The sequence below is a fragment of the Sus scrofa genome, chromosome 8 (assembly GCF_054392235.1).
Source record: "Sus scrofa isolate SSC_HxYL_T2T_F1_AM1 chromosome 8, Sscrofa_HxYL_maternal_Yorkshire_Landrace_v2.0, whole genome shotgun sequence".
Classification (NCBI taxonomy): Eukaryota; Metazoa; Chordata; class Mammalia; order Artiodactyla; family Suidae; genus Sus; species Sus scrofa.
The window spans coordinates 44,083,205-44,302,925 of record NC_139390.1 but is presented as its reverse complement, the minus strand read 5'-3'; the positions used below and the strand labels follow the sequence as shown (position 1 = coordinate 44,302,925).

At 39.6% G+C, this 219,721-nt stretch overlaps 3 protein-coding genes across 8 annotated transcripts; 2 read left to right on the top strand and 1 right to left on the bottom strand.

Moving 5' to 3' along the window:
• The first annotated feature begins 2,569 nt into the window (after positions 1-2,569).
• MSMO1 (methylsterol monooxygenase 1) lies at positions 2,570-21,323 on the top strand. 5 transcript variants are annotated; one of them, XR_014811932.1, is made up of 6 exons: positions 2,570-2,632; positions 9,078-9,363; positions 13,936-14,084; positions 15,286-15,412; positions 17,312-19,079; positions 20,036-21,323. XR_014811932.1 is itself a non-coding variant. In XM_005656503.4 (6 exons), the coding sequence occupies exons 2-6, from the start codon at positions 9,109-9,111 to the stop codon at positions 20,553-20,555; spliced, it is 882 nt and encodes a 293-aa protein (XP_005656560.1). In that variant the 5' UTR covers positions 2,570-2,632; positions 9,078-9,108; the 3' UTR covers positions 20,556-21,323.
• A 31,213-nt stretch (positions 21,324-52,536) lies between these two features.
• CPE (carboxypeptidase E) lies at positions 52,537-179,416 on the top strand. 2 transcript variants are annotated; one of them, XR_014811770.1, is made up of 9 exons: positions 52,537-53,009; positions 145,230-145,426; positions 147,304-147,471; positions 159,949-160,066; positions 161,122-161,304; positions 167,930-169,700; positions 172,917-173,542; positions 176,997-177,115; positions 178,633-179,416. XR_014811770.1 is itself a non-coding variant. In NM_001097439.1 (9 exon segments), coding segments are annotated over 9 exon segments (1,428 nt in total). In that variant the 5' UTR covers positions 52,703-52,705; the 3' UTR covers positions 178,732-179,415.
• On the bottom strand, positions 132,608-133,036 carry LOC146400456 (histone H3.3C-like). Its single transcript, XM_084972113.1, has one exon. The coding sequence runs from the start codon at positions 133,034-133,036 to the stop codon at positions 132,608-132,610; it is 429 nt and encodes a 142-aa protein (XP_084828239.1).
• Positions 179,417-219,721: the final 40,305 nt, after the last annotated feature.

Here is a 219,721-nt window from a genome sequence, read left to right as displayed (position 1 = left end):
ACCTTCTTAGCTGAAAGCAGTGATGGTTGGAGTTAAGGTGTGTATACGTATACTTTCAGTTCCCCTCCCATTCCTTAGGCACTCTGGCATATGATTACTGCTTTTTTTATCCTTTAGAGACGGGATGAGGACTCAGGTATTTATAATCCTGTTGGTGAATTATGAGACTTCTGTTTTATTGGTATAAGCGTAGCATAATATTACATAGTGATGTAATGGGTTGGGTTGCTGCTTGTTTCAGTTTGGTCCTGAGCAAATTGCCTCCTGCTGGCTTGTATGCCTGCATCTGGTTTTAGAGAGGAGGCTTACATGGGAAAATGGAATCACGCTTTGAGTCAAGTTTCTGGCATTCTGACCCTGACTTCACAACTCTAAGGAAGAAAGTAGGGGACGTATTGCACAGCCCATGATCATGGCTGTGTATGCACCCCTTCTGTCAGTTACTAGCTGTGCCTTTAAACACATTTCTTAACCTCTGACCCTTGTTCTGTCTCCTCTAAAATGGCAACAGTAGTGTCTATGCCACTTACAAGGTCACTGGAGTTTAAAAGAAATGATATATGTTAGTGCGCTTGAAATACAGAAGACCTTTATTAGATTACCACTCTTGTTGCAATTCTCTGAACCTCCCCTTTCTTCATTATAAGGAAATGAGGTGAGCTTATTTCTGTATTTTTTAAGCCATATCTGTATTTCCTTTCAGCTCTAAATCTCCAAGATATAAAATAGGAATTTGATCCTCCACATACATACACCAGCTCTGATGTTTAAATATATATATATATACATGCTTGTGGTAGGGTTCTAAGTCAGAGATAATAACCAACCCATATTACTAAGTGCTTCCTGTATTCCAGATCCTGTGCAGAGGGCCTTACGTACATGATCACATTTATTGCCATAGCCAACGTTATTATAGTACCCATTTTATAGATGTACTCGATAAAATTTTGAGAGCTAAGTTATCGAAACAGCGAGTGACAAAGCCTGGTAGGTCTGACCCCAGGGTGCTTTTTTTTTTTTTGTCTTTTTGCCTTTTCCAGAGCTGCCCCCATTGGCACATGCAAGTTCCCAGGCTAGGCGTCCAGTGGGAGCTGCAGCTGCCGGCCTAGGCCAGGGCCACAGCAACGCAGGATCGGAGCCGTGTCTGCAACCTACACCACAGGTTCACCACTTTAACCCACTGACCAAGGCCAGGGATCGAACCCACAACCTCGTGGTTCCTAGTCGGATTCGTTAACCACTGAGCCACGATGGGAACTTCGAGGTGCATGCTTTTAACACTACTTGATGGAGGGCAGCAGGTTTGGGCTGAGGAGAAAATGGGCTGCAGTGCAGTCTTACCACAACCTCAGTCAGTAGGAGGGGCGGGGCCGGGGCGCGGTGGAGGCGGGGGTTGCTCTGGAGCTAGCCTGCAAAGCAAAGGATGCCTAAATTGGAGTGAGGGGCTGGGCCTTTATAATCTAGCATCAACCAATCACTGGACTTAGGCTGCCTCCTGGGAAGGGATGTGTGCCACGGGAAAGTGGCTTTCTTTGCCAACACTCAGCAGCTGAAGGCCTGATTCATTCCTGAAGAGGGAGACCTGAGCGGGACATCAACAGGCCTCCTAAAGACAGGTCTGAGCATCCAGAAATGGGACAGACCCCATTTCTTTTCATTTGATGTGACTTATGTCAGGATACTTTACAAAGGACGTGGGTGTCAAAAACATGGCACAGACGAATGGACAGAGGTCCCTGAACCTCAGAAGAGGCACATCTCTCAAGAAGGGACTTCCTAAAGCAGATAGTTCCTGAATCCATGGGTAGGGGAGGAACTGCTGGCCCCTTAAATTATAGGCAAGAGTCAGTCTGATTACAGCCGCGAGGAGCGACAGTGTCCTGTTTGTATAAAGTCCTTCATAGTAAGTGCCTTCCACTACACCCTTATGAAAGTTTTAAAAGACACTTTTAAGTTCAAGTTAAATTCTTAGGTGCTCCCCATTTGTGCACACCCGAGCCCAGCTGCAAGGGTAAGCCCGTGCAAGTCAGTAGCGTCGGTGTCCTTGGGGGCCCAGCCAGCTGCCGCGCCACCCCACTAAACCTCCGGAGTCTCGGCTTCCCTTCCTCCAACGAGAGCAGCACTGCACTGGAAGTTCTCATCTCCCACGTACAGGTAACGGTTATCAAAGGGCGCTGGACTGGGACTAGAGGGAAGGTGGTCTGAAGACGGGCGCAGCTGCGGAAAGGGCGGTCTGCGAACAAATCGCAGCGAAAACAGACTTCAGAGCCCGCGCGCAGCCTCCCAGCTCTTTCATGGAGCCGCGGTTGCCAAGCGACCCGCGCCGGGGGCGGGGTGGGGGAACGCCCACCTCCCGGACTGAAGGTCGCTCCTGCCAGCAGGCTCCGGACGCCGCTACTGGCCGGATGCCTCGCTCTCACGATCCTCACTCCATCCGTGCAGCCAATGGCCGAGCCGCCAGCCCTCCTTTCAGTAGAGTCACACGATGACGGCAGCTGCACCGACCAATCACAGAGCCTGGAAGGTGGGGCCTGGCTCTCGCAAGCGAATAACGACCGGAGGAGCTGGAGGCCTCACCGAGCTGCGCATCCCAGTGGAGCTTGGGAGGCGGCGGCCGCGCAGCGTGCAGGTGAGAGGGTGGGATGCAGAGCTTGGCCGGCGCTCGCGGGTGGAGGCCGTCTTGTGGCGGGCGCGGGTGGAATCGTCAGTGTCGAGCCGGGTATGGCTCTCAGCAGTCAGTGGTCACTGGGGACAATGGTCATAGCACCGAGTGACAAAGGCCAGACGTTTACAAAGAGGAAGCAGGGCCTGTGTGTGTGCGCGGCGAGCGTGTGGCTGGAAGGGGCATCCGAGGAGGGTACTGAAGAATGAGTAGGAGTTGGGCAGAAGGCCGCACCTACAGAGGAAGCTGTTTTGCGTGGTCAGAGAGGCCTGGAGCGCAGGACAGTCCGTGGCCTTAGTGTAGGAAAACGGAGAGTGCGGGTGAGGAGGTAAGGGAGGAGGAGAGCAGAGGCCCGGGTCCTTAGCTGGGGAGAAGTTCCCTGGAATTTTCAGGGCCCGGGGAAGGGGGAAGCTGCCTGCTGTTTAGATGAACGTGACCTGACGGAGGGGTGAGGCAGGGCGTGCTTGGAGGTGCGGTGGGGCTCGGCTCGCGTCAGGCACGGCTGGCAGCACCGAGACAGCTCAAGTTCAGGTTTCTCAAGGAATCCGCAAACAGCTGCATTTCTTCTGTCAGAGCACCTAGCCGGCTTCCAGGCAGTCTGGTTGTGCAGGGATATGAAAAGGAGAAAATTCACTCTTTCCTCTTTCACTCCAATTTTTTCGCTTTTGTTCAGTTGGCAACAGTGTACCCATTTCCCTCCCTTGAGTCCAGAGAGTAAACTCCTGAATATTAATTAAGCTTGTTATGTGTAAATCAGGTAAGTGATTGAAGACTTAACCCAGGCAGCAGAGATAGAGACCTGGAACATTCTGAGATGGCTAAATAGGTGATGAACCAGGTCAGGAGGTGTAGGAGGTGAGGGAGCCTCTGGGCAGGGTTGCAGGGAGCGGCTGCTTGACGTGCCTCAGAACTGTCTTGGTTGGAGGTGGCCAGAGGATTTTTGGATAATCAGAACCTGGAGTTTCGGAATGAGGCCTGGAGAGAGAGACTGAATATCAGCATTTTCCTAACACAGATTACTCTCTAGGTAATCTGGAATAATTAGAAAAGGGTAAGGAAAACATCCCTGGGAATTTAGGGGTGAGCCTTAATTCTTGAGCCTTCCTCTCTCAAAAGCTGTACCACAGACACATTGAATCAGAATGGGCCCGTGTCCTTTATCCTCTCCTGGTTGAGTCTTAGGAACTGATGTTTCCTTTACTTAAATCAGGCCTACCCACCCCATCCTACCCTACATTACTCTTTTCCAATCTGGTCCCGCCCCTCCAAGCTCCAGCTTTTAGTTTAGGTGCATCTTTCTCTCCCCTGGGCCTCTCCATTCCAGCACTCTGAATTCCCAGCCCCTTATTGTTCTTATCACAGGTTTTGTGATAGTCTGGTTACTTTGATTCCTCACTAGATTATATGTTTTGAAGTCAAGGCCAAGGGCAGCAGTGAGCACAGTGGCAGCACATACTAGCACATTAAGTCAGAGTGAATACATATGAGGAAAGGAGGGTGTTTCAAGGAGAGAAGTATCAAATCTTCCAGAGTGGCCACATAAACCCCCAAAAATGTTGGTTAGATCTGGCAGCTAGGAGACCCTTTCATTTACTAAGAGTAGATTCAACATATTGATTAGGGAACAGATTAAATAGTGGGGAAATGTGAAGATGAAGACAGCCTAACTAGCATACTCTTTCAGGAGGCTTAGGTGAACTGTAGGAATGATTCCCCCCTTATTATAATATTTAACTATGTGCTTTTTTAAATTTAGGATTGCAGTATAGTATGGTGGATGAGAGCACAGGTACCCCACTTCACATTTTTTGTAACTTGGGAAACTTCATCTTTCTAAACCTCAGTTTTTTGTTTGTAAAATGGCAATAATAAAAATGCCTACCTTGAAGGTATGGTAGGGATTAAAGTATTAACGTCTTTAATAAAGAGTAATGTAACACTGTTAGAACATAGCTACGTTATAGAAAGTGCTTAGTGAATGTTAGCTTCTTTTTTTTTTTTTTTTTTTTTTTGTCTTTTTAGGGCAGCATGCAGGGCATATGGAGGTTCCCAGGCTAGGGATCGAATCAGAGCTACAGCTGCCAGCCACAGCCACAGCCACAGCAACGCAGGATCCAAGTTGCATCTGCAACCTCCGCCACAACTCATGGCAACTCCAGATCCTTAACCCAATGAGCGAGGCTAGGATCGAATCTGCAACCTCATGGTTCCTAGTCGGATTCATTTCTGATGCACCACAGGGGGAACTCCGTTAGCTTCTTGTAGCTACTGTGTGTCAGGTCCTATGTTAAGTATGTCACATACATTATTCCTTAGACTCATTAGAAGAACCATATTGCTCTTCCTTATTTTTTCAGCTTTACCAAGGTATAATTGAAAAAATTATAAGACATTTAAGGGGTACATTGGGGTAATTTGATATACATATACATCATCAAGTTATTATTGTTATTCTTTACATTTTGCAGATAATAAAACAGGTTCAGAGAAGTTACTTAACTGGCTCAAGGTCACACAGCTAGTAAGTGGTGTTGGTTCAACATTGTCAGATTTGATGATGATCTCATGAAAAATGAGGATTGAACAAAATTTATTTTGTAATTTAGAAGATTGAAGACTTTTCGTGTGGGTGGGGAGCTAATTGCAAGTATAGTTGGCCCTTAAACAACTTGAGGGTTGGAGCACCAACCCCCTGGACAATTGAAAATCCACACATAACTTTTGACTCCCTCCGCCCCTACAAACTGAACTGCTAACAGCCTACTGTTGAATAACACAAACAGTTGAGAAAAGAAAATGTTAAAAAATAAGGAAAACACCTGTACAGTTCTGTGCCATATTTATTGACGTTGTAAGTTTATGTCAGTCTTAGATGATCAAAACACTGTAGATATTATACATACTACTAACACTAGACATCAGAAATGAAAAGATGACTTGAAAAAGGAATTCATACTTATTTACAGGTGTAAGGATTCATCATTAATGATGAAAAAGCAGCAGTGTGATTGCTTTGTGGTTGAGTAGTATAATTGCTACAGTTGCTTCACAGTAGCCCAGGTTGCACACTGATGAGTGAATCATTATGAAGTTTTATAGCATATAGTATTTGTTATACTCATGATATAGTATTGGAAACATTGTTACTATGTTTTAAAACCACTTTGCCTGTGACAATAGACTGGGTTGCAGTTTCTCCAATTGCAAGAGAGAGAGAATAGTGTATGGTGATGTAATTCTTTGAAAGTAGAGTTGTAAAACAGAAAATGTAACATTGATTTTATATGAAACATCGCTCACTTTATGCGTATGTAAAAATAGACTAGTAACTACATATATTTTATGCATTCATGAAATACTTAGCTTTTTCTTAATTTTTTTATATTTCTAGGCTTTGAGGTTCACCTGTTTTGGTTTTTTTCAAATTGACACAAATCTCAAAAAAAATCTTCCATTGTATTTATTGAAAAAAAAATTCAAGTCTAACTGGACCCTCATAGTTCAGACCTGTGTTATAGAAGGGTCAGCTGTAGTTGAGCAAATTGTGTGGGTGAGAATTCAGCAGTAAGAGGCTGTATGGGGATCTCTACCTTGAGATAAGTTTGTTGGCCCAAAGAAAAAGAAATGGAACAGTGGCTTGAGAGGGAGGTTATGGATGGAGGTTAGGAAAACTTTTCTCAAGGAAGGAAGACTTGGGTATGTTTTAAAACTTGACAGGATGGACTCGGTCAAGAGGGAAAGATGGAAGGTGAGAAAGGGTAAGTGATGGACAAGTTCTTGATGAGGTAGGATTAGAACACAAGGCCAGGAAGTCTAAGAGGAGAGGGTGAGTGAGCTCAGGCTGTGACATTCTAGTCACAGAGTGACTAGATAAGGATGCAAAGTGAATTCGGAGCCCTGGGTAAGCTGGCTAAGCTTCCCTGTATCCTCTTTGATAAGAGGTCAAGTTGAGGGAGGGGGAGCCTTTTTAATGGCTCTCCCTGTGGCATATAGAAGTTCCTGGGCCAGGGTTTGAATTGGAGCTGTAGCTGCAGGCCTACACCACAGCCATAGCAACACTGGATCTGAGCTGCATCTGTGACGTACACCACAGCTTGCTGCAGCGCCAGATTCTTAACCCATTGATGAGGCCAGGGATCGAACTTGCATCCTCACAGAGACAACATCAGTCCCCCAACCCACTGAGCCACCACTGGAACTCCATGGGGGATCATTTTAAGCAATATTAAAGAGTGCTTCTCAGGCTTCATGTATTTATTTTCAGTAGTCCATTTGCAATTTTAGTGGTCCATTTGTAATTTAGGGATGGAAGTAAACATTTTTTGGAAAGTGTCATTCTTCATAAGTTTGTATTTTGATTGATCTATTAAACTTATTTATCATGAAAATAAAACATGCTCATGAAAAAAGATTAAATTGTAAGAAAGTATACAGTATAAAGCTGAATTTGTCTCCTCTTTGTAACTCCCCCCCCCCACCAGGAGTGTATATGCATTTTCTATGTTTTCTGTGTTTGTGTGTGTGTCTGATGTGCACAGATACATAAAAGTGCTTAAAGTATACAAACTTTTCACAAAAATGTAAGTGGGGCTCTTGCTATATACATTCCACAACTTGCTATTTCATTTAACATTGTCTTTAGACATCTTTGTATGTAGAACATGTAGAACATCCTCCTTTTAAGTGGCTGTGTGTCTTTGGAAGGACATGATAGAATTTATTTATTTCTTATTGTTGGACTTAGTTTATTTTTCTTTTTTCTCTTTGTTTTTTGCTATTATAAGCAATGCTTCCTTCAGTCAGTGTCTTTGTACACTCGAGTGAGAAAAATGCTGGGTCAAAGGTGTATTTATTTTGTTGGTTTGGTGTTTTGTTTTGGCTACCCCTATAGCTTACAGAAGTTCCCTGAGCCAGGGATCAAACCCATGCTACAGCAGTGATAACGCTGGATCCTTAACCTGCTGAGCTACTGGGGAATTCAAAAGATACATATATATTTTTTTTTGGCTGCCCCAAGGCATATGGAATTCCTGGATCAGGGATGATCAGATTTGAGCCACAGCTGGGGCATCTTTTTACTCACCATGCTGGGTGCTGGATGGGGATCAAACCTGCTTCCTGGAACTGCAGAGACTCCACGATCCCATTGCCGCACAGCAGGAACTCCAAAAGGTGTATTCATTTTGAACTGTAATAAATACTGTGAATTTTTTCTTCAAAGATAGACAGATCCTCCCATCCGCAATATACCATGGTGCCTGTTTCTCCAAATTGTTGGGTACTAAGTATTGTGAAACTTAGAGATTTAAAGATGCATTTCCTATTTGATTCAAACTGAACTGTTCACTTGCTTCATGAGCATTTGTATTTATTTTTCTGTGAACCTTCTGTGAATGGTCTTTGTCATTTTTCTATTAGGTTTTTAGGCTTTTTCCAAAGTGTGCTTTGTGGCCCTTTATCATGATTCTTGGAAATATGTTTTCCAGTTTGTCATTTGATCTTTGACTTTATTTATAATTGCTTTTTAATTCCCAGTTATGTAAGTATTTAATTTTTACGTAGTCAAATTTGGCAGACTTTTTCTTTATAGATTCTTTTGGTTTTAATTGACATTTTTAAACTCAACTATTGTTCATTGAAATGACAAGGTTTATCTTAGAGACCACACTGAAAAGTCTCTTTAAAAACGTTTTGAAATTTCTTATCCACTATTGTTCTTTATATCTTGCTCTTGAGAGTGAACATGTGGCTTTTAACTCATATTTACAAATGTAGATGATGATGACATCCTGTAGACTGGTGTTTGTTGTTTGTTTTTGCTTTTTGCTTTTTAGGGCAGCACTCACGGCATATGGAGGTTCCCAGGCTAAGGACTTAATCACAGCTACAGCTGCCGGCCTACGTCAGAGCCACAGCCACAGCAACGCAGGATCCAAGCCACGTCTTCGACCTACACCACAGCTCACAACAATGCCAGATCCTTAACCCACAGAGTGAGGCCAGGGATCAAACCTGCAACTTCATGGTTCCTAGTTGGATTCGTTTCCACTGCACCACAACGGGAACTCCTGTTTATTATTTTATTTTTTTTAAGGCCACACCAATAGAATATGAAAGTTCCCAAACTAGGAACTAAATCTGAGCCACACAACTGCAGCCTATGCTACAGCTCCAGCAACACCAGATCCTTTAACCCACTGCTCCAGGCCAGGGATCAAATCCTGCAGTCAGATTCTTAACCCACTGCACGACAGAAGGAACCTCTAGACTGATATTTTTAAATCACATGTTTAGGACCTGAGAGATTGGCCTTTAGTAATTATTTTTAAAAAATTAATCAGAAGCATTTAAAAACCTTTTTTAGAATTTCATTGTTCTGCTTGCATGCTTATTTATTTATTTATATTTACAGAATTATAAGGCTGCCTGCAGACATTTGAAAAATGGCAACAAATGAAAGTATCAGCATCTTTAGTTCGGCATCCTTGGCTGTGGAGTATGTAGATTCACTTCTACCTGAGAATCCTCTGCAGGAACCATTTAAAAATGCTTGGAATTATATGTTGAACAATTATACAAAGTTCCAGATTGCAACGTGGGGATCCCTCATAGTTCATGAGGCCCTTTATTTCTTTTTCTGTTTACCTGGATTTTTGTTTCAATTTATACCTTACATGAAAAAGTACAAAATTCAGAAGGTGAGTATGATGAACTTGGAATGGAATGTTATCGTTAGTGTTGTTGAATATCTTTAAAGTAAATGTAACTTCATAACTGAAAGTAGACTCTAGATCAAGGTCGACCAATAGACAAGTAATGAGACCACATATATAATCTTCTTCCACTACATTAAAAAGTAAAAATTATTTGGGAAAATAATGTTCACAATATATTTTATTTAACCCAGTAAATCTGAACTGTTGTCATTTCAACAAAGTAATCAAAGTTTAAGAGTTCTTAATGGGATATGTTGTTCTTATTCTTAAAGTAAGTCGTTGAATTCCAGTGTATATTACTTCAGCCCATTTCAGGTAAGACTAGCTGCATTTAAAATGTTCACTAGCCACGTTTCTAGCTGCTACCATATTAGATAGCACTGCCTTATGTCATTACTGATAAGGTTTTAAGAATAATTTTTTAAATTGTGCCTTAGGTAGATATGACGTTTATCCCATTTGGGTTTATAAATTTTAAATTAAAAAATTTTTTACTGAGGTGTAGTTGATTTATAATATTTTAGCTTTAGGTGTACAGCATTCTGATTAAAAACTTTTACAGATTATACTCCATTTAAATTTACACAATATTGGCTATATTCCCTGTGCTGTTTAATATATCCTTGTTGCTTATCTGTTGTATATGTCATTGTTTGTACCTCTTAATCCTCTTAATCTTACTCTTCCTTCCCTCTCCCCACTGGTAACCAATTTTGTTTTCTACACCTGTGAAGTCTGTGTTTCGTTCTATTCATTCATTTGTATAGGGTTTTTTCTCCCTACCATATAATTGATCATGAACATGTAGTCTTTGTCTGACTTATTTCACTTAGTGTAATCCTTCAGGTCCATTCATGTTGTTGCAAGTGGCAAAACTTCATTGTGTCATAATGACTGATTAGTATTTGTGTATGTAAACAGTGAGTTTTATTTCTTCCTTTCCAATTTGTTTTCCTTTTATTTCTTTCCTTGTCTGAGTGTTGTGGCTAGGACTTCCAACACTATGCTGAATAAAAGTGGTCAAAATGGGCATCTTTGTCTTGTTCCTGATCTTAGAGGAAATGTTTTCAGCTTTTCACCACTGAGTATGGTGTTAGCTGTGGGTTTATCATACGTGACCTTTATTATGTTGAGATATATTCCCTCTATATCCACTTTATGGAGAGGTTTTATCAGATATAAATTTTAAATTTTTAAATTAGCTGGAAAGAAGATTAGGGAGATTTATGGGTATTATTTGCAGTTCACTCTAACCTCTGATGTCTCAGCTCCTACATGTATGTTAATATTCTAAGACTTTGATCAGGACGGTTGAGGTTTTGTTTTTACCCAAAATATATTGTGGTAGTTCCTATCAACCTAAAAAAGTGATGATACTCCTAGCTTCCAGATATTTGCTTCACAGCACTGTTTCTTTCTTTTTTTTTTTTTTTTTTTTCTTTTCTTACGGTCACAGGTGCAGCTTATGGAAGTTTCCAGGCTAAGGGCTGAATCAGAGCTGCAGCTGCCACATACACCACGACCACAGCAACACTGAATCCGAGCCGAACTGCAACCTACACCATAGCATATGGCAATGCCAGATCCTTAACCTACTGAGTGAGGCTAGGGATTGAACCCTCAAACCCACATCCTTGTGGAGGCTATGTCAGGTTCTTAACCCACTGAGCCACAATGGGAACTACACAGCTCTGGTTCTTGTGAGATTTCTGTGCATGACAGGGTGCTGAGATATACCCAGTTTTAAACGTAGAGAAAATAGCAGACTCTTGTAATGTGTAGACTATGGAGTTGGGCGCAGTTCCCAGGGAAGAATCTGGACCAGCTTGTTAGAGAGAGAAATGATACATCAGCACAAAATTTCCAAAATGCTTTTCATAAAAAGGCCTACTTTGAAAGGCACAGTTGAGTTTGGATGTCTTGAGTTGTTGTTGGAGCTCTGGCTGCCCTGGGTCACCCACTGGCTTCTTTATAGGGCTGATGGGTTGTATGGCTGACCAGGCCAAAGTATCCCTGTGCTGTCTGCCCTCTGTGGTTGACTCACTGATCAGAGGTGGTAACACACTTTCAGAGAGAGAAAGATATGTTCCAGTCAAAGTTTATGGAGACTTTAGAATAAAATGTGGCAAGAGAAAGGACAGGCAGTAATCTAATGGGTTCCAACTAGTAACTTAAAAACTGAGATCAATGGGCTTTAGGTCTGTACTTGACATGTCTTGAGTTTTGCAATCATTAAAGTCCCTGCTTTGAGCTTTTTTGATACTAAAATTGTGAATCAGTACAAATTTTCACAACTTAAGAGGGTTTAAAAACAAGCCGTCATGGGTTAGCAGGAATCTGAGTAGTATCCATGGAGATGCAGTTTCGCTCCCTGGCCTCACTCAGTGGGTTAAGGATCTGGCATTGCCATGAGCTGTGGCGTAGGTCACAGACACGGCTCAAATCTGGCATGGCTGTGGCTGTGGCATAGGCCAGCAGCTAGAGCTCCCATTTGACCCCAAGCCTGGGAACCTCCACATGCTGCAGGTATGGCCCTAAAAAGGCAAATAATAAAAAGTCATACATCTTAATTCTCTAGGAACTTTCTTCAAGGATGTGTCCACTGAAAACATTCTTTCTAAAGTCCATGGGCCTGGTAAAAAGTAAAGCACAGGGTTTTTTTTTTTAGTTGCAGTTGATTCATTTTTTATTAATTTCTGCAGCCACGTGAGTATTAGATTCTAGCCAGGATATCTGCTAAAGTCTGTTAAACACAGTTCTACGGAGAAAAGAGTCCCTTTGCCAACCCAAGCCAGAATCTTCCATTTATTTTGTCCCCAGTCACAGACTGGAATTTTGGAGGAGCCAGGTCAGATCATGCTCAGAGTAGAAATAGACAGTTTTAAATTGTCTTGCCTGAACCCCTTATTTTATTGTTGAGGAACTTGAGTTGTCAGCCTCAGAGGCCCTGAGATTAGAGCCAGCTCTCCAGATTGATTACCAGTTGATTGCCGTTCCTTTTTTGTCAGGGGAGGTGACTGTCCTAAAGAACTTCAAAAACAACACTGGAGACATAGATTTTAGTCCAAGTTCTGCTAATAACAGCATGTGTGATCCTGGGCAGGGTGGTTGACTTCTCTGGGCCTCTGCCAATGGCAAATGGTTTCCATCCTTGGGATCTTTTGATTTGGGTAAAAAATCTTGATTAGCAAGTTTCTGAATTTTGAAGTAAGTACATTTAAAACAAAGTGATAGCTACTATTTATTATCACCATCTTTTGGTAAAACCAAATGCACTTCTTTTTAAATGCAGACCTTTATAAAGTTTTTTTAAATTATAGTTGATTTACAATGTTGTGTCAGTTTCTGCTGTACAGCAAAGTGACCCAGTCATAAATATATATGCATTCTTTTTCTCATACTATTTTCCATCATGTTCTACCCCAAGAAATTGGATTTAGTTCCCTGTGCTGTACAGAAGAACTTCATTGCTAATCCATTCTTAATGTAATAGCTTGCATATACCAACCCCAAATTCCCAGTCCATCCCACTCCCTCCTCCCCGCTCCTTGGCAACCACAAGTCTGTTCTCTATATCTGTGAGTCTGTTTCTGTTTTGCAGATAGGTTCGTCTGTGCCATATTTTATATTCTACATAGAAGTGATATCATACGGTATTTGTCTTTCTCTTTCTGACTTGACTTAGTATGAGAATCCCTAGTTGCATCCATGCTGCTGCAGGTAGCATTATCTTGTTCTTTTCTATGGCTGAGTACTATTCCATTGTGTATATGCACCACATCTTCTTAATTTATTCATCTGTCGAAGGACATTTAGGTTGTTTTCACGTCTTGGCTATTGTGAGTAGTGTTAGTATAGCCCTTTACTGAATAAATCTAGGTTTTTCCATATGGTTTGCTGAGCAAGTCGATCACCCTGATGAGGTTTTAGTAACATTGAACTCCATTGATTATACTTCCATATTTTGACTTTGATCTGAACTCCTGCATCTCTGGGCAAGTAGCTCTCCATTCTTTGGGAACCACCTGGACATGTTTGTTTCTCAAGTTCTTCTAGCTCAGAGAATTTACAATTCTATTAGTGTATTTGGACAGAAATGCACTTATTTCTGGGGATGAATATTCTGAATGGCTAGAAGCATTGGTTTACCTGCATGGCAAGGCTTCCAATGCTGTGTGCACAATCTGACTGTGGTCTTAGCAGAACACGCTTCTCCCTCTGGAATTCCTGGTACAAGACAAGTGATTTGCAGGCAGAAAAGACAAGAGCTCTTCATTCTGTGGTGTTGCTTTGGTTTGTTGAGGTCTTTGGGATTATTTTGCTGGTTTGTCTATTAACAATCTCTTTACCTATTTAAAGTGGTGGTAATAGTTGGTCAGGGACTAAGAAGGGGGGTTGATGTGCTTATAATATAAAATTCAGATAACATAGGATTAATTAAATAACATAATTAAGGTCCTATATAAACATTAGAGGAAAAATTAATAATTATCATTTTCAGGTGAAATTCATGATAGCAGAAGCTAAACTAAATACTGTGATTTTTCTCCATAGGATAAACCAGAAACATGGGAAAACCAGTGGAAATGCTTTAAAGTACTTCTGTTTAATCACTTTTGTATCCAGTTTCCTTTGATTTGTGGAACTTATTATTTTACGGAGTATTTCAGTATTCCTTACGATTGGGAAACAATGCCAAGATGGTATGTGGATAAATATGGTTTTTATACTCAGTCATGGTTTATCATCTGATTAAAATATCCTTAATGTTTATCTTCTTTCCTCATTTGGTTAATGTTTATTTGTTTGAAACTTTGAGAGTAGTAAAAATGTAGAAAAAGTAAACCACAGTAGAAACAAAATGTTCCTGTTTTTATGTTTCTAATTTTATGTAATATTTTACCAGAAGGTGAGTTTCTTGTATCAGAAGTTTCCATAGCATCCTTATGCTTATGCTGAGAAAAAATACATTGCATTTTAAGTCAAAAATGAGTGGAAAAAAATAAGAGAGTTTGTGAGGTTTATAAAAATTGTGTCCATACAGACATAGAGGTATATTATCTGAGCATAAATGTTTGTTCCCATAACATTTATATTTAACTGTTTGACATAACCTGAATATAGATGTACAATATATAGATGTATGTTTCTCTTATTAATGTATATTCGATATTCAAAAGAATGTCTGTGTGTGTGTTCATATGTATATAAAGTCTTTCTTGCCCATTGCACTATGTCCTTCTCTTTGGCAGAAAAAAAACCCCTAATGATTTTACTTTTGCTACTCATAATTTGAGTCCTTCGTCTCATAATTTGAGTCCTTCGTCAATGTTATTCTTTTCCTAGAAGTTTTGAATCTTATTTCTTAACTTCGATTTTATACCTGTGACTTTTTCTTAAATGAACTGGAATTGGTGTGGTGGTCACAGACTTTTTAACTCTTCAGTTTCTGTCATTTAGCCAATTGTATCTAGCAGTTTTGAGAATTTGTTGATCAGTATATCCAGTTAGGTCAGGATGGTATTTGGTTTTTTCTTTCTTGGTTTTTTGTTTTTTTGCTTTTTAGGGCCACACCCATGGCATATGAAAGTTCCCAGGCTAGGGGTCTAATCAGAGCTGTAGCCGCCTGCCTACACCTGAGCCACATCAATGCAGGATCTGAGCCGAGTCTGTGACCTATACTCACAGCAGTGCAACGCCGCATCGCTAACCCACTGAGCAAGGCCAGGAATCAAGCTCAAATCCTCATAGATACTTACTAGTCGGGTTCATTACCACTGAGCCACAACGGGAACCACCTGGTATTTGGTTTTATGTCGTGTTTCCAGCAGTGACCCAGGTAAAAAGTCTAGATTACTTAAGTAAAAGTTATTTTATCCTCATTATGGCATTTTCACTTTAAAGGTACATGCTTTTGGCAAGATGCTTTGGCTGTGCTGTGATTGAGGATACCTGGCACTATTTCCTGCATAGGCTCTTACACCACAAAAGAATATATAAATATATTCATAAAATTCATCATGAGTTTCAGGTATGTAAGAATTATATTTAATGTACATTTTTTCTCTTGGAGGCAATAATATTTTTTAAAAATCCCCTAGACTTAAAAAAAAAATTGTCAGCGATATTTTTCTTTCTTCTTCTTTCAGCATGATTATTAAGAATGTAATAGGGAGTTCCCGTCGTGGCGCAGTGGTTAACGAATCCGACTAGGAACCATGAGGTTGCGGGTTCGGTCCCTGCCCTTGCTCAGTGGGTTAACGATCCGGCGTTGCCGTGCGCTGTGGTATAGGTTGCAGACGCGGCTCGGATCCTGCGTTGCTGTGGCTCTGGCGTAGGCCAGTGGCTGCAGCTCCGATTCAACCCCTAGCCTGGGAACCTCCATATGCCGCGGGAGCGGCCCAAGAAATAGCAACAACAACAACAAAAGACAAAAAGACAAAAGACGAAGAAAAAAAAAAAAATGTAATAAACACACACACAAAGCCAGTTCTACAAATTTTATTTTTTTTATTTCATGGTAAATTGAAACTGGAAAGAAGAATGTTCCATGAAATGGTTCGTTTATGTTTTGGGGCTCAGGGAACTGTCCTGACATAGTTGGGTTTCTGGCAGTTTGAGAGCAGCTCTGATGTTGTAAGTGGGACCCCAAACAACAAACCTCGAATCAGTAAAATTCCAAAACAACTGCCAGCTTAGTTTTAATACCTTTCTATCTCATTGCTAACTCCTCATAAACAGTGATTTGTGTGTGTGTGTGTGTGTGTGTTAGAACAGCTTTGTCATTAGATTTTGGTTATTTTGGTATGTTCTGCATTATCCTGATTACGTGATATGCCAAACCAAACATCCCTTTCTTGGCAGATCAAATTCAGGTGCATAAATCAAAATTAGAATTCAAGTCAGTTGTGTAATGCCTTTATCTTAAGTCTTCAGAGATAGCTATTGAAATAGATTGTATTAAGGACATCCCAAGACCTTTTGATGTCTGGTAAGAGTAACAAAAGATTTTTATTGAGAATCACTGTTGATGTTCATATATGTATGGCTGAATATACAGTTGACCCTCAGAATCCATGGGTTCTGAATCCATGAATTCAGATCGAAAATATGGGTGGGGTGGGGGGGGATTTCCAGAAAGTTCCAAAAGGCAAAACTTGAATTTGTCTTAAGCGGGTAACTATTTAATAACCTTTAAACTGTATTTGTAGCTACTTACATAGCATTTACATTTTATTAGGTATTATTGGTAAATAGGAAGTGTGCAGGTTATGTGTAAATACTGTCCATTTTATGTCAGATACTTGCGCATCCTCAGAGTTTAGTATCCATGGGGATCCTGGAACCCCATCAGGTACCAAAGGATGACTGTACCACCATCACATATAGAAAGGACATCATTTTATAAAATTATATGCATAGATAAATTAGAATATATATATGCATATATATATTAGTCAGGGTTCTGCAGAGAAGCAGAATCAATAGGAAATACACACACAGTAGGAGTTTTATTGTAAGTAATTGGCTCGTGCAGTTGTAGGGTCTAGTGAATCTGAAATCTGTAGGGCAGCTCACGGGCTGGAGATGCGGACTAGAGTTGGTGTTGCATCCTGGGTCCGAATCCCTCAGGGCAGCAGTCTGGAAACCAGGCAAGGCTTCTGTATTGCAGGAGTGAGAATTCCTTGTTCTTTGGGAAGCCTCAGGCTTTGCTTTTAAGGCCTTTACTGATTGGATGCAGCCTGCCTGTGTTATGGCGGGTCCTGTTCTTTACTCAGGGTCTACTGATTTCAGTGTCAGTTACATCCAAAAAACCTTCACAGCAACATCTGGACTGGAGTTTGACCAAACGGCTGGGCACCACAGTCTGGGCAAGTTGATCCATAACATTAACTGTCACAGTGCAGTAAGCAGTTCTGATTTGTTTTAGGCTCCATTTGGGATGGAAGCTGAATATGCACACCCTCTGGAAACCCTAATTCTGGGAACTGGATTTTTCATTGGAATCATGCTGTTATGTGATCATGTTATTCTTCTTTGGGCCTGGGTGACCGTTCGTTTGATAGAAACTATCGATGTCCATAGGTGAGTTAACGATTTCTATTCAAGTAGAAGATATCAAAATATTCTGTTTTCATGGTCGTAGATTATCTTTCTTTTTTTTAAGTTGAAATGTAATTGACACATAACATTGTGTTAGTTTTTTAGGTGGACCACATAATAGTTTGATATCTGTATGTATTGCAAAATGATCAGCACATCGATCATCACTATGCAGTTACTTTTTTTTCTTATTTTTTTGTTTTTATTTATTTGTCTTTTTTTTTTGTCTTTTCTAGGGCCTCACCTATGGTGTATGGAGGTTCCCAGGCTAGGGGGTCTAATCAGAGCTGTAGCCGCCGGCCTACGCCACAGCCACAGCAACACAGGGTCCAGGCTGCATCTGCAACCTACACCACAGCACATGGCAATGTCGGGTCATTAATCCACTGAGCGAGGCCAGGGATCGAACCCTTGACCTCATGGTTCCTAGTCAGATTCGTTAACCACTGAGCTACGACAGAAACTCCAGTTTTTTTTTCTTATGATGATGAGAATTTTTCAGATCTACTCTCAATTTTCAAATTCACGGGATTTTTGACTATAGTCCTTATTACACTGTAGTCAACACACATTACATGCCCAGGACTTATTCATCTTATACCTGAAAGTTCCTACCTTTGACCACCTTCACCCATTTCACCCACTGTAATCATTGTCATAGATTAGCTTTTTTTTTCCTAAGTAGACTAATAAGAGACATTAATCTTGTCAATGTTGTTATTTTTAAGAAAACAAGAGAATATAATCATTGGATAAAAGTTCAAACAATAGATTATTTTATTTTATTTTTACATTCCTGTCTATCTATGGCTGTTATTTTTGTGGTAAGGGAATATTCATGAATTACTTGAGAAAATGAAATAAGATTTTGCCCTCCGCTGCATGCCCAGCAGAGGCCTGTAAGAATGCTTTCCCTGCTCCCTTTCCAGTCTGGATGTTACAGTCATGTTACTTTGGTCAGTAGGAGAGCAGAGAGCATTTAGGGTTATGATATGGATTCCCCAGGGGCTGGTGAGGCCGCACAGCTGTCTGTGTGCTTGTTGACTAACAGTTTTTTTGTTTTTTGTTTTTCATTTTTCTTTTTAAGGCCGCACTCATGGCATATGGAAATTCCCAGGCTAGGGCTTGAATTGGAACTGCAGCTGCTGGCCTACGTCACGGCTCATGGCAACGCCAGATCCTTAATCCACTGAGCAAGGCCAGGGATCAAACCAACATTCTCATGGTTACTAGTCAGATTTGTTTCCACTGTGCCACAACAGGAACTCTCTATTTTTTTCTTTAAATTACCATTCTATATCATTTGCCTAGTTTCCTATTGGGTTATATGTTTCATAACGTATTGGTTTCATGTAAGCTTCGCTTGTTTTGTTGTAAATATTTTCTCTCCACCTGTCATTTGAATTTTAACTCTTAATGGTTCTTTTGCAGTACTTTTAAATTTTTATGTAGTAAAATTTATCATTTATTTTTTCTCTGGCTTTGGGGCTTCATGCCTTGCTTAGTCTCCCTAAAATATTGTTCAAACAAAAGTATTTTTTTGCTTCCTTAAAAATCTGGTTAAATACCATAATTCAAGACCAGCAATTACTTTAGCCTTCTATAATGAACATAAACCTAACTCTTATTTGAAAAAAATACTTAATTTTCCAAAATTATCCTAATTTGCTATTATTTTAAAATGATTAGATATTCATTGCATTTTTACTTGGGAGTTTTTTCTTTATCTATGAAAGCAGAAGATGAAACTCTAGGAATTATTTCTGAATCACTAAAGTAGCAAAATGAATGTTTCTAGTCTTAGGCAGAGAAGTGGTAGATGGTATCTCCTTCATTCTTTCTTTTCTTCCATTGCTCTTTTTCCCTCCTTCCCTCTCAGCTTCTTTAAAGGAGGGAAGGATTGGGATGAATCAGATGGTATAATTGTGGAGATTAGATTTTTAGATTTGTAGTTAAAAATAAAGGCGGGTGCTCTAAAAAAAGTTGCTACACAGTGATCCACAGGTTTAACCTTCTTAATGTTGGTACTAGTTTCGTATCATTTTTCCTAAAAGACAAATGTAGTGGTATTATGGGCATTACAAACTATGGTAAGAAAGCTCCTCAAAAACAGAAAAAATAAGAATCCTTGGCTAAAGATTCATTACTATAACCCCTCTCTTTTATCCCCTAATGGACAGTATTAATTTCTATAAGTCGATCAAGTGTTTTGTTTTTTTGTTTTCTTTGTAGGGCTGTACCTGCGGCATATGGACGTTCCCAGGCTAGGGGTCGCTGCCGGCCTACACCACAGCCACAGCAATGCCAGATCCCCAACCCACTGAGTGAGGCCAGGGATCAAACCTGCATCCTCGGGAGTTCCCGTCATGGCACAGCAGAAATGAATCCGACTAGGAACCATGAGGTTGCGGGTTCAATCCCTGGCCTTGCTCAGTGGGTTGAGGATCTGGCATTGCCCTGAGCTGTGGTGTAGGTCGCAGATGCGGCTCGGATCTGGTGTTTCTGTGGCTCTGGCATAGGCTGGCAGCTACAGCTCCGATTCGACCCCTAGCCTGGGAACCTCCATATGCCGCGAGTGCAGCCTTAAAAAAAAAAGACAAAAAAAACAAAAAAAACCCTGCATTCTCATGGATATTAGTCGAGTTTGCAACCTGCTGAGCTACAACAAGAATACCATCAAGTTGTTATTTAATTTCTTCTTAAAATTTTTTTAATTTAATTTCTTAAAGTGATTTCTAGAGTACACACCATTTTCTGTGAGTTTTTGTCTTTTGTGACTGGTAAAATAGAATGAACTGGTTAACAAGCAGTGAAAACTTTGATTATTTACTGTGTCTTTATGTCCTTAATGATCTTTATCATTTTTTCCCCCCAGTGGTTATGACATCCCTCTCAACCCTTTACATCTCATCCCTTTCTATGCTGGTTCTCGTCACCATGACTTCCACCACATGAACTTCATTGGAAACTATGCGTCGACATTTACATGGTGGGACAGAATTTTTGGAACAGACGCTCAATATAATGCCTACAATGAAAAGAGGAAAAAGGCTGAGAAAAAGACTGAATAAAAACATCTCACATAAACCTTCCCGAAGATACACATTTTCCTGAATTGAAGCTAGTAGCTAACATTGCTTCTGGGGAGCAGAAATAAACATGTCTCTTGGCTGCAAAGTGATCAAAAGAACATTAACAACCTTTCATTATCTTCCTGGTGGGAACTTTTATATATTTAAGTAATTTCCATGAGGAAACTTTAAAGGACATGTTGCTAACCTTACAAAAAGGATTTAAGTAACGGAGTTTTAATCTATGTCTGTTCACCCAGTTGTACCAGAGACCTGAAGCAGAAATTGGTCTTTAAATCTTTTATATATAGTGGCCACTTCAAGAACTCTTAGTAGTGGTGTCGGCCTCATATTGAACTTTAAACACTTTTGGAATTTCCTTAAAAATCAAATACCATGGGTTGACCTACACCAATCCATACAGTGTGAGTGAGGCTGCCGAATCCGAAATAGCCAACACCAAGAATTTCTACTCTTATCTGGAGCTGACCAGTTTGAGGTGATTCTCTTTCTTCGAGGAGTCTTTTTGCAATATACTACTGTTATCTGTAAATTAAGGCATTTCCAAATTGATGTAAGAAGATTTTAGTCTACAGGTTTTCGGGTTACTTGAATTTTTTTTAAATTGAGCTTTATTTCTGCTAACTACCCTTTTGTTTTTGTGTATCAATTTTTCATTATACTTAAAGCTATATCTTGAGACTTTGTGAACTGACTTGCTGTATTTGCACTTAAAGTTATTGAAATAAATGTGATTTTGTTTGATTATTTAGTTTCCAATTTTGAACATTAGTTGTCACCTTTCATTCTTACCAGGAAAAGTATAGAAATCACTAAGTTATTAAATTTTGTACTAGAAGGAATTGTTTCAGCATTTTAAATGTTTCATTTTGCTAAACTTTTTTTTTGGCAATTGTAACTTTTTTGTTTTTTGTTTTTTGTCTTTTTGGCATTTCTAGGGCAGCATACGGAAGTTCCCAGGCTAGGGGTCTAATCAGAGCTGTAGCCTCCCGCCTACACCAGAGCCACAGCAACGCAGAATCTGAGCCGAGTCTGCAACCTATCCCACAGCTCACGACCACGCTGGATCCTTAACCTACTGAGCAATGTCAGGGATCGAACCTGCAACTTCATGGTTCCTAGTCGGTTTCGTTAACCACTGAGCCACGATGGGAACTCCAGCAATTTTAACATATTTATTAGGCAATCCATTGTGGGAAATTCTGTTGACCTAATACAGTGGAGTATATTAAAGCAGCTCTTTTACTTAGAAAAGGTACAGATGAAGGAATAGAGCTAAACTTTTTAGGGCTGGTTTAATTTAAACATCTGGAGTCTAACTTAAATCAAGAAGTGATGGGGGGGTTTTTTGGCTGTGCCTGCAGCACATGAAAACTCCCAGGCCAGGGATAGAATCTTTGCCACAGCAGGGACCCAAGCCACTGCAGTGACAATACCAGATCCTTAACCCAGAGTACCTCAAGAGAACGCCCAAGAGGTGGTAATTCTAACACTCATGTAGAAGAACCACATTGTTATTTTTTAAAAATATAGAACTGTTTTCTAGTTAGTTTCTTTATATATTTTTAAAACTTATACAGTAAAACAGTTCAAATAATGGTTGAGAACATCACAGCTGAGAGTACTAGATTATGTTTTCTAACTTGAACCTTTTCATTCTCCATTTCTGCCCTCCTTGCACCTGTGTGTGTGTGTGTGATTTAATACATTTGTGAGCTCTTAAGTCGCAAACAGCAATATGGGAGCCACACTTAAAACTGCTGTTTAGGTGTAGGATCTCTATGAGGATTCCTTTTTTGTCTTTCATGCCAGGGACTCGGGAACTCAGGCTTCTGAGCTAAGAGCAGACAGCCAGGCCTCCCAGCTCTTGGGGAGAGAGTGACACCTACTGTTGAACGTGGTGCTAAGTACTTAAAACAACTTGGTGTATTCTAATTTTATACAGGTTACCACTTCCTGAGCACTGACTGTGTACCCTGAATTGGGCTTTTAATGCATGAACTCACCTCTCTGAGAAAGATGCTTTTCTTCCATTCATATATGAAGGAATTGTTTGAGAGGTGAAGTTACTCCACACCCATAGGGTCAGACTAGACTTTAGAAGCCATGGCTGTGGCCACTGTATTCCCACGCTTCAGACTTAACGTCATCTTTAAGAAAATCTCGGGGTATTCCCCAGAATTTCCCCCTCATTCTTACACCCAGTTTTTGTTTGTTTTTTTTTTGTCTTTTTAGGGCCACACCCCTGGCATGTGGAGGTTCCCAGACTAGGGGTGGAATTGGAGCTGTAGCTGCCGGCCTACACCACAGCCAGAGCAACGGTCAGGTCCAAGCCATGTCTGCAACCTATACCACAGCCCGCAGCAGCGCCAGATCCTTAACCCACTGAAAGAGGCCAGGGATCGAACCCAAAACCTCATGGTTCCTAGTCGGATTGTTTCCACTGTGCCACAATGGGAACTCCTGAAAATAAAGTTCTAAGCCAGTAGCCACCCGGAAAGTAGACTCATTCATGAGCACTTCAGTATAGATTTTGATATAACTTACTGTCCAGACTTCTTTTAAAATTACCTGAATTAAAGTATCTGTTTTTTAGCACTTGACAGTAAGACAGAAATAAATAAATATGAAGACCGGAGTATAAAAATAATACATAACTCTGAGTCTGCTGAAGAAAATAAGAGATCTTTTTTTTCTTTGAATATATATTCGGATTTTGCTTAAGGAGTAATATCAAAGCTTAAAGTTAATGCTGTAATCAAGATGAGTGGCAGAATAGGCTCAGAGTTAAATTAATATCCACAATATCATAATTAACTAGTATTTTACTCTTTTCTATATAATCTAAAGACATTTAGACTTTTGTAAAAACCTGGGCTGCAATATTTAAAGAAATTCTCATGCAACCCCCAATTCCTATTCTCTCACATAAAGCCTAGGGTGATTGAATGCCCCTAGCTGGAGAAAGATGCTACTCAAGGGCTTCATGAGTGAGGGCACAGAGGGTTGGTTGTGTGTTTACCTCTGAGGATTTAGCTGACATTCTTCTGTATAATCATCACAGTAAGATGTCTTTACAACATGCTAAGGGTACTGTTGTGCTCCAAATGCTGACAGGAAGGGGATGTGAGAGGACAGAACCCACTATGTGAAATACTACCTTCAAACTATTGAGAAAATGTCAGAAGTTCCCACTGCAGCTCAGCAGTAACGAACCCGGCTAGTATTCATGAGGACACCAGTTCGATCCCTGGCCTTGCTCAGTGGGTTAAGGATCCGGTGTTGCCGTGAGCTATGGTGTAGGTCGCAGACACAGCTTGGATCCTGCATGGCAGTGGCTGTGGTGTAGGCTTGGCAGCTGTAGCTCCAATTGGACTCCTAGCCTAGGAACTTCCATATGCTGCAGGTGTGGCCCTAAAAAGCAAAAAAAAAAGAAAAAAGAAAGAAGAGTTCCTGTCATGGCTCAGTCAACGAATCCGACTAGGAACCATGAGGTTGCCGGTTGGATCCCTGACCTCGCTCAGTAGGTTAAGGATCCAACGTTGCCATGAGCTGTGATGTAGGTCACAGACGCGGCTTGGATCCAGCGACTACAGCTCTGATTAGACCCTTAGCCTGGGAACCTCCATATGCCGAGGGTGTGGCCCTAGAAAAAACAAAAACAAAAACAAAAAAAGAAAAGAAAAAGCAAATGTGAAACCCAGGGGCCAGGTGCAGGCTCAGGGTTCCTCCCCCAGCAAGCTGCTCACAGGAGACAACCCAGCAGCAGACAGGACAGCACAGAGCTACAGCTGCTATGACAGCAGGTCTTGCTCCAAGTAACTGGTCACTTCCCAGAAAGCCTTACTGCCCTCCTTCTACTCTACACCTATTTCCTCAACTGTGAAATGAGGAGGATAACATTTCATAGGGCATTTGTGAGGATAAAGCAAGACACTCTTCTTGAAGTACGAGTTGTGCACGCTAAGTGTTAGCTATTCTGTTAAAAATTCCTGGCCTTTCTCTAGTGAACCAGCTCCAGCCTCCCTGCACCAGCCCCACTTTTCCCCCTGAGGCCTTATTCCTGCCTCATGTGACAGCGACCCCTCACCACCCTCCCTTGCTCCCAGTTCTGTGTTTCTCCCATCATGCCTCGGCGCGTGCTGCCTTGTATTGCTACCTCTTTTAAACCAAAGACCTATTTTGCCACTCTGTACTTTTCATTCTTCTGCACCTTCACTCATGATAATCTCTCAGCCCAAAACAGGATCAGTGAGTATTACTAATAAGGTCAAAGTCATGCAGGTCATGAGAGGCTGTGCTGGCAGCAGAGCTGTGAATTTGATCCTCTCTATCTGCTCCCCCCGTCCCCCCCAACACACACCCATATCCTTTGTACACCTGGTGCAATGCCTTGTACATAGTAGGAATCTTAGGTTAGTAGGAATCTTGAGAAATGTCTATTGAGTTTAAAAAGGGGGAGAATGTTGTTATAGCACCCTCATTTTTTTTTTCTTTTTTGGCTGCCCTAGGGCATAAGGAGTTCCTGGGCCAGGGATTGGATCTGAGCCATAGTTGTGATCTACACTGCAGCTGTGGCAACACCAGATCCTTAACCCACTGTGCTGGGCCAGGGATCAAACCTGCATCAAACCTGCATCCCAGCATGTTGAACCATAGCGGGAACTCTTGTAATAGTGTCTTCATGGTCTTAATGTAGGACTTGGCAATGACACTGCCGTTTAAACAATCAATTCAGAAAGTTTTAAGTAATGACAGTGAATATAGGGGAGCATCAGGTAGAGAGGGAGTATCTGAAGTTTACATCAAAGCCAGAGCCAGGTATGGGGCTGCCTGGGCCAGTTGAAGTCCAACTGCACGCTGATGCTTCAGGATCCTAAGGTTTGATTTCATGGGTGCAGATTCTCATGGAATATGCAGCTTGATATGTTATTTTAGGGAACAAATTACAGATAAGAGGGCATGTTTAAATATTTAACCTGGCAAAAACTGCCTACCTAATAAATAAAATGTAAAATTTGCTTTAGTCTATTGGCAGATTTGAGCCAGACTTCTTGTATTCCACGAAGAGCCTATGAGCATTCTTTTGCTATAAAATAATTCATCTGCTAGTGATAGAACAGTAAGGAGGAGGCCATGAGGAGTTCCCGCTATGGCGAAGTGAATTAAGAATCCAATGGCAGCAGCTCATGTCACTTGCTTTGGTACAGTTTCGATCCCCAGCCTGGCACAGTGGGTTAAAGGATCCAGCATTGCCACAGCTGCAGAGTAGGTCCCAGCTGCAGCTCGGATTCAATCCCTGGTCTGGCCATAAAAAAATAAAAATACAAAAAATTTTTTAAAAAGGAGGTCATGAGAATAAAGAAGGGGCGACTCCTCATGGGTGGATGACATACGGTTAACACACTGGAGGGGCTTCAGAACCACTTGATGTTCTCACTTCTTTATCAAGGGAAAGTCATCTTCAAGGTGGGAAAGGAACAAAATAGCCTGCTGAGAGGGAACTGAATCCCAATATAGGGGAGGAGCTATTTCCTCAAGCACCTAATAGCTTTAAATGAACTTTGAAGTTTCCAAGTTCAAATGAGTTACATTTCTGAGGAGGGAAAGGATTTGCAAATGTGATTCTGAAACTATTTTAGATGGTCAGGCAGCACTCAGTCTTTTCAGACGTCTTTCTCTGTAAATTGGCTTCAGTTTCTCCAGAGAAGAATCTTCTAATCTCTGTCTGGGAAAAGAGTGCCATCATTCTAGAAATCAGATATGGAAAGGGGACCTAGGATCTCCAAATGCAGTGAGTGCTCTTTCACAAATCCCTTTATTCTCAGCCCCAAGCCTGCCTCACCCAAGGCCCCCCAGTACCTAGAGAGTCTTGAACCTCTCTTGTTCAATTTCTATTCAATTTATCCAGAGACTAAACCTACTCCCTGCGAGGGGTGGCTATGCCAAGTTGAAGAAGGGGGCCTGTGACCTAAAACCTTTGTAAACAGAGTTCTGAGTAGAGCTTTCAATGCTGCTTGTCAGTATTATGCAATACTGTGGTATTAATTTTTTTTTTCTGAGCAAAATGGGACAATGTTTATTAAGTATATAATCAATATAATGTCAGGCTCTGTCATAAGTGCTATAAATATAAATTCATTTAACTCCTATAACAAACTTAGGAGGTAAGTTATTATTATTCTTCCCATTTTAAAGATGAGAGACTTGAGGCAGAGGGCACAGTAAGGGAGCTTGGATTTAATGCAAACCTGCTTAGAGTCTTTTTTTTTTTGAAATTTTATTTATTTATTTTTTTTACAGAATAAAATACATATATTTAAACACAATTACATTCACACAGATTATTATATCATGGCTCTTAAGAAAGAGATTAAGTGACTCCCTCTGGAGAAGTGGAATGGAAAATATGCTGAGACAAATAGGAAATTTATTCTATACTTTATCCCACTTTGTATGGCTTCCATCTTTACTATTTAGAATTATCTATTACATTTCAATTTTTCTTTAACAATTAGCATTATATTAAAATTGTGTATATTATGCAACTAAAGTTTATAAAGAAGAAAGCCTTATATACCATTAAATATTTTATATAGCATAATAAAAAGAATAACTTAACTGGTAAGAATAACAAAAATAATATACCCTCTGAAAATAAGTAAAATGTAAAATGCATAAATTGGTTAAAAACAGTGTAACTATATAAATATGTCTTCACAATTTGATACATCTTATTGATTCTTCAATATAGGCATTACACCATTCTAGGTGATGTGATAAACAAGACATTATAGACCTTACATTGTACCATGGGGAGAAATGGTTATAAATAATACAGTTGTAGCACTGTATTATTTAATTGTACAGTGGCATTAGTTAATCATAATTATCATAAATTCTTTGATGGACAGGAAATCAGAATCAGATCTAAGAAGACTTCAGCATTCCAAGAATGATGTCAAATGACCCCCTTCATGGTGGATTATGCACTTATTTACTATGAGATATATTTCTTCTCTGGAGATTCCCTGTTTGTGTATCAATTGTAGATTGTTGGTTTGCAGTTATTCTGAAGTTTTGTATAAGAGTCTTCATGTATATGAGATTGTTTTAAGTTGTTGTTCTCTTAATTGCAAGTTCATCTCCAGTGTCCAGCATTTGTAACCACCTCTTCTCATGATTTCTGATGTTGGTGGTATAATTGTGCATGGATGATTTCGTATCTTTACTGTATATATACTTTTACTGGTGAGCCTTGTCATTTGTGGTATTTTTGTTTCTTATTGAGGCCTTTTCTTTTCTCCCTAGAGAAGTTCCCTTTAGTATTTGTTGTAAGGCTGGTTTAGTGTTGCTGAATTCTCTTAGCTTTTGCTTATCTGAGAAGGTTTTGATTTCTCCTTCAAATCTGAATGAGAGCCTTGCTGGGTAGAGTAATCTTGGTTGGAGGTTTTTTTCCTTTCGTCATGTTAAGTATATCATGCCACTCCCTTCTGGCCTGCAGAGTTTCTGCTGAAAAATCTGCCGATAAACTTATTAGGGTTCCCTTGTATGCTACTTGTTTCTTTTCCCTAGCTGCTTTCAAGATTTTCTCTGTCTTTAATTTTGGTCAGTTTGATTAATATGTGTCTCGGTGTATTCCTCCTTGGGTTTATTTTATATGGTACTCGTTGTACTTCCTGGATTTGAGTAAGTGGTTCCTTTCCCATGTTAGGGAAGTTTTCAGCTATCATCTCTTGGAATATTTTTTCTGCCCCCTTCTCTCTCTCCTCCTTCTGGCACCCCTATAATATGGATGTTGGAGCATTTAACGTTGTCCCAGAGATCTCTGAGACTCTCTTCGTTTCTTTTCCATCTTTTTTCTCTTTTCTATTCTGCATCCGTAATTTCCACTAATCTGTCCTTCACCTCACTTATTCATTCTTCTGCCTCCTGTATTCTGCTGTTAGCTGCTTCTAGTGAATTTTTTACTTCAGTTATTGTATTTTGCATCTCTTCTTGTTTAAGTTTTATCTCTTTGGTCAGTGTTTCCTGTAAGTTATCCATCTTTGCCTCCAGTTTATTTCCAATGTCTTGCATCATCTTCAGCATCAGCAATCTAAAGTCTTTTTCCTGGATGCTGAGAATTTCCTCATCACTTAGCTGATTTTCTGGGGTTTTTCCTTTCTCTGTCATCTGAGATATAGTTCTCTGTCATTTCATTTTTATAGGTTTTTGGTGTGGTGACCTTTTTACACATAATAGAGTTGTAGCCTCTCTTGCTTCTGGTGTCTGCCCCCCTTGTGGCTGAAGTTGGTACAGGGGCTTGCTATAGGCTTCCTGATGGGAGGGGGTGATGCCTGTCCACTGGTAGGTGGAGCTGATTCTAATCCCTCTGGTGGGTGAGGCTTAGTCTCTGGATGTGATTGGAGGCAGCTGTGTGCCTGGGGGGTCTTTGGGCAGCCTTTTTACTGAGGGGTGGGGCTGTGATCCCACCTGGATTGCTGTTTGCCCTGGGGCTTCTCAGCACTGACTGATGGGTGGGGCCAGATTTTCCCAAAATGGCCACCTCCAGAGAAAGGCACAGCTGCTGAATATTCCCAAGAGCTTTGCTTTCAATGTCCATCCCTCACAACAAGCCACATTCACCCCTGTTTTCCCAGGATGTCCTCCAAGAACTACAGTCAGGTTTGACCCAGATTCACTCTGCCCTGGGACCCAGTGCACATGAAAGTCTGTGTGCGCCTTTTAAGAAGGGGTCTCCATTTCCCCCAGTCCTGTGGAGCTCCTGCAGACAAGCCCCACTGGCCGTCAATGCCAGATGCTCCAGGGGCTCTTTCTCCCAGTGCCAGATCCCTGCACGTGAAGGTTTGATGTGGGGCTCAGAACTCTCACTCTGGTAGGTGAGTATCTGTGAACCAGTAAGTTTTCAGTCTGTGGAGCTTCTCACCTGGGAAGTATGGGGTTGTTTATATCATGAAATCACCCCTCCTACCTCTTGATGTGGCCTCATCTTTTTCTTCTGGTGTAGGGTACCTTTTTTAAGGTTTCCAGTCCATTTGGGTAGAGATTACTCAGCCTTTAGTTGTGAATTTTGTTGTTTTTAGGAGAGAAGTTGAGCTCCAGTCCTTCTATGCTGCCATCTTAATCCTCTCTCCAAACCTCGTGTTAAGTTTTAATTGAGGTACATCATACAAACAAAAGGTTACAGTTTGATGAACAATCACATCCATACATTCACTACCCAGCTCAAGAATGTGACTATCTCCTTTATCTCTTTCTTTTTTCTTTCTTTCTTTCTTCTTCTTCTTTTTTTTTAATGGCTGTACTGTGGCATATGGAAGTTCCCAGGCTAGGGATAGGATAAGAGCTGCCAGCCTACACCACAGCCACATCATCACTGGATACTTAAGCCACTGAGTCAGGCCAGTGATTAAACTGGCATCCTCACAGAGACAACATTGGTTCCTTAACACGCAGAGCCTCAGGGGAAACTCCCTCCTTTATCACTTTTGGCCAGGAACATGATTGGATTCTTATCTGATTGAACAACTGAATACAAATTACCTTGACTAATGCCAGTTTCTAGGGTGGTGACAGGAGGCTTTGCTGTGCCCTTGTCCTATTAAACACATGTATCATTGGCTTGGATGATGCCATTGAAGGCGAGCTTATCAAATTTATGATTAGGGCAAAGGAAAAAAAGAAAGCTAACACTTTATTCTACATGACAGAGTCAAGATCCAATAAATGTTTTGCCTTCATTTAAAGGTCAGTTGTGCAAGTAGAGGATGAGAGTTTCAGACCTGGATTAATAGCAATATATATATGAATAGCTTAAGAATTCTAGTAGACTAGAAGCACCAAGTTGCCTCCAAAATTAAAACAACCTTACAGAATGATTGGCAAGTCCAGACTGCAGAGAAGGTAATCAATCCCCTCATTAGAGCACATGGAAAATCTATCATGTTGACTACAGCACATTTTGATTAATAGTCACAAGAGTGATCAGGAATGGCTTAAGGTCTAGCAATCATGGCACAGAAACAGTGTAAGTGAATATAAGACTTGGCCTAGAGCAGTTCTGTCAAGCATGGGAGTGACACTTGACCATGTAGATGATAGAATATTTTCATCTTTTGGAAAGCACTGGTCTTTTGGAAAGCATGGTGTGTGACAAGGGGACTAAATAGAAATAGCAAAGTTGTCTTTGAATGTCCAACATATTGTTGTATAAAAGAGGATGAGGCATTTTTTATTGCCCCAGAGAGAGAAACTTCACTCAGAAATAAAGTTATAGGACTTTTTCTTTCTTTTTATGGCTGTATCCGTGGAATATGGAAGTTCCTGTGCCAGGGATTGAATCTGAGCCACAGCTGCAAACTTCACTGCAGCTACGGCAATGCTGAATCATTTAACCTACCGTACCAGGCTGGGGATTGAACCTGAGACTCCATAGCCACCTGAGCTGCCACAGCCACAGTCGGATTCTTAACCCACTGCACCACAGCAGGAATTCCTAAGGATTTTAAAAAATAACTCAAACTTTGAAGGAATTTTCTAAACATTAGAGGTTGTTACCTGCTCCTTCATTGATGACTTGGGCAGCAGCTAGAGGACTTTTGATTGGTATGTAACAGAGGAAAGCCCTGTTATGACGGGGTTTGAATGGGTTTGTTTCTAATGATTCTTCCAGCTTCATCAGTGGTTCTAATGGAGATATTTTAATTTTTTGTTATAACCATTTTTCATATAATCACCAAGTTTTGTCATAACTGATCCTATTCATACCTCCCTAGCCTTCTCCAAACTCAGTCCTTGCAAAAAGCCCTGTTTTGTCTTGCTTCTTGGCATTTTCACATTCTCTTCCTGATGCCTGGAACAGTCTTCTCCAGGAACTTATGACCTCACCTGGTAACTCCCATACACTCTCCAGTCTCAGATCAGATGTCCCTCTGGTGATCATTTTCCCATCTCATCTCTCACAGTCTAACATGGGTACTTCTCTGATGTACCTTCTCCATGCTGTTCTTCCCCTATCATGGCACTCACCACGCTGGATTGTAGAGATCAATTTGCTAGTACGTGACCCCCAGTAGACTGGAAAGTTCTCAAGGACTGTAGTAGAGTTTATCTTAGTAGATTCCCCAGGTCCTACACAATGTCTAGGATTACTAGGGAGGCTAAATTAAAGGATAATGTGACTATTTTGGACTGAAACAGAAGAAGTTGATAAAAATACCTAAAAGAAAAGTTATTTTCATGTAAATATTAAGTGGATGAATGTTCAATCATTGTTGACCGAAACACCTATAGGTACATACTTTTTAGGAAAGTGAAAACATTTGTCAGTGGCCAGAGAGAGAAAGAGACAGAGAAAATAGCAACTGTTTATCACTCAACACACATTCTATGAGACCAGTATTATGCTAATAGCAAAACCAGACAAGAACATCACAAGAAAGAAAACTACAGACCAATATCCCTTGTGACTATAGAGGCAAAAAGTCCACAAGAAAATATCAGCAAGCCAAATCCAATAACATACAAAAAGGATTATATACCATTATCAAATGGGATTTATCCCAGAAATGTAAAGATAGTTCAACATCCCCAAATCAATAAATATGATGTTAATAGAATAAAAGAATAAAAATTATGTGATTGTCTCAATAGGTGGAGAAAAAAGTATTTGAAAAAAATTCAACACTATCAGAGTCTCCACTATAGCACAGTGGGTTAAGAATCTGACTGTAGTGGCTCGAGTTGCTGTGGAGGCCTGGGTTTAATCCCTGACCCAGCCCAGTAGGTTAAACGATCTGGATTCAATCCCTGGCCAGGGAGCATCCATATGCCACTGGTGTGGCCATAGGAACAAAACAAAACACTGCCATGATGAAAACACTCATCAAACTATCAATGGAAGGGAACTACCCCAGCATGATAAAGGGCATCTACCACAAACCCACAGCTAACCTTAGGACAGACTAATTAAGCAAGAAAAATATATAAAAGGCATCCAGATTGGAAAAGAAGAAGTAAATTTACTTCTATTTGCACATGGCATAATCTTTTGTATTAAAAAAAATCCTAAAGAGGCCACTAAAACTAATTAGATTAACTAGATGGACTTAGCCAGGTTGCAGAATACAAGACCAATATACAAAAATAAATTATATTTCTATATATACACTAATAAAACTGAGCAGGACACTGCGGGGACCTCCCAGGTACAAAAGTTCTTCTATGTTCTCTATTTCTTGTTTGCAGAAAAAGGCTTTATTCTCCTAGGGGCCTCCTCTAAGTCACAAAAGCATGGCTCAAGAATTAATGATTGAAAGGGTGTAGACGATATGGCAAAAATAGTTAGGCCAAGAGGACTGGTAACTTAGCAAATCAGTCATGGGGCAATCACAGAATCTTTAGTTCCTCCCTGAAGGACATCAATAATAGTGCCTGATGAACATTTCTGAGTTGTTTGGCAAATAATAAAACTGCACGATGACCATGCTGTAGCCATGTCATAAGCTGCTCCATATGAATCTATGGCTAGCATAGCTCAGGAACCGACCTCAGGTGTGGCCAAAAAAAGAAGAGGAAAAAAAAAACTTCCCAAATTTATCTACTGATTCAACACAATCCCTATCAAAATCCCAGCCGCCTTTTTATAAAAGATGCCAAGCTGATCCTAAAATTTGCATGCAGGCGTTTCTGTTGTAGCTCAGCAGGTTAAGAACTACTAGTATCCATGAGGATGCAGGTTCGATCCTTGGCATCACTCAGTGAGTTAAGGAGCCCCAGTTGCTGCAAGCTGCAGCATAGGTTGCAGATGTGGCTCAGATCCCTCATTGCTGTGGCTGTGGTGTAGGCCTGCAGCTGCAGCTCCAATTCATCCCCTAGCCTGAGAACAGCCACAGGAGCAGCCCTAAAAATAAAAATAAAATAAAATAAAGTGTGCATGCAAATGCAAGATACACAGAATAGTCAAAATGATTTGGAAAAAGAATAAACTTGGAGGACTCACATTTCCCAATTTCAAAACTTATTATGAAGCTATAATATTCAAGACAATGTGGTAATGGCTTAGCAAAGACATATAGGCAAATGGAATAGAATCAAAAGTTAAAAAAATAAAACTTTACACTGGTAATCAATTGATTTCGTCAAGAGTACCAAGACAATTCAATGAGTATAAAATCATCTTTCAACAAATGGTGCTAGAACTGCTAGATATCCACATGCAAAAGAAAAAATGCTTATTCATACTCCAGCCCATAAACATAAAATGACCCCAAATGGATTATAGTACTAAATGTAAAAGCTTTAACTATAAAACTCTTTCAAGAAAACATAGGAGTTGATCTTGACCAAGGGAGCCTGTGGTTCCTTACAATGACTCCAAAATCACAAGCAATGAAAGAAAATAATAGATTGATCTATATCAAGATTAAAAACTCTTGTGTGGCACACAGTACCATCAAGAAACTAAAGACAATCTAAAGAATGAGGGGAAGATGTCTGTATATTCTGTAGCTGATAAAGGACTTGAATCTGCTGTATATAAAAATTCAAATTTAATAATAATAAATTCAATTTAAGATGGGCCAAAGTTTTTAATAGACATTTCTCCCTAGAAGATATACAAATGGATGATAAGCACAGGAAAAAAAGTTTAACATCATCAGTCATTAGGGAAATATAACTCTAAACTACACTGAGATGTCACTTCACATTCATGAGGAAGACGGTAATCAAAAAGGCAGACAATAGCAAATGTTGGCAGGAGTGTGGAGAAATGTGGAGAAATTGGAAGCCTCATACAATGCTGGTGGTGCAGCTGCTTTGACTAGAGTGTGGCAGTTCCTCAAAATATTAAACATAGAGTTACCCCATGACCCAGAAATTCCACTCCTAGGTACAGGTCCAAGAGAAGTGAAAATGTATGTGAACACAAGTACTTGCACCTGAATATTTACAGCAGCATTCCTCACAATAGCCTAAATGTGGAAACAACCTAAATGCCTATCAACTGGGGAATAAATAAATAAAATACCCAGTATCTATACCACAGAAATTATTCACCATAAAAATGAAGTACTGATTCATGCTACAACATGAGTTGTTGAACCTTGAAAAGATGCAAAGTGAAAGAAGCCAGACACAAAAGATCACATGTTGTATGATTCCAATGTGAGATGTCCAGAAGAGGAAGTTTATAGAGATTACCTGTTGCTCAAGCCTGGATGTAGGTAAGGAATGAGAATTGATGCTAATGGGTGTGTGGTTTCTTTTAGGGGAAGTAAAAATGCTCTAAAATTAGATTGGTGATGTGGCACAACCCCGTGAATACACTGAGACACAGAATTGTATACTTTTAAAATAATGAATTATATGGTATGTGAATGGTATCTCAATAAAGCTATTACAAGCCAACCAAATGGAGTTCCTGTTGTGGCTCAGTGGATTAAGAACCCAACTAGTATCCATGAGAACATGGGTTCAATACCTGGCCCTGCTCAGTGGGCTAAGGATCTGGCATGGCCGTGAGCTGTGGTGTAGGTCACAGATGCTGCTTGGATCTGGCATTGCTGTGACTGTGGTGTAGACTAGCAGCTGCAGCTCAGATTTGACCCCTAACCTGAGAACTTCCATAGGTCAGGGGTACGGCCCTAAAAAGAGACCAACAAAACAAAACAAAACAACCAACAAAACCTAGTTAACAATGTGTTATTTTGCTAAGGCTGCCATAACAAAGTATTACAAACTGGGGAGCTAAAACAAGAGAAATTTTTGTTTCACTGTTCTAACCTCCAGGATAGAAGTCTGAGATCAAGGTGTTGGCAAGGCTGGTTTCTTCTGAAATCTGTTCCATGGGGAGTGGTCTGAGGGAAAATCTGTCTCACGCCTTTCTCCCAGCTTCTGGTGCGTTGCTGGCAATCTCCGCTGTTCTCTGACTTATAGATGCATCCTCCAAATCTATGCTTTCGTGTTCATATGGTGTTGTGCGTGTGTGTCTATCTCTGTGTCTAAATGTCCCCTTTTGTCTAAGGACATTAGTCTCAAAGGGGCCCACCCTAGTGACCTCATCTTGATCTTCTGCAAAGAACTTATTTCCAAGGAAGTTCACATTCACAGGTCCTAGATTTTGGACTGCAGTTTTTGGGGGTGGGATGGGGAAACACATTCCAACCTGTAAGAAACAGTAAAAACATTATTATCTCCTTTGATTCTAAACAGAAGGCCAGGGTGATAGAATCTTGCTTATTTCGAAAGAACTCACTGCACTCTGGCTTTTAGACTGTAAAACAGAAAGAAGATATTTTTCTATGTTCTGTTAGCACAAATGCTTACCTGGAGGAAGTGGAGCTTTTCCAGAGTTGGTGATAAAATTTTGGAATGTTTATGTGTCCTTCAATGAAATGAAAGTCATTTAATTTAATCACTTGTCTAGACTTGAATCTCTTTTCTGTAATGGACAGACATAGAACAGGGCTTAGAGCTGGGACCTTGATGAGAAATTTACCATCCAGCAGTTAACTCCCTTGCCAATGATGCAGTATTTTGCTTGAGGTCTGAGGAAAGGGGATAGAAACTACAATGAACCCTGCTTTGGAATCAGTTCACTGGGTGGCCTGTCTGTGTGACCTTGGGCAGGTTGCTTAACTGAGTCTCTGTTTCCTTGTCTATAAAATGGGACTGTTAATGTTTACCTTGCACAGTTAGCTATAAGAATCCCGGCAAAATCCCCAATGCAAAATAGAAACGACAGCAAAAAGCTGCAAATTAAAGAAGGCAACTGAGTTTTGATTTTCTAAATTAACTGACTCATGTTTTTCACATGGAATGTCAAGGAAATGGAAAATTTGGAGTCAATACTCATCCTTTTCATCAGAAACTCTTATTTTTCCATATGCACACCAAATGATAATACAGTTTTTACAAATATTTTTCTATAAAATGAGATCAGTATATATACTCCGTAAATTAAATTTATATAAATACCAAATGCACACTCAAACTTAAAATAGTTATTAGGAGTTCCCGTCGTGGCGCAGTGGTTAACGAATCCAACTAGGAGCCATGAGGTTTCGGGTTCGATCCCTGCCCTTGCTCAGTGGGTTAACGATCCGGCGTTGCCATGAGCTGTGGTGTAGGTCGAAGACGCGGCTTGGATCCTGCGTTGCTGTGGCTCTGGTGTAGGCCTGGGGCTACAGCTCCGATTCAACCCCTAGCCTGGGAACCTCCATATGCCGCAGGAGCGGCCCAAAGAAATAGCAAAAAGACAATAAATAAATAAATAAATAAATAAAATAGTTATTAGAACAGTACTGTAACTTAGAAGATTTATTAAAAATAGAGACTTTAGGAGTTCCTATTGTGGTGCAGTGGGTTAAGGATCTCGTGTTGCTGCAGCTCTGGCATAGGTCGAAGCTGTGGCTCAGATTCAGTCCCTGGCTCAGGAACTTCCATATACCACTGGTGTAGCTTTCCCCACCCCCCCAAAATAGAAACTTCAAAATCTTGCCTTCAAATTTTACATTGCAATGATATTTATCAGCCATTTTCCCTTTTTTGGATGCACCCAGCACATGTGGAATTTCCCAGGGCCAGAAACTGAGTCTGAGCCGTATCTGTGACCTACACCAATGTGGAATGCTTAACCCATGGACTGGGGATCGAACTGGCAATGCATAGAGACAAGCCAGATCATTAACCCAAGGTGCCACAGCAGGAACTCCTGAACCTGATTTCTTTACCCAACCAGGAAGACTTCATGATACTCTGTGTTTGATGACACTTCCTTGCCGCAAGTGGGTTCCCAAGCAGCTGGAGTGTGGTGTGTTCTGAGTCTGTGAATTAATTAATTACTTGACCAAGTTAGTTATTGGACATTTATTGCATACTGTTTTCAAGGTGTTTAAAACACTCAAATAGCCCCTTCTTCCATTTTTTTCCCCAGACTTCAATTCTGCAAAATCACTTTTCAAATAAATTCTCTCATATGTGTGAACATGCTCATCACTGGAAAAGGCAGTGTTTGGTCTCTACACTGGAGAGTGAGCTCTGAGCTCCCCTCTGGCAGGAATTATATGTTAATTAATTTTGTGTTCCTAACTGACCACATTCCACCAAGTAACAACCAAACACCTGGTTCTAAATAAAAGTTTGTTGAATGAATGAGTGATACGGCAGTACCCCATGGAAATAATGCTGTGTTACTGCACCACAGTGACTTCATCACTTCCTATTCATATAAATTTGTACTAATTATTTAACTTCTCTAAACCTTAGTCTTCTTATTTGTACAATGTGGTAAGATCATGGAAGATTAAAGCCAGTAATTCATAGTGTCTTGTTAAAAGGTTTTAGATGTTAAAGCTGTTAAAAATGATATTCTTCTTTTAGAGGTACATTGATTATTTTCCTGAAATCTTTAAAGCTTAAAAGGCATAAAGTTCTTGTGGACTTAAAGTGTTAGGACATATCTCATTTTTTGGCAAATATTTATTGAATCTCTTTTATAGGTTGGACTGGTGGTAGGAACGTATCTTCAAGATGCTCGCTTTCTGGAGAAAAAGAAACAACACAAGTAAAGAAACATCACCTTGTGATGAGGGTGAAGAAGGAAATGCATTGGAAGACTTGGCAGGTGGTAGAGGGTGCCTGGAAGACCTGGGAGGGAGAAGATGTGGGGAGGGAGAAAAGATGGGAGAGAGGCAGATGGGAGATGGAGAGGAGATAGGGGAGAGTATGGGGGAGGGAGAGGAGATAAGGGAGAAGTGATGGGGGAGGGAGAGGAGATGGGGAGAAGTGATGGGGGAGAGGGGAGGGGGGAGGGAGAGGAAGCAGGGGAGAGGTGATGGGAAGGGAGAGGAGATGGGGGGAGGTGAGGGAGAGGAGATAGGCGAGGGATGTGCCCTGCACACCTGTGCAATATTTACAGTTATCATTGTAGATTCCTGAGCAACTTAAATCACACCATAAATAAAGACCTTATTTATTTATAAGATTGGTTTATATATAAGATTTAAAAATGTATAAGATGGCCAGGATCTCACAGCTAAAGAAAAAACAGTCATTCTCTGTGCTATTTATCCGATGAATGCATGGCATTTGATTTTTATTTTGGTATTGTCATTCCCAAACATGGTGTATAGTATTAGTGGAAAAATTAAGGCCTATAAAGCTATATAGTCCCCCAGGTAACTAGGGCCTAGCAGGATATTTTGTAAGCTTTTATATTATCTTTTTATGCCATTTTTAGAATCTTTTGAAAATAGCAGAGTGTATCATTTTGGGGGGATGGGATTTGGGGCGGGGTGGCCGTGCCCACAGCATGCAGAATTTCCCTGGCCAGGGATTGATCCTGAGCCACTGCAGTGACAATACTGGATCCTTAACCTGCTGAGCCACCAAGGAACCCCAGAATGTATCATTTTAAGTTAAATCTGATGGACACCACCATCGCCTTTACATAGATGTATCAAAGTTTATTGTTGGTAAAGGCACAGAAACAATTTCTTCACAGCCAGAGAGAAGAACATAGAAATTCAATTCATTCTTGGCATCTAGTAACTTAAGATCTAGATTTATAGTATGTTTTCCTAAAATATAGTCAGCTTAGATCCAAAAGATTAAATGAAGGAGTAATTCTCAAATATGTCTTTGAGTTAATAATATTCATCTTGGAGTTCCCATTGTGGTGCAGCAGAGACGAATCTGACCAGGAACCATGAGGTTGCAGGTTTGATCCCTGGCCTTGCTCAGTGGGTTAAGGATCCAGCATTGCTGTGGCTGTGGTGTAGGCCAGCGGCTACAGCTCGGATTCAACTCCTAGCCTGGGAACGTCCATATGCCACGGGTGCGGCCCTAAAAAGACAAGAGACAAAAGACAAATAATAATAATAATAATAATAATAATAATATTCATCTACAACCTCATTGTAGCCTTGCTTTGGAACTTTTCCTCTGTGAATTCAGGTGGCTTATCTGTAAAAGGTGGATAATGAAATGATGTCATCGTCAGAATCAAATTAGAGAATGAGGGGGAAACACATTGTAAATGTTCTAGTTCTTAATTTTTTGTTGCCGTTATACTACTGTCTATCTCCAATAAGATATAGATTTAAGACTAGTTTTCCAGGGGGAAGGCAAATTTGCCACACTTATCACACCAAAGTAGGTGAAGTTTATCTCTTTCCTAAGACTCTTAGAGAGATTGATTACCCTTTTCAACTGTCTTACTGTTGCTTTTTTTCTTCCCTTCTCCCTCTCATTTTTTCCTCCTCCTCCTCTCTCACTATATCCCTCTCTCCTGATCCCCACCTTCCCACTCTTCCTCTCTTATGCAAGTCCCACAAATCCTGCCTGCCTAGTTCTCAGCCACACCCTATCCCTTTCAATTTGGGATTCCCCCTGAAAGAGAAAATCCACTAAGTCACTGGGAGAAGGCATGACGGGCTGGCAGGACCCGCTGGGCAAATCTCCTGCAGTGGCCTGCAGACTGCCTGCAGTGGCCCCTCACTCCTAGAGGAGTCAGCCCTTGCCCTCCCTGGATGCAGATTCAAGAAGTATATCAGGCACCCAAGTGGGGAATAGAGCAAACCCTCTCCTTCATGAATTTGGAGCTGGACTCAATCTATGAGTTACTTTTCAACAACAGGGCTGACATCAGGCTTGTTGTGGTATAGGAGAACCCTGTTTAACCTCAAAGTCTTCAGCCAGTTCACACCATGGTGCACAAGAGTGATGACCATGTGATGGTACGTACCATAGTTGTAGGTGGAGAGTGTCTGAGCAGCCACTTGATGAATGTGCTGTAGTTTTTTTCTTCTTTTCTTTTACTCACAAACAATGGTGTGACTGACTGCGCACCTCCCCACAGGATGATGTAAAGCCTTCCTTCAGAGGAGTTGGGTGTGTTGTCATCCACAGAGATTCTTTGAAATTAAGGGTGTGGTCCTGGTAATGAATGAGAGGTTTGCGTGTTGGCTCGCTTGTTTTTCTCCCTGTGCGATCAGCTTCATTTTCAACCTTATTAGCACCTAGTTCAGTCCCCCTAGAAGCAGAGGCTTCCAAAATGCTGGCCAAGGCCTGAGACACTTTAACACGTGTGTAAACACAACCCACATTTTACTCACATTTGCGATTTTGAGCCTTGCAAGGAAGTGGGCAGTTTTCACAAATAAGACACTTTGACATTTTGTGTGTTGTATAAAACAAAGAGGTAGGAGTTCCTGCTGTGGCTCAGTGGTAAGGAATCCAACTAGTATACATTAGGACGCAGGTTCAATCCCTGGCCTCGCTCAGTGGGTTAAGGATCCAGTGTTGCTGTGAACTGTGGTGTAGGTCACAGATGAGGCTTGGATCTGGCATTGCTGTGGCAGTAATATAGGCCAGTGGCTACAGCTCCAGTTCAACCCTAGCCTGGGAGCCTCCATATGCCACAGGTGTGGCCCTAAAAAGACAAATAAAACCCCAAAACCAAAAAAACACAAAAAACAGAAACAAAAAAGAAGTGAACAGCTTTCTTTCTTGGACATTTGTGATTTAAAATGGTACAAGAAACATTATGGATTGAAGAGTATCACAGTTGACAAGGCACAGTTATTGTTCATAATGAGGAATTTCTATACTTCTTCGTATATCTACATAATGCTTAATATCCTAGACTTCCCATTTTGGCTCAGTGAACCAACCGGACATAGTGTCTGTAATGATGGGGGTTTGATCCCTGGCCTTTCTCAGTGGGTTAAGGATCTGGCAGTGCTGCAAGCTGTGGTGTAGGTCACAGATGTGGCTTAGATCCAGTGTTGCTGTGGCTGTGGTGTTCATCACAGCTGCAGTTCTATTCAACTGTGGCCCGGGAACATCCATATGCTGCAGGTATGGCCTTAAAAAGAAGGAAAAAAAAAAAATCCCTGAGCCCCACAAAATTAGCGTCCTATGTGTGAGGTTGTCACACATTCTTCATGTTGGTTGGCTTCCAACAGCTGAAAGGAAAACCAGTCCTTCTTTGTGGAGGTTTATCTGATGGAAATTGGCAGTTTGGTTTTCATTTCAGTAATTTGGTTTCCAAAGATAAAAATGTAATGGAATATTGTAATTGTGATCTGGTAGACAGATGATAATACAGACAATAATAAATAAGGTAGACAGAAATAGGAGCTACATTGAGGAATTACACAGATGCAAGAGCACTGCAAATGGCTTGTTACATCCAAGCAACTTGGGAAATACCTTTGATGAGTGAAGAGGAAACTGGTGGTGTTACATGGAGGAAGAGATCCTGCAGCAGAACATAAGAGAGTAGAAGCTGGCCCAGCAACCAGAGCATTAAAAACACAGGCCTAAGTCTGAGTGCCAAAGGTAGAAGGAAGTTGGTAGCACATTGAGTAGTTCATTCACTCATCTGCAAGCATGTTAAGCCCGGGGGGCCATAGTTTTCACCATGCTGGGCTGTGGAGACAAACACACAAGTAAGGCAAGTCTCTATCTCTCTGTGGGAGGGACTGGATACAGGACACAGTCTTGGGAGTTACCCACAGGGCAGCAGAGAAGTAAGACCTGGCAACATAGGTGTCGATGACGTCAGCCAGCTGAGCATGTGCAGTGGGAGCCCTGCAAAGTCAGGGAATGTTGGGTGGGTAGAATCCACAGAGTGAACTCCAGCGGGAGAGGGAGTGAGCTCTGAGAAAATTGAGGTGTTTGGATGATAATTAACAGGGAATGCAAACTCCAGAGAACTTCCGGTCCCCCCCCCCCCCCCGTTCCCCCCCGCCCCGTTTCTCCCTCCTCCCCCTCCCCCGCCCAGAGGAGAGAAGAGGATTGACCAAAGGGAAATGCCAGGAGAGAAAGGAGCTGAAATTTCAGGCGAGTGGTGGGGAAGTGGGGACGACAGGAATGGGGGGCACTGAGGGTGGCCTTGGGAGGGGGAAGGACAACACAGAGGTAAGGGTGGGGTAGATGTAACTACACTGCTGTTTGGGGGACCATGATGTAGGAATTTAAGAGAGAAAATGTGGTAGGGAAAGAAACAGCAGGAGGCACAAAAAGAGAGATTTCCTAGGGCTCACTGATGACATTCCCTAAGGAAAAGGATCATGGCTTGGGCTTTGAGCTGTTGAGCAATGGACACGGAACGATGGTGGATGGTTCATCGGGGTGCATGATGGCGAATGTGGTATTGGCAGCAAGCTTAGAAATTGAGATTTACCAGTGATTAGAGAAGAAATCTTCAGGGGACGAGGCAAGAACTAACCACAACCTGGACCAAGGCATTAACTGGAAAGATAAAGCAAAAGGAATTAATTTGAGAAGATAGGAATATAAGAACAGCAGGATATCTCAGCTGTCCCATACAGCTGCCATGTACTTGTGGCCAGTGAGCTCTTGAAATATGGATGGTCTGAACTGTGCTGATGTGCTGCCATGTAAATTACACAACAGGCTTTGAAGACAGTATGAAAAAATTTCATTAATACATTAATATTGTTTACAAGTTGAAAAGATATTTGGGATATATTGGGTTAAAATTTTTATTATTATTATAAAATTAATTTCACCTACTCCTTTGTACTTTTTAAAAAGAAAACATCTATGGGGAGTTCCCATCGTGGCGCAGTGGTTAACAAATCCGACTAGGAACCATGAGGTTGCGGGTTAGATCCCTGGCCTAGCTCAGTGGGTTAAGAATCCAGCATTGCCGTGAGCTGTGGTGTAGGTGGCAGACGTGGCTAGGATCCTGAGTTGCTATGGCTCTGGCGTAGGCCGGTGGCTACAGCTCTGATTTGACTCCTAGCCTGGGAATCTCCATATGCCTCAGGAGTGGCCCTAGAAAAGGCAAAAAGACCAAAAAAAAAAAAAAAAAAAAAAAACAAAAAACAAAACCCAAAAAACCATCTATGGCTCATATTATATTTTCTTTTTTGGGGGGGGTACCTTTTTTTAGGGCCACATCCACAGCATATGGAAGTTCCCAGGCTAGGGGTGGAATTGGAGCTGCAGCTGCCCGCCTACACCACAGCCACAGCAACTCTGGATCTGAGCTGTGTCTGTGACCCATGCCACAGGTCACAGCAACAACAGATCCTTAACCCACTGAGTGAGACCAAGGATAAAACCCACATCCTCATGAATACTTGCCAGGTTCTTAACCTCCTGAGCCATAACAGGAACTCTTATACTAGGCTCTTATTAATCATCTATTTCATGCTGTGTATATGTTATTCCTACCCTCCCAATTCTGCACTCCCCCCAACAGTTTCATCTATGGTAACCATAAGATTGGCTTTGAAATCTATGACTTTGGTTCTGCTTTATGAATCAGTTCTTTTGTATCATTTTTAAAATTAAATTCTACATATAAATGAAATCATATGATATTTGCTTTTTACTGTCTGACTTACTCAGTGTGATAATCTCTAGGTCCATCCATATTGCTGCATAAACAAGTAATTATTATTATTATTTTTTTGCCTTTTTAGGGCTGCACCCACAGTATATGGAAATTACCAGGGTAGGGGTTGAATCGGAACTGCAGCTGCCGGCCTACACCACAGCAACTCAGGATCCGAGCCACCTCTGTGACTTACATCAAAATGCACAGCAAAGCTGGATCCTTAACCCATTGAGCAAGGGGGTTGAACCCATGTCCTCATAGTCGGATTCATTACCACTGAGCCATGATGGGAACTCCCTATATTTTCTTTTTTTTAATATAAATCTTATTGGAATGTGGTTGACCTCATTTTGCATTTTCATTGGTCAGTGTTACTGGGTGACCAGTAATGTTGGGGTGGCCACTGGGATAAGAGAACTTGGTACCATGCAGAGCTGTAGAAAAACAGTAATATGTTAGACCATGTTTAATTTGCACTGGTGATGAGATATTCAGGTTCTGATGCTTGCGGATGGAGTTTTGTCCAGCTGATTCAAGCAGCATGTTCAGAGTGTATTTGGCTGTTACCTGTCTACCAAATATACCCACCTCCTCAGCTGATAAAGCTGAACTATGCAGTGGGTGGTTAATGGAAAAAATCTGTTAGAGAAGAGAATCGTAAAAAATGAAGCACACTCGGAGTTTCTTTTGTGGCTCAGTGGAAAGGTATTTGACTATCATCTGTGAGGATGTGGGTTTGATCCTTGGGTTAAGGATCTGGTGTTTCCACGAGCTGTGGTGAAGGTTGCAGATGAGGCTCTGATCTGGCGTTCCCATTGTCAGCAACCCACACACAGCTCATGGCAACGATGGATCCTTAACCCACTGAGCAAGATCAGGGATAGAACCCGCATCCTCATGGATATTAGTCAGTTCTTTAACCACAGAGCCATGACGGTAATTCCCCAATTTTTAAATTGATTACACAATGAGAAGTCAGAGTGGCATGGACATTTTGGTGACACAGCTGCCTGTCTCTTGGTTTGCACACAACCCAGTGATGAGAGAAATGAGAAATGGGAGAAACAGGAGCAGCGGCAGCTCTGGTCAGGGATCTGGGCTCCTGACAGTGGCTTCAAGGTCTGGATGGGGAGAAGGTCAAGCAGAGTTTGGTCAGAGAATTTCTTCAGGGCTCACGAGGGACACCCAGGTTTGGTGTAGGGGGTTCAAAGGAAGGATGTCTGGATGGGGCTGCAATGCCAGCAAGCAGTACCAGAATGGGAGAATCCATCCCAGCAGGAAGTGGAAGGGCTCAGAAGGCTTTGTTTATGGAGCATGCCTCTTGTGCCCACTCCCTTGCAGTTGTTAGTTCCTGGAAATCTCATCCTGTCCCCCGTTTACAGGTGAAGTCACTGAGTAACTTCCTGAAACAAGCAGACCTTGGGTTAAAACATGGGTCTGTCAAAACCCTAGTACAAGTCTCTTGAACCAGCATTCCTCCAACCTTACTGTTTATTAGAATCCTTACTGTGCATCAGAATTGCCCTGAGAGGGTGAGGGGGTGGGAAGAGCCTATTCAAATGCAGATTTCCAAATCCCAGCCCCAGAAAACTGGACTCAACCGGTTTGTTGTGTGACCACTCTCACCTGGTGATTCTGATGCAAAATGTTCATGAACAAAGAAGGACTATACAACGTTGCTTCTACGGGGAACCACAGAGGAGCGCCAGCCAGAAAGAGGGGCTGCCAAGTGAGGAATGGGACCTGGAGAGGAAAAGTGGTTGGCTGGAGCCAGCTCATACCAGCTTGTGTGGAAGAAAAATCAAATGCAGTTGGTATTGCTGAGAGAGATAAAAATGGAGCCCACTGAAAAAGCGATTCTGGATGTTATCTGACCTTTGACCACTTATTGTCTTAATGAGGGCATCCAGAATGTTTGCCCAATGGCTCAGAAACTCAAAAGCTTGTTGGACCCTTGCCCTAAATAACTCTGACAGCCTATTCCTTATGGACATGAACCTCCTTCTTGCACGAGGGTCACTCATGATTCTTGCCAACTTGTGGCTTTTGCCTTTATAAGCCCCTGACTCTTTCTCTTCCCTGGAACACTTCCAGTTTTACCTGAATCCATGTCTCTAGAATTGCAATTCCTAATAACCGCCCCCCACTTCTTATTTGCAGGCTTCTGAATTTCTTGGTTGACACTTGCAAGAGTCACTTGTTAAAGGTAAAAGAATTTTATCTTTATTATTTATTTATTTATTTATTTATTTATTTATTTAGTCTTTTGTCTTTATAGGGCCACACCCGCAGCATATGGAGGTTCCCAGGCTAGGGGTCAAATTGGAGCTGTAGCCGCCAGCCTATGCCACAGCCACAGCAGTGTGGGATCCAAGCCGCGTCTGTGACCTCCACCATATTCACAGCAACAGTGGATCCTTAACCCACTGAGCGAGGCCAGGGATCGAACCCACAACCTCATGGTTCCTAGTCAGATTCGTTTCCGCTGTGCTACGATGGGAACTTCCCAAAGCAAAAGAATTTTAGAGTTCCCACTGTGGCACAGTGGGTTAAGAATCTGATGGCAGCAACTATGGTCATTGCAGAGGTGGGGGTTGATCTCTGGCCCACCACAGTAGGTTAAAGTACCCGACATTTCTGGAGTTCCCATTGTGGCTCAGTGGTAATGAACCTGACTACTATCCATGAGGATTCAGGTTTGATCCCTGGCCTTGCTCAGTGGATTAAAGATCCCAAGTTGCTGTGAGCTATGGTATAGGTTGCAGACAGGGCTTGGATCCTGAGTGGCTGTGGCTGTGGTGTAGGCCAGCAACTAGGTCTGATTCGATCCTTAGCCTGGAAACCTCCATGTGCTGTGGGTGAGGATCCAGGGTTTCGGCTTAGGTTGAAGCTGTGGCTCAGATTCAGTCCCTGGCCCTGGAACTTCCATATGCTGAAGGAGTAGCCATTTAAAAAAAAAAAAGCGAAAGAATTTTATGAGTCACTTGTTAAACACAGCCATTATTTATAAAAAAATGATACAAGCTTGCAATTAAATAAATGACATGAAGAACAAAAGAAATAATACTCAAGATCTGTCACTTTTTCTTCTCTTTTTATTTTTTTGTCTTTTTAGGGCTGCACTTGCAGCACATGGAAGTTCCCAGGCTAGGGGTGGAATTGGAGCTGCAGCTGCCCACCTACACCACAGCCACAGTAACTCTGGATCTGAGCCACATCTGCCACCTACACTACAGCTCACAGCAATGCTGAATCCTTAACCTACTGAGCAAGGTCAGGAATCAAACTGGTGTCCTCATGGATACTAATTGGTTTCGTTATCACTGAGGCACGACAGGAACTCCTATCCATCACTCTTTCTTTATACTGCTACATTTTATTATTCTCTGTGATCTGGAGGTTGTCTGCATCTATTGCATCTGTGTGGGGAAGATGCTATATATATTAGTTATCCCAACCTCTGCAGCTTGACACAACACATTTATTCCCTAACAGTTATTGCAGGTTGGGAACCTGATGCTGCCTGACTTGGTGGTTCTGGCTTAGGGTCTCTAAGGAAGCTGAAGGCAAACCATCAGCAGAGGAGCCCTCCCAGGCCCGCCTGGGACTGAAGACTCTCTTCCTGTGGCTGTAGACAGGCCCCAGGAGCTCAGAGAAGCAGGTTGGGGGCATCAGCCCCTCTCAGGCTATTCTGCAAAGACCTCCCTCAGTCCTCGCTGCCTGAGCATCTCCACAACACAGCAGACAACCTGCCCAGGACAAATGATACAGCAAAGTGGGGGAGACCGTCTTGTTATAACGTACTTTGGTAGCTCATCCCATCACTTCCGCCTATTGCCTTCATTAGGAGTGAGTCACTGAGTCCTGCCTATACTCAAATAGCAGGGAATTAAGCTCCCTCTCTGGAAAGGGAGGTGTATAAATGATTTGAATTAAAGTGTGCTGCTGCATACCTCTTCTTAATGCCCTGATGTCACATTGGCAATTTTTTTTTTTCTTTTTATGCCTGCACCTGTGGAATATGGAAGTTCTCAGGCTAAGGGTTGAATTGAAACTTGAATATTTTCTCAGGTCAGTCTCCCAAAGCAATAGAAATTAGAGCAAAAATAAGCCCATGGGACCTCATCAAACTGAAAAGCTTTTGCACAGCAAAGGAAACCCAAAAGAAAACAAAAAGACAACTTACAGAATGGGAGAAAATAGTTTCAAATGATGTAATGGACAAGGCCTTAATCTCTAGAATATATAAACAACTTATACAACCCAACAGCAAAAAAACCAACCAATCAATGGAAAAATGGGCAAAAGACCTGAATAGACATTTCTCCAAAGAAGATATACAGATGGCCAACACACACATGAAAAAATGCTCAACATCGCTGACTATAAGAGAAATGCAAATCAAAACTACCATGAGATATCACCTCACACCAGTCAGAATGGCCATCATTAATAAATCCACAAATAACAAGTGCTGGAGGGGCTGTGGAGAAAAGGGAACCCTCCTGCACTGCTGGTGGGAATGTAAACTGGTACAGCCACTATGGAGAACAGTTTGGAGATACCTTAGAAATCTATACATAGAACTTCCATATGACCCCGCAATCCCACTCTTGGGCATCTATCCGGACAAAACTCTCCTTAAGAGACACGTGCACCCGCATGTTCATTGCAGCACTATTCACAATAGCCAGGACATGGAAACAACCCAAATGTCCATCGACAGATGATTGGATTCGGAAGAAGTGGTATATATACACAATGGAATACTACTCAGCCATAAAAAAGAATGACATAATGCCATTTGCAGCAACATGGATGGAACTAGAGAATCTCATCCTGAGTGAAATAAGCCAGAAAGACAAAGACAAATACCATATGATATCACTTATAACTGGAATCTAATATCCAGCACAAATGAACATCTCCTCAGAAAAGAAAATCATGGACTTGGAGAAGAGACTTGTGGCTGCCTGATGGGAGGGGGAGGGAGTGGGAGGGATCGGGGGCTTGGGCTTATCAGACACAACTTAGAATAGATTTACAAGGAGATCCTGCTGAATAGCATTGAGAACTTTGTGTAGATACTCATGCTGCAACAGAACAAAGGGTGGGGGGAAAAATGTAATCGTAATGTATACATGTAAGGATAACTTGATCCCCTTGCTGTACAGTGGGAAAATAAAAAAAATTATAAAACAAAAAAACAAAACTGCAGCTGCTGGTCTATACCGCAGCCACAGCGACGCTAGGTCCAAGCTGCATCTGTGACCTATGCCACAACTTGCAGCAATGCTGGATCCTTAACCAACTGAACCAGGCCATAGATGTAGATTGCATCCTCATGGACACTGTATCGGGTTCTTAATCCACTAAGCCACAACGGGAGCTCTGACATCTGCAGTTAAAATCAGCTATGGTAGGAATATTTACCCCATGGAAACCAGCAAACATTCTAAATCAGGTTTTATCCCCTACTGAGAGCTGAGTGTCAAACATTTATGAGAATGCAGGTTTGGTCCCCGGCCTTGCTCAGTGGGTTAAGGATCCCACATTGCCATTGGCTGTGGTGTAGGTTTTAGACTGGACTCGAATCCCGAGATGCTGTGGCTGTGGTGTAGGCTGGCAGCTATAGCTCCAATTAGACCCCTAGCCTGGGAACTTCAGAATGCTGTAGGTGCGTGCCCCCCACCCCCCAACAAAAATAAAGGCTTGGGATCTAGGAACTATCTAGGATAGTTTCTGGATCTGAAAATAGTAGAAGTGAAGCAGAAAGTGGAGGTCTGGGTCATTTAAACATGCCCGTACAGATGTTCAGAAGTGACATGAAAAACAGATCTCTTTCTCTCTTTCTTGCATGATTTAAAATGTGTGTGCGCACTGAATTTAACTCTGGGGACACAGAGTCAAACACATCAGACACTTAGCATGCAAGACTTTCTATCTAGCAATCAGGATAGGTATATTAACTTTTACATAATTCCCTAGGAAGCAACAACAAGTAAGTACACTCCAGTGAAGCTGACCTATATCTAAACTCAACCAGAAACTGGGCATTCATGCTGTGGTGTGGGATAATGGTCGGGCTTGTCTCTGTGGAGGCACTGGTTCCATCCCTGGCCTGACAGAGTGGGTTAAGGATACAGCAATGCTGTAGATGTGGCATAGGTTGCAGCTCTGGCTTGGAGTTGACCCCTGACCTAGGAATTTCCATATGCCATGGTGGGGGCCAAAAAGTAATAAACAAACAAAATCATCCAGAAATTCAAAGACCAAGTTTTAAGTCCTTTGAACTGACTCCTTGGTGTATGTGGTGTGCCCAGGAGTAAGGGATAGGCTCAACCTATCAGGTGAGTGGAAGCTTTTCTCAAAAAGAAAACTTCCAGAATCATAGCATTGGAGATTTGGCTTTAGGAAACCATGGGACAGTAGTTCTTAAAGTATCTTTGTCCATCCAACATCAAAATCAGAAACACATGGTATTCTTGTTAAACCCTGGAACCGTTTTAATACCTGAAGCCTATCTCAGGCCTACTGCATTAATGGGGGCTTGGGAATCTGCACATTTTACAAATTCTCTAGATAATGGTGCTGCACTCTGATGAATCCAGATCTTTCATTTTATAAATAAAGAAAACAAACATCCAAGATGGAAAAAGATCCCCCTTAAGAGCTAGCAGCGGATTAAGGATCCACTGTTGTCCAGTGGCTGTAGCACGGTTTTGATCCCTGGTCCAGAAACATCTGCATGTCACAGGCATGGCCAGAAAGGAAAAAAAAAAGACTTGGTTGAATTCCACCCATTTACAAGAAAATTAAAAACAAAACAAAACCAAACCAAAAAAACAACATAAAAATAGAGGTTTGGGAGAAAATAGAAAACACACCCTTTGTTTGAAGAGAAGCTTAAGGGCTACACAGGACTTCTCTGAATCATATATTGTCTCTGTGTGTCCTTACCAATAATCCACCTAGCCACAAGTTATTGTGGTTATCTTAAATTGCTAACATGGAAAGCTTAACCTCCCACTTCTGAACTTATTGGTTTTAGCCACTCTGTTTTCTTTTTCTAGGTTTCCAAGTTTGCTCTTTTGGGCATGACTTTAGAAGTCTAATTATAACTCTGGTTTTAAACTTCTGGACCATGTAATCAGAGTCCGACTGGTCGTAGAGGAAAACAGACAGTTCTTAGCTCTTCTTACATTCACAAGGAACATGGCTGGGTCCAAATTCAACTGAGAGGCATGACTTTATAATGGAGGCTTCCCCTCTTCCTCATCCCCCCAAAAAAATCCAAAAAAGAAGATCCACACTGCTGTAGAAAAGGTAGACAGCCAGAGGGGTTTAAAATCAGCTTCTCCAGCAGCATTTTTTTAAACCCAATAAAACCACTGAAATATCTGGCTCCTTTTTCAGAAGAAAATTTTTATTCAGTGCACTGACAGGTGGAGAAAGAGTAAATTAAGAAAAAAAAAAGTCTAACATTAAAAATTACCTGCATGATATCCAGTTTTCCTCCTTAGTTGAAATAGTCAATGGATTACTTATTTAGATTTGTGCTATTTTTGAATCCTAATGGCAACCTCTTCAAAATAACATCTGCTCCTGAGATGTTCCAGGACTGTAAATCCTGTGTAAACACTGGGTATTTAAAGCTATAAATGATTTTACATTTTTGCAATAATTACAGGAGGACAATAGAGATACTATCTCTCATGACCAGAGTTTTCCTCTGTAACATGATTTGATCTTCTTTACTTTCTTTCTTGGAAGAAGATTCCCCAGCCCCAATCAAGCCTTCAGATGTCTGCAGTCCTGACCAACATCTTAGTTACAACCAGGTAAGAGACCATGAGCAAGAACTAACCAGATAAGCTGCTCTGGAAAGATTTAAGCTTAATGCCAAACTAAATCCCTTGTCCAGCACTCCCCAGCTGCACACTGTTTTCCCCACAGGAATTACAGAAGGGGCTTGGTGTTGGCACTGGCAGATGACATTTTCTTACTTTTTTTTTTTTTCCTGGAAAAATCTAGGAAAGTGCATAAATATCTGCAAGTTGATAGAACGCTTTTCGAGTCTCTTAAACCTCTAAATCACAGTGCACAGTGTTCTGTTTTCCAGCCAGACCTTGCAATCAACAAACATCCAACCCGTGGGTTTGTGTTTGGACTAGCAATACAGTTATTAAAGACACGTCACGGGGGGACAGCAAGTGGCTGTCCTTATTTCTTTTGTGTTCCCTTTCCCCCCCGCCCCAGAATATTGTCTAGCTTTTTTTGAGCATCAAAAGGAAAACCTGGTCGGCTTGGAATAGATGGTACTTTAAAAGGCTGCACCAATAATCCCAGAGTGTTTTTTCCACAGACGGTATCACCGGTTTCTCAATGACAGCAACGCGCCCATACCCGACCTTAGCTGTCATCCCACCTGGGTCGTCCCGGCGCCATTTGGCTCTGACGTGTCTCCGAGCCCACAAATCGTGCAGCGGCCCCCGGTTATCCGCGAATCCGGCGGGCGGCACCGCCCTCCCCGCCCCGCCCGCCAGCCCCGCCCGCGCCGCGCCGCCTCCCCTGAATCCCGCGCTTGGCGGCCGCGCGTCCAGTGCTCCGCTCAGGCTTTGCATTCCCCGCTCGGGTCTCCGATCCGCTCCCCACTCCAGGCCTCTGCGAGACGAGGAGAGGGGACCCGCGGGCGGTGCGCATCGAGGCGCCTGGCACACAGGAGGCCGCTCAGGAGACACTGGGCGCGATGGCCGGGCGAAGGGGCCGTGTGTTGCTGGCGCTGTGCGGGGCGCTGGTCGCTTGCGCGTGGCTGCTGGGCGCCGAGGCCGGGGGAGTCGGGGGCACCGCAGCCGGCGCAAGACGGCGCCGGCGGCCGCAGGAAGACGGCATCCCCTTCGAGTACCACCGCTATCCCGAGCTGCGCGAGGCGCTGGTGTCCGTTTGGCTGCAGTGCGCCGCGGTCAGCAGGATATACACAGTGGGGCGCAGCTTCGAGGGCCGCGAGCTGTTGGTGCTTGAGCTGTCCGACAGCCCCGGCGTCCACGAGCCGGGTAAGGGCGCCGCGCGCGGTGGGCAGACGGGAGGGGAAGGGGGGGAGGTGGAAAGTGGGACGTGGAGGGGGGAGGGATAGGGATGGGGGCGGTGGGGTCCTGGTCCCTGCCGGCCGTCCTCCCCAGCCCTGGTGCCACCCTTGAGTGAGGACAGGCCCGAGAAGCTGCAGCTGGTGGACGTTGGAGCGCAGCAAGCAAATCTGCGCGCCTGCAAACCGGCTGTCACCCCCACTTGGCTGGACTGAAGACCGCCGAGAATAACGCTAGGCCTGCGGAAGGAGGGCGCCCTTTCTTGCAGATAGGCGTAGAATCATTAAGGTGCAGAAGGCAGGGGTTGAGAGGAAATGAGAAGCCCTCCGTCATTGATCCTAATTTCCAGAGGACGAATTTATTGGTTCCTGGAGGCTCCGCATACCTCTCTCTATCTCTGTGTTCACATTAGGTACACGCACTCCTGGGATGATCAGGGAATGTTAAAGATCTTGGCAACATTGGATGGTGGAGGGTGAGAAAGTGGCCTCTCGCAGGCATTCCGATCTTGAAACTGCACACAGTCTTTCTAAGGAAAAAAGAATTTTCCGTTTTCTCTGCTTTAGTCCTTTGAGATGAGTAGTTTGTGACCAGGTTTTTATTCCAACAGATGTTCCTGTATGGCGTCTCCCCCGAGTGTGTTAGGACACATTTTAATTTATGTTAAATGTTAACGCATTTGGAATTAATAAAAAGGTATTTTAAAAATGTTTTGGGTGCCTCTTTCCCATTGGTCTTTGGAAATGATGAAACTCTTAAGGCCTCATCTTATGATCTTAAAGGTACTGTTTAAGTAATCTGGACTAATAACATCAACCAGGGATGCATTTTTTTTTTTTTTTTAAGCCTTCTTGTTTTCTTTTTTTCTGGCTGCACCTGAGGCATATGGAAGTTCCCGGTCTAGGGAACCAACCTGTACCATTGCAGCAGCCTGGGCCACTGTAATGACACTTAAGCTGCTGAGCCACAAGAGAGCTCTTTTTTTTTTTTAATGACAAAGCAAGAAAACAGTTGCAGATTCTCAATGTAGGGCAAGAATAGATTTCTAATAATATTTAAGAACCAAACTGAGAAGGGATTAAAATAGGTGATCTGTGGTAACCCTTGAAGATCATGGTGATCTTCTGATGGAAAGTGTATGCGTTGATCAATAATAAATCTTTAGAGGGAAACATTTCTTACCTTCAAATAATATGAATGACGGTTTGTATAATTTTGTAGTCAATACCCTAAAATCAGATCCTAGAAAACATTTTCTATAATGCACTCTAGCAGATTCAGCATGTAGAATTGGAAATTTTGAAAATTAGTTTCATAGTTGTATCTGAAGATAAAGAAAAATTTTAAATGTGACAACTAATTTTCAGATAACCAAAGTCAAGACAACCTAAGCCCAGACAGAATATCTAAATATTTGTGATTCTCCTGCCTACTTAATTAGAACCTTTGGTTATTCTGTGGTAGACTGCTCCTCAGATTTTAATTGTTTCTTCAAAGAGATTCTATGAAAGTGAATGTTAACTTTTTGTTGTCTTGCTTCAAGTTTAGAAATAAAATTATAAATTGATATATAGTTAGAATGCAATATGCTTGAAATGAAAACCATAATTCTTTTGCTTGAATATCTGGAATTATGATGTGTCAAGATTTGCAGGTCCCTCTGTAAAACCGCAGGCAGAGCTGTGTCTCCAGCAGCCAGGTTGGGTCTGGCACCCAGCAGGCATTCAGTACACATTGGGGAAAAAATTAAAAAGTCATTTGCTGAATAACACAATGCCTTCAATATTTTATTCCTTTTAAACACAAAATACATGGATTTAATTCATTTTGAGAAGGCAAACATGTTTACATAATGTGCTTTATAGATTCTTGTTAACGAAGGAAACTTTAAGTTCATGGTATTATTTAACTAGAATCTAAAATGTCTACCCATTGTACTTTAAAAGGTAGAAATAAACCAGTATGAACTAACATTAAAAAAAAAAAAACAAACAAAAAAAAAACCACAGGATGATTTCCTGGTCTGCCATCTTTTAGGAGGAGATAAATAGATTGGAAATCTTCAGGGAACTAGTGTTAAAAAAAATTTAACTGAGTAAATTTTAAAGATCTTGTTGACTTTATTCAATGATTCATGAACAGAGTGTCATTCAGTATAGCACACAGGAAGGTATTCCTAGGAGCTGTTCAAAATGGAAGATTTTTATAGGCAGAAGGAAGTGGGAGCACAGAGGTTACGCTAGGAACAAAACGGGTTGGTTGTTGCAAGGTTACTTTCTTTTAGGGGACAGCAGGAGCCATGATTACCTCCCTTGTGCTAATCACAGGATTCCTGATTGACTGGTTTAAGATTTCATTTCTGGAAGAGCTGAAACTGTAATTAAGTCTTGGTTTGGTGATGTGGGGCTTAGTATAAGTGACTCCATTTGGAAGTCTCCTGTTGTCTTATTTTTAACACTGGCAAGTGCAGAGATTCTTATCAGTATCTGAGTTCAATAGTACTTGTATGAATTAACTTTTAGGAAGTTTTGAATAAAAAAGTAGTCACCATTCTTATATGACCTTCAGATTCCTTTTAGATTAAAGGTATTTTAAGGAATGAGAAAGGAATATCCATATTTATTTTGAGATGGAAATGGATGCATTTAGTGTCTTTTGAAGACCCACACACTCCAGGTGAGCCAGATTGTATGGGCTCTACGGGACCAGAGGGTGGTCCTTGCCCTGTGGGGGACTGAGAATTGGGAGGTCGGACTATGAAGGTGGTCAGGCTGTGAGAAGGGAGTGGGAGGGCAGAAGAAAGGGCGTTGTGGACATTAGGTCAGGACATTTGGTTACTGAAGAGTAGATGATGAAAAGGCAGGAATACAGTACAGATAACCAAAACTTACCAATTCCAGGTTAGCTCATATGTTTGTAGATTTTAACAGAGCCCCTGCTTTTGAAAGAGGATGACTGTTTTAACTATTTTCACATTATAAGTATTTTTGGGGAATGAAATAATGTTTCTTCTGAAGCTATTCGGAAATAATATTTAGCTTAAATTCATTTATTCGACTAAAACTTTGATGAAGTTGCCCATATTCATTTTATTTTCCAGCAAGAGAGAGGTGTCAAGCTGGTTAGTTTTCTTAATCTAAATTCTTTTTCTGAACTTTAAAAACAAGGTAGCTAATGTCTTAAGTATTTAGTTATCATAACAGAAAAACTCTCCTGGAACAAAACAGCATATGTACATCAGGCCTCTCTCTCTGATGGGCATTGACAAGGTTAGATTTGCAGATTGTGGACAGGTGTTCCTTGATCCCACCAGCTCCCTTCCTGAGCAGAAAGAAGTGATCATCATACTTGTTTTTTGGTACCAGGCCATAGGCTGAATTTGAGCTGATCTCTTGAAAGTGATTAATTCTCTGATATTCTATATTTGAATTCATCAAAAGGGAAGGAAAATTCCGGGTGGAATTGGTCAGGGCGGCAAAGCCACACAGACTCGTCAGCTTGATTCCTGACCAGCTGGAGGTTAGGTATCTGTCATTACCAGGATCCCTTTGGAGGCCTGTGACAACCTACTACAGCAGGGTGGTGGGTCTTAGCCCTTCTCAGAACTGCTGCACGTGGTCTTGGCCTTGGTCTCATCTCACACGTCATGAATCTGGATCCCAGACGCAGGGCTGGGATAGAGTCTGGGCTAAGATGGATTCTCTGTGTTCAAATGTGCTCCCATGAGATATGATACCTGCCAAGCCCGGCCATATTTCCCATTTTTCTTTCTATTTGCTTTTGTTTTATACATTTAAAATATTCCTACACATAGGGGCTGATGTGCTCAAACCCAAACATATGCTCGCCCAGGCATGCATATCCATCATTGCATTACAAAGAAACCTTTATTAATTTATATCTGAGCCATGGAATCTGTCCTCCCAGAGTTAAACATGAGTTAAGATTAGTTTGTTTAAAACACTAATTCTTCTACATGTGGTTCAGGATTGCTCTTGGGGAGTAAATCTGATTTATAGCTAAAATGTTATCTTAGAAACATTCTTTGGGGCATAGGTTTTTCTCTCTCAAAGGTTGGAATGATTATTTTGGACCTATTCCTCTGCAAATCTGTTCAAATTTAAAGTGTATGAATGCCAGTATGCGTTTGCCAAATATTGTGATGGAACATTAAATGCTGGCAAAATTTCTATACAACTCAAAAAAAAAGAAGTGGAAATTTTGGTTATTTTGTATGGCTTCTTTTGGTTATTTTGTATGACTTTTCATATCAGATTAGTGTGTGTTAGTGGGAAATAACTGCAGCTGAGTAACGCTTTATAGCTGGTGAGTGTTGAAGTTATATTCTGGAGAAAGATCTATTTGTACCACATGTGGTTAAGAGTTGTTTTTAGACCCAAGTTGAGTCAGTGTAGCTCTTGCCAGAAATAATGTACTTGATTGACTGATGATTGGCTAAAGGAAGAAAGGAAATTGGGCTGGCCCTTAACATTATATCCTATGCCCAGACAAAGTGTCTTTCTGTGGAAACTGACCTGGGAAGGCAGCAAAGGAATCACCTGCCAGCATCTCCCTCTTGCAGAGCGGGTGTGGACTAGTTACCTTTACAGTTCTTTGGGAAAAATTACTATTATTTTTTTACATATGGAAGTTCCCTTGCTAGAAGTTGAGTCAGAGCTGCAGGTGCTGGGCTATGCCACAGCCACAGCAACATGGGATCCAAGCTGCGTCTGTGACCTACCCCAACCTCACAGCAATGCCAGATCCTTAACCCACTGAGCGGGGCCAGGGATTGAACCCTCATAGATACTAGTTGGTTTCGTTACCGCTGAGCCACAGTGGGAACTCCTCTGAGAAAGATATCTTTGACAAATGAAATAATAGCCCCAGTAAGAAGATGACACATAACACAGCTTTTCTCAAAGTGTATTCAGCAGAACATGAGTTCATCTTGGTTTGAGAAGTATTAGGTAACCAAAGATAAACAGCTTTGTGTTTCAAGACTTATCAGAGCCCTTAACATGCTGATATATGTGTCAGATCTCCAACTTAGATGCACACTATACAGTGTTTTTCAATCCTTTTTCACCATGGAACTCCTTTTGTCCCAAGGAGCTTAACTTGTTCCTGGAATTACACTAGTTTGAGAAGCACAGCATTATTATGATCATATTTTAAAGGATTTATTTTGTAATTCTCTAGTAGAGACACTCAAACAGGGAGTTCCTTAGGGATAGGAGCACATGTTCTCTATTTTTTTTGCCCATAAACAGTTATCAATCATAGTGATTGATGTATAGTAAACTCTTAAGTTTTGCTTATTGAGTTGAGAACATGATTTTGAGGGCACGAGGCACAGGATATATAACTTCGATTGAAAAAAATTAGAGCAACAAATGCATTCCGGTTCTTTCATTGTTAAGTAGCTTCATGCTTTAACTTCTGTTGACCTTTTGTCTGTAAAACAGGAATTCTTTAAAATCTCATACCTCACAGGGTTGCTGTGAGGCCAAAGGAGTATAGAAATATAGTAATTAGAAGTATAGTAATTAATGAAGTTGCTTTCATCTGGTTATTAAGAACATGGGCTAATTTGTTAAAATGTGCCTTCATTGAGGTTGGTCTGGTGTGTGTTCTACCTCCTCTCCTCACTGGTATGTGGCCTCCTAGGTGGTGTCAAAGCAGGGCACCTAGATGCTCATCTGTTAGGTTGTAAGCCCACCTGTACAAGCCCAGAATTCAGCTCTGAGGGGCTTCTTCTCCATGTTTTCTTGATCGCAAATGTTTGTTTTCTAACAATTTTTTTTTTCTTTTGATGGCTGGACCTTCAGCATGTGGAAGTTCTAGCACTAGGGGTCAAATCGGAGATGCAGCTGCTCATCAGAGCCATAGCAATGCCAGATCTATGCTGCGTCTGTGACTTAGGCCACAGCTTGCAGCAACACTGGATCCTTAACCCACTGAGCGAGGTCAGGGATCAAACCTGCATCCTCTTGGAGACCATGTTGTGTTCTTAACCCCCTGAGCCATAGCGGGAACTCCTGTTTTCTGTCAGTTTTCAAAATATGGGATGTTCCTGCTTTGCTTCAGTTTGACCTCTTATTTTGCTTCTTCAATGGGAACAGTGAAAGTGTTCATCATTATTTGTGAATGTCTTTATGATTATTTCTTCGGATAGCCAAATCAATATAGGGCAATTTCAGTGTTTACTTCAGCAAACTAACTTCCCTTTTTAAATAATTTTTAATGAAACTGTCCAGGTCTTTACCACTTTATTCTTTTACTGACCTAGTGTAAGTGAAGGATCTATGAAGTCTCCTTTCTCATCCCCCCCCCCAACTGATTTTCTTACCCCCACTTGGGTCTTTGTATTTCCATAGTTCTTTGAAGCATTGTAGCATAAAGGTTTACAGTATATTCTTCAGTGTCAGGGGACCTGAGTTCAGATTCTGTCTCACTATTTTTAACTAAATCTTCTCAGGCAAGTCATTTAACTTCTCTCAAATTAATCACCTACAAAATGACAATAATGTGATGATAAAATGAAGTAGTAGATATAAAGCTCTTTTTTTTTTTTTTTTGGTCTTTTTTAAGGCCGAACTGGGGACATAATGAGGTTCCCAGGCTGGGGGTCGAATCGGAGCTGTAGCTGCTGGCCTACACTACAGCCACAGCAACTCGGGATCCGAGCCACGTCTGTGACCTACACCACAGCTCATGGCAACACTGGATCCTTAACCCCATGAGTGAGGCCAGGGATCGAACCTGCATCCTCATGAATGCTAGTCAGGTTCGTTTTTGCCAAGCCACGATGGGAACTCCTAAAGTTCTTACTTCTAAATGTGTCAACAATTGTTGTTATCTCTGTTATGGCATTTTCTGTTTGTTGTTGTCCGTGTTCTCCCAGTAAGCTGTGGGGTCTTTGCGGTCAGGGGTTGTATTTTGTTCATTTCTCTATCCCAAATGTTTAGTTAAATTAGTTAAATGTTTAGGACATAGTGGCCACTCAGTGACTATAGAAGAAATGAGATTTCTCAGATAGGCAAGAATGGGCATCACAAAACTAAGTTGTGTTGAAGGTCAGTGCTGAGTTGGTACATGTGAGACTGTCAGAAAGCATGATAACAAGAAAGGATAGAAATGGCCTTTTCCTTATGCGAACACATATTTTGTTGTGATGCACCTCCAGTTTTGTATAATGGAGAAATTCACCTACTGTGTGTCTTTGGAGTGTGTGGTCTGTTGTAACGGAACTATGAGGTTCTTTTCCTCTTGGCCTCTTTCCTCTTGAGACATTTTAGAAAGTTAAGCTGCTTTGCAAGTGTGAAATAGAAATTCTAAAGATAATTAGTAAAAATTTTACTTCGTCAAAGTTTTGAATTTTTAAAATCTGCTGGAGCCCTTATGTTGCTGTTTTACACATAGGAGTCATAGCTTGAAAATGCCACAGAAGAGGAGGTTTATCTGAAAGTGAGCCGATTGGTCAGATGAGTTCAAATTTGAGACACATTTAAATTTGCTCCTTCCTTCCCATCTTGTTAATTACTGGAATTGTTACCAGTCCACTGCTCTGCCAATGTTCTCTTTCTTTTGAAATTCAGGATATGGTGTTTGTAGGCCTTCTAGCTGTCAGCCTTTTCTTTTTCTTTTCTTTTCCTTTTTTGGGTAAGGTTTTTGTTTTTTCTATTATAGTTGATTTACAATATTCTGTCAATTTCTGCTGTACATCAGAGTGACCCAGTCATTCACACACACACACACACACACACACACACACGTTCTTTTTCTCTCATTATCCTCCATCATGTTCCATCACAAGTGATTAAATATAGTTCCCTGTGTTATACAGCAGGATTTCATTGCTTATCCACTCCAAGTACAGTAGTTTGCATCTGCTAGCCCCAAACTCCCAGTCTATCCCAATCCCTCCCTGTCCCTAGGTAGCAAGTCTGTTCTCCATGTCCATGAGTTTCTTTTCTGTAGATAGATTCATCTGTACCATTTCTTAGATTCCAGATATAAGTGATATATGGTATTTGTCTTTCTCTTTCTTACAGTGTGGCCTCAGAGAAGAGACCGTGTTGCCAGTACCTTTTATTATGTTCAAATAATTTACCTACAACTTTGTACCCCATTAGTAACTTTTTTTTTGAAATTTTATTTTATTTTTTTTTCAGAACAAAATACATACATTTAAACACAATTACATTCACACAGATTATTATATCATGGATCTTAAGAAACAGAATGACTCCCTCTGGAGAAGTGGGATGGAAAATATGCTGAGACAAATAGGAAATTTATTCTCATTAGTAACTTTTGAAGGTGTCTCATGTAGGGGATTATGTAGCTGATTCTTAAACAAAAAGAAATGAGTTCTGACAATTTCTCCTGTACAGTGAAGTGACTCAGTCATGCAGAACATTGTAAATCAACTATAATAAAAAAATTAAAGCAACTTCTTATGGTATCAAAAAAACAAACAAAAAAACCCCCGAGTTACAGTAATAACCCCTGAAACAACTTTCTACTACCAGTAAATTTTTTTTAATAGAAATCTGTTTACTGTTAAATCACTGCTGAGCATCATGGTTCAATAATAATAATGCCTCTCACTTTAAAGACATTTGATTTCAAGCAGAAATTGTTTATTTAAAAAGTGGATACAGATGACTCGTTTTTTACATGGGACTTTAAACTTAAATCCAGGTTCTAAAAAAATCCCTTGTTGTGGTTATTCATGTCAAGGTAATTGGGAAAAGTAACAATTATCTTATGTATTTGTATATGCAGGCAGCTGCTGGGATGTTCAGATCCCAAATGATGCCGTCAAAATGCACCTACTCCATTTCCTTTCCTGCATAGCCTCAAGTATTAGAAATCAGAAAACCTTCCTTTTACTATGAGGCTTCTAGTCACTGCCATTGTGTAATTTTTTTCCCCCCAAGAAATATCTTATTTCTAGAGTGCACTTCAACAACTTGTACAAATCATACATTTTGGTCATGAGTTCAGGGCAGGAAAATGAATATATTGGTTGGACTGTCACCTCCTTGACCAATGCCCTATTTTTCTTTTCCTAGCTAAGAGGAAAATTTTAAACTACCTTTTTCTCATAGCCAAGAATTGTTGTGAACATTCTAAGCTGAAATCAACTTTCTAAGATGAAAAGAAACAGTAGGCTTTTGTCATTGTAGCTAATTCTGTCAATATAATTTAGGGAATAGTTAACAAAAACCCACGGTGTATATGCTATTTTACTTTATATACCAGTTACCATTTTAGGCAGCTCCTTTGCATATTAAAATGTATTTAGGTTCTGGCCTTGGAGTCACTCTTTCATGCATGTTGAGCTTAACTGATAGGTTGTATAACCTGTGGACACATCCCTTGGTTCTGCAAACTGTATACTGTGTATAGATGCAAGGGTTGAACAGTTCCCTATTCTATTCTTAATGTAGTGGACATAAGGACAATTATCTGTAGATGAAACTACTGGAAATGTTAGACATTTGCAAAATAAAATGGTTTTTGCCCTTCTTGTGTTTTAGGTGCAATGTCTGACATCTGATTTTAAAGTACAACAGTTCTATTGAAATAGTTCTGTTTGTCTCAAGTTGTGACAGTGTTCAGTAGAGATTTTCTTTTTAAGTTTATTGGAGGAAACCAGTATTATTCATTGTGGGAACTCAGTAAATGTTAGGCCAGATTTTCCGCATAATCAGTGTCATGGGAACTAAGTTAACATAACTTGGAAATGGCACTAACTCAGCAAAACAGGGGGACGTATACAGTGAGATATGTGGAGAGAAATCTGCTCTTTAAATGTATTTCTCAAGAGTCAAATTCAGTTTTTGGAAGATGCTAAAGCAGTACAAAATATAGATAGATAATTCTCAGTAAATATTGTAGATGCATAATGAATTTTGCTGTATGTATAGACAACTAGACTAAAATACTATAGAGACAAAAAGGTTTTGTATAAGTCTTAATGGCGGCAGACTTATGAGTGGAGCAGTCATGTTACCTTATTTTGAATTTCACTTGCATGTATAAAATAGCCTTCATTTGAATTGTATCTGTTTCCTAATCTTTAGCTTTTATCAGGAATTGAAAAATTTTCTCTTTTATCTAAATGACTTATATTTTAAAAAAATCATTTCTCAAAAGTTTTTTCCTTTTCTTTTTGCCTCTTTTTGGATCGCTGCCGAGGCATATGGAGGTTCCCAGGCTAGGGGTCAAATTGGAGCTGTAGCCGCCGGCCTACACCACAGCCAGAGTAACGCCAGATCTGAGCTGCGTCTGCCATCTACACCACAGCTTACGGCAATGCCGGATCCTTAACCCAGTGAGCAAGGCCAGGGATTGAACCCACAACCTCAAGGTTCTTAGTCGGATTCGTTAACCACTGAGCCATGACAGGAATTCTGTCAAAAGTTTTTTTCTTTTCAAGGAGTTTTCTTGGGGTATTGTTGCCCTCTTTAAGTATTATAAGATATTCCCCTGAGGTTTTATTTTTTTATTTTTTTAAATTATTTATTTATTTATTTTGTCTTTTGTCTTTTTAGGGCTGCACCTGCGGCACGTGGAGGTTCCCAGGCTGGGGGGCCAATCAGAGCTATAGCTGCTGGCCTATGCCAGGCAACGCCGGATCCTTATCCCACTAAGTGAGGCCAGGGATCAAACCTGCAACCTCATAGTTCCTAGTTGGATTCGTTTCTGCTGCACCACGATGGGAACTCCAGATATTCCTTTGGGATTTTAAATATTTGGCCACATTTGCCTTTAATTTCAGGAGGATTCTGACAAGGTACCTTCTGAGGTGGGTTTGGAGACCCTAAGGGATGGATATGGCCTTGCATGTTCTTCTTGGCTCCCTTTTGTTCCTGTGGGTATTGGAATAAGAAAGAGTAGTCATCTGGATAGTAGCTGGGAGGCTTTCATCTGATAAACATGGGTCATAACCCCACTGGGGCAAGTACTTGCTTATTTGTCAGCCATTTACTCCCCATAAGCAACCTCCAGCTTGGCCGTAAATGAACACTTTTCCTTACCTATCATAGGTGAAGAATTAGATAATATTTATATTTATGGGGACTTAAAGATGCAGGAAGAGTCTGCCTATTGTTGAAAAGAAGTATCTAAAAGAAAAATTAGAAATTTGGAGTTTCTTATTTTTTAAATATCTTGTCACAATGATCTTATTTCCCATGAAAATTCACATAAATTGCTGTTATCAATGCTGTCATTATGCCATTATTTATGTTTTGGAAAATTTATGACTATATTGAGGATAAACTATAAAAAAGACAGGTAACTTGAGGTGTTTGTTTTTTTTTTTTTAAGGGGGCTACTTTTAACAGGTTTCACGGAGCTGTAGAAGGAAAAATCTGAGTCTTAAAATGTGCACATTTTGGTTAAGTCTGTGCAGTTGTCTCTCAGGATTCATGGGGGATTGGTCCATATGTGTGTTATACACAGTTTTACTACCTCCCCCCCATGTCAGGTCCTAATTTGCACTTCACTGGTAACTGAACTAGCCTGAAGAAACTTCATTGAAAGAGTGTATTGATTTCACTCAGGTGTCTACACAGGGGGTAGGGGCTGTGTGTTCAGGACAGCTGTAGGCTTGCACTAGTGGTAAAAGCCATGAAATAGGTGATAAGTGTTTTTAATATTTTTTGAGGACTCTTTTCCATTATTTCTAGACCTTTGGGTGTGCTTTTCCTAATTCACATTGCTGGATAGATGGGAGTTGGAGCCACCTTGTATTGTTCAAATAAACATTTCTCCTTTTCTCTGGACTCTATGTCAGTTTGCACAAATTGTATTTTAAAAAAATGACATAGCTTTTGGGCATGTCAAGCATTTTTCCTGAATAATTTAAATACTCTTATTGTTGCCGTCATTACTCTAATATTGAAGCCAAATCATTGGTTGCAGTTACTCTACAAACTGTGTTTCCAGGGAGACGGAATGAATGAGAATGTGTTTCAAATGAATGTACAAAGGGCGAGACTGGCTGGTAATTTCCCCAGAACTTATAGAAAAAGGGTAATGGAGTTTATAGCCTCTGTACAGACAGTAGCATAAGCAAAACACTCATACCCTTGCCAACATTTCTAAGAGGCCAAGAAGGCTCTCATTTGTAGATCGTATCACGCTTTCCATGATGTTCTCAGTTCCCAGACCAAGTTAGGAATACTCTGTTATTTTTTAGACCCTACTAACAACTTGAAGGTATAAATTACCTTAATTGCAGATTACCAAGAAAACTAAAGACATTCATTCACTGGGTGTTTGGAAGTACCAGGTAGAAAAGCTTTTAAACCAGTTCACATTTGGAAATCAAACTCATGAGAGGTTCAGTGCAGAATGCAGTACACCTTTCATTCCTGCATGTGTTATTATCTTTGTGGCTCTAATGTACTTTACTTCCCAAGAGTAGCCACGTGCCTGCTATATTAGTGACCTTCTGCAAATTGAAAAGATTCTTAACAAAAGGAACAACAATGTTTTACATTAAGTACTTAATATGAAGTTATTAACTTAAATTTTATAGAAAGCCCAGAGAGATCATCAAAGGGGGGCTTTCAGAAGGAGGGAGGGTTTGAACTGGTCTTACAGGATGAGTCCCACCTGGACAGTAGAAGACAGGGCTTCAGCCTAAGCTGGTATAAGATTTTTAATGCTTCTTGTGTTGTTTTCTTCACTGTCCCCAATAGTGGTGACATAGCAATATTCACTAAATATCATGACAATTAATTACATTCCATTAACGTGTGAAATTTCCAACCTTGTTAGAGAGAATATAGTTTTTAGAGTGTTGTCCTTTGGGTTGATTTCCCTCATCATGAGGGTAAAACTATTTGGGGTGGAGATTATTATATATATATGTATATGTGTGTGTATATATATACATATAAAATATGGCTAGAAAGCATTTAAAATGATATGGTTATATTATATAAACATAATTATAAGTATAATTATATTAAGCATATAATATATATTATATTATAATAGGTAATAATTGATTACCAATTATTATTCTTTTTCCCCTCTAAGTAGCTATTATTGAACACTCTCTAGTAAAAAGATGTCAAGTAATTTTGATTTTTTTAGGCCAATTTCCAGCAGTTATATACAGCTAAATTAGTGTTCTGTTTTGATTATGTATTTCATAAATGGTGTTGAACAACAAAATAAGAACCACAGCAAGAAAGTGCTGTAGTCTGAAGTATTGAAGGAGAATGTAGCCCTTAGCTCTTCTCCACGTACCACAGCCACTCCAGAACATTCATCCAGTGGGTCTTGTGTAACACTTGGATAGGATAATGTAGTTTGTTGAATGCTTTTGGGAGAAAAATTCACTATGCAGATATATTTAGTATTTAATTTTTCCAACTATATGGTTTTTATTTCACTGCAATATTTTATTTATAGATTTAAGGATATGTGGCAGCTGGTTTTGATTTAAATCAAGTTCATTTTAACTGCTGGTCAGGAAGAACCAATGTGAACAAATTTCTTCCTCAGAAAAGTACATTTGTGTTGTTTGACATAGCCTTAATACATACCCTTCACAACTCAGATGGGATGTAAAAGTCATTATTGGATGTTGAGAGTATACATTTAAAAGTGGTGATTTGGAATTCCTGTTGTGGCTCAGCAGTTAGTGAACCCGACTAGCATTCATGAGGACGTGGGTTTGATCCCTCGCCTTGCTCAGTGGGTTAAGGATCTGGCGTTGCCCTGAGCTGGGTGTAGGTCGAAGACACAGCTCAGATCCTGCGCTGCTATGGCTGTATAGGCTGGCAGCTGTAGCTCCAATTTGACCCCTGGCCTGGAAACCTCCATATGCCGCGGGTGCAGCCTTAAAATACAAAAAGACCAAAAAAAAAAAAAAAAAAAAAACCAACAAAAAAACCCCCAACAATAAAAGTAGTGATTTGATAGTTTTTTGAAGTATCATCAAAAAAGTTGAATGACTTTAATTTTTTTTTACTTATCAGATATTTATTGCCAAGGCCATTGGAGGAGATACTTCAAATTCAACTGGTTAATTAATAATATTTGCTAATATTACCAGAAAGCAAAGGCTTTTACTTGTATCGACCAAATAGATGAGGAGGCACATGCAGACTGGCTATCATTCTTAAGTTACAAAAATATAATATAATGATAATATTTTAAAAAATCAACTTATATTTTAATACCATTTTCCCATAAAATTCATGTATATTAGCATCTGCATTTTATATACAAAAATATCATAATATGCTGTTTGTAATATTATATCTATTAATTATTCCTGCAATGGCAAATGGGAAATTTTAAAAATTGTAATGGCTACTTCAGTGAAAGCAATATAGAATATTTGAATTATTGATTTGTGCTTCTAACTCAGCCTTTTCCTTGTTATTTTGTCGACTGGAAAAGAGGGCAAGGCTTCCTTTGCATTTCTTTCTTTTTTTTTTTGAAACCTCAATGATGCATTTTTCATTAGGGTAAATTTATTTTGAATTACTCCTTATGGCAAACCCAATCTTCATTAGTGTTCTATGGAACTGTGAAACATTGAGTTATAGTTTTTCCTTCCTAGCTAGAAGGAACATTCTTATTTTATAGATAAGTAAATTTGGCTTCAGAGAGATTTTAAACAATCTGCTTGGGTTTGTGTAGCTGTGAAGGCTAGAATCCATTTCCTGTACAGGATGTTGGGCATTTTTTTTTTTAATATTCCCCATATTCCCCAGAGTAATGTATTCAGATGGGGGATAAACATAACTATTTCTTCTGTGGCTATTGAGGGTCGTGAATTATTTACATGGACTTACGTCTGCGAGGGAGTGGACACGAAGGTAATGTTATCAGTGCGTTTTCAGTTCTTCCGAGCAGAGTTTCCTAAATCATGGGCTGTAAGTGGATGTGGGTGTTCCCAGGTAGAAAGACAGGGTGTGGTGGTAGAAGATTATGTTGAGTGGCCAAAAATCCCGAAAGGATGGAAGTAAATCACTTCAACATATTGTGAGTACATACAGAAAATATTATTTTTCTTGGCAGTAGAATCCTCTCTCAAGGAAGAAACAAGCTTTTGTTGAAAGATTGTTCTGATGAACTCTTTTGAAGTCTGGGCCTTCAGGGCTCAGGAATGGGCTAAATTGAATAAAAAGAAGAGGACTCTCTTCAGAGGCTGGGTGAAGAGTCAGAAAGGGAGAGAAGGTGGCTGGTGGTTCAAGAGGACTTTGAGGGTAACAGACACATTGAGTGGAAACGTCACAGAATCTTCTGTGCCCTGTGATGCTTGGTGGTCAGTTTGGAAGGTGGGATGGGGTACTTCATCTTGCCTAAAGATTGGCAAAACCAGAGGTCATCCAAGGAAGGACAGTTCCATATAAGTCACAGAACAAGAACTTATTGAGAAAGATCAGACACACTCTATACCATAGTGCTTCTTAGAATACATAAAGGCAATTCTTTTGGAATGTCAGCCAGATATCTCCCAACTCACTGGTCATTTACACTGAAATCCTAAATTCCTGAGTTGTTTTTCCAAATTGGAATCCTGGTCCCAGGAGGACATAAATACTGGGCGAGGGCCTTTGGATTATGGTTTGCAAGACCAATTCGAGGTTTGCGTGTGCCAAGCAGAAAGAATCACAAGTTGTGTTACTGGAGATTAGGGGCATGGAATACAAATAACTAAAACCGGGTAAAGTTTCCTTTCAGAAAATAATTCTTGTGTTGACCTGTTGATGTGTCTACATTAACTTTTTTTGGGGGTCTTTTCTAGGGCCACACCCGAGGCATATGGAGTTTCCCAGGCTAGGGCTGAATCAAGCTATAGCTGCCGGCCTATACCATAGCCATGGCAATGCCAGATCCGTGCCGCATCTGAGACCTACACCACAGATCATGGCAACGCCGGATCCTTAACCCACTGAGCAAGGCCAGGGATTGAACCCTCAACCTCATGGTTCCTAGTTGGATTCATTAACCACTGAGCCACAATGGGAACTCCTATATTAACTTTTAATGTGGAAAGTTTTTTTGTGCTAAAGTGGATTCTATATTTGTTGAGAATTTTTCCAGAGCAACCGTGAGCAAATAGCTTTTTTTTTTGCTTTTTAAGACCACACCCATGGCATGTGGAGATTCCCAGGCTAGGGGTCTAACTGGAGCTACAGCTGCTGGCCTACACCACAGCCACAGCAACACCAGATGCCAGCTGTGTCTATGACCTATACCACAGCTCATGGCAACACCGGATCCTTGACCCAGTGAGTGAGGCAGGGATTGAACCAGTAACCTCATGGTTCCTAGTTGGATTTGTTTCCACTGCGCCATCATGGGAACTCCAGTATATAGTTTCTTAAAGGACTTTTATTTCTATATTTGTGAATGTTTTATAAAACATAACAATGGTATAGGAATTATGGAGTTCACACTGTGGTGCAGTGGGTTAAGGATCCAGCATTGCTGCAGCTGTGGCGTACATGAAAGCTGTGGCTAGGATTTGACCCCTGGCCCAGGAACTTCCATATGCTGTGGGTGCAGCCAAAAAGGAAAAAAAGAATCATTAATATTCTGTTGTGTATCTGACAACTATCCCATATTAAAATAATAAATATGTATGGAAATTATACCTGGAATAAAATTCCTCCTTAAATTATTGTGCAGAAAATAGTGGAATGCATTACTGTAGGAATTTCAGAATATATATAAAATATAAGTAAATTTTTTGTTTTGTTTTTTCCACTGGGACTCCCCCAAGATGATGATTAGATGATAAATTCCCTTGGTAATTTATAGTCAGGATATGGGCAAGCGAAAAAATTGCCAGATCTTCAGGCTGATGTTTCTGTGAGATATTCATGGGCAGGAAGTGGGCTAATAACACAGTGAAATGACAGAGTAATTCTGGGTAAGTAACTTGCCTTTCGATGCCCATATTATTTCATGTGAAAGTGTTTGATCTGAATTATTTAATTCCCCATTTTGTCTGTGCACAGTCATAACCTTGGGTATTAAGGAGAGTCCAGAGCCTGATCAGGTACAAGGTTGTGGGGGGCAAGAGGTCTTTGTGCATCAGCGAATAATACTGGGGATCATTTGATTGGGCAGTTTATTAGCAGCCATTTCTTTGCCAAGCTAGTAAAAAGGGACATTTTAGCATCATTTTCCAAGTTTTCTTATATAAATGGATTAGAAGAAAAGAAAGTGAATCAAGTTTCATCTGTTTATTGCTTGCTGTTAAGTATATAGTTAGCTCAGAGACTAAATAGATAGTTCAGGACAAAACTTGTAATCATCAATGCTATGCATTCTTTGTAGTTCAAATGTATTAGCTGTTCTTTCACATGTAAAGAATTGTCCTGTACACGAAGTGTTAATCCTAGAGTGCTAGTCCAGTACGTGCAGGCTCCTGGATGCCTGGAGTACATCAGAAGCAGATATAAGCCATCCTCACCTGTGTGGGCCAGAGGACCAGGCTAATTCTGAAAAAAATTAGATTGACTTTTATCCAATCAGTTATTCTAGGACCACTGCAACTCTTTTCTCCCCACAAAAAGCAGATACCCCAAAGATGTTCCATTTAGCTTGCCTTCTCTTTTCTCCTCCATCCAAAGGAAAAGTGTGTGTGTGTGCATGTGTGCACACGCATATACTGAAATTTCAAGTGTATCAGAATTTTCATGAAAAAACTCTTCTTAGATAATCAGTGGTGTTTTGTGCAGTTGAATGTTTTTTTTTTTTTTTGGTTCAAAACTTTGATTTTTTTCTTTGTTATTATTACTATTAAAGTGTAGTTGATTTACAATGTTTCTTCAAGTTCTGCTGTACAGCCAAATGATCCAATCACACGCATTTCCTTGTGCTGTGTAGTAGCAGTGGGGCCCTACTGTGCAGCTGAGGTTTTTGATATCCCATCCCTGAACAAGTTTGTAAGGGTTAACTGGGCTGAGCTGATGTGGGTGATGCTGGAACTGCTGGTTTCACATGGTCTGTGGTGGATCTGACTGTCTGTCATAACACCTACAACCTGGCTTTGAGGTAGCTCTTAGAAAGTGAGCCATGACATAGGAAATCTCAGATAAGGAGTTAAAATAATAAAGACAGTTTAAAAGACTGACGGATTGAAACATAGCATTTAGAATAAAAGAAGAAAGTGAAGCAAACTTGAAAACAAAAAGTATTAAATGGTACAAGAAAGGTAGAAGATAAGGTTTAAAGATGAAATAGAAAGGCTAAATAAAATTATTTAATTGTGAAACTAATGTGAATATACTCCCTTCCTCGACACTTAATAATGCTTAGTATATGTCAAGTACTCATTAAAGGTTTAATTCATCTAGTCCTTAACCCTTATGAGTTGGTACTAATATTATGCCTATTCTATAAATGAGAAAACTGAGGCACAATGATTTGTTCACCTATCTATGAGATCACAGGCTTGTAAGTTGCAAAACCAAGATATGAATATATATATGTATATATAGCTACATTGTTAATTAAATACAAACAAAAATTCTGTACGTTAGACACCATTTGCTTCATCACCTTCCCGTCTTCTGAACTAACTCCTTCCTTTTTTATTTCTGGCAGAGCCTGTGGCATGTAGAAGTTCCCAGGCCAGGGATGGAACCCAAGTCACAGCAGTGACCCTTGCCACATCAGTGACAATGCTGGATCTTTAATATGCCACCAGGGAACTCTTGAACTGTCTGATTTCTTCTTGCCTTTCTCTTCTTTTTGGAGAATTCTCCTTCTTATTGTGTGATTTGAGTCAAGCTTGTCATGTTCTAAGATATCCTCTCTCCTTGCTTCCAAAGTTAGCCTTCTCTCCTCCCAACCATTATATCTTGATTCTATGATATATTTCCAACATTATTTCAGAGTCTCTGCCTTTTTATCAGGTAAAACAAAATCGTCTTCCTTAGGGGAAAATTATCATTTCAACCTAAAAATGGAACTGTTTGAAAATGAGACATAATTGTAATCTTGAACATTCAAATTAAATACTTTAGTTAACAATAAGGATGTCATTCTGGTCTTTCCACATTATTTATTTTGTTGATTATTCTCTTTAATCAGATATAGTGTTAATAACAGACTAATGAGAATATGTACCAGTGAAAAAAATTTTAAGACAGTAACATTTGTCATTATATTTAGAACTATTAGCCATTAAATGTATGCACATACATGTATACACACACCTTTAAATGGAATGTTTATCTGGGAAATCAACAAAATTAGAAACTAAGTGTAAATAATTTTTTAAATGGAAAGTCTTCCCACAGGTAGACCTGATTTGAGATGAGTGAGAAGATCTAGGCCATTCCTTTAGCTGAAGTATCTGATAATTATAAGCTTGGAGGATGCTGGAGCTTTAAGATGGGTAGCCAGTTTATCTTGAAAATACAATGTTTTTCTGAACGAGGTGTTGCCATGGTGACAGAACGGTTTAGTAGCTGAAGACTAATTTCATTGGTTGAGTGTCTACAGACTTGCTTGTTGAGTAGCATTAATATGTGGCCTCCTGCTGTTTTTTTAATTGAGGAGACCATCTGGCATTAGCTGTATTTAAAGGGACAGTTCTGTTAGACAAAGAATACTGGGTGACCTTCACTGAGATGTTAAAAATAGGTTTTGCTGGCTTTAGTTGTTTTAACTCTGAGAAGTTCTACTTCAAATTGCTGCCTATTATAGCCAATCAGTAAGTCATAATTCTGGGGTATGACACTAGGAATCAAAGGGCTTTTTTTGAACTTGCTTATACAATTTTAATTACTTGAATATACACTTTTATGTAATCACATTAATTTTGATGTACCTAAAAATGAACCCCTTCAATAAAATTTTCTCTCATGTCACATGTCCATAAACTATATGTGAGAGACATATTTTAATAATAATGATTACTGAGGACGTTTAATATGTTAGAGCATTAAAAGTCAATTTTTCTTTTGCATTTGAGGGTAATAGAGTGGAGAAGTAAAATAACAAACAGAAGAAGTGAAAAGATGTCAAATGCATCTATTACACAAATGAAAACTATCCATTCTAAGAAATAAATACCTGTTGTGTATCTATGAAAGGACATACCCTATTTGTAAGGAGCTTCCACTGTAGTAGGGAGAGTAACGTCCATGTTATATACATGTTATGATGATTAAGATAGAATATGTGTTAAGGACTTGCAGTGCCTTAGAAATACAAAATTGAGTTTGAGATTAAAGAATGGAGGAGGATGCATGCAATAAGCAAGTCCTTGTGGAAGAAATGGTGCCTGATTGGCTGGAATCTTAGTCAGAGTAAGATGAAGAGAGACTTCCAGATGAAGCAGTAGCATTCATTAGAGTTATAACCCTGTGTCTCTAAGAGTGGGTTCCTGTGAATTTTGGCAGCACACCTTATGTCTAGAGCTTACTGCATGTGTAGAGGGAACAAAATCATGTGTGTGTGTTTTAGGGCTGCACCCATGGCATATGGAGGTTCCCAGGCTCGGGGTCAAATTGGAGCTAGACCACAGCCACTGCAATGCGGGATCCGAGCTGCATCTGCGACCTGCACCACAGCTCACAGCAATGCCAGATCCTTAACCCACTGAGCAAGGCCAGGGATGGAACCTGCATCCTCATGGATACTAGTGGGATTTGTTACCACTGAGCCACAATGGGAATTCCAAAATCTTAACAGGCAAGCTTTAGCCATATTACAATGTCCTTGAATGCCAGGTTGAGGATTTAGATGTCATCTGTTTGGCAATTTGTAGAAAAGAAAACGTATAGCCCGCTGGTTTATGAAGAAGGTAATATATATTTTTGACAGGTTTGGTGATGTTTCGTAGACCAGCCACCCAGAGACAGCTGTATGGCCCTTAGCTTGATATAAGGATCTTCATTTTAGGAGATAGTTTTGAGGACAGAGAAAGAGACTTCAGATTCTTTTGCATGACTGGTGAAGGCAAAAGTGGTGGTGGATGAGACTAGAAAATAAACAGAGGAAAGAAGGTTTCCTAGGATATATTGGTGTTTTTCAGATTAGGGGAGATAGTTGAGAGCTGAAAGTAGTCCAGAGAAATGGGGACAGTTGATAAAATTCAGTGCCTTGGAGATGCTGGGAAGAGAATGTTTCAAGGGCTGGTGGCATAGGACGGTGCAGATGCTGGCACAGGACGATGCAGAGGACTCAGAAAAGGTTATTTGATGCCCCGACTGCTTGGAATCACTGGTGCTGTCTGGGGAAGCAGTTTCAGTAGAGTTGCGAGGAAGGAGCCAGACAAAGAAAGAAGGAGGAGGTACAGGGTGGATTCTGTCTCTCTTTACCTCTTCACTGCACATTCATTCTGAACGCACATTAATGTGGCTTGCACTGCATCTCTCTATTGAGATTGTTGGGACTAAGGGCATCAGGGACCTCTTGCCAGGGTGTCCCTATGTCCTGGCATGCAGTGTGACAATATTCTATGGTCCTCTTTCACTCTCAAAGCTGGTCAGGTTTGGATGATAAGTTCTGAGTCACCCTAGCTCTTAACCAACCATCCCAGTGAGCAGTTTTCAATCTTTATCTTACTTGGCCTTATTTCAATTTTTTTGCTTTATGACTTTTCTTTGTGCTGGGTAACTCTGTTGGTTCTCCCCTTATCCTCTCAGTCTTTTTTTGAGATCCCCTTTTCTTCTTTCCATCCTTGAAGTGGTGGTGTTGCTCAGAGTCCTGTTCTTTTTTTTTTTTTTTTTTCTTTTATTATACACCTTCTCTCTGGACAAGCTCGTTCTTAGAGATAGGTATAACTAATCAGAAGCCAATGACTGCAAAATATAGCTCTAGTTTCTACCCTTGAACTTCAGATTTGCATATTCATCTGCCTACTGGACCCTTTCACTGTAAGTGAAACTTAACTTGTGGGTAAGTTGAGTAAGACAAATATAGGTTACCAGCTGTGCCATTTAAGAGCTTAGAGAGCCAGAAGAAGGGATTTAATCTTGAGGTGGCTCTATGTTCCTTCTGTAAAATCAGGAAACCTATCACACAAGTTTGATGTAGGGAGAGAATGAGATAGCACATGTAACATGTTTATGTAGTTCATAGGACGCAATAGTCTTATAAATCATGGGGATTGTTGTTATTCATGTTTGGGGAACACAAAATATTTTTGAAAGGTCTGAGTGGTACCCTCAGTGGTTCCATGATGTGAGACCCTGAAAACTGATTAGATATGATGGTGGGTTACAGGAGCTTCTGCAGGCTTTTAAGTGTAAGGGTGACTATGAAAAGTGGTGTTTTAGTACAATTAATTATTTTATTATTAAGCTAGATGTATTAAAAGAGGGGCCAGGGAGCATGGCCAGGAAACTGTTGAAATAATAGTGGAATATTTGATGAGGACTTAGAAGAAGGCAGTGACAATGGGATGAAGAGGAAAAGATAGGGAAAAGATGATAAATATATAGATTATCTCATTTTTTATATCAGTTCTTCTGAAGACCGTAACTTTATTTTTACCAATGAGATATATCAAGGATTTAGTAAATCTTCTTTATAGATCAAGCTATTACAGTTGTTTTGAGCCAACTAATTGTGAGAGAGAAGGAGAATGTGTAATAATAACGATGGCAAACATTTTCAGCCTGATTCACCTACTGATACTTAGATGTTAATTTCCATCTTTAAATTTTACATGGCTTTTGAAAATGACTGGTCCTATGTGTGATAACTGTTCTCATAGTTACAGAGGCTTCTCCTGATACATAATTCACTTTTGGCAGATGTTTGTACATCAAGTGATTTTGACTTGTTACATGATACCATGTGAATGAAGGAATAAACTTTGGAATATATCACAGAAAAATTTATGTCCATTGAAGTGGAAAGATTCAGTATGGAAACCTAAGAAATTTGGCAAGTTGAAACATGGAAAAGAGAAAACTCCTATGTCTTTTAAAATACTTGTAAACCTTTTCTTTGAAATATTTATTGTTTTAAAATATGGAATGTAAATTACTGGACTTCCTCCTCTTTTCAAGATTGAAAACAATCAAACATTGGGAAATATTTGGTCCTGAATTGAAGTGCAGACACACTAAATGTGAGTTCAGATTTTAAAAGTCTAGCACTGGTAAAGAACTAAATATGAATGCTGGTTATGAAGGGTATTTATATTTCTACTTGATTCTTTTATAGTTCAGTACAACTATCTAGACAAGGTGCTAAAAGGAACAAACTGAAGACTGAATGGTTCATGATTTGTGTGTATCACAAATGAATCCATCACCACCTACCATTTACAACAAAGGTTCAAATAAACTAAGCTTGAAAAGAAGACAATGTGAGAAATTTAAGTAAAGAAAATCTGCATACCTGAGGCCAGGAAACCCATATTCCAGAAGACAAGTTAACTAGAATTGCAAACTTATGGTGAAGCATTGTGGAATGATATGAAAAATGTTAAAGAAGTTTATTTTTGTAAAACCCAGGAGTTGAAATAGTTAATCACTAGAGCCCCAGCTCCAAAATCTGGCCATTACTGTTATTGTGACAATGATTTAATTTTTGAACAAAATTTATATTAGAATATATGCCATGGAGGGGGGTATGTATTTTCTGGTTTTCTAATAATAAAAAATGAAGTCAATAGCTCCTTATAATTCACATTTTTAATCTCATTTTCATATTTAAATTTTTTTCTTTTGATACACTCCAATTAAGAAGAATATAATTGAACTGACTTCACAGTTTGTAAAGAAAATTTATTGAAGTATAGTTGACTTACAATTTTGTGTTAATTTCTTCTATATTGCAAAGTGATTCAGTTATACATACACACATATAGGTTATCACAGAATATTGAGTAGATTTCCTTGTGCTATACAGGAAATCTCTGTTGACCATCCATTCCATATACCATAGTGTGCATATGCCAGTCCTCAAATCCCAATCCTTCCCTCCCCCAACATTTCCCCTTTGGTAACTATAGGTTTGTTGTTTTTGAAATCTGTGAGTCTGTTTCTGCTTTGTAAGTAAGTTCATTTGCATCATTTAAAAAAATTCTACATATAAGTGATATCATATTATATTTGTCTTTATCTGGCTTACTTCACTTAGTATGATATCTCTAGGTCCATCCATGTTGCTGCAAATGACATTATTTCATTCTTCTTTAATATTTCATTGTGTATATGAACCATATCTTCTTAATCCTTTCATATAGTGGACATTTAGGTTGCTTCCATTTCTTGGCTGTTATAAATAGTGCTACATTGAATACTGGGGTGTGTGCAGTCCTACTCTTGGGCATATATCTGGACAAAACTTTCATTGAAAAAATACATGCACCCGTATGTTCACTGCAGCACTATTCACAATAGCCAAGCTGTAGAAACAACCTAAATGTCCACTGACAGATGAACGGATTAAGGTGAGTATATATACACAATGGAATACTATTCAGCCATAAAAAATAGCAAAATAATGCCATTTGCAGCAACATGGATGGAACTAGAGACTCATACTAAGTGAAGTAAGTCGGAATGAGATAGACAAATACCATATATCACTTATATCTGGAATCTAATATATGGCACAAATGAACCTTTCCACAGAAAAGAAACTCATGGACTTGGAGAATAGACTTGTGGTTGCCAAGTGGGAGAGGGAGAGAATAGGATGGACTGGGAGTCTGGGGTTAATAGATGTCAACTATTGCATTTGAGGTGGATAACAATGAGATACTGCTGCATAGCACAGGGAACTATATCCAGTCACTTGCGATGGAATATGATGGAGGATAATGTGAGTCATATATATATATGACTGGGTCACTTTGCTCTATAGTAGAAATTGACCAAACACTGTAAATCAACTATAATGGAAAAAAAATCATAAAAAACATTGGGGTGCATGTATCTTTTTGAATTATGATTTTCTCCAGATTTATGCCCAAGAGTGGGCTTGCTGGATCATATGGTAGTTCTCTATTTAGTTTTATATATATATATATATATATAATGATTTTATATATTATATATATATATATAATGATTTTAATTTTTTTCTGTTATAGCTGGTTTGCAGTGTTATGTCAATTTTCTGCTGTATGGCATGGTGACTCAGTTACACACACCTATACATTCTTTTTCTCACATTATCATGCTCCATCATAAGTGACTAACATAGTTTGAGGAACCTCCATACTGTTCTCCATAGTGGTTGTACCAATTTACATTTCCGCTAACAGTGTAGGATGGTTCCCTTTTCTCTGCACCCTCTCCAGCATTTATTGTTTGTAGACTTTTTGATGATGGCCATTCTGACTGGTGTGAGGTAGTTTTGATTTGCGATTTTCTAATAATTAGCAATGTTGAACATCTTTTCATGTGCTTTTTAGCCATGTACATGTTTTCTTTGGAGAAGTGTCTGTTTAGAGCTTCTGCCCATTTTTTGATTTGGTCACTTGTGTTTTCGATATTGAGTTTCATGAGTTGTTTGTGTATTTTGGAGATTAATCCCGTGTAAGTAGCTTTTTTTGCAAATATTTTCTCTCATTCTGTGGGGTGTCTTTTCATTTTGTTTATGGTTTTCATTGTCTTTGTTGTTGTGCAAAAGCTTTTAAGTTTAATTAGTTTCCATTTGTTTATTTTTGTTTTTATTTTCATCACTCTAGGATGTGGATCCAAAAAGATACTGCTGCAATTTATGTCAAAGAGTGTTCTGCCTATGTTTTCCTCTAAGAGGTTTATAGAATCTGGTCTTATATTTAGGATTTTAATCCATTTTGAGTTTATTTTTGTGTACAATGTTCAAGAGTATTATAATTTCATTCTTTTATATGTGGCTCTCAAGGATTTCAGTTTTCCCTGAGATTTCAGTCATACTATCCTCAAGCTTTATCCTCAAACTTGCATCTTTTATTTTAATGGCTGAAACCCCTTGCTGTTTTTAGTATCTTTATTACAGTATATTTATTACAATACATTTTATTTATTGAGCTAGATATCACACACCAAATAATTCACACATTAAAGGATAAACTTCATTCCTTTTTAGTGTGTTTGTAATGCTGTGCAGCCATCACCACAGTCAAGTTTAGAGCATTTTTATTGCCCCATCGAGGAACCCTGTACCCATTAGCAGTCATTCCCTGTTTCCCTGTTTCCTCCTTCCTGCTGAGTCACATTGCTGAATCACTGATCTATTTTCTGTCTCTATAGATTTGCCTGTTCTAGTTATTTTATATTCATGGAATCATGTATTATGTGGTCTTTTATTACTGGCCTCTCTTATACAACATGTTTTCAAGATTCATCCACGTTGTAGTTGTATTAGTACTTAATTCATTTTTATTGCCAAATGATATGTTTTTATATGGGTGTTCCACAATTTATTTACCCTTTCACCAGTTGGTAGACATTTGGATTGTTTTCCGTGTTTTGATGGTTATGAACTATACTGCTGTGAACAGTCATGTACAAGTTTTTGTGTGGACATATGTTTTCATTTTTTAAAAGTATATTCCTAGCAGTGAAATTGCTGGGTCATATTTGTAGCTCTTTGCTTAATATGTTTAGGAACTGATAGACTGTTTTGCAAAGTGGCTGCCCCATTTTCCATTCCTATCATCAGTATATGAAGGTTCCAGTTTTTTTCTTTTCTTTCTGCTTTTTAGGGTCACACCTGTGGCACATGGAAGCTCCCAGGCTAGCGGTCGAATTGGAGCTGGAGCTGCCAGCCTATGCTACAGGCACAGAAACTTGGGATCCGAGCCATGTCTGTGACCTACACCACAGCCTGTGGCAGTGCCAGATCCCCAACCCACCGGATGAATCCAAGGATCAAACCCGCATCCTCATGGATACTAGTTGGGTTCATTATCACTGATCCATTATGGGAACTCTCGATGGGTCCATTTTTTTCACATCCTCCTAAACTTGTTATTTTCTGTCATCTGATATGGCTATTCTACTGGGTATGAAGTAGTATCTCACTGTTATTTGATTTGCACTTCTCTAATGGCTAATGATTTGAGCATCTAATCATGTATTTATTGGTCATAGATATGTATATCTTCTTTGGAGAAATGTTTTTTTTCAAACCTTTTGCCTATTTTTGATTTGGTTTTTTGTCTTTTTATTGTTGAATTGTAGGAGTTCTTAATATATTCTGGTATTAAGTCCATTCTCAGACTATGATTTGGAAACTTTTACCCCTATTCTATGGATTCTCTTTTCACTTTTCTGATATTATTGAAGCACAAGTGTTTTTAATTTTGAAGTAGTCCAATTTACCTATTTTATCTTTTGTTCCTTGTATTTTTGATGCTATATCTAAGAAACTATTACCTAGTCCAAGACACTGTTGTGATTCCCCTCTGTATGATTCCTGATACTCAAAGAGCTTTCAATTGAGATGCTAGGAGACTTGAGAGAAAATAATGCAATGTCAATAATAGTTATAAGGGGCTAAGAAGGCTAAGAGGAAGGAAACAACTCTGATTAGATGGTTGGGAAAAGTTTCTGTTGGATGCATCATGGGAATGGATTGTTTATGGATAAACTCAAGCCCTTGCTTCCAACTAGTGAATTCACAGAGCAGAACTATCCTTTCTTATGTTCATTTTGTCACAAACAGGCCTAGAGTACATGAGCAAGCTCTTTGTGGAGGTGGTGGTGCTTGGGAAACAGTTGATGGGAGAAGGGCAGTTGATGAGAGCAGCTGGACTAAGAGACGGAATCAGGAAAGCAATGTGAGTGAGGCTGGTTAGAATCTTGTATCCCACAATCAGGTCAGTGAATTGATGCCATACATATGAGAGACTAAAAATAATTGGACTTTATTTGATGACTCTTTTTGGCTTTAAGTCTTGATAAAGAATATACTAAAATATCAGTGTATCGGTGTTTTTCTGAGAAGCTATGAAATACTGTGGTGATCTCATCCTGCAGCAAACATGAACAGGCCAGTCTTTATTGGTTTGTTTCACACTGCAGTTTATTTAGACTTTATACTCACGCAGTATATTGCTGAGTTCTGTAAATTCATAATGGGATTCACAGAATCTGAGGGTTGTGTACCAATTGCCCCTGTTTCTGTCAACCATATAAGGCTTTTTAATTAATTGACTTTAAAAATCATTGATCTTATGAGTGCCTCTTATGGCTCAGTAGGTTAACAACTTGACTAGTATCCATGAGGATGTGAGTTCGATCCTTGGGCTTGCTCAGTAGGTTAAGTATCTGCTGTAAGCTGCAGCATAGATTGCCAATGCAGCTCAGATCTCATGTTGCTATGGCTGTGGTGTAGGCTGGTGGCTACAACTCTGATTCAACCCCCAGCCTGGGAACTTCCATATGCCATGGGTGCAGCCCTAAAAAGACAAAAAATCAAAAACAATCAAAACAAAACCAGCCACCTTAATGGGTCAGTCTTGAACTGTATGAAAAGTTCACTCAGAAGAACATTTTAGTTTATAAAGGATCAAAACATAATCACTGAGGCCTAGAACTATGAACTAATCCCTTTTTGACGCAACCTGATTGTTAATGGTCTTATTCACAGTTGTGCCCAAAGTAGACTCATGTCTTCACTGGGTGAGTAAACAAAAGAGATCAGTAACTCTGTCAGCTGCCAAAGACCCAGCTGTTAATGGAGATTTATTTTTATTATACATTTGGAATCTTGTCATCCAAGAAGGTGCTGAAATAGAATCTCGGTACTATTTGATTTAAGAGGCAGAGGTTTTATAACTTTGCAGCTACTTAAAAAAAAAAAAGATAACTAAGGAGAATGGACCAAATTTGTCTTCACATTTGTTCCTTTCCTAAAGTGGGAGGTGGAATAATTTATTAAAGATATTTTAAAAGCTCAACTGAAATTCTGAGATAGTTTAGAGAATGAGAAAATCTTGCTATAAATTTTTTTTCATTTATGGTGCTACCATGCTTCTTAGGTACATGGTGTGTGTGTGTGTATGTGTGTGTGTTGGGGTTCTTTTTCTGTGGATTCTACAAGATCTGAGATTAAAGGGCAGGAAGGCTGGTTTTGGGGAGTCAAAGGTGATTTCCTCCCTGCACAGGCAGATGAATTCAAGACTAGAAAGAGTGATGAATGGAGGACATTACACAGTTGTTCAGACCTGAAGGAAACAGGGGAGGGATTATTTCCTTTAGGGAATCTTGACCACAATATTACTTAAGATAAAAACCAAACTTGTTGTTTCTGAGAGTTGGCCTTTTTTCTCTCTGGAGGGAGTATTTTACCCTCTTTTTTTCTCCTCTGTGAAAAGAAATTGTTAAAACAAAAAGGTGTTGTTAGGAAGGGAGTTTGTTTTAATCACATGAGAGAGGCACTATCAGGTATGAGGAGAGCAGACATGATGGCAGAGTAGAAGCTCACTTCTTTTCAGGAATATACCAAAATTGCAACTATGTGTAGAATAATCATCAACAAAGTGACTGGAACTGATTTTAAAAAAAGATATTATACATCCAAAGACAAAGAAGAAGCCACAATTTGATAGTAGGAAGGGAATTTTCATGATAAAATCAAATCCCATACCTGCCAGGTGGGTGACCCACAAATTGGAAATAATTATATGGCAGAGGGTCCCCTATAGGAGTGAGTTCTGAGCTGCAAGTCAAGCTTGCCAGCCTGGGGAGCTGGCATTGGAAGGAGGAGCCCCCATATCATTTATATTTGAAGGCCAGTGGGGCTTGAGTACAGGAGCTACATTGGACTGGGAGAAAAAGAGACTACTTTTGGAGGGGGCATATAAGGTTTCTCGTGCATTGCGACCCACAGCAAAGCAGTTACTCCATTGGAGCATGGGACAGAACTACCTGTGGGTCTTGGAGGGTCTCCTGAGAAGCATGGGTCAGCTGTGCTTACTGTGAGGAAAGACACTGGTTGTGGAGGTGCCGTGGAATAATCATGAGCATGAACTCTCTCAGAAGTCGCCATTTGGGCACCAAGACTTGGACCCACACAACAGCCTGCAGGCTCCTGTGTTGGGAAACCTCAGACAAAAGAACCAACAGTGTGGGAACACAGCCTCACCCAGAAGCAGACTACCTGCCTAAAGTGAGAGACAAGACCCAGCTCCACCTACCAGTGGGCATACACCAGTCTCTCCCATTAAGAGGCTTGAAAAAAACCCTGGACTAACCTTGTGCATCAGGGAGCAGACAGACACAGAAGAAAGAGGATCTATAATTATGCAGCTTGCAGAATGGAGACCACAAACACAGAAAGTTAGACAAAATTAGATGGCAGAGAAACTATGTTCAGAAGAAGGAACAAGACAAAATTAAGAATTATTCACTTAAGAATAATTAAGTGAAATGGAGATAGGCAAAAAAAAAAAAAAAAAAAAGAATTCAGAGTAATGATAGTAGAGAAAATCTTGGAAAAAAATGGAGGCATAAACTGAGAAGATACAAAAAATGTTTAACAAAGAGCTAGGACACTCAAGGAACAAACAGAATTAAACCATACTATACAAAGTTCACTGGAAGGGATCAATAGCAGAATAAATGAGGCAGAATGAACAAGTGAGTTGAAAGACAGATTGGTGGAAATCACTGACATGGAACAGAATAAAGAGAAAAGAATGAAAAGAAATGAGGACAGTCTAAGAGACCTCTGGGAAAACATTAAATGTACCAACATTCACATTATAGGGATTCCAGAAGGAGAAGAGAGAGAGAAAGGTCTGAAGAAAATATCTGAAGAGATTATAGCTGAAAACTTCCCTAACATGGGAAAGGAGCCATTCATTCAAATCTGGGAAGCACAGAGTTCCATACAGAATAAACACAAAGAGGAACATGCTAAGACATATATTAATTAAGTTGACCAATAAGTAACTAGGGAAAAGCAACAACAACAACAACAACAACAACAACAACAACAACAACAAAACCAAGGGCATCCCCATAAGGTTATCAGCTGATTTTTCAGCAGAAACTCTGCAACCCAGAAGGGAATGGCATAATGTATTTAAAGTGATGAAAGGGAAAAAGCTATAACCAAGACTACACTACCCAGCAAGTCTCAGTTCAGAGTTGATGGAGAGATCAAAAGCTTTCCATATAAGCAAAAGCTAAGAGAATTCAGCCATCACCAAACCAGCTTTGCAGCAAATGATAAAGGAACTTCTCTAGGTGGAAAAGAAAAGGCCACAACTGGGGAAAGCTCATTGGTAAAAGCAAATGTACAGTAAAGGCAGGGAAGTCTCTAAACATAAATATGCTATCAATCCCAGAATCATGAGGAAAAAATAAATGCCGGATATTGAAAACACATTGGAAATTAAGAGACCAGCAACCTAAAACAATCTTTGTGTGTGTGTGCATGTGTGTGTTTGTATTTGTATTACTATATCAAAGCCTTATGGTAACTGGAAACCAAAATCTACAATAGACACACACACACAAAAGAAAATGCAATCCAAATACAATACTAAAGATAGTCATCATTCACAAGAGCAGAGAACAAAAGAAGAGGGGAAGAAAAACAAGGCTAACAAAGAAGTCCACAACCATTAAAATGACAATAAGAACATATATATCTATAATTACCTTAAATGTAAATAGACATAGACTGGCTGAAAGAGTACAAAAACTGGACCTGTATATAGTTTTCTACAAGTGACCCATTTTATATCTAGGGAACATACAGACTGAAAGTGAGAGGGTGGAAAAAAGTATTCCATGAAAATGGAAATAAGAAGAAAGCTGGAGTAGAACTACTCATATCAGAGAAAATAGACTTAAAAATAAAAGCCATTACCAGAGACAAAGAAAAATACAGCAAAATGACTAAGGGATCAATCTAAGAAGAAGATATAACAACTTTAAACATGTATGCACCCAATATAGGAACATTTCAATATATAGGGAAACTGCTAATGGTCTTAAAGAGAGAAATCAACAATAACACAATAATAGCAGGGGACTTTAACACCCCCCTTACATCAATGGACAGATCATCCAGACAGAAAATCAAAAAGGAAACACAGGCCTTCAATGACACATTAGACCAGGTAGATTTAATTCGTATTTATAGAACATTCTATCCCAAAGCAGCAGAATATATATTCTTCCCAAGTGCACATGGAACATTCTTTAGAATAGATAACATGCTAGGCCACAACTCATGCCTCAGTAAATTTAGGAAAATTGAAATCACATTTAGCAGCTTTTCTGACCACAAAGCTATGAGAATCAGAAGTCAACTAAAGGAAAAAATTAAAAAACACAAACATGTGGAGGCTGAACAGAATGTTCCTAAGAAACCAATGGAACACTGAAGAAATCAAAGAGTAAATTAAAAAATACCTAGAGAGGAGTTCCCGTCGTGGCTCAGTGGTTAATGAATCCGACTAGGAACCATGAGGTTGGAGGTTTGATGGCCTTGCTCAGTGGGTTAAGGATCCGGCGTTGCCGTGAGCTGTGGTGTAGGTGGCAGATGAGGCTTGGATCTGGTGTTGCTGTGGCTCTGACGTAGGCCGGCGGCTACAGCTCCGATTCGACCCCTAGCCTGGGAACTTCCATATGCTGTGGGAGTGGCCCAAGAAATGGCAAAAAGACAAAACAAAAACAAAAGCCTAGAGATAAATGAAAATGAAAACATGATGATCCAAAACCTGTGGGATATGGCAAAAGCATTTCTAAGAGGCAAGTTTATAACAATACAATCTCAGCTCAAGAAGCAAGAAAAATCTCAAACAACCTCACCTTACACCTAAAGCAAATAGAGAAGGAGCAAACAAAACCCAAAGTTAGAAGAATGAAAGAAATCATAAAAAAAATAGAAATAATAATATTTCTGTAAATAAGTAAATAAAATAGAAATGAAGAAATCAATAAAATAGAAGTGAATAAATCAATAGAAAATATCAATGAAATTTAAACCTGGTCCTTTGAAAAGATCAAAAAAATTGATAAATCTTTAGCCAGACTCATCAAGGAAAAGGAGAGGGCTCAAATCAATAAAATTAGAAATGAAAAAGGATAAGTTACAACTGATACCACAGAAAAACAAATATCATGAGGCTACAATAAGCACTATATGCCAATACAGTGGACATCCTAGAAGAATGGACAAATTTTTAGAAAGGTGTAATCTTCCAATGCTGTACTAGGAAGAAATAGAAAATATAAATTGACCAATCACGAGTACTAAAATGGAAACTGTGATTTAAAAACTTTGAAAAAACCAAAGTCAACTATCCGATGGCTTCACAGGCAAATTCTATCAAACATTTAGAAAAAAAAATGAATGAAAAAATAAAAAAAGGAGTTTCTGTCGTGGTGCAGCAGAAACAAATCCGACTAGGAACCATGAGGTTGCCGGTTCGATCCCTGGCCTCGCTCAGTGGGTTAAGGATCAGGCGTTGCCATGAGCTGTGGTGTAGGTCACAGACACAGCGCAGATCTGGCATTGCTGTGGCTGTGGCATAGGCAGGCAGCAACAGCTCCATTTCGACCCCTAGCCGGGGAACTTCCATACGCCACAGGTGTGGCCCTAAAAAGAACAACAACAACAACAACAACAACAAAAATTTAGGGAAGATTTAACAGCTATGCTTTTGAAACTCTACCAAAAAATTACAGAGGAGGATCCCAAACTGATTCGGTGAGGCCACCTTCACCCTGATACCAAAACCAGATAAAGATACCACAAAAAAAGAAAATTACAGGCCAATATCACTGACAAATATAGATGCAAAAATCCTCAGAAAACAAAACAAAACAACAGGTAGGAAACTGAATCCAATAATAGAACAATACATTAAAAGGATCATACAATGCAATCAAGTGGGATATATCCCACGGATGCAAGGATTTTTCAATATTTGCAAGGTAATCAGTCTGATACACCACATTAACAAGTTGAAGAATAAAAATTATATGATCATATCAATAGGTGCAGAAAAAGCTTTTGACAAAATTCAATACCTATTTATGATAAAAACTCTCCAGAAAGTGGGCATTGAGGGAACTCAACATAATCAAGGCCATATATGACAAAACTCACAGCTGACATCGTACTCAGTGGAGAAAAGCTAAATGAATTTCCTTAAGATCAGGAAAAGTCAAAGATGTCTAATCTTGCCTGTTTTTTTCAACATATTTTGGAAATACTAGCCATGACATTCAGAGAAGAAGAAAAGTAATCCAATTTGGAAAAGAAGAAGTGAAACTGTCACTGTTTCAGATGACATGATACTATTCATAGAAAACCCCTAAAGACACTACCAGAAAATTACCTGAGCTCATCAGTAAATTTGGTAAAGTTGCAGGATAAAAATTAATACACAGAAATCAACTGCATTTCTACACACTAACAATAAGAGATCAGAGAGAGAAATTGAAGAAACAGTCCCATTTACCATCACATTAAAAAGAACAAAATACCTACAAATAATCCTGCCTAAGGAGGCAAAAGACCTGTCCTCCAAAAGACGTGTTGAAAGAAATTGAAGATGACACAAACAGAAAAGATATGTTCTTGGATTGGAAGAATCAATATTATAAAAAACGACTCTACTACCCTAGGCGATCTACGGATTCAATGCAATCCCTATCAAATTACCAATGGCATTTTTCACAGAACTAGAATAAAAACTTTTAAAATCTGTATGGAAACATGAAAGACCCAGAATAGCCAACACAATCCTGAGGAAGAAAAATGGAGTTGGAGGAAACAGGCTCCCTGACTTCAGACTTCACTACAAAGCTACAGTTTAACAACCCAATTAAAAAATGGGCAGATCTAAATCTTCCAAAGAATATATGCACATTGCCAAAAAGCACATGAAAAGATAATCGACATAATTATTACAGAAATGCAAATCAAAACTACAATGAGGTATCAATCATCTCACACTGGTTAGTCAGAATGGCCACCATCAAAAAAGTCTACAAACAGTAAATGCTGAGAGGGTATGGAAAAAAGGGAACCATCCTACCCTGTTGGTGGGAATGTGACTTGGTACAACCACTATGGAAAATGGTATGGAGTTTCCTTTAAAAACTAAAAATGAAACTACCATATAATGTAGCAATCCCACTTCTGGGCATATATCCAGAAAAAAAAATCATAATTCAAAAATATATGCACCCCAGTGTCCACCACAGCATTATTTACAATAGCCAAGATATGGAAGCAATCTAAATGTCTATTGACAGAGGAATGGGTAAAGATGTGGTATATATAAACAATGGAATATTAGCCACAAAAAAGAATGAAATAATGCCATTTACAGCAACATGGATGAACCTAGAGATTATCATACTTAGTGAAGTAAGTCAGGCAGAGAAAGCAAATATATCATGTGATATCAGTTAATGTGAAGTCTAAAAATGATGCAAATGAATTTTTCTAAAAAACAGAAATAGAATCATAGACTTTGAAAACAAGCTTATGGTTACCAGAGGGGAAAGGTTAAAGGAAGGGATAAATTAGGAGGTTGAGATTAACATATACACATTACTATATATAAAATTAAAAACCAACAAGTACCTACTGCATAGCATAGGGAACACTACTCAGTATTCTCTAATAACCTGTATGAGAAAAGAATCTGAAAAATAATGGACACATATATATGTATAACTGAATCACTTTGCTGTACACCTGAAAGTAACACAATACTGTAAATCAACTATACTCCAATACAAAATAAAAATTAACAGGGGTTCCCACTGTGGCTCAGTGGAAATGATTCTGACTAGTATCCATGAGGATGTGAGTTTGATCCCTGGCTCTGCTCAGTGGGTTAAGGATCTGGCATTCCTGTGACCTATGGTGTAGGTCGAAGATGCAGCTCAGATCTGGCATTGCTGTGGCTGTGGTATAGGCTGGCAGCTGTAGCTGCAATTCGATCCCTGGCCTGGGAACTTTTATATGCCACAGGTGTGGCCCTAAAAAAAAAAAAAAAAAAATTAACACAGAGGTTTTGTTAGTACTTCATTTATTTTTGTTTGTTTTTTGTTTTGTTTTAGTTTGGTTTTTTTACTTAATGAATTTTGCTACAGTTACAGGTGTACAACAATTATCACAACCAAATCCTACAGTACGTCCATCCCAAACCCTCAGTACATCCCCCCACCCCCCAAGCTGTCTCATTTGGAAACCCTAAGTTTTTCAGTCTGTGAGTCAGTACCTGTTCTTCAAAGAAGTTCATTATGTCCATTTTTCAGATTCCACATGTAAGTGATAGTATTTGATGTTGGTGTCTTATTGTCTGACTGACTTCACTTAGCATGATAATTTCTAGGTCCATCCATGTTGCTAAAAATGCCATTATTTCTTTCCTTTTAATGGCTGAATAGTATTACATTGTGTATATGTTACCACATCTTCTTTATCTCCTCCTCTGTCGATGGACATTTAGGGTGTTTCCATGTCTTGGCTATTGAAAATAATGCTGCAGTGAACATTGGAGTACCTGTGTCTTTTCGAGTCATAGTTTCTCTGGCTAGATGCTCAGGAGTGGGACTGCTGGGTCAAATGGTCATTCTATTTTTAGTTTTCTGAAGAATCTCCATACTGTTTTCCACAGTGATTGCACCAATTTACATTCCCACCAACAGTGTAATAGGGTTCCTTTTTCTCCATACCCTCTCCAGCACTTACTGTTCACAGACTTTTTGATGATGGCCGTTCTGGCTGGTATAAGGTGGTACCTTCTAGTGGTTATCATTTGCATTTCTCTAATAATGAGTGATGTTGAACATCTTTTCATGTGTTTTTGGCCATCTGTATGTCTTTGGAGAATTGTCTATTTAGGTCTTCTGCCCTTTTTTTTTTGATGGGGTTGTTTGTTTTTTTGGTATGGAGCTGCAGAAGGTGTTTATAAATTTTGGAGATTAATCCCTTGTCAGTCGATTCATTTGCAAAGATTTTCTCCCATTCTGTGGGTTGTCTTTTCATTTTGTTTAGGGTTTCCTTTGCTGTGCAGAAACTTTGAAGTTTAATTAGGTCCCATTTGTTTATTTTTTTTTACTGTCATTACTTTAAGGGGTGGTTCTGAGAAGATGTTGCTGTGGTTTATGTCAGAGAGTGTTTGGCCTATGTTTTCCTCTAAGAGTTTTATAGTGTCTGGTCTTATATCTAGGTCTTTAATCCATTTGGAGTTTATTTTTGTGTATGGTGTTAGGGAGTGTTCTCATTTCATTCTTTTCCATGTGGCTGTCCAGTTTTCCCAGAACCGCTTATTCAACAGGCTGTCTTTTCTCCATTGTATATTCTTGCCTCCTTTGTCATAGATTAGTTGGCTGTAGGTGTGTGGGCTTAATTCTGGGCTTTCTCTCCTGTTCCACTGATTTCTATTTCTGTCTTTGTGCCAGTACCATATGGTTTTGATGGCTGTTGCTTTGTAGTAGAGTCTGAAGTCCAGGAGCCTGATTCCTCTAGCTCCATTTTTCTTTTTCAGGATGTCTTTGGCTATTCTGGGTTTTTTTTGCTTCTAAACCAGCTTTAAAATATTTTGTTTGAGTTCTGTGAAAAATGTCCTTGGTCATTTGATAGGGATTGCATTGACTCTGTAGATTGCCTTAGGTAGTATAGTCATTTTGATAATATTGACTCTTCCAATCCAAGAGTATGGTGTGTCTTTCCATCTATTTGTGTCATCTTTGATTTCTTTCATCAGTGTCTTATAGTTTTCAGAGTATAGGTCTTTTGTCTCTTTAGGTAGGTTTCCTCCTAGGTATTTTATTCTTTTGGATGCAGTGGTAAACGGATTGCTTCCTTAATTTCTCTTTCTGATCTTTCATTGTTAGTATATAGAAATGTAGTTGATTTCTGTGTATTAATTTTGTACCCCGTGACTTTGCCAAATTCGTGGATGAGCTTGACCAGTTTTCCGGTGGAGTCTTTAGGATTCTTTTTTTTTTTTTTTTATATAATTTTTTTTTATTTTCCCACTGTACAGCATAGGATTCTTTAGGTATAGTATCATGTCATCTGCAAAGAGTGATAGTTTTACTTCTTCCTTTCCAATCTGGATTGATTTTATTTCTTTTGTTTCTCTGATTGCTGTGGCTAAGATTTCTAAAACTATATTGAACAGTAGTGGTGAGAGCAGACATCCTTGTCTTGTTCCTGCTCTCAGTGGGAATTCTTTTAGCTTTTCACCATTGAGAATGATGTTCCCTGTGGGTTTGTCATATATGGCCTTTATTATGTTGAGGTAGGTTCCCTCTATGCCCACTTTCTGAAGGATTTTTTTTTTTATCAGAAATGGGTGTTGGATTTTGTCAGAGGCTTTTTCTGTGTCTATTGAGAGGATTATATGGTTTTTATTCTTCAATTTGTTAATGTGGTGGATCACAGTGATTGATTTGCAGATTTTGAAGAATCCTTGCATCCCTGGGATAAAAAAAAAAAAAATTAACGAAGAGGTTTTGTTACTACTTCTTTATTTAAAAATGAATTTTTTCATCAACTTTTTTCTTCATCTTTCCTATCTTCCCTTCCTTTCTCCTTTCTCGCTCCATTCCTACTTCCCTCAGCTTCTCATGATCCCTTGTTTTATTGAGTTTAATCTCATTCTGGATCTCACATTCCATCATCTGATAGCATCCACTTGACATTCTACACTGTTGGTCAATCAGTGCCATAGAAATTGCTAAATGATTGGCCAACAACATCCTCGATCAATGAATGTACCTTCTGATTCTCCACTGAAGGAAGATGGAAACCAGCTTTCCCCTCTTTTTTTAAGGATCGACCAATTGAATTCTAATTCCTTATAGTATGCAGTGGAAACCTTGTGATATGCTTGAAGCCACTTTCTCATGAGTATCTAGAATAGCTGTCAGGGTGTAGGGTACATGGCAAAGACATCTGATTTTCAATCAAATGATTAATGAACTAATTTTATTCAGAGTGGAGAGTTTGCTCCTTTTACAGGACATGACCAATTGCCCAGTGGGTTCTGGTTCTGCTGGATAAAGCACTACATCTGTGGTTGATAATTCGAGGAGAAAACCTTTCTTTACTGGACTAGTGGGAGGAAGAGCCATCTGAGGAAGAGTAGACCCCGAGTGTCTCTAAATTTCTCCACAAGAATGCATCCTTCTCTTTAAATATTAAAGCAATTTCTGTCCACAACAGAACCATCTTTTTTGGTAATCATTCATAACTTTTGATACAGCAGCAAGTGGCTGCTTAGACAGCTGCCATTGGCTGAGCTAGCATGCCTCTTAAAGGTGTTGAACATACACCCAAGGAACAACTTTTCTAATGAAACATTATCTGTTCACGTGCGGAGCAGTTTTAGGTGGATTTAGAGAGTAGCAGCTAGCCTGAAACTTAAGATTTACCAGTGCGTTCAGCAGGAGTTTTGTTTGAAAGATTAAAGCACATTATGGAAAATTTAAGAAAGGAACAAAGAAAGATGTAAACTTACTTTTAGGTTTAAAAGAAGAGATGTGCTGTTAACAGAGATTGCTGACTTTTTTTTTTAGTATAGTTTGTTGGTGGGGAAAATTGTAGATGTTATATTTTATAGTTATGGAGATTCCTTACAATTAAAAAGTCCTCTGTAGTTTCAAATTAATGCTGACATTGATATTCACTTACTATGTTCCAGGCATAATTCTAGATGCTGGAGATAAGGCAATAAATAAAACAGGCATTATTCCATTAAATCCTCTCAACAAGCTCTGTGAATCTGGTGCCAGTGTTTATCTCTATTCACATATTAGGAACCTGAAATGCAGAGAGGGGGTGCAGTTTTCCCACTTTCCTGGAGGAAGCAGGGGAAACAGGATTGGAATGCAGACTACCCTCACCCCCCCACCCCTGCACCACTCCCACCCCCTGCCCCAGTTTGTGATCCTAAGCACTGAATGGCCCATTAGGCATCAGCACTGTCATCAGGAGCTTGCTGTCTTAGCCTCAGTGACAGCCCATGATGCAGGCAGGGTGGGTATTTTTCTTTAAACTTAAAAAATATGAAAAAATTAAGAAATTTAGAAAGTGCCCTGTTAAAAATCATACATCCAGGAGAAGTTCTGGAGTCCTCCATCCATAGACTTGGTTACTGCCTCAGGCTCCTCATTGGCTTCCCACCTTTCAATTGACCCTACCTCTCTGTCCCTTCTTTTCCCAAACACAAATGTCTACTGTGCCTCTGCTCAAAGCTCTTCAGGGATCTGCTGGTACTCTTAGGTCAAACCCGAACACCTCAGCATGCTCTCTCTCTCTGAACATTGAGATTTAATTGATATACAACTATAATGGAGAATCTGAGGAACTTTGGAATTGGATAGCTCTTAATTGCATTCTGGCTTGATCACTTACAATTTTTGAGACTTTAAGCCAGTGGCTTAACCTTTCTGAGCTTGTTTTCTCTAAAACAGTAAGGATCACTAAAATGGCTAGAAAGCTTTTGTGTGGGAACTGACTTGGAAATAATTACTGTACTTGCAGCATATCATGTGATGGTGGTGTGGGAATGCAGAGGAGGAGCAACCATGTGGTCGAGGGGTCCAGGAAGCTGTACCTGAAGCCTTGGCTCTGTCTTCCTAGAGCTTCTGGCATAGCCATGCCTGGAGATAATGAACATTTGCCAGCTGTTTATCTTTTGGGAAAGTGTAGTTCAAGGTCTCTCAGAGCATAGGGATAGGGCAAGTGATCTTCCATTCATGCATATTTATGATTCTATTCCAAGTTGAATTATTAATAGCACTTGGAGAAATATTGTTTTTAGTATGGACAAGAAGAATGCTCAGTTCTTGAGCTTGCTTATAGCTTACTGGGAAAAAAAATGTCTTAGCTTCATTATTTTCTCAAAAGATTTGTTTATTTTTCCTGGAATAGAATAGCAAAATAAAATCCAAGAAGGATTTAGAGTTTTCAAAGCTGTATAGTTCACATTTAAAGCTTTTACTCATTCATCAGTTTTCCTAAAATAACTTGAGAGATTACTTCTTAAAAGGACTATATATATCATATTGGCGAGATGAACATATCTTGAAAATAGGAATAAATAAAATTTATTTTATTCCAAAGAAACTTTTTTTTTAATTTAAAATTTTTTTTTTTTTTTTTTAATTTTAGGGCTGCACCCATGACATATGGAGGTTCACAGGCCGGGGGTCTAATTGGAGCTACAGCTGCCAGCCTATGCCACAGCCCATAGCCACAGCAATGCTAACTTGAGCTTCGTCTTCAACCTGCACCACAGCTCACGGCAACACCGGATCCTTAACCCACTGAGCAAGGCCAGGGATCTAACCTTCGACCTCATGGTTCCAAGTCGGATTTGTTTCCCCTATACCACAACAGGAACTCCGAAAGCTTTTTTTTTTTTTAAATTGGCAAATGTAAGTTTTAAAGAATCTTGTTATGAATGGGATGACCTGCTTTAAAGAAGGGTGAATTTAAATGAGTGTATTTGTATACAGCTTAAATCCAGATGTTTTTATTTGAGAAACAAAATTTGTTATGCTTCTAAGAATAGTTTTTATGTAAGAAAAGTGAAAACAGTGATGCAATTAGGATGCTAAGAACATTTTTCCTGAATAAATTGTGTGTGTGAACAGGCCAAACAGCCCGAACAGCCCTCGAAGGCGTCCTGGCTCCATCATTACAGTCATTTGGTGAAAATCAACAGGTTTATATTATTTGTCCAAAGAAACATTCAATAAAAATAACCCAGATCATGTTCATATATATATGAAATAAAGTAATTCAGGAAAATGCATCCAGAAATAAAATTGAGTTGAAAATACCACCTTACGTGACTGCAGGGTCAGCCGGTTATTTGCTTAGGATAATATTTGCATTTTTGAAGTGAACTTTAGTGACTGTACAAAGTGCCAGATTGGGAGGGCAGGAAGCCGACATTTTTTGTGTGTAGAAAAGTTAATACTATGACAATTTTCTGGTCATTACCTCATTTTTATAAATTAATTCCAAATGAATATGTCTGAAAGAGACACTGGTCTAGCATCTTTATTTAATCCTTAGCCTTGCTTATCACAAATCATAAACAGGTTGAATAAGTGCAAAAGTTAATAGTGCCAAACCTGAAATTTTCTCTGCATCATTGACCTTCCGATTGGGAAAATCTACGCAGGAAGGTTTTTACAGGCTTCTGTGGTATGAGCTAATTTCCTGATATGAGAGCAGCAGACAGGGGTGCGTTTCTTCCGGTATCACTTGTAGAATCCACTGTTCTCTAGGGACAACAGTGTTAGTGACTTGAGTTCTCTTTTAAAGCTACTGTGACCTGGAAGGTAATTTTAATAAATTATTTTCTCATTTGGATTAAATTCAGCAAAATGAAAGCATCATTATTCAGGGTAGCTGTCACCACAATCTTTAATATTTTCTCAGAATTATTTCCCCTGAAGGTATGTTTTGGGACAATTAATAATGACTATTTGTGTTGGTGGAATAATGGTGAGCATAGCTGCTTTCCAGAATTTATTCAAGTATATTTAGCTGGTGACATGCTTCACATTATCTTTGTTACATATTGTCCTTTTTCTGATTTGCAAATAATAAAGGAAAACTGAACTAAACTTCATTATGCTGTTTATAGTCTTCAAAGCTGTTATATATATAGTTCGCAAAGTTGTTATATATAGTCCTCAAGCTTTTTGGTTGTTTGTTTAGTTTTGTTCTGTTTTAGATGTAGATCTACCAGAGGTAAACACTAAATGTAAAACAGAGAATTTATACTTGACTTGGGTTCTACAGTTCTAGGCGAGGCATTCATGCTATTTCTGAGGTATGGGCATGTTCCCATTTCTACTACCTGCCAGCTCAGCCACCATCCACACTCTTGTGCCAACTTAGCCATGACTTTAATTGCGACCAAACCAAACCAAATCAGTGCCTTCCAGTTCAGTGCAAGGAAACTCTGGCCTCTTTAAGTAGAAGTCAGCCTGGTCTTCCATGCTGAGTGATGGAGAAAGAAGTTGTGACCCCAGAGAGTGGAACCAAGCCCTGCCCTGACCCTGCCCACTCTTCTCCACTCACTTGCCCCTCCGGGCTCTCAGCAATTACACTGCTGCACTGGGCTGGTTTGGGGCGGGGGTGGGTGGGGCTGCTCTCCTAATGTTCTTCCCCAAGTGGGGACGCAAATACCGTGTCAAATTTCCAGTGGCAAGAGATCCTATTGTGGCGTGGCAGAAACGAATCTGACTGGGAACCATGAGATTGTGGGTTCAATCCCTGGCCTTGCTCAGTGGATCTAGCGTTGCCATGAGCTGTGGTGTAGGTCACAGACACGACTTGGATCTGATGTTGCTGTGGCTGTAGCATAGGCTGGCGGCTGCAGCCCTGATTGGACCTCTAGCCTGGGAACATCCATATGGAGTGGGTGCGGCCCTAGAAAGACAAAAAAAAAAAAAAAAAAAGAGAGAGACAAAAAAAGACTATAAGAAAAAAAATTCCAGTAGCAGAGCTCATGCCAGGGTGAAGCACGTACTTACACAAGAGGGAGGGAGGTGGAGGCTTTAGGGTGACAGATGGGGGCCAGCAAAGGAAGGAAATGCCGGAGACAATTTGAGCCCTTCTTCGTACCTCACTTGATCTCCACACTCCTAAATGTTCTTGCATCCCAGGCTTTGCACATGCTGTTGCCTCACTCAGACGACTCTTCACCATCATTGTCTGGCTAGCTTCTTCTCACTCTTCAGATTTCAGAGAAAGTGTGATGCCCCTGATTCCCAAAGCCTGGCTTAGGCTGGCCCCATATGCTCTAGTAAACCCATAGCTGCCTGCTCATCACTTTTTCTGTAGGCATACATCCCATTAGGCCTTATTCTTGGACAGGAGAGAACTTTGTTTTTTTGCAGCACTGTATCCTCAGTGCCCAGGACAGTGCCTGATGCACAGTGGTCGCTCGATAAATCTTTCTGAATGAGCGAATGAGTCAGAGTGAAAGGGAGTTCAGAGAAAAAGAGTCAGAACTCTGCCCTCCTGCTGCCCTTCACCATTGGGGTTGGATTTTATTTAGAAACCTGGCAGGTTTCCTTACAAAAGCCGTAGATCAGCCACTGGATTTAAGAGGCAGAGGGAAGGGCATTTGCTCAGACTAGGAGATAATATGGAATGGAGTAACCAGTCCTGGGTCAGTGGGAGGTGTGGTGCTGATGGTTATGGAAAATGGGAAACTATCCTTTCTGTTTCATTTGAACTTTTTATTTTAATGAGTGAATTTCCTGAAAGTCAGATGTAGCCATATGAATATATATGGACTAAGTTAAATATGATTATCTTGATATTAAAGAATGACATTTGATTTAGAGACAGCTGTTTGTTATTGAGCACTACCAATGGGTTGAGCCATCAGATGGATTTTCTTCTTTAATACAACAATCTATTAAACAGGGAATTTTACTTTTATTTACAGGTAAAGAAACAAGCTCAGAGTGCTTAATTAGTTTTAGGGTTGCAAAAATAACGGCAGAGCTGAGAACTATGCACTTATTCATTAACAAACAAATATTTGTTGGCAATAAAAGTTTTTCATCATTGGCTTTGTCTTTTTTGATGGTAACGATTACATTTCACTCCGAAGCACATAGCTTTATTCTAGAGAAAGCTATGTAGAAAAGAGCACTAAATTAAGTAATTTATGTCTGTATAAGTGTGAAATCTCCCTGTTTTACTCATCTGAAAACATCTAGGACTGTAAGTTTGGTAACTTTTGTTATAACTTTAATATTGTCTGTCTTTTTTTTTTTTTTAAACCATTGAATCCCCAGCCTGTGGAATAGTGCCTAGAACATGATGGGTGCTTAATAAATAATTTATGGTGAATAGGAAAAGTAGGAACCATAAATTATTTTCTGTTTAGTATTAACAAACTGACTTTTTCCCATGGTTTTGTGTAAGGGGAATTTGAAAGTAAATTATGAAGGACTTCAAGGATCAAATTCATGTGGTGCTGTTATTCTCACTGTTGGTATCAAATTCTAAAGGGAACTAAGAGTTTTTTGCCACCTATGCCTTTAAGACAAAAGATACCAATGCAATAGTTGTTTCAAATAATAGATAGAGGAATTTAATAAATACGTTGGCTTCAAACACACATATCATCCACCAGCAGTGAGGCAGACACATTTTGCATGAATGAGAACTTAGCTCATTGATTGACATTCAAGACCCATTGGAAAAACCAGGAATACATGAGTGGGAAGAGCTGAGACTTGATCAGATTCAGCAGCTGTTCCAAAAATACAGAAGGCCAGGAGGTGGTGAGAAAAATGCCAGACAACAGACTGTGCCGAAAAATAAGCAAGCCAAAAAATGTTCTGTTTGGCCTCAAAAGAGGCAGATGGTGACGGGAAGTATTCAGTGAGGAGTGACTGTGCAAAAAATCACAAACTATAGAAGTATTCATCTGTAGTTTGAGGTTTTGGGGAAAAAAATTAAAACTCTTGACTAGAATTTATTACAAGAAAAGGTGATGGTAGAGAAACAGAATATTAAGTATGTATTTGTGTCAGGATAATAGGGATGTGAGAGGCATTATTCAACTAGAAGTTTTAGTTAGATATTGTGACCAAAATTATTTTAGAACTTTTATTTTTCATGAAAGGAGTCGAATTGTATTATATCTATCCCTTTCACATTTTTGATCTAAGAAAACAATTCTCCTAAGTATGGTGATAGGTTGCTAAGGTGGCAATAATAATTTCCTAGCTGAAAGAATGTACAAAATTTTTAAAAAAAGTTTTTCCCTTAGAAAGATGTTTGGTATGGGTATAGAAAAGGAAAATTAAAAATGTTGAGGCTTAAGGTACAGAATTTTAAAATTAGAAAGTTGAGGAAAAACGTAGCAGGTAGAACTGATCATTTGCAATGGTATTGGGAGACTTTGAAAAAAAATTCATTGTTAATGTTTTAAGATAGACTTGGTCAAACATTTAAAATTGGAAATTCTTTTAAAGCAAAGGACCTAATTGTCCATGCTTGAATATTTTGAATTGAAAGGTAGTTTATGCACAATATTACGTTAGTTTGGGGTGTACTGTATAATGATTTGACCTTTGAGTACGTTATGAAATGATCACCATGATAAGTTCACTAACCATCTGTCTCCATACAAAGTTATTACAGTATTGTTGACCATATTCCTATGCTGTATATTAAACCCTAGGATTTATTTATTGTATAAGTGGAGGTTTATACTCTGAAACCCCTTTACCAATTTCTCCCACTCCCTCCTACCACCCTCCCTTCTGGCAGTGTTTGTTCTCTGTATCTATGAGTCTGTTCTCCTTTTGTTTTTTAGATTTCACATGTAAGTGAGATAATGCAGTATTTGTCTTTCTCTGTTAGACTTATTTCACTTAGCATGATATCCTCTATCCATCCATATTTCCATAAATAGCAATATTTCATTATTTATGGCTCTTTAATATTCCAATGTATATATACACCATATATTCTTGATCAGTTCATCTATTGATGGACACTTAGGTTGCTTCCATATCTTGGCTAATGTAAATAATGCTTCAGTGTACATAGGGGTGCATGTATCTTTTCAAATTAATGTTCTTGTTTTCTTCAGATAAATACACAGAAATGCAATTGCTGGATTGTGGGGTAATTCTATTTTTTGAGGAACCATCAAACAATTTTCCATACTGGCTGCACTAGTTTACATTCCCACCAACAGTGCACACAGGTTCCCTTTTCTTCACATCCTCACCAGAATTTGTTATTTGTTGTCTTTGATGATAGGTGTCAGACAGATGTGAGGTGGTATCTTGGGGTTTTGATTTGCATTTACTTGTTGATTAGTCATGTTGAGCATATTTTCACATGCCTGTTGGCCACCTGTATGCCTTCTTTGTAAAATGTCTATTCGGGTCCTCTACCCACTTTTTAATCAGTTTTTTGTTTTTTTTATGTTGAGTTGTATGAGTCCTTTGTATATTTCAGATACTAACCTCTTACAGGTGTATTGTTTGCAAATTTCTTCTTCTATTCACTAGTCTGCCTTTTCATTTTGTTGGTATGTTCATTTCTTTTGCTATGCAGAAGATTTTTAGTTTGCTATAATCCTATTTGTTTATTTTTGCTTTTATTTCCCTTGCCTGAGGAGAAAAATCCAGAAACTACTGGTAAGATATCAAAGAGTGTACCATCTGTGTTTTCTTCTGGGAGTTTTATGGTTTCAGGTCATATATTTAAGTCTTTAATCCATACCGAGTTTGTTTTTGTATATGTTATGAGGAAGTAGTCCAGTTTGATTTTTTTTCCCATATAGCTGTCCAGTTTTCCTAATACCATTTATTGAAGAAGGTATATCTTCCTCACTGTATATTCTTGCTTGCTTTGTTGTAGATTAACTGACCATGTACGTGCAGGTTTTTAAATTTTTTATTTATTTATATATTTTTGCTTTATAAGGCTGCATTTGCAGCATATGGAGGTTCACAGGCTAGGAGTCCATCAGAACTACAGCTGCTGGCCTACCACAGCCACAGCAAGGTGGGATCTGAGCCACATCTGTGACCTACACCACAGCTCATAGAAACGCAGGGTCCTTAATCCACTGAGTGAGGCCAGGGATCGAACCTGCAACCTCATGGTTCCCAGTTGTATTCATTTCCGCTGCACCATGACGGGAACTCTCTGCGGTTTAATTTTGGGGCTATTCCACTGATATATGGTTTTTTTTTTTTTTTTTTTTTTTCCTTTTTTCTTTTCTTTCTCTTTTTTTGAGGGGGGGCAGAATGATACTGGTTTGATTACAGTACCATTGTGGTATAGTTTGAAATCAAGGAATTTGATAACTTCAGCCTATTTTCCTCTCTCAAGGTCGGTTTGGTTATTCAGGGTCTTTTGTATTTCCATACAAATTTTAGAATTATTTGTTCTAGTTCTGTGCAAAATGGCTTTAGTAGGTAGAGATTGCATTGAATCTGAAAATTGTGTTGGTTAGTGTGGTCATTTTAATTGTATTAATTCTTCCAATCCAAGAGCATGGTATATCATTCCATTTGTTTGTGTTATATTTAGTTTCTTTCATCAATGTCTTGAAATAGTTTTCTTTTTTTTTGATCTAGTTTTCTGAGTACAGATCTTTTACCTGCTTGGTTAGATTTATTCCTAGATATTTTATTCTTTTTGGTGCAACTGTAAATGGAATTGTTTTCTTAATTTTTCTTTCTGATAGTTTGTTGTTAGTGTGTAAAAACACAATAAATTTCTGTAAACTAATTTTGTATCCTGAAACTTTGATGAATTCATTGATGAGATCTAATTGTTTATTTGGTGACATTTTTAGGACTTTCTATATATAGTATCATGCCATATGAAAACAGTGACAGTTTTACTTTTCAACTTGGATTGCTTTTATTTCTTCCTGTTGTTTGATTGCTGTGGCTAGGACTTCCAGTAATACATAAATAGAAGTGGCAAGAGTAGGCATCCAATTCTTGTCCTGATCTTAGAGGAGGTGCTTCCAGCATTTCATCATTTTCACTATGATATTGGCTGTAAGTTTGTCACATATGGCCTTTATTTTGTTGAAATACATTCCCTGTATCCTCTCTTTGTTGAGAGTTTTTAATCATAAATGAATCATGATTTTTATTCCTTAGCTTGTTAATATAGTGCCTCACATTGCTTGATTTGTGGATATTGAACCATCCTTGCCTCCCTGGGATAAATATTGCTTGATCATGGTGTATGATCCTTTTAATGTATGTGTTGAATTACATTTGCTAAGTTTTTTGGAATAGCTTGATAAGGATAAGTATTAACCCTTCTATAAATGTTTGGTAATGGTTTCTCTTCTTTTTACATTTTTATTTTATTTTATTTGTTTGTTTATTTATTTATTTAAATTTGTTTATTTATTTATTTTTGTCTTTTTTGCTATTTCTTGGGCCACTCCCACAGCATATGGAGGTTCCCAGGCTAGGGGTCTAATCAGAGCTGTAGTCTCCAGCCTACGCCAGAGCCACAGCAACTTGGGATCCGAGCCGAGTCTGCAACCTACACCACAGCTCAGGGCAACGCCGGATCCTTAACCCACTGAGCAAGGGCAGGGACCAAACCCGAAACCTCATGGTTCTTAGTCGGATTCGCCAACCACTGCGCCACGACGGGAACTCCTCTTCTTTTTACATTTTTTTTTTTTCACTTTTATGGCTTATGTGGGTGGACGTCTTATAATATCTCGCAGGATTAGTGCTGGCCTCACCCTTTCTAGATTTCATCTCTCTCTCTCTCTTTCTTTCTTTTTGGGTACACCTGCAGCATGTGGAAGTTCCTGGGCCAGGGATCTCACCCATGCCTCAGCAATGACCCAAACCACTGCAGTGACAGTGCTGGGCCCTTAACCCACTGCACCACATGAGAAGTCCATGATTTTCTTTTTTTCATTATTGCCACAATTTCTGTTCCCTAGAAGGCCTTCAAAATCATTTTATCATGTAATACAAATGTCAGGTCCCTCTGTTATTTCTCTCAATTCTTGCCCACATGCAACAAAGATTTAGAGGTGCAGGCAGTCTGGCTGGGGTTGTTCCGGCTGGGAAGTGTGGCAGTGGCACTGGGATAGAGCTAGCAGTCTTGATGCACAGGCAGCATTATGTTCAGGATGGGGCCAGCCCTGGTTCAGAGGGAATTCCCTTTGTCAGAACAGTGCCTCAAGTTGAAAGTTATAGCTTGATAGGGCCATCTTAATGGGCCATTGTGGTGCATCTCCCTTAGCAAAAAATGTTCCCACCAGTTGCCTCAGAGATTGCAGTCTTGATTGTAGTCAAGAATTAAAAGAATTAAGGTCATAGCAGTGTACAGCAAATTTTATTTACACCCTCAGAGGGAGCAGGCCATCCTGGGGTAGGTACTAGCTTTGGCTGCACCTGGGTCCTTCTTTATATCTCAATACAGCGGACATGTTTGGGGATCCCAATTCTCTGGCCCACTAATTTTTCCTCTCCCAGCCCCCCTGTGTCATGCGTTAGAGCTGAGTGTTGTTTGATCTCTGTATTGAGGGACATTTTTGTCCTACGATTGGTTTTGGACAGGATGCCTTATCTGCATGGGGAATAGGTTATAAGGAAGTGTTCAGACAAGTATGCTTCCTTAGTATAGGAAAGTGCTAGAAAGAGCATGCCTCTGGTATATATGTGTGTTCTCATTGTTTGATCACAGCCCTCCTATTTTTGGTAATGATAAATGGCCTGTTTTGAATCACTTAGTCTGAGTACCTATCCTATCCAACCTAACACAAATATCCTCTTTAATACTGACTGAAAATGCATCAAAGAATTAATTTAGGAAAAAGAAAATATTTTATTCTTTGTTTCTCAGAAAATTCTAGAAGTTTATTAATATTGGTAAAATGTTTTTTATTATAGTCATTCCTGTACAAATAATATTTTTATTCCTATAGTGGATGAATCATCTTTCAATTGTATTTTTAAGTTTTTATTGCTGGTGTGTAAAAATTGTTGATTTTTCATATATATATCTTCTTTCTGGCCATTTTGCTGAACTCTCCAGTCTAATAGTAGTGCAGTTGATTCCTTTCAGTTTTTCTGAGTATACTGTATAATTTGTATACAGTGTTTGCATTTTATTTGTCAAAGTTCATATATTTTAATTTATTCACATGCATATATTAAATATTAAGAATTTCTAATGTATTGTTACTTAATATCATTAGATATCACTTTCCTCTGACTTTCTAGGGAATGGCTCTTCTTTGTCACTTGATGATGACCTGCATGCCTATTTGAGCATGTAAATGACTACACTTATGTATTTGCAGATTCAGTGTGTTAAGCCTTTATAATAATTATTTTTATCAAATGTTGTTTTGACTTGAACTTTTATTTATTTATTTATTTTTGCTTTTTTAGGGCTGCACTCACAGCATATGGAGGTTCCCAGGCTAGGGGGTCCAATCAGAGCTGTAGCTGCTGACCTACAGGACAGCCACAGCAACGGAGGGATCTGAGCTGCGTCTGCAACCTACACCACAGCTCATGGCCATGCCAGATCCTTAACCCACTGAGTAAGGCCAGGGATCAAACCCACGTCCTCATGTGTATTAGTCAGGTTCATTAACTGCTGAGCCATGACGGGAACTCCTGAACATTTATTTGAAGATTACTAAAAATAAACTCCTCTAATGTATTTTGTTTTCTGGTATTTTATTTCAATTTTTATTTCTGTTTTCATTAAGGGAATTGACCAATACTTTTTTATTTATATAATTTTTGTTAGATTTGGAATTAGAGTTTTAATTTAAGAAAATCATTTCGTGGAGACCTACATATTTATTAATATAGTGGGAAATGTTATTCAGGCCTGCGTCATATAGGAAAATTACAGTTCTTAACACCCTGCCTGATTATCAGCTCTTTTACTTTAATTGCCTAAAACTGGTCAAGTTAAGTATGATCTTTTTTTTGGGTTTTTTTTTTTTTTTTTTGTCTTTTTTGCCTTTTCTAGGGCCGCTCCCGTGGCATATGGAGGTTCCCAGGCCAGGGGTTTATAAGCTGTAGCCACTGGCCTACACCAGAGCCACAGAAGCGCCAGATCCAAGCCATGTCTGCAACCTACACCACAGCTCATGGCAACGCTGGATCCTTAACCCACTGATCAAGGTCAAGGATCGAACCCGAAACCTCATAGTTCCTAGTCTGATTCATTAACTACTGCGCCACGACGGGAACTCCAAGTTAAGCATGATCTTAAGGTGGACACTTATTAGATGTGCAGTAGTAAAGTAAAAAATATTTTAACTACTAAATCTGTTTTTTCTACTCTCCATGTTCTAGGATTTAGAGACTTTTCATTGCTATGCTCTGTAAGCTAATGGTTTCTTCAGGGCAGAAAACAACAGTCGTATTGAAAGGTGTACTTTCAGGACCTGCGTGCCTGGCTCCTTGTCCTCCAGTGGGCAGAGAAGGGACTGAATCTTAATTTTTATGTCCCTTGTGTGGTTGGTCAGCAAATAACCTCTGCCCTATTCCATTTCCTGGACTTGGCAGTTCACAGCTCCTGTCCCTGATTCTCACTGTCAGGGGTAGAGCTCATTCCCAGTGGGTGAATTCCCTTTTCTTCTCCAAATTTGCCCAGAGAACCCCTGATATTTGCCTAACAAATCTGCTATTCTTACTGTTTTTACAATAGGAATGCTTGAAATTTCGTCTCCCTTCAAATATCTGTCCCTTCAAAAACCTGTCCTTTCACCCAGAAAAGGACAATTTGAGTTGTAGTTATAGAGTGCTCACTTAAAGTTTGATTTAGGCTAAATATTTTGTGCTCACATTTTTATCCATTTTATAATCCTGATTAATATCACATCCTGATTTAAAACAAAAGTTATATAAATGAGAAGGCAGTACTTTCTTACATTGTGTTTTCCCATTTTAATTAATGTGAGTGTGCATAGCATTCCGTTTTCCCTACATATTATTTCCATTTTATTGCTTCTAATCTAATTATTTCTGCTTTTTTCATTAATAGTTTTTCTAAAGTTTTGTCTGGTTCAGCATTTTGTAAGCTGTTCCCCTTGGCATATAAGCTTGGGAAATTGTAGTAAATACCCCTCTTGAGGATTCAAAGTACATATTAACATAAGAAAGGGTCTGAGAAGTTTTAAAGTAAAAGGGGAAACTTGTGAAGTCTATTTAATGTTTTAAAGAACTTAAAAATAAAGAACTTATTGTGTACAGGAAGACTTTTTCTTGGCACAGTTACTGACTTTTTTCTTAACACCAATTTAGAAAGTGTTAGCTATTTCATCATCATTATTACCTCAAATAAGGAGCTTTGGAATTCAATTCATTATTTTTTTCTTCATATTATTTTTAAAATTTTAATTATTTTTAAAGGAATTGGTCCATCTTTTTATAATTTAAAAATGGTTCCATCCATTTATTTTAATGTTTAAACATGGAGAAAAAAGTATTGACAATGTCTCTGACACCTTTGACCAACCCTAAAAGTTTTGATAAAGCAAACTCATTATTGCTATTTTATTTATTTTATTTTATTTTATTTTATTTTATTTCTTTTTAGGGCTGCATGTGCAGCATATGGAAGTTGCTAGGCTAGGGGTCCAATCAGAGTTGCAGCTGTTGGCCTATATCACAGCCATAGCTGAGTTGCGCCTGTGACTTACACTGTAGCTCAGGGCAACGTGGGATCCTCAGTCCACTGAGTTGAGGTCAGGGATGGAGCCCATGTTCTCACAGATACTAGTTGGGTTCATTACTGCTGAACCACAACGGGAACTCTGCTATTTTATTTTTAATTTTTTCTTTCATCTCATTTTTTAGGAAAAAGTTTGAAAATTTCTAATTGTATTTCTCTTTCAAAATTTTATTAATTTTTAGTTTCATTATATGTTTGTTAGAAAATGTGATCTATAGTCTTTCTTATTTGTAAAATTTTACCTTTAAAAGTTGGAGTTAATACATGCAAACTATTGCTTTTGGAATGGATTAGCAATGAGATCTTGCTGTGTAGCACTGAGAACTATGTCTAGTCAGTTATGATAAAGTATGATAATGGGAGAAAAGAATGTATACATGTATATGTAACTGGGTCACCATGCTGTACAGTAGAAAAAAAATTGTATTGGGGAAATAACAACAACAACAAAATTTCTAAAAATTGTCTCCATTACCAGCAATATAATTAGTCATTATGTTTCTTTTGTATGTTAGGTAAATTTCCCATTTCTAGATTATCAAGTTAGATGTATTTTGCCTAATTTTTATCTTTCTTTTAAGAAATCTCCATTAGCCCTCTTTTTGTCCTCTTGACCTACTATAAACTAGCGAAGGCCAATTGGTCTCTTATGTAATTGTGCTTTGACTATTTTTCACTTATATCTCCGAAGGTTTTTGTGTATGTACTTTTCCTGATGCATTATTCAGTATTATATACTCAGTAGATATTGTTTGTTTTTTTATAATGATTTTTATTTTTTTCCATTATAGCTGGTATACAGTATTTTGTCAATTTTCTACTGTACAGCATGGTGACCCAGTTACACATAAATGTATACATTCTTTTTTCTCACAGTAACATGCTCCATCATAAGTGATTAGACATAGTTCCCAGTACTACACAGCAGAAACATTATAACTTCAAAGTATTTCTTACTTCTTAAAAAAAGTTAAAGTCAACTTGGCATAATTAGTGTACTTTTTTACTTTGGGGTTTGCTTTATATGCGTATATACATTTTTTTAAAAAAAATCTTTCCATGTCATTTTATTTTAGTTTCATTTATCAGAAAAATTGTAGAATCAGTTATTTTCTCATCATGTCTTAGGCTTTTTTCCTTTTGATAGTAAAGTATAAAATATTTATATTGACTGCCGTATTTATTATGTTTGGTCTTTTTATTCTTATGCTTTTATCTTTTATTACTATTTGCTTTCTAGTCTGCCTTTTGCAACAAAGGCCATCATCTTTATTTTCATTTTCTATAATGTTTTAAAAAGGAGAAACCTCTTTTTAATTCCAATGTTGCTTACCATAGAAGTAATTTAGATTTATAATCTCTTTATTATTATGAAAATATAAATCTTTCAACATTTGTTGGTTCTTTGTATTTAACTTAGGAGCGTCTATATTTTTATCTTGTTAAAAAAACTATTACAGATCCTTTTTGACTGCATCTTTATGTTCTTGAATTAATCTCTTGAGTCTAAGGAATTTATAGAACTCTACTCAAGCAATATTTTGGATTAATATTCCTTTTAGAAGGTAGGGTGAGGAGTTCCCATCATGGCTCAGCAGTAACGAACCTGACTAGTATCCATGAGGATGTGGGTTTAATCCCTGGCCTTGCTCATTGGGTGAAGGATCAGGTGTTGCTGTGAGCTGTGGTGTAGGTTGAAGATAGGGCTTGGATTCTGTGTTGCTGTGGCTGTGGTGTAGGCTGGCAGCTGCAGCTCTGATTAGACCCCTAGCCTGGGAACTTCCATATGCTTATGGGTACGGCCCAAAAACACATACACACATAAACAAAAAAGAAGAGTGAAAGCTTTGCTTGATTCTTGTTAGGAAAACAGAAGAGTCAACCTTCCTGTTTCTTAGTTGGATAAAAATGAGCCAGAAATGAGAGATAGCCTATCGGATTTGCTAAGATATTGACAATGCAGTCAAAGTCACGCAAAGCTTGCTTAAGGTTGGATATGTTTAAAATCAAAATAGTCCTCTAAAAGCTACTTAATACCAAAAGTCCCAGTAGATGTTTTAAATTAGTGGTTTTCAAGGGGAGTTTTGCTCCCCAAGGAACATTTGACAATGTCTGGAGACATTTTTGGTGTTACTGGCATCTGTTGGGTAGAGGCCATATGTGCTTCTAAACATCTTGCAGTGCAAAGGACAGCCCCAACAATGAATAATCTGATCCTAGAGGGTGGTAGTACCACAGCTGTACCTCCTTTAATTTAGGCAATGCCTTAGATTAAGTAGTTTATACCATAGTAAATGTAGATTTTTATAATGTTGATTGGCATTGAATAACTTTTCTAAGGTAGAAACAGAAATCTGAACATCAGTGCCTGAGTGAATTGCTTGAAGACTTCAGCAATAAACTTTTCTTATTGTTCTCTGTTTCTTGGATTTCAGGGCTCTTACTAGCTATGATCTAGAGTTTTCAGCCAAGCCAAAATAACTGATAATTTTCCCACACTGAAAAAGTTCTCCTGGGGAGTGAACACTAGGAATTTAAGCTCTATTTTAGTGGCTCAGCCAAAGCCTATGTAAATCTATAACTACTATTCCTTCAAGAAGAATGTAAGCAGACTTCTGTATTTTTAAAAAGTAAAATTGAAGGCTAGGTCATTGGAAAAATTCTTTTTACTGAATTACAGTTTCCAAGATTAGCCTTTGTTACATTTGGCGATTCATTCTGTTTGAACAGGATTTATTGCTAAATCCAGCATTTAGTTATAGCAATTAAGTGATCTCAGGTGTTCCAGCCATCTGTTCCCCTGTTTCTTTCCTTGCTACCTGAAGTGTGGTGCCCACTCCGCCCCCTTTACCAGCAGCATTGGCAACACCTGCTTTGGAAGTGCAGGCTCTGGGAACCCAGACACATGTGTTAACAAGCTCCCAGGTGATTTCTCTGCACAGTAAGCTTTGAGACTCTCCTCTTTGTTGGCCTTGGTTTTCAATTTTAGTGGTCTAGTTTATGTGATGTGAAATTGTGTAATCTGCCTTAAATTCTTTTAGAAGTAGGAAGAAGTAAAAATGTCTTGTATCTACCTGAGGTGGACCATTTCTGGTTTATAAAACAAAGACCAGGAATTCTCACTGTGGAACAGTGGGTTAAGGATCTTGCATTGTGGCAGCTGTGGTGTATGTCCCAGCTGTGGCTCGGATTCGATCCTGGGCACTTCCATATGTCATGGGTGTGGTAAACAAAACAAAACAAATCAGACACACATTTGGGAAAATTAAAAGTATAAAGTATTTTTGATACAATGCTTTAAAAAGGCAAGACAAAAGTATAGTATTGTTCTCTTTGCATGCATATGTGTATGTCAATACCATACTTTTGTCTTGCCTTTTTAAAGCATTGTATCAAAAATATCTCCTTGGCCATTTTTTACAGTGATTATTGGTTGCATAATATTCCATTTTATGGACATAGCATACTTTGCCTACTTGTTTTATGGAGAATGATTTCTAAATTAGAAAGAAAAAATTATTTGAGCATTGGATAAGACCCTACAAAATTTTTCAGTTATTTCTTTATGAATATTAGATCCTCTAAAGGGAACCCTGTCTTCTACAATATGGACAGAACTCTCTGTGGATGGTGCTTTATTCCTCTAAGACCCTGTCAGAAGTATCCACTGTCCCAGTCACATGAAATGCAAGTGGGTTTAACTTATCTCCCTATTTTCCATGGAATTTCCTCTAGGAATAGAGAATAGTGATTTAGAATCTCCAGCAATCTCAGAGTGTACTCCTGAGTACCCACACCTTATACATTTGATATTTATTTTAGGAGTAATTTTCTTCCTGAAAAATCATATGAATTTGTATTGCATTCTATAATATAAAAGTAATATTTTTTTACATGCTAGTGAAATGGACACTTTCCTTAAGATTATACACTTTATGCTGCACTTTTCCTACTCCTTGCCAGGATTTAAGTATGACAGTGTACACACACTCAAAATAATGACCTGTTGTTCAAAGAGGAAATTTTAAATGTAATAGGAGATCAGTTTTCCTTTGACATCACAGCATAAAGACTGTGTGGTCTCCCATATACATTCATTACCCATTGTGTTAGTTACCTGTGGGTTCTATGACAAATTACTTGGTGGTTTTAAACAGCAGAAATTTATCCTTCACTGTTGGAGGGAATGTAAATTGGTACAACCAATATGGAAAACAGTATGGAGATACCTCAGAAAAATAAATATAGAATTACCATATGACCCAGCAGTCCCACTCCTGGGCACATATCTGGACAAAACTTTCATTGAAAAGGATACTTGCACCTGTATATTAATCGCAGCACTCTTCACATTAGCCTAGACATGGAAACAACCCATGTCCATTGACAGATGAATGGATTAGGGAGATGTTGTATATATACACAATGGAATACTACTCAGCCATAAATATGGACAAAATGCCATTTGCAACAACATGGATGGAACTAGAGACTCATACTAAGTGAAATAAGTCAGAAAGAGAAAGACAGACACTTATATGCAGAGTCTAGAATATGGCACAAATGACCTATCTACAAAACAAAAGATCATGGACATGGAGGACAGACTTGTGTTTGCTGGGGGTGGGGGGGGGAGTGGGATGGACTGGGAGTCAGGTTAGTAGATGAAAACTATTTCATTTGGAGTGGATGGGTAATGGGATCCTGCTGTATAGCACAGGGAACTATATCTAATCACTTGTGATGGAAAATGATGGAGGATGTGAGAAAAAGAATGTATATATGTGTATGACTGGCTCACTTTGCTGTACAGCAGAAATTGACAAAACATTATAAATCAACTATAATTAAAAAAACAACAACAACAAATTTATTCTTTACAGATTTGGAGGCCAGAGTTTCAAAATTAGTATCACTGGGCTAAAATAAAGGTGGTGGCAGGGATGAGAACCACTTCTTTCCTGTCCCAGCTTGTGATTGTGGTGGGCATTCCTTGGCTTGTGGCCACCTCACTCCAGTCTCCCCTCTGTAGTCACATTGCCTTCTCTTCTTCTGTGTGTGAAATCTCCCCTTTGTAAGTTATGGAGTGGCTTATGCTGGGTCCACATCACCAAAACACCTTAATTACAGTTTAAGTTTTCCCAGAAATGGAATATTACCCAGCCAATAAGGAATGGCCTGATCAGCACTAGTAGGTTGTCTGCCTGGTTGACAACCTGCCCCACAATTCACTGAAGGAAAGTAACTTTATAATAAGCAACCTGCTTTTTTGCCTAGTATAACTTCCTTGTTCTTGCTTTCTTCTGCCTATAAAAGTTTTCAACTGATACAGCCTCTTTGAGCTCCTTTCTATATGTTGGATTGGATGCTGCCCTGTTCAAATCTATTTTTGCTCAGAAAAACTCTTTGAAAAAACGTTTTCATTTGGAGTTCCCTTTGTGGTTCAGTGAAAACAAATCTGACTAATATCCACGAGGATTTGGGTTTGACGCCTCGTCTTGTTCAGTGGGTCTGGGATCCGGTGTTGCCGTGAGCTGTGTTGTAGGTCACAGACACTGCTTGGATCCCATGTTGCTGTGTTTGCGGTGTAGGCTGGTAGCCACAACTCCGATTCAACCTCTAGCCTAGAAACTTCCATGTGCTGTGGGTGTGGCCCTAAAAAAAATAAAATAAAATAAAAAGTAAAGCAAACAAAACAAGAGGTTTTCATTTTATGTTTTAACAACATCAGTCTTCACTCTTTCTCTTAACGAGTCCTGTTGCTTTTCTTTCCTGTATTAGTTTTCTATTGTTACATAACAAAGTATCCTCCAAACTCAGTGGCTTAAAAGCAGTCATTTGGTTTCTTCATCAATCTGTGGGTTAGCAGTTTGGACAATTTTTCTGATGGTTTGCTTGAGTTCACATAGAAGCTGGTGGGTTCATGGCTGCACTTATATCTGCCTCTGCGTGCTGTGGGTTACCAGCAAGCCACAGCCCGTGGGCTCAGGGAGTTGTGATTCTTTGATGGACATAAATTCAACAATTTCTAACAATACCCTGCATCTCCCCTTTTTAATACTTTTGGAAATCCAGGTTTGTACAAAAGCATTCACAGAAGAAGTATATTGGGAAGATTCTTTGTTCTTTTACACACACTTTAAAAATTATTACACTTCTGTCATGTTGCTAACACTTTATTTTTTAAATTTAAATTTATTGGAGTATAGTTGACTTATGATGTTGTATTAGTTTCAGGTGTTCAGCAAAGTGAATCAGTCACACATATAAATATATCCATTTGTTTTTCCCATAAACATTATTACAGACTATTGAGTAGATTTTCCTGTACTCTGTAGTAGGTTCTCGTTAATCATCTATTTTATACAGTAGTGTGAATGTATTATATTATTCCTCCCAATTCTTCCCTCCCCCTAAAGTTTCTACTAACACTTTAAATTTATAAGAAAGATCAAATATACCTACATGTAATGTAAAAGCAATAAACCACCAAGACAAACCATAGGGATTATAGTCCTTGTTTATGCCATGCTTGTGCTTTTGAATTATTTTTCATGACTAAGCTCTAGGTAAGGAAGATTTTTATGCTTAACTTCAATCCCTAGGAAGTCATAACCTCAGTTGCTATGAGTCCAGTTGTGATTGTGTTGAGAGTCATTCCTTATTTGAAAGCTGAGTGTAAATACTGAAGGAAAATGGAAATAATGTTGTTATTGCTGCCATACTCTTTAAAATGGATTGATTTTAGTCGTTTTATTTTTTTACCAGTTTTTAATAGCTAAAAAATCACATAGCCTAGAGGTAGTTTTCATTAAAAAAAAAAATTACTGCCTGCAAATAACCATATGTGGCCAAATTGATTGCATGTGTTGACTCAGTTTTTGGAAGAAGAAATCTTAGTCATACTTGCTACAGGACTTCTCGTTCTCTGAAGAAAATGTCACTTTGGGAAGTTTTTTTTAAAGCAGTGCAAAACAGCATGTGACAGAATAACATAAAAAGTATATTTGGGGGCCCTGATTCCAAACCTAAGCGCTTGTGTGGGATTTCAGAATGATGTTTATAGCTGTATTCTGCAGGATCCCATTTCAGTGACATTTTGAAGATAGCAGACTAAGACTTGTCAATTAGTATTTCAGCTTCATCATTTCTTGCACAAATCCCCGAAGGAAAATGATAAGGGCTCTTTGAAATTCACAATAGCTGAGACCATATGCTAGTAAAACATACAGTTTTCACTCCTTGTTGGAGTTTGAAAAACTATAGATCTGTATGAAAGTGATTTTTATGGGAGTTCCCGTTGTGGCGCAGTGGTTAACGAATCCGACTAGGAACCATGAGGTTGCGGGTTCGGTCCCTGCCCTTGCTCAGTGGGTTAACGATCCGGCGTTGCCATGAGCTGTGGTGTAGGTTGCAGACGCGGCTCGGATCCCGCGTTGCTGTGGCTCTGGTGTAGGCCGGCGGCTACAGCTCCGATTCGACCCCTAGCCTGGGAACCTCCATATGCCGCGAGAGCGGCCCAAAGAAATAGCAAAAAGACAAAAATAAATAAATAAATAAATGTAACGGTTTGCAAAAAAAAAAGAAAGTGATTTTTATTTGTATCTACTATATGCCTTACAAAAGAAATGTAAAAAGGGAGTTCTCATTATGGCTCAGTAGATTAAGAACCCAACTAGTATCCATGAGGATGCTGGTTCCTTCCCTGGCCCCACTCAGTGGATAAAGGATCCAGCGTTGCCGTGAGCTGTGGTGTCGGTCACAGATGTAACTCAGATCAGGCTTTATAGAAAAATGTGTGAAGTTGAAGACAGAGCAGCTATCCCCATAAATGTCTTGTGAATTATACATGGTTCCTGAATCATTGTTGACCCACATAGGTACTTGAGTAAAAGATTTTTGGAGTTCTCCTTGTGGCTCAGCAGAAACAACCTGACTAGAATCCATGAGGATGTGGGTTCGATACCTGGCCCCACTTAGTGGGTTAAGGACCTGCTGTTGCCAGTGACCTCTGGTGTAGGTAGCAGATGCAGCTGAGATCCTGTGTTGCTGTGGCTGTGGTGCAGGATGACAGCTGTAGCTCTAATTAGAACCCTAGCCTGGGAACTCCCACATGCTACAGGTACAGCCCTGAAAAAAAAAAAAAAAAAAAAAAGAAAGAAAGAAAAAAGAAATGCACAAAGAAAGTTAAATGTACAAAGAAAGTTATTTATATTTTGCAGGCCTACAAAGGGAGAGTGAAATTTAGGGTGAGGAACTTGTATTTCAAAAAAAGCAGAAAGAACAATCAGAAAATGTTTTTAAGTTAAATATTTGGAGTGAGGTTGGAGAATGCTCCCAGTCCATAGGAAACCAAGGACTAAATGAGATTAGCAGTCAAGGCTGAGATGCTGTCTGGCTATTGTAGATACAGTACCTGCCCTACCCCAGGGAACTCTGCTTGATGGTTGCCCACGACCAGCTTTATGGTCTGGCTTTTTCTAGTTACCTTGCCTCTGAAGACAGCCCTTCAGCACCTGGCCTCAGGCATCTGCTGAGCCTGCTCACTCTGGAATGACTGAGCCTCACCCCATCCCCCAGTGAGTTTCCAACTTGTCCCCTGCTTTCCCCCTGGCTTTTTTGCCGCAGATTTCCTTATACTGATCTATGAGCCGTATTTCTTCTGCACTCAGGAGCTGGGGTGTTGAGTAATCCCCATACCTATCAGTTCTTGCCTGGAGGGGACACCTCTGCTGTCCACTGTCCATGTCAAGGTTATGCCTCCCAGGTGTGGAAAGTAACATAATGTCTTTTCTATCAAAGGAAATCTTGGTTACTCCATTTTGCTCCGGTTTCTCCTTCCTGCGACCCCCACTCCTCCCCTTTCCCTCTTCTCCCAGTAACAATTTGTTTCAAATTAGCCAACCAGGAAGAATGTGCGCCCTGACCTGACCAATGGGAAGGGGACAGGTAAATCACCTGCGTTAGGGATAAATAGGGGAGGATCCTTTGTTCGGCTTGCACTTTTTGGAGTACCTGCGCCCTTCTGCAGAAGTAAAGAGCCTTGTCGAGATCTCCCTGTATTCATGTGTCTCATTTTTTGACACTGATGATCTGAGCCATGTCCCCAACACAGGTCAGCATTTGTTTTAGCATCCGCTCCATACTAGTCTGGCTATGGTTTAGGCATGTTTATGCTACAAAATCACCATTGCAAAAAAGGGTAAAGGCCGAGTAGAACTGATTGTTTAAGAGAGAGAAGGGGAAGGGGAGAGAAGAATGAAGTTAAGTCAGGGGCACTTTCCATATGTAATCTCTGTATAATTCCTTCTCTTCTTTAGGAGGCAGTTGTTCATGGCCACATGACCTAAAGACATAGTGTTAATAATAGGGGAGATTTTTTCTGAAAAAAAAATATGCTTTTTCTACCACAACATGGTGCTTCCCTACAAGTTTGAAACATCAGAAATGGAAAGCTGCTTTTTCTGAATACCACACAATGGCAGTAACTGAAATGAAATCCTTGAAGAACTTGGAATTTGGTGCTGGGATTCATGAAAGCTGATTATATTTTTATTGGGACATGAAGGCTTAAAATATGGTAAATGATGGTAAAAATCCTAGAGAGTCATAAGAATGGTTAAATGTATGAGAAGAGACATGAAGGGGAGGCAGTGTCCTGAGGGCTTCTCAGAATACAGTAGACATTTCCAATCACTGCAAGGGGCTGATAGAGACCATAGTAACAAAGGCAAGAGAGAAGAGTGTGGTAGATAGAAAAACAACAAAACACATCCTCTTCCTCTCCTGCAACCATCCCCCCCACCAAAAAACAAACAAACAAACAAACAAACAAAACCCCAAACAAATGAAACAATCAGTGTACATTTCCAATCACTGCAAGGGGCTGATAGAGACCATAGTAACAAAGGCAAGAGAGAAGAGTGTGGTAGATAGAAAAACAGAACAAAACACATCCTCTTCCTCTCCTGCAACCATCCCCCCCACCAAAAAACAAACAAACAAACAAACAAACAAAACCCCAAACAAATGAAACAATCAGTGTAAAACAATGAAAGACTGTCAAGGTGATGTCAGAGAGAAAGAAGGTCTGAGTTCTCAAAAAATGAGAAGCTGATTGGTGTAGGAAGAGTGGTCTGCCCTGCCTTCCCTCCTTTGATATTCTGTGAGCACAGCTGTATTCTAGTCAGTGTACTGGGCATGGATGAGAAGCTCAACAGTGACCCTGTGATCCAGATAGATTATTCTTATCTGTCTCTAAAGTGCAGGCCAGTTCCTGATCTGCCCACTTACATCCATTTCTTCTTTGCTTTCCTAATTTCTAATTTCCTAAGTGGTGCCACCATACCTCCAGTGGCTCCCTGCCTCACCCTAGCCATCACCAATCCCTGTCAGTCTTCTTAATCCTTCTCAGATCTGTCCACTGCTCACCATGACTCTCAGAGCTATCCTAGTTTGAGCCAGAAATACTTCTTGCTTGGACCTTGCCTGTGTCTCTTGACTTTTTTCCAATCACCTTATTGGTTCCTCCGATTCATTCTCCACACCAGAGGCCAACAAAAATTTCCTGTAAAGGCAGCTTTGCCAGCCATACCATCTCAGCTACTCAATCTGCCATTGAAGGAATAATAATAAAAAAATGGTAGTGGTATTGCAATAAAACTTTACTTATCAACAGACAGCATCAAGGTTTGGTATCCGAGCCATGGTTTGTTGAAACTCCCTTCTCTCCTGCCAAGATGAGCTCAGCAGGTGAGGGCTGAAGAATGGGTGCTGTGAAACTTAAGAAAAGTTAACATAAAACAAGACACAGAGATATTTATCTTAATTAAAGGTGGGAACCAGGGGACTCAAGGTCTTAGGGACCAAGAGCGCTGCCTCAAGAAACCACACTGCTTTTATTGTGTTCTTTAATATTACATCCAGTGAGGAGGGGATTATAGGTACAGGATATAGTTCTTTTATTATTTTAAAAATTCTTTTATTATTTTAAAAGTCACACGGGTGGTAGCTGATTAAGCTTTTATTCTGACCTTTAGGCATTTAACAATCATTAGCTTTGAGGAAGCCTGGCATTAGCTGTCTATGCATAGCATCTAGAGAATCATCATTGTGCTTCCGCAGACAGCATACCTAGCTGAGGCAACGCCGCGTGCCTAGGTTTGCACCTGTTCTTCTCGCTGATGCATATTCTACTAACAACTGCTCATAAACCCCCCGGGGCCTTAAGGTTCCTCTTTCTCTTATTTTAACAGGACGTATCATGCTGTGCAAATGGCGTGCCAATCTAGACCAACACATTTTGTCCTCATTCAGCTGACCACATGAATAATTTATGCCTTTTGGTCTTTGTTTTTAAACTTATTTACCAGCACTGCAAATGTTTTTCAAGCAGGAATACGGGGTAAAGTAAAGCAGGACAAGATGGAGTTTTCAGCATAGAAAATAGAAGCAAAGAGGCTAAGAAAAGATTGTAGAAACATGTCTCCCAACACTCTACACTATGGCTAGTTATGCTTCTTAAATGCAGATCAAATGGTGTCAGACCCCTGCCCAGTGCTGTTTGATTGCTCCTCACAGCTCATAGGAGTAAATTGGAAATGGCTGCTTCTTTATTCTTCTTTTCTTGACCCTCTTCCTTCTTGATTTCAAGCCCCCAGTCCTGTCCCAGTCTTGTTGGCTGTATTTCATTGAGATCCAAGTTGAAAAGCTCCAAGTTCCTCCCTGACTTGGAATCTTTGCACCAGTTGTTTTCCTCTCCCTGGAAAACTTCACTCTCCTCACTCCCACTCCACCTTCTGCCCTCAGCTTAAATGTCACTTTGAGGGAAACCTTCCCTCTCCTTCCCTACTAACTTATGTTCTTTCTGCTCTCTCTGTACTTTTGTCATAGTTTTTAATCCCAATTTTAATTCAATAAATACTTGTGCATTGTTTGTCTAACATTTAGTTCCTTACTAGACTGTAAAATCTGAGGGTCAGGAAACATATCTGAAGTTTCAACTGTGAATTCTCAACATCAAATCCTGTGCCTTGTATAAGAGGCAATTAGCAAATATTTGATAAACAAGTAAATAAATTTATAATCACCCTTTGTAATGTGAAATTCACTATTATTAATTTGTTTCTAGTTTCTAGAATCAAGGTGAAATGGAGTTGTAGTCTTTGAAGAGCAGCCATGGAGGACGTACAGATTTTTGCAAGGAAAATTTTTCTGCAGAGGCTGAACCATATGAATCTGCCTACACTTGTCTATCCTGGACCTATCGAAAAAGGCAATTTCATGTGCCTCAACTTAATACTAAATATTGTATAGCCTTTTTTTTCTTTTTAACAATTTTTAAGTTAAAGTGTAGTAGATTTACAATGTTGAGTCAATTTTTGTTGTACAGCATAGTGACCTAGTCATACATATATGTGCATTATTTTTCTCATATTATCTTCCATTATGTTCTATCCCAAGAGATTGGATATAGTTCCCTGTGCTTGTATATCCTCTTTCTTATAGTTCCTTAATTCCAGCACCTAAAAAACTTACTGGAACCAAACAGACACCAGCATGGGGTCACAGTGCCCACCAAGATTATGTTGTATTGAACACTGGGTTTAATGCGCTCTTGATGAAAAAGTGAAGTCCTGGAATAAAGTGAAGGAACTTGCCAGTAGGATGTGAGCAGGTAGAATGCTGCAGTAACTCCTGGTGATTGATATGTGATAACAAAATTTCTTTGGAGCTAGTTGGCCAAAACTGTAGGAAAAAAGATGGAAAAGCATAGTGCAAATAATCTCTTCAGCCTCCATGAGACAAAAATGGACCATGATTTTGCGCCTTATAACTTTTTGAGACAACTGAAATGCTAATGCTTTGGGGGCTATAGGAAAAAAACACCTTGGAAAATAATTCAGAGACACAAAAGAAGAAAGGATGAAAGCTTGATTTTGTGCTTTTACAAAGAGCAGATATGCAATTAATTCATTAGTGAGATACATTATGGGCTGTTTAGTCATAGGAAATTACAAATATGATGTATAATATTAACAATTTCTGAAATTTTTGGAAATATGAGGACTGTATCTTCTTGTGTGCCCTCTTAGCTTTATGATTCCTAAAAGGTGTAGAAGGGGAACAAAATATAATATGACACATTTCAACATAGTTTATATACAATAATTGATACTATGTGTATTGTCATTTGTTCACTTTATTGTCATATCCCTTACACATTCTAAATATCAATCTGTGCCATTTTACTGAAAAACTTTTGTGTTGGAGTCTTCACTTTCCTTCCTGTTAAGAAAATTTCAAATAGGCTTCTGCTCCTCCAACCCCCCTGAAGCTTACCATTTCCATCACTGTCAAGACCATCAGAGCCCACGTTGCTGATATGGTCGTGATTGGATTAGCAGTTGACCTTGCTGGTCATGCCTTCCTTCTTAAAACAAACACTTGATTTGGCTTCCAGGACTTGGCTTATTAGTTCTTTTCTTTCCTCATTGGCTGATTTTTCTCTACCCACTTTATAGTTCCCTCAACTCCCCAAACTCAGATATTTAGAGTATCTGTGTCCTTGTTCTTGAGCCTCTTCTGTCTGTATACATTTTCTAATTCACTGACTTCCAAATTTCAACTCCTGTGTTGTTAAAAAAAATGTTTTACGCCATCTCTGAGTGTACACACAGACACACACAATCAGAATCCTTATAAAGGAGTTCCCGTCGTGGCGCAGTGGTTAACGAATCCGACTAGGAACCATGAGGTTGCGGGTTCGGTCCCTGCCCTTGCTCAGTGGGTTAACGATCCGCCGTTGCCGTGAGCTGTGGTGTAGGTTGCAGACGCGGCTCGGATCCTGCGTTGCTGTGGCTCTGGTGTAGGCCGGTGGCTACAGCTCCGATTCAACCCCTAGCCTGGGAACCTCCATATGCCACGGGAGTGGCCCAAGAAATAGCAACAACAAAAGACAAAAAGACAAAAGACCGAAAAAAAAAAAAAAAAAAAAAAAGAATCCTTATAAAACAGTACACTGATTTATTTTTTTCTCTTTTCTATTTTTTTAAAAAGGTCTCTTCGCACTAAATTGATCTCACTGTCCACTTTATGAGTTACAACTTGAATTGAAAAGACATTTTTTGAAGTAGGTCTCACTCAGTCTCATAGCTTTAGACACCCCTTTTGTGCTATGATACCTAAATATACAGGCATTTTCATTTTGCCTGGCAGCTGTAGGATCGTAAAAATGATGGTGCAAACTGACCATACAGAACAGACTTCATGATCAATGGGAAAAGTTATGATTTTTAAAGATTATTGTTAAAACATTAAAAACTCTTACTCTTGATTATAAATACATTTAAATGCAAAAATAGTAAGACTACTATAATTTAGGACACCATGAAACTTTAGAAATGTTGAGAATTAGTGTTTCTTTGGGGTTTTTTATAAAAATACAATTAAGTGAAGAGTTCTTGCTTTCTTCTACTCTTTCTGTTTTTTTTCCTTTTTTAGGGCTGTACCCATGACATACAGAGGTTCCCAGGCGGGAGGTCCAATTGAAGCTATATAGCTGCTGGCCTAGGCTACAGCCACAGCAATTCCAGATCTGAGCCAAATCTGTGACTTACATCACAGCTCACGGCAATGGATCCCATTGAGCAAGGCCAGGGATCGAACCTGCTTCCTCATGGTCAGATTTGTTTCCACTGAGCCATGATGGGAACTCCTTTTTTTTTTTTTCTTTTTACCACCACACCTGCGGCACATGGAAGCTCCCCAGCCAGGGGTCAAATTGGGAGCTGCAGCTGAGGCCTATGCTGCAGCTTGTGGCAAAGCTGGATCCTAAACCCACTGAGTGAGGCCAGGGATCGAACACACACCCTCACAGAGACAATGTCGTGTCCTTAACCCTCTGAGCCACAATGGATGCTCCCACTTTCTTCTACTCTTATAACTTACAATGCAGATTAAGCATCTTTTCTGTGCCTCGGCAAATTGTCATCCTCATTTCTAAGTTTGGATTAGCTTCCCACATTTTATCCTTTGCACTTTCATTGTCATGAAACATCTATGAAAGCTCCTTTAATGGTAAGTTTTTTTTGCAGCATCACTTTTCCTGGCATATCTCTGTCCCTTTGCTCACAACCACCTTCCTCATTTACATTCGTTAAGTGTCTTCCTGTCACTGGCTCCTCTGGCTGCACAGTCTCTCAGATGGTGGCACTGTCCTGTCAACATGCTGACAATTAGCTATTTCTTCCACAATTCCACTTGAGTTCATTTTGAATTTCACTCCTTTTTTATTTGGAGGGCTTGCAATCATGGACCCAACCTGACCCACAGCAGTGACAATGCCAAGTCCTTAACTGCTAGGTCACCAGGGAACTCCTGAATTTCACTTTTTGATTGATCCCTTTGCATTTCTTTGCTGCAATTTTGTCTTTCTTGGCCAATTACTTCTTTTAATTATTCCTTTTGTAAAAAGTCCAATGTGTTTATCACCATGAGACAACCAGGCAACGCAACTGAGTATTTTGCTGTCTGACAGGAGCTGAATGATCAATGTAGCAGTCACCATAGACTTTAAAAGAAATGACATGATGGTCACTCATCATGATCCCATCTGTTATCTTAGGTAGTCATTGGTGGATTGGAGAAGTAGCAGTAACATTTGTACTTTATGCAGATATCACACCTGATATAACGTGGGAGTCACGGGCGTTTGAACCATGTTGTTGGGAGACTGGTGTTATTTAACTATATTGTGGTAGCTGATACCCATTCTTATTTGATCCCTTTAAGGTGAAGACTTTCTCCAGCAGACTAACTACAGCCCAGACTCCTCTCTGAACTCCAGCATAATGTATCTTAGCTTGAAGTTCCTATAGGTTAGTTTAAACTCAAAATGTCCAAAACAGAACAGAGGTGGACTAGCCAGCCCTTTACAGAAGTAGCCGGTATTGGTCTTTGCTTCCTCTCACTCATCTAAGGGTCTCATGTACCTTTTCATCTAAAGGCCCAGGGAATAATTATTTTTGGTTTTATGGTAGTATAAAAGCAGTCATAGATAATACAGAAATGAATAGGCATGGCTGTGTTTCAATAAAACTTTATTTGCAAAAAGCAGGTGGCAAAGTTCCCATTCTGGTTAATGAAACCATGAGGATGTGGGTTTGATCCCTGGCCTTGCTCAGTGGGTTAAGGAGCCGGCGTTGCTGTGAGCTGTGGTGTAGTTCGCAGACGTGGCTTGGATTCTGCATTGCTGTGGCTGTGGTGTAGGCCGGCAGCTAAAGCTCCAATTCGACCCCTAGCCTGGGAACCTCCGTATGCTAAAAAGATAAAAAAAAAACAAAAGCAAAAACCAGGTGGCAAGGCCAGGGACTGCATTACTGAACCCTGATCTAGACTATTCCAAAGACTTTTGGACAGAATCATTTCTGAATCATCTTACACATAGGACATCTGCCTTTTTTTTCTTTTTTGTCTCTTTAGGGCAGCCCTGGCAGCATAAGGAGGTTCCCAGGCTAGGGGTCGAATGGGAGCTGGGGTTGCCAGCCCATGCTGCAGCTGCAGCAATGTTGGATCTGAGCCATGTCTGCGACCTACACTGCAGCTCACTGCAACGACGGATACTTAACCCCCTGATCGAGGCCAGGGATCGAACCCGCAACCTCATGGTTCCTAGTCAGATTTGTTTCCATTGAGCCACAATGGGAACTCCCAGGACATCTGCCTTTAAATAAATCTTTGAACTAAGGAAAGAATTTTCATAATCCTAATTCTGACAGCCCTGTGATTATCTATGTTCTCATCCATCCTATGGCAGGAGCCCATTTCCTCCTACCCCTTTCAGTGGGCCAAAAAAAGATTCTTAAACTTTATTTAATATTTCCTCATATTATCATGAGTATTATTAAATCAGACTCCTGTCTTTTGTCCTGAAGAAAAACAATTACATTATTTTATTATAGCTTTCTTTTTATAAACGAATATAAGTGTTATGACTTTTTCTGAATCTAGTTCTAATTCCCAGTGTTCTTTGCTTTTGCAATCTTGGTTATGTAGTCAGACTTAGGATCTGCACATGATGGAGGACAAGGATGCCTTTATTAAGAGCCATAATAGGCCTTCTCCGTTGCGTGGACACAACATTTTTCAGAGTAACAGCCTGGTGCAGTGAGGGTATTTACTTTGGGGACAAAAGGACCCAAATTTGGATTCTCATATTGCAGCTTGCTGACAAAGTGATCTTAAGCAAGACATTTTATTTATATATTTATTTTTTCTATTTCTTGGGCCGCTCCTACGGCATATGGAGGTTCCCAGGCTAGGGGTCGAATCGGAGCTGTAGCTGCCAGCCTACGCCACAGCCACAGCAACGCGGGCTCTGAGCCGCGTCTGCAACCTACACCACAGCTCATGGCAACGCCGGATTGTTAACCCACTGAGCAGGGGCAGGGACCGAACCCACAACGTCATGGTTCCTAGTCGGATTCGTTAACCACTGCACCACGATGGGAACTCCAAGCAAGACATTTTACTAGATTTGTTTTCTTACCTATCAAGTGAGATTAATAAGATATTTTAAATTTTTTCTTTTTTGGCTGCATCTACGGTATATGGAAGTTCCTGGGCCAGGGATCAAATCGGCGACCTCTGCCACAGCTGTGGCAATGCCAGATCCTTAACCCACTGTCCCCTATGCCAGGCTGGGGATCCAACCAGTGCAGCTACAGAGACAATGCTGGATCATTAACCCACTGCCCCACAGTGGGAACTCCTCAAGTGAGATTATTAATACAAGCTCTGCACATTCTTGGAGGCTTGTGGTAAGGTAAAGTGATGATCAAATATGATAGTATATGAAAACACTCCATAAATTGAGGAGCACTGTATGAATATAAGTTCTTTTTTTCTACTTGCTTCTCTTATTCTGTGTGTACCATAAGCATTATGCACAAAAATCACTATCTCCATTTCTTTGCAGTTAACCATTATCCTAAATGCAAATTAGCAACTTGAAGCCCAAGTACAATCAGTTCAACTGCTTTGTTCAAATTGAACTACATTTTGGGAGGGGGGGTGCCCTGTGTTGTTTTTTTTCTGACCCGTGTGCCAGGCTATATGACGTGGTCCCCATGTGAGGCTGAATTCTGTGCCTGGACTTTCATGTGCCCCCAGGGCTCACCCTCCACCTCTCTCCTCCCTGCTCCCTCAGTGCCTGACTTGCTGTCCTTCCTGTCTGTTCTCAAATCCAGGTTTCTCACCTGGCTGCAGTTGAGAACTTAGGACAGTTCTGTTTCCTAAGCTGAGGGATAGTGGCCCCCTCTGCTCCCAGTCCAGATCCCCATCCATCTGTGGATGGAGGTCAGAGGTGAAGGACCTTGAACCTGCGGCCTCTGCAGACCCTGCAGCCAAAGGTACCTCTAGAAATTCCTGGCATCAGGGAAGATTTCACCGAACATTTGGGAGTTTTGTATCATTATGTAGCTTCACCTTTAAAGCTCTGCAATCCAGCAGTTTCCCTCAGGTTCGTGTATGATATTTCCACTCTGCTTAAAACACTCCTAGGTGTTTCGTCTGTTTCCTATCAAAACAGAGAATAACATTATGTATTATTGGGCCAGTTTTCCAAAGCCTGGCCAATTTCCTATTAATCTATTTTAGACACAGTCCAACATAAAACAGATTTTGATAATTTATGTAATGGTCTTTTTTTGGTACCTCAACTGAAGTAATATCATAGAGAAATTCAGGAATTAAAAAAAAAACACTTAATTTTGACATACAGAGGAATTGTGGCCTTCACTAGTTATTATTCTGTAATATTTTTTATGTGACAAAATTGGTCTGGTTTTGAAGCTCTGATATCTCAAATGATCATTTCATTTGGACACTATATTGAAATTCTTGTAGCAAGTGATAATCCAACTCTAGAGGAAAAGCAAATGTATTGGTTCACGGTAATGACAAGTTCAGGCATGGCTGGATCAGAGTGAAAGTGAAATCCCAAGGACAGCCATGGGAATTGTTGTTTTCTGTGCTGTCTCCTTTCTCAGACAGGCACTTCTCTTAGAAGGAAAAGTTCACACAAAAGTCCTTAATTGAGTCTTATTTGTCTGGCTTGGATCACATGCTGTATTTGAAACAGTTATGGTCAGAGAGGTGGACGGAGTTTACTGATTGGCTAGGGCTGGGTCCTGTGAACTGACAGAGGAGGAAATCCTGGTACTGTTACTCAGCAAAGGGGATATTAACTTGGACTGGCAGAAGCATCAGATGTCCACTTTAGATGTCATTTCAATAATATTTTTAGGCATCTTAATTAGGGCCTGGGTCCTATACAGATCAGCTCTATTCTGCCAGCCTCCCTGTACCTGAGGTGATTGTTTTCTAGGGACCTGCAGAAGAGGGGAAGATTAAACTGAAACCTTTTGGTCAATACTTGTTAAATAATTCAGGTAGTCTGCAAAGTTGTGGAGCTACAACTAGAGCAGGCGCTGTTGTGGCTCTTGAGGTCATCATGTATAAGAGACAACATGTAAACATAAATCCAAGACCAAAATATTTACTATGATATCATCATGCATTGAGTATTACAGGAGGAAGGGCTTATAGTCAGTTTGGGAGCAGGGAGTGGGGTATGGAAAAATTTAGGGAGTTCCTGTTGTGGCTTAGCTGTAATGAACTGACTAGTATCCATGAGGATTCAGGTTTCATCCCTGGCCCCGATCAGTGGGTTAAGGATCCAGCATTGCTGTGAGCTGCAGTGTAGGTCACAGATATGGCTTGGATCTGGAGTTGTGGTTGTGATATAGGCTGGCAGCTGCAGCTCTGATTCGACCCCTAGCCTGGGAACTTCCATATGCTTTGGGTGCCACCCTAAAAAGCAAAAAAAAAAAAAAAAAGAATTCAGGTGAGGTTTCTTGGAGGAGCTAACATCTGAGCTGAGTCTTGAAGCATGAGTGAGAGTTTCTGGATGAGGAAGTGGGTGGATGAGGTATCTGGGCAGGTGTGCACATACCTGGAGATGTGGTAGAGCATCCCGTGTACAGTGAGCTGTGAAGATTTAACATTGTGAGGGTCAAGTATGTGTCAGGAAGAGGCTGGAGGGGTGGCTGCTGGCCAGCTGTTGGAAATCAATGTAACCTACCTCCAGTTGACATTAAGTTCAAATACAAAAGAATTTAGACTTCACCCTGTGAAAGTTAAGCAGGTTTTGAGGGTGCTTATCTAGGGGAGGGGAGGCTCACGGGTGACCATGTAGAGGATGAATGAGGCAGGGTCAGTTCTGGAGATAGAAGACCCTCAAGAGGCTATTTTTAATGGACCCAGTGAGAGATGATAAGGGTAGTGAGTGGAAGAGTGTTCAGAAGGAAGTGGATTTGAGAAGATTCCCAGAGCGGAAACAGTTGGGCATCCGTTCTTCTTTATTGGAGGCACTGTTATGCTGCAGCACATTTCTTTCCTATAGATCCTTACATCTGTGTGTATCTTTTGAGCATCTTTTCTATGAAGGTCACTGTGTTGGGTGGGATCCTACTAATGAACAAAAGAGTCAACATCCCTGCTCCCATGCACCCTACAGGCTGGTGGGGAAAACAAATGGATACTCTGAACAGCTGATTTCCAACATGATTAGTGTTGCAAATCACTGAACTAAAAATGGCTTTAAAAAGATAAAATAGTTCTTATATAGTGGAAGGGTCCATTCTGGCTTCAAGGCTGAGGAGCACAAAGGACTGTAAAGATTCATGCCAATCACTGTGATGGGACAACACATGGAATTGACCTTGGATACCTGGGAACTCACGGATAATATATATATATATATATATATATATATATATATATATATATATATTATAATTTGTATTGGAGTATATTTGACTTAGAAAGTTGTGTTAGTTTCAGGTGTGCAGCACAGTAAATCAGTGATACATATACATGTGATGGATGATAGAGTTTGTAAAAGAGTATGAACAGTGCTTGCTCTAAGATGAGCACCAACAGCTGGAAGCAGAGGTGGGGATCCTTAGACTCACCTCCAATTTGAAGACTGGTCCCTTTAGCACTGGGTGATTTGGTGCAAGTCACTCCTAATATGTGTCCTGGTGTTTAAAAGAGTAAGTGTATTTTTTCAGAGGTGTCTGATTTGCAGTCAGGAAGAGGCTTAAACCTTCAGAGAATCTGGCTCTTAGGATTCTAACTTAGAAAAAAGGGAATAATGCCTGGTTCATTAAAGAAGTTTTTGGATAAAGAGTCTAGTTTCATGCTTGAAAAAACCAGCCAAGCAACCAAGCAACAACCACTGCCCAAAAGCCCCACCTCAAGTAAGAAAAACACAAAAACTAGTTGTCTGGTAATTGCCAAAAGGTGACCTGAGTTAAGCCAACTTTAAAATTTGAAAAGGCAGCAAAGAACTTCTGAAAAGGGAAATGGATGAGGAAGAAGAGGGGGAAGATGTAGAATTAACTGAGGAGGGACAGTAGACCTTGTCTTTGTTGTTGATCATTTTGATTTATAAACAGAGGAATTCATTTCCTAGTTAAATTGTTAGAAGTAAATCATTCATGGAAGAACCATCTGTGTTCTTTATGGCTAATTTATCCCCATAGAAAAAACAATATATTGGGGCAAAATCTGCTAAAGTGGTTTTTTTATGTCACTTTGAAGATTTGCTTTTAAACATTTCTTATGTGACAGAAAGTTCATGCTGCACTTCCTACTCATTAAAATTCAGAGACTCATAAAAGAATGCTGTTATTAATTAGGAGAATATAAATTTGCAGCTGCTTAAACTTTCTATATACCAAGAGTTTGGGGCAGCCGTCTGATTGGAAAAGTGGAGCAGATTTCTTAAATTGAGAAAATGTTCTAGATAAAAGAATGTTGAGGTGTTGGGGAACTGATGGAGTTATGAGAGAGCTAAATCATTCCCCAGATCAGCTTATTAACCTGATGAGTGAACAAGATGTAATATGACTTTTTGAAGATTTACTTCTCTGCTTTGTAGAATTTTTTAGATGTTAATACCTTAACCATCATTTGCATAATATAATTATGCTATTATATAGCTTCACATAAGACTTACACATCAGGGAGGTCCTGTCTCAGCGGTAACAAACCAGAGTAGCATCCATAAGGATGCGGGTTTAATCCCTGGTCTTGCTCAGTGGGTTAAGGATCCAGTGTTGCCATGAGTTGTGGTGTAGATCACAGATGTGCCTTGGATTCTGCGTTGTTGTGGGCTACAGCTCCGATTCACCCCTAGCCTGGAAATTTTCATATGCTGAGGGAGGGTGTGGCCCTAAAAAGACCTACCCCCAAAAAAGGACTTCCACATCAGCCTTTCATGCTTTGTTTAGTTTTTCCTGTTAAAAACACTGCATGTTTGTGTGTGGTTTTGCTTTTTTCTATGTGTGTTTGTGTGTATGTTATCTGCTTTTATTTTCTGTTTTTATTCTGTGTGTGTTTGTCTTCAGTTTTTATTCTCCATGTATCCTCTCCAAATTTTTAACATGCTTCTTATACTGTGGTGTCTTTAACCAGAAAGGCTCCTCAAGTTTTTGCCAGTGTTGAATCAATGCGAGGCAGGGAGACTGATGGTTCTGAATTTAATCTTCATCATCGTAGAAAATAATGTTGCCTCTTCCCTTATCCAGAAGTCAGATCAGTTTGTGCCAAACCTCTCATATAACACAGATGTTGGCAAATGGAGGTATTATCAAGGCATTCATTTATAGCAGAAATGAACCAAGCATATGTTTCAGAATTCCCCCAGCTAATGCCATGCCCCCTTCCAAGCTGGGTTTTTGGAACAGTGGTATGAGTTGAAGGGTTTTGAGAAATGTCACTGATTTCATGATTCATATGAACACCATGAACACTATGTACACAAGAGTACATTTCTATAATAATTTATATACTTTAAGCCCTATCCACTTTACAGGATATCCTCATATGCTCCCAACTGAGCTCCTTTGTATGATGACCCACAGCCCCTTAGTAAATATAAACATCAGTGCTGGGGGAATTCCAAGGAGGGAGCAATAAAATGCAGCTGCCTATGCCTCCATCTCCAGTGGGGAAATATTTGCCTTGAAGAGTTTTTCTCAGGGACCTGTGAACCCTTGATAAGCACTGGCTACTGAGCGTCTGACAGGCCCGTCTGAGGTCTGGGCTTCTTGGTTCCCAGTGAGGCTCCTTATCGCATGGACAGCATCAACAAACATCAGTATGACATACATCTTAAAAATCCAGAGGCAACAATCTGAACTCATCAATAAAGGAAGAATGCAAAACACTATTAGCTTAAAGAAACCTCGAGAAGTCATTGGATGGAAAATTTTATCACTACAAAGACACAGTCAAAGTGAGGCAAGGTGAGGGAGGCACAGGTGCTGAAACATCTGACTGTAAGCTGGGGCCTTTGCACCAGGTGCCCAGCCCTGCTAGCATGACCACTCCCCTGTTCACTCAACCTGGTGTATGACCTCTTTCCCTGGAGTGATTAATCCTTGAGACCCTTTGCACTCTCAAAAGTCTCTGTTTGGTGGGTAATCTGATGAATGGTGAAATGTTTTTAATGGCTCAAATGCATAAGTATTGTGTACCCAGAGAACTGAAGCAATGTGGGTAAGAGGTGGCTTGTGTAAATAGCGAACCTGCAGGCAAGCCTGATCAGTAGCGCTTGGTGGATTTCAGCCTTCCTGTGACAGAGGGCATCACAGTGACTCAGTTAAAGAATGATGTCATCATTTGAATGTCCTGTCAAGGTCGTTAAATATATGAATAAAGTTAAACTTTTTAAATAAAAGAAATATAGATTAAATGAGTCACTGCAGACTCCATTGCTGGCTATGATGTGGATAAGCAGACATTTTCACACATTGCTGATGGGTGCGTGAGCTTCTGTAAACTTTTTAGAAGAAGCTATTGAAATGTATACATCTAAGAGTTCCCATTGTGGCCCAGTGGGTTAAGAACCCGACTAGTTCCATGAGAATGCCGGTTCAATCCCTGGCCTTTCTCAGTTGGTTAAGGATCCAGTGTTTCTCTGAGCTCTGATGTAAGTTGAAGATATGGCTTGGATGATCCCCACTTTGCTCTGGCTGTGACTTAAGCTGGTAGCTGCAGCTCCAATTCGATCCCTAGCCTGGGGAACTTCCATGTGCCACAGGTGTGGCCCTAAGAAAAAAAAGAAAAAGAAAACAAAGAAAAAGAAAAAAAAAAAAGAAATACATCTATCTATGTAGTTAGAGCTGTATGGCATTTTATTTATTTGGTTTATTTTCATACAATTTCATGTGCAGTTTTTCTGTTTGATTTTTGTTATTCAATTACCTTTATGGAAAAGAAATTCTTTTATCTTACTGGGCATGGGATACAGTTATTTATCTTTTTCTGAGCTTTTAAGCAGGTAGAAAATCTTTTTAAATGGAAAATTTCATTACACATGATTTGTATCATTAAACTTGAAAGCTTTTTTGTTATTGTTGTTCACTGAGAAGCGTTTCAATAATTATGTTTTTGACAAAATATCTCAAACCATACAAATACAGAATCTTTAATAGTTTTAAAAGAATCATGACAATGACACAGTTCAATATAAAAATATTACGTTGACATTTTGGGATTCTAGATGTGATTTACTTGTGAGCACATGAAATTAAAGATGACCAATTAAGGAGTTCCCGTTGTGGTCCAGCAGGTTAATGACCCAACATAGTCTCCATGAGGGTGCAGGTTCAATCCCTGGCCTCACGAAGTGCGTTAAGAATCCAGCTTTGCTGCAAGCTGCAGTGTAGGTTACAGATGTGGCTTGGATCCGGGGTTGCTGTGGCATGGCCACAGCTGCAGCTCTGACTCAACCCCTGGCCCAGGAACTTCCATGTGCCACAGGTGTAGCCATAAAAAGAAAACAAAAGAAAAGAAAAGATGAGTGGTTAATATTTAGGACATTATTACTTCATTGTCTTTATTTATTCATTGAAGTCAGGTGGCTCATACTTTATTTAGCAAAACATTTTGATATTATTACTACTTTTGCATGCTTGTAGAACATTTATTTAAATTAACATTAGAGAATCTCTGAAGGAAGGGAAAGTAAAATACCAATAGTAACTAATATAAAGTATTGTAAGATTAGAAATCTCTAGTTTTTTTGGGGGGATCATGCGTATCTGTTTGGTTGTCTGCTTGACTTCATGTGAGATTTTGCCCTCATTTTACTAACCTCTTATCCCCATTACAAAAAAAAAAAAAAAAATTCTCTCTAGGTCTTATTTTAGTCTCTGAAGAAATAAAAAGAAGAGCAGCGGAAAATGGGTGAGATGGAGTGGGAGATAAAATCAGAATAGTTTCAATCAGTAAAAAGCCTGAAAGTACTTTAGTGAACTATAAACAAAATATGATAGTACATATCCTGTAAGAATCTATGATTACTCATAATTTATTCATGACTATGTTAAAAATGTATCCCTGTGCATAATTACTTAATGTATGTTTAAAATTTAAACATTGAATTTAAAATTGAGAAGAGTAGTATACTTTCTAATGATCTGAATAGTTCTGGAGCCTTATAAGGTTAGTTATTTCAGTAATAGTCTCCCATCTTCCTACATCTAATATTGGGTTCAGTATATATCAGCAGATATTTTTTTGGTCATGCAGTTTAGCGTTTATAGTAAATCTTAGACCCGAGCCTGTGTAGTAGCTTCCAAAATTATGCTGGTTGTGCACATACTATGCCTTTTGTGGGTTGGGCACTCACATTGGTTGGAGCCAACAATTAAAAAAAAAGCACTCAAGGTTTTAAAGAGTCTTTTATTATTTAAAAGTCATTCTCTCTTGTTCTCTCTTTCTCTCTCTTACTCTTGATTTTATTTTATTTATTATTTTTATAGTTTAATGTATTTTAATAGCAAACTTACAGGAACAGCACAGAAGACAGAAAACATTAAAAACATGTACTTGCATGTAAGACAACTCAGAAAAGTATAGTGAACTGTATGATAAAAATGCTACAAACACCAGTTAGTTGCAGTCAAGAAAAAATTTACTTGTTTAAAAAAAAAATCCAAATGTTGGCATTGTCCAGAACAATTTAACAGGTTTATTTACAATTGTTGTAAAGTTGAACTGCTGAAGCTTGTTCACTGAAACATTTTGACTTGCATTAATGCCTTTTCCCCCTCATTTATATTAAAAATTAACAAACAAATGAAAATGGAAAAACTGCCAATACCTGATTTCTGTCCCCTATTTTTCCACTTGCAATCGTATACTTGGGTACATTTTGACCCCATGGGAAAAAAAATCTTAACATTCAGAATTACCAATAATAGGAAGAAGAGAATTTTTTTTTTTTTGGTAAAGAATGAAATGCTTCCCATCATGGTGGATTTTTAAGCACGTTTTCCATGTATGAGGCATGTTAGCTGGATGTCTTTTGGCATAATTGTTACGCATTTGGCATGGATAGCACACAGGTTGGTGTCTTCAAAAAGGCCAACCAGATAGGCCTCACTTGCCTCCTGCAAAACACCAATAGCTGCACTCTGGAAGCACAGATCTGTTTTGAACTCCTGAGCAATTCTCTGCACCAAACGCTGGAAGGGAAGCTTGCAAATCAGAAGTTCAGTGGCTAGGTTCGGCTCCTGGCTGGCTCGCCCCCCCACCCCCAAAAAGTTCAGTGGACTAATTTCAGAGTGCCACGGTACCAGGTTTGTACCTCCAGTGGAGGGCGCACTCTTATGTGTGGCTTTTGTAGTTAGTTGCTTCCCCAGTGTTTTACCACAGGTTGATTTGTGGGTGGTCTGCTTTGTATGAGCCATGGTATGGAGACCTCCTTACTTACCCTTCTCTCCTTAGGCTGGAGCTCCGCAGGCGAGCTAGAGGCAGCCCTGGCACTGGCGAGCAATGGCGGCACTGTAGCAGGTGCAGACACAATTATTACTCTTGATTTTAAAGGCTCCAAATAGTCATTGTTCACTAAAAGTGTGGTCTACAGATCAGCAGCCTAGGGCCCCCAGGGAGATTATTAGAGTCTCAGGCCTCACTGCAGACATACTGAAGTGGAATATACATGTTAACAAGATATCCTGGGAGTTCCTGTTGTGTTGCAGTGGAAACAAACCCAACTAATAACCATAAGAATTCGGGTTTGATCCCTGGCCCTGCTCAGTGGGTTAAAGGATCCAGTGTTGCCATGAGCTGTGGTGTAGGTCACAGACACACATGGATCTGGTGTTGCTGTGGCTGTGGTGTAGGCCAGCAGCTGTAGCTCCAATTCAGTCCCTAGCCTGGGAACTTCCATATGCCAAAAGTGTGGCCCTAAAAAGAAAAAATAATAGTAAACAAATAAAAAAGATCTCCAGGTGATTCACATGCATATCCAAGTTGGAGGAGCCTGCCACATGGGATAGGTTGACAATTGGCTGATATCACTATCTTTACTCTTGGGAGGATTGGTTGATTTTCCAAACCATTTAGGTTCCTTAGCTCTTTGAAAGATCCCAGTGTCACCTCATATTCCTGTTGGAAACTCCTAGCTTCTGTATGTCTTAAATAGGGAAGATTGTTTATATTATCATAACAGTGTGTGTCATGGCAATCTTATTTCCATGTATTGATCACCTGCTGGTTGTTGGACGTGGTGCAAAAATGTTTCCTCTACATGTTTTCTCATTTAATCCTCTCAACAACTCAACAAAAGAGGTTTTAGTAAGCCAATTTATGAAAAGAATACTAGGGCTAGGGGAAAGGGTTACTTGCAGAAGTTTAGATATGCACCATATTAGAGCTGAAATTCAGACCCAAGTTTAGCTCACCTTAGTTCATATTCTTCACTCCCCCAACAGTTTTTAAACAGTGCCAGTTACCTCTGTGTTGTTGTGTTCCATCAGCAGGAAGTGCATGTAATAATCTCCCTATTTGTCTGCAACAGAAAACAAGCCTGTGTAAGTGACTAATACTTGTGGGTTATGATTTCCCCTCCTTTCCTGACTTATAAGTGTCCAATATAAGATTCCTTAAGTTTGTAAGATCTTTGCATAATTTTTTGGATTTTTTTTTTCTTGCAAAGGTGAGGGATGAGAATTCATAGTTTTGTTTAAACCAAATTCTCAAAACAGTCCATGACCCATAAATTGTTAAGAATTATCACCCTGTTCAGGCTCTATCCTGAAGGTCCTTATCTGTTGGAATTCCCACCTGCCTGCTGACATCATTAACCTACTCCCCCCACCACTAGACTTAACCCTGCACACAACTCTCTAATCACCCCTTCTCAGTCCTGGAAGGGCAAAAGAATTACCTCTTGATCCTTTGAAAAATACACATGTTCAGGCCCCTTCTCAGGCCTTTTGAAGTATGGTCTTTGGAAATGGAACTTGAAATGTATGTTTAGGGAACCACAGATGATTCTGAACTATATAGAACTACTATGTCAGCTAACTTTTCTTTCCTTCCTTTCTTCCTTTCTTCCTTCCTCCCTCCCTGTCATCCTTCCTTTTTTGCTTTTTATGGCCTCACCTGTGTGGCACATGGAGGTTCCCAGGATAGGGATTGAATCAGAGTTACAGCTGCCAGCCTATACCATGGCCACAGCAACACAGGACCCAAGCTGCATCTTTGACTTACACCACAGCTTGCGGCCATGCTAGATCCTTAACCCACTGAGCGATGCCAGGGATTGAACCTGTATCCTCATGGATACTAGGCAGGTTTCTTAACTGCTGAGCCATGAAGGGAACTCTGACCCTTTACTCATCTTTAAAGATCCTACCGCTTCTGAGACTGGTATATGTTAACACTGCAAGTCTTTAGCTATGATGTCAAATAACGTCCTGAAAAAGTTTTGACAAAGAAATTTGACTTTTGAGTTATTTTCTTCATGAGAGAATTAAAAAGAAAGTTCCAAGGAGTTTCTGTGGGGAGATTGTGCAACTAAGTTTTTCCATTGCTGACTTTGTGTTAGGTGGTTTCCCTTGCTACCACTTTGTCTATTTATTAGCAAATTGGTTTTCTTCTTCACTCACCTGTGTCTGCTAGAAATGCTTGACATTTTCCACCCACACAGGTTCTGATGACTTCATTTTTACTTGTCCTCTCAAATACTTACCTTTGAAATAAGATGAGCTCTTTATTCACGGGCATAAAGAAAGGTGATTGGTGGAAATGGACTCATATTTTGCCATTACCTTTTGTTAATCACGTCTTAGGTCATCTGATGAACTGCCATTTTCTCTTTGTTTCAGAGAACTATCAAAGTTGTCAGCTAACCTGTACTGAGGATTATGATTTGTATAGGACAAGTTTAGAAGCTCAGATAGCAAGAGTTTGTCAAAGGCCCTGTTTGGATGGAATAATAGGATGTTTAGGAGAGCATATAGACCAACCTCTAGACCATGTCTCTGAGATGCCTTTGTGCCTTCCAGGAGAATTAATGACTTCATTGCAGCCATTCTGTCTTCCAGTAGCTCTAGCTGAAAGTTCTGCCTTTCAGCTCTCTTAAATGCTCTCTCTCTGAACCTTTTTGTTTCAATTTTAGTTTTGTCCTCTGTAGTTTTGCAGAATCAATCAAATCCTTCCCCACATAACAACCTGAGGAAACTCAGCCTTCAAAAACTTGGTGTAGCACCTAAATTTCTCTTCTCAAGCTACAAAATCAGTTCCTCATGGGCACTGTTTTCCAAAATACACATAGAAATCGCGACCAAATCTGTTAGTGAGAGTAGTTAGCAAAGACCTGAATCACAATCACCTGAAACTGGGTCCTTTCCTGTTTCCTTTCCCCTCTTCTAGTGGCAGTTCATTTAATTCTGTTCTGTTCTTGGCCTCTTAGATAAATTTATCTTTATATTTTATTTTATTTGATAAGAATGCTTGTGAAACAGCAGAATCTTCTGAGACAGTTATCTAAAATAACTATAAATTGGAGTTCCCTTCGTGGCGCAGTGGTTGACGAATCTGACTAGGAACCATGAGGTTGCAGGTTCGATCCCTGGCCTTGCTCAGTGGGTTAAGGATCCAGCATTGCCATGAGCTGTGGTGTATGTCACAGATGTGGCTCGGATCCCGCTTTGCTTGTGACTGTGGCATAGGCCAGTGGCTACAGCTCTGATTAGACCCCTAGCCTGGGAACCTCCATATGCCATGGGAGCAGCCCTAGAAAAGGCAAAAAGACAAAAATAAATAAATAAAAATAAAATAAAATAACTATAAATTAATGCTTATAAAAGATGCTTTTTTTAAGATCCAAAAGCCATCTTTGGTAAATGAGTGCACAAAGGCATCTGCCAAGCATTTGGGGAGGTCCATAACTGTTGTGATAGTTTAAAGCAAGTCTGTGATTAATATTACAGAATGACTTAAAATCATGAAACTACATCATTGAACAATCTCCGCCTTATTTCTGTATTAAAAGTTCTCTGTGTTCACTTCACAAAGCTTGTAAACAAGGCAAAGATTTTTCTGAATCTAAAGTCTTTGTAGACAGTCTCTCTAGTAATTATGAAGTATTTCATGTTACTAATTTTAAATAACTAATTTGTATGAATGGGCCCAGCAGTTACATTGCCTTTTCCATTATAAAGATTGCCTTTGTATGTCGAGACTGTAGAGAGTGGAATTAAGGATCCAGTGTTATCTCTGACGTGGCACGGGTTCAATCCCTGGCCTGGTGCAGTGGGTTAAGGATCTGGCATTGCTGCAGCTCGGGTGTAGGTCACAACTGTGGCTAAGATTCAGTCCCTGGCCTGGGAACTTCCTTATGCTGTGGGTTCAGCCAAAAAAGGAAAAAAAAAGACTATAGGGAGAATGGAGGAATTTTGAATACATGAAATTACTGATAAATATTTTATTTTTTTTTAATTTATTTATTTTTTTTTATTTTCCCACTGTACAGCAAGGGGGTCAGGTTATCCTTACATGTATACATTACAATTACAGTTTTTTTTTTTGATAAATATTTTAGAAAGACTATTTACTAAGTTAAAGTAATTCTTTTTTTCTGTTGATTTATTATGGCTAGTTTTAGAGCAAAGTAAATAACCCAGTGAATCAGCAACTGCTGGAATAATTAGCTCAGCCAAAAAAGTTCCCCACTTCTCTCTACCATTCCTCCCTCCTAGAATGGATGGATAGTGGTACTGTGCTTTGGAAAGCAGCTCTATCTCAACATAAGAAAACACCCAAACAAATCTCTTTTAATTCTTCCCATATAAAAGTAAACATAAAGACAGACATTTGGGTAGAGGCTGGTCTGATTATATTCTTACCATGTGTTTTAAAAGTCTTCAAATTTCTAAGAACTCATATTTCCCTTCTGGAGAGCTAATGAGGAAACTGGAAACCATACATTCTAAATAACTGCTCTCCATATGCAGTGGTGTGCTGGTGTAGACTTGTACTGCCTTTTTCTTTTTTTCTCCTTTTTTGGCTACTACACAGCTTATGGAGTTCCTGGACCAGGGATCAGGTACAAGCTGCAGCCTCTACCTAACCTGCAGATGGGGCAACACCAGATCCCTAACCCACTGTGCTGGGCTGGGATCAAACCTGCATCCCAGGGCTCCCAGGATGCCACTGATCCTGTTATGCCAAAGTGGGAACTCCTGCACTGGCTTTTGAGACCTATTTTTACAGTAAATTTGTGAGCCAGTTGAGTTCACATAGGTATCTTCAAATTGGCCATAGTGAAAGTATTTATACCATGGAAACTGGCAAATGCAACAGATCAGAGCTAGTTATTAAACACTTACCAGCTTCACATTGTATCTAGCATGCTTGTGTGAAAACAAATAGTTTAATTTCAAAAAATTGAAGTTGTTTATTTATTTTTATTTCTTTATTTATTTTTGCTTTTTAGGGCCGCACTCATGTCATATGGAGGTTCCCAGGCTAGGCATGGAGTCGGAGCTACAGCTGCTGGCCCACGCCACAGCCATAGCAATGCCAGATCCAAGCCATATCTGTGACCTACACATAGCTCACGGCTACACCAGATCCTTGACCCACTGAGAAGGCCGGGATCGAACCCATAACCTCATGGTTCCTAGTCAGATTTGTTCCCACTGTGCCACGACGGGAACTCCTGAAGTTGTTTATTAATATTAGAACTCTGACATTGTTTTGTAGACTTGTAAGGTTGGAAATATCTTCTAGTCTTTTGTTTACTCTCTTTCTTCAAGTAGGATATTGCTAGAAACATGCTAGATATCATCTGTAACTAACTTAAAAAATTCTGTACTGCATCTCTGTTGATTAATTCTGCAATGTATTCTATTTTGACTGCCCATTCAACATCAGATGAAGTAAGATTTCACTTCCAGGATGTCATGTTAATTTAGAATATTTAAAAATTCGCCTCTGAAGTAGAGAGTAAGAGGAAATAATATAATCTTCTAACCCTATCATTTCCTCTGCAAGTGTTTTTTATTCTTTTGCCTTTCTTTGTTTTCTCTTTCTCCCTTCAATCTTTAGTTGCTCCTCATCTTTTCTGTAGAAGAGGAATCTATTTTTATAGCAATATCCATGCTCTTCCATTGCTTACTTTGGCCTCTGGAGACTGGCACTTCTTTTAGGAATATTTTTAGCTGCTAAGATGTGCTAAGACAGGAGCCAATTAATGATGTATTTGTCTACAAGTTCTTGGAGACCTGCAGGGTTTGTTCATTCTGCAAGAATGATTTACAGGCTATAATGGTTAGAGTGTCAACAAGTGGAAACCATCGCTAGCACTAATGTCTTAACCCCAGGTTTATCACTGAGGGAGGAAGGTCATTGATTACAAGGCCCATCTGTTCCAAAGGTGTGTCCAATTTCCTTGTACAGCCTTTTGTGAATCAAGTCACTTCAGTGATTGGTCTCCTTGTACAGCTGTTTATCTGTGTCTCAAAATCATGTGTTTTATGCATATTTTACCGTGATGTCTTTGAGAAATGGGGTTTTATTTGGGGATGCTATAGTTATTCAACAATATGTTCAGTATATTACATATACCAGGAATGTGTATTTTGAAATCGTCCCTAACCTTAAGAATTGTGTTACCAGTGAGTTAAGTATATACCTTTCAAATGAGTGAGTAGACTTATATTATGGCAATAATTTGCTGTTGGAGGAAAAATAGATTCATCTCAGTGTGAGTTTTTTCTCCATTTACAGGATGAAACAAGAAGAGTTCTGTTACTATAATCAAGTTCTTTCTTAAAATACCCTTAATCTACTTATTTTTCTAAGTATTGATGCTACGCTTCTTAGATAGAACTTCACAATTTACAACCCACTTCCATATTTATCTCATTTTCCGTTAGGTATTTTCTCTCTGCACTTTTCTTCCCATGTAAGGTCATTGCATAACTGACAATAAGATTTGACAGGGGAGTTAAAAGTTATCTGATCAATTACTCAGCCTCTCTGTAAGCTATTTCTAAGAGGAGAAAATATTAGAGGGACAGACAGGCTGACCATTGGGTCAAATAGGAGGATGAAAGTAAATTTTCCTTCTTGTGGGAAGGGTAGACAGTATTATTTTTCACTTTTGTCCCTTTATTTAATAATTTTTTTTTTCCCAGGCTCAGACTGTTAAGTATGGATTCTGCTTCAGGGTCTCTCTGGTCAACTTGAGGCCATGAATTCGTCCCATTTGAGGGCTTTACCAGTCAACTGCAGACTTCCACCACATGCTGAGCCTAAGGGTTTGGGGTTCTGGAGTGTAAAATGCTTATTGCTTTTAAAGCAATGTAAATTTCTTTTTTTCCTTCCCTTCTTTCTCGCTTCTTCCCCCTCCCCTCCCCTCTCCCTCCTTCCAGATTTAGTTATTTCAAATCATATCAATACATACTTGGGGCAAATTAAGATTTCCAACCAGTATGGAATTTAAAATCATTTGCTTGCTCCAGTTTGGGATATTTTATTTCTGACTTCAGTAAAATTTTGGATCTTATGTTAAAAAAAATCTTATGTTCTTGTTCTGATGAGAGTACAGATCGTCAGGTACATTGATTGTTATTCTCTTCTTGTTCCGATGAGAGTGCAGATCGTCAGGTACATTGATTGTTCTGTGACGCTGAGGAAGACGGATTCTAAGCCCAGCCAGGCTGAATGGGGTTTGTGAAGTGATTGTCTTTTAACACTGGCTTGATAGATGAAGTAACTGGAAAACTGATCTTTACAAAAAATTGTGGAAAAATTGGTGCAACAAGGAAACTCCATGTCCTGAGCTGATGCAATGCAGCTTTTCCAAGTGTGATTCCTCAGCTGCAGAATCAGGAGGCAGCATAACTACTGTGTAAACAGGAAGATAAATTTGATAGTGAGGAAAGGCAGATGAAGGCAAAAACAGCCTTTCCCAAGTGTACTGGGAAGAGTGCTTGCTGCCTTTTCCTCCCGTTGCCAGGAGAGAGACGAACCAACACCGGGGTACATGTGCGTCACCAATTTTATCCACAAGGAATGACGTCCCTGTTAAACCTGGGATTTATTCCATGTAGACAGTGTAAACAGGAATGCACATGGCATCCTGTTGTAAAATCCATCTTTATAGCTGCAGAAAGGAAAATTAAGTGCTGATGAAAACGTGTCACTCTTCTGTTCAACAAATTGAAAGTAAATTGACACAGAGAGGCTTAGTCCAAGTAGAAAGTCTTCTATTTTATCTCTGTTTGTGGATGAATGATTGTGAAGGCAAAATCTCTTCAGAACCCTTTGTTGGGACCTTACAACAAAAATAGCCTTAGGGCACTGCCTGCCTAGAGAGCTTTTGTGGTTCTGTGACCAAGGAGATTAATCTTCTTTCTAGGAAATCAGCTGTTCACACACTGCTGCTGCCTTCATTCTCAAAGAAGAATTTTCATTTTTGCCTGAGGATGTGGGTTGGAGTTACAAGTGCTGACGCCTGGGGGCACAGACCCCTGGCACTGCCTCAGGCCCCTCTAGCTACTCAATTATTCCCTTTGCTGTTCCAGAAAGGTTTTCAGGGTCCATGACCACACCTACATCTCTAGGGCAAGTTCTACTGTCAGCCATGCTGCTGGGTGAATGGGATTTAGAAGACAATTCCTTTATTCGTTTACTCGTGGATTTATTTAGCTGAGAATTCTGTGCTCTCACTGTGTCTCAGACTTTATGCTGGACTTGGCTGATACGCAAGGGAGCTGACGTGACCCCAATCCACTGTATAGGGTCTGGGGTGGGGATTAAGCAAATATTTGCATTGATTAATGGACATTTTCCAACTAACGTACTGAAAGTAACAATGGAGCTGGACTTAATGGAAGCTACTCTAATGAAACCATAGTTGCCTGTGATGAGCAGGATAAGAGGGTCTCAGTAAGAGCCCTGTGCAGAAGGGGGCGTGGCCGGAAGACAAGGGGAGATGGTGCCTCAGGAGATCCCAGGGCACCAGGCCAGACCTCCTGGGGCTTAGAGACCTCCGCACAGAGCAATTTGGTCTTGGTGGTGAAGGCCCATGGGGAGTTGGCAGATGAATTTTCAAGCAGAGGGAACCAGACGAGGGTTGAATTTTGAAAAGGTAGCCCTGGCTTTGGGAGGGAAACGGGCTAGAGAGAGGCCCGAGAAGCATGGTGATATTTCCATTTGGAACCTTCAAGCAGGTTGGTTCCGGATCTGACATTTCTTCATTGTTGCCTCCCCCTGAACACTGTTGGTGTGAGCCTGTGCTTTCCTCCATGCTCTGCCTTCCCTGCATTTAGGAATGCTGATTTCCTTCCTTTGGGGGGGCCCCTTTAGTGTCTGACACTGGAGTTTGCATATTTGCATACATTCAACAAACGCTGTATTTAAGCTGCGACTCTTTTCCATCTCACGAGATGCGTCAGTAGGCCTAAAAGATTACAGCCCTTTTGTATTCTGGTGACAGTATTATCTAGGGTCTAATTAATTCCTGAAGACAGAGGAGGTGTATAAAAATATACTCTTTTGCTAAGTCATATATGCCTTACAGTTTATTTCCATATGTGAATATCTTTAATAAAATGACCTTGACAGTTCTATCTTGGTGTCAACCTAAAGCAATGCTGTCGTCATTACTATTACAATCTCCTTACAAATATAATAGACATATTCGGAGGAGATTGTTCCTGAGATTTCATTCAGAGTCGAAGAGGCAATAAGAGGCAAAACCATATTGGAAATTTTCTGATTCTGAAAACATAAATAAATAATGCACCTATAGGGAGTGGTACAGCCTGTGGCAGACTGGAAAGAGCATGCTCTATCCCAAAGCATTCAGATTCAGACACAAGGTATGCTATGACAGCCCAACAAAACACTGGGATGCCAAATTTGGCCAAGTGACTATAACTTTGCTATTTTAATTTTTTTTTGTTTGTTTGTTTTTAGGTCCGTACCCATGGCACATGGAAGTTCCCAGGCTAGGGATCAAATCAGAGCTACAGCTGCTGGCCTATACCAGAGCTCACGGCAACCTCGGATCCTTAACCCATTAAACAAGGCCAGGAATCAAACCGTGTCCTCACGGGTCCTAGTTGGGTTCGTTACCGCTGAGCCACAAAGGGAACTCCTGCGATTTCTTTTTTTTTTTTTTTAAACAATAAATTTTTTTTTTTTCCTTTTAATCCAGAGGAGTAATAGAAAATTTCAATGTGATCAACTACTTTCTGCAGGTTGTGGACCAAGCTCTTTTGAGTTTCTCAGTTATGTTGAGGTAGGGAGTCATGACCAGAATGACTGCAATACTACAGTCTTATAAAATAACTTTGGGAGGCAGACTTATGAGACTGCCTCCTGGCTTCTTCTGTTTCTTTTGTAGTAGACTGCTGTCGTTTCTCCTGTGTCTCAGTCCTGCTCGCACACCCATTAAGGGAGTGAGTTTGACAGAAAGGAAGATTATTATGAAATCAGCAGCAAAAAAACCCATCTCTTTCCACATCATACATACCTTCTGGGCAAATTCCTGAAGGTAGTTTATTAGAGACCTTCCCTCCAAGTGAAAAATGAGGGGCATATAAATAGCACTGACCCTGCCCCCACCTAATTTTAGATTAAGATTAGCTTCAGCTCAGGCTGAGAGGTCACACATGGCTTCTACAGTTAGCAGTCATTCGAACCACACACCCAGGAATCTCATGCAAAGAATATTTAGATAACAGGTTTCTAGGAAAAAGATAAGACTTTCTTCTTCTCCTCCCTCCATCTCCCCCTCCATTTCCCCCCTTTCCCTCTTCCCCTCCTCCTCCCCACCTCCTCTTCCTCCTCCTCCTCACCAGGGGTGAGCAGTCTCAGTGATTTTTACAAAAATGGGAGGAGCTTTCCCACTATAGAAATTGGGTCTGTTGGATGGATGAAGCAGAAAGGAGCTGAACAATAGGTTAATTTAGATTGCTTTGCTGCTTTGCTCTGAAATTTTATTATTTCTCCTAAAATGCAGAGGAACAGGCAGCATGATTTATGTTTGAATTCTGGGCCCTTCAGCAAAAATGATCCTCTTGAGCTGTATCTCTGCAATAGTGATAAAAATATCTGTCTTTGGAGTTCCTGTCGTGGCTTGGCAGAAACAAATCTGACGAGCATCCATGAGGATCCTCGTTCGATCCTGGGCCTCCCTCAGTGGGTTGAGGATCCGGTGTTGCCGTGAGCTGTGGTGTAAGTTGCACACACGGCTCGGATCTGGTGTTGTTGTGGCTGTGGTTCATTGTGGTTCATTGTTGTGGCTCTGATTGGATTCGACCCCTAGCCTGGGAACTTTCATATGCCACGGTGCCGCCCAAAAAGACAAACAAACAAAAAAAATCTCTTTTCTGTACTTTAGTGGGCTGTTATAAAAAGAAAACTAGATTATACATGATAAAGCACCTCACAATGGTAAGATAATGTGATGCAATAATAATAGTATTTTAAAAAATAACGAACACATAGGGCTTGTTTTGTTGCCAGGCACTCTTCTAAGCATTTACACTTATTATTTAGCTCTTATAATCACCTTATGAGGTAGAATCTAGCATCTCATTTACAGATGGGGAAACAGGGCCCCAGAGAGCTGAAGTAACTACTCAAGACCAGCCAGTAAGAGTTGCTGCCAGGTTTGGACCCACACAGTCTGGCTCTAGAAATTAATGCTTTTAGTCACTGCAGGTTAAAAAAAAAAAAAAAATGTAGAGGGTCAGCATTTGAATCCTGGCTTATTTGGCTTTGTAACTGAGGTCAGGTCTCCTGTGTAGTCTGAACTTGTTTGCTTACCATAGAATAGAGATGGGTAATAATACCTGTTTTAAGCTGTTTGGTGAGGACTAAATAAGAAAACATGAAAGTTCAGTGTTTAAGGATAGGAGGCACACAATGTGCTATTATTAATTATTGGGCATGTCATGGTATATTTGTCTGCTCAGGCGGCCATAAAAAAATACAACAGACGTTTATATTTTCACAGTTCTGGAATTGGGAAATTCAAGGTTAAGGTACCTGGTTTCTTTTTGTTTGTTTTGATTTTTAGGGCTGCACCCTCAGCATATGGAAGTTCTCAGGCTAGGGGTTTCTGCTGAGCCACAGTGGGAATTCCCAAAGCACCTGGTTTCTGATGAGGCCCATCTTCCTGACTTGTTGGCAGCTGCCTGCCTGCTGTGTCTTCAACAACCTTTTCTTCATGCTTGTGGAGAGAGAGAGAATCTTTGGTGTCTCTTCCTCTTCCTATAAGGCCAACAGTCTTTCTAGATTATGACCTCATTTAACCTTAATTGCCTCCTTAAAGGCCTTACCTCCAAAAACCATCCCATTGAGACTTAGGGCTTCAACATATGAATTTAGGGATGGGCACAATTCAGTGCCCAACAGGTGGGAAGCTGGGGAAAGAGAATTAGGATAGAAGGGGCATATGGAGTATTTTATTTTTCAGGTAGATTTCTTAGACATCCGTTGTGGAGGACAAAGAAGTTATCAGCTGAGTGTAATGAATTAGTGACTATACAGTATTTTTTGCACTGCATGTCATTTGCCTTCTCTTTGGTGTGATAGAAAAAGTCTCTGTACTATTTATTTTGGGGCTTTTAGGTGAGCCTGAGTTTAAATACATTGGGAATATGCATGGCAACGAGGCTGTTGGACGGGAACTGCTCATTTTCCTGGCCCAGTACCTGTGCAATGAATACCAAAAGGGGAATGAGACCATTGTCCAGCTGATCCACAATACCCGGATCCACATCATGCCTTCCCTCAACCCCGATGGCTTTGAGAAGGCAGCATCTCAGGTGGGTGTCTGCTTGCTTTATTTCGTGGATTGCACATATGTGCTCATTTATGAGGAATGTGCTCACATGAAGTGTACAGAGAGCGCTGTGGAGGGTGTAAGTGATAATGGTGTTCAATTTGCTAGTGAGGAAGAAGATCAGAAGGTTAAGTGATGGTGGATGAGGGTTTCTTCAGCAGAAATGTGAATAAGAAATTTGGTTAGTAAGTCAGTATTATTTTGTTGTTTAGCAAATCATATTTATTCGTTCACATTTGTGACTAGGCAAGTTTGTGTCTAAAATCTAGACATATGAAAAGTCTCTTCAGCCACATTGAAGAGTGAGGCCATTGCAGATTCTGAATGAGGCGATGCCATAGCGCCCTCTACTGAAGTCTGTTTATGATGCATGAAGTAATAAATTAAAAAAAGCCAAACAAACCCTCCTACCCCTAAATCAAAATTAACTTAATATACTTTAACTGTTAGAGAAGCTAGAAAGTAGTGATGTTTTCAGAGAAGATATATAGAGTGCTCCCATTTTGTTTTCTCAGGGGTGGAGGACGTTTTGTTGTTTTCTACTGTTTCAAATAATTTTCTTATTTTATGAGAACATATTAAAGTATATATTTAGTATGTTAATCTCTGGCTAAGAAATTTTTTTGCACCTTAAAAATAAAAGATCCAGTGACTTGATAGTTTGACCTTGTCTGAAATCTAGTCAGTGGATTTCTGTAAGTATAACATTGATATAATTGTTAAAGTTGTAAGAGAAAAATTCTGGTAACATAGAGAATAAAATTATTTACTATTTTAAGGTGATATTCAGAACTTTAAGACAGGATAGACAACAAATTATCACCGCTATTTTCTGTCTTATAGATTTTTATTCCTCAGTCTGAACTTACACAAGTTTAGAAATATGGAAATTATCTCTATATTATAGATTTAATATAGTTTAACAGTGAAACAAGAAATCTACTTTATAGAATATAACTGAATAGTTTAGAAATTTATTAAATTTCCAGATTATACGATTAGTGGAATGAAGGGTTTAAAATTGAACAGGAAATTTTCAACTTACAGAGTTGAAACAAAAGTTCTGGAGCTCATCATTTTTATGAAGACTATAAAAGAGAGGCACATTGGTGTTCCCATTGAGGCTCAGTGGGTTATGAACCCAACTAGTATCCATGAGGATCCAAGTTTGATCCCTGGCCTTGCACAGTGTGTTAAGGATTCTGCCTGGCCATGACCTGTGGTGTAGGCCAGTGGCTCAGATCCTGCATTGCTGTGACTGTGGTGTAGGCTGGTGACTACAGCTCCAATTCGACCCCTAGCTTGGAAACTTCCATATGCCACAGGTGTGGCTCTAAAAAGCAAAATAATAAATAAATAAAAGATAAAAGAGAGGCATATTGGTAATTCGTAAATAATTCATGTTAAGCTCAATTTAAGCATCTAACCTTTAGTAATTTGTTCTTTTGAATATTTCAAAGGAGAGTTCTGTGGTTTTTCAGAAGCAGTGAGTATTTTACTTAAGCCAAGTACAGAGTGGCATGCCGTGAGACATACCCTCTATTATTAGTTCATATATATGTGCTTTTTTGCAGTTTAATGTTAAATATATTTTGTGTAATTATTATTAATATTTAAAATATTATTCATTGAAAATACTTTCAAAATGTGTGTAACAAATACTTTAAACCTGGTACTGATACCTTCATGAGTATATCAGTAATTTAGTGAAAATGTCATTGTAGGAGGATATTGTTGAAATGAGTGATCTTAAAAAATGATTTTAAAAATCATGAATAAGACCTTAAAGTCTTAACTCATTTTTAGTTTAACAATAATAGTAAGTGATTTTCCTCTGTTTTTTGTTTTCTGTTTTTTTAGCCTGGTGAGCTCAAGGACTGGTTTGTGGGTCGAAGCAATGCCCAGGGAATAGATCTGAACCGGAACTTTCCTGACCTGGACAGGATAGTTTATGTCAATGAGAAGGAAGGTGGTCCAAATAATCATCTGCTGAAAAATCTGAAGAAAATTGTGGATCAAAACACAAAGGTAGAGAATGTGTATGGTTTCCTTGGGTTCTGTTTTCCATCCTGAGGACGCAGGTCTGTTACCTTCATCATGGTGAAGGCACAGGAATCCTGTGAAAGCTTGAGCAGGATAGTTCACTACACTGTCAAAGTCAAGGCTGGGATGCCTGGGGCCTGGAAATCAGTCCTACCTCAGGACTGGTCAGGGGTTTAGGGAGTAGGAGGCAGGGGTAGATCAGGATGGAGGAACTTGGTTGTGGGTATTGTGGAAAAGCTTTTTGGCCTTTTCAGAGGCCCTTGATCAGCACATCTGATCAGCACCTCCTCCAGCATCTCACCCTGTTGACCTTTTTCTTCTTTTCCAGAACTTTCTTCCCCTTTGTTTTGCACAACTCTACTTTCTCCTGCCTCCTCTACTGCCTTTCAAATTGCAACTGTTTCCTTCCATGTTTCTTCTGCCTTGGCTTAAACAATGGCCTTCAGGGCCCCATCTGCTACCCTCATCTCTTTCCCTAGGTTTTTGTCCTCTCCTGTACCTTCAGTGCGATGGATTACACAGGTTCTCCCAGATCTCTGTGGAGTTCTGTTTCTCTCTTTTACTTGCTCACGAGTCCCTTTATCTGGTGACATTCGGGGCCTCATGGTCAGCATGACTGGAAACAAGTCTTTCCCTAAGAAAACACTTACTTGATCATGCAAAGCCTGAGTTTTCCTGTCTCTGTCACTCAGTAGTCATGTTACCAGATCTCAGCATGTTGGCTCTGACACCCTTCAGCCTCATCTTCCTCTGCAAACTCAGGCCCTGTGGCCTCCTGCCCTGACAAGGAAGGTAGCCCCCATTCTTGCTTTGGGTTCAGCTTCTCCCACCTTCATTCAGTCTTCTCAAATTCCTCCAGAGTGATATTCATACACAAATTATTGCTCTATTGCTTAAAAACCTAACTTCGCCAGCTCCCCACTGCCCAGAGGATAAAGTGAAAACTCAAAATGTCAGAATTGTATCCATTCTTTTTTCTCACATTACCACGCTCCATCATAAGTGACTAGACATAGTTCCCAGTACTACACAGCAGGATCTCATTGCTACTCCATTCCAAAGGCAATAGTTTGTATCCGTTAACCCCAAGCTCCCCAACCACCCCACTCCCTCCCCCTCCCCCTTGGCAACCACAAGTCTATTCTCCAAGTCCATGATTTTCTTTTCTGTGGAAAGGTTCATTTGTGCCATATATTTGATAATGTGAGAAAAAAGAATGTATACATATATGTTTAACTGGGTCATCATTTCTGTATAATAGAAAATTGATAGAACACTGTAAACCAGCTATAATGGAAAAAAATTAAAATCATTATATATAAAAAATGTCAGAATTGGGTGATGGTTTAGGGTGGAGACTCTAAAGCCAGCCTCCTTGGGTCAAACCCTGGTTCTGTTCTTGATGTGTGAGTTTTGGAAAGTTATTTAACCACTCTGTGTTTCTGCTTCTTCATCTGAAATATGGAGATGATTATAGTATCCTCCCCATAGCGTGGTTATGAAGATTGAATGAGTTAGTACCTAGAAGTGCTGGAGGTCAGGACCTAGAATTGTTACTAGGGTGTCAGCCTAGTTTCTCGGTGCTCTGTTATGGGCCACAGGGTCAGATGGACACACTGACACACCAACTAAACATTTGGTGCCTTCAGGCCAATACCATTTGATCACTGTTTCCAGTTACATGGAGGGGAGGCAAGCCCACCACGGAGGAACAGTGAGGACTGTGGTCAGCAGCCCCCAGCGCCTCTTGTGTCTTTCCAGGCAATTCTGCTCTGGCTTGTCAACTTCTTCTAGTATCTTTCCTAAGTGAGAACTGGGAAAGGACAGTGTCCTCCTTTTATTAATAGTTCCAGGGCTATTCAAGTTTCCCTTGGCCCCTGGCAGCTTGCCAGCCCACCCACTCCTTAACCTGGCTTTGATATTCCATATACTCCCTGAGTGTACCACTTTCTAATAATTTTGTCTTCATATGTGTTGTTGTTCTAGCTGTCCACAGTGCTCTTCTTGTTCCTTCCATGTCACCTCCCCTGCAAAGTCTTCCTCTGTACCTCCAAAAAGATCCTGTTAAGCCTGCCTTTATGTTATTTATATATGCTTCCAGTCTGGTGCTTTGAGTTGCATAGAGCTTTATATATGTTATAATTTATTTATATACCTGTTTTTCTTTTTGATTCTAGATTTCAGTTCCTTTTTTTTTTTTTTTTTTTAATTTCATGGCCACACCCACAGCATATGGACCTTCTTGGGCCAGTGATCCATTGAGCCACAGCTGTGACCTAACGCCACAGCTGCAGTGATGCTGGATCCTTTAACCTACTGATGGAACCCTCACTGCAGCAATGACCCAAGCTACTGCAGTTGGATTCTTAACCCACTGAACCATGGCAGGAACTCCTAGATTTCAGTTCCTTGATTACAGGAATTAGAATTCCTGTTTGAGTCTGACATATAGTAGACTGAAAGACTATTATGAATGAGTGCAATGCAGCCTGGTAAGCAGATCACAACATCTAAAAACCAGACATGCAGTCAGCACATGGTTGGGACACTGGGTTGTTGATCCAGGAAAGAGGGATTCTCCTGCATATATTTAGGGTTCATCTAATCCTAAATATATGCGTGGGGACTGGTCTGCGAAAAGGGCTGCCAGGGCCTGAGGAGTTTGCAGAAGCTGATAAGTGAGTGACCTAAATGTTCCTGCTTCTGATTCATAGATTGGCAGTTTCTCAGCCCCCAAACAATCTTTCCTGGGAGAAAGGAGAGCTGGAAAAGCATAGGGCTGGGATAACCAGAGGGGAGAAGAGGGTAGTCTTGTGGAATGAGCTATGAAGTGGAAGACAGAAGCAAAAACTATTTTGGAAGCCCAGTGTGGATATTAGCCCACAAACTTTCCCCACTGCTTACATTTACTAGCCCATGATGTCTGTTAAATATGAAGAATGAGAAAAAGAATTCTTAACTATCATAGAAGGATTGGGAGTTCCCATTGTGGTGCAGCAGAAACGAATCTGACTAGGAACCATGAAGTTGCAGGTTCGATCCCTGGCTTCTCTCAGTGGGTTAAAGATCCGGCGTTGCAGTGAGCTGTGGTGTAGGTGGCAGACGAGGCTTGGATCTGGTGTTGCTGTGGCTCTGGCGTAGGCCAGCAGCTACAGTTCTGATTAGACCCCTAGCCTGGGAACCTCCATATATAGTGGGTGTGGCCCTAAAAAAAAAATATCATAGAAGAATCATGAAGTAAACTCACGTTGACAGGATATTAGATTAGCTGCCTTGGTGCAAGTGCCATAATTTTCCACCAGCACTAACCTTCCTCTTCCCTAACGGAACCTGTGTAATATTTGCATAATATGTGTTTGTATTAGATGTTTTCATACATCTAGCTTAAGAATGCTCTTGAAAAACATGTTTGCTCATGTTATTTTAAAAAAACTAGAGCTTTTACTGAAAAAAATCTCAGTGCCAGTACCTTTTCTGGATAAAGGTAAAATAAAGAGAAATATATACAAGTTAAATTTTAGTCTCTTTTCTGGAACAGAAGGAAGATTTTTTTCCATTGTACTGAATCTTTAGTAAATCATGGGGCAATATTGCCTGTGTCTGGTTCATCTCCATTTTCTTTCTTTGTCAATTAGATTGAGACAGGGTTTGGACCTAGCCCAGAGCAAGATACATAGTAGGCATTTCATTAATGCTATTTCATATCCCTTCTTTCTCACTTGCCCTTCTTAGCCTTAAAATGGTCTGTATATATGTAGGTCTGTTTGTATATATTTACTTTTATTAAGATATACTTGGCATATAACATTATGATTTGATACTTATAATGTCTTACGAAATGATCACCATAATAAGTCTAGTTAACATCCATCACTACACATAGTTACACATTTTTTTCCTTGTGGTGAGAACTTTTAAGATCTCTCTTAGCAACTTTCAAATATACAACACAGTATTACTAATTATAATCCCTATGCTATATATACATACCTAGGACCTATTTATTTATAACTGAAAGTTTGTACTTTTGACCCCTCCACCCATTTCACCTGTCTCCAACCTCCTGCCTCTGGCAACCACCAGTCTGTCCTCTGTATCCTTAGAGAGGTTTTAAAATTTCTAGGGTTGTAGGAATCGAGGTTAAAAAAGGAAGATTCCTTATTTATAATAGTCAAGATAGGAAAGCAACCTAAATATTCATTAACGGATGAGGAAGATATGCTATGTACACGATATAATACTACTCAGCCATAAAAAAATGAAATTTTGCCATTTGCAACAACTTGGATGGATTTGGAGGGTATTATGCTAAGCAAATTAAGTCAAAGATAGACAAATGCTATATGATACCACTTATGTGTGAAATCTAAAAGATAAAAACCAGTGAATATGATAAAAAAGAAGCAGACTCACAGATATAGAGAACAAACAAGTGATTAACAGTGGGGAGAGGGAAGGCGGAAGGGGGCAAGATAGGTGTGGGAGATTGAGGTACAAAAATACTATGTATGAAATAAGAAAGCTACAAGGATATATTGTATAGCACAGGGATATAGCCAGTATTTTGTAATAACTATAAATTGAGGATAACCTTTAAAAGTTGTGGGTCACTGTGTTATACACCTGAAACTTATATAATATTGTACATCAACTATACTCATTAAAAAATGTAGATTCCTGGGAGTTCCTGTCCTGGTGCAGTGGAAACAAATCCAACTAGGAACCATGAGGTTGCGGGTTCGACCCCTGGCCTTGCTCAGTGGGTTGCCGGCGTTGCCGTGAGCTGTGGTGTAGGTCGAGGACGTGGCTTGTATTTGGCGTTGCTGTGGCTGTGGTGTAGGATGGCGGTGACAGCTCTGATTAGACCCCTAGCCTGGAAACCTCCATATGCTCCGTGTGAGGCCCTCAAAAGACAAAAAGACAAAAAAAAAAAAAAGAAAAAAGTAGATTCCCATGAATGCTGAATCAGGAAGTCTTGGGTGTGTATCCTATGGGAAAAAGTGGCAGAAAGGAATCTACATTTTTTTTTCTCTTTTTATGACCACACTTGTGGCACATGGAAGTTCCTGGGCTAAGGTCAAATTGGAGCTGCAGCTGTTGGCCTATGCCACAGCCATGGCAACACAGCCAGGGCAACACAGCCATAGCAACACAGCCATGGCAATATCTGCAACCTATGCCCCAGCTTGTAGCAATACTGTATCCTTAACCCACTAAGTAAGGCCAGGGACCAAACTCACATCCTCATGGACACTATGTTGAATTCTTACCCCTGAGCCAAAACGGGAACTCCAGAACCTACATTTTTATTACGTCCTCCAGAATGCTCTCCCTTCTCTTCTGCACCTTTTTGAATATAAGCTCTCTGCTGCTCCTCGGAGTTCTTCCTGCCAGGTCGTTTCTCATCTACTCTCTAGCACTTCAGCCTGTTCCCTGCCACCATTATCTAGGCTGAATACATGAACCTTGGCTTGAATTGTGATTAAAATAAGTCAAATAATTTTATTAAATTTATACTTGTCTTTAATGGCTAGAATTGTGAAGAAAATGGAATTAATAAGCTCTAATATATTTTAAGAGCCAAAGCCATCTAGTTATGGAGCATAACATTTGAGCTATATTTACAGTCTTTAAGTGGAAGTTTTAATTAAGAGGTCATAGCTGACTCTGGATTTGATTAAGGGTTCCATATTAAGGGTTTGCCAGAGCTTTCTCTCTGGATTAGTTAATATGTGATTACAGTAATCGGAGCTTTTAGCATTTAGTCAGCTATTAGTAGTCAAAGAGAAACTTGAATTTAACTTATCAAGTTGTGGAGTTTGATTGCTTGGTTTTGAATATCTGGTGATATGAATATTAGCAATAGTGTATGTATAGTAACTAACAATAGGCTAAACTAATAGCCACATATTCAGGACTGTATCTGTAAATTTGTTTCAAAAAACAGTTTAGAAGTTCTTTAAAAACTTTTTTTATTAAAAAGTAATATTTAGGAGTTCCCGTTGTGGTGCAGTGGAAACGGATCCGACTGGGAACAATGAGGTTGTGGGTTCAATCCCTGGCCTTGTTCGGTGGTTAAGGATCCGCATTGCTGTGAGCTGTGGTGTAGGTGGCAGACTTAGCTCGGATCTGGCATTGCTGTGGCTGTGGTGTAGGCCAGTGGCTGTAGCTCTGATTCGACCCCTAGCCTGGGAACCTCCACATGCCGTGGATGTGGCCCTACAAAGCAAAAAAAAAAAAAAAAAAAAAAAAAAAATTATATAAGCAAAAAGACAAATCAAATATAGATAAGAAGAAAAATAACCCATTATGCTCCCCCCCCCTTTTTTTACTGTTTTTGACCACACCTGTACCATATGCAAGTTCCTAGGCCAGGGATCTAATCCAAGTTGCAGAAACTCTGGATCCTTGACCCACTGCACCAGCCCCGGAATCGAACCAACAACACCACAGAGACAAGCCAGATCATTTACCCATTGTGCTGCAGTGGGAACTCCCCCATAACCCTACATTCTTAAATGACCACCATTCACATTTTGGTATGTATCCTTCAAAATTATGTTTATTCATAAATTAACATGTAAATATATGGAAACATGTCATTTTGAACTCTTTCAGGTCAATAATAAATACTAGAATACAGTCTGCTGCAGGATGGCTTTGCCTCCTGAGCTCACACTCAAACCTACCTTTCACTCCACGGAATATTTGCTTGCTTCTCTATCCAAATTTACCTTATTTTTCCCCCGGAGACATTGTGATGTACAACCTCCTTCCTGAAGTCCTCAGTGCTTCTCCAAACCATAGAGATCTCTCTCTCTTCTGAACTCAGTGAAATATCTGTCAGTACCAATCATTGGGTTTGAATAAATACGGGGAATGGGTGGATGCACAAGCAAGAGGACCGAAAGAAAATTCAGCAGTAAAAGAAAAACTTTTGAACAGAATATTATAGAAGAAATGTGTGCCAAACCTGTATCATATGATGTTAATGCTATTTTTTTAGAAATAAGCCTAATAAAACCATAAACTCATTGCCAAAAAGCACATACATTAGATTTTTTTGTTTAAGTTATCCTATATTTGTTTAAGGTTGATTTAAACCAAAATTTAAGTTGGATTTGATTTAATTTAAACTTTAGAAGCAAATATAAATGTGTATAAGAATTTAATACATAACAAAGGGAATGTTTCAGATTATTGTGGGAAGAATAGGTTATTCAACAAATGGGACTGAGACAAATCCATCTCACAAATATCAGCATAGATCAAGAGAAAATCTAGATATGTTGTGATTTCAATATAAAAAGTATAAACCTAGTAAAATAAAACTTTGGTAAATATGGCATTTCCTTTTATCCCTTTGGTAAATAAATCCCCCTTATCTATATAACTGATGATCATTTAATAGTTATTGAATAAATGGGTGAAATAGAAAAGCAAAAGAAGAAAAGCAGTAGATTTGACAATATAAATATCTTAATGTTTTGTATTTTAATTTTTATTGTTCTTAAATTTGAAAGGCAAATAACAAACTTGGGGAAATATAAGATGTAGTAGAGGGTTGAACAACTCTTGCAAATTAATAAACTAATTTCAGTAGAAAAATAGTTAAACCATATATAAATATGTCACCAAAGAATAAACATAAATGGGAATTCCCACTGTGGTGCAATGGTTTAAGAATCTGACTGCAGTGGCTCCAGTTACTGTGGAGGTGCAGGTTTAATCCCCAGCCTGGCACAATGGATTAAAGTACCGGGTGTTGCCACAGCTGTGGCTGAGATTCAGTCCCTGGCCTAGGTACTTCCATATGCCTTGTGTACAGCCATAAAATAAAAAAAAAAGAATAAACGTAAATGGTCACTAAACATATAGAAATGGCTCCAGTATTACTAATCAAAAAAATGAATTTTTTTTTTTTTTTGTCTTTTTGCCTTTTCTAGGGCTGCTCCCATGGCATATGGAGGTTCCCAGGCTAGGGTTCTAATCAGAGCTGTAGCCATTGGCCTACGCCAGAGCCACAGCAACGCGGGATTTGAGCCGCGTCTGCAACATACGCCACAGCTCAAGACAACGCCGGATCCTCAACCCACTGAGCAAGGCCAGGGATCGAACCCACAACCTCATGGTTCCCAGTCGGATTCGTTAACCACTGTGCCGTGATGGGAACTCCAAAAAATGAAAATTTAAAAAATTCTGTTTATTATTATGTATTATGTATTTATTCTATTATGTATTAAAGCGACAGACTTAAAAAACACATATGCTATGTTGATAAGAATGATTAGAAATGACAAGTTTAATATACTGTTGCTCAGTATGTTGCTGTATCTTACAGGAAGGCAATCTGGAATACGTTTTTTGTTTTTGTTTTTTGGCTTTTCTAGGGCTGCAACCGCAGCATATGGAGGTTCCCAGGCTAGGGGTCTAATCGGAGCTGTAGCCACCAGCCTATGCTAGAGCCACAGCAATGCAGGATCCAAGCCTCATCTGCGAGCTATACCACAGCTCATGGCAATGTCAGTTCCTTAACCCAGTGAGTGAGGCCAGGGATCGAACCTGCAACCTCGTGGTTCCTAGTCAGATTTGTTAACCGCTGAGCCACAATGGGAACTCCCTGGAATACATTTTTTTTTTTTAAATTAAGAAATATGCTTAGTTTTTGGTCAGTTCATTTCATTTCTAGGGAAATTTCCCTTTAAAAAGTATGGATCTGGGCAAAGAGTAGCTCCAAGTGTGTTCACAGCATTGTTTTTTCATAATAAATCAATACCCAGCAATTGGTGATTCCCCCACTCCACCTTTATTGAGGTATAATTGACAAATAAAAATTATATAGAATTAAGATGTGCAGTGTGGTGATTTGATATACATATATGCTGTTCAGTGATCACCACAATCAAGCTAATTAACATACCCATCACCTCACAATTACTTTTTTTTTTCCTTGTGGTGAGGATAGTTGTAATCTATTCTCTCAGCAAATTTAAGTACACATATAATAATAATTTAGTATTATTAAGTCATCTGGGGGTACAGTAGATCCTCAGAGCTAATTCATTATGTAATTGAAAGTTTGTATCCTTTGACCATCATCTTCCCATTTCCCCCTCCCCTCCCACCAACTAGAGATTCCTGATGCTGGTGTGGTGGCTTTGAGCCAGACTGCTGGGCTGGAGTCCTGCCCCTCCACTCCCAACTGGGGGCCTCATGTGTTCCCAGACTTCCCTATGTCCCAGTTTACTTATCTGTAAAATGGAGGTACATACAGCTTGTGGGTGGTTGTGAAAATTCAGTGTGTCACACAGAAAGTATTAGCTGTTATTTTGTTTGTGTTTAAAAATAAGTAGTATCCGTACATGAACTACTACTCAGCCATTAAAACAATGATTTATTTATTTATTTAGCTTTTCAGGGCACACCCACGGTATATGGAGGTTCCCAGGCTAGGGGTTGAATCAGAGCTACAGCTGCTGGCCCATGCCACAGCCACAGCAGTGTGGGATCCAAGCCACGTCTGTGACCTCCACCATATTCACAGCAACGCTGGATTCCTGACCCACTCAGCAAGGCCAGGGATCGAACCCGAATCCTCATGGATACTAGTTGGATTCACTTCTTCTGAGCCACAATGGGAAGTCCTAAAACAAAAATTAGAAGGCTATTCAGTGACTTGAAAAAGTGTTATCTGTTGTCAAGCAAACGAGGTGGTGTACAAAATGGTATGTAAATGATCACATTAAAAAACTTTGTAAGTGCATTGGAAGAAGACTAAGAAAGATATATGAAAATGTTAGCAGTGCATATCTTTAGATGGTAAAATTATGGGTAATGTTAATTTCCTTTGTGTTTCTCTCTTCTACATTTCTACAATGAACAATTTTTATAGTGAGAATAAGATAAATCAAACAAATAACAAAATAACACCCTATTCTAAATCACTTTTTTATTTTTTAAATTTTTTTAAGTTTTTATTTTTTCCATTATAGTTGATTTACATTTTCTGTCAGTTTCTGCTGTACTGCAAAGCAACCCAGTTATACATGTATATACATTCTTTTTCTTACCTTATCCTCCATCATGTTCCATCACAAGTTACTATTGTAGTTCCCTGTGCTATACAGCAGGATCTTATTGCTTATCCACTCCAAATGTGATAGTTTGCATCTATTAACCCCACTTTTTCATAATTAAGAGTAGCCTACATGAAAAATAGGACAGTTTTTGTTTTTTGTTTTTTGGCTGTGCCAGTGGCATGCCAAAGTTCCAGGGCCAGGGATCAGATCCATGCCATAGCAATGACAACACCAGATCCTTAGCCTGCTAAGGGAATTCCCCCAAAAAGGATAGTTTTGCTACATTAAAGCTGACATACTGAAAATAACATGGGATTTATAATTTCATAGACCGGATTTGAATCTTAAAGTTCTGAGTGTTAACATGTCATTAACACTCCCAATATTCAGAGTCTCCTCTGAGAAACGGGGATGGATATCTTTTCTTACGCCAATGGGGACGTTGTGGCGCTCAAGAAAATAGTGTATGTGAGAAATATTCATAAACTGAACAGAGACATACAAGATCTGATTATCACCATCAATACCTACTGATGCTCTTAGTATTTCTGTACCAAAGAACAATATGAATAACATTTTCAGTAAAAGGTTTTTTTTTTTTTTTAAATCAAAGAGGTTTAAAACTTGGGAGCTTATCTTATTTGGGGGGGGGGGGTCGCACTAGTGGCATGTGGAAGTTCCCAGGCTAGGGGTCTAATTGCAGCTACAGCTGCCAGCCTACACCATAGCCACAGCAATACGGGATCTGAACCGCATCTGTGACCTACACTACGGCTCACGGCAATGCCAGATCCTTATCCCACTGAGCAAGACCAGGGATGGAACCTGCAACCTCATGGTTCCTAGTCAGATTTGTTTCCGCTGAGCCACGACGGGAACTCCGGAGTTTAATAAGAGTCTTACTAGTTGCTATTAAAAACTTAGCAGATACAAGTATCAAGCTATTGGCTCAGATTCATTCTTTGGTATAAATTTCCTTCCTCCTTTCTTTTGCTTCCAAGGTATGGGGGCTATGAATCATTCAAAAGACAACATGAATATCTGAAACTTTCGCTTTTGTTTTAATTTATTTTAAAATTTCTTTTATTATTTTAATTTTAATTAATTTTTTATTACTAAAAAATTTTTTTTTAGAGTTTTGGGTTTTATTTATTTATTTTGCTTTTTAGGGCTGCACTGATGGCATATGGAAATTCCCAGGCTAGGGGTCGAATTGGAGCTATAGCTGCTGGCCTATGCCATGGCCACAGCAACACCAGATCCAAGCCACATGTGTGACCTACACCACAGCTCACAGCAACACTGGATCCTTAACCCACTGAGCGAGGCCAGGGATCGAATCTGCATCCTCATGGATCCTAGTCGGGATTGTTAACTGCTGAGCCACAAAGGGAACTCCTAAAATTTTTTTTAAAGATTTTTATTTTTTCTATTATAATTGATTTACAATGTTCTGTCAATTTCTGCTGTACAGCAAAGTGACCCAGTATACATACATGTATATATACACATACATTCTTTTTCTCACATTATTGTCCATCATGTTCCATCACAAGTAGATGATCATCCCAAAGTAAACTACTTAACAGTGAAATCTGAAAAGACTCAATTTAATTTAATTTAATTTTTTTTGCTATTTTAGGGCCACATCCGAGGCATATGGAGGTTTCCAGGCTAGGGGTCGAATCAGAGCTCTAGCCTCTGGCCTACACCACAGCTACAGCAGGATCCAAGCCTCGTCTGTAACCTACACCACAGCTCATGGCAACACCAAGATCCTTAACCCGCTGAGCAAGGTCAAGGATTGAACCCTCATTCTCATGGATCCTGGTTGGGTTTCTTAACAGATGAGCCACGAAGGGAACTCCCAATTTAATTTTTTAATAGAATGAAATGTTTGAAATAGTTGAAGGACATTAGAAAAATAGTAAGCAAAAATTGAAAATAAAATCTACCATGTATCTAGAGATGAACCACCATAAAGAAAGAACCCTGTTCTGTGGCTCAACTATTTTTTTTCCTCCTTGTTTTTTTCTCTTAGTTATTATTAACAAAAACCAGATGGAGATGTCCCCAAATCTGCGAGTGATTTGTATGCTGATTTTAAAGTTGCAAGGAAAGAAAAGCTGGCAGCTCATAACAGTAGAACTTTTAAGGAAATTTAAACACTACCAACGTGGTTTTTATTATGAGTTTGAGAAAGGGAATGCTACTCCTTTTTTTTTTTTTTTTTTTCCTTTGACAACCACCACAAAGTGCTTGGCATAAGACTAGCTTTCAGTTGTTGGTGATTTATTTTTTACCTTTTTTATGTCTTTTCTGTCAAATGATCCCACCAATGGCTGCCACATCTATAATCCTTTTAATCTCTTCTTTAATACAGCTTGCTCCTGAGACCAAGGCTGTCATTCATTGGATTATGGATATTCCTTTTGTGCTCTCGGCTAACCTCCATGGAGGAGACCTGGTAGCCAATTACCCTTATGATGAGACTCGGAGTGGTAGGTGTTCTCCCTGCTTCTCTCTCTCTCTCTTTTTTTAGGGCTTCACCCGTGGCATGGCATATAGAAGTTCCCAGGCTAGGGGTGTAATCAGAGCTACAGCTGCCAGCCTACACCACAGCCATAGCAATGCCAGATCCCAGCCAGGTCTGTGACCTACATCACAACTCATGGCAATGCTGGATCCTTAACCCACTGAGGGAAGCCAGGGATCAAACCCACATCCTCATGGATACTAGTCCTATTTGTTTCTGCTGAGCTACGATGGGAACTCCCCTTAATGTTCATGGTTTGCAATTACTTTAGGAGGGTTTATTGGATGATTTCTATAATAGTCTTTTAAGGGACTGGTCATTAAGTGATTTTTGCCTGTAGAAATACACCTCTTGTACAGGAACATCCCCTATTTTATGTGACATCCCTTATTTCATGTGGCATTGGCATATATATCTGTTAGAAAAAGACTTTTTTTTTTTTTCTTTTTACCACTGCACCTGGAGCATATGAAAATTCCCAGGCCAGGGGCTGAATCACAGCTGCAGCTGCCCACCTACGCCACACCAGATCTGAGCTGCAAATGCAACCTACACCACAGCTCAAGTTAATGCTAGATCCTTAACCCACTGAGCGGGGCCAGGGATCTAACCCACATCCTCATGGATACTAGTTGGGTTCACTAGGGTTCATTACCACTGAGTCACAACAGAAACTCCTGGTACAGGTACATTTTTTAAATTAAAAATTTTAACAATGGAAAACTGTTTACTTTTCCCAGGTCCAATTTACCTTGAGGTTGTCACCTTTTCTGGTGAAGTTTTCAATTCATAAGTAGAATGTGCATTCCACCCAATTTCTACTTTGTGGTTTCAGGAGTGGACGCTATATAACCTAAAACCTAAGTGTAACTGTCCAGTACTTAATCCTTCATTCCTTTCTTATAGTGACACAGCTAAAAAAATATATCAGCAAGCGACCAATGCTAGACCACTCTTCAGAAAGCATGCAGTGCCCCTCAGTCTGTGTCAATTTCTTCATCTTGAGGGTTTATTTTCCAGGGAGTGCTCATGAATACAGCTCCTGCCCAGACGACGATATCTTCCAAAGCTTGGCCCGGGCATACTCGTCCTTCAACCCGCCCATGTCAGACCCAGATCGGCCTCCCTGCCGCAAGAACGACGATGACAGCAGCTTCGTGGAGGGAACCACCAACGGCGCTGCGTGGTACAGCGTGCCCGGAGGTGAGTTTCCGGTTGGCTCTTTGCCAGACTAGTGGCTTCATTATAATTGGTCTTTATATTTAGAGAAACTTAAGTTCTCAGTCATTAAGAAATGGTCTGAACCTATAGCTCATCCATTAAAATGAGGCAGCTTTCTGCATGATTGATTGCTATGTATGATTTTTTTTTTGTTAATTCTTAAAAATCCTAATGCTAATTGAGATGCAGGAACTGAACTGAAGACATCCATTGGGAAAATACAAATTGAATATTGTCCAGAGTTCCTGTGGTGGTTCAGCGGTGACCAACCCTACTAGTATCCATGAGGGTACATACTGGTTTGATCCCTGGTCTCTCTCAGTTGGTTAAGGATCTGGCATTGCCCTGAGCTATGGTGTAGGTGGCAGACTCAGCTGGGATCTGGTCTTGCTGTGGCTGTGATGTAGCCCAGCAACTACAGCTACAGCTCCAATTAGACCCATAACTTGGGAACTTCCATATGCTGTGGTGGGCCTTTAAAAAAAAAAAAAGACTAAATAAATAAATAAATAGAATATTATTAATTGTCCTACCTTTCAAATTCTGACCTTAGGGAATAGACAGCATTCTGATTATATGTTAGTCATGCTTTGACTATCAGTGAATGTATATTTTAGAGGGCTGGCTTTGGCCTTTAGCATATTTTGGTCCACCTACTTTTGTTTTTATTTAATAAATTCCACTTGATGTGGAATATTTATTTTGTATTCTCTAATGCAGTAAGTGCTATTATTAGATCTGGAACCTCTTCACCTTTTATGGGGTCTGAAAAGGAAAACGCCTACATCACCACAGCTGGAGGAAGAATCTCTGCACACGGAGTCAGCTCTCCTGGCTCCTGGTTCCAGTAGGGACTTCACAGGGCTCTCATTTTTCTGGTACATGAATCACTCATAGTTGTGTCACATTGCCTCTACCAAGGATGAGGAGTGACCTGTAAAGATACTGCTTTTTTTTCCCACTGACTAAGAACAATTTTCTGTGGCCCATCTGGAAGTAAAAGGAGAACTAGTTAGGAGTAGCAGCAGTGGCTAATTATAATTTTTGGTGTGTTTAATATGCTTTGGTTTGTTGTTGTTGTTTAACTATGCCCTGAGAAAAATATTCATCCTGATTTTTTTCTTTCTGATATGTGTTTATTCTGTTTTTTAAAAAATTGAGGTTTAGGTGTGATGTACAATATTATATGCTATAGGTGTACAAAATAGTGATTCACAATTTTTAAAGGTTGTACTCTTGATGGACACTTAAGTTGCTTCCATACCTTGGCAATTATAAATAATGCTGCTATAAACTTCGGGGTGCATGTATCTTTTTTTTTTTTTTTTTTTTTTTTTTTTTTTGCTTTTTAGGGTCACATCCTGAGCATATGGAGGTTCCCAGGCTAGGGGTCGAATCAGAGTTATAGCTGCTAGCCTGTGCCACAGCAACCAGGATCAAAGCTGCATCTGTGACCTATACCACAGCTCACCACAGTACAGGATCTATAACCCACTGAGCAAGGCCAGGGATCGAACCCAGAACCTCTTGGTTACTAGCTGGATCTGCTGCGCCACAACGGGAACTCTGCATGTATCTTTTTGAATTAATGTTTTGGGGTTTTTTAGATATATACTCAGGAGTAGAATTGCTGAGCTATATGGTGGTTCTCTTTTTAGTTTTTTAGAAACCGTCATACTATTTTCCACAGTAATTTACATTCCCAACAACAGTATTGGAGGGTTCCCTTTCCTCTGCATCCTTGCCAGTGATTTGTTTTTTGTGTTCTTTTTGATGATAGTCACTCTGACAGGTGTTATCTCATTGTGATTTTAATTTGCTTTTCTCTGTTGATTAACAGTGTTGAGCATCTATCTTTTCATGTGTCTGTAGGCCATCTGTATGTCTTTTTTTGGAAAAATGTCTATTCAGGTTTTCTGCCTGTTTTTACTTATTTATTTTTTTTGGCCGCACATGGGTTGTATGGAAGTTACCAGGCCAGGGATCACCAGTCTACACCACAGCTGCACCAATACTGAGTCCTTAACCTGTTGCACCACAGTGAGAACTCCCTTCTGCCCATTTTTTAGTTAGGTTGTTTTTTTTATTGTTTGATGTTGAGTTGTATGAATTCCTATGTATTTTGGATATTAACACATTATCCAATATATGATTTGCAGATATTTTCTCCCATTCCTTAAGTTGCCTTTTCATTTTGTTGATTGTTTCCTTTGCTGTTCAGAAACTTTCAGTTTGATGTAATCCCATTTATTAATTTTTTGCTTTTGTTACTTGTACTTTTGGTGTCATATCCAAAAAAATTTTGCCAAGACCAATGGCAGGAGCCTTTTCTTTGTTTTCTTCCAGGAGCTTTACAGTCTCTGGTCTTGCATTTAAGCCTTTAATCCGGTTTGAATTAATTTTTGTGTATAGTATAAGATAAAAGTCCAGTTTCATTCTTTTGCATGTGTATATCCAGTTTTCCCAACACTCTCTTTTTTTTTTTTTGTCTTTTTGCCTTTTATAGGGCTGCACCCGTGGCATATGGAGGTTCCCAGGCTAGGGGTCTAATTGGAGCTCTAGCTGCTGGCCTACACCAGAGCCACAGCATTGTAGGATCTGAGCTGTGTCTACAACCTACACCACAGCTCACAGCAATGCCAGATCCTTAACCCACTGAGTGAGGCCAGTGTCGAACCTGAAACCTAGTAGTTCCTAGTCAGATTCATTAACCACTGAGCCACAATGGGAACTCCCCAACACTCTTTATTAAAAGAGTTTGTCATTCCTATTGAGTATTCTTGGCTCTAGTTGGCAATAGAGCTTTATTTTACTGTATATACCAGGGTTTATTTCAGGGCTCTGTTACAGTCGTCTGTGGTTCTGTTTTTAATGCTGCTACCATACTGTTTTGATTATTATAGCTTTGTAGTATAATTTGAATCAGAATATGTGATGCCCCAGCTTTGTTCTTCTTTTTCAATACTGCTTTGGCTATTTAATGTCCTTTGTGGCTCTACGTGAATTTTAGGATTGTTTTTTTCTTATCTCCGTGAAAAATGCTGTTGGAATTTTGATAGGGATTCTATTGATTCTGTAGCTTTGAGTGGTATGGACATTTTAACAATATTAAATCTATGAATATGGGATATCTTTCCACTTTGTATCTTCTTCAATTTCTTTTATCAATGTCTTATAGTTTTCAGTGTACAGATCTTTCATCTCCTTGGTTAAATTTATTCCTATTTATTGTTTTGGATGCTATTGTAAATGAGATTGTTTTCTATATCTGGTTTTTGGATAGTTGTTGTTAGCATATAGAAATGCAACTGACTTTTGTATTGATTTGGTATCCTGCAACTTTAATGGATTCTCTTATTAGTCCCAACAGTTTTTTGTGGGTGTGGAATCTTTAGAGTTTTTCATATGTAAAGCCATATGGACAGAGGTAATTTTGCTTCTTCCTTTCTAATTTAGTTGTCTTTTTTTCATTTTTCAAGTTTTATTGAAGTATAGTTGATTTACAATGCTGTAATAATTTTTGCAATACCAACAAAGTGATTCAATTACATATGTATACACATCCATTCTTTTTCAGAATCTTTTCCCGTATAGATTATCACAGAACATTGGGTAAAGTTCCCTGTGCTCTACACCAGGTCTCTGTTGGCCAGTCATTTGATTAGTATATGGATGTTTTTATTTATTTTTCTTGCCTCATCTCTCTCTGGCCAGGACTTCTAGCACTATGTCAAATAGGAGTGGTAAGACTAGGCACCCTTATCTTATTCTTGATATTTGAGGAAAAGCTTTAAGTCTTTTACCATTAAGTATGATGTTAGCTTGGGGTTGTCATATATGGACTTTATTATGTTATGTTCCTTTTATACCCAGTCTGTTGAGGGTTTTTATCATGAAAAGATACTGAATTTTGTTAAATGCTTTTTCATATCATTTTTAGCTTTCATTTTATTAATGAGTATTTTACATTTATTGATTTGTGTGTGTCAAACCATCCTTGCATTCCAGGGATAAATTTCACTTGATCATGGTGTATGCTTTTTTAAAATCTGCTATTGAATTCAGTTTGCTACTGTTTTGTTGAGAATTTTTACATTTGTATTTGTCAGGATAATTGGCCTGTAATTTCTTGTCCTGTAGTGTACTTATCTGGCTTTGGAGTCAACATAATGCTGGACTTGCAAAAAGAGTTGGGAGTGTTCCTTCCTCTTCAATTTTTTGGAAAATTTTGATAAGGATTGGTATTAATTCTTCATTAAATGTTTGGCAGAATTCACCAGTGAAACCATCTGGCCCTGGGCTTTTCTTTTTGGGGAGTTTTTGATTACTGTTTCAATCAGTTGCTAGTTTACTCCTTACTAATAACTGGTCTAAATATATTTAATTTTATTCAGATTTTCTAAATATATTTAGATGCTCCAATGTTGAGTGCTTACACATTTTTGATAGTTATATCCCTTGATGCATGTACCCCTTTATCAAAATATAATGACCTTGTTTCTTTTCATAGTTTTTGGCTCAAACTGTGTTTTGTCTGAGAATGAGTACCATTTTTCATTCTTTTGCTTTTATCCTATGTATGTTCTCTCTCTCTCTCTCTCTCTCTCTTTTTTTTTTTTTTAGGGCTGCACTCTTGGCATATAAGGTTCCCAGGCAAAGGGTTGAATTGGAGCTGTAGCTGCCAGTCTACACCACAGCAACACTGGATCTGAGCCGTGTCTGGACCCACACCACAGCTCAAGGCAATGCTGGATCCTCAACCCACTGAGCAAAATCAGGAATCAAACCCATGTCCTCTTGGTTACTAGTCAGATTCATTTCCACTGAGCCACGAAGGGAACTCCTTTGTATGTTATTTTTTTTTTGTCTTTTTTTTTGTCTTTTTTTTGTCTTTTTTTTTGTCTTTTCTAGGGCCACTCCTGCGACATATGGAGGTTCCCAGGCTAGGGGTCCAATCGGAGCTGTAGCTGCCAGCCTTCACCAGAGCCACAGCAACGCAGGATCTGAGCTGTGTCTGCAACCTACACCCCAGCTCATGGCAATGCCAGATCCTCAACCCACTGAGCAAGGCCAGGGATTGAACCCGCAACCTCATGGTTCCTAGTCGGATTTGTTAACCACTAAGCTATGATGGGAACTCCCCTATGTATGTTCTTAAAGCCGAAGCGAGTTGCTTGTAGGCACCATATGTTTGGGTCTTATTCTCTTATTCATTCAGCCACTATGTGACTTTTGACTAGAGGATTTAATCTATGTACATTTAAAATAATTATTGATAGTGAGGACTACCATCTTATTGTTTTCTGTTTTGCAGTTCCCTGTTCCTTTCTTCCCCTCTAGCTCTATGCCTTTGCGAATTGATGATGTTCTGCAGTGGTGTGCTTTGATTCCTTTCTCTTTAACTTTTTTGAATCTACCATAGTTTTTACTTTATGGTTACCATAACACTTACATAAAACATCTTGTAGCATAACGGTCCATTCTAAACTGTCAATAATCTAAATATGCTTGCAAACAAAAACCCTACCTTCTGTCTCCCTCCTCCCACCTTTTATGTTTTGATATTACAATTTGTATCTTTCCAGAGTTCCCATTGTGGCTTAGTGGTTAATGAACCTGACTAGTATCCACGAGGACTCGGATTCAATCCCTGGCCTCTCTCAGTGGGTTAAGGATCCAGTGTTGCTGTGAGCTGTAGTATAGGTCGCAGACGCGACTCGGATCCTACATTGCTGTGGCTGTGGTGTAGGCCAGCAGCTGCAGCTATGATTCAATTTAGCTCCTAGCCTGGGAACTTCCATATGCCATGGGGGTGGCCCTAAAAAAAAAGACAAAAAAAAACCAAACCAATTTGCATCTTTCCATATTGTGTGTCCATAAACAAATTATTGTAACTATAGTTATTTTTAATATTTTAAATGTTTATGTGAGAGTTAAGTTATTAATATACCACCATATTGCAGTATTAGAATATTCTGAGTCTGACTATATACCTACTTTCTCTATGTTATATACGTTCATATGTTTTCATGTAACTTTTTAGGTCTCTTTTGGCACTGGGCTGTGCCAACTTAGAGAAGGGGTGATTCAGGCAAAGTGAAATTGTTCCTCTTACCATCTTCAATGTGTCCAATCTTGGAATTATTTTTTTGCTCCATGGGTGTGCTGGAGCTTTTCCATTGGACTCCTGAACATCCACAAAGGCACTTATTCATGGTAATTTTCAAAATTGGTGTTATTTGGGGAGGGGAGATGGTAGAAAACTGTTGTTTCACCATTTTGATGACCTAACTCTCCTGTTGTCTTTGAAACTGACTCTAGCGTTATGGACTGTAGCTGATATGTACTTTAGCACACCTGCAGCAGCAGGGTGTCACTAAGTACTGATTAGGAACCTGAGCAAGTTTATACTCATGAAGTGAGAACTGTCTCCCAAGTATGTTGTTCCATTCCTTGTGGTAGGTGATTTCCCTTTTAGTTTCCCAGGGTCTCCCAAAGATGCACTGACTGGTACATCTTTTACTTGGCTCTCAATTCATCAGAAGGGTCTGTGTAGCATTTTAGTCACCACAGGCCTATTTTGACTTTTCATTTGGTGTTTTGGCAGGAATGCAAGACTTCAATTACCTCAGCAGCAACTGCTTTGAGATTACTGTGGAGCTTAGTTGTGAAAAGTTTCCACCTGAAGAGACTTTGAAGAGCTACTGGGAGGATAACAAAAACTCCCTCATTAGCTACATCCAGCAGGTAAACACAGTCTCCTGCATAAAATTGGAGATATAAGAGCATTTAAACCAGTTGTACAATGGTCTCCCAAGAGGATCCCATCTATAGGAATCCATCTGACCCAGAATGAGGATTCTACATTTGGAAGATGTCAGTAGTGGTTCAAAGAGGCTTTCATTTGTCATAGTTTTTGTGGTTTATGAATACTCACTGAGAATTGATTAAACTGGAGAGTTGTGAAATAAGGTAACACCCTGATTTCTCCCATTTTGCACTAAGCAAGGGCAGTCCCAGGATCCTCCTCCACCCTGATCATGTTGGGTCTGTCAGGCATCCCAGGCAGAACCAGAACTAGAATGAGGTAAGTGAGGCACCAGGGATGCAAAATTTAAGGAGTCGTTGACTCTTAGGGTCATGCAGGTATAGGATCAGCACCTGGGAGTGAGTGTCTCCTTAAATTCTGGCCACACTTCCCTTCCTTGTTGCACCCTGGACTCAGTTGGATCTGAGGTAATGATGGTAATGATGCATCTTACATTTATTGGGTATTTACTGTTTCTTAGGCATTGTTCTAAATGTTCCTATGTATGATAATTAATGCATTTAATCCTCACAACAACCCTAGAGGGAAGTTATATCATCATCCTCTTCTCCATCATCATCATCTATCATCCCGGAATTAAAAATGAGGAATCAGAGGCACAGAGAAATTGAACAGCTTGCCTGAAATCATTTAGCCAGAATCCATGCTGTTTAGTTTCAGAATCATCATGCCATGTTGCCCCTTTTGGTATAAACTTAGATCTTTACTAGAGAGTCTCTGTTATAAATTTGGAATCTCGCTATGTGTAGAGAAAATACCTACCACTCAGACTCAGCCCAGGCCATTGCCCTGCCAGCTCCACCCCTCTGTACCAGGTGGACATGGCATCAGGGGCAGTGCTGGTGGGAGAGACCTAAGGACTCTGTCCCTCACCTGCAGTGCCGTAACAGTTCCACATTCCATTCTATAGGTTCCCCATTTACACTCAAAGTCAAGGAGACTGATGTTAGTTCCACATGCTAGCAGATAGTCTAGACTACTTTCTAAATTAATGTAAACAAATGCTTCTCCACAAGCATGTAGCTATTTGCATTTATGTATATATAAACATATATGTGTGAACCTAGTATGTTAAAAAATGTAAAATCAGCTTAAGAAATCCTTTGCGCATGTTAAGTATCCATGTAATACCTTACCAAAAGGGATTATCATGGAACGGATCCACTGATGACAGATAGTGATTAAATAAACCCTGTTACACAGGATTGGAATCCTGCTGCATGTTTTTTATAATTAATTAATTTATTTATTTATTTTGTCTTTTTGCTATTTCTTGGGCTGCTCCAGCGGCATATGGAGGTTCCCAGGCTAGGGGTCCAATCGGAGCTGTAGCCACCGGCCTTCGCTAGAGCCACAGCAACGCAGGATCCGAGCTGCGTCTGCAACCTACACCACAGCTCACGGCAACGCCGGATCGTTAACCCACTGAGCAAGGGCAGGGACCGAACCCGCAACCTCATGGTTCCTAGTCGGATTCGTTAACCACTGCGCCACGACGGGAACTCCCATAATTTATTTTTTTTAATTATTAAAGTATAGTTGATTTACAGTGTTCTTTCAATTTCTGCTGTACAGCAAAGTGACCCAGTCGTACATACATATATACATTCTTTTTTTCTTGTTATCCTCCTTCATATTTGATCATAAGAGACTAAATATAGTTCCCTGTGCTGTACAGCAGGACCTCATTGCTTACCCATTCTAAATGTAATATAAAAAGGTGTTTTCCAATATAAACACTAAAGATAATTAGCCATGTTGGCTCTTGGAACAACCTTGGTGGGCACCCCTATGGTACGTCCTTTAAGGAGGGCTCGTTTGGCTGGATTTTTTTTTTTTTTTCTTTTTCCTTTTTAGGGCAACAACTGCAGCATGTGGAAGTTCCCAGGCTTGGGGTCAGATTGGAGCAGAAGCTGCTGGCCTATACCACAGCCACAGCAATGGGGGATCCAAGCCACATCTGCAAACTACACCACAGCTCACAGCAACACTGCAGCTTTAACTCACTGAGTGAGGCCAGGGATCAAACCTACATCCTCATGGATACTAGTCAGGCTCATTACCACTGAGCCACGCCAGGAACTTCCTGGCTGGATCTTTTAAGAGCAAAATTTAAAAAGTACAGTTTTAGGCAGAGAAGTAAGATGGGACTATTTGGTGTGTCTTCTGCTTAGATATCAAAGAATGCCTCCTTAATACAATGCTTTTCACTTTCTTTTCATATTTCTTTCAACAAAAATTTATTGAGGTACTTTCAAGTCCTAGGCACCCTGTGAGGCCTTGGGGTAGTGACTACTCATATTAGTAGGGTTCAGACATCAATACCTAATTATAAGAGAGGATGATAAATACTAAAAAAAAGAGTAATGGCAGTACACAGAAGGGTCCCTAACCCAGTCCTTCGAGTCAGAAAAGGCTTCTTGGAGCTCAGCTCTAAGATTCACTATGGTTGATATCAATAAGATTATTACTCTGATCAATGATTAAAAAACAAGGTCAGCTGCTGCTTAAGTTCTGTCTTAGTTGTTTAGACAAAAAAAAATAAAAATATAACCCAAATGTGTGCTGTCAGAAAGAGGAGAATGCTTGTCATATTTATGGTGGTGGGTACATTAATTCATCTAAAAGCTGTATCCATTTATATAAGAATTAGCTGAAAAGAATAGGGACCAGGTCGTATAGTCCTGAGTTATGCCGCTTGGAATGAGAGTTTTATCTGTCCACAGATCCCTGTGACCATCCTGGTATGATATCAGCTGTCTAGAAGCAGTAAGAGTGGATTGCACTCACACAGCCTCATAGAACGCTCCAGTTTAGGGAATCAAATGCTGGTGAAAATCAGTGAAGACTGCCAGAAGTTCTATGTTGAAATTGTTTTCTTGACAATGAAACCAAAGTGTGGTGGTGATTAATAATTGAACACCTGGGCCTAAAATCTAAGCATGGACTAGTTTTACAGCTCATGGAAAATAGGTGATTAGGAGATCCAATTTGGTAATTGTTTGAGAGGAAATCTCTTGCCATGTTTTAAAGGGATGTTTGCAAGAAGTGGAGTTGTAAAGTTAATTAGGGTAAATAGTTTGCTAAGATAAGCTCCCATGCAATAGCTTTGGAACTCTCTAGTTCTCAAAATTTCCAAAGAATTTTTCGAAGAATGGTTCATGGGCACGCACATCGGAATCATCCAGATTCTTGCGAAAAATGAGTTTTCAGACCCAACATTGAATTACACTTCTTGTAGTGCCGGACCGCAGAGTTTCAATTTAAGCAAGCCTTCTGGGTGACACCTAAGTATTCAAAGATTTAAGTGCTATTGGCATAAACAATTCTAGCAACAATAAAGAATTTTTTTGTTTTTAGCTTTGGTTGTTTGAAATGCCCTGGAATCTGGGGAGAGAGAATTATAGGAAGGACAAATGTAGTAAAATAGCTTCTCCAGGTATGAGTGAAATTTGAACTTCTGGTGTATTCCCTTTGCAAAAGCCATAAAGCAACAATGTTTTCCAGTCTGCAGTTCCTGTGAAGTCATGACAGCCCAAAACACTTCAATTGAGATTTATTCCTACAGTGAAATATTTCATACGGAAAAGTTGTGCTCCACAACTGGCATATCAGAGATAGACGTTTATTTATTTAACTATTTGTTAATTACATACTGTAATGTAAATTGAGTTACAGAAGCTGAAAAAAGTAAACTTATGAACATTAACTGGGTATATTTGTGACTATTGTAGGTGAATTATGTATTTGATTTGATTGATTTTCCAAGATGAGGAAATTTCAAACTTTCATTTCTCTAAGGTTTATAATATATCAGGATTATAGTGCCTCAAGATGAATAAGTATTCATTCCCACAATTTTTTTCATCCCAGTGACTCTTTTACCATGTGGATTTCATTCAGGAAGGTAACTTTTGTTTCCAATGGCTAAATTTTAATCTCTTTCAATTTTGGTTGGTTAATCGATAGGTAAGTCTTGGGGGAAAGTCTAAAAATGTCTTTTTGTTTTAAAAATGTGTTTATTCTCTTTTCACTATACTTGTGGCTATTAAAATGATTATTTATTATTACTGACAACAGGCCCAGCTTTTTACCATTAGTAAATTGCCTTTAGAAAAAAAGAATTTTGTGCTACTTTTATAGAGTTTTAGAGGTTTTGCTTTTTCAAAAATAGCAAATCCAAAAAATTTTGCTGATAACCAGGGTATCTCTTTGATAAAACATTGTGCCACTGCCACATTTATTCTCTAGTGGCAAAGGGACACATGAAACTTGTTCTACTTTCTGTTGGGAAATATTTAGATATCGTCAGTAGCAAAATAAAATTCATTTTCTGGGGCCAGACTGGTGAGGAGCAACTGGAACATTTGGAGGGTTGGGGCATGTTTTGTTAAAGTGATCAAGCTTAATAGATTATCCATTTGATATTTCAGAAGTAGTGCTTTCTCAAAGTCCTTGAGTAACTCTTCGTCACTTCAAATACATATCGACTTAATTGAATTATCGTTTAAAAATGAAGCTGTTTTTAGACTTACGGACATGGAGAATAGACTTGTGGTTGCCAAAGGGGTTGGGGAGGGAGAGGGATGGACTGGGAATTTGAGGTAAATAGAGGCAAAACCATTACATTTAGAATGGATAGACAATAGGTCCTACTGTACAGCACAGGGAACTGTGTCCAATCTCCTGGGATAGACCATGATGGAAAATAATATATAAAAAAAGAATTCTTATATATGTATGACTGAATCACTTTGCTGTACAGTGGAATTGGCAGAATAGTTTTAATGAACTATACTTTGATTAATAAACAAATAAATAAATAAACCTCTTCTTGATGTTTGCATTGCAATTGTTAGTTGATGCCGCCAACTTAATTCAGAGGCTTTTTTGAAATAGCAACTCTTCCATTTTATTTTTAAATCCAGTTTTCAGTCAGTAAGTTCATTGACTTTTCATTCACTGATTTTCAACCAAAATTATATTATAAATGAATGTAGTGCAAAAGTATTCACAGTATATATCCATTTATCTAGAAGGAGCAGTGCAGGGCTGTAATCTTGGTAACTTACATTGCCGTATAAAGTATACCCAAGTGATAAAATTTAAAATAGAGAGAAAGCAGTGAAGTGTGCTAAGGAGTAATAAAAAAATGCGGTGTTTTTTAAAATCTTGTTTGGATTCTTAAACAATGTGCAGTATTTTGCTAGAAAATAAGGAGATGCTTGGTATGAAGCATGTTTTTAGGTTGTTTTTAATATGAATTTTTTGGTTGTTCTTGACCGTCACAGATACACCGAGGAGTTAAAGGCTTTGTCCGAGACCTTCAAGGTAATCCGATTGCCAATGCAACCATCTCCGTGGAAGGAATAGATCATGATGTCACATCTGGTGGGTGTTCTCTGCCGTGATTGGAGGTTCTAGCCTTGCACACGAGAGTGTGATTACTTGTTATACTTTTTAGACTATTCTAAACAGAGCAATTAAATGCCTCATGTCTCTTAACCCATCTCTCCCCCAGCTTTAATCTAGTTCAGTTTCATCTGGGGAGCAAGTCTGACTCAGGATGGCTACTGCATTTAGAAATTGGAGTGCAGCAGATGGCGCCCTTTCCTTAGCTGTGACCCCAGAGCTGTGAGGTGGGGCCACCTGCAGGAGAGACTTTGCAGTTCTTGAGGCAAGGGAGATGAACCAGCTGGAGTTAACACAATGTGTCTTTCTGATGTCTTCTCAGAAGAAATGCTGAAGAGGGAGCAGAAGAGAAGGAAGATAACTGCCATTGTGTTGTGTGTCTAGGATTTCCCATAAATTTCTTCATTTAATCTGTATCATAAACCCAGATGTATTCAAGGTTGAACAGGATGTTATAGGATGGACGTTGATGTTAATTATTTCTAGGTTTAAAGCCTCGTTTCCATTTTCCTAGTTTGGGGAAAATGTATTTTCCTGGCAAGCCTACTTATTCCTATTAAAAAACATCTCTCCAGCTCATTTTAGTGTAACTCTCATATGTTGTGATCTTTCCAACAACAATATCTTTTGAGCTATAAACTCTTCATGTGTTTCTAGACCTTAGCATTAATTTAACCTTTAACTTAGTCCCCAAACATCCTATACCATTTCTTCTTTCTTAACTGCTATATTTATAATTTGTTATTTGTTTATTTATTCATTCATTCATTCTCTTTTTATGGGCACACTTGTGGTATATGGAAGTTCCCAGGCTAGGGGTCAAATTGGATCTGCAGCTGCTGTTCTGTGCCACAACCACAGCAACGCTGGATCCAAGCCACATCTGCAAATTGCACTGAAGCTTGCGGCAATTCTGGATCATCAACCCACTGAGCGAGGCCAGAGATCTTGCCTGCATCCTCACAGAGACAATGTCAGGTCCTTAACCCACTGAGCCACAATGGGAACTCCTATAATTTGTATGTTTTATATCCTTAACATTTGTTCTATAAAACTCCATTTATTTATTCATTCAATAATATTTAACAACACCCCATGAAGTGTCAGCACACCTTTCTGACCAATATTCCAGAACCAAGTTATTGCTCCCTTCACCCTCGGACGGGGGCTCCTGAAGGACCCAGACCATGCCCCTTCTGGCCACAAGTAACCACTTCTATCTGTTAACCCCAGTGTGACATACAAACAGTATTATCTCTGCCTTCCAGAGGTGGAAATTTAGGAAAAATCTGACATTGGAAGTAAATATAGGTAGGAAGGAATGAAATCTGAGGAGTGGGCTCTGGGACACGGCACCTGTTTTGAGGGCAGTGTCGTGAGGAGGGACGAGCAGTGGAGTCTAAGGTGGAGAGAAAGCCTAGTGCCTTGTCCTGGACACCTGGAGGTGTGTCAGGAGGGAGGGAGTGTGAAAAGTATCAGGAAAGATGAGCCTGTGGATGAGGCAGTGTGGAGAGTCTATTTCAGTGGATTGGTGGGGGCCCGACTGGGGAGAGTCTAAGAGAGAGTAGGAGAGACGGTAGAAATGGAGAGTATTGACAGGTCTTTCCAGAATTTTTGCTGTAAAGCAAAGAAGATAAATGAGGCACTAGCTGAAAGATGTAGAGTCCAGAGGTAGATTAGGAGAGAAGGTGATGGGGGTTTATTTTTTTCTGATGGTTTCCATTTTTACAGTGAAATACACTGTGAAGCATCAGCTGAGAGTGAGGATGAAGAGAGTGCATCAGAGGTGTTAGGAAAAGGGAAAAAGTGTGAATGTCACTTGGACCTTGCTGTTGAGAGTATGGCCCTACCAGCAGCTGAATTTAGCATCTGCTGGCACTGGTTGGAAGTGCAGAATCTGAGGCCCCATTCCAGAGCTAGTAACTTAGAATTTGCGTTTGACTGTTTTCCCCCTGATTGACGTGCACTAATCTAGGAAATGCGAGTGTGAAAGTGTCGTAGATGGCCAGGAGGACAGCTCAGCATGGGTGTGTGTTTTCCCCAGGCCCTCCAGGCACAGGGGCAGGCACAGAGTAGAGGGTGGGTGTTACCCAGCGCTGGTGGTTCACCAGGCCTGTAGGCAGGTGGGAACAGCACATCCTGAAGGATATGTATGAGTGGTTGCCATCCAACCCACTCCTCCATGAGCCAGGAGAGAAGGGGGCAGGGAGAAGTGAGAACACACTGCCTCTAGAAGGTTCTGCTTTAGGAACCCTCTAGAGGATAGAAGGCATGTTAGACCAACTACTCTGAGTTTTTAGAGATCTAAATTTTTCTTTTTTTATTTTATGGCTGCAGCTGCAGCATATAGAAGTTCCTGGGCCAGGGATTGAATCTGAACTGCAGCTGTGGCAGCGCTGGATCCTTTAACCCACTGTGCTGAGCCAGGGATTGAACCAGAGCTTCTGCAGTGACTTGAGCTGCTGCAGCTGGATTTTTAATCCACTGAGCCACAGCAGGATCTCCTAGAAATCCCTGTTTTTTTTGTTTGTTTTTTTTTTTTTTTTTTTAAGTTTTTAGGGCTGCATTTGTAGCATATGGAAATTCCTAGGTTAGGGTTCGAATCAGAGCTACAGCTACCGGCCTACATCACAGCCACAGCAGCATGGGATCTGAGCTGCGTCTGCGACCTACACCATGGCTCATGGCAACACTGGAACATTAACTCACGGAACAAGGCGAGGGATCAAACCCCATCCTTATGGATGCTAGTCGGGCTTGTTGCTACTGAGCCACAACAGGAACTTCCAAGAAATCCAAATTTTTAACTAGCCCCTCAGGTTCCTGATGAGGTATTTTGGGGCCGCACTTATTGAAACACTGACCTAGATTCTTAGACCATCAAGTCTTAACAGCCAGATTCTCAGCAAGAATCAAAACCAGGTGGTGTCACCCCATGGCTTGGGGACTTTATATATCTGTTTACCTTGTTACTCCTGATATGATTATGAAGACTCATTGTCTTGGAAGATCTATTAGACAATTTAACATTAACATCTGTAAAGTTGCTACAAGAAACAGTGCCCTTTAGAAAGCGTCATGCTCTTTTCAATGGAATTTCATCAAATTCTAGAAACATCTACATCATTTATTTATTTTTGCTTTTTAGGGCCACGCCCGTGGCACATGGAAGTTTCCAGGCTAGGGGTCCATTTAGAGCTGCAGCTGCTGGCCTACACCACAGCCACTGCAACGGCAGATCCTTAACCAGGGATTAAACCTGCATCCTTGTGGATGCTGTTTGGGTTCATAACCTGCTGAGCCACAATGGGAACTCCAAAACATCTACTTTAAAAACAGGAAATCAGAATTGAACTTCAATGGCCTAACTACCCATGCCTACGCTTACGCTTTTCACATGTGGCCTGTGACTTGCTATTTTGTTTCTCTGCAGCAAAGGATGGTGATTACTGGAGACTGCTTGTACCTGGAAACTATAAACTTACAGCCTCAGCACCTGGCTATCTGGCAAGAACAAAGAAAGTAGCTGTTCCCTATAGCCCTGCTGTTAAGGCAAGTGATTGTGATACTCACTTAGATTTATTAAGCACTTACCAGGGGTCAGGCATAATTAAGTGACTTGTATTTACTCTTCATAATAACCTCTAAGGTAGAAACCATCATTATCCCCATTTAACAAATGAGAAAACTGAGGCCTAGCAGAGTTAAGAGACTTGCCCAAGGGCTGATAAAGCTCTGTTATCCTTTCTCAGTGTTTGAAGAGATTCACCAGAAAGTCAAATAAAACTTAAAAAAGTTAAACTTTTATTTGCTGACCTTGATTTCAATCTAAATAATATTCTGTTAAATTTATCTTTTTATACCTGGCACCTGGCATAACACCTTACTCAAAAGTCAATTAGGCCTGCATGGTGATTTTAGGCATTAACTATACATTTATTAAGTGCATACTATGAGCAAGGCCCTCTCTGCTAAGCACTATCAAAAACAATATCTTATTTAAGTTGGTACCATTTATTTTACTAGCCGATGAGACCAGAACTCACTTAGAGCAGTTATTTTACTATTGTCCTTGTATTATGTTACTGGGACTATGGAATGGCCTACAGGGTTTCTGGTTAAAAGGCTTGCTTGAAAAGAATTTATTGTATTTTTGTGGATGCACTCAAAATTTGGAGTATAAATGCTTGAGTTTTTAACTGGTGCTTTGTTTTCCACTGTATGGTATATGTATTAAAATCAGGAGGTAAATTTGAGCAAGTGAAACCTGGAAAACACTAACTCAGAGCTAGGTTGTAAAAGGTTCAACTGTTTTGACCCTTAGCCTTTCTAGCACATATTAGTTCAAGGAGGTAGTGAGTAATTACATTCCTAAATAACCACAGGATCGAGCAGCCAAATCAAAGAACTGAACCCATCTGGAATGGGGCATGGCTGTGTCACTGGCCCGGAGAGGACTGGGCTTGCGAGCTGCATATTTGGAATAGTCCTTTATGCAGAAATGTATGAATTCTCCACAAACCTGATGAAGATGCCCAGTGCACAGCAGAGCTGGGTTCCTGGGCCACCGGCCTTCGTGGTGGTTTGAAGATGTTTGTGTTTCCTTCACTTTCTTTAACAGATTCCAGATTCTGGAACGCAAAACCTTGTGGTTTGGGACATCAGGACACTGAACTGCATTCTTCCCTATTCCCCTTGCTTTTAGGGGAAAATTCAAGATTGACAGGAGAAGCCCACTGAATAGTCAAAGGCAGAAAGTGAATTATAAATCACATTTTTTTATGGGAAGGAAAAACTGCCTTTGAATAATCTGCCTGTCAATAATCTGCTTTCCAATAATCCTATGAAGCTATTAGATCAAAGCACGTTTTAAATATAATGGCTTTTGATATTTTTTCCCTAAAGGTATCTTTTTTACTTATCATGAGAGTTTTTTTAGATATACTTTAACTCAGGTGGCTAGATTGAGCTTATTCTAATAAACTCTAAATATGCTCTTCTTTTTATATTTCTGTTTTTAAAAGTACATAATCAGTTTGATAATATTATGTTTTTATTTTCTCCTTTAGGTTGATTTTGAGCTAGAGTCATTTTCTGAAAGGAAACAGGAGGAGAAAGAAGAATTGATGGAATGGTGGAAGATGATGTCAGAAACTTTAAATTTTTAAAAAGGCTTCAAATTAGCTGCTTTTAATCTATATAATGTAGTATGGTGTAATGTGGCCATTTTCTTTTAGATTTTGTGCAGTTAATATGTAACATTGATTTATTTTTAACCATTTAAATATTAATAGACATTACTTAAAATAGACTCTTAGGCGAAAATACAAGAACTTGGTCTATAACATTCATTTTCCTCCATATATCACAGGAGGACCGTAAAAGAGATTTAAATGATTTTGCCATTTTAGGCTTAGATGCAATATTCCACATGTTATTTACAGTATAGAACTTTTTGAGTAACTCTAGCTTTTAAAAATTAGTGAGTTCTTCTAATGTAATTGGTGACAATGTCACATAATGAATGCCATCAGAAGGGTCAACAGCTACAGCTTGAGTTGTGAGCACTATACTGCAAGACTTAATAGTCCTGTGTAAATTGTCATTTGTCTCTTGTGCTGACTAGCTATATAAGCATGATCTTGTTAATGCATTATTGATGGGAAGAAAATGTAAATGTTTAGCAAGACGTTTTATGAAAGGAATGGAAGTTGACTTCTTGCTTGCACACATTGGGGCAATGCTGTTTGTTATATTATTCAGTCTGCTAACACTACTTCAAAGTGTAGGGTTTCTCTTAGTTGTAGATTGTCCCAGAATTGCATTCTGAATGAATAAATCTTTAAAAAGGTCCCTATGGTCTGTACTTAATGCTCTGTGTTTTTTCATCTAGAGTTGTGGTCTCATGATAAAAAATGTATTCCTTTGAGCATGGCCTCTTACTGGTTCATCCTCTTTATTTTTAAATTTATTGACTGCAGTATGCCAAACATGGTGTAATCGCTGTGTTTGTTATTTTGGTGGACAAAAGGTTCTGATTTCACGGATCTATGGATCAGTTGTGGACCCAAACTTTAAATAAACATACACACAAATGAAGATGTGATTAAGTGCTGTGATGAGTAAAGTAACAGGAAGGACTAGAGTGTGGAGAAAGAGAATGTCAGAGCAACTTAATTTAGACTGGATGAGAGGCTCAGGGATGGCCTTTCAATGCATGTAAGCCCAGACCTAAACTCTGAGTAGGCGTGAGCAATCCAGAATGACTGAGTATAGGGGTGTGCACGGGTGTGTGGTGGTGGTTGAGCAGTGCTCCAGGTACAGGTTTTTGATAGTGCTAGCTATTGTGGTCTTTTTGGTTTTTTGCCTTTTCGGGCTGCACTAGCAGCACATGGAAGTTCCCAGGCCAAGGGTCGAACTGGAGCTGCAGCTGCCGGCCTATACCACAGTCACAGCAACGCCAGATCTGAGCTGCATCTGTGAATTACACTGCAGCTCATGGCAACGTTGGATCCTTAACCCACTGAGTGAGGCCAAGAATCAAACCTGCATCGTCGTGGGTACTAGTTGGGTTCATTTTCCACTGAGCCACAATGGGAACTCCCTGATAGTGCTAACCATTGTAATGTATAATGGCTTAAACACAATACTCAGCTACTTGTACAGGGTAGAAGACAGATGAGATGGCTTTTCTGCACCAGGTCATTCTGGGACTCATTCTAACAAACAGTCTGCCATCTTCTGCATGTGACCTCCAAAGCTGTCTGTGGTCGTGTCCATTGGCAGCTAATGGGAAAGCGGGAAGAGCATGGAAGAGTGTGTGGGGATGTTTGTGTCGGCCAGGACTGGGAGTGGTAGAGTTGTGTCTGCTCACATCATATTGCCTAGAATCACATCCTCTGGCCGTAATAACTGTAGTGGAGTCTGGGAAACAGTTCAGCTACACACCTACGTAGGTAAGGAGGATACAGTCTTTGGTGAGTATCTAACAGTCTCTGCTAGCAAGAACAGGGGCAGAGGCATTGGGGTAGGGAAGGGCATGGCTTGCCAAGGACTAGAAAAAGGACGGAATGAGTGCTGCAGAGATTTGGGAGGTGGGAAGTGAAGGCCAGGAAAGTTGATGGGGACAAAATCACACAGGACATTATGGACCAGAACTGAGGTTATAGGATTTTATTTCCAGAATCACTGAATGGTCTTAAGCTAGGAAGGGCCATGATCAAATTTGAGTATTAAAGGTCACTCTTGCTACTGTATCCAGAGTAGAGTAGAGACTAGTCAGGAAGCTACTACAGGGTCCAGAACAGTGGTGACTGGGATCAGGTTGTGGCAGTAAAGATGAGAAGGTGTGGGTGGTTTGTGATCTATTTCAGAGGTAGAATTGACAGGTCTTGGTAAGAAACTGGATGTGGGTGATGAGGGGGAGGCAGGTGTCACTGATGACATCACGTTTCTAACTTGGGCAGATGTGTATATGGCATGTGGCATGTTGGAGAAGCAGCAGATTGGAAAAGGTGAGGAGAAAAAATTTCAATATAGGAAATGTTAAGCTTGAGAGGGCTATGCATATGAGATATACAGTTGGAGGGGCTGAGTTTATGGTTGCATAGTCTATGTGAGAAGCTCTAAAAGAGGCCTGGGATTGGAAATAGATATTTGGGTGTAACTGACAGATAAATAAGGTGCTATGTTATTTAAGCATCCAAAGCAGAACAGTTTTGAGAGGGAAAGGGGCACAACCAGTTCTGCTGAGACAGCAAGAACAATCCAGAACTGCCTGAGGTAAGCTCGGGAGTATGTTCACCTCCATACAGATGATATTTAAAGTCATGGGAATAGATAAGATCCCCTGAGAGGAGCCCATGGATTTAGAAAGAAAATAAGGTCTGGACTGAGTTCTGAGGAGCTTCAGAATGCTACTCCTTGTGGTTTGTGTCAGACAGAATAAACGAAGCTATGCTGCAGTAAGAAGCAACCCTAAGTCTCAGTGGTTTAACTCTGTAATTTCATGAAATGTCTGTTGGTCCATGTAACTCTCCAGGAAAGTTGTCCTGCATGTGGTGACAGATGTACAGAATGTTTTAAGTCGGTGGTTCTGTGGGTTCCGTACAGTTTCCTCAGCCTCTCATCTTGGTCCCAGGAACAGGTATGTGGAGTCACTTCTGTGCATGGCTCACTGGCTAGACTTCAGTGTGTAGCCTCGTTGAACCACAGTGTTAGTGGGCAGTGTTGTGACCGCCTTATTGAACCACAGCATTAGTGGGCAGTGCTGTGACCGCCTTAGTCTTCCCTTCTGGTCACCAACATACCCTTGCTCTCCTTTTTCAAAATATAGATTTCACTTACCCCACCATAGGAGAAGCAGCTGCAAGTCACATCAAATCAAGCTTCAGGTTTGGGATTTTTGAGGAGTCCCATGATAGCCTCTGTGTCAGGCTTGCATCTGGTCACTCTTGCTCCAGAAACTTATGAACTAAGAAGACAGGTTGTGAGTATCCCTCACACCCAACAAACGTGAGGGAACGGAGTCAGGATAATGTCAGTGAACACTCCATGTGGAGTGGTGAGGAGCAAGGAGTACCTGCGTTCACTGGTCTGCAGCAGTTCTAGGATCTTGCTGAACAGGTATTTTACAGGCCTCTCCTTCGGGGGATGGAGAATGTTCCTGGCTTTAGAATTACACTCTGGAAAGCACTTCCTTCCTCACTGTTCTCCACAGCCATAGCCTTGCCCTCTTGAACTCCTTTTTTCTCATTCACTCAGGACCAAGATTGACAAAGGCCCTACCCAGCCTAACTCAACATGGAACATGGGCCCTCCTGGGTCACTGCAACAGAGGGGAGAGACTGAAGAACCAGGAACAGACTTGCCTTAGGCTTTAGGTGACACATCATCTATCCTCACAAATCACTGGGCAGGACTAATCATGTGGTCTCGCCTAACTAAACAGGATGCACTGAGGAAATACTGAGGGGCAAAGAGAATATCTGTCCTTGCCACAGGGTCATGCAGACCAATTTACCACCCATCCAGCTGTTGCAAGGAAGGTGTTAATTTCATATTGTCCTGCCCTCACAACCATTTGTAACTATGATACAGGGTTTCAAGTGTCCAAACTATCCTGGTCGTGGTCTCAACATGCTCTGATTTTATCTGATGAGAGGTCTAGAATTGAGTGTGGGGAAACTACTTTTGTTGGTCAATGTTTCTATGTTGAAGGACCCCTACTGGAATGAGACTTTTGGCTTCTAGCCCACCCTTCACTCACTCCTTCCTACAGAGAAGCCAGCCACTTAATTGTTAGCTGGTGACAGGTGAGCTTATTGGGTGGAACAAATCTCTAAAAGGACTATAACCTTCCCTTCCTCTCCTTTTCCTGCCCCAGGCAGAGGCAGCTCCAGATAGGAGCTGAGCAGCTCCCTGAATGCTTTGGGTGTGCACGCTGGGATGTAGGAAGGACTTGCAGGTGTGAGGTATTAACAGGCTCTTTTGTTCACAATCTCATGTCACTTTATCCAATTAGTCTGTCAGTAATAAAGCTGCCAGTTTAATCTGTCTGTTGGTCTTCTATGTCTTCTTTTTCAGCTGATTCTGAACTCAGGAGTGGGAGAAATGGATATTACATGTTGAATTCCTAAAAGCTTTAAGAGATATAAATAATATGTTAGGCGTGGCTATTTTTCTTTTTTGCAAAAGTGAAATGGGACCAGCACTTCTTGCATTCTGAATACTGTGCTTCTCTTATACCCAAGATGATATTGACTGGTTTTGGAGGTTGTATCACATTGTTGCTTCACAGAAACTTAGCATAAATGAAAATTTTGAATTAAGATTTTTGATTTCGTTTGAAACGACAAGTTAGAACAGACAAGAGCATGGGAGATGTGAGAGCAGAGGGTTAAGCAGATTGGATTATGAACAAAACCAAATTGTCTTAAGCAACAAAAATCAGAAAGGGAAGGGACTGGGCAGCTGATTTTAATGAAATAATGAACATATTTGAACTTTTGTTTCCTCATTGACAATGAAAATCATACATTACTATGGAAGGAATAGCTAATCTCAACTCACATTTTGATTTTCAGTTCTGTGCATAAACAAAGATAAATTTGCACAAAGGGAACTATGAACTTTGATATTCAGATTTTATTTATACAACTTCTGAAATCTTTCCACACTTTGGTATTGTGGGAGACTAAAAACCCATCATTTGTTCCAACATATGACTCAACTTCTCTTTTCAAAATTCTCAAGAGGATTGTCTTCTGTGGTTGGGACTGGATGGCATTTGGAGGGTATGCCTCGGGAAAGTCTGATAGAATACACACTGACTTCAGGTCTTACTCTATGTCTACACTGCTTCCTGCATTTTGCTGTTCTTGGGTAAACATCATTCTAGGTACTTAACAAAAGTTCTGATTCTTTATCCTTTATTTCTTTCCAGTAGACAGTCAGTGAATCAATTCTATTATAGCTTGAGTTTGTACTTCAGTTTCATGTGATTAAATTAATTGCAATTTAATTTAAATCATCACAAGTTTCCTGAGAATCAAAGTTTTTAAAAAGATTTTTGTTGAAATATAGTTGATTTACAATGTTGTGTTAGTTTCAGATACACAGCAAAGTGATTCAGAGTATATATACATATATATGTATGTATGAATGTATATATATGTATGTATATATATGTATGTATATATATTCTTTTTTACATTCTTGTCCATTACAGGTAGGTCCTTTTTGGTTATCTATTATATATATATATTAGTGTGTATATTTTAGACCCAAACTCCTAATTTATCCCTCTCCCTTTACCCCTTAGTAACCATAAGTTTGTTTTCTATGTCTGTAAATGTATTTCCGTTTTATAAATAAGTTAATTTGTATCACTTTAAAAAGAATCAGAGCTTTTAAAAACAGAACAAAACTTAGGTGGGTTAAGGGTCCTTAGTGTAACTCAAGCAGATATTTAAATAATCTGTAATGGTTCAGTAAAGAAAAATCACCTCGATGAAGCTTATTGGAAGTGTTTATGATGCTAGGGGCCACAAGGCTGGTTTTGTAGGTTGTTTTATTTTCTGCCTCTTCTAGTTCTTAACCCATTTTAGCTCTTTTTCCCCTTTACCTTTCTTTTCCTTTTTTAATTATTTTCTTCAAAATTCATCAACTATCAAATGTTCATCCTGTGGTGTCTCCCAGAGGGCAAAATAGCACATCGCCATGGTCCATGGTTATTGTCATTGTGGTTTCCATCATTACATCACTAGCATCTTTGCCACTATTGAGCAAGTGCTGTGCCATGTTCTATGCCAGGCACTTGAAATGCCGTGTTTTGAAACCCCACTATAGTAATGTAAGACAGGAAATGTCACAGTATTTCTTCTTCTTCTTCTTCTTCTTTTTTTTTTTTGGCTGTGCTCATGGCTTGTGGAAGTTCTCAAGCCAGGGATTGAACCCACACTACAGCAATGACGACACTGGATCCTTACTTGCTAGGCCGTCAGGGAACCCTAGTATTTCTACTTCATGGATGAAGACACAGACACAGAACTTAAGTTAAATTCCTCACCTTATACAGCTGGTAAGTGACAGACAAAATTAACACTCCTGATGCTTGACCCTGAGTCTGTCCTGTTTCTACCCAGCCTCATTTCTTTAGCATGACCCTGAAAGAGTTGTATTCTTTTGATTAAGCATATTCATTTTAGGAGTTCCCTCATGGTGCAGTGGGTTAAGGATCTGGCATTGTTACTGCTGCAGCTCAGGTCGCTGCTGTGGCACAGGTTCAATCCTTGGCTTGGGAATTTCTACATGTCACGGGTATGGCCAAAAAACCCCAAATACTTTTGTTTTATAGTCTTTTGACTGTTTTACAAATGCTTTGCTTTGGGTTTCTGGGAAATATTTATTACCTATTCTGAAAGACAACCTTTAAAGATCATTTTAAAATATTTTGCAAATAAATACAATAAGCTCCTGTCTTGTTATTTGTTGCTTTCCCTCGTTGCTTTTAATATTTTCTCTTCATCTTTAATTTTGGTCAGTTTGATTAACATGAGTCTTGGCATGTTCCTCCTTGGGCTTATCCTGTATGGGACTTGCTGTGCTTCCTGGACTTGAGTGAGTGCGTCCTTTCCCATGTTAGGGAAGTTTTGAACTATTATCTCTTTAAATATTTTCTCTGGCTCTTTCTCTCTCTCTCTTCTGCTGGAACCCCTGTAATGTGAATGTTAGTATGTTTAATGTTGTCCCAGAGATCTCTTAGACTGTCCTCATTTCTTTTCATTCTTTTTTCTTTATATTTTGGTTGCCTACATCCACTTCAATTAATTCTCTTTATATATGTGGTGGCCTATATCCACTTTAATTAATAGTTCTTCTGGGGTCTTGTCTTTTGCTTCTTCTGGAACATATTTATCTGCTGTGTCATTTTGTCTAGCTTTCTGTGCTTGTGGTCTCCTTTCTGCAGGCTGCACAATTGTAGCTCTTCTTGCTTCTAGTGTCTGCCTCCTGGTGGATGAAATTCATCCAGGGTATTGTCAGGCTTCCTGTTGGGAGTGACTGGTGCCTGCACACTGCTGGGTGGAGCTGGGTCTTGTCCCTCTAATGGGAAGGGCCAAGTTTAGGGGTGTGATTAGAGAGAGCTGTGTGCCCAGGATGACTTTATGCATCCTGTCTGCTGCTGATTGTGGTATTTTTGTGAGAACGTGAGCTTGAGTTTTTCTACTCCACCATCTTATCTCGAATCTAGCTCTGTTTTATAGCTTCTTGCCACGTAGAATTACTGTGAATAATTTAGTTCCATCCAGGTCTCTGTGGATGTGTTAATGGTTTGGCACAGATAAACGTTTGACTCTGATATGAATGCTTTAGAGAGACATGTTTCAGGATTTATCAGGGCATGTCAATAACTGATAGCAAAGCAGGGCAGGTGGGGAAAGGAGAGCTTGGCACACAGCTACCTCCAAGGGGGCTGGGATATCCTAGGCAGCTGACCAACTGTAGGTTCTGGTTGCAGTTCTTTTTGTCTTGAGGTTGTTTCTGGGAAAAGCTATAGCAGCAGTGGATGGAAGGGTATAAAATGAAGTAGTAGAAGCCCTAGAGTCAGGTAGAAATTGATGTAAGTAAAATTTCAATAAAGAGATGAAGGGTTACAGACCTTTAGTTTCAAGGTGGTTTCCATGCAGATTGAGAACAAAGGTTCCCAGTTGATCTACAATCCCAGGAGGAAGTCTAGCCTGTGATGCACATATTAAATGAAGTAATATGTGTAAGTCATGTTGAAAACTGCCTGGCATGTAGTAAGTGCTCAAAAATGTAATTATCATTATTATTATTCAACAATGTAGCATTGTTACTCAAAGATAAGCTATTATTTCTCAAAATGTGTTATTTTTATTATTATTACTATTATTACAAAATAAGTTATGATATTTGGTACTGAGGAACTGGGGCCATAGAAGAAACGCAGGTAAAAGACCCATAGGTGGAACCAGTGCTTGGGAACGAGGTGAAAATCTAGTTATCAGAAGTGTAATGAAGAGTTCCCATTATGGTTCAGTGGGTAAAGAATCTGACATAGTGTTCCTGAGGAGGTGGGTTTGATCCCTGGCCTCGGTCATTGGGTTAAGGATCCAGTGTTGCTGCAAACTGTGGCATAGGTCACAGATGCAGCTTGATCCAGCATTGCTGTGGCTGTGGCATAGGCCATCAACTGCAGTTTCCATTCAACCCCTGGAACTTTCATATACTGCAGGTGCATGTGTAAAACGAAAAAAAAAAAAAAAGGTGTGATGGTATAATGATGGGATAGAGATAAGACTCTTGGAGATGTTTAAATATCTCTGTATTAGATTGGGATCAGTCTATGCATCTGAAGTTGATCTGAGTCCAATGATAGTATTAGTCTACAGCAAAGAAAGGAGGTGTGGACCTCACACTAAAGAGTGTTCTTTAGTAATGATTTCAGTAACAACTATAGTGGCATTTGAATAACTTAAAATTATTTAAAGTAATTATTCATATTTTTTTCTTCCTTTCTTTCATCTTTTTAGAGCTGCACCCATAGCACATGGAAGATCCCAGGCTAAGATCCCAATTGAGGCTTCAGCTGCCATCCTACACCACAGCCACAGCAACAACAGATCCAAGCCACATCTGCGACCTACACCACAGCTTATGGCAATGCCAGATCCTTAACCCACAGAGCAAGGCCAGAGATTGAACCTGCATCCTCATGGATACTAGTCAGGTTTGTTATGTCTGAGCCAAGATGGGAACTCCTTATTCATATTTTTTTCTACTCACCGTTATGTCTAATCAGCAACCATTTACTATTAAGGCAAGAATGATAAAATGAAAAATAGAAATGAAACTATAATGGATTTGTACTTCAAGATTTACGAGGTTAGTATCCAACCTACATTGTGAAAACTTGGTGTTTCTGAAATATCATCAGCTAAACATCCATGTGGAGAGGACAAGGGCAGAAGACGGTGGGCCTTGGGATAACTGGGTATGGATGTTTATCCACAGTTAGGCTGGAAGGATGGTGATGTGTGAGGGGAGGAGACACTCAATGTCAGGTGAGCACCCTGCACTTGAACAAAGATGTCCCAACACCAATCCACAGATGCAGTGAAATCCTGATAAAGAGCATGCAATCCAACCCACTTAGAAAACTTATGGGGAAGAAAGCACTGATGAAACAGACACAAATAACCTTGCCCTTTTTATTTTATAAACACTTAAAAACTTACCTGCTGCTATTGCTGTAAAACTGGAAGAAATGCAGTCTTCTTCTCATATTTCTTTTCTATAGCATTTTTCAGAATCAAACTGTAACTAGCTCTAGGTCTTAAAATTGATCTGGCAGAAAACTTATTCATGGACTTAAAAAAGCTAATGAATATTTAAGGAATTTCTGAGAAATCACTAATTGATTATCATAAATCAAAACATAACACATGTACAAAATATGTAAATCAGAAAATGGTACAATGACTTTTTTGAATAGGGTAATCAGTGGTTGAGTTAGTCAAGTTTCATGATTTTGGATGTCATAGTAATGCATTCTTCTTCTTGTCGTGATTAGATGACTTTCAATTTTCCAGTGAACATTCTGGCTAAAACTGCTATTTGTTCTCACCCACATTTAACTAATGTTTATTTTTGAATTCCTGAAAAAAAAAAATCAACCCTGACACCACCAGGCCCACACCTCCATCCCTGCCCTTGAAATGAAACCATCTAAAGGCATTTGGCCACAATCATTTGCCCACAGCTACCCTTTCCCTGTAGGTTTTCCTCTGTGTTTATTTTAAATCTTGAATTTGAAGAGCAAGATGGTGAGAAAACACATTGAGCCTGACCAGGATCTGTGCAGTGCTTCCCTGGCTTGTCTGGCCACGTGAAGCATAGCTGGGGGATTTGGGACTGATCTGGGAAGATTAAAGCAGTAGTAGTGCAGCATTCTTCACTTTAAATCTAAAATATATTTCCTTGTGCATTGAAAACACAGAGGTACTTCAAAGCCAAGTATGTGTGTAATTAAAGTAGTAGAGGGAGTTCCCATCGTGGCTCAGTGGTTAGCGAACTCGACTAGCATCCGTGAGGACACGGGTTCGATCCCTGGCCTCGCTCAGTGAGTTAAGGATCCGGCATTGCCCTGAGCTCTGGTGTAGGTTGCAGACGCAGTTTGGATCTGGTGTTGCTGTGGTTGGGGTGTAGGCCAGCTGCTACAGCTCCAATTCGACACCGAGCCTGGGACCTCCATATCCCGAGGGTGCGGGCCTAAAAGACAAAAAAAAAAAAAAAAAAAAAAAAAAAATTAAAAAAAAAAAATAAAAATAAAGTAGTAGAGAGTCAGCTGTGTGTACACCTCATGGTTGGCCACACGTGCTCTTTGTCAGTCTGCAGGAGGGGCCAACAAACATGCAAAGATGACGGGCTGATGTGAAGAAAGGATTAGATGCTGGATTTTTGGTAGAGTCCTTTGCCAAGTGAATGGTCCTGCAGACTCCTGCTTGCATGAACTTGGTCTTTTTATCTCTTCTTCTTTTTCTTCACCCACACAGAAGTGAATACAGCTCCCCACTCCACAACCGAAAGTCACAGCCCAAGACAATAGAAACTCTAGCTTTGTAGCTGTGACAGCTGTGTGTTCCATCCATAACCTGTATGTAGCCTATGTTAACAGATTCTTTGGAATTTTACATAAACCAAAAAATGGAAAAGCAGAAAGTCGTGTTTTTCCCACCTAGAAGACACTTTCAACCATGGTATCATTTTTGAGTTTTTGCAACATATAACACATGCCCATTTCTCTTGTACGTCTATTTTTCTGTTTGCCTCATCACCTGTATCTCAGGCACATTTTATCTGTTATGAGTCTCCATAACTTCCCTTCACCTGTGTTTTTCTGTCTCTTCTGCCTCCTCTATCCTTACCCGCCCCTGCCTCTCTGGATCTCTCTGAGTCCAACCACATTTAGCCAGGAAAGACGCTCAGGTCAAGCAGGATAGGTTCTCTCCTTCTTCCTCCTTCCCACTGGCCCTCCCTCTGGAAGGGGCCTTCCTCAGCCCCAGCCTTTCTCTGACTCCTTGCAACCTCTAGGGACTCCCTGTACCTTCTCCACAACTTCTAACTCCCTCAACCCCAAATCTGATACCTGGAGCTAAGATCCTAATTCTGGAGTCTGCCTGACGTATCATAAACCAGGTCCTTGGGTGAAAGAAATTTAGTAAAGAGTTAGGTTGCTTCCTTTACTATTGACAAATATGAAAAACTGCAACCAAACTAACTTCACATTGGGAAGAATGAACTTGGAAGATCAAGTAGCATGGGGGTGGGAGAGAGAGCCTTGGGGACTTTGCTGATTGACAGGTGAGATGGGCTTGGCAACTTCTGGAAGCTCAGTCTCCTTATATTTAATTAGAAGATAGTATAGTTGCTTTTAAGATATTAATAAAATTCTTTTCCCAATAATCCCATAAGCCTACAAATAAGAAAGTCCCTATAGAATGTAAAGGAAATTCAAAATAGAAGGCACATTAAAATCTTTAAGTTGTGGTGTTAAGTATGTTTTGTTAAAATGTGCCATGGCTCAGAAATAGTTTTGTAAGGGCCAGTAAAATCTGGCCCTACAAAAGTTATGGTTCCTAAGTTATGGTTCCAGTAACATTGACTCCCTGAGCAAGACAAACAATCAAGCCTTTACACACATTCCCTTCACTCTACACGCCTCTCAGAGGGAATCTCAGGAATGTAAAGAAGCCCAGAGTCTGATGTAGCAGCTGAAGTGGGAGAGGAGTCAGTGAGAATTAGTGCTATAATGAAGGGCAAGGGCAAAACAAGTCAGTGAGGACAGGGTGGTGACAGACCTTGTGCTGCAACTGGTGTCAAACTGGCAGATGGTGCTCTGGGTCCAGCTTTGTGCTTCTGACACAAGAATTCTCTCTCTCTCTCCCATATCAATCTCCATGTCAGCTATGCCCAGGAGCTCTTAGCTCATCATTCAATATCAAGCACATCCACTGGGGGTTTGGGCTACCAGAGCCCTGTGGGGATCCTGTCCTGGAACCAGAGATGTGAGAGAAAAGGAGAGATAGGCGCCACTTCTACCTTTGTTTACTTTCTATAATAATAAATAGACCTGTTTTTTTTTTCGTTTTTAAGAAACATGTGTTAAGAATGCTCACTTAAAAAAAAAATTATTGAGGTATAATGATCCACAACATTGTAACAACTTCTGCTGTACAACAAAGTGACTCAGCCAAATATACACACACATCCATTCTCTTTTCAGATGCTTTTCCTACATAGATTATCACAGAACATTGGGCAGAATTTCCTGTGCAACACAGCAGCTCCCTGTTGGCTGATCACTCCACATACCTCAGTGTGAATATGCCAGTCTCAGACTCCTAACCCATCCCTCTCTCTTACCAGTCCCATTTAGTAACCGTAAGTTTGCCTTCAAATTAGTAGAAGGAAAGAAATCAGTCTCCTATGAGTCTTCCCCTGCTCTGCAAACAAGTTTGTATCCTTTTTCTAGAATACACATACAAGTGATGTCATATGATGTCCGCCCTGCCCTATCCAACCCACTTCACCTAGTATGACAATCTCTAGGTCCATTCATGTTGATGCAAATCGTACCATTTCATTGTCCTTCATGGCTGAGTAACATGCCTTTGCATATATGCACCACAAAGTCTTTATGCATTCCTCTGTTGATGAACATTCAGGCAGGCTCCATTCCCTGATCACTGCAAATAGTGCTGCAATGAACATTGGGATGCATGTATCTTTTTGAATTATAGCTTTCTTCAGATATATGCCCATGAGTAGGATTGTTGAATCATACGGTGGTTCTATTTTTAGCTTTCTTTTTTTTTTTTTTTTTTGATGGGCCTCAATTCTGATCTTTCATTAGTAGTGCATAGAAATGTGAGAGATTTCTGCATATTAAGTTTGTATCCTGAAACTTTACTGAATTCACTGATGAGTTCTCATAGTTTCCTGGTGACATCTTTAGGGTTTTCTATATGTAAATATCATGTCATATACAAAGAGCAACAGTTTTACTTCTTTTCCAATTTGATTCATTTTCTTTCTTTTTTTTGTCTGATTGCCAGGGCTAGGCCTCTCAAAACTATGTTGAATAAAAGTGGTGAAAGTGGACATCTTTGATTCACTCCTGATCTTGGGGGAAATTCTTTCAGCTTTTCTCCACTGAGAATGATATTAGCTGTGGGTTTGTCATATACGGCTTTTATTATGTCAAGATGGGTTCTCTCAATGCCCACTTTCTTGCCCACTTTCTGGATAATTTTTATCAAAAAAATTAGTATTGAATTTTGTCAAAAGATCTTTTTGCATTTATTGAGATGATCATGTGGTTTTTATCTTCAATTATTTAATTTGATGTATCTTCAATTATTTAATTTGACATATTTAAAATACTGATTTGAGGGTACTGAAAAATCCTTTCATCCCTAAGATAAATCCCACTTAATCATGAAATATCATCCTTTTAATGTATTGTTGTATTTATTTATTTATTTATTTATTTTTGGTCTTTTTGCTATTTCTTGGGCTGCTCCTGCGGCATATGGAGGTTCCCAGGCTAGGGGTCTAATCGGAGCTGTAGCTGCTGGCCTACACCACAGCAATGCGGGATCCGAGCCGCGTCTGCAACCTACACCACAGCTCATGGCCATGCCGGATCTTTAACCCACTGAGCAACGCCAGGGATCAAACCTGCAACCTCATGGTTCCTAGTCGGATTCGTTAACCACTGCGCCACGACGGGAACTCCCTACTGTTGTATTTAATATGCTAGTATTTTGTTGAGGATTTTTGCATCTATGTTCATCAGTGATATTGGCCTATAATTTTCTTTTTTTATGGCATCTTTGTCTAGTTTTGATATCAGGTTGATGGTGGCCTCATAGAATGCATTTGAGAGCCTTCCTTCCTCTGCAATTTTTAGGAATAGTTTTGGAAGGATAGTGTTAACTCTTCTCTAAATATCTGATAGGATTTGCCTGTGAAGCCATCTTGTTCTGGACTTTTGTTTGTTGGACTTTTTAAAATTCCAGTTTCAATTTCAGTACTTGTGGATTGTTCTGTTCCTTTTTTCTATTTCTTTCTGGTTTATTCTTGGAAGATTGTACCTTTCAAAGAATTTGTCCATTTATTTTAGATTGATCATTTTATTAGCATATAATTGCTCATAGTAGTTTCTTAAGATCCTTCATATTTCTGTGGTGTGAGTTGTAACTTCTCCTTTTTCATTTCCAGTTTTACTGATTTGAGCCCTCTCCCTTTTTTCCCTCATTGAGTCTGGCTAAAGGTTTATCAATTTTGTTTATCTTTTCAGAGAACCAGCTTTTAGTTTCATTTATCTTTTCTGACTTTTTGTCTCTACTACATTTATTTTTTGCTCTGATCTTTATGATTAATTTTGGGTTTTGTTTGTTCTTCTTTCTCTAGTTATTTTAGATGTAGTTTAGGCTGTGTTTTGAGATTTTTCTTGTTTCCTAAGGTAGGCTTCTATTGCTATAAACTTCCCTTTTGGAACTGCTTTTGTTATATTTCATTCATTCATTCATTTTGTTATATTCATTCAATCTTTTTTGGAACTGCTTTTGTTACATCCCATTTATATTCCATCAATATTCTTTGATTTCTTAAGTGATCCATTGTTTGTTTAGTAGCATATTGTTTAGTTTCCAGATGTTTGTGTTTTTTCAAGTTGTTTTTCCTGTAGCTGAAGTTTTTTGCTTTGTTTTGTTTTATTTTTTTGTTCTGGTAGCCTTGTGGTCAGAAAAGATGCTTGATATGATTTCAATTTTCTTAAATTGACCAAGGCTTGATTTGTGGCCTAGAATTTGATCTATCCTGGATAATGTTACATGTGATCTTGAGAAAAATGTGTATTGTGCTGCTTTCAGATGGAATTATCTATAAATATTAAGTTCATCTGCTCTAATGTATCATTTAAAGCCTGTGTTTTCTGATTGATTTTCTGTCTGGATGATCTGTCCATTTCTGTAAGTGGGGTTTTAAAATCCTCCACTATTATTGTGTTATTGTTGAGATCTCCTTTTATGGCTGTTTGCAGTTGCTTTATGTATTGTGGTGCTCCCATATTGGGTACATATATATTTATAATTGTTGTATTTTCTTCTTGGATTGATCCTTTGATCATTATGTGATGTCCTTCTTTGTCTCTTATGTTCATCTTTATTTTAAATTCTGTTTTGTCTAATATGAGTATTGCTACTCCAGCTTTCTTTTGATTTCCATTTGCATGGACTATCTTCGTCCATCCTCTCTCTTTTAGTCTGTATGTGTCCCTATACCTGAAGTGGGTCTCTTGAAGACAGTATACATATAGGTCCTGTTTTTGTAGCCAGTCAGTCTATGTCTTTTGGTTGGAGCATTTAGTTCATTTACATTTATGGTAATTATTGATATGTGTGTTCTCATTGCCATTTCATTAATTGTTTTCAATATGTTTTTGTTGATACTTTTTCTTTCTTTCCTCTTTTTTTCCTGCCTTTTCTCTTGTGGTTTGATGATTATATTTAGTTTTTTGTTTGGAATGTTTTTTCTTATTTGTGTGTGTATCTACTTTAGAGTTTTTGTTTATTGTAACCATGAGGTTTTGATGTATAAATCTATATATATATACAAGATTGTTTTAAGTCACTGATCTCCTAATTTCAAATGCATTTCCAATATCCTGAGTTTGTACTGTCCTCATGATTTCTGGTTTTTATATCATATTTGCATGTGGGTGATTTCCTACATTTACTAGATGTTTGCCTTTGCCAGTGAGTTTTCTCATTTGTAATTTTATTTTTTCTAGTTAAGGCCTTTTCTTCTCTGCCTAGAGAAATTCCTTTAGTGTTTGTTATAAAGCTGGTTTGGTGGTACTGAATTCTCTTAGCTTTTGTTTGTCTGCAAAGTTTTTGATTTCTCCATCAAATCTGAATTAGAGCCTTGCTGAGTAGAGTATTCTTGGTTGTATGTTTTCCCCTTTCATCGCTTTAATTATATCACGCCCCTCCTTCTGGCCTGCAGAATTTCTGCTGAAAAAATCAGCTGATTGCCTTATTGGAATTCTTTTGTACATTATGTATTTCTTTTCCCTAGTTGCTTTTAATATTTTCTCTTTGTCTTTAATTTTGGCCAATTTGATTAATATGTGCCTTGGTGTGTTTCCTGGCTTATTCATATCGGACTCATTGTGCTTCCTGGATTTGAGTGAGTGATTGGGGAAATTTTCTGCTATTTTTCCTTCAAATATTTTCTCTGGCCCTTTCTTTTTCTCTTCTCCTTATGGCACTCCTATAATTGAATGTTGGTGCACTTAATATTGTCTCTTAGACACCCACAGAAATGGCTATGTGCCTGTGAGGGCTTTAGGCAGCCTGTTTACTGATGTGTGGGGCTGTGTTCCCATCCTATTCATTATTTGTTCTGGGGCTTCTCAGAGGAATACTGTTGTGTGGGGTCAGATTTTTTCAAAATGGCAGCCTCCAGGGGAGCTCACGCTGATGATTAGTCCCTAGAGCCTCTGTGACCAGTGTTCTGCCACCACAGTGAGAGCTGACCCCTGCCTCCCCATGATACCCTCTAAGACCTTCAGGAAGGTCTGGCCTAAGTTCTTATGGAGTCCCTGCTTTTCCCTGAGACCCATTGAATGTGAAAGCTTGTGTGCACTCTCCAAGAGTGGAGTCTATGTTTCCTCCAGTTCTGTGGAATTCCTGCACTCAAGCCCTTCTGACCTTCAACATCACATGCTCTGGGGTGTCCTCTTCCAAATGCCAGACCCCCAGACTGGGGACCATGAGGTGGGATTCAGAACTCTCACTCCTATGGGAGAACCTCTGCAAAATAGTTATTTTCAAGTTTGTGGGCTGCCCACCTGGCAAGTATGGGTTGTTTGTATCATGAAAGCATCCCTCATATAATTTTTTTCGGTCTTTTTGCCATTTCTTGTGCCGCTCCTGTGGCATATGGAGGTACCCCAGCTAGGGGTCAAATAAGAGCTGTAGCTACTGGCCTACACCAGAGCCACAGCAACTCAGGATCCAAGCCATGTCTGCAACCTACACCACAGCTCACAGCAATGCCAGATCCTTAACCCACTGAGCAAGGCCAGGGATCAGACCCACAACCTTATGGTTCCTAGTTGAATTTGTTAACCATTGAGCTACAATGGAAACTCCATCTTTTTTTTTTTTTTTTTTTTTTTTTTTTTTTTTGTAAAGCAAAAGAAATTTATTAAGGCATTGGGGGTGGGGGAGATGGGCTGAGCTCAAGATGGTGCCAACTCTGACTGTGAGGAGGTGCTAGGCTTATACAGGATCTGTGGTGGGAATCTGTGGCTGGATTTCATGGTGGGAACTTGCGGCAAGAATGATAAAGAAGGAGGAGAGGAAGGTCAAGGGAGGGGGGTCGAGTTCCATGAGAGAGGGCAGTTAATACTTGTAGGTGGTTAATCTATGCAGGCAGTTGTTTTCCATAGGCCATTGTTTATTGCTGCCCAACTTGAGCCTCCACATTCTGGGAGAGGGTGTCCACAGTAGGTCTCCAAGGTGAACAGCCACATTTGGGGGTTGGTTGGTGGATCTGTCTCCATCCTCCTCGGAAACTATCAACACCCTTGAACATTAGATTAAATTTTCTGAAGGTCAGATCTCCTAGGATTCTATTGAATTCATGGTCTCCTCTTTAGTTTAATCCCCAATTATTCTTATTCACCAACTGTGTCCTCTGGTCATACTTCACAGATTTCAATTTCCTAAAGCCTAGCCTTTGCTCAAGATATGGCTTCTGCCTGGTAACCCTTCCCCTTCTCATTTTCCAAGGACCAGTTCAAATATTGCCTTCTCCACACACTTTACAAGACAGTGTGATGTAAGGCAGCTCCCATTCTCTAGAGTTCCTACCTCTTATATATAAAGATCGTTACTCTCTCCCTTGTGGTCAAGTTATTTGTTCAGGTCTCACACTTTCCATTAAACTGTAAGTTCCCTGAGAACAAGAACTAAATCTTACTTATCTTTGTACTGCTGGACAACCCATCCATCTCCGCTTTCTATTTTCTAACAACTAAAATCAGTGTTGGGGTCCCTGTCATGGCTCAGTGGTTAACAAATCTGACTAGAAACCAGGAGGTTGCGGGTTCGATCCTTGGTCTCGCTGACTGGGTTAAGGATCTGGCATTGCCATGAGCTGTGGTGTTGGTTGCAGACGCGGCTCAGAACCTGCATTGCTGTGGCTCTGGCATAGGCTGGTGGCTACAGCTCTGATTAGACCCCTAGCCTGGAAACCTCTATATGCCAAGGGTGTGGCCCTTGAAAAGACAAAAGAAGCCAAAAAAAAAAAAAAAAACCAACAGTGTTGTTAGCAAATGAATAAAAGGGTAAATCAAAACAAGGTATGAATTTGATGTCTTTACTGTTGGAACTCAGTTCTTATCTGCCTTTGGCTCAATCTAACCATAGAGTTAATTTGCAATGATTCTGACTGTTGCTATTGGCAAAGTTCTTAGACAAATTATGGTGATCTTTAATTTTTGGCTTATCTTATTTCTGCATTTTTTTCCTTTTTTATTATAGTAAACTATGCATAACAAAAAAACTGCCATGTAACCATTTTGAAGTGTACAGTTCAGTGACATTAAGTACTTTCACATTGCTTTGAAAGTGCCATCGCCATCCATCTCCAGAACTTTTTCATCCTCCTAAACTGAAACTCTGTACCCATTAAACACTAATTCTCCATTCCTATCTCCCCTCAGACTCTGCTAACCTCTCTTCTACTTTCTTTCTATGAATTTGACTCTTCTAGGTACCTAATATAAGTGGAATCTTACAGCATCTGTCCTCTTGTATCTGACTTATTTCAATTAACATGTTTGTAAAGTTCATCCATGTTGTAGCACGAGTCAGAATTTCCTCCTTTTTATGGCTGCGTAATATTCCATTTCTGCTGTCTATCTCCTCATATCATCTTGCTGTGGCTTCTTCTTAGTCTTTAGGTGTAGGATATATTTTTGGTAGCTTCCAGTCTATTTTTTTGATGTTTGTTCAGCTGATAGTTGTAATTTTGTTGTTTTCCTTAGAGGAGTCCTTCTGCTTTGCCATCTTGTCTCAAGTCTCCAAGAATGTTCAATTCTTAGAGTTGACATAGTCACTTTTAACCTTCTCACCATAACTTAGAGGGCATTTTGAGATAGTCTTCCTGTTACTTGTCAGAATAGTGTTGAAAAACAAATGAGATTATGAGATTAATGTGATTTATTGATACCTGTGTGATCTTGATGATCTATATTTCCATATAAGCAAATAAGAGGAAAACAATTAAGACGCTATGGGTGGAGGCTTTGCATAACAGCTTGGGAAAAAACACTTCTAAATTTTAAAAGGGATGTTAATTTTTCTTACAGTAGATTGTTTTGCTAAAAGATAAAAGCAAGTATGTAACAGCATCGAAGTGAGAAAAAAGACACTCTGGCTCCAACTGCTTGTGGTAATGTTTGGCTACCAATATTTTTTTATGGTACAAATTCTCTTAGTTTAGATCATGCAAACTTTTAGCTTTAAAATCTTGCTATTTATGTGAATCTGTGATAATTTTTGAATGTCAGACTTTGTCATTGTCTTTCAAGTCTTTTTTTTTTTTCTCCTCTCTTCAAAGACTATCATTTAGCAGACAAGAATGTGGTCAGGGGACATGGATCAGCCAGTGACCAATCTTGTAGGAGTCAGTGTAACCCTAACAACAGCATGCCCCTTTGCTATTCTGTGGCAGTTGGTGTCTCATGTGTGTTGGAGGTTGAATGTTTGATGAGGTTCTTTTCACTCATTTTTTTCCACTTATTATACGTTCATATTGTTAATGGCTGGTGGAAAGTGCTTGACACAGCGTCTCAGATAATGTAAGTGTTCAGCAAATGATATGTGTTAAGTCTGCCTCTGGTTTAGTCTGCATCATTTTAACAGTGAATTACAGGATGGGGGGAGAGAGAGAGAGAGCGAGAGAGTGAGCATCATTGTGTGTCAGGAAACAAGCCCCGCTGGGTACCTAAGGTCTAGAAGAAATTAGGATAAGTCAGAATGAACTGGGTTTCATGAAGGGATAAAGGAAAAATGACAAACATCTCGATTATCTTGCCCCATCCTGTTGGGTTTCTTCAGAACCCCCTTCAAAGAACCAGCAGGCATTCATGCTCTCTGAGCTCCAAGATGAACAGTGGCTGGGTGCCAGGGTGGGTGGAAGAAACAAATCAAATGTGAAATAATGGGCAGCAGAGTGCTGGATCTGGTACCAGACAAGGACTATCCTAGGATGTTCCAGAAGGGTCTTTGAAGCTGTTGGAAAGGGACTTTGGTGAGAGAACTCAGAGCTTTTCATCAGATTTTGCCACAGATGCACTAAGTAGAACCTCTCCAGGGCCACTGTAGCCCAGTGGGGACAATCCTTGTGATCACCTCTTCAGGTTCCCTAAAGTGACCTGCAGGGGTCTTCACCCCAGCAAGGGACCAGAGAGTGGTGAGTCTGGGGAAGGGCACAGGCTTTGGGGGAGGACAGCTCTGGTCAGGCTCAGCCACTTAGAAACTGTGTGACATTTGGCAAATTATTTAATCTCTCGGCGACTTTTTTTTCTAATCCCAAACCAAATAAAAACCCTTCCTTGCCTGTTTTTTATGAGGATTACTTGAGATAAAATATACAAAAGCTCTGCTTATAGATATTGACCACCATCTTTTTCCTGGACAAATTCATGGTTTAGGGAAAGTAGTGTTCTGTCTGTTTAAAAGGTCTGTGATAAGTTAAAACAAACTTAAGTATGGTTTCCAAACCTTGTAACCAAATTAATTTGCATAAACCAATAGAAATACTTCTTAGACACATAACTGAGCTGTGAAAAATCCAAGATTCTTCTGGCAAAATTAAGAAAAAAAAAAAAAACTATGGTTACCAAAAGGGAAAGGGGTGGGGAGGAGGGATACGTTAGGATTTTGGGATTAACATATACACACTACCATATATAAAATACATCAACAACAAAGATCCACAATATAGAAGAGAGAAATATATTCAATACCCTGTGATGAACCATAATGGAAAAGAATATGAAAAAAAATTGTATTTATGTCTGAATCATTTTGCTGTATAGCAAAAACTAACACATTGTAAATCAACTACACTTCAATTAAAAAAAGATTAAAAATATTAAGAGAAAGAAAAAGAGAAAAAACCAAATACAGGGAGGTTTTTCATTTTATGTGCAAAATAAGGAAATGGCAAAGGAAGGCTAAGTCTGCTTTGGTAATGACATTTGATAATTCAAGGAAAATAAGACTTCCATTTGCATTTAGTTGCAGGATGATATTTTTTGTAAGTAAGGATTTCAGTTTAGTTAAAAATTTTTTTTTTTTGCCTTTTTGCCATTTCTTGGGCCACTCCCATAGCATATGGAGGTTCCCAGGCTAGGGGTCTAATTGGAGTTGTAGCCAGCAGCCTACACCAGAGCCACAGCAATGTGGGATCTGAGCCGTGTCTGCGACCCACACCACAGCTCATGGCAATGCTGGATTCCTAACCCACTGAGCAAGGCCAGGGATCAAACCTGCAACCTCATGGTTCCTAGTTGGATTTGTTACCCACTGAGCTACGTCGAGAACTCCTAATTTTGGAATTTTTGTCTAAGATGAGCAATTCATTGTTTTTTGTTTGTTTGTTTTCATTTTTGGCCATCCTGTGGCATATGGAGTTCTTGGGCCAGGGATAAGATCCTAGCCATAGCTGTGACCCAAGCCACAGCTCAGGCAATGCTGGATCTTTAACCCACTGTGCCAGGCTGGGAATTGAACCTGTAACCCAGCACTCCCAAGACACCACTGGTCCTGTTGTGCAACAGTGGAAACTCCAAGAAATTCATTTTTGAAGAGAGATCATGGAGTCAGGCAATATCAAAACAGAGAAAACACAGAGATGAGATGAGAGGATTATTCTGGAGTGAAGTAGTGCTGGAATGCACCATCCCCAAGACTCAGGTGGAGCAGCTATAACACTTGTGTTGATAATAGTGGTGATGATAACAGCCTCTGTGCACTAGATATGGGCCACATCCTCAATGGTGATGACCATAGATCACCCTAGACATTGCTAAATGGCTCTAGGTGTGTGTGTGTCAAGGCATGGGATGGGATGGATAATAGCTCCTGGCTAAAGATCACTACTTTAAAGTCTTTAGAAAATCTGCTAAGATGATCCTAAAAATGTAATACATAAGTTAGTCCTAGGGGCATCTTGCAATGCCCAGGTAATTGTCATCCCGAGTGGTCAGCAGAACAATTTTTTTAAATTTTATTATTTTTATAATTACTCAGTGAATTTTTATCACATTTATAGTTTTACACTGATCATCACAACCCAAATTTATAGCATTTCCATCCCAAACCCCTGGTGCATCCCGTCACCCCCTAACCTGTCTCATTTGGAAAACAAGTTTTTCAAAGTCTGTGAGTCAGTATCGGTTCTGCAAAGAAGTTCATTGTATCCTTTTTTAAGATTGCACATGTAAATGATAGCATATGATGTTGGTGTCACACTCTCTGACTGACTTCACTTAGCATGATAATTTCTAGGTCCATCCATGTTGCTGAAATGCTATTATTTATTTCCTTTTAATGGCTGAGTAATATTCCATTGTGTATATGTACCACATCTTCTTGATCCACTCCTCTGTCTATGGACAGTTAGGTTGCTTCCACGTCTTGGATATTGTATATAGTGCTGCAATAATTATTGATTGGAGTACACATATCTTTTTAGTCATGGTTTTCTCTGGATAGATGCCCAGGAGTGGGACTGCTGGATCAAATGGTCATTCCATTTTTAGTTTTCTGAGGAATCTCCATACTGTTTTCCACAGTGATTGCACCAATTTACATTCCCACCAGGAGTGTAATATGGTTCCCTTTTCTTCATGCCCTCTCCATCATTTATTGTTTGTAGACTTTTTGATGATGGCCATTCTGTCCCATATAAGGTGGTACCTTATAGTGGTTTTATGCATTTCTCTAATAATTAGGGATGCTGAACATCATTTCCTGTGTCTTCTGGCCATCTATATGTCTTCTTTGGAGAACTGCATGTTTAGATCTTCTGCCCATTTTTTGATGGGATTGTTTGTTTTGTTGGTATGGAGCTGCAGAAGGTGTTTATAAATTTTGGAGATTAATCCCTTGTCTGTTGCTTCATTTGCAAATATTTTCTCCTATTTTGTGGGTTGTCTTTTTATTTTGTTTAGGGTTTCCTAGCACCACAAAAGTCATGAATACTAGTGAGTACATGGCTCTTTCCATTTTAAAACACAACCCATCCTCCTTTGCAGGAGAACTGCTGCTGGAATAGTCTTTCATTGTCACATTTTGTGTGAAGCACTGACACACTGGTGTTGATACAGGATGTATCAACTCTTATATAGGTGGTCTAATAGTTTTCCAGGGCAGTTGTGATAAATTACCTCAAAATTTGATGGCTTAAACACTACACCTTGATTGTCTCTTCTGGGGAGTGAAAATCCAAAATCAAGGGAGAATCAGGGCCTGGGGCCCCTCAAAGCCTCTAGGGGAAGAACTTGTCTTGCCTGATACACTTTCTGGTGGTGATCGGCAGTCCTTGGCACGTCTTGGTCTATAGGGGCATTACTTCAGTTTCTGTCTCTGCAGACACACAGCAGAATCCCTGGTCTTGTAATTGAGCAGGACCCTAAGGGGCCTTCCCAGAACATGATCCCCCCACCCCAATATGTTCTCTGCCTGCCTTTTATTTGTAGAGAAACTTTAGTCAAAGAAAAAAGTTAATTGAATAAATGAGAAGAGTCAGAAAGGAAAACAGCTTAGCAAGACAAAATAATGAGTTTAGCCATTTCATAAAGTCAGTGACTTTTAGTTCCTCTAAGGGGTATATTATATTCTGAGCCACATCCTCTGAGCTGTTTTGCAGATGGTGGAATTGGTTAGCTGTGTGCTGCCCACTAGCATGTAGACCCTAGACCTGTTGGAACCAGAAGGTTAATGATATTGCCTCCTGTTTACCTCACCCCCAACCAATCAGAAAAATGTCCAGGAGGTGATCACACACTCCACCACCCCCATTCCTCACCCTGTCTTTAAAACATTTTCTTAAAAGCCTTAGGGGAATTTGTGCCTTTTAAGCACTGGCTGCCCTGGTATCCTTGCTTGGTGCCTGCAATAAATGCTGCATTTTCATTCATCACAACCCAATGTCGGTATATTGGCTTTACTGTGCCTTGGTGAGTGGACTGAAGTTTTGTTCAGTAACAGTCTGGCTCCAATTTATCCTCCTCTTATAAGAATACCAATCACTGGATTAGGGACTGCTCTATCCAATATGACCTCATCATAACTTGATAGCATCTGAAAAACCCTATTTCCAAATAAGGTCACATTCACGGGTACCAGGGGTTAGAACTTGAATAGATTTTCTGTGGGGGAGACACAATTCTACCCACAGCACTTAATGTATTCACACATAATATACAGCATATAAAGAAAGCTCGTGCTCACTAGTTTCATTTATCCTTCCAGACTACTCCCTGTTTTTCACGGTCTGTTCTGAGCTGCATCCACTGGCTCCTTGGTCTTCAGACTTGTGACTGGATGACACCAATGGAAGGCCTCAGCAAGTGATGAGCACTGAAGAGGCATGTGTTTGCTTCCTGGACTACTTTCTTGCCCTGACATTGTAGACTGGCTGTGTTTCTTGGTCAAAGCCTACATATCCTAACAGATGGCCTTGCCATACATCTGCTGTCTTCAGGGCCACTCCCCTCACCCTGGCCCCAGGGTGGTAGTGAGTGGTTCAGCCATTGTTGGCCCTAGTGCAGGAACATCTCTGTTTGTTTCCTTCAAGCCTATCTCCCTGGGCCAGCAGAAGTGTTCACTTTGGTCTCTGTCAGACCCTCACATTGCAACAGGGAACACAGCAGTAATATGTTTAGAAATAGTATCTGTGCCTGTCTGTTTAAATTATAGTCCCAAACCATGTTCCAGATTCCCATTTCTTCTATCTCTTACATGAGCAGATGGAGTTTCTGACAAGTTGGCTGTGGACCACATCATATGAAGATGTGCAGTTTCCTTCTGTTTGATCTTTTGGCCAGATTGTGGTAAAGTGGCACTGCCCTTCTCAGGAAACAGCCTTTTCTTTCAGGAACAATGCGTTGCCTTTTCACTTAGGAAATCTCATTTGCCCTTAGCTGTAGCAGAACACAGGTGAGGAAAATTGGTGTCTTTGGCACAAAATTATTCAGGCCTTATGAATCATTCATCAAAATTGGAAGAAATTGCATTTCTGAGTTGGCCTGCAGCAGCCAGAGCCATTAGGAGCCATTGAGCAGCTCTCCATGTAGGGTAATGAGTGTCAGAACTGGTGTCCTGTGAATGGACAGACCTCTTGGGTACCACATCTGGGTCACATTTTACCCCCATCCCTTGAGCCTTGCAGGAGAAATACTAATGAGCATGAAAGAATGCCTATCTTGCTGGTGGAAAAGTCAGCTCATCATAGTCACCTTCTTTCTTCCCTCTCTCGTCATTCTCCCTAATTTCAAAATAAATGGAGAGATGGGGAGGAGGTCTGGGGCAGGGGTGAGGAAGGGGAACTTTGGAAAAAGCAGAGAAGACATCATAGGTCTTGGAGAATAGAAGATAGAGTGATGGGGTTGTGTAGTGTTTGCTTTGATGGCAGTGCCCTTGTGTCTGATTGGCTCTATAGAGGTGTGTATGCCCTGGACTGTGCTTGGTGGAAGAGAAGCTAGAGCTGCCTATTAAGACTCCAGGGAAATCCTCCCTTTCTAGTTATCCAGCCAGCTGACAAATGCAGGAAAGGAAGAAGACTCAGGGCTCTGCCTATGGGCAGGAGTTAGGTTGCTTCTCCCAGAACTCCAGGGAGTGAGGAAGAGGGACATAGTCCAACATCAGTTTTCATAAACAAGGGTGTGTCACAGTACCTGGAAGGACAAAAGATTGCATGGGATGGAGTATCAACCTTCTATGTCAAAGTGTTGTATATGCTAACAAGTTTTTTTGAAGGTCTTATCTTCTAATTAAGTATTTAAGATTGAATAAGTGCTAAGGGGAGACCATAGGAGTAAAATATATACTTTTTTGTCTTTTTTAGGGCTGCACCCATGGCATATGGAGGTTCCCAGGCTAGGGGTTGAATCAGAGCTGCAGCTGCTGGTCTATACTACAGCCACAGCAATGCAGGATCTGAGCCACATCACCTTCACCACAGCTCATGGCAACACTGGATCCTTAATCCACTGAGAGAGGCCAGGGATCAAGCCTGCCTCCTCATGGATACTTGTCAGATTCATTTCCACTGAGCCACGATGGGAATTCCCAGGAGCAAAATATCTTAAATGCTACTTAATCAAGACATGGAGAACACATATAAGTACTGTGGGGAGCTGGAGGAGAAAATTCAGTGATCCACTTACAAACTGTTCCATTGGTTTGGATGGGACCTAAAAGAAACTTCCTATTGGCACAACAACCACTTTCTTCAGCACTTTTCAGGGGTCCAATCTCCTGAGGGCTTGACCTCACCATTGCCTTTGATAGAATTTGCTTAACAAGAATGTGTGTGTGCACATTATTTTACAGCCCTGTGTGATAGACCAGGAAGGAGTGATGGATCCATTTTCAGATGAGGAAGTTAAGGCTTACAGAAATTAAATGGCTTGCCCAAAACATACAGCTAATGAGGGCTGGAATCAGCTCTTCTACCAATGTTTGACCCAGTGGACCTTGCCCTGTGGTGTACTATTTCCCCAGTAATAGAGAGGGTCTTCTCTTGAGGACATTGTGTGGTGAATTAGCAAAGAACACTTTGGAGTGTGGGGTTTGGAGGCAGCAAAATTTGAGGAGACACATAAACTACTCCAGTTGAGCAGAAATCTCAAAGGATTTTCTTAAGTGGGAATTTTTGAACCTAGAAAATTATTGCACCTTTTATGTATTCAGGCCTAAAGATCATAGGGCTGACATTATTATTCTCACTTTATAAATGATAAAACTGAGTCTCAGAGATGTTAGGTAATGTGTAAATGTGCAGTAAAGATTTTGGACTTGCCCAAAGAGAGTGTTGGTCTTTTCCCCTCAATATATATTGTTTTTGTTTAAGGTGGGGGCTGACCATACCTGACAGTCTTAAGGTAGGAGTGACTACCATGTGATTTAGGGTGGGGGTGATGCATTACACAGTATTAGTTGACCTGGATGCTTAATTCAACCATAGGGCAATCAAAGAATCAAGCAATCCTGTCTCCCTATTGGGGCTTCAGTAAAAACTCTTAACTTGGAGACTTAGAGGAGTAAATGGAAATACTCCATGTATGTCATCATACATGGGTTCTGAGAGAGTAGCACCTGAGGACAACGGAAAATTTACATTTAGAATCGTTCTAGACTCTGCCCTGTACATCAATTCCCTTTCTGACTTTAATGTGCATCCTGCCTTGTAATAAACCATAACCATGAGTAAAAGTTTTTAGCTCTGTGAGTCCTTCTTATGACTTTCAAATTCGAGGGTGGTTTGGGGAACCCCCAAACTTGCAGTTAGTGTCAAAAGTAAGAGTGGTCTTGTGTGGACTTTCCCCTCTAATTTGCAGGTGATATCAGAGGTCTTGGGCAGAACTGGCAGCCTGCACGACTATGTCATTGAACTTTGCAGTTTGACTAACTCCAGGTAAGTGAAGTGTTCAAAGTCACAAGAGCCAGAGCTGGAAATGGATCACAAGTGGTTATAACAAAAATACATATAACTACATATGTAACCCCAAATGCTGCTAATCACTAACTACAGGGTATCCTACTGGGAATACCCCAAATAGTGTAGGAACTGTGAAAGCATCTTGCAATAGGACAATGGCAGTAAGAGAGTCTAGAAAGTGGGAGGAAATAGGGGTAAATCTGTCCACCAGGGAATGAGGCAGCAGCACTGAGAGGGAATACTTGGGAAATCCTGGAATTGGATCAGTTGGCATGTAGCAGGAGGAACTGTGATGATTCATAGGTTCTACCCTTCATAGACCTTCAGGCAAACTCTTAGCTGCACTCAGGTGGTGTTTCCATCCATTAAAAGCCACACTAGTATTTTATCCAAGAGCTCTTGGACCCAGATGTGGTTGTCAGAGACTCTGGCTTTAGATCTTAAGTCCCATTTCTATAGGTTTCTGAGCTACATTAAGCCAATGGGATGAGTTGCCATTTCTTCTTGAAATTTCAAAATTCCAGGAATACTGCTGCAATAACAGAGTCCTCACCTTGAAGTTCATGTTGGTTGTTGTACAGTGCAGTAAAGCAGTCCCCTCAAAAAGTCTGCTATTGCAAAGTGCTCACAAGCACTGGGACCATGTATGCCTACCCCATCCTCTCTCTCCAAAAACAACAGAAATGGTCATAGTTCTCCATAAAGTCTGCTATAATGGTGCACTTCATTTTAAGGCTTTTTCCAGAAAACTACCCATTTAATTACTTTGACTAAAATGAAGCTATTTAATCCAATAGTTTGATTCTACTAAAAGCAAACTTTAAAAAATTATTAATTTTATTGAGGTAACATTAATTTATAACATTATATGTTTCATGTGTACATCGTTATATTTCTACTTCTGTATACCTTATACCACCATCAAAAAATTTAGTCTCTGGAGTTCCTGTCATGGCTCAGTGGATAACGAATCCGACTAGGAACCATGAAGTTTCGGGTTTGATCCCTGGCCTTGCTTAGTGGGTTAAGGATCCGGCATTGCCGTGAGCTGTGGTGTAGGTTGCAGATGTGGCTTGGATCCCGTGTTGCAGTGGCTCTGGTGCAGGCCAGCGGCTACAGCTCCAATTAGGCCTCTAGCCTGGGAAACTCCATATGCCACAAGAAGTGGCCCTAGAAAAGGCAAAAAGACACACACACACAAAATTTAGTCTCTGTGCTGTCAATCCCCTTCACCTATTTTACTCTGACCCCACCTCTCCCTCTCTGGTAACCACTACCCTGTCCTCTGTACCTACATGTTATTTTTTTATTTTACTCAAGTTTAGTTGATTTCTAATGTGATGTTAATTTCAGGTGTACAACATAGTTATTGAATATTTTTATAGATTACACAACACTTAAACTTATTGCAAAATAATGGCTATATTTCCCTATGCTGTACAATATATCCTTGTAGTTTATTTATTTTATACATAGTAGTTTGTTCCTCTTAATCCTGTAACCCATGTCCCCTTCCCCTCTTCCCTCTCCCTTCTGGTTGTTGCTAGTTTGTTCTCTATATCTGTGAGTCTGTTTCTATTTTGTTTTATACATTCATTTCATTTTTTTTAGATACCACAAGTAAGTGATAACAGAGTATTTTTCTTCTCTGTATGACTTATTTCATTAGACATAGTAACCTCTAAGTCCATCCATGTTGTTGCACATGACAGAATTTCATTCTTATGGCTGAATAATAGTCCACACCACATCTTCTTTATTCATTCCTTTGTTGATGGAGAGACATTTAGGTTGCTTCTATATCTTGGCAATTGTAAATAATGCTGTTATGAACATTGGGATGCATATATATTTTCAAAGTAATGTTTTATTTTCTTCAGATATATTCCCAGGAGTGGAACTGCTGCATCATATGGTAGTTCTATTTTCAGTTTTTTGAGGAAACTCCATATTGTTTTGATTACCAGATTATAGCATGCTGAGGTAGGATGTGAGAGACTTACAAGGGAATCTTTGCTTAAAAAAAAAAACAACTGTTAAATATCCCTCTGTTTGATGGATAGCATGTAAAAGCTTCCTCCTTTCTCCTCATGTGAGATGGACTCTAAGTCATAAGCACTGAATTAGAGAAAAAAAATGTTCAAAACTATGCTGTCACATTGTAAATTCTAAAATTAAAGGCTATTCTCAAGAATGTTTTTTGATTTTCCCCTTTTATTTGTACATATGTTTCATGTGGATACCTCTGTGATAAAAACAGTTGCTCAAGTTCACAGAGGCAGCAGTGAGAGAGTAAAACATCAAATCCAACCTAACTTCATTCTAAGACCAGTGTTCTATTCTCTAAATTCTGGCTGCCTTTCTTCATATTTCATATTTCTGCATATTCAATACAGTGATTACTATTGATATAAAACCTTCAAACTAGGTGCTATCTTGTTTTGAAACTTCCAATGGCAAGCAAGGAAGATAAAAAAGATTTCAGTGTCACTGTCAGTCTAAAATGGAGACAAACTGATAGAGGTATAAGATTTGTCCTATGGATCACATTAAGACCTTCTCTATTTGTTAGCTAGATACCAGCAATTTACAAGCCAAAGAGAAAGTCAGCCTGATGCTGCTTTGAATAGAGTTATCTTTGGAAACAACTCTTTTCTGATTACGATAGCCCTTGGCATGAAAAAAAATCTATGCTCCTTTCACTTTTTACTTAATTAGATTCCAGAGGCAGTTAGACATGTGAATTCTGTAATACCAATAATAAATCTTTGCATAGCTATAGAATTTCAAAGACAGAAAGCTAAAGCCTTTGGAAGAATTTAATAAACTACTATCAATTTGCTTTTTATGTATCTGATCTATTCTGATATTATTGAGAAATAAAAAAATTTAAAAACTGCTTTTGGCAATTTTAGAAGTAATCAAAGGAGTAGAGCGAGTGGGAATAGGTATCTGCTGCTAAGTTCATATTAGAAGTTCTCCTTAACCGTTTATTGAGCTTGGATGTTGTTAGCAGACAGTTATCAACTTTATCATAAAATCTACTTCTAAATGTTTTAACTGGAAAACACCTGTCTTGCCTGAAAAATTACAAATTGGAAAAGAAATTGGGCAACATATTACACTTTTCTCAGGTGGGAATTACCCACACAGGTGTTCAGGTAGGGGGCATTTGACATGGATATCAGGTGGCCACAGATGAAACAAACCAGAATTTCAAGTGTAGCATGCAACTGGCAGCCCTCATTACTGTTTTTCCATTGATTGATGTGTGGGTTGACAGCATGTTTTTCTACTTTTTACTAGCATTGTAAGAGAATGGTATTATTGGACAAACCTGGACTATGAGGTATGAACATACTTGTACAGTTTTATATTCTAGTCATATACAACTCATAACAACAATACTATGCTTATGACATATATTATCACTAAGCTGTGTAATAATTAAGCACAACTAGTAACCAATTTCCATAAATTACATAGTTTGTGTTAATTTACTGAGATAAATTCCATTTCTACTTTTTCTACCCATTTTTTTAAAAGATTTACTCTGCCGATAATTAGTGTCATATTTCCTAATTGGTCTAAAAAGTGTAAGTTTTAACGTCATTATGTTAATTGTAATCATCATCAAAATCATCATCATCAAAGCAGATGAAGAGAAATGTTCTGTATTTTGCCTGGATAGGCAGGGGAAGGTGATGTTATATATACAGTACGCACAATGAGGAAGCTCTGTGGTGCTCAGAGGATCTTCTGGAGTGCCACCGAACCTTTCCATATCCATTAATAACATTAGTGGAAAATGACAGCAACCAAAGCCAGAGACTGGAGGATTCAGATCTGCCTGAAGGAGAATTTGTCACTCTGTGTGTTAAGAATCCTGACTAACTGAGGTCCTGACTGAGGGTGTAAAATCTTGGAATTAGGAATAGAAGAAGGAAATTGTAAACATAAACCATAGGGCTCCCAAACCTCTGGGTTTCTAAGTTTTAATGATGTTAGTTCCCTCAGTTTTGCTTCCTGCATTCACTACAACTATGATGCTTCTTTTTATCTTTTCAGTTACCCAGTTCACAACTTTATATCTAATTAACTATTCTTTATATTAAATTATCTCTATTCAAACATCCAGCGTAGTTTCTGCCTTCTTACTGGACCCTAATACAGAAAGTTTTCTTATTCCACACTTCAATTTAATTAATTAATTAATTAGGCCTTACCCACTGCTGGACCAGGGATTGAACCCAAGTTGCAGTTGCAACCTACACCACAGCTGTGTCAGTGATGGATCCTTAACCGGCTGCACTACATGGGAACTTCCAACACTTTAATTTTTTTTCTTTGTCTTTTTAGGTCCATACCCATGGCACATTGAAGTTCCCAGGCTAGGGGTCAAATCAGAGCTGTAGCTGCTGGCCTACATCACAGCCACAACAATGTGGAATCTGAGCAGTGTCTGTGACCTACAACAAGCTCATGGCAATGCTGGAGTACTTAACCCACTGATCGAGGCCAGGGATCGAACCTGCTTCCTCATGGATATTAGTTGGGTTCATTACTTTTGAGCCACAATGGGAACTCCCCAATACTTTAATTTTATAATGATATCCTGTTTCTTAAAATTTGAGGGGCTTTGTGAATGACTTCCTATCTTCCTAGTTATCTTAATGTTCATGGATCAGCCTATCTTCATTTGTACCATGAATATCAGAAGGGAGGATTTGGGGAGCTACTGGGGATTATTATTATTTTTTAAATAAATAACTATGTCTCTGATAATATTTTTCTCACAATGTTTTTCATTTTTCATTTTAAAATAGCTTTATTGAATAATAATTATCACAGTATAAAAATCATCCATCCAGAGTTATAATTCAATGGATTTTATATATTCACAAAATTATGTAACCATCACTACAATCAATTTTAGAACATTTTTGTCATCCCCCAAAGAAAACTTGTGTCCATTGCTAGTCAACTCTCATTCCCCCAAGGCAACTACTAATCTGCTTTCTGCCTTTGTAGATTTGCCTATTCTGGAAATTTTAAATAAATGTAGTCATAAAATTTGTATTCTCTGGTGACTGACTTTTAATTAGCACAATATTTTCCAGACTTAGCCAAATTGTAGAATATATCAATACTTGATTTTTATTGATAAATAATTTCCATGTATGAATATATCATATTTTCTTCATTTATCAGTTGTTAGATGTTTCAGTTATTTTTATGAATAATGCTCTATGAACATTTGTAAACAAGTTTTTGTGTAGATATGTTTTCATTTATCTGGAGTGTACACCTAGGAGTTGATTGCAGGTCACATGGTAACTTTATGCTTAGCTTTTGAGGAAAAACCAAACTGTTTCACAAAAACTCTAGAAATTGAAAGTTCCCAGTAGCAATGCATGAAGTTTCAATTTTTCCACATTCTCACCAATACTTATTTTTTTGCTATTACATTTTATAATTTTATTATTATATTTATAGTTGTACAACTATCATGACAACCTAATTTTACAACATTTCCATTCCAAACCCAGAGCCCATCCCTTCCTCCACAACCTGTGTCCTTTGGTAACCATAAGTTTTTCAAAGTCTGTGAGTCAGTTTCTGGTCTGCAAATAGGTTAATTGTATCCTTTTGTTAGATTCCACTTATGAGTGATAGCACATGGTGTTAGTGTCTCACTGTCTGACTAACTTCACTTAGCATGATAATTTCTAGGTCCATCCATGTTGCTGAAAATGCCATTATTTCATTCCTTTTTATGGCTGAGTGATATTCCATTGTGTATATGTAACATATGTTTATCCACTCCTCTGTCGATGGACTTTTAGGTTGCTATCATGTATATAGAGCTGCAGTGAACATTGGGGGTACATGTGGCTTTTTAAGCCATGGTTTTTGCTGATCAATGCCCAAGAGTGGGATTGCTGGATCAAATGGTAATTTTTAAAAAATTAAGTAATTTATTTTTAATTGTTGTTTTCTCAATACAATTTTTTTTCTATTTTTAGTTTTCTGAGGAATCCCCTTACTGTTTTCCATAGTGGTTGCACCAATTTGCATTCCTATCAACAGTGTAATAGGGTTCCCTTTTCTTCACACCCTCTCCAGCACTTACTGATTGTAGACTTTTTGATGATGGCCATTCTGGCTGGTGTAAGGTGGTATCTCATCGTGGTTTTGAATTGCATTTCTCTAATGATTAGTGATGTTGAACATCTTTTCATGTGTTTTTTGGCCATCTGTATGTCTTTTTTGGAGAATTGTCTGTTTAGATTTTCTGCCCATTTTTTATGGTGTTGTTTGTGTTTTTTTTTGTGTGTGTGTGTATTGAGCTGCAGGAGGTATTTATATGTTTTAGAGATTAATCCCTTGTCAGTAGCTTCATTTGCATATATTTTCTTCCTTATGTGTATTGTCTTTTCATTTTGTTTAGAGTTTCCTTTGCTGTGAAGAAACTTTACATTTAATTAAGTCCCATTTGTTTATTTATTTTTTTTTATTGTCATTACTCTAAGAGGTGGATCTGAGAAGACATTGCTGTGGTTTATGTTGGAGAGTGTTTGGCCTATGTTTTTCTCTTAGAGTTTTATAGTACCAGGTCTTACATCTAGGTCTTTAATCCATTTTGAGTTTATTTTTGTATAGGATGTTAGGAAGGGTTCTGATTTCATTCTTTTGCATGTAGCCGAACAATTTTCCCATTGCCACTTATTGAAGGGACTGTCTTTTCTTCATTGTATTTTCTTGCCTCTTTGTCATATATTAGTTGACCATAGCTGGGTCGGTTTATTTCTGGGCTTTCTATCTGGTTCCACAGATCTATACTTCTGTTTTTGTGTCAGTACCATACTGTTTTGGTGACTGTAGTGCAGTATAGAGTGAAGTCAGGGAACCTGATTCCTTGAGCTCCATTTTTCTTTCTTAGGATGGCTTTGGCTATTCTGGGTCTTTTGTGCTTCCAAACAAACTTTAAAATATGTTGTTCTAGTTCTATTAACCAATCATTGGTAATTTGATAGGGATTGCATTGAATCTATAGATTGTCTTGGGGGTTACAGTCATTTTGACAATATTGACTCTTCCAATCCAAGAGCATGGTATGTCTTTCCACCTATTTGTATCATCTTTGATTTCTTTCATCAGTGTCTTATAGTTTTCAGAGTACAGGTCATTTGTCTCTTTAGATTAGGTTTATTCCTAGGTATTTTATTCTTTTGGATGAGATGGTAAATGGAATTGTTTCCCTATTTTCTTTATTCCTTTCTTCCTTCCTTCCTACCTTCCTTCATTCCTCCCTTCCTCCCTCCCTCCCTCTTTCTTTCTTTCTGTCTGTGTGTCTTTTTAGGGCTGCACCTGAGGCATATGGAGATTCCCTGGCTAGGAGTTGAATTGGAACTGTAGCTGCTGGCCTACACAACAGCCACAGCAACACAGGATCCAAGCCGTGTCTGTAACCTACACTATAGCTCATAGAAACAATGGATGCTCAAACCACTGAGTGAGGCCAGGGATCAAACCCACATCCTCATAAAGACTAGTCAGATTCATTACTGTTAAGCCACAATGGGAACTCCCCCTAATTTCTGTTTCTGATCTTTCATAGTTAGTATATAGAAAGGCAGTCAATTTCTGTGTATTAGTTTTGTATCCTGAAACTTTACCAAATTCACTGATGAGCTCAATTTTGTAGTAGTATCTTTAGGATTTTTTTTAGGTATAGTATCACGTCAACTGCAAACAATGATAGTTTTACTCCTTCTTTTCCAATTTGGATTCCTTTTATTCCTTTTTCTTCTCTGATTGTTGTGGCTAGGACTTCCAAAATATGTTGACTAGTAGTGGTGAGAGCAGACATCCTTGTCTTTTTCCTTAGTGGGAATTCTTTCAGCTTTTTACCATTGATAATGATGTTAGCTGTGGATTTGTCACATATGACTTATATTACATTGAGATAGATTCCCTCTATGGCCACTTTCTTGAGGTTTTTTTTTTTTAATAAAAAAATGGGTGTTGGATTTTGTTAAAAGCTTTTCTGCACCTATTGAGAGAATCATATGGTTTTTATTCTTCAGTTTTTTAATGTGGTGGATCACACTGATTTGTGGATGTTGAAAAATCCTTGAACCCCTTGGCTAAATCCCACTTGATCATGGTATATGATCCTTTTAATGTATTGCTGGATTCAGTTTGCTAGTATTTTGTTGAGGATTTATGCATCTACATTCATCAGTGATATTGGCCTGTATTTTTCTTTTTTTTGTGGTATCTTTGGTTTTGGTATCAGTGTGATAACAGCCTCATAGAGTGAGTTTGGGAGTGTTCAGTCATTGTATTTTACATCCCTGCTTACTTGATCTTTAAATCTTCTATTTCTCTGTTCATTATTTCTTGTATTTTTTCAATCTTTGCCTCCAGTTTATTTCCAAGATCTTAAATCATCTTTACTATCATTAATCTAAAATCTTTTTCATGGAGGTTATCTCAGCTGCTTTATCTGGAGGTTTTTTTTTTTTGTTTCTTTATCTGAGTCTATTTCTCTGCTTGCTCATTTTGTATGGATTTTTAGTGTGGTCTCCTTATTGTAGGCAATAGTGTTGTAGCCTCTCTTGCTTCTGGTGTCTCCCCCACTCCTTGCTATTGAAGTTAGTATGGGGACCTGCTGCAGGCTTCCTGATGGGAGGGACCAGTGCCTGCCCACTGGTAGATGGAGCTGGTTCTTATATCTCTGGTGGGTGGAGCTTTGTCTCTGGGTGTGCTTTGAGATGGTTGTGTGCCTGGAGGGGGTGTCTTTAGGCAACCTGTTTGGTGATGGGTGGGGCTGTGTTCTCACCCAGTTTGTTATTTTGCCTGGGGCTTCTCAGCCCTGATGGGTGGGTCCAGATTTTTCCAAAATTGCCACATGTAGAGGAGTTCACACTGATGATTATTCCCAAGAACTTGGTCTCCAGTGTCCTTCCCCCACAATGAGCCACAGTCACCCCCTGTTTTCCTAGGAAATCTTCTAAGAACTGCAGGCATGTCTGACCCAGATTCCTATGGAGCCTCTGCTTTGCCCTGGGACCCAGTGCACATGAAAACCTGTGTGCACCTTTCAAGAACTGAGTCTCTGTTTCCCCCTTTCCCATGGAGTTCAAGTGCACAAGCCCCACTGGCTGTCAATACCAAATGCTCTGGGCGCTCCTCCTAATGTCAGATGCTCAGGCATGGGAACCTGACATGGGGCTTGGAACTCTCACTCCTGCGGGTGAGCCTTGGCGATGTAGTTACTTTTCAGTCTGTGGGCCACCCACCCAGTGGTTATGGGATTGCTTATGTCATATAATTGCCCTTCCTACCATGTTGATTTGGTGTCCTTTTCGTCTTTTGGTGTAGGATATCTTTTTTGACAATTTCCAGTCTATTTTGTTGAAGATTGTTGAGCAGTTGGTTGTAATTTTTGTTTTTTTTTCATGAGAGAGGCCATCTCCTGTTCTTCTGTTCTGCCATATTAATCCCATTTCTACTACTGAGGGTTCTTGCATACAGGATGGTGTGAAGGAAGCTGAGAAAGGGGAAGAGAAGGGAGATTCTAAAAGCAGTCAGACGCACTGCGAGTCTGTTGTCAGTTTTTTGCACAGTGATGACTTACTGTTGTGGGGTGTTTGCTGTGGGAGTTGAACTGCAGTCCCTGAATCCAGAGTGAAGGAAGCAAGGGAAGGACCTCCACGACAGAGGACCTTATGAAAGATATTTCTATGTGTCTTCTTTTATAAAGCTATTGATATGTAGGGGGAAGAAGGCAATCTAGATTATAGCTGAACTGGGTGTGGGCTTTATTGGTGCTTTAGTGACTCAAAGTCTTTAAATTCCTTAGCAGGTTACTGTTGCTGCCCTGTGATTAGGACAAGGCATGGAGCACGAGACTTTCTCTAAGTGTGTTTGTCCCACCCTCATATTTCAGCTGCTCTTGCATGACAGTGCCATGGATCAGGTCTATGCCCTCTGCTAATGGTAGATGACTATTCTTTGGTGTTTGCTGTAAGACTTGTCATTGTGAGAAATTTTCCTGGTTTTTCTGCTGCAGCCTCCATCTTAGAGTGGCATATGTACTTGAATCTCAGGGATAGGACTGTTTGGAAATTCCTGGTCCTCCCCAGTAGCAGATGTCCTCCTACTTGGTCAGGGTCTAGGGGACTGGTGAGTTTTCTGTTTTCTCCACAGTGTGGAAATCTGGATGTGGACTTCTTATCTGTATTCTTTCCCTAACAGCAATAAGTGATCTCTGCCTGCTGACAGCCAAGGCTCTGGGGCAGATGGCTTTCTGCTCTGCCTTCGTTGGCTGACAGCCTATACCAGTGATAATAAAGATGCTTTGTAATTTCAAATTGTTGCTTTTTCCAGAAATTTGGGCCCACCATCCCAAGAGTTCTGTGAAATAAACACAAGATTTGGGGGCTGACTTTGAACTCCTGGAAAAGCCAAGTCTTCCAAATCTTCTCCTGACTGGTAGATTCTCCCTATATATTACTTATATCCTGCTTTGTCTTTAGTTCATACAGTTTGGGTATTTCCTAATTTTTTCCTATGCTGCCTTGTAGATGAGAAAAGGAATCTTAGCCAAATTTTCAATTTAAAAGGGTGAAAATTATTCAAGGTTAAGAGTCGACTGCATTATTTTTCATTCATAGATATCTGAAAGTTAGAGTACATATTATACACATTTAGGTTAATTTAAAATGAAAAATACTTGATTTACTCTTTTTTAGTTTTGAAATCAGATTTCCTAAGTACAGTGCTTAGTCATTTCAAGGTGGTAAGGTGCATGAGGAAGCACATTCTTATGTACTTCTTAGAAGGGCAATGGCAGTTCTTCAGGCATAGGATGACATAAAGAAACTGCTTTACCGCATGCTCGACTCATTTGATGCAGGCAAATTCACACCTGTGTATTTCTGAGGTGTCCAAGGTCACTTACAATTTTTGAACTGACCTCTTAAAATTTTGACTTCTGGTCTGTGCTTCATATCCTGTGGGATATAATTTTCTTTTTTTGCATTAATTATGTTGAGGTACGTTCTCTGTCTTTCCTTTTAGGTACTTGCTTCTACAGCCTGGATAACACTTCTAGGTCACACACTTGTGAAAGATGAATTCACTTTGTGTATCTTTTCAGGTACATCTCAGTATGTATAATTTTTATAAGAACCATAACATTATTCTTTCTGTGAGAAATAAGGCTGTATCAGTCTGAAGAAATAGTAAATATTGATTCCCTTGTGCTTGTTTATAAAATAGAGATCTCTTCACAACTCATCTTGGCCTCTATAAGTTATTTTATTCAAGGGAGTCCATTAACCTGAACATGGTATAAATTCATAGGCAAAATTTTCAAAGTAATTGTCTTCATCATATTTTAAGTTGTATTCATTTTTTTTCTTATTTCACTTAACAGAATATGGGCTACAAATGATAAGGAAAGAGAGACCATACTTTTAAAAAGTAAAATGATTGTGTTGTAAAAACTTTCAGGGTTCCCTTTCAATGCAGCTATGTTTATTCGATTTTTACCGCTTTGGGCTTCACTGTGGTGCCTACCCTTGGCTTCCAAGTAAGCTGCAGTCCAATTTAGCCTTGCAGTTAATGTCAAGAGGGTTCTCTATGAAAGGCAAACAGAAACACTTACATTCAATGGTTTTTTCCTCTCTCTTAGACTTGTGTATTTAGGCTGTGTGTTGCATGAATGTCCACAGCCATGACATTATGTGACACAAGCCCTGCTCTCCTCTTAATTTCCTGAATTACACATTTTTGTAATCTCACAAACTTGTGATTCTCTCATTGAATGTATCACACTTTATTAAATTTTTCTTTAAATTCTTATTTCTCAGTCTAAGCTTGATTGCAGAGACCATGCCCTATTTTGGGGGGCGGGGGGATAAAGGAGAAAGAGAGCTTTATTGCTTTGCCATGCAAATGGGGCCACAGGAGGCTAATGCCTTAAAGACTGTGCCCCCCCCCATTTATTTCTTTATTGACAAAATCTAGCATAACAGTTTCTCAAGAAATATTGGATTAACTGGAGTGCATGGAACATATTATCTATTGAAGGCAATAGTGAGGTGGTTAGAAATCACAGTATCATTTCTGGATATTTATTCTGCTTTTACTTTTCTAAACCTGATACATAAAATACAAATTTGTTGCCTGCAGAGACAGAACAGCTGGCATATGATTCATTTCTACTCTTGATTAAAAGGGACACACACCCAGGGGATTCAAGAAAAGACAGACCACTGAGTCCAATTTCTTTATACACATGGCCTCCAGGCAAATAGATTAGTGATACTTGCTAAAAGGAAGAACCTTTATCTCTGGTATGCTTTGAGGAAAATGTCTCTGCTTTAAGGCTTCTTGTGGGATCTGCAATCTGTATTTATGAGGCATGGCTCTCTGAACAATATCACATAAGCACAAAACTCTGGATTAAAATGGACATGCCAGTTTTTGTGGACATGTGCCTTTCTGTGTGTGAGGTGGCCTGCAAACCTCATTAGAGAGCTCACCTTTGTTCTGGGCCGCAAAGTATGTACCACTATGAAAAGGAAAGACCTGGACATTTGAGACATCCAGATTGCTCCCTCTTTGCTTGTGCCCTTGAGTGCATATGTCTTTGAAATTATTAGTGAAACTTGACATTAGGTAAGTTCTGTGAGTCTGTGAAACTTATTCAGTGATACCAGCTTACCTTAGCTCACTACCTTCATGGAGTCCTTGTGAGGATTACATGATTGAACACGTGTCAAGTACTTAGCCCAATACCTGGCA

Excerpts from the sequence above, each read along its gene's own strand:
- LOC146400456 (XM_084972113.1), bottom strand. The coding sequence starts at position 133,036 with ATGGCTCATACAAAGCAGACCACCCACAAATCAACCTGTGGTAAAACA.
- MSMO1 (XM_005656503.4), top strand. The coding sequence starts at position 9,109 with ATGGCAACAAATGAAAGTATCAGCATCTTTAGTTCGGCATCCTTGGCT. Across the intron at positions 15,413-17,311 it reads AAATTCATCATGAGTTTCAG|GCTCCATTTGGGATGGAAGC; the intron begins GTATGTAAGAAT and ends GATTTGTTTTAG. Across the intron at positions 17,467-20,359 it reads GAAACTATCGATGTCCATAG|TGGTTATGACATCCCTCTCA; the intron begins GTGAGTTAACGA and ends TTTTCCCCCCAG.